The 288358-nt window shown below is 34.8% G+C and overlaps 3 protein-coding genes across 3 annotated transcripts; all 3 read right to left on the bottom strand.

Annotated features, from left to right (window-relative positions):
- Nucleotides 1-29772: 29772 nt before the first annotated feature.
- On the bottom strand, nt 29773-32518 carry MYF5 (myogenic factor 5). Its single transcript, XM_055238738.1, has 3 exons — nt 31866-32518; nt 30997-31072; nt 29773-30585 (listed from the first exon to the last, which is right to left on the bottom strand). The coding sequence occupies exons 1-3, from the start codon at nt 32364-32366 to the stop codon at nt 30395-30397; spliced, it is 768 nt and encodes a 255-aa protein (XP_055094713.1). The 5' UTR covers nt 32367-32518; the 3' UTR covers nt 29773-30394.
- Nucleotides 32519-40027: 7509 nt separating this feature from the next.
- MYF6 (myogenic factor 6) lies at nt 40028-41863 on the bottom strand. Its single transcript, XM_055238195.1, has 3 exons — nt 41259-41863; nt 40885-40975; nt 40028-40652 (listed from the first exon to the last, which is right to left on the bottom strand). The coding sequence occupies exons 1-3, from the start codon at nt 41775-41777 to the stop codon at nt 40534-40536; spliced, it is 729 nt and encodes a 242-aa protein (XP_055094170.1). The 5' UTR covers nt 41778-41863; the 3' UTR covers nt 40028-40533.
- Nucleotides 41864-69427: 27564 nt separating this feature from the next.
- Nucleotides 69428-282796, bottom strand: PTPRQ (protein tyrosine phosphatase receptor type Q). The gene is made up of 45 exons (XM_055236614.1): nt 282632-282796; nt 282178-282286; nt 281307-281533; nt 275421-275490; nt 273581-273780; nt 272162-272411; nt 270392-270520; nt 267279-267425; nt 260998-261170; nt 252136-252316; nt 250502-250663; nt 250224-250403; nt 249521-249628; nt 249096-249377; nt 239424-239606; nt 238960-239061; nt 235176-235296; nt 214659-214819; nt 213812-213957; nt 208916-209084; nt 207005-207295; nt 206487-206762; nt 205970-206121; nt 202175-202316; nt 199163-199432; nt 160135-160458; nt 143643-143764; nt 138212-138398; nt 134980-135224; nt 132567-132633; nt 129314-129472; nt 128487-128709; nt 126727-126800; nt 116610-116709; nt 113830-113958; nt 100300-100326; nt 99554-99635; nt 96377-96467; nt 91714-91790; nt 80628-80762; nt 80309-80434; nt 79283-79431; nt 76452-76587; nt 70970-71093; nt 69428-70714 (listed from the first exon to the last, which is right to left on the bottom strand). Exons 1-45 carry the CDS (start codon nt 282683-282685, stop codon nt 70677-70679), a joined length of 6900 nt encoding a protein of 2299 aa, XP_055092589.1. The 5' UTR covers nt 282686-282796; the 3' UTR covers nt 69428-70676.
- Nucleotides 282797-288358: the final 5562 nt, after the last annotated feature.

Genomic DNA, 288358 nt, shown 5'->3' with positions numbered 1-288358 from the left:
AAAAGAACCTAATTATTTCCTGGTGATAATTAGCCAGAGCTGACATTGCACACTCCTTGGATTTCCTTGTTTGCCCCAAAACCTCACTAATTTTAAAAATTGCACACAGCCTCTTTTACTTGTTTATATTACCTGTCTAGTTTCTATAGGAGTTTGAGTTTCATTCCTCCAATTTTATATTTATTTAGTTTTTGAGATGGAATCTGCTCTGTCACCCAGGCTGGAGTGCAGTGGCGTGCTCACCGAAATATCAGTCTCCTGGGTTCAAGTGATTCTCCTGCCTCAGCCTCCCAAGTAGCTGGGACTACAGGCAAGCACCACCATGCTCTGCTAATTTTTGTATTTTTAGTAGAGATGGGGTTTCACCATGTTGGCCAGGCTGGTCTCAAACTCCTGACCTCAGGTGATCCACCTACCACAGTCTCCCAAAGTGCTGGGATTACAGGTGTTAGCCACCATGTCTGGCCTGATTTTATTTGTTAATGCATGTATTACTTAATGTCTGTTCTTCTAATTATCTATACACAAGTCTTTCCCTTTATTCAAACTATTAGACTGATAAGAGTTCTCTGCTTTATTTTTGAATTTCCAAAGGGCCTGTAATAGATAGTCAATAAATATTTGACGAAAAGATAATGCAATAGATGAGACAATATCACAGAGTGGAAAAGAATTGGTACAGGAGAGTCAGAATATCTGGTTTTTCATTGAACATGCTTTTTGATCTTCATGGAAGACTATAACTCAATTTCGGGGGTCTCAGTTTCTGTGTTTCTATAAATAGGGAAGTTAATGTGGATGATCACAACTTCTTTTTACTCTGACATTTTATTATTCTAGAGTTCTTTGAACTGGATTTTTCTCAATTTCTGTAATTTGTCAGCTGGGCCACAAAATCCTCTCTTCCCCATTGAATATGAGTGGGAAGTTATTATAATTATGGTTTTGCAAAGGCCGGCAACAAAGTATGTCAAGGAAAATAATACTTGGCACATTGAGAATGAGATTTTAAACCAAATATTTTTAGGCTGTGTTCTTTCTTTGATGTGTCGTTATCTAAACCCTCCCTGCAGAGCGCCTATTTCAGATGTGATTTAGAGTTAATAATATGGTAAGAGTCAAGCAACTCTGTCTTCCGTTGTCTTCCCTACACAAAAGAGGAGAATACAGGCACCAGGAAACTTGTGATGAAGAATTTGCAGAGTCATATGCTCCTTTATATTCTGCAAAGCAGTGAGAATTCTACTGTCTCTTGAAAAATAACAATAATTGTAAGAAATTCTTCTTTATTCTCAACAGGGCTGTCAGAATTTGAATAGTACCTTTTCACAATATTGGCAACCAGGAGACACATGCTCCCTGATGCCTTTGAGACTCAGAATCATTTCCTATGATACATTCTCTTTCCCTTGACTTGGGTGAAAGTCTCAAGTAAAGAAAGCAATTTGCTTTTTAAATGTATCACTATAGAAATATTAATCCTTGTTAAAAAGTTAAAATATAAATACAAAAATAAATATTAGAATCAAAATATATAAAATGCTGCCACGTAAACAGTTACTCTTAACACTTCCAAGTACAGGCACAACACACATAGACATACATTTTGAAGAGGACATTGATCATTTTGTTTTCTAGCACCTCTCCCTTCCTGTTAGCACTCATATCCTTATGGAGTATTCTCTCCACCCTCTAGCGTGTAGTTTTGGTGAGATGGTAAATCTAGCTGTTAGGGAGAAATACTATTTCCCAACTCTTATACATTATTTCAATATGGTGCCATGTTTCTCAGCCTTGCCACTACTGACATATTGGGTCTTATCATTCTTTGCTGCAGTTGCTTCCTTATGTATTGCAGGATGTTTAGCCGCATTCCTGTCTCTTGCCCACTAGATCCAGTAACACCTCTCCAATTTTGACAACCAAAAATTACTCTAGACATTGCCAAATGTCTCCTGGAGAGTAAAATTGTCCCTGGTTGAGGACTAGTAGTATAGTGTGACTGTCCCAGACTAAAATTCCAGGCCTCTTATAAAGAAGGAGTGACTTACCTCCTCTTCCATAAGAAGGAGGCAAGAAATGAGCATGAGTGGCCTAGCACATACCAGCTTTACTTTGGGATTGGCTTGCCTTCAGAGAATATATGATGGTCTGCTCTTAGGCTTCTGGCAACATATTAACGTGTAATATATTGATGTTTTGGTAGCAGCTCATTAATTAAGTGGGTTTCTTTCTCAGAGATGGGGTCTCACTCCGTTGCCCAGGCTGGACGATCGTGGCTCATGGTAGCCTCAATTGCCTAGGCTCAAGCAATTCTCCCACTGCAGCCTCCAAAGTAGCTGAGACTACAGGCACATGCCACCACTCCTGGCTAACTTATTATTATTATTATTATTATTATTATTATTATTATTATTATTATTTTGGTAAAGATGGGATCTTCCTGTGTTGTCCAGGCTAGTCTTGAACTCGAGCTCAAGCAATCCTCCTGCTTGGCCTCCCAAAGTTCTGGGATTACATGGGCCACCACACCTGGCCCCAAGTGCTCAGTTTTTAAACCTAGGTGATAGTCAAAATTGAACTCCATAGCAGGCTTTTAAGGTTGTGTAGTTGACATTAAACTGGCATGATTTAAGAGAGCAGCTTTAGGATTTGGAGTTTTGTTGAGTGCAAAGCTATGAGGGATTTTGACACTGGCATGTCACCACAGCTTAGGGTAGCTTTATCTTCAGGCAATTGATTCTATCTCAGCAAAAATGGCCCATAATGTCATAATGGCCTTGGCAGATGTCGGCTGCTTGGGTTCTGCAATGCAAGCTGCTGTAGCTTGACTGTCAGCTGCATTCTGCCTTGGCATTGCAAGTGAGACAGAAAAATTGATTCGTTCTTTCTGAACGTGGGTAGGGAGAAAAATATTTGCTGCTTATGCTGTGTTTTTCAGCCAGGCTTTCAGATTGGGACTTTGAACTACACAGACTGTTGTGTTTCCAAATGGACTTCACCAGTGTATTTCAAACTTTAAGATATTAGTGCCAGGAACTGTTTACAGATGGTGCCAGATCAGCTGCCTGAAATTCCATGCTTCTTTTTTAGTATTGAGCTGCGTTCTTGATAAAGGAATAGCTAACATCTTTGACTCATGTGCTTTGTCCATATGTTCTTACGTGTACCCATTGCCTCCAGCCTGCTACCATTGCCACATGGTCTCAAAATGGCTATGGCTTTGTTTACTACACAAGTTTTGGCTTAAATTTTAGAAGCCTGAACTATGACTTTACTCATGTTAGAATGGTCAATTTTGGTAATTATGAAAAAATATTATATGGTCCCTTGCTACATAAAGTGTGTATCTTCTTATTGGTTGGAGGTAGAGAAACAACTCAATAAGACTTTTACTAAATGAAAGGTCACGGAAGTAATTAAAGACATCTGTCCTGACCTCTTTATGTTTCTTGGAATCACAGTTAACAAGAAACCAAGGAATGGTTCGAAAAAATGGGTTTCAGTTATACATTTAGAAAGGAGCAAGGAAAGAATAAAAATAAATAAAGGAGGGCAATTAATTAAACTTGAAGAAGAGAAAAAAATCCACAATTTAAAAATCATAGAAGACATTCTAGACAGATATATAAGGGACAATGATATTAGATCTTCAAGGTCATGATAAGTGGATATTTTTTAAAAAGCAAAAGAAATGCTTCCAGGTCTCCTTTCTTTTAAAGAGATTATATGAAATAGAAGAATTATTTGGGTTTTCACAAAGGGTACTTAGTGTCCAATAACCTCTAATAGAGGAAGAGAAGCAAGATCTTAAAGAGCAGGTCAAAATTACTGCTTCACAAAGAGCAGGATTCAGGAAATTACTGGCTTTGAACCATGCAGTTGGTGGTTCAAGGAAAGTTGCAGTCAAAGTGAGCACACAGGAAAAACCTTTGAAGAACAGGACAGCTATATCAATCTGTTTTAATATAGAAAATTTGGACCTATTTGAGAAAGAAAAGCCAGGAAGATAAATGCAGAAACTCAAAAATTACTTGGTGAACTTTCAAGGTGAAAGTTACCATTCACAGGCTTGTGGAGATTGCCTATGCCTTGAAAAAACATGTTCCAGGAAGTTTTGATATTATGAATGCATGGAAAGACATGGACGAGATATGACATACTAAGGGAAGCTGGGCAGAGCAATAATAGAGCCCTGCCTGATCTGAATGTTTGTCTGATGGAAGATTATCCAACTTGGGGAAATAAAGGTGAAGACTTTTATTTGAATAGTGGAATCTTTAAGCAGTTCCATAAAACTGATATTTCTGTCTATGATGGATGCAGACAAGATAAACTCTAAAAGAATATGCAATAAATACAAAGTCTGAGCCAGAAAGGAAAAGAAAAAACAAGACACTCAAATCCAGCAAATACTGTTAGTTCTACCTGTACGAAGTAGGAAAGGGAGCAACTTAAGAATCAGGTAAAATGTTCAAGTTGGACTGAAGTTTTCTCAAAGGAGTAGGAGCATATCGAAGGTAAATAAACACAGAATATAACAAATATGAAGCAAGAAAGATCTGGAACATTTAAGTCCTTCAGGAAGACAAAGTCTTTGGGACATGGGACATGGCAGAGAGGTTGGTCTTCACTGGGTCCTGGATCTCTAGCTTCAATTTAACAGTAGTGTCAATTCATGACTTTGCCGAAGGTGATTCTGCAGCTGAACAAATGTGAAGAACATTTAAAATCGTTCATTAGCATGCTGGTTTCACAACCCTGAAAAATAATACACAAGAAGCAGGAAGAGCAGCCATTATGCTTGTGCCCAGGAGAAAATGGAGTGCAGAACCACAGCATCAAGCAGATTCCAGAGGGAGATGAAAATAAAGGAGTTTTGAATGTGCTGAATAAGAAATAATCAAACCTCATGACTGGGATCCCACATTGCAAATTTTAAACTTTGTAGGGGAATAGCAAAATTGCAATGTGTCTAGGTAAGCAATTGTCAGGCAGTTAAGGAAGGAATATTGTTCCAGAGAGAGAATAGTGTCTTCAAGACAAGGAGGAGTGAGACAAATGTTACAATTGGAGGATTGCAATTAGGGATGGAATGTGGTAATACTAAGAGGTGAAGCCAGAGACCAAGATCTTATGTATAAAGAGCTTGACCCATAATAGATAATAACTATTTGTTAGAAAGGTGTATGAAACCAGACCAAAAGAAAAAACCCAGATCTACTGTTGGAAATACATAAAGCATCTTTGGAAAAGGAGCAGCTAGTAATATTAGTGACTATTGATAAAATTGGGCTGAGGAGAGAAGGAATGCTACTGAGAGAGATAAATAAATAGCTATATATGGTATCAATCATCTTTTGCTGCATAGTATTCTGCCCCCAAATGTAGTAGCTCAATACACCAAAATTTAGTAGCTTACAACAGTTTTATTGTTGTTCACAATTCTTTAGGTTGGTGGGCACCTCTTCTGTTGGTTTCACTTGAATTTCTTTCTGTGGCTGTTTTCTACTCGTTGCCAGCTGGAGCTTGTGCCCAGCTGGGGCAGCTGCGATGGTGGGCCCTTCTGTCTACATAGTCTTTTATCCTGAAGAAAACTTGGTTGAGCTTCTTTACAGCATGATAGTCTCAGGGGTACAAGGAGGAAAAGATGATAGCTGCAAGGTTTCTTGAGTACTAAGTTGTTCAGGAACGTGTACCATATCACTTATACCACATTTTATTTGTCAAAGCAAGTCATAACTCCTAATCCAGTGCTCTTTCCAATGTATCAGAGAGAAGAAGAACTAATCTCAAACACCTGAATTAAAATTCAAAGACAAAATCTTTGGCTAGAGTCACATGTTCTCACTTAGGAGCTAAACAATGAGGACACATGAACATAAAGTTGGAAATAATAGACACTGGGGACTCCAAAAGGTGGGGAGGCATGGCAAGGGATGAAAAATTACCTATGGGTGCAATGCTTGCTATCTGGGTAATGCGTGCATTAGAAGCCCAACTCCCAGCAGTACAAAATATACTCACATAACAAACATACCCATGTACCCCCTTACTCTAAAACAAAGTCAAATTTTAAAAAAGAAAAGCAAATAAAATCTAGCAACTAGCCTATAATGTCAGCCCCAACCCCAGATTGCTCCCAGTTTTTCAGTTCTGTAAGTCCTACTCAGAATGGTGATGTAAAATGTGATTTATTCTTCCTTTCCTGCACTTTTTATTTTCCATAGAATTAATTTTTGTTTTGTTTGTTGTGTGGATGTTGTGTTTGTTCATCATTCATTTTTCCCCTAACTCTCCCACATTTAGTTAATGTCTTCGCAATACATCTAAAAGCAGAAGGTATTCTTTAGTTTTATCTTCCTGAAGATGTTCTTTGTACAGAATTTTGTTTTGCTCCAATCAGATTATCCAGCTGAACAGCCATCCCCTTGAAGTCTCCCTTTCCTGTGTTCGATTTAGAAAGGCTTTCCCTGTGTTTAATTTCCTGTTTCATGGATCTTACAACTTGTTCTTTGTAAGCCCCTCCTACTAACACAGCACATCCTCCAGTAACTTTCTAAAAGACAGATTGCCCAGATACAATTTTTTGAAATTGTACATATCTATCTAAAATGTCCTTATTCCACCTTCACAGTTAATAGAAGGAAAGTCTTGATGGGAAATATAATTTTCACTCAGAATCTGAGAGTGTTACTTTGCTGTCTTCTGCTTTTTGCATTATTCTTGAGATGTCTGTTGTCTTTCTGATGTTGATTAGGTATATAAAATCTATGTTCTCTCTGGGACATTTTAGAATCTTCTCTTTGTCTTTAATTTTCTGAAATTGCATACTGATGTTATTGGGTTTGAGTCAATATTCACGGGCATTCAATAGATTGACTTGATCTGAAAAATTCTGTATTTTTATTACTGGGGAATTCTTAAGAATTATTTGGAACTTTTTGAATTATTCCTTTCCTCTGTTTTTGTTTTTCTTTTTTAGAACTACTATTAAGTTTGTGTTAAACTGCCTGGCCCAGTCCAATAAAATGTCTGATCTTTTCTCTGCTATTTTCTCCCTTCTGTTTTCTTTAAACTTTATTGTTCCATCCTTCTTTTGATTATTTCATTGTTATCATATTTTTAATTTCCATGAGCTCCTTTTTGCTTTCCAAATATCTCTTTATTCATAGGATTTTTTTCTTCTTTTATGATACAATAATTTCTAAGCATCATGAGGGCTGAACTTTTTTGTCTCTTCTACTTAATGGCGAATCCCTAGTGCCTAACACATAGCAGGTTATCAAATATTTGTTGATTGAATCTGAGAATATTTTTGTATGTGTTTGAAGTTTTTTCTCTCTGCATAGTTGCTATGTCCTACAAAATTTTCTTTTCTATTTATTTTGGCTTTGTCGTGGTGCATCTACTGATTCTTGCTTGTCTGCTCATATTTAGGAGCTTAGCTCTAAAAAACTGATGGAAAGCACTATATACACATGCAGAACTGGTTGAAAGTGAATTTCTGCCTGTGCATTTAAATTTAACTTTAAATATTTAAATTAAAAGTATTCAATCCCAGTTTTTAACACACAGTTAAATTTAACTACAGAGTGTTCTAAATCATGTGGGATATATTTAAATGTCTAATTTTAACGCTTTCCTCTATTTTTTTTGTATTCCTGAATCTCTTAATCGTTACTGTTGTGGTCTACATAGAGTACGGCCACGTCAAATTCTTTCTCTCTTAATTTTATCTCCTAAACATTTTCACATAAATATCCAAAGATCCACATACAAGAATACTCATTGCAGTGTTGGTTGTAAATAAACTATATGTTTGTCACTGTGGGACAAGTAAAATAAATGATGGTATAGTCATATGATGAAATGCTGTACTATTTTTTAAAAGCCTTAGAGGCCTATATATGCTTGTATGGAAAGATATCTACATTTTGTTTTAAACAAGGTGCAGAACATAAAGAAAATGTGTAGTGTCCCACTTCTATAAATGAATAGGCACAGAATTAATTTCTCACTCTCCTACACATAAATCCTGGGTTGTTTGGGAGAGAAACAGATTCTGCCTTCTTTGGCAACTACTTCTAGAGATTAACAGAAATTCAGGACGGCAAAATTATTTTTATGTCATTCTTAACTGAAACAAATTTTAAGTTATTTACTGATATATTACTACAATGCAGGCACTCTTTTACATACATGCACATCTCAGATACATTACATGTAGTAATTGTAATTCTTACAACTAAATATAAAGTAGATACTATTATGATCTCCATTTTTGTTAGGTTAGAATACTTAAAAAGAAAAAATTGGTAATTTGCTTAAGTTTAGTATCTAAGATCTGAATCTATAAAATCTATGCTTAACCACTATGTCGTATTTATTTAACCATTATAGGTTGAGTTTTGTTACTTTCAGCTAAAAGCATTTCTAGCTGATACATGATAGGAAAGACCAACTTTTATCATTAAACTTATAGTTGCTGATTCCAAAGAAAATGAGTTTTAGACCTTTTAATCAAAGTATTATTTAGTTTAATATACATTATTACTTTTATCCTCCTCTTTATTGTGTTTATTTGATTTTTGTAACTAATTTTTTTTAACTTTTAAGCTCTGTTGTACAAGTGCAGGTTTGTTATGTAGGTAAACCTGTGTCATGGGGGTTTGTTGTACAGATTGTTCCTCACCCACGTGTTAAGCCTAGTACCCTTTAGTTATTTTTCCTGATCCTCTCTCTCCTCCCACCCTCTGCCCTCCAAAATGCCCCGGTGTGTGTTGTTTCCCTCTATGTGCCAAAGTGTTCTATTATTAAGACTTTTCCTGGATGTCTCCCTCTTCCGTAGCTAGAGATAGAGTCAGCACGCTGCCAGAATCCTCATGTCATGGGCTCAGTCTTGATTCAAGAAATTTATCCTTCCCATATGCTCCCCTTACCCTCTGAATTATGCCTAACAGTACCTAATAGCTAATAAAGTACAATTTAATTAAATTATACTTATGTAATATCACTGGCATGCCAAAGTTATTCCATTCCTATACTGGGAAAGAAAATGAAGCAAACTAGAATAATAAAACCCTAAATAATTCAGCTCCAGTTCTAGCTTCATATTTTTTTAAAAATAATTTTATTGAGTGAAAGGGACTGATTTTATTTTTTAAATGTCCTAGGAGCCCCTGGAAATTTTCCTATCAAGCTCACTTTACCCTAACTGGCTCTTTCTATTGCAAAAACATCCTCTTCAGAGAAAACTATTTTAAAGGATAGTGGATGCTGTTGTGTTCTATGTAGGTCCCCTCAGACCCCTTTGATCCTTTCTTTTCTGTGTGCCCATCCGCAGAGTCTCTGTGCCTTGTTTCTACACAGAGAAAGCTGACCTTAGCTAGAGCCATTTTGTCTACAAGTGCAGAGAGCAAGAAATTTCTGGGAGGGCACATCTCCCCAAGGGATCCTTTAGCCAATGACTTTGGCTTGATGCTCAAGCATGAAAACCCAGTTCCTTTGCCCTTAGTAAGAACACATTCTGAAATATACACTTGACCTTTGAGCAGCATGTGGATTTTTTCAATAAAAGTCACACCAAGTGTGCCTGTCTCTCCTGCCTCCCCTTCCACCTCCTCCACCTTCTCCACCATCTCCACCTATGCCACCTCTGAGACAGCAGGACCAACCCCTTCCCTTTCTCCTCCCCTTCAGCCTACTTAATATGAAGATGATGAGAATGAAGACCTTTATGATGATCCCACCTCCACTGAATGAATAGTAAATATATTCTATCTTCTTTATAGTTTTCTTAAAAACATTTTCTTTCTCTAGCTTACTTTATTGTAAGAATATAGTATACAATACATATAATATCCAAAATATGTGTTAATCGACTGTTTATGTTATCGATATGGCTTCCAGCCAACAGTAGGCTTTAGTAGTTATGTTGTGGAGGAGTTGAAAGTTATACAAATTTTCAACTTCATGGGGTGGGAAGATTGGCACCCTATTCCCTACATTGTTTAAGAGTCAACTGTAATTTGCACTCCAGAGATCCCGTGGGATCAGCTTGACATTGCAGCTTTGTCTGAAATTGCACCCTTTCTCGGCTTCTTCCCCTTCCCTGTTTTGATTTGCTCACCTCCGTATTAGATTTGTTTGGGAACACTTTAATAAACCACTTGTATATGAATCCCCACTTTGGACTCTACCTCTAGGGGTGCCAAGCTCATAATGTAAGAAGTGAAGGGATAGATTTTTTCAGTTGTTTGTAGCCTGAGTCTCCCCAGTTTCAGCCCCAACGGGCCAGATCTATTTGCTTTAGCAGGTAGGCATTCTCTCCCCATCAAGCTAACTCATACTACTGTGGAATTTGCATGTGTTTGTTTCTTTTCTTGGAGTTCATTTTAAAAGTTCAGTGTTCTTCTGGCTATTGAATATGGTCTCTACTGCACAGCCTCCTAAAACTGTATACTTTGCTACTGATTACTTCTCAAGCATTAAGGTCTGGATTCCCTATTATGTATTTCAAGTTCTTAAATAATTTTATACATATATACATATATAATTAATATACATTAAAATGTATTTTTGGGAAACCAAAGTCTTAGATATTTTCTCCTTTACCCTTACTGCCCCCAAGTAATTGTTTCTCAAAATGTGGATTGCTGCATCAGAGTCACCTGGGTCAAGGTGATTTTTGCTGCTACTCAAATGAAAAAATATTTTTACATCATGTTTCAATATGCATACACAGACCCACCCATACTCACACACATAAACACACATGTATATAACTGAAATAACATTTTTAAGAAATAATACTCTTAGTACACATCATATGGCCTGATATTTGTATTTTGATTCCACTCAAAATACATTAACTTTAGAACATATCCTTTATCTCTCAAACTGTATTTCCATTTGTTTTACCCACATCATCTTATGTGATCAATTTTTATGATTCAACTTCTTTTATTGATCTCACTCTGATAACTACCTACAACAAAATTACATATAGACTGGGCGCAGTGGCTCACACCTGTAATCCCAGAGCTTTGGGAGACTGAATTGGGAGGATCACTTGAGCCCAGGAGTTTGAGACCAACCTGGACAACATAGGGAGGCCTCATCTCTACAAACTGAAAGTTTAAAAATCAGCCATTCATAGTGGTGCACACCTGTAGTCCTTTCTACTTGGAAGGCTGAGGTAAGAGGACCACTTGAGCCCAGAATTTCAAGGCTGCAGTGGGCCATGATTATGCCACTGTACTCCAGCCTGGGCAGCAGGGCAAGATTCTGTCTCTTAAAAAAAAGTACACATATAATTTAAATTTTAAAAAGAAAAATTCCTCTGACTATAAAATACTAAGTGTTAAAAATTTATTCAGAATTAAGTTATGGTTTTACAGTTAATAGTAGTACATAATTGATCAAAACAACTAATGTACATTTTGATAATTCTTAGAGAGTAAAATTTATATTTGAAATATCTCCTAATAAAATACACAGGGTTTTTTACAGGGAAAAGAGGAGGCCTCCTTAGACAATTCATGTATCCAAGGACGACTGTTACTTACAGCTAGAATAAGACAGGGTCTAGATCAATTCTACTTTTTTCCCACAAAAATAAGCACTAACAAATCTTATTCACATTCCTAAGTAAATATGAATGGAAGAAGATTTTTGGATTAATATCATTCAATTCATTGAACTGTTTCTGAGTTATATGTCAAAATCACTTAGTGATTAATGATAAAACATTTTAATGAACTATTAGCAAATACCTTGATTCAGTCCTCTGTTAAATTAAAGCAAATTATTAGAAACCTTCTGACATGGCAAAGCTGGATAGAAGTTATTCACTTTCCTAATATAAATACATATATATTAATAAAGTTATTCACTTTCCTTATGTATTTACCAATACTTTAAGTTGTTTCATTATTTGGCGCCCTAGAGATTTTTACATCTGGGGTTGATGTACTATATAGTAAATTTCAGGATGTGTCAGAAGACGCCTTTGACATAAAATAAGAGAAAGATTATTGTGAGAGGGGAAATGGAAATGAACACATGAAAAGCTTCTTCAGGGATGTTCTTGTGCACACCAAATTTAGGAAAGCATCTATGTGGAAACTGGAGATCTAAAAATGGTGGCTCAAGCCTGTAATCTCAGCACTTTGGGAGGCCGAGGCGGGCGGATCACGAGGTCAGGAGATCGAGACCATCCTAGCTAACACGGTGAAACCCCGTCTCCACTAAAAATACAAAAAATTAGCCGGGCGTGTTGGTGGGTGCCTGTAGTCCCAGCTACTCGGGAGGCTGAGGCAGGAGAATGACGTGAGCCAGGGAGGCGGAGGTTGCAGTGAGCCGAGATCACACCACTGCACTCCAGCCTGGGAGACAGAGCAAGACTCCGTCTCAAAAAAAAAAAAAAGCTGTCATTTCATACACTTGGAATGCTTTTGTGTACTTCGAGACATATAGGCAACTCAATCTAAAGACCTCTGCCCAAGGGTTTGTATAATTAGGAATAAAACTGGTTTGTCATAGGCTATGTGCATCATCAAAATTACTAGTTAAGGCCAAATTATTCTCTCAAATTGTGCTAATTCATACTCCCAATAGCGGTGTAGAAGAGTTTCCATTAGTCCACATCCTTACCAACATCTGAGGTTGTCAGTTGCTTTTTTGTATAAATTTATGGGATACAAATGCAATTTTGCTGCATGCATACATTGCATAATAGTCACAGACTAATTTTTGCCAGTCTAGTATGCATAAAATAATAACCAATTTTGATTTGTAATTTCTTAATTTCAAATGGGGTTGAGAAACTTTCTTCTTTTTTTTTTCTTTCATTATTATAAAATTTAGTAAATAGAGACAGGGTCTCGCTATGTTGCCCAGGCTGGTCTCAAACTCCTGGGCTCAAGCAATCTGCCCACCTCCACCTCCCCAACTGCTGGGATTACAGACTTGAGCCACCACACCTGGCTAAAATTGACTAACTTTCTACATGTTTATTGGCCATTCAAGTTTCTTCTTTTATGATTTTCTGTGTTATATATTTTACCTATTTTTTAATTTGTTTACTTTCTTATTTTTGATTTGAAAAGATTATATACATGTAATAAACATACATAAAATACAATCTTTTTTGGTTACGTATTGTAAATACCTTCTGGTTTCCTTCTTGTCACTTGTATTATCACTTTTAAAAATTACACCTCTTGATGAACATAACTTAAAAATTTATAATGTGGAAGAATTTATCTTTTTTTCTACTTTATGTCTTATGTAAGAATCTGTTACTACCTGAACATCACAAATATATTCTTCTATTTTTTCTTTTAAAAGTTTTGTTTTTCACATTTATATTCTACTTGGAGGTAGAACTTTTCTTGTCTTTTCCTTTCTTCCTCCCTTCCCTTCCCTTCCTTTCTATTCCTTTCCCTTCTCCTCCCTTCCCTTCTCCTCCAATAATAAAATATACAGGTGTAATTTATTGAAGACTTACAATTTTACCATTGAACTTCAAATGCCATCGTAATAAAGTGTCCACATAGAGGCAGGTCTATTTATTTCGAGGTGTTCTGTTGTTTTCTTTTGCCCTACTTGTCTATTTGTCACATAACCAATGTCAAACTGTCTAATTACTGTATCTCTTATAGTAACTCTTGCAGAACAAGGAACCCCATCTTTTGTCTCTGAATATGATGAACTAATTCTACTATTTCCTGTAAATATTAGAGTTGGTTCATCATATTCCCTAATGAAGTTGTATTGAATTTATAGAGTAAATGTGATTTAAAAACGAAAAAAGATAAAAACAGTAAGAACAGAGTCTTATTCTGTTGCTCAGGCTGGAGGGTAATGGCATGATCTTGGTTCACTGCAACCTCCACCTTCCGGATTCAAGCGATTCTCATGCCTCAGCCTCCCGAGTAGCTGGGATTACAGGTGCCCGCCACCATGTCCAGCTAATTTTTGTATTTTTATTAGAGACAAGGTTTTGCCATGTTGGTGAGGCTAGTCTCGAACTCCTGATCTCAAGTGATCCGCCAGCCTCAGCCTCCCAAAGTGCTGGGATTATAAGCATGAGCCACTGCGCCCAGCCTCACATTTTTCTATTTGTGGAGCTGGTATAGCTTTATTTTTATTTAGATATTCTGGAATTTCTTTCAATAAAGTTTTATAATTTTCTCCAAAAATGTCAGGAATAATTTTATTAGCTTTATTCTTAGGTGTTTTTTACTTTTTGTTCCTCTTGTAAATGGGCACATTACATTTTTATTGTATGCGTATAGAAATGCAATTAATTTTGAGATACAGATCTGACATTTAACAAGCTGTTTAAATTCTTATTAGCTCTAATAATTTGGTTAATATCTAAGTTTTCTACACAGCCAATTATATTTCTGCAAATAAAGGCCATTTTGTTTCTTGTTTTCTAATTCTTATACCATTTCTTTTGCTTACCTTGCTTCTATGGCTGCGCATCAAATACAGCTATGAATAAAAGCAGTGCTGGTAGACAAGCTTCTTTCTGTAATATAAAAGAGAATGCTTCTGAAAATCTACTATTAAATATGATGTCTGTTCTCGAGTTTTTGTAGATATCTTTATCGGGATAAAGAAGGTGTTTTTAATGCCTGCTTTGCTAATTTTCAAATCATTTCTATGCAAAATGCTCCTCTCCATCTATTGAAATGATCACTTCATTTCTTCTACTTTAATCTCTATGTATTAAATTATATTAATAAATTATTGTAAATGTAAAAAATATTGCTTACTTGAGATAAATCCAACTTGAATTTAGTTTGCTAATATTTGTTTAGGATTTTGTCTCTATGTTCATAAATAAGAATAGCTTGCTGTGGTCTTTTTTTCCTCTCGTACTGCTATTATCTCACGACTGCAAAATACAGGTTAAGAATGCCCAACCTTTTGCTATTAAATAACAGAATATATAGGCCGGGCACGGTGGCTCACTTCTGTAATCCCAGCACTTTGGGAGGCCGAGGCGGGTGGATCATCTGAGATCAGAAATTCAAGACCAGCACAGCCAACATGGCGAAACCCTATCTCTACTAAAAAATACAAAAATTAGCCGGGCAGGGTGGCAGGTGCCTGTAATCCCAGCTACTCAGGAGGCTGAGGTAGGAGAATCACTTGAACCTGGGAGGTGGAGCTTGCAGTGAGCCGAGGTCGCGCCGCTGCACTCCAGCCTTGGCGACTGAGCGAGACTCCGCCTCAAAAAATAAAAAATAAAAAGAATATATAATACTGAAGTTTTAGTAGAATTTGTCCTTAAAACTATCTGGATGTGGTACTTTCTTTGTTAGGGTATTTGTCACTATAGGTTTAATTTTGTTAAAGATACAAGACTATTACAGTTTTCTAGTTCTTTTTTATCTGTTTTTAAAAGTTATATTGTTTAAGGAAATTATCTATATTGTATATAATTTTATGTTTCATGTGATTTTTTGCATATTAATCTCATTTTTAAAATCACAATAACATTCAAAACTGTCAGCTTTCTCATTCCTAAAATGTTTGTGACCACTTCCATTTTATCTTGATTAATAAAGGCTTATCTATTCGATATTTTATATTTTATTATTTTTGTTCTATTGTAATTTTTAAATTTTTTGACAATTTTTTGTTATTTTATTATTTTATAATTTCTTAATTTGGATGAATAGTTAATTAAATTTTAGTACAGATTTCTAATATGATATTTAGAGTTTCACTCTTGTTACCCAGTCTGGAGTGCAATGGCACGATTTCAACTCACTGCAACCTCCGCCTCCCAGGTTCAAGCGGTTCTCCTGCCTCAGTCTCCCGAGTAGCTGAGATTACAAGCATGCGCCACCACGCCCGGCTAATTTTGTAATCTTAGTAGAGATGGGGTCTCTCCATGTTGGTCAGGCTGGTCTGGAACTCCCAACCTCAGTTGATCTGCCCGCCTCAGCCTCCCAAAATGTTAGGATTACAGGCATAAGCCACCTCACCTGGCCTGCAGTTTGTATCTTACAAATTTTGATATACTAAACATTCAGTTCTAAGATTTTCCAATATCTATTTAAATCTTTGCCTTACTCCCTAAATTACTTGTACAGGTAGTTTTAGTTTTAAAATGTAACATATGGATTTTTAAAGTTTTCATTTTTTATTCGAAATCAAAAATGATTGCAGTGTAGCCAAATGGCATGATCTGTTTGTTACTACTTATTTCAAATTTGTGGTGACACCCTAATTTATCTGAGCCTTGGTTTCCATAACCTGTAAAATGATGCAGGTCCAGAGATAATCGCAGTGACTATCTCAAGGCAGATGCTCAGTAAATACTTGTTATTAACACAAGGTAGTGCATTTAATGTACTTCTGGCTCTAGGAATATAAATACGTATCAGGAGTTGAGGGGCAACAGTTTTTCACCCCTGCCTTAAACTAATTGAGCACCAATTAGAATTATTTTAGGAGACATCTGCTTCCAATTGAATGGCTTTTCACATATCCCTACTGACTTTTTTAAGGAGCAGGACAGTTGTTTCCAATTTTTCCTGACTACAGAATCAGAAGATGGGTTATAGAAACAATAATTTTCTTCTGCTGAACCTATAGTTTTTCACCAGATTGATGCATGCTGAGCTTTAGGGCTATCTCATGCATACTCTGCTAAATTAATCTGGGAAGTCTGAAAATAAGGGAACGTCTAAAAACAGATGAACTACTTTAAAAATTCCTTTCTGTTACACATAGCAATTGTGGAATCAATATTCCAATTTTGTACTCTTCAAAAAAAAATGTTCAGAATGTATATTTTCATGTTGTTCTGATTTCCTCAAGAACATTTGTTCCCCAGAAAGCACCAAACTGTGAATAAACTTACTGCAAACTTTAGTTAACATCTCAAAATGTGTGAGGAGTGCCCTAAGTAATTCATACCTGACATTGGTTTCGCTTATTATTTCTTTCTTGATTCTTCAGAGTAGGATTTTTCTCACCCTACGGAACCCTAAGTTCCTCAAGGGCAGGCCTGTTTTGTTGATTCTTATCCTTCACGTAATTCCTAGTATGTTCTCTACACACCGATGAGTCAATAAAGACATAAATCGTTATATTTTAGGCCCATTGATTCTAAGCAGAGACACACGAAGTTGAATTCTGACTAAATTTAGAGTAGCCTTCTAAAGAAGGAACATTTGGGAAATATATTTGTTAAAAGGCACTCAAGAGTATCTCTTTCTGAAAGGGCACAGGAAAAACCCTGAAGCCAGTTGCGTATCAGAAATGGCATCCATTAATCTCTCTGCCAAGCAGCATAAAGTAAAAAGGCATTTGAAAGGAGTTGCCCTTAAGAATGGAGTCATGGTTTAATGCGTTTGGTTTGGAGCACCTTCCTTTCAGAAGCCAGCACCTGCAGCAAACTGACAGAGTCGCTGCTTCTGGGAGTGGACTAGGTAATGATACTGATGACATTTACGACCCAACATTTCAAGAATTAATTTACAATGGAAATGGTTCTTAGTGCAGTGAATACATCATTGCAGTGAAAGATTGACTCCCAGTTTATCAGCTATAAACTATGCAGCCTAGGTTAAATCCTTTACAAGGCAAGCATTACAGGCATTACTCACAGTTATTTGGGATTCAGAATTCTCTGGGAGGATATTTGAAATATGAAGGTATATGCCACTATAATAAAAACAAGAGCAAAAACCTAGAAAAGGATTTGGAGGGAGAGGGAAGAGATGGAGAAATGTATTCCAGGTAACCTCTCTGTCTCTTCTTCTCCTCTGGCCAGACTTTCTATGGAAGCCACAAAATCTCATTCCCAACAATTTCCTATATTCTAATTTTCTAACTTAGCAGGTCTCACCAAAACATTTTACTCATTGAGCTTCTTTTTTTGAGCCTCTTTCTCTTCCTCCACCACTACTTCTTCTCCTTCTCCTTCTCCTTCTCCTTCTCCTTCTCCTTCTCCTTCTCCTTCTCCTTCTCCTTCTTCTTCTTCTTCTTCTTCTTCTTCTTCTTTCTTCTTCTTCTTCCTCTTCCTCTTCTTCTTCTTTAGACAGGGTCTTACTTTGTCACCCAGCAGGCTGGAGTGCAGAGGCATGACCTTGGCTCACTCCAGCCTCAACAGTACAGGCTCAAGTGATCCTCCAGGCCTCCTGAGTAGCTGGGACTACAAGTATGTGCCACCATGCCTGGCTAATTTTTTGTATTTTTTAGCAGAGATGGGGTTTCACCATGTTGCCCAGGCTGGACTCAAGTGATCTGCCTGGTTCGGCCTCCCAAAGTGCTGAGATTACAGACATGAGTTTCCATGCCCAGCCTTATCATTTTCGTTGGAAAGAATTTTTCTGTAAATCTATTAGAAAAATTTACATGAAGTGTATATCATTTTTTTGTGGATATTATGAAACTTTACAAGTGACTCATTACTAGCCTTCAGAAAAGACTAGTCTTTTCCTAGAACTTCTGACATGTTCTTCAAATTAAGTATCTGTTTATTTTTTCAGGAGGAGATATCTCTGTTCACTGAAAATAAAAAAGACTAGATAATAAACCCACATTTGAATTTTGACTAGATTTTTGAACATATAAGTGAGACATTGTATAATTGCAAAAGTTAATACAAATTCTGGAAAGGGGGTTAAAATAAGTTATTATATTGCAGTAAACTAAAACTAATAGTTCCATTGGAAGGCTAGTGAAAAGCAGAGTTATTGGCACAATTATCAGTATCTATTCTTGACCTTAAAATAGACTTGGAATAAATTCTATGATTGAAATTAATATTTTTCTGTCTTTAAATTAGCATGGTCTTTGTCAGAGATTGCCTGAGTATAAATAGTACCTTTGGGGAAGAGCAAATCTATAGGGGGTGGTCTGAGTGATCACTGGGGCATTGGGGAAAGAGATACACTCCAATTAGCTTTCACAAAGCTTTTTGCCAGGGTTCTGTATGATCTCAGTGGGGTTTTAGTAAGCCTGGTAAGCATCCCAGTGTCCACCCTCTAAATATCTCTCTTCTACCCCAACTTATCCTTCTGTCTTTCAGTCAAATCTAATGAGATTCAACGTACCCATGCGCAAACAGCACATGAAACATTAGGGCTGCTTTCAAAAGTTGACTAACTGAAAAGGAAATTACAGATTGGAAAATGTTCATATAAGGAGAGTTTACATACGTTTCTGTGAAACTGTTTTGTTTCGGTTATTAAAATATCCGTTTAGAAAACTTGGAAAAAAATAAAAAACAGTGGGGCAATTATTAATTTATCTGTAATTCCCTCATCCAAATGTATACTGTCTTTCTTTGTATGTTGATAACTGGAAATAAATAGTACAAGTGGTACATGATAGTATTTGTAGAATCCTATAGAATGTCATTACCTTTCACTGAACATTTACTGGAAGCAAATACATAAAGTACTAAAGAAACCCCATAAAAATAGAAATCTTTCATATAACTTATCAGCAAGTGATGTGGCTCATTAAGCAAACCTAGAATGGACATACCGGAGATGCTCAACCCTTTGTCAATGTTTTCAAGTGCCACAGTAAATATAACACACGAAACTTAATAGCTGCAATTTTAAGAATTAACCTCCGGAGAGGACTAGACTAACAGAATCCTACGTATTATAACTTCAGTGAGTGAGAAGTCTTGACACAGCACTCTGTTTTGTTACGCGTTGGTTTTAAAAAGTATGGCTTTGCCTACCATACTCTGGCGAGAATTAAAAATCATCTTATCGATTATGCTGGAGTAGGCACTTGAACCTAGATGGATTGAGGAATACTATGATTGTAGAACACTTATACCAGTCACTAGTACATGATTTCAGAATATAACTTGGATATTTTTCTCTAAGAATCACTAGAAAATAGTTTTAGTCATACTTAGGTGTTATATGCTCCCATATTTACTGATATTCCAGAGTTAAGTTTTTATTGTGAAAACATTTTAAAATTATAGAATCCAATAATTCAAAAAATAAAGACAAAAGTTCAGAAGGTAGATGGGGTAAAGAAGATGTAATCTCTGGTGATAAAATAAGATTTTATTAAAACTTTAAATTAGCCAAAATAAAATGAATAATGATTTTAGCTAATTTATTTAAGTAACTTTTATAATAGAGCAATCTATAAATTTCCATACGAACATTAATATCTGCTTGGAAATCCTAGCGTTTGCTAAACAGTTCGCAACTTCATTTTTGAATTTTGATTAAGTATTTATTGCTAGGCAGGAATAAAAAAAGGGAAAATTAGTATGTTTATGTTTTCTCTAGTTCTGCCTGAACAACTTCTGGCTATGGTAGTTAGTCTATCACTATTGCTCAAGCATCTTAAATTAAACCAGACTATCAGTTGAGCCAACAATTTTTTAGATCCCTAGGTTAAGAAAAATTTAGTATATGGGGAAATATTTCTCACAACTCCTTCCCTTGGCATTTTATATGAATTCTGCTGATCATTAATAGATTAAAGACAATCAGATCCAAGTATGGTGTGTATTCTCTGTACTAGGAACTGATTTCAGAGCATGGTACATATTATATATAACTCATCCTAAAACTATCTTGAGAAGGTGGGTATTGAGAACTGTACATGCAGGAGGGAAAGTAGATTGGTCAATTTATAAAAAAGAACTTGTGACTTGACCAGGGTCACTCTTCAAAGCTTATTCTCTTAGCTATCATACGTATTGCTTTCTAGATTCTTCATGTTGCATCAAAAGACCATAAAAAGTCCCCAGTGTGATATTAAAAAACTCTTAAGTTGTCAAATCACATCTTGAATTTGATTGGCAATACTGACATGATTCCTGCAGTCATCAAGGATCGTAAGGACTTTATACCAATACAGAACATTTAACCTTTCTGTCCTGGCCAGAAATCTAATTTGAGCAGTTTTACTTTGATGCTCTATTTTTGATTAGTTAAGCCATTCATCCTGCTTGACATTGTTGTGTAGTGTTGCTATGCTTACTTTAAGCAGCTGTCACATTCCAGCCCAGAGGTGGGTGAAATGATTTTTGTTTATATGTAATTTAAAAAGGGCTTTTAGATGCCCTGAGTTGGCAATATGTCAATGTTAAAGACCATTTATCCCTCCAACTTAGCAAGGCTGACTTTCAAAATTCCTCATGTAACTTTATTAAAAAAATACTTCTGCCATTCAATTGTTGGCAAAATTTTTAATGCAACTATTTGTAACTCTATTATTAAGCCTGTGATTGTAATGATGCTGTCCTTGCAGAAGATATTCATTTTTTAATGTTGAATTGATTCTAAATTTGTATGGGACAACTCATATCGTATATCCTGTCTTTCTGAAAGAGATTATAACATTTAAAACAGGATGGCTTTTCTGATCTACATGTATATATGGAAAGAAATTTAAATTCCTCCTATAGAGATCTTACTCATGTGTATAAATTTATATGAGAATACAAAAATTTATTCAATTAACATTTATTTTATACCATTTTGTGTCTGAATCAAGACAAAGTATTAGGGATTGAGGGACCAGTTCTGCATTCAGGGAATGCATAAACTAATAGAAAAAGAAGCAAACATATAAAGCCATGTTCTTAATAGTCTTTAGCCACAAAATAATTCTCCCTCCAAAATGTGTTACTAACTAAAGTTAATGGAGTTTTGAGTTTAGTGACCCAAGAAATCATCTCAATTCTCCTTGTCACTTCCCTATGTAGATAGCTCATCTTCCCAGCTCTGGTTATCCCTATTCAGATAATAAAAAAACAAACAAATGATTCCAAAGGGTAACTTTAAAAATCGGCAATTTCTTCAAGAAAAAAAAATCCAACCCCAAACAGTCAATCTCTTTATCATCGTGCATACAAAACAACCAGTTAGTTGTTTTACTTGAACTGTCACTTAACAAGTCAGTTTAGCATCTGGACATAGAATTGGTTTGAATAAAAAGCGTTATCTTCAATGATAAATTAATAATCTTATTTTCAAATTATATATACTTTAATTTTGAGATTCAGTTTTCAAAAACAAAGATATTAGCCAGGCATGGTGACATGGACCTGTGGTCTCAGCTGCGCAGGAGACTGAGGTGGGAGGATCACTTGAGTGCAGGAGGTGGAGGCTGCAGTGAGCCATGATCATGCCACTGCACTCCAGTCTGGGCAACAGGGTGAGACCTCATCTCAATTTAAAAAAAAAAAAAAGATGTATTTATTTTACATTATCACCATTACTTGATTATAACACTATGGTTTTATCAAAATTGGGATTCTTAAAACACATTATTCATGCAATGTAGTTATTTAGGAGAATAATATTTACTTTTAGTGACCTGAATATGCGATTACAGTTCTTCACTTTTTATATCACATTTTAAATGAGCACACAAAGTGTTAACAGAAGGAAAGTGTTAACATTTAATTATCTGTGAAATATTTTCAGAGTTAGCTTTGATGTGAAAAAAAATAGTTACATAGAGAAGTGTAATGCTGTAATGTTGAAACACTCAACCCAATGACAATTTTTCATCTGTAAAGAAGAGAAGCCACAATAGTCTTTAAAATGCATCTCTGATAAGATGAAGCTTTCACTTTCTTCATTATTTACTTGTTCTTGCTTATTTTCATATTTACCTGTTTGTTATGCCACCATTCCTTTTTTAGTGACTCATCAGCATTGCCAACCTGATTAACCATTCCCTAGTTAAAAGAAAAAAAAAGAATAGTAATTGGTACATGCTCAAGCTGAGTTAACTCAATGCTATTTATCTGGATGAAAAGTAAAAAAGGCAGTCAATCAGTTAAAAGTTTCTAAATGTTTGATGGTGACATATCATGTAACCTTAACATCTGGATGACTGGATTTTAATCTTTATATCCAGATGTCTGGCATCAGACAGACAGAACCTCAGTGGTTCAATCAGTCATCAACTTTCATTGAGCACCCCCCTTGTGTTGTACAACTCAGCGAGGGATGTAGAACATCACCTTATGTATGGGCTACTACAAAATCCTCTTAATTAGTCCTTCTGACTCTATTCGCTCCTCATTCCAAAATACCAGAATACTAAAACACCCTTTTCAAAATCTTAGTTATTTACTCGAAATACTTGCCTTGCCTCTGGTTTCCACTGAACTTTGGTGGCTGCATAGAGCTGTAATAGGAGTGTTATAAGAATCCCACTTGTATTTGATCATGTTACACACACTCTTTATGTGTAACCCCTTACTCTGCAATAGCCTGGAGTTGGTAATACCCAATTCCTTGAGCTGTTTTTATGCTTGTTTATATATAATGCGTATCAGACCCACAAACACTTCCAGGTCATAGCAGTCACTCTATGAATGGAGGTAGTTTTCTAATCAACCAGTGATCAACATTAGTAATACATGTCAAACCCGGTTTCTAGTAAAAAAAGAAATATTTAATAACTGTCCTTTATAAATTTCTTTTCTTAATCTTAATACCACATTTCCTTGACTCTAAAATCCCATTGATCATAAGAGGTTCAACTTGAAACAACTTTTTGCCTAAAAAAGAAGTCCTATTTCACTAAATGTAGGCAAAAACCATAAAACCCAGGCTGACTTTATAGATGTTACAGTGTGAAAAATCATGCTTCCTGAAGAAATACAGTTTTGTTTCTATTGCTACTACTACTATTACCTTTACAATTCCCTTTTGCCTTATGTTCCCAGCAAACTAAATTAATTGCTTTGAGGAAAGGGAGGAATCTAAAATAATTCCAAAACTTTCATCAAATGATGCCATGCGATGAAATAAAATGTGTAGAATAAGAAGATGAATTCAGTTCTGTCCATATTGAGATTGACACCAAGGGGGAAATGTTTAGTCGGCCATTTAAAAATATGAATGGCCCTCTGTAGAGAAACCTGCAGATGAGCATTTGGAAGATGTTTTAATGGGATTCTTTTAGTTGCAGATCCACTCAAGCTATTTCATATATAGGAGACATGAGGAGTAATAAAAGGAACCACTTGAGCCCATAGCTACTAAAGCTGGAAGATATTTCGAGAATCAAGATAGTTCCAAAGAGTCCCACACGAGGAGTTTGTGAGTCTTTATTCTAAGCCTCAACCATTATATTTTCTTTTCTGAATTACCATTTGATAAATATTTGTTATGTATTAGTCCCTAGGCTAAGCATTTTATGTGTTTTATCTCATGCAATATTCACAATTCCTGTGATTTATATTCTATTATATTCTATTTTCCACATTTATAAATGAGAAACAGCTTTTGAGAATTTAAGCAACTTACCTAAGTTCCCTCAGCTAATTAGTGGTAAAGCTGGGATTTAACCTCAGCTTTTACCCAAGGCCTCAGTAGGACAATAGTAGGCACTTAGTGGGTACTATGCCCGGATTCTGTCTCTGAATATACCTTACGCTACTCTTCCTTGGCCTCTTCTGTTCCCCTGTAATTTCAGCCTGTATATGACCCATCCTAATCTCTCTAGGCCCATCCATATCATGACTTTTCAATTTAATTTTCATTGTAACTGATGATTTATTTTTCTGTTTGTGAAAAAAAAGAGTCTGTTTATCTCAAAGCACATATTTGAATTAAACTATGCAGTTCATAAATATTGCTTAGTCTATATATTGGTTGCCCTCAGGTTAGGTGCCTATTCTTCACTGATTAACTGTTATTTAAAAGACCAGTCAGGCCAAACAGAAGCTGTATGTGGGGTAGCTTCCTTAAGAACAGAGTATGAACGAGGCAACGGTAGAAACATCTCTACAATAAAAGACAGATAGGAGGTGAAGCTATGGGAACTGAAAGGACTACAGCAGACCAAAAAGAGAGGTGTCCACATAACAGAAACCTAAGAAACAAACATATAACAATTAACCAGAGTAAGAGAAGTCAGTGCAAGAAATTAACATAAAACAGAAAACTAAGAGAATCAGTAGAAAAATAGAAAATGATGTTAAGGAATCCTATGAAGATTTTTGAAAAAAGAGAGTACATTCCACAACAACAAATGCTTCAGAAATGTCAATTCATTTATTTTATATATATATACATACATACACACACAATCTATCCTACTATAGCAGGATAACATATACATATATATATTATATGTATGTATGCATAACTGTAAATATTTCCTACTATAATCCAGGGGACAACAGGGTTGGGAAAGAACAGGTCTTGTTGCTTTCATAGAGGAGGAAATAAATGTTAATTATCACAAAAATTTATACATAATTTCAATGATGAGACATAACACAGAGAAGAGATACATGGTATTTTCAGAGCATAGACTAAGAGTACCTGATACTGTATGAGAGTTCAGGGAAAACTTGCCTTAGATTGATGCCTGAGCTGCAGTTTAAAAGATGGGTGGGTATTGACCAGGTGAAGTAGAGGGGAGAAGAGGTTTCAGACAGAGATAATGGAATATATAAAACCTCTTTGGCAAAAGGGAATATGATGACTGATAAAAGTCACTTCTGTGGCTGAAGTGGAGAAAGTAGAGACTTGACAAGAAAGAGATACTGCTAGAGAGGTGGATAGGAGACTGACACACAAAACTTTGAGGGTCATGTTAATGAGTCTGCTGCTTTGTTACTCTGCATGCAATAAGCTGGGAGGGAAAATGGAATGGTTGACATAGTCAGATGAATATTCTGAGACAATTGCTCTAGCTGCATGCAATAGGCAGAAGAGATCAAAGAGTGGTATTATACAAGATTATTTCTGTTTTAGTTAACAAAATTCCCACTCATACTGGTTTAAGGAAAAAGACCATGTGTCGGCTCCTAAACTGTAAAGTGTAGCCAAGAGTAGATATTCAGGCATTTGGGGATCTGGATGCTCAATGATGTTTTCAGGAATATCTGCATCACAGCCCTGCTTTCTACTGCGTTGCTGTATTTTTAGGCAGGATCTACTTTTTTGGGGGTGAGATGACAGCTGGCAGCCTGATACATAAGATAAAAAAAGCTCATATATTATCACCCCAGCAGAAAGAGAAACTCTTTTTCCTTGTAGTTCCAACAAATATCCCAGGACTGACACTTACTAAACAACTTGGGTCACATGTGAATCCATGAAACAATAATTATGGTCAAGGTAGAGGATATACTCGTGGTAAGAGAAGAATGACTTGCTCACTTCTAGAGCCAGGTGGTACTGTGAATCCCACCTGAACAACATGAACTGAAAAGAGGAAAGGAACAATCTCCACAGAAAAATATGGATGCCATCACCAGAAATGGAAGATTTAAAGTAATTATGAAAGGACAGGTTAACAGCGTCTTATGATATCCCTGAAATGAGATAGCCATAGTTTGAATTAAGGGCAAAGAGTAAATTCATAGGATTTTGTAATGAATTAGACAAGAGAGCAAGAGAGACTGAGATACCAGGAATACGTCCTAAATTTCACGTTGAAATAACTGGTAAGGTCATTCACAGAGACAGCCAACAATGTAAGTGAGCCAGGTTGAGAAGTAGGGAGAGAGGGGAAAGATGATGAGTTTAATTTGGAATACGTTGAGTTGGAAGTGCCATTGAGACTTATGAGAGACTTTAAGAAGACAGTTGGATATATAGGACTGAAGATCAGGGAAGACATCACGCCTATAGGGATAAGCTTCACCCAGGACTGGAACAGTCCACTGGTTTGAAGGTTACCAGTGATCATGGACAGCCATAAAGGCAGAAGCCTGATTACAGTCAGTGGAATGGATGAAAGGTGAGGAAATAAAGACAGCAAGTATATACCAGCCATTGTGGTAGTATTAACTATGTATGCAAATTTACTGCTATTTCCTTCCCTGAAAAACAGAGTTTAATTTGTTTCTTTTGGATTCTGGGCTGGGCTTAGTAATTTGCTTGACCAGAAGAATGTAGTAGGAATAATGTTCTGGCATTTCCAATGCTACATCATAAGAAGACTTCTAACTCCTGCCTGAGCCTCCTGGAACACATGTCATAAAGAAGCCCAAATAGCCAGCTACGTCTTGGGCAAATTATTAAACTCCTTAAACCTCAGTTTTCTTATTTGCATAATGATAAGCACAGCACTCAATATTTGCCAGTTGCTGCTGTATCGCTATTTTCTGATTAATCTGTAATGAAGTGAATTTGTACCATAAATAGAGATAGGATTTGGCTATTTTCCCCTTTACAAAGGATTATTTGTATTAATATTTTGACCCTACAATAATTTTGGTGCTTGCTATTTATGATTTTATCATAAACCAACTCACTAGTCAACTAAAATATATACAATTAAAATTCTTTAAGGAAATAAATGTGATATCCTGTGCTTTTTGTGACAATGTAGGAACATTCAGTGGTGACATTTTCAGGAGCACTTTGCCATTCAAGCAGGGTTTTTCTGAAGTTACAAATAGCCATACTCTAATATCATTTCCAGAAATAACACTTCTGCAAGTCAGAGAATTAAATTACCAGTTTAATCCAGTAACTGTTATAACTCCAAAGAGAGAGTTTCAGGAAATACCACTGTCAGATTAAGTGTTCCTAAGAATGCCATCTTAAAGGGGAATTTAGGGGTATAATATGGCTACTAATTTTATGTAACTTTCATCTTTCAAAGGAGAAGAAAATAAGGACAATCAAGACACCACACCTGGATATATATAACAACTTGCACCCACATAACACATACAAATTTCCATAACTTCGCTGGACTCGGTTTTCATATATAACTCAGGGAACATGCGTTTTGCAGCCATGAGAGGAAAGGAGCCTCTTTTGACTCTCACTTCCTAAAAACCTCTTCCCCATTAACGCTTGCAGATGGGGAAGGGAATATTGTCCTAGTTGCTCTTAGAAATCTGACTGTTGGTTTGCTGCATGTTTTCCACCAGCTGAGGTGAAGTGGGCTAATACAAACTCAGAAACCCAAGTGTTCACTGCAGATTTATAGATGACAAAATCCCATCCTTACTTTGATCTTTTCGTGAGTTCCATTTCTTTTTTTTTCCCTACTTTTTAAAAGAAAAGAAGACTTTTCTGGATCTGATCCACTGGAAAACCAATTTCCAAAGGTCCCTTATCTAAAAAGAAGTATGTATGACTGCAAAAGCTGTGTTGTGCTGAGCAGACATCAGCCTTCAATGTTAGTACATTGAAAATGAGATTAATTGAGCAACATGGCATGGAGAATATTGTTTTAAATTGTACATTAACCACCCCTTGTATTATATCCAGACCACTGAAAAGCCTCTAACTACTTCGAATGATCATTATCATATTCATTGAGAATCTTAGGTATGCTTGCAAAGTTATAAAGCAATTGAGATTTGATATGAAAAAGTTTAATTTTCGTTCACTTGAACCAAAAATTTCATATTTTCTGCTTAATTATATTAAATGAAACAAAATATGGTAATGTGTTTAAAAATTGAAGTTTAAAAAACTAAACCAATTTTTAATTTTTTTCCTCTCTGATCCTATTAAAAACAACAAATCTCCAATATCTCCATAGAAGTATCAAAAGGAGAAAATGTACCTAGCACAGTTTCTAACAAAAGTGAAAAACCCAGACTTACGTTGGACATATACAGGAATCTCTATCATGCCCTCTTGAATTCTCTTCATGTAAAATCCTCACACTCTCAAATCATGAGTAAAGACTAATATCTGTGTGCTAAAAGTCAGCGTCCCCTGTCAGGCCATGATGCTAACAGAGTGACAGTAGCCATATTTTTTTTTAACTCAGCCCTTATCCCTCCCTTATGGAATGATTCCCATTCCTTTAAGCTTCATGACTGCATAAGCATGAGCAAATCACATCAGAGAGAAAGAGAAACCTTCCTGAGAACAGTAGCATTGCCAAGCTCTAGCAAAAGTCTGTATGCTTTTTTTAAATTAACATATGTAACCACAAATCCTTAGGAATTTTAAACTAATGTACATATAAGAGGATTAAACAATTATCAATATTTGTTCTCTGTGAACAGCTACTTTAGATACTTTAAGGATCTCTTTTTAAAATCTCTCTAAATGGTGAACTTGTGAGAATTATCCCAATCATTGTCTCAACCTAATTTTCCACTTAATTGTTCAACTTTTTTCATATCAGTTCTTTCTAGAGGAGATTTAGGGTGATGAATATGAGACATGTCTGTTTTACATACACACATGCACACACACGCATACATGATATGATTAATACAATAAAATTTAAGAGGCTGTAAAAAGAAGGAAGACAACTCAAGTCTGTCTCACTTCAGTATAATTTGTGTAAGTTTTCTTATGTTGGCACTCTAGCAATATAAAAAAAATCAGCCCAATACCTTTAAATATTTTATTGACAATATTAGCATATATTATCAAGATATTTTCAGGCAGGTAGTAAAAGTAAATATGACTTAACTCATGCCTTCTATTGTACTATAGGTGTTAAAATGATGTAATGTTGTATAGTCTTTTTTAAAATAGCATGTGTTATTCTTCTGAATAACCTCTATCTTCCCTTCACACACAAACGACTTGATAGTATATGGTATAATTCTGAGATAAAGGAAAAGTTTCATTTAGCAGGTTCACTTGAAATATATTTAAAATAAAAATATGACATTTTCATTTGTGACATCAACAGGACCTAAACTGGGTACATAAGAATGGTAAATATTCAGACTTATCTGAAAAGCCAACTGTTTAAGTATTTTCAGCCCACACGTAAAGATTTCACGTCAATGAATACTAATTCCATTAGGGGTGTTCTTTTAAAAGATCATGAGCCAAAATATTTCTTGTAGTAAAAAATTTTATTTATGGTGGAATTTCCAAAATTTCTTATACCTTGAAATTATCCACAAAGTACTATTTTGTGCTTACATTTAAAAGATACATTTCTTACAAGAAAAGATCAAAATATATACATTAGGCAGTATTGTTATATTTTTATTTAATACAATATAACTAAAGGATTAAAGAGAAAAGAAATAGTTAAATATATTTAAAATTCCATTTAACTGATTCTCAGCTGTTTTAATGTTTTAAAGAAAAAAATAAAGCTCTAAACACCAGAGACATTTTGATGAGCAAAATTTATAATATATATATGTATATATAAGTTAAGCATTGCAACAAGCTACCCTCAATGAATGGCCTCCTATCAGAAATAGTATTATTAGAACTATGTATTAATATCTAAAGCAAAGAATAATAAAGAAGAAGAAAGTATTATTTGCAATGATGACTTTTTAGTTAAATACACTTTCTTATAAAGTGGCAAGGTAATCTTTACAAATTTACAACTGAAAAGAAATCTTTATATACATGTTGTCTTGGTTTGGGACTTTTTGAAGCCCTCTTCTTCCTGTGTATTAGGCCCTCCTGGAAGAAGTCATATAGACCAGAAAATTAGTTCATAGCACATGATAGATAAGCCTGGAACTAGTAGCCCCTGGAGTTGCAGGCTGTGAATCGGTGCTGGCAACTGGAGAGAGTGAGGCCGGATCCTGGAGAGGCAACCCAGGTTGCTCCGAGGAGGTGATCCGGTCCACTATGTTGGATAAGCAATCCAAGCTGGATAAGGAGTTTTTATCTGTGGCATATACTAAGGATACAAAGAGAAAAGCATTAAAAAATAATTAGCCCAAGATAGACAGATTTGCTTATGTTGCTCCTTAAATTGTAGGTCAGCTCCTCTGACACCCAGAGGTCAGGTGGTCACAGAAAGCCTAACACAGAAATTTGCAGCAAATATCTGGCAGTTCCTGAGGGGTAGAGGTAGGGGTGGGGAAGCCCCCGATAATATTTCAAGCAACAGTGTGTGTGCATGTGTGCGTGCATGTCTACTAGGGGGATTTAGAGCAGAAGATGTGTTTATTTTGCTTTACCAAAGCCTCCCTATAAGAACCATCACTTCCATTCCCTTCCCCAATACTATCAGGAAGAACAGAATTTTATAGGCTGAATTGTTAGGTTGAGCTGGTTTTTAAACTCCTGTGACGTTATCAATTCTTACCATTTGATACATCAGGACAGTAGATGCTGTCAAAAGTGCTGCTCTTTCTGGACCAGACAGGACTGTTACATTCGGGCTATAATACAAGACACACAACAAAGTTTATTTTCAGGTCTTGGCAAAAGATGTTCTGACCAACGGTGAGACTGTGCTTGCCCACCAGCTCTGTAACCGAACACTGTCAATCACCTTCACTGCCTTGATTTAGGAAGGGCTAGCCCTCTCCAAATTCCCAGGGCACTGAGGTCAATCTCTGTGCTTGAAGAAGAGGAGAGCAGCAGCAAAGGGAAGAGGGGGTGGAATTCAGCAGCAATGTGCATTGGGTTAACCATGCAAAATGGATTGGAGTAGAAGAAAGCCACACTAATTCAGGGAAAGAACACTTTCCCAGGGCAAAAACACATTAAAACCTGGCAGCCTTTGAGCAAACGCCCTCTAAAAAGAATGCATCAACATCTTTCAGCCAGGCCTCATTGGAGCAGGAACTGGGGCCGTGTGGGTATTTCTTTCCATTTCCTCATTAAGTTAGAAACGGTGCCTTTAGATATTAGTGTAAGGCATGATCCACAGATGGCATATTTTGAAAATAAATTCAGGAATGGAGAAAACATCCGAGTGATCATTCACAGCCACCCATCTTCCATGTCAACCCTCGATTACAGTGTACACCTAGAACCTGCTAGAAAGTTAAACTAAAATCTTGTTCAGCAGCGGTTTGGGGAGTCTTTCTAAATGTGGACCCCTCTCTTCTTTTAAAGCAACTCAGCATCTGCCTTCACCCCACTCTCCCCACTACACCAGGTTAAATGAGGTGTAAGGACTTTAGAAAAGATTAGGGTAGCCTAGCAAGTACCAGATCTATTGCTTACCATGCCATCAGAGCAGTTGGAGGTGGGGCTGGTGGGCTCCGAGCAGCTCTGTCCCGGCAGGCTATAGTAGTTCTCCACCTGCTCTCTCAGCAACTCCTGCAGGCTCTCGATGTAGCGGATGGCATTCCTGAGGATCTCCACCTTGGGCAGCCTCTGGTTGGGGTTGGTCGTGGTACACCTCTTGAGGGTTTCGAAAGCCTGGTTGACCTTCTTCAGGCGCCTCCGCTCGCGCATAGTGGCTGCCTTCCGCCGATCCATGGTGGTGGACTTCCTCTTGCAGGCTTTGCAGGCCCACATGAGGCAGTGACCAGCCTGGTGGTGGCCGGTAGGCGCTCGCACGTGCTCGTCCTCGTCTGAGCCCTGCAGCTCTGCTTTGTGCGCTCCGAAGGCAGCCACTCGCGGCACAAACTCGTCCCCAAATTCACCATCGGGGGACGGGATGCAGGAGCCATCGTAAAAGTACTCGGAAGGTGAGAACTGGCAGCCATCCAACACGTCCATCCTGCAGAGAGGCAGGCAGTGCACCTGGACGGCAGCGAGAGGGATGGGGAGAAACGGAAGCCTGGAGCCTCCGCCGACGGGCAAATCCCAGGCGGAGCTCCCTAGTCTGTCGCTCTGGTAATTAACAAGGGCAGACGCCTGTTGGCCTGGGTCGACAAGCGGGGGTTGGGGTTCTTTATATATTCTTTCGGGAGGGAGGCCGGCCCCAGTGGCCAGGCACTATTAGCATATCCCACCGCAACCCCCGCGGGGGCTGTCTGGACAAACCTCCGCCTTTCCTCTAGAGACAATCTGCTGTGTACTGCCCCTTTTGACGCTAATGGTTTTACTGCATTTCTGCTGGGGCGGGAGTGGGTCCCCAACCTGCTCATTTGCACTCTCTAGATAAGCTAAAACAAGGGATCACTTAAGGAGTGTTTCACACAAAAGTAACGAAGGCAGTCCAACTTTTTGCAATTGCACACACATTTTAAAATAGTGGTAATAAATAGAAATCCCTTTCAGCTGGCACCAAGAGCTGACCTGCCCTCCCAATCCTGGGCATGAAGAATCACCTGATTTGGGGGTGTTTGTTTCTCTTTTTCATGAACTTTAATATCTCGAAAATTTTTTCCAGCAATTGGATTGAATAACGGTTACTAAAAACTTGAAGTGGCATTTTCAATCTTGGAGTGAATACGGGGTTTGCCTTTTAAAATCTATTTTGTATAGCTTCAGATGAGTAAAATTTTGCTCAGATTGTCATTTATTCTAGGCTCTACCTTATTGAGGGTAGGGAGGGAGGTTCCTTTTCCCATGACGGGGCTTACTTTGAGTTCTCCCTGTATGTCTGCTCATCTAAAAGGAGGTGGGGCACAGGAGGGCCGGGTGACCAGGAACATTCCTCCTGTTCTTGCTTCCTTCATTTTCCCCTTCTGTACGTATTTGTTGAGCACCTTCTACTTTGTGCCAGGCCTTCCCTAGATCCTGAGCAGGCCAAAGACCTGCCCTGAAAGTGTCTCTAAGATTTCCAATAGAAGAAGCCCAGTTTTCGACGGCAAACTCTCTTTCCAGGGGCGAGTCTCCTTTCTCCCTCTCTTTCTGCTGGGCCCTGTCATTTCTACAGACTAAACAGCCAAGCTGGGCTTTGGGGTTGCTAATTTTCTGCTTTCAGGCTAACTAACACCGTTACAGATGCGTCCCAGCTGCCGCCACTGCAATCCTTGACTCGTGTAAAATTTCCAACTCCTCAAACCAACAGTAACTTCACACACTTCAGTGACAAAAGCCTTCCAGAAAAGCAATCACAGCAGGGTCTTTAGAACTTCGATGGATAGAAGGCAAGAGGGGAGGGTTGTCATTTAAGTGAGAATGAATCTATTAATCAGCTTTTACCAATCCTCCTCCACCCTTAATCCACTTTCAGGTTATTTGGGTTGGGGAGGTGCTGTTTATATTTAGGAAAAGCAATTACTTAAGGTCTACACAATTAGTCTGGGGTTTTGGACTAGGTCTTGTGGCCCCGTTAAAAGAAGCAGGAGTGTTCTCAACTCAATCTAGGGTAACCCAGTTCAATAAATATAGTGGCTCCAAAGTTATTGGGAGGAGGAGGGAGTTTTCCTTCCTATTATTATTATTATTTCTTTCAGTGAATGGAACTTTGTACTTTTTTTGTGCAGAATTATTTTCTTAAAGCAACACTGGTTCATTGATCCAGCATCTTCAGGGGCCAGAGAAGTAGCAACCTTTTCAGGGTGAGATCTTCTCTCTAAAGTGAAGACCTTGAAAACCAGAAGTGGGAGAGTGACACTGTCAGTCACTAAGGTTTGCTAGCCACACCATTGCTGTCTCCTCTCTTCTGTCCTGTCATCTCTAAGACAAAGATCTCTCCTGAAAATCAGGCTCCCTCTCACACCAATGGGCTGCTTAATCATCTGACCAGTGGGAAATCCATCTGCACCTTTTTTAGGGCTATTAACAAGTCTGTGCCTTTGAAATGAATATGGTATCCAGGGCTACGCCAGATAAAAAGAGCCAAGTTCAAGAAGAACCCAGGTGGAATCTAAGATGCCATCGACGCTGGTGGAAACATTCAAATGCACAGCAAATGCAAAGCACATTGCTACCTCTGAAATACAATAGTGGGTAGATATCCTCCCCCAGGAATTCTCAGCCAAGTCCCACAGTTTCTATTAGCAGCCATATGACCACTTTTTTATTTTTTTTGGCTGTGGAGTCCACAAATTAGCTCGGACTTGTGCTTTGGACACAAATAAACTTGGTCTTTAAAGTTTGAGTGAAAGTTAAAGGTTACGCTTCTGCTCATCTTTCAGCTAATTTCTGAAAGCACTTAACCTAATTTGTACTCAAGCCCCTCAGCGTGAAATATTTTTAACTAACAATTATTGAGAATTTTCTATTTGCCGCGCACTGTTCTCAACCCTTTCCATAGATTAACTTAACAAATAATACTCCAAACCACCCTGTGGGAGCTATTATTGGACCCATTGTAGAAAGAAAGTAAACCCGAGCTCCAGGGACTAGGTTATCCGCCCTAAGGCCACACAGGATTGGAAACTAGGCATCCTGTCATTACAGTTCCCACTCCTAGAGGTGATTTTGTTTGTTTTCTTCCTCAATTAATTTAGGCTCCGTGCGCTTCCTTAGGGCTCCAGAGCAGAAACTCGCAAAAGCTGGCTACTCAACATCTTTCCCTGGCTCCTGTGCCTGGGAAGACGCTGTCACTCAGGAGCCTCTGTCAGTAAGGGTAGTTCTCAGAGGTTAGAGCTGTCTCTGGTAAGGTGATCTCAAAACAAAGTTACCAGAGTGCCGCGAGCGAGTGGAACTAAAGAAGCCGAGAAAACACAAGCGCCTGGCGGCTTAATGGGACTTGCTAGCAGGAGAACAGGGTCCGGAGTTGAGAGCCCTTGGGACGCAAGTGCTGAAAATAGGATCTCAGAGCACCAAAGTAAAAAGAAAGAAGACAAAACTTTTAAAACGCTGTCAGGGGCGAGAGAAGAAAGAGAGAGAGAGAGAGAGAGAGACAGAGAGAGAGAGAGAAAAGCAATATGCTAAGACGGTAGGCAGCCAGCACCACAAAGATCGCTACAGTGTCCCAATTCAGGAGCGGTCTCCCTGCTCTTTTCCCAGGGGAGACCTGGAAGTGAAAAATAAAGAACTGGGTGAGCAACATAGAAAAAAGCATTTTTTTTTTTTTTTTTTTTGAGTGGGTTGGCCAGGGAAGCATGGGAAAAGTTTTAAAAATGGCTCTGAAAAGATCTACTCAGGGCACCCTTTTGTACTCAAAGTCGGACTAGATTGGCTTTTGCTCCTCACACAAAGAATGAAAATAAGTTTTCCACTATTTCTGCAAAGAAGTGGATTTCTTGCTTGCGGAGAAAACACACATTTAATTCGTATGTAAACAGGTTGTTAGAAATGACACTCCAACACTCTCTGCTAGGAAAGTATAACAGTAGGTAGATGAGGGGAAGAAAACCCAGTCATCTCTGGTGCTATAAATGGATACCCACTAAGGCTCTGGTGAAGTATTTATTTATTTCATTTCTTTTCATTTTATATTGTGAAAAAATAAATACATTTGATTTTCTTACAATTTAGAATTAATTATAACCAGGTTCTAATTGCAATGACCTTTAAGTAACATCAACTTTTTTTTTTTAAAGTGAAATCTGTGTTCGTTTAAGCATTATGGCAACACACTAATATTGATGGACAGACCACACCAGCAAAATGATGCTCATACCTTCCTCTTCTAGTAAATTTTGCCCACCCTAGGCTTTCTGCATTATTGAAAATTCTCTATGCTTTTCTTGGAGGGAGAAACCAAATACATATAGAAGGATACATCCATTCCAATTCAATTCTGCCCCTACCTGCAGATCCTTATCAACTCCTGGACTAAGGGAGTTGTTCTTGATATTTTTTGTATTATAGATGACTTCACAATGTGCTAAACAATTGCAAACTGCTATTAGCTCTGGGAATCAGGCACACCTAAGTAAACACATTAGTACCTGCCAGAGCTGCTGGAAGAATTTGTGAAGACAGCTGAGGAAGACATTGGCCTCTGCTTGAATTAGAGGACTTCCAGGAGAGATCAAAGGCCTAAGTAAGGACATTTAGCAGCCTTGAGAGTACAGAAAGTAGCCAGTTCTTACAGCGTTATATTTGTTCCAGCACATGGCATAGCCATTCCATCTCAGACTGACTCTGAACTAGGCTTGCAAAAAAATTGCTTTTTTCAGAGTGAAACCTCTATGATGGAGGATCATCTTTTATAAGTGTAGTAGTTCAAGGGAGTGACTGGAGGGGCCTGTCAGAGAAATAGCTTGGTGGTTTGGCTCTTTGAGAAAATACTATGTTATTGATAATTTATCAATGCATTGGATTAGGCAATTAGATATTCAAAACTTAAACAAAAATGTTAAAAAAAAGTCCAGCTATGGTGTTGTGGGAGAGCGATTTTGAAATGACAAAATGGGATAAAATATTACTAGAAGAAAAACACAAGTGGGTAAATTCTAACTTTAGCAAAAAAAGAAAATGTCTTAATAAGGATAGAGGTCATTTTCAGCACCCCAAGATTTCTCTGCTAGTTTCAGAAGTAGTTGTGAACCCTAAATTCCAGCATTCCCTCCACTCCCAAAACAAATGCAAGAGTTTGGAGAAAAATAAATGAGACTGTTAGACCTAAGAGGATTTCCAGTGTTCAGGCTTGGAATTCAGTGATCCAGGTATTAAAATTAGTATGAAAGCTGGCATTTGATTTTCTGCAAATTATTTCTGTAGTAATATAATAAAGAAAATCACTCATTATTTTGTACTTGATAACTTTATACCTGCCTCTGGAAAGAGGCTTGAATTTAATCCCAAATTGCTTATCTTTACCAAGTTATTATGTCTTGATTATCTGCTTCCACAGCCCTGTTTATTTTGGCTTTGGCCTCAGTAAAGATTATCATCATTAATATCAAACAAAAACATTTTAATTGCAAACACACCAAGGATTTCATTGGAAAGCCTAACATGTCATCTGTAGCAGTGGAGGTCACATGAAGTCTTTGGGAAATATTTGCTCTATTTAATGAAGAGACTTCTATAGGCAAACTTATTCCAAACAATTTCTCAAGTTACTCAGCTAAGAGAGATAGAGAGGATTTGGCTTGCAAAGACTGAATAAAATCCATCAACAAGTAAAGTCCATGAATTAATAAAAGCATTCTGCTGTTGAGCCATTTATAACACAGATCTTACTATAAGTATATGCTAAATTATAAATTAAATGAGTTCACCTAATCAGTTACATTATTTTGTGTTGCATAATAAATTTGAATTTTAAAAATAGAAGTGTGTATATATACAATTTGGGGAAAATCCCTATTGATTCTCAGGGAGAAAATGATGGGTATCTAATAAGCATAATTAATGGGCATAGACACTACCCAGACATATTCACACATGTTTTGGTTGGATAATTTGAAATGCTTTACCACTTATTTTTTTAAGTTACTGCTCTAATTTGGAGTTCACTAGCTAGCCACTATTGAGAAAGACCTTTTGGAAAACAAATACCAAGGAGAGCCAAATTTTTCCCCAGACCATAAAATGTTCCTTATTAATTTCCCAAGGCAAGCTGGGCTCAGTGGAATGGGCCTGTAGTCCCAGCTACCTGAAAGGCTGAGGCTGGAGGATCACTTGAATCCAGGAGTTCAAGCCCAGGCAGCAGAGACACATCATCCCTTAAAAAGAAAAAAAAAAAAAAAGGAAAGAAAGAAATTGCCAATGTGCCAAGGCATCTGTTTCACAGAGCATGATGGTTAAGAACACAGGCTTGAATCCATTGATAATTGCCTGGCTCTGAATTCTGACTCTATGCAGTATTTAACCAAGTGCAGGAAACTCTGTTCCAAGCATCTTCTGTAAAGTAAGAGTAATAGCAGTACCTCTCTCATCTGTTGTAGGATTATGAGTTAATATTTAAATACTAAGAATGGCTCATTTATGTTGCTTTTCTTCTCATTGTTGTCAGTACTTTCCCCAGCCAGAGCAAGGAAAGGCTGAAGAAACTATGGCTTTTAATGGAAGAAAAGGGTCTTTGAATTGACTAATGAAGAAGAGAGCTGGCATCTAGTGTTTATTTTGTGCCATTTTGGCTAAGCACTTCACATGTGTTATCTCACTGAATCTTCACAACCTCAGGAGGAAACGGGACTAAGAATGAGCAGTGACTAGCCCTGGACCGACTGTGGCAGCCTGGATTCCATCTAGGTAGCCAACCCCACACAGGCTCAGCCGTTTACAGCCGCTAAATCTCCCACCTGCCTCTGCCAAACCTTTAAAAGAGATTGTACGTCAATGTCAGCTTCCACTAGGAATCTTTCTGCATTTTACATTTGTTTTAGAAGAAATCTGAATTTCCCATATACTCAGAAAACGCAGTGACTATTATCCCCAGGAAGAGGCCTTCCTTTCTGAAGGGAAAAAGGGGCAAGATTCAGCTCTGTACCTGCAGGGGGCGCTGTCTGTCGTGCTATCCGGAACTTAGGTGGGCAACAAGAAGGTCCAGCCTTTGGAGGGTTAGGAAGGAAAGGGTGGGCTGGGAAATACTGAATCCGATTTGATTTTCACATCTGCTAACTGAAGACTAGCTGTTGGGGAGGAGGAGGAAAGGTAGAAGTTCAGGGGTGGGGGAAGGGAGTGAAGGTGCCACTTACAGAATCTAAGAGAGAAGTCGCAATTCAAAAGAAATGGCTTCCTCCTCTCGTCTGCCTCACTTCCCACTGTGTTTCTTGGTGGTCGTTTCTTCCTGAGGTTACAGGATAAACAAACCTGGCACACGTTGTAAAATCTGCATGATGAGGAGCTCCTGGGGCTTCTAGCCTCTCTGGGGCTTTGCTGTTTGGCCCGGCTAAGAGGTTGCATGTGTGTTGTTGTTGTCTTTTGCCCTCAACCATTGAAGCCTTCCCTCACTTAAAGCAGCCCTCCCTTCAAAGCAGCCCACCCCACCTCCAGAGACAGATTGCCCATTTCTTTTATCTTTTGTATATGGAAAACAGACCCAAGCCAAAGGAGGCCTTGAGGATATTCCAGTCTGCTAGGGACCAGTCTAGTTCAAGAAAACTGGGGAGGGGGCCCGGGATCCGGCCCTGAGGATGACGGATGCAGCCCCGGGAACTCCAGATCCACACTTCAGGACAAGAGCGGCCTGGGAAGGCTAGGAGGGAAGGCAATTTGGGGGTAAATCCGCTGAAGATCTTTTCGGGAAATGAGCACAGTTTTGGTGTGGTAATTTCTTGCAACCATATTTTCCTAGATTGAAAATTCCATTGTTAACTTTGGGTAAGTAAATCTCACCCAGATCTCCAGGTATAGGAGTGTAAAACCAGATGGAAAAGGATGCTGATAAAGGAAAAATGACAGTTTTCTTCTGGGCACTATTCACTTCCAATGACAAGTGTGAGGTCTACGAGAGATAGAAAATTATCCAGTTGAATTCAGACTAAAGAAAGCCAAATTTCCTCCCTTTCAATTGGCATGTAAGGAAACACCCAAATAAATGGGCTTGTGTGGTGTCTAAATTAAAATATGGCTCCTCTTTATTTTTGTACACATGCCTCCAAACATATTTTTCCAGTTCCATCAAATTAGGACCAACTTTGTTCATATAGAGACTTCTTTTTAATATTACAATACCAGGATCCTCGCACATTTTATATACATCGTTCCACATTTAAAATATATTTTAGGTTTACATAAAAAAATGAAAGTGCTAAACTATTTACAAAAATACATTAAATACCTCTAACATTAAATGCAACGTTCCCACTTTAGACAGGAATGAACTTCTTTTGAACATGGCACAAAAGGATCACCGTAATAAAAGTTAATATATTATAAAACCAACCAAACAAAAACAAAATGAGGCTAGACCTAAGCCACTCGCGGTTCCAAAAAAATAAAAGCCCAAAGCCGGAAGGCTTTTTCATTTGAGCGTGCACAACAGTTTTCGCAACGTTTCTTTGTGAATGTGTCTCCTTCCCTTTCACCAACTTTTCGGTCTGGGTTCCTAAATGTTAATGTAATGTGACCTAATCTAAAGGATTAGGCCAGGAAGGGTCGGTGGGATCTTCCTGCTGCGTGGAGAAGGTCTCAAGCGCCGGCCCAGTTACTTCTCCACCACCTCCTCCACGCAGGGGAGTTTGCGTTCCTCCGAGGAAATACTGTCCACGATGGAAGAAAGGCATCGAAGGCTACTCGAGGCTGACGAATCAATACTTGCCCCTCCTGAGCGAAAAAACAAACACACAAACATAGCACCCAAACAAGGAAAACGAAGCAGCTCCGCGCCCCGCGCGAGGCCGCTTTGGCAGCGCAGAAAGGCCTGGTCCCCGCGCGCAAAGAGCGCCCTTTTCGCAGGGCGCGTCCCTGCTCTCGCTTCGAGCCCTCTCGGCCCAAGCATCTTATCCACCTCCCTGATTTTCTCCGGTACGGCCCAGAGCCCTTTCTTTTACTTTACCTTCCTTAGCCGTTATCACGAGCCCCCTGGAATGATCGGAAACACTTGGCCACTGGGAGCTGCAGGTGCGCAGGAAATCCGCACCCTCAAGCTGGAGGGAAAACCAAGGCAGCAGCAGATTAGGAAAGAAACATCGGTTCCGGGGGTGGGGTGGGGGGGGGCGGCTTTCCTGCTTCCTCGGGTCGGGTACGCATTTCCTGCCTATTGCAAGCACCCGGTCTTCTTGGGTCACTGGGGGTTCATTAGAGACGGAGCGGGAGGGGCGGGCGAGAAAGGGGGAAGGGAAAAAAGACCAAGCAGCTGGAGGTTAAGGCCCCGAGGAAGGCGTTTAATCAGCCTTTGCATTTCCCTGCCCCGGCAGCATCTAGGCTTACATTTTCTTGTTTGGGTCTGTAGCTGAAGGGGTCCACCCCCAGCTCCTGCATCTTCTCCTGCTGATCCAGCCGGTGCAGCAGGTCCTGCAGCCGCTCTATGTAGCTGATGGCGCTCCGCAGAATCTCCACCTTGGGCAGCCTCTGGTTGGGGTTGGCCACAGTTCGCCGCTTCAGTGCCTCGAAGGCCTCGTTGATTTTCTTTAGCCTCCTCCTTTCGCGCAGGGTGGCGGCTTTTCGCCGGTCAGTGGGGGCAGATTTTCTCTTGCAGGTCTTGCAAGCCCAGATCAGACACTGGCCGGGGCAGTGTGGAGGCTGCAGGCCCGGGGGCGCCAGGACATGTTCCTCTCCGCTACTGTCGCTCCCCGCTTCCGGGGGCATTTGGTCCTGGCAGGGGGACAGGGTACCATCACTCCCTGGATACAAAGGAGAGCCTTCTGCCACTTCCAATGGCTGCAGAGTAACATTTTCCCCATCCAAGTAGAAGAAATAGGAGCCAGTTTCAAAAAGGTCCATCATCATGTTCTCCTCCTTGGCCTCTGACTCGATCTGAACTGGATGATGGACTCAAAAACCCAGAGGAACCACCCAGATGGCATTTAATTAGTGCAGTGACATAAGTCGACCCAGCTTTATATATAGTAGCTCCTGAAACTCAATCCAACTTTTAGCTGTCATGGAGCATCAGTCTCCCAATGTGATTGCAGCTAGTGCTCTCTAGAACATCTAGTTTGAAAGAAAACTGAGAAGTGTCACCTCCCAGAGTGTTGTGACAATCTATGTGCAGACCAGGTTACACAGAGAGAATCACATAACTTAAACAAAGTATTGAACGCTTCCATTTTGGGCAGTTTAGATACTAACCTGCTTACAGGACAACTTCAAAACAACTGGGGATTAACATTGCCCTGTTCCCCTCCCCCTGCGCTCATCTGAATTCTAAGTATAGACCCATGATGAAAGATTTCAAAGGCAATAGCCATTGCTCCAAAATAGCTGGGTTAATATTTGCAGAGTGGTTCAGCTCCTTTCTCTCTCCTGCCTCTCAAAAAGATGCTATTCCTGTGATTAAAACCATTACAGTCCTTCAAAGGTTATACATGACTTTCAGGCTTCAACCTCAATAGAAGCAGGTAAATCTCTTTCCTCTCTTTTACTAGGGCTGCAAGATGATTTGGGAAATGGAGGGGGTGGCTGAAGGGTACTCACATCCCATGATACTGGATGAAATGATTCTCTGGGTCCTTCCATAGAGACTATCTTTTTTTTTTTTTTCCTTTGGGGAGAGGGGCGACCAGGATCTGAATTCTGTACCCTTCCATTTGTGGAGCAGTATTACATATGAGTTAGGGAGTGGGATAGAGGATGGCATTACAATACATGTAGTAACTCCTCCTTAAAAATAGTTTTAGTGAAAACAAGACTCACACCACAGCTACTTGATATTTCAGCATTTACTTGTGGCCCCCTCCAAGGTGCCTCTCTTATGATTCCAGTTCTGCACACTGTGTGCTCACCACTTTTTCTTTTGCATTCTCACTATCCATTGACTCCAAATAAGTTGTTTGATAGGTTTTAAGTGAGAAAGGTTAGCAACCAAGGCACGAGCAAGGAAACAGCATTTTTAAAATTGCAGTTTGCCCATGGTCCACAAGACACGTGTATTGTTCTTCAGGAGACAGTACAATATGAAGGTCAAGTGCAGGGGCCCTAGATTCCAAAGAACTATCAAGTCCTAGCAAGGTTAATTTCTATGTATATATCCATGGGTAAGTACTAGATCTTGATGTCTTCAAGATGATAGTGGTTTCCTTACAGTTTTAGTGAGGATTCAATCAAATGACACCATGCATGTGAAATACATAGCACATAGCTGCTTGATAAACAGTAGTTATCATTTATAGTATAAAGCCATGTTAGGGCAAAGACTCATTCCTATGAATGAAATAAAGCATAGCTGTTGGAGAGGTTTTTTTTTTTTCTTCCCTCCCTCTGTTTTGTTGTGCTTTCCTTTCCTTTCACCTTTCCTCCTAGAGCTTGGAACGACTTCCTAGCTATAACTGGCCTTTGGGATGGCAGTCAACCTTGGTTTTGGTCTTTATAGTCAGTGCCTGAAAAACTACGTGGAAACATAAAATCTTATTGCTGTACCCCAAGCAGCAACGATTATAAGCTGTGTTCTTTATGACTTTATTTTAGAAAATGAATAGAGTGCAGATAATGCAGGAAATCAACTGTCAGATAATTTAGAAATTAGCTAATCAAGTGGCCTACTCTAAAAGATGATTCTTCACAGTTTCTATTGAGCCACAGACTGGGATGTTAAGCTTTCATATTTTTGGCTGTTTTTATTCCTTATCAAGTTTAATACCTATTCTTAGATTTTTGGAATGGTAGGAAGCAGAGAGAAGAGTTACAAGAGGCCAATACTTCTGTGACTTTTTTTTTTTCTATTTTCACCAGTTTCTTGGTGGCTCAAGTCAGCAATTAAAACTGCAGACTGAAAGTTTCAGCAACTCAGGGTATAATCTAACATCTATTATAGAAAATTGGCTTGTGCTCTTAACCACACTTTATGTTGTCTCTTGTAAATGTGAAGACAATTTGAAAAGTTAACTAAGATTATTATGATACAAATCATTAAGATCATTAAGATAAAAATGACTAATTTTTTTTATTCAGCATTTCTTGGGTACCTACTAAGTGCCAGATACTGTCCTAGGTGCTAGGATAAAGCGTTAAAAAAAAATCTCTCTTCTCATGGAGTCTGAATCTAAAGAGGTGAGTTAAATTAACAGACCAAATGGGAGAAATAGCCTTGGAATTGGGATGGGGAAGGCCTAGATTATAGTCTTTTGGGGACTGTGAGGATTTAATGAACCCTACTATCTCAAATCCTCAGATGTTTCATCCATAACATTGGCATGATGACAAAAGATGTCCATATTCACAGGACATTATAAAAATTAAACTTTTAAAAACATGAAACCCACCTGAAAAATGTAGCACCCTCTCTAAAAGCACTTTTATTGTTGGAATTAGTATGTTCAGAGAAAAATGAGAGGAGAAAAATATCACTAGTAAGCAATTTCGAAGCCTGGGTAAAGAAATACATTTAAGTTGTTACCGTTCTTAGACTTGCCACTGATTTTAAGAGGTATCAGGCAGATGTTAGAGAGCCTTCACACCATGAACCTGCTAAAAAATATGAAAGTTCGCCTTTTCCTTTTTCTGTTTCTTTCATTCAAGTGTCACCACTGGAGAAAGAGCCAGTTTAGAAATGTAGAAAGAGAATTATTTTTTAAAAAAAGTACATAAAGCTTTGGGGTGCAGATCAGGAGCAGCTTCTTAGGCAAGGGTGGCTTTTATTGGTATGAAGTCAACTTTCACCTGTTGAATTGTTCCTTATTAAATTATAAATTTCCTTTTCCAACATGCTGTAGACCTCAGACCAGTAAAATTAGTGGAGTGTTTGCCTTGGTTTAAACAGATTTTTCCTCCTTTTTGTGGTTGTTTTGGGGGTTGAGGGCAGGAGGTGGGAGGAGAAAACAAGGAAATGCCAGCTTGGGAAATAACCACCCTTTATTAGATTAGGTCAATGGGAAAATACACACTGATGCCAAACTTCTAACTAGTGAACTCTTGGAACTCAAACTGTTTACAAAATATGAGATGCCTGTAATTGCAATTATATCACTTCTCAGTAGAACTTGGAGACACAGACCTTGACAAGTGGTCAAATCAGGTTTACATAAACTGCAATCCTCCAAGCTTTAAATAGTCCAAATTTTTTTTAATTATGGAAAAAGTAAATGATAATAGGGGAATAATAATATTATCATTAATAAAATCACTCCAAGGGGGCTAGACTTCATTCATCATAAAATCTGAAACTAGGTTAGTGATCGGATGGGAAGTTTTCATGTAGTTTACCACCCTGTTGTTCTTACTTCATGCTTATTCATTTGCAAATGATTTGTTTTTCCCCCAAAAAAGCCTGCGTTCCTCCCAATTCTTTTCTGTGGAAAGAAGTGGGAAAGAAAGTATTATGGCTAGCTCACATCAGTGGATTTTAGCTATGAGCCTTTGGAAAGGTTGCCTATATGGTACAAAGAGAAGACACCTTTGGGGAAAGACAGAATCTGTATTCTAGCCATTCTTAAGTATGTGTTTCTAGCCCCAGTTTTATTAGAGATCAAAAAGCATATACATTACACATATCATAGGCTTTCTTTTCACACTAAATTAAATAATATATTTTGAGCTCATGGTATGGAATATGCACTCAGCAAATATTAATTCTCCTACTCAATTTGTAAGGCCTATGATGGAAAGAATCATAGTGAATTCATTGAAAAACCTAGATTTGGTGAGAAAGATGTTTCTGAAAAATTTGGGGATTTGTGTTAATCAAGGTGAAAATATTGAAACTAGTAGCTCTAGTAACAGAGCTTAATGTATTTATACCCTCATTAAATTTCCAGTTTACTGGGCAACAAGATACTAATTAAAAGTCACACAAATGAATAACCGAGTTAGGAACTTTGAAAGAAAGGAATGTAGTTCTCTAAGAGTGTGTAACAATAAAGTCACTCCTGAACAGGAAGCTTGAGAAAAGGATGGTTTGGGAACAGAAGTTCCTGAGGTATTGTGGTGGTATTTCTAGGGAACAAAGTTCAAGCTTTGAAAAGCCTTTGGAAAATAACAGGATGACGGTGACAGTCAGAAGAAGCTCAAGGAAGAAATAGAGAGACACAGATGACTGTCAGAGACTAGGGAAGGGATTTGTGTGGGTGATAGCTGGGGGATTTGGCTACATAGTCAGATTCAAAGAAAGCAGTTTCAGCCACAGCTGATAAAGCAGAACTGAGGGCCAGATAGATGATGATTATACTCTTTCAACTATGAAAAATAGAAGAAAGAAAAGGGGATAGAAGAAAGGAGAGAAGAGAGAGAGGAGAGAAAGAGAGTGAACAGAACGCAGGCTAGCCCTCAGGGCGAAGGGTCACCCAGCAAGGGCAGAGAGTAGCCATAAAGAATAGAAGGTAAAGGAGGAGCCCGCCGACTGAAAGGCAAAACTCAGAAGAGGCAGATTAGTGCCTTCAATTTGTGGAAGCTAGATGAGTAACATGAGCTCCTGCACCTGTAATTTACCTAATCGGCAGACAGTTTGTGCCCAGAGATTCCCAAACGCTGTGGTAAAAATAGTTTTGCACTTAGACCGACAGAACATTTGAGTCACTTCAGAGGACCTGGGGGAGGGGCATAAGCCAAGCAGAGGAAAAGGAAAGATATTAAAGGCGAATCTTCTGCAATCTCCAGTAAGTGGCAGTGAGAAGTTATGCGTAGAAATGGGGCTGGACCTAGATTAGGAAGGGCTTCTGTTTCCAGGCCCACCATGGAGCACCCTTTTAAAAACAGCACCAAGGAAATGAGTCTAGAACAAGCGAAGGGGGAACCAGCGAGGCTACTCTTCAGATAATTCAAGAAGCACGTTTTTGCTCTTTGCTCTCACTCCTGATTCCAAAAACCTGTATTCAGTTATGTACTAGCTGCAAAACCACACTTAAGAAGGCTGCTATTCATTTCTTAATTCTCAGGCATAATTTCCAGGGAAGGTGACAATGAATGCTTTTCTCCCCGAGAAACACATATTCCTCAGTGCAAAAAATGAAGCCTTCTTCATAATTCTGCACCTCCCTCCCCCCGCTTTTATTCAGATTTCTGAATTTAAGATTAAAATTGGGAAACCATTAGAATTTTTCCAGGTTAAGTATTCCTTCCTGGTGAGGGGCCAACTGGCATAGGTTTGCTTAGGACTGAGCAGGTACCCAGGAGGCCAGATTTTCAGTGCTAAAACTGGGGAAATCCTGGTCAAGTCAGAATGAGTTTCTTACTCTATTTCCCAGAAAAAGCCCATAGAAACTGACATACATCTATTCATAAATAAGAACAATGTACAGAGTGCAGGATATATAAAGTATAGATTTTTTTATTTAAAAAATTACTGTGATTATAAATATGGGTTTTGAAATTAGACAAAGTTCTAGGCCCAGCTCTACTACTTGCTAATCATTTGACATTGGACATGTTTTATAATTTTTCTAAGCTTTAATTAACTAGTCTATAAAATGGAAATAACATTACTTTATAATATTGTTTTAAAGGTTAAATAATGTCAATAAAATCCAATATACAGTATCTAGCACATAAACAACATTCAATACAAATTATTTCAGCTATGATTGAAGGAAAAAAAAATCATCCATTCCTTGTCACTTCAATAAATCAAACCCTACTTTTTTGTTTTCTATATGAACAACATTTACATAATGTCATATCATATAATGTAAATTTTATGTTACTTTTTATTTAAATATAAGTGCAATATAATATTATGTATATATTGCCTTTTTCAAAGAAAATATTATATAAACATTTTATGATGCTAATACAACTAATATTTTAAATGTTCAAAATCCAAAATATATGGAATGATTTTCCTATGATGTTTAATTCTTTTAAAAATGCAATGAATCATGATATTCAGATGACCCCAATTATAGTGGTGCTTGGTGTTACTAGCTTGCTAAGATAAACAAATGTCTCTAGTATAGTATGGTTAGCCAAGTATTTTGTTACTGCCCTCCAACTGGCTGGTTATGACATATTGCCCAAAATGTTTGGTGCTTTAATGCCTGTGTCAGGGTCTACTGTGACAGATAGCCACCACTGTACAAACACATTTATTCCATAAAGTTTCCCTACCAGTTTGGAAGAAAAAAGTTGTTTAATCAGATATACACTTACGTCTCACGCTTTTTTTGAAAGTCCAGACAATTTTGTCTGTGGATAATGCATGTTAGTTTTTAGGTTAGTGAGTGATAGAAAGTTATAATGTGTTTAAATTGCATATAATCTGGAGCTTTTTAAAGTACAGGCATTACATGTTCAACATGTCACTGGTCATATAAAATTAATCATATTAAATTTTATCTTCCCGGATTTCATATGATTTGGGCTAAGTGTTGTCATATTAGAAAAGACTGTGAATTTTACAATATTAGTATGGCCTTTTTATTAAGCCATTTAAATAGAGTTTTTTCACTTTCTTGTATTTCAGTGTAAGCTATCGCGAGATTTATGCTGCTTCTTTTGTGGCAATATAATGTTCAAGAATTGGTGCTTTTAAAAAGAAAAGAATAAAAAGTACTAATGTATATACGTTTTTTATTTTGTAAAATTGTAGCCATTGTTCAACTCTGAAAAAAAAATAAGTTGCAGGCCCTTATATGTTGAAGTACTTTAAGTAAATGATCCCTTTACATCTTCACAATATTTTACCAAGTATATAATATAATCGATTTCATTTTAAAAATACAGAAAGCGAAGCAAAGATAAGTTAATCTAGTTGCCCAAGATTGCATGCTATATACTTAAACCTGGTTCAGATGGCACTGATTCATATAATTAAAGAGAAGCTTTTCTTCTGAATCTCCTGAGAGTGACCAAAAGAATAGTCTTCTAGGAGTTATCTACCTTAGAGGAGCTTTGAGTGTTTATTTGGGAAACTTCAGGCTAACTTCTGTTTTTTTGTTTCTTTTTTGTTTTGTTTTGTTTTCAGTCCCATGTCCAAAAGAGGCATGTTGGTAGCTGATGGCTGAGATTTGGACCTACGTATTGTCCCATTGGCAAATAATGACACAATGGTATTTTCCATGCACACTGTTACATACAGGCAGCCTGTCTCAGAGGTCACAAAATAGATGTTCAAGTAAAGATACTCAAAACACATGGTCTGATTCATTTTTTTAAAACACACAGTGAGAAGCAAAAGGAAAAAGATGGAATAATTTAGTGCACTATTATAGGGTAAATGTGGAGAAAACACATTTTCCAAATACTAAGTTACACAACGCTCTTATATCCTGTCTTTCTCTTTTCCCCAATTAGTCGGCTCCACTTACAGTAATTACAAGGACTAGGGTTGAGAGCGACCAAGGGTTCTTAGCAGGTAGAAGGTGTCTGCAACCAATACACAGATCCTGTGAACAACTAGCCATATGTAACTCTCATGGATAGGAGAGTCTTTTCCAATTGGACATCACATGTTTTGAGGATATTATGCTCACTTGAAATTACTGAGGTGTCTAAGTATTGAGAAGGCTAAATGTAAATGTGGTTGATAGACATAAAGAGAAAAATAAAAGCGAATACTGATCTTACCTATTTCTACAAAGGAACACATGGAAAAAGGCATTCTAGGATCTTTTGGAAGAGAAATTTTATTTTCTTAGTCTCCCATTAATTAGATATGCTGAAACAAATTACATTTTGATATAATTATTTTTGCTATATTTGGTTTATTAATATAAATTATACTGAAGTTTAGCAAATTATTTTATGTAAGCCATTTATAAAGAAAGCCTTTATTAAGAAATACCTTTCACATAAAGTATTCCTAAGATACAGCTGGAATACACTTGAAATTTTCAATTTGTGTTAATTATGCTTTTAGTGAGATTTAATAATCAAAAATTAAAAAAACTACTACTTATTTATTAGTTGACAGAATAGAGAGAATTTAGTTTTAAATGGGATTACTACTGAAAGAGGCTAAAACAAAACATCTTGGTTTGTTAACATATTTTAAACTCACTTAGAAATAAGTTAGCTTGGGCTTGAAAGAGTCTTTTCTTTCTCAAAATGATGGGCACAGTTTGGTCCAAGAATTACCATATAAGCTGAGGGTAGAATTCCTTTCTAAATTTGTTTCCGAGAAAATAGATGATCATATGCTGTTGGAGATCAACAAAATAAGGTGCTTCCATGACGCATAGTAAAGCATTCTTTTCTGTGAGACACTTTAATGTGAACTGTGACAAGCATGACTCCTATGATGGATATTTGGTGAGGTACGATGTTCTTGTCGTGCAAACAAGAGCTTATTAACATGGTTTCCTCAACTCCACTTCTCACTTCCAAATCCTCTAGGAATTGACACCAACTGTCCATTTTGACACTTGTTCATTAATTTTCTTTCAATAGAACTGTTCTCTTCGCTCAGCTGTTGTAGAAATTTAAGATTTTACATACTTTTCTGATATGGCTCTTTGTTGGACATTCCTTCTGTGTTCAGAGGACCAAATAACACCAGAGTTCTAATGTATGTCACAAAGTCCTTAGTTCAGTTCGCCACTTGTTCCATTACACAATCTCATAAAAGGGAACTTCAGCTCGACCTCTTAAAAAGTGAAAGGAGCAAAATCAATTAGTTATCTCTATCAAGACTTAATGGTCATGACAGCAATAAATCCATGCCGGTGCCTCCTTTCCTAACCTGAATCTTTTCACACACCTGCCAGTAGATTACTGGTTATAAGTTGCTTACAGAAAATCTTTTTTTTTCTATTAGTAGGCGTGTGTGCACACATGTGTGAGTACACTCATATCACAGCCATGACTGGGTGCACTAACAGATCACAGGCAACAGATAATGATTATTTATTCCTTTGTGAAATATGCTCGATTTTGCAAACTTTTATTTGTGATCAGAAAGCACTCTCGTTTTGAGGATTAAAGGGCATAAAAATGAATCATATAAGGAATGGCTGCAGATGTGTCTAACATTTGTTTTGTAATAAAATAAAGTTGGACCGTGCACTGGTATGATTTCTCCATGGCACAATACGCTCTTTTCTTGTGTCAGTTTTTGTTTGGGTTTAGTGAGAAACATCACATCACAAAGAAAGAATGCAAGAATCAAGAGTTGCTTTGCACTTTACCAATCTGTTGTGCTGTTCCTGGAAACGTTTATATTTGAGGCTTGCCAAAAGACAGCAATTGTTTTGTAGTTGCTATGATTAAAAATGATATAAGTGTAATAACTGATGCATGTTTCGATATTCTTTTACTATTTTGTTCAGATTCATTAATGTGCTTTAGTCTTTTAGATTTTGAATTATGTTACGATGCAGTAGCACTAAGAACATATGCTGCTTTTTAAAAAGAATGAACTCTTTTCCAGATATTAATTCTTTAATCTTAAGTATATGATTCTAAAATACCAAGACTTCTTATGTTTCCATACTTTATTTTTATTTCTTTGAGGATTTGGTATTCTAAATAGTTTCTAAATCTCTAATAGCAGAAATTTTTCTTTAATCTTATCCATGTCAATTTACCAAAAAGCTTATATTTTTCCGACTTTGAAGAAAATCCCAGACTTCTCAATGAATAAGTTATCTTTTGAAGATCAAAGTGATTATTAAAATCAGCTTTTGGATATATGATAATATTGTAATACTATTTTTGGCAGTGGTAAGTTACTTAAAGAGTTTTATAAGTACATCAACATAGCAATAACCTCAGACACAGGGATAAATGAAGTACCATCTTATAAAATCTTAATAGATTAGCATGAAATTGTTCTGAGGGTGCAGTAATTTAGATGTGCCTTCAGAAGTGCAGAGCAAGACCTTCATAAGGCTCTGGGACTCTGGAACTTTGAATAGTCTATTAAAGACAAATAATGGAGAAAGAAAGAAACAGAATGAGAGAAAGAGGAGGAGAGAAGAAAGAAGGAGGAAGAGGGAGAGTGTGTGGGAGAGAGGGAAAAGCTATAAGGGGGAAAGTGGGATTGTGGAGCCATTCTGAGTTCAGAATTGACCGCTAGACTTCTATCAAAATCAACTCTTTAAAAAAATCACAGGGTTTTCAAAATCAATGCATATTCTGGAATTATTTAAAATGCTTAAAATACTGGGTTGACACAGAAGGCTTTAGGGTAAAGTACATCTCCTTTTTAATGATTTGCGTCTTTGGGAATACAATTTGGTAGAAAAGTTAGCACATAAGTCACAGAAAGCTTGGAAGTTCCTGATGTTGTTTCCTACATTTTTCTACTTCAAAATTCAGTCTGTAAGGAAATATTCATAAGGAGGCTATTTGTGGAGTGTGGATCGTCAAACTATATTCACTTTTCATAGCTTGTATTGATTATAGTATCTGATTTTATGCTTACATATATCCTAGCACTTATCACATTGCCTTATAGTGCTTATTGTTCATATCACCCATTACATAGGGCAGGAAATATGCAATAATCAATATAGATTGCAGAAGACTATCTGTTCTAAAATAGATACTATGTAATTTTTGTAAGTGATTGAGTGAAAGTGATAACTGTCAAAACCTTCTATCATGTATGATAATGTCTTGGAATGGCATCTTTTATTCTTAGAATTTTAAATTTCTATTCCTATTTGGTATTTGCTTAAATTTTATTGGTGTTTTGCCCAAAAGATGCATATTTAAATCAATGCAAGACATAATGCTCATTTACTCTCTTTGAAAATAATTCCGCCAAAACTTTTGTTTTGGTAGAAGTTCCTGAAACCTCTATGGGACCAGAAATTCTCTACTCAACGTACATTTTGTAACAAGACATTTTTTTTCTGTAGCTAAAATTGCTAAGCTTTCGACACAAGTCTAGCTGTCACAACCAAATTTTAGTACACCAGTCAGACCTTCATGCTATGGTTACATAGATGAGTATGATATTTATTGACTGTGTATTTTTAAAGCAGTGGTGGGCTACTTGTTCCTAGTCACCTTGCTCCTGAGTACCTGGGCATCTTTGATGTCCTTGTTCTCTGTGTCAGTAAGTCATTATTTCATCTAGCTGGCCTCATAAGTGTGAGGGTCCCAAGACGTGGTTATTTACCTTTGCTCACTCTTCAAAACAGTCATCAGAAGCTAATCTGTGTTGCTACTTTGTCACCTCACAAACTTTTTCAGAGTTTGATGGGAACCTGAAGGTAGTCAGAACAGTATGGAACCCCACGTGGAAAACTAATCCTTACCTCTTCTTTTTGTATCCTTCACATTTTTTCTTTACAAGGCTGTTTATTTGTAGTAATAAAAATATTTTAGTTTGCCTTAAAATAATTTTGTAAAACACTTTTTAGTCCAGTACATCTTCATTTTTAAAAAATGGTATCTCAAGTGTTACATACTGGGTAGCTCACTTAAGAGAGGCCTGTGAAATAATCACATTAGCCTATATGGTGCGATTGACATAATCAGGACTCAAGCTTTATTAAGTAATAATCCTATGATCAATTGTATCAGAAACCCTGGGGGAACTTGTTAAAATTTGGATTCCCAAGATCCACTGCAGCCCAACCGAACCAGAGTATTTCTGTAAATGCTAATAGGGATTCTGATGAGATTAAATGTGTCCAGCCTAATGGTTCTTAAACCTGGCTGCACAATAGAATAACCTGGGAAATGGAAAATGATTAAAATGTGCAGCCACGGCTGAGAACTTTTGGCCTAGCACAATGCCCAACACCTATTTTATGTTCAATGATTGACAGACACAGTTAAGTTAGATAAAAGAAAAGCTAGCAAGTGATTAAAAACCCTTCTCTAATTCTAATATATGTCATGAAAGGAAGATTAATGAAATTTCCTATCTAAAATTATTTTTATTTCAAATGGGAATGAATCTTGGCTTTTAGTAAGCATAAATGTACCTTCAAATACACAGTTAAATGATTTTACATTAGTAGAAATAAGTATCATTTAAATTATATATCACTTTGGCCACTGTATGTAATACAACTTCTTTTCTTCCATGAAGTTCTACTTTAAAACATGGGTTCTAGAATACAATGTCAAGAAGAAATAAAACTGTATCAAGGATTCAATTACTGTAAAATCCAAATTCTCATACGATGATAAGAGATGATAAACACCAGTATGTACTGAGTACTGTGAGCCAGTTATTATTTAAAGTTCTTCAGATGTATTGACTTTTTGTTCACAATATCCCTAAGAGAGTTAATATCAGCCCCAGATCTTCATATTGTGCATTTAAAGTGAAAGCAAACATACAGAAAAGAAATGCTAGGATAAATCACTTGGCCTCACATATTGTTTTATACATAATTCTTTATTGGAATTAAATTTGCATAAACATCTCTCAAATTGTAATTTTATTTGCTTTAGAACATAAGGACCTTTTCTTGGTGTATAACCACCTACCTTGATATACTATGAGAACCTAAGTACAAAGTATTCTAAATCACTATAATGTCTACTGCTAGATTATGTGGCATAGTGTTTAAAAATCAAGTAATAAGTTCCTGTTTGGTAGAGTCAGATTGTAGTCAGTATGCATACAGTCCATTAAAGTAAGTATGTAACATATTTCTTTATAGTTTCACTGACAAATGAAGTATTATTTCAAAAAAAATTAAGGAAATTGAAAAAATAAGACTAATACAACATGTTTTTAAAAATAGTAATTCATTGTCTTAGAAAAGACTTCATAATCATGAAAAACTCTGCAAAACAAGCCTTTTCTTTCAAGTGAGTTAATTTAGCCAATTTTTGAATGGATTCACTTATTTAATAGTTTCTTATAAATTTCATTTAATTCAAGCCCAGGCCTTAAAAGCAAAATGGTCATACTTCTAAACAATGCCATAAATCCCCCAATTATCTCACTAGGTAGCTTCATGAAATCTTACATTTCTTTTAGTGACCATGACCAGAAAAAAAAAAAAGGATTGGAAACATCACTCCAAATTGTTAATAAGAGTTACCCTTAGGTACTAGAGTTTAACGTGATATAATTTCGTTTTACTTTTTAGATTTTTCTGTCATTTGTACAAATTGTATAATAATTTTATATTTTGTAATGAGAAAATAAAATAAATATTTGAGACAATAAAATAAAATCAGTAATTTAGGCACAAGTAGAAGAAGTGCATCTGGTGAATAAGACCGAATCTTAGTTTCTAGGACTGGGAAACAAGGCATGCACTACATTTACAGAAAGATTTTCTTGATGTTGATCTAAGAGTACTGAAGGAATATAATATTTTCCTGGATAAGGACTAAGTTCTTTCCAGAGTGAGGCTGAGCTTTCTGGTTAGATTGAGTTGCTTCTAAAATACAGAGATGAGGATGTTGGAGCAGGAAACCAGGTAGCTTGCTCCCAAAAATAAGCTTCAATTGCCTGGGAAATTCCATTTACAAATAAGGTCTGTTAAAAGATAAACTGAGATACTATACAAATTTTAGTTTATTTGGGCAAACTGTGATACATAAATTGGGGAAACACCAAATTGAAGGACGTCTTGAGCTCTGCTGAAGAAATCCAAGTGGAAGGCTTTTATAGCGTGAATGTAGAAGCAAGAAATTGAAAATATTTGAGTGGTTACACTTATATAGTTGCTCTATTTGGTCTGTTCCATTGCTGGCAGCTTTTGATTTGTTGAACTTATTTTTTTTTAATGATTCTGGCATTTACAATAAATGGCCCAACTTGTTTTGCTTATGTTTGCAGTCCAAAAAAGATTAAGGTTACTTTCAAGGCTAACTGGGTTTGTCTGCTTAGACATTTTTCAAACCTGGTCTTCATTTTATTTTATTTTATATTTTATTTTATTTTATTTTATTTTATTATTTATTTTATTTTAACAAGTCCTTCCTAATTATAACAGATTATATTATAGGCTACTTTTATTAAATTTGTTGTACCAGGAAGTAAGGCTACTCAAATTAGTCTATTGACCTAAACTTTAGGTTTAGTTTCTTGATACACATCTTTGAATTCTTATAAATTGTGGAGGAAATGTAAATATCTAACATTGGGGTTGGAGGATTCACTGGACATTAATTACCCTGAGAAGGGTGAAATTATTTATAGACTTTAAAGGGAAACAAGGCCTTGGGACATACTAAGATTTATTTTCTCCATAATCCATTTTGGTTACTGGTGATGAGGTTATATCTTACAGAACTCCATTATTTTCCTTACCTACCATCATTTAGTTCCCTACCATCATTTACTTAATAACTTTTGTTTCTTCCATTGGTGGGTGATATTTCCTTACTATTAAAATCTTGTAACACAGACTGTTAGAAAAACCTGTGTGTTTCATTGAGGTCTTGGTTGCTTCTTATCTCAATAATATACTTTTAACTTGTTTAGATAATAAACCATTTTAATACACGAAAGGGCAGTTCTCTTTTCATCATTTTTATTTTCTGAATTTTGAAACCCATTTCTCATTTATTCTTCCAGATGAACTTAACAAGTTTTCTTTTTCAAATTTGGAACAGTTAAATGCTATGAAGACTTTTAAATCGGCATACTAAACCTATGAAGTAATTGGAGAATAATGATGTTCTTTATAATAGGCCTCTCTTACTTAAAAAAAATCATATTTTGCATTTCCCTATGTTATAGTTTTCTTTAGAAATGCACCATAAGTTTAGCCTCTCAATATTTTATAATAGTTTGGACATTGTCAGTGAACTAATTTTTCATATTTTATCTTTCACTCATGTTAATTGACTGCTTATGATTTTTGTATATTTATGTTGCAGTCACCTGCATTAGAGAATTTCTTATTACTTATATATCTTTTTAAGTCTATTTATCTGTATTTTCTAGGTATGCAATATTTTTGTACCAAATAATGGGAATTTTGACTTCTGTTATTTTTGTTTACTTTATTACTGCTTTGGTTAGTTTAGTGGTAATACATTTTTGGTACCTGATTTTGATTATTCTCTGCCTCTAAAATGTCTTTAGTACCCTAAATTACTTAAAACATTGAAAAATTCATTCATGTACTCACTCACTGTGCTACCATTTATTTAGTACTCTTAGGCACTGTAAATGATATTTATATATATGTGTGTGTATCTATATCTGTATATATTCATATGCAGGATATGAGGGGCCATTGAAACCCATCTGGGTCTCTATTTTGCATATCACCCTGAGGAAGTGAGCCACCACTGAGTCTAGCTGGCGAGTAGAATCTTGCTCCCTGCTGACCTGCTTCCCTGCCACTTGGACCTGTCTAGTGCCAGTTCCTGGATTCTCTTTAGCCTTGCTTCACCTGCCTGTTATGATATGCTACCTCTTGCTAGTCTACTCTCATGTGTCCTAGCTGGGTTCACCACCTGTTGCTCATTACTGTACTCTCTGGACCTGGTGTCTGCCTCCATGCATGTGCACGTTGGCAACTGAATCCAGATCTGCCTCTGCATCTCTACCACCTGCTTCAGCCCTGTGGGATATCTTGTTCCAGCTTTCTTCTGAAACTGCCTTACCCTACCTTTTCAGTCTAATAAGATTTGATAAGATCTTTTAAAGAATATGTCAAACCCATTTCTGTCTCCTTAAACAGTAAACAGAAAGAGAAAAAAATGTTTTCTTAAAGATGCAGAGGCTGGCCGGGCGCGGTGGCTCACGCTTGTAATCCCAGCACTTTGGGAGGCCGAGGCGGGCGGATCACGAGGTCAGGAGATCGAGACCACGGTGAAACCCCGTCTCTACTAAAAAAATACAAAAAATTAGCCGGGCGTGGTGGCGGGTGCCTGTAGTCCCAGCTACTCGGAGAGGCTGAGGCAGGAGAATGGCGTGAACCCGGGAGGCGGAGCTTGCAGTGAGCCGAGATTGCGCCACTGCACTCCAGCCTGGGCGAAAGAGCAAGACTCCGTCTCAAAAAAAAAAAAAAAAAAAAAAAGATGCAGAGGCTGGTGTTGTAATATTTATTTTTGTTTTATCCAGTGGCTATTGAAATATGTTGGATTTCAATAAATGGTACCAAATTTTTAGGTTTTGAAGGTATATGTGTTGTTAATAAGGAAGTGTGTGTGTGTGTGTGTGTGCACAAAATAAGGATATAAGCCATCAATTTTGCTGTTTCTGGATTGCCATGACCTGGAAAACCAAGTTTGTTGAAGTATTTATAATGTAAGAAAAAAATACTGTTGATGAATTACTTTTTAATAAGTTGCCCAATTACACAGAATTCTTTTTTGTTGGCTTCAGTTGTTTAAAGGCTCTTTACACACTATCAAGTTCCTGGTTACATTCTGGATAACTGATAATCCTGAGCAAATGATACATTAATCACTGTATGCCAGTTTTCCCTGCTCTTTCACCTTCATTTATCTTTGATCTACAAGGGTTTGTTTGTTCCCTGACTGCAAAGATATTTTAGCATGCGTGAATTGGTAGGAAAATACACTGTCACACAGACATTATTTTACTTCTGCTAAGGCAAACTGTCAATTGAACATATTTGTTTGAGTTTCTGTCATGAGTAAGATGTTATCTAAGTGTTATGTGTATAAAATTATGAGAATAACTTAGTCTTTGTTCACAAGCACTTGACAATCTAGTAAATGGAGAATGCCAGTGGATAAGAACCTGCAAAAACGCCTTCAGAATTCGGTTCTGAGAAAAGTCTTAGTTACTGAGGGAAATGTAGGAGCCAAAGCATGGTATTTGGGAACATGTAGGATGTGTTTTAGTAAGCAGCAAATATTCTAATTTGGTTTAGTTCTAGAAAAAAAAGAATACTGTGGAAAGGTATTTTTAAAAAGTGTGTTTAATTCAATAGTCAATGAAGGGCTACTGAATAGATGAGTGAAATGATCAGAGCTGAGATTTACAATTAAATCTCAGAGTTTCAGAGCTTTAGATTTAAATCTGGCAAGTGTAGAGTTGGAGCAAACAAACCATACAATTTGGTTTGGACCAAATGTATATTGGATGAGATAGTGAATAAGAGAAAGAATATAGTACTAGATACCCAAATACAAAGGCTGGCACTATCACTGACTATATGACATGAATAACTTAATTTGCATAAAATAGCTATTACAGATACTATCCAGAAGCTTCCGTTCTTGAAAGAGGGCATAGAGTTTATGTGTATGTACTACGTCCAAGTAGATAAGATTAGAGATATTATCATATATCTAGTGGTCTCCATGTAACATAGCAGAATATGGTGGCAAACACTACAGGCTCTGAAGCTAGACTTCCTATGTTCAAGTCTAGGCTCTTTCATTTACTTAATGTATAATCTAGGGCAGTTTATTTAACCTCTTTTTGCTTTGTTTTCCCTATCTGTAAAAGGCAGATAATAGCACCTAGTGCTATTACCCAAGAATTGTCATGAGGTTAATGAATTAATATTTGTAAAGCCCTTAGAAGAGTGCCCAGCCCATGGTAATGATTCAATAAAGAAGGTTATTATTAATTACAGTAAATAAAATCATAACAATTTTATGTGTATCACAATTATTCATATCACAATTTTAAGTATAATCTTTAACACGTAAGTAGGTAAAACTTCTGATTTAATAGCCCAGGGAGTCAGTGCTAATCCTGTTACTATTTACCAACTTTCTGAATGTAGTACACTCAGATTGATGAAACCAAATCTGCGTTCCAGTGGTAGAGTCCAGCAAGTGAATTCATCATATTTTTCAAGGCAACTCATGGGGTTATAAATACTAGGGGAATAGGAGCATAATTAATTCTTTGGGAAGAACTTGGAGCATATCAAGTTTTAATGTTTAAAACGTTTAAAAGACTGATTGTTAGTGCTTTGGGAATGGAGTAAGCATATAACAGAAGTAAGTATTTTTCTCAGTGTTGTACTCATTCAACCAGGAGAGCTTGAATTATTATTATTGTGAAAATAATCCATAAACACTTTTTATCATTTATTTTAATAAATTATTAAAGTTTAAAATTACCTGTTTTTTATTACAAAATTTATCAAACAAAAAACTATAAAGCATAATACAGTAAATATTTTACTCATTACTTAATTTTAGCAAATCTGACAATGTTGACAGGCCTCAAATTTTAAAACAAAAATTTACAAATGCATTGGAAGCCCTTGTATATCCCAATCTGATTCCATCACAATCTGCCTCCATACCTGCATCCCTCCCTTGCCAGGGGAAATCATGATTCTGATGTGAATTTTTACATTCCCATTCATTCCCATGATTTTATGTCTGTATTAAGATGGATGCATCCACAAAAAAATGTACTACCTGTTGTATTTTTAAAACATTATATAAATGGCATACAAATGTCTCAAAACTACTTTTTCATTATTTTTCTGTTTAGTAAATTGTATCGGTTTATAGTATACATAAAATAAAACAGTCATTGTATGTATACAAGTTAAGGGATCTTACACATGAATATGCCTGTGTAAACAGCACTCAATTCAAGATAGAGAACACTTTCATCATTCCCAAAATGTTCCCTTTGGTCGATTAAAGTCAATTCCCCACTTATACCATACCCCAAGTAGTCATCATTTATTCAATTTCTATCACTGTGGATTAGTTTGAACTATTCCAGAACTTCATAGAATGGATTCTTACAGTAGGTACTCTTTTGTGTCTGTCTTCTTTCACTCAGCATATGTTTTTGAGAATTCTCCCTGCTCTTGTGTGTATTAGTAGTTTATTCCTATTTTATTGCCAATTTGTATTTCTTTGCTCAAATAGACCACAACTTGTTTATCCACTCCTGTTGATTGTCGTTTGGACCCTCTATTTTTGTCCCTTATGAATAAAGCTGCTAAGAACATTAATACAACTTCGTTTCTGAAAGTATATTTTAATTTCTCTTAGATACATGACTAGGGGTTGTAATGTTGGGTAGTATGGTAATAATGGTAGTATGTTTAACTTTATGAGAAACTGCCAAACTGTTTTCCAAATGGATTGTACCATTTTATACTTCCAGTTCCAGCTGCTCCAAATCCTTACCAAGATGACTTGATATTTTGGTAATTTTAATTTTAATCATCCTATTGGGTGTGTAATGGTATCTCATTATTTTAATTTGCATTTCCTTGATAACTAATGGTATTGAACATCTTTTGTATTGGTGCTAAATATCATTTGACATATTGGCTATCTGTGTGTGTGTGTGTGTGTGTGTTATACTTTGTAAATATACATATATTCCGGATATAAGTACCAGGACTTGTATCCTATTACATGTATGGTGAATATTTTCTCCTATTCTTCCAGCCTGGGGCTTGACTTTTCATCTTATTTATTTATTTACTTATTTATTTATTTAGGGACAGAGTCTCACTCAGTTGTTCAGGCTGGAGTGCAATGGCACGATCATAGTTCACTGCAGCCTTGACCTCCGGTTCAAGAAGCAATCCTCCCACCTCAACCTCCCCAGTAGCTGGGACCACAGGCATGTGCCATCACACCTAGCTGATTTCTAAAGTTTTTGTAGAGATGGGGTTTCCCTGTGTTGCCCATGCTGGTCTCGAATTCCTGGGCTCAATTGACCCTCTCACCTTGGCCTCCCAAAGTGCTGAGATTATAGGCATGAGAGACCATACCTGGCCTTATTTTCTTAACAGTGTCTTTTGAAGAGCAAGAAATTATACTTTGATGAAGGACAATTTATCAAGTTTTTCCTCGATGTTTTGTTTTGGTTTATATTCTAAGAAATCTTTGCTTATTGAAAGTTCATGAAAAATTTTTCTTACTTTTATCCCCATGAGCTAAATAGTTTTAGCCTTTACATTTATGTCTGAGATCCATTTCAATTTAATCTTTGTGGGTATTGGTATAAAGGTGATGATTCGTGATTTTTCATATAGACATCTGGTTGCTCCAATACTGTTTTTGGAAAGACTATATGTTCCCTATTGAATTATTTTATCATCTTTGTTGAAAACCAATTTACCATCTGTGTGCAAGTTTATTTTTGGACCTTTTTTTCTGTAAATGAATCTATAGATCTATAGTGTAAATCTTTCAATTTTGTTCTATTTTAAATTGTTTAGTCACTCTAGGTCTTTTGCACCATATAAACTATAAAACTAGTTCATCAATTTCTTTAAAAAGTCCTATGGAATTTTTATTGAGATTTCACCGAATCTATAAATCAATATGAAGAGAGAATTAACATCTTGAGTTTTGAGTTTATGAAAATGAATTTTAGAGAAATTTATTTTAATCTTAATTCCCATCATTTTTTAGTGGTTTTTAAGTATACAGATCTTGCACATATTTTGTTAAATGTATCCTAAGCTTTTCATGGTTGTGGATGCTTTTTTTAAAATTTAATTTAATTTAATTTTAAGTTCTGGGATACCTGTGAGTACTTGCAGGTTTGTTACGTAGGTAAGTGTGTGCTATGGTGGTTTTCTGCACCTACCAACCCATCACCTAGGTATTAAGCCCCTCATGCATTAGCTATTTATCCTGATGCTCTCCCTTCCCTCTGGATGCTATTGTTAATGGTATTTTCAACTGCAATATTCCAGTTGTTCATTACTAGTGTGTAGAAATACATTTTTGTATCTTGACTTTATATCTTGTGACTCTTTTTTTAAAGCTACTTGTTATATGCAGTAGCTTTTTTGGTAGATTTCTTAAGATTTTTCTCATACATGATATATTTTTCTCTACTCACATAAACAGTTTTATTTCTTCCTTTACACAATATATTCCATCCATTTCTTTTTCTTGCCTTATCATAATGGCTAGAAACACCAGTAGAATGTTGAATACAAGTTGTGAGAACAGGCATCCTTGCCTTTTTCTTGATGTTAGGGTGAAAACCTTCAATATTTCACCATTGAACATAATATTAGCTCCAGCTTTGTTTGTAATTGCTTTTGGTCAGTTTGAGGAAGTGCTTTCAGCACTTTGAATGTGTCATTCTATTTTCAGTTGGTTTGCACTGTTTCTGAATAGTAGCCAGAATACTTTCTTTTCTGTCATTCTCAGAACAGGTATCTCTCTCTTCTTGGTTGCCTTTAAAATTGTTATTTTTATCAGTGACTTGCCTTGATTATGCAAGTAATTGATCACGACATGCCTTGGTATAGGTGTGTGTGTGTGTGTGTCTGTGTGTGTGTGTGCTTATGCAGGAATTATTGTGAGTACAGAAGTGAGAGTAATGATAGTGTGTATGAATGCGTGTGCACTTATCTGCCTAGATTTCTTTGAGATTCTTGAATCTATAGATTCATATGTTTCAAACAGAAATATTTGGACATTATTTCTTCGAATATTTTTTCTGCCTTCCTCCACCCCTAGTTCTGTAATTTGATTACACTTATGATAAACAATGTGAATTGATCTCACAGGTCACTGAGAATCTTTATTGTTTTTTTCAGCCTGTTTTGTCTCTATGCTTCAGTTTAGATCATTTCTATTCCTGTTCTTTAAGTTTGCTGATTTTTTTCTTCTCCAGTGTCTAATTTGCTCTTAGTTGCATCCAGTAGCATTCTGACATCAGCTGTTATGGGTTTTAGCTTTAGAAGTTTATTTTAATTGTTTGTAGTTTCCAGTAATATTTATATTTGTTTCCCCTGTTAACATATTTTAATAGCTATATTAAAAGTTCTTGTCTGCTAATTATATCCATTTTTATTTTTATGTGTGTTTCTAATAATGGATCCTTCTCCTGCTTATGGGTTGCTTTTTTCTGCCTAGTAATTTTTAACTGAATATCGGGTATTGTGAACGTTACATTATTAAATGTATTTACTTGGTTTAATTTTATAAGGGCTGGGATTTTTTTTTCTGTAATATAGTTTAATTTGACGTTTCAAAACTTTTTTAAAATGTTTTGTTGGGAGAGTCTAGTTGACTGGAGCTTCTGTAGGGTTTCTGTTGAAATCCCAGGTGTTGTTCTCCACTCAAATTTCATTTAAGAATTTTCTGAAGTTTTGAATTTAGAAATTGATTCAATCAATTTAGAAATTGTTTTATAATATAGTTTTATAATATAGTCTTAAACCCTACTAATGTGGTCTATTTCTCCACTTAAAGGGGTGTTTTCTTTTGTCCATCAATTCCATATTTTCTCCAAAAATGTTTCATGCACATAAATATCCTCTCTGCCTGCCAGTGGATAACTCACACATAATTTGGTCACAAATGAGATCTCATTATGTCATTAGATTTTCTCTGTTGTACTTTTTGCAGCTTCTCAAGTAAATGATTACTATGTTTATATTTGAGGATATATATTTTAGGCCTCTAAGCTTACCTTTATGTAACTTTATCAAAATTTTATAAAAGGTGCTTTGATGTCATTCAATTCTGTTATATAATTTTCATTGAGATTCTTCATATTAATCTGTGTGATATTTAGATATGTATTAATTTAGTTTCAAATGTAGCTTAAAAATTATTTTTTGTAAATGTTTTACTTAACTGTCTTGTAGTCAGATAAATGGCTATGTATGATACTGAGTCTGAAATTATTTTCAACTTCCTTTGTGACACAGGAAGCAGTCATTCTTTGTGACTGATCCATGAGAACGTCAAAAGAATACGTGTTCTTTTTTTAGGGTATAAGAATTTCTCTCGCTAGAGAAATATTAATTCATATGTGTAGATTTTCTAATTCATTTATTTTATTTTCATATCATTAATTTATCTTCCTGATCTAAAACTTCTATTATTTTACAGGTATGTCTAATTTGTAATAAATACATTAAATTTATTTAGTATATTTCAGTATTTTGAGGTTATATTTATCATCTATTCAATCATTTATTTTTACTTAAAACTGTAATTATCTTTTTTTAACCAAGAAATATATGGGTTTGAAATGAAGATATAGAAAAATTTCAAAGTGCTGTACATCTTTTAAAATTTTATTTTTGCTTGGAAAAACTTTATTTGAATATTATAAAGATGAAAATTTAGAAAAATGCGGTTTATATAATAAGGAATTAGGTTGGAAATGCCTCAAAGTCAATAATCATATTTACTTTGTTTTCCTTTTTTAAAGTTAAAAGAAAAATATTGAATGTGAAATTCCACTAAAAACTAAGGAATAATTCCCTGTATTCCCATTAGGCTAATTTGAAGCTAATCATTATGATTATAATTCTGTAGTCTGTATATTTTTCAAGTGGCTGTGTGAATCAATAGGTCATATTTTTGGCATATTTGAATTCTTACAGAAAAAAACATAACTGCTACCAATATTGACACACGAGCTAGAAAGAAATTATTAAGCAAATAGGGAAGGTAAAAGAGTCCTTGGCAAGATTTCCCTTTTAACAAAAAGCAGCCCCCAAATTATTTCTTTTCTAACAAGGAGCAGCCTGAAAAATCGAGCTGCGGACATAGATAAGCAAGCTGGAAGCATTTGTTCCAATAGATAAAGGCTACCTGGGGGCCAGGTATGTTGAACATGGAGGGTCCATCTTCCCTTTTCTTTGTCACCACATGTACAGTAAAAGAAGCAGGCAACATGGCGCCAGCCAGGTAGAAAACTCATCTGCATAATAAAAGATTAGAGTACGGGTGGCCAGATTTTCATGTACTATGCAAATAGCACACCTGGTCCGACCAATCTTTTGTGCCCTATGTAAATCAAACACTGCCTCCTCAAGCTCATCTGTAAAACTTCCTGCACTTCACCGCAGAAGCGGCAACCTGTTTTCTCTGGGGCCCCTCTTTGTAGCAACAGAGCTTTTCTCTTTCCTTCGTCTATTTAACTTCTGCTCTTAACCTCACTCTGGTGTGTCGGCATCCTTAATTTCCTTGGTGTGAGACAAGGGACCTTGGGTATTACCTCAGACAAATGACGCCGCTTCATTATCATTATGTATATTACAATCTAGACCTCACTGAGTGTTTACTCTGAACTAAGACTGCTCTACAAACACGTGAGGTAGCCATTATAATTATCTCCATATTAGGAATGAGGAAATTGAGGTACAAAGTGGTTATTCCTTTTTGCCCAAAAATCACAAAATTAGTAAATAGATGGATACCCATCCAATCTGGCCACAGATTTTAAAAATACTTACTTATACAAATTTAATTATAGCAGATGAATTAATAAGAGAAAGAATGAAAAAGAATGAACAATAGACTAATCTGAAAGTTCACCCAAGTAGGCTGTTTTCACATGTCCAAATTCCCTACAGTCCATGTACATGTTAAAAAGTTTTGAAATGGAAGTGAGCACAAAATAGGATTTAAAAAATTGTCTTCTTGAGACCTGTTTATTCCCAGACTTCTGCGTGCTTCTTTTCAACATAAAATAAGGATGGTATATACCTGTGAAAGGAACTTGAACTCTAGCCAGATAGACTTGGATTTTAATTCCAGACTACCAATTACTCTCTGTGAGAATTTGGGCAATCTTCGTCATCCCTCCATGCTTCCATTTCCTACCCTTTTAATGGAGTTGATCTCATAGGTGTGGTTTAAATTAGATAACATGCCAACTCCTGTTATGATTCCAGCACAGTGCCAGGCACACCTTAAAGATTCAAATATTCAATTACAGAATCTTTCTTGTATTTTTCTTTCTTTTATATCTTCTAGTTCTCCTTTTTGTCCTCTTCTCTCCTTTTCTTACTCTTCCCCCTTCTTTTGATTATTAGTAGGGTAAAGGACTTGATAGTATTTGATTGTATATACATACACACACACACACACACATATATATATATAAATATATATAGAAATGCTATGGAGCTTTTTTGACTTTAACAACCTCTTCTCTTTTTTTAGCTTTGTTTTCATGATTCTATAAATTCCAGTGTTCTTTTTTCTTTCATTTTTAATATTTTAATATTTTTTACTTTCTAAACTTTAATATTACCGTATTCATCAAGAATTATTTTTACTCTCTTAAATTCATTCTAAGAGCTTATTTACCTCTAAAATTGTCTGTGGTTTGTGTTAGTTATTTTCACATGATTAGCAGAAAATCTCTAACTGGCTAATAGGGAATTGGGACATATGACGATTATGACCTCTCTTTATCACGAGCATTTTACACTATTCAAAGCATGTCATTTGACTTATGGAGAGACTGGCATAACATTATGGAAAGAGTACTTTTCGGGAGCCATAGAAACTCAGTTTTAACTTCAGCTTCAACTTTTACTGACGTGGTTTCAGGCACAGCAATTAAGCTTTCATTATCTTTCCTGTAATACAGGACCCTGCCGATCTTAAAGGATTTTGTAAGGATTAATAAGGTTGATGGATTTAAAAGTACTCTAAAAAGTTTATAATTTACTAAAATGACTTCCCAAGCCAATCATACTTTTAGTGAAATTAAAATGATTTAAGGTTGTGACTTTAGAAACATAATCTTGTTAACAGAAAATAATGCTTTTTTTTTTTTACCTTCTATTAAATGAGTTTTATTTTCAGAGGACAATATCACAGATACTGACTTAGAATGTCCAGGTAATCTTCTGAAATGAAAATTTTCTTGACTTGTTTTCCAAATTATATCTTATATTATTCGTGTACCTGTCTACACATTCATTTTAATCAAAAATTCATTGAACAAGCACTAAATATTTTACTTAGTAAAGTATCAATAGTCTTACTTACCAGAAGTCAATATATCTGCCATAATTTTCTCTTCAGTCTGTGCATTGGAAACAGACATACAAATATGACACTAATACCCACAAAGTACAATACAATCTTAAAATGGGATGCATTATCTTTTTGATAAACATTACACATTGACCAGTCTTGGTAAAAGATTATCCTAACTTTGTAAAGTTCACTGTAATTTTCAAAACATTTTCCTATATGTAATCTAATCTGTTCCTCAGAACATCTCCATGAGCTGGTGGGTGTATTATCCCAATTCTGCGTGGAAAGTCTATCCATATTTATAAAGTCATTTACGGTGAAATATTACTTGCCCTAAGAAGACAAGCTGTTTCACCAAGATTATGCTTTACAAGCTTTTTCATATTTTCACCTTTAAATATAATTCAGTTGAGAATTTCAAATCATTGTGTCCTAAGTTTCTTAAAATATTTCACTGAGTTTTCTAAAAGTTAGCTAATGAAAATGGACATGATCATCAGAATAATGGCTTCGATTTATAGAATACTTTGCTGAACTTAAATTTCATTTTAAAATCTAGTGTTTGGTACAATATGTGGAATGAATCACCATCTCCTTTATGAAGAGGTCAATGTTTAATTAGTTTTTCTGCAAAAGACTTATTATACATTTCACCTATAAACTGAAAGAAGAAAATGAGGCATTTTAAAGCAGAATGAAAGTAGAGGTGATACCCACAGCTGCTCTTGTCTCTGGCAAAGCATTCTGAGAGGCTCCAGTTTCATTCGGTTCATATGAAACACATGTTGCTCATTTATTGTACATGTGCTTCAATGTATTTTGACAAATCTGATCTAAAAATGTTACAGATGTTCTTCATTATTTTAATTAGCACTTAGTAGCCACCTATAGAACCTGGGTATAAATTGGCCCTTTCACAATATCATTAAAAGAAAATTTAGCTATCATTAATGTCTGGGTTTCAACTTAATTTTAGTTAGTGTCTTGATATAGCTAGCTATGCATATTTTATAAATGCTCTGTTACAATTTTTTTTATAATGAAGCCAAATCTTTTACAAACATGTTTTAAATAATTTTAGGTAGATCTAACATTGTTATGATCCTGACTAATGTCTTTTAGAGATTCGTACATTATTCAACATATATCCTGAAATTAGGCAGCAATATTATAACTCAAGTACTTGCTAGAAATTACTCTCAGGACTATTCTCTTTTTACTGAAGCAGAATCTGCGTTTTAACGCAATCACCAGGTACTTTGTATAAACATTAAAGTTTGATAAGCATGGTTCAAAGACACTTAATATTCAAATTGTGTTTTATGTATACACATATGCACATATACATGGGTCAAACTCTATCTTCTAAACATCTGATTTATACAGATATAATAGAAAGTGGACTGGCCTGTAGATTGAACTATGTTTTAAAATCATTTGATACACTAAAAAGTAACCTCACCAATACTTACCACAGGTTATGTTATCTGTCTTTAATGAATACAGAACCCCATACCGGCTTGCCATATATTTTCAATAACTGACATAAAGGAAACTAAAGAACGTATAACCCCAACTTGAATCTTTTAGAGTTATCATCATTTTTTATTGTTTTTGGTAACTTCCTATAAACTTATTAGCTGGAACAGTAGTGGATTGTATTTATTTGTACTTCCTTGCCATGAAAAAAAAGGAAGTAAATTTTACACTTTTCTAGAGACTGTGAGACTAAGGGCTTTAATTTCTTGGACAGTATATCCCACATTAAAATTACTTATGGATGTCTTAAGAAATAATTATATCTTAATTATTTATATTATATTACATAAATTATGTCATATACTTGTAAGTGTATCTTTATTTTATATATTTTATGTGAGGATTAGTATAATTATTATGTCTTAATAGGAGATACAAAATCAAATTTTTATTTATATAGGAACTTCTGAAATTATGCTGTAAGATAATTCATTAAAATTCAATTTTATTGGCCATAGCATTTCTTATATGTATATTCCAGTGGAAATAAGCACAAGATATACTTCTTATCATAGAAGAGAATAATTAATACTATTTATTACTCTTAATTGAAATCTATGACAAAATAAGTTCATATAATTCAAAACTTACCACATTGTCACTATTTAATTAGATGGAGGCTGAAAGATTTTCTTTAAAGAAACCTTGAATTTGCTATACATGGTTAATTTCTTTGTTTTCAGTTCCACCAAGTATACTGCTCAAAATCAACCTTGGGAAATGAAATGACGGCCATTTAACATAATCCATTTGGAAGTCTCTGTTGGCACCACAGCAGCACATCATTGGTTTACAAGCTTGAAACACATACAGTGTTTTTATTACTCTTTTGATACATTTTTGTTGAAGAAACTCTTCAGAATTGTTAATATTAGGTTGACTATATCTAATGGGCAAATACTCTGATACATTTACTGTATATTTGAATATACAATACAAGGGGTAAAACTTGTGTTTTAAAGTTTACAAAGGTAGGTTTGCTAGAATGGTACTCTGTAACTTCATGTGTGCAATTGCACTTTTAATTTTTCTTTTAAGGTTCTCAAACTGAAGATCACAATGCAAATTAAATAGCCCTAAGTGTCCCTGAAGAGCTACTGTGTGTTGTATAAAGGCTAAGTAATCCCTGCAGTGTCAGGGGGTTACTGTTCAGCTGTTCGGGATCATGAGATGATATCTCAGCACTCATAAAACAGAGGATTCAAAACACAGGGGTGTACATGGAAGTACAGATCATTATGACAGTCCTGGAAATTATCCACAAGAAACATCAATACCCTGTAAGCCAAAACAACACTACTGAATCGACATTTACAACTTTTGCTCAAAATTAAATCTAACACACAGGGAAAATTCACACTGAAACATTAATGCTAATATAATAATAATTTTCCATTTGGCTTATTCCAAAATATGGAGGACTTCAAAAACATATGGGATGTCTTTTCTTAAGCATTTAAAATGCATAATATTTATTCTGTACAAAACAAATAATTATTCTGTATTAGCTATTTTCTAGAACTAGTCTTAAAATGTTCAATCCATTTGGAAAGGCACAGTGAGGGAAGCATAGATATTTCTTTAAGGTTGCACATTTCAATTCGGAAGAATGAGGGGGTAACTTTGGCCCCTGGGATTTAAAAAATCTCTTCCAATTGTATCCTTTGGTCTGAATATTTACATAGTGGTTTCTTCCCATTCAAGCTCAACATCACCTATAACAGAAAGTAACATGTTACAAGAGAGTATTGAAGTTAACAGTCCAAAATTGAAATGTTTCATGATAAAAATATAATGTAGATGGAAAGGGTATTATTAGCCCAACTTGGATTAGAGAAAAGTTAAAGAAAAAAACTGATCTGTGCACTAATCCAGCTTCTTAAACATTTTTAACATATGGTTATTCTGAAATTTATGTTCCTACCGTAGGTGGTAAACTAGTAAGCTGGGTACATATTGTTTCTGTTTACCTTCCATGGCGTCCAAAGAGTCCATCTTCTGAAGTGCTGAATAGTTAACAAAACAGATGGGCTGATTAATTCCCTTATTTGATAAGAGATCCAGAATGCACTGGTGTAAAAAGATATACTGTGCCTAGACACCAAAGACAGAGTGGTTAAACAAATAGATTGATGAAGAGTTTTATAAAGGGAGTTACATTGTTAAAGCTAAAGGCGGTACTGAATTCATCAAATAAATAGCTAAGTTACAGACACAGAATTTATCATAGTATAGACATGATTTTCTACCATTTCAAATATGAGGCTTTCTAAATTCCTGTGGTCTCTTGAAGCTTCAAGTTTTTTTCTAACACTTGTCACTAAACACCAAGTGTTAATATATTCTTTCTTGCTGTTATTATAAGTAGAAAATTATATTACATAAATTTGTTTATGAATTTTTTTCCTGTTAGATCTCATTGAGTAAATTCTCTTACAGTTTTCTTGTTAGAATGACTGTTGGAATACAAATGTTAAATTTACTTTTGAAATCTGTGAGTCAGCATATCTATACATCATCAGCGCATTTAAAATATGTTTAACAAATCTGCTAGTCACCTGGATATGTGGCCTGCTTAAGATCAAGTATCTGGTCCTGATTTGTAAATACAAGGCAGTGGGTCATTGAAATACCTAAACATCCAGGTGCTGGACAAGGACTCCTAACATTGCATCTGAATGTTTGGGCTAAATTCAGGGCCATTTGGATCCTTTAAATGTTTTCAATATAATTCAATAACCTACTAGCATCTCTGAGTTTGGACCTTATCAAAAGTAGTTAAAGCTAAAAAAAAATGTATATTTCAAATCACCCTCATTTCTACGTAACAAACATATCTGACTTTAAAGGAATATCACCAAATGTTTAAGACATATATTCAAATTGACAATGATTTAAATAGAGCATTCTCAAAAGTGATCAGCCTCAGAGGTTATATTCGTATCTGTTGCTACTGTATCTCAAAACCTTTTGGAACTCCTCTATTGAAATTGTCTTCAGAAATTGTTTGTCATTAGGAATATCTATTTCTTTGTGGATTACAAAATGTTTCCAAGAACATCTCATTATTGGAACGTCAGTTTTATAAAGGTAGAACTCTGTCATATTCACTGCTATATTCTGATTACCTATAACAGTACCTGGCACATAGTAATTGCATAATAAGTGTTTGTTGACTTAGTCTCATTTAATTCTCACAGCTAGTTAACCTTTACCATTTAAGGGCAGATGTAATTTAAAGAAAATTCAAATGTAATTAGGTGTCAAGTTTTGTAAATGAGGTGGATGATCTAGTTTATAGAATTCAATTTTGGTAAGAATTGAAGTGTTGTTATAAAGCAATAAAATTTCTACTGAAATTGCTAGTAAGTTACTTCTCAAGGTAATTCCAAGAGTGTGTTTTCAAACATACATGACACAATGAATTACATTATTGGCAGAAATATGTTGACACAATATAATCTTTTTGAAAATCATTTAAATTTATGAGTTCTAGTACTTAAAAAAAATTTGAATTTGAAGTCACATTTGATATGTGAAACCTCTGACTGTCCTGATTTCATCTTCTCCACTGGAAAGAATGATAGGTGTAAACTTTGCCAGCAGATCAGGCTGAACTCTGTGAGACAGTCCTACAGGTTCCAAGGTCCCTCTGCCATTATGTGTTATTGCCAAGAAAGCAGCATACTGTTGTGAAAAAAGTTTAATTCCAGTTTCTGCCCTAGAGAGCCATATTACCTTAAGAATTAAACTCTTCTGATGCAGAATTTCCTCATCTGGGGGTGGGAGTGTGTGTCATAAATCCTGTATTGTAAGATTTAAAGGATTTAACATATGTAAAATGCCGGACAAAAAACTGGACATCCAAAATATGTTAACTGTTTTCTTTTTCTTCCCCTATATGAGTTCACACCAGTAAATTTCCACTTCTCTGAGGCACTAAAAGTATCTTAGGATATTAACTCACTACAGAGAGTTCTCTCACAAAGGCCTTTCAAATTTCCTTGGGCTGCAATGTGTTGTTGGTTTTGTTGTTGTTGCTGTTGTTGTTGTTTGTAACAGAGTCTCACTCTGTCGCCCAGGTTGTAGTGCAATAGCGCAGTCTTGGCTGACTGCAACCTCTGCCTCCCGGTTTCAAGCGATTCTCCTGTCTCAGCCTCTGGTGTAGCTGGGATTACAGGCACGTGCCACCACGCCTGGCTGATTTTGTATTTTTAGTAGAGACGGGGTTTCACCATGTTGGTCAGGCTGGTCTCAAACTCCTGACCCCTGGTGATCCGCCCACCTCGGCCTCCCAAAGTGCTGGGATTACAGGCATAAGCCACCGCGCCCAGTGCCCAGTGCATTGTTTTTTGAGTGAAAGAAATCAAAGCTTTCTCCTGGGTAAGGGCCATACCCCTCAGTGCCTTTTAGTGGCAGTATATTGCTGAAGTTGCTGTGTAGTATGTGCTAAGACAGGAACATTCCTCATAGAAACTGCAATCCTCTGGAGTGCAGGAGAAGAAAATAAGAAACTGCTCTTGTGCAAGGCAATGCTGGTTTGTAAGGACTGGAGGCAAGGTGTGGTCATTTTTCTGTCTGTCATCACAGGGATAAAACAGTAAAGAGCCTAACTTCTGGGAATTAAGACAGATCAAAGAGGGCTTCCGAGTACCTGATTTTCAGCAAGGAGAGAATCAGAAAAATCTCATTGGACATTTACTGCCTGCTGGGCACCATGCTGGTGATTTACAAACTTTCTCTTATTTAATACTGGTAACAAGTTTGTGAAAAGTGTAACAGGGCTATTTTACAAAAGAGAAATAGCTCAGAGAGGCTAATTAAACAAAGTCACAGAGCCAACAATTAGCAGAGCTGTATTCTGAATTTAGTTCTCTAACTTCAAAAACCTTCTTTCTAATCCCCGCCCCACTCCCAATTCCCCATCCCAAGCTGTGACAATTTGCTATGGCTGGTTAAACAGAATAATGTATGAAGTTTATAACATATTTTGACTACTAAATTGGGTAAAATTATTAATAGACATTCTTGAACACACTCTTTACAGAATTTAATTCTACAAAGTTGTAGAGCATGGAAGTTTTTTCAACTTTTACTGTTTGAAGATTGACTCTAGACTCTAGAAGGAAACCATCAGTTCCATCCTCTATCCTACCCAATAGAGCAAACCCTTAATTTCATTGAGAGCACTGATCCCCAGTGTCTATGTGTACACCTAGGGACATGGGAGGAAAATGTTAGCTTTCTATTTATCTTTATTTTTAACTAAAAATGAGAAGGAAATTGAATTTTAATAATGAGTAATAGTTGGATTGATATTAGAACCTTCATAAGACCCCTTGATAAAGATTAGCTACCTAATTTGTTAGCCAAACTTGGATTAGAGAGAATGCAAAATGTAAAGTTCCACTACAAAATGTAAAGTTCCTGTCTCAAAATGTAATTTTAAGATTTTCAAGACAGTGACAGCAAACATTAAACCAATTTCAGGGCCCTTTTAAGTGTGAGAACCTGTGAAACTACCCATGTTGCCTACCCATGAAGCTGGCCCTGGTCATGTATAATATACCATTTCTGAATCCTGGGGGAAGGGTGCCATTTAACTCATTTGTTAACTGAGTATATGAGGGAATGTATATGCATTATATTACCTAATTTACCTAACTAATTATCACAGAATTGAAGTAGCTAAGGAAGATTCCTACAAAGAGACTGTGGATTAAAGATAATATTTATCATGCAAGCCCAAATGAATGACAAAAAATTTGCAAGACTAACACATTCATCATACTCCTGGAATACTCTTGTAGCCATACTATGAGGTAAAAATAACAACAATGTAATCAGACCTGACAAAAAGCTAGATCAGTTTTTTAAAAAAGCATAAAAATGTAAAATATATACTTAAGTAACAAACCTGCACATTGTGCACATGTACCCTAAAACCCTAAAGTATAATAAAAAAAAAAAAACCACTATCAAAAGAGAAGTATTTTGTCCTAAGTATATAGTTTCTTTTTTGAAAATACCTAATAATAAGTAGCCTTAGCAATTAGCAAGGTTTTGAAAATATTCCTTATTCAATATTTATCTCATGCTTTTCAATTTCTTATTTTATTTATGTTTATAATTTACATAACTAAATAATCTACATTTAAAGATAAATATATCTGTATTAGAGTAGAAGCTCAAATATCTTTCCTAAAAGGGACATTTGTCCAAAAAGTTTGGATATCTCTGGTCTAGAACAGCATTTTCCAAGGAGGATTAATGTTCCATGACATGGTATTACAGGTTTGAATCAAAATGGGTTGAACAGTTCTACAATCATCGAAGTTTAGGAAAAGTTTTCCATAGGGCTCTGTCTTTGTAATTGTCAGTGAAATTAACATTAAGACCCTAAAAATTTATGTGTTTAAAAATCAGTTTAATTTCTTTCTCATACTTATTTTAGCAGATAACTCTTTTTCTGAAATGTTTAACTACTTTGATACCACTTCCGTTTTCTAGAGTGTAACCTGGAAAATACTGTTACAGCAGGCCTGTGTATTTACTGCAAGAAAATCTCTATTTGTGTAGCATACAAATTCCAATCCAATGCTACAGATAGGAATATTGTGTATATTGTAGTTATACAGACTAGGACTTGAATTTTGGCTCTGGCACCTATCAGTAATATTATCTTGGAATACCATTTAACTTCTTGGAACATGTGCTTCCCTGTTTGTAAAGCAGAGCGAGCCAGTAATATTTATGGTTTTATTGGCCCTGCCTTACAAATAAAGAATTTAATTTAATAAAGATTAAATAAGATAATACATGTGAAGGGTCTAGTATAGCTCCTGGAACCCAGTAGACACCCAATAGAGGGTGTTAAGCCTCATTACCATAGTACTGTGTGATTTTTTAAAACAAAAATTTTATATATTTTGTAAATATTTTTTGCCTATAAGCCAAAACAACAAACAAAAAACTCCCAGTTAATAGTTGATAACGTGCTACAATAATCATTATTAGTACTGGTATGCAATAGGGATAAATATGGAGAAGTAAAACCCATAGAACTTCATTACAGTCAATATTGCAAACCCATTTATAACTTTTCAAAAGATAATGATATTGAAAAGATAATTTGAGTTCATTTCCAGATATCCCAAAGTTGCTAAATGATAAAGATAAATCAATTTTATAAGTTATTTCCTACATGCCTATCAGTATAACAAGTTAAGATGAGCCATCAGTAACAATGCTGCAGGGTGACTATGGCACGTGGGCATTAGTTCTCCTATAATCTCTATCAGCTGCCCTCCCAAATCCTCCCAAAAGGCTTATAATGTAGGAAAAGAAGGTGTCCACAGCTTCAAGCTGATATCCATCCAGATTGCTGCCACTAAGATCTCCCATGTGGAAATTCAAGAACTTTAGAATGCAGTGCAGGTTTAGAGATCTTACCAGATTCTGCACCATGCACATTCTTTCACTTCTCAGTTCAGCTACTAGTCCATATATATCCACAAAATCATGGTCATTTACATGTTGTGTTAAATGGTCCAGAGCAATAAAAACTCCAGTTCTTCCAACTCCAGCACTACAGGAAGAGTAAATTACATGAAAATTATTCAGCAAAGGGTTGTTCATTTTGATGGGGATAAAGATAATGAGCTATGATGGCAATAAATTCTAACAGTTGCTTCTCTTATTTGGAGGCAGATTTTCTTTGGCGTTTCTTTGGATTTTTTTACGGTTACCAAGACTGTGTTTAAACAAAGCAAGATGATTATCATTAATATGCTATCAAATATTTGAGTTTCTCTTTCTTTAATCAGTGGAACTTAACCTCTTATTTCTTAATATTTTAGGGGGTGTTGTTGAAGTATAGAGATTTTTAAAAATCATTGAAAATTCTTAATACCAGAGACTCTGTATTGACCAAATATTCAGTTACCAGCAGAAATGCTAAATGTTACAAACGTAGAATATTTAGCTCATATAGCATTTTCTTTGCTTCATTTTGAAAAATAGCATTGGAATTGTCTTTTTCACTTTCTTTCTCTAGAATTTATTTTGCCTCCTATAGATAATAAAATTGAAAAACTATTTTCATCTAAAAATTACATTAATACTCAAAGACAGGTATATGCTCCATAGAAACTGTTAACTGATGAACCTCACAAGATTGATTCAGAAATCCCTATTGTCAGAAATTCCTATTATCAGAAAGACAAGATTCCTAGGAAATTAAATGGTTAATAGAGGATGTTAATCGAAAAAAATTTTTGAAAGGTCATCTAGTCTTATAAATATTACTTTGAACCACATGAAACTTCCATTTTTGTAGTTCTGTAGTAAGAAACATTCAAATATTGGCAATTTCCTATGATTTGACCTAAGAAATTGTGAGCCTACAACATAAAACTGAGTAGAGTAACATGTGTACCTATTTGCCACACAGCCATTGAATTGTTAAATATGTTTTGAGTGTCAAGCACTGTTCTGGGCACCTGGGTCACAGCAGTGAACAATGCAAAGTCCCTGCACTTACAGAGTTTATAGTCCAGAGGAAAACAACACATAAACAAACAGACAAAGAACGTGCCTGGTAGTAAGAAGTCTCATACTGAAAAAAAGATGAATCAGGTTAAGGAAATAGAGGGTGATAGGGTAGGAGAGGGTCAGCAGACAAAACTTCTCTGATAATATAATATTTGAAAAGAAGCTAGCATAAGGTTAGGGAGCACACCATGTGGGTATCTGGAAGAAGATCCTGGTAGCCAGAAGAAGCAAAAAGAACAGACCTGAGGTGGGAGCATTTTTGAATGTTCATAAATCAGGGGAGACCAGGGAGGTGACAGTACAATGAGGAGTGAGGGGTAGTCAGGGATGAAAGTATTTGCTGGTGGGTTAGATGTGGAATGTGAGAGGAAGCAGAATCAAGGATGACTCCAGGGCTTCTGGCTCAAACAGAAGGGACTTGCTTTTTACCAAGATAGGAACAACTGAGCAGGGGTGAATTTGGAGATTGAGTCAAATGTTCTGTTTTGTATACATCAAATTTCTAGAACTTTTCAGCCATTCAGGCTGTCAAGTTGAATTGGAAGCTATATGTAGAAGTCTACAGTCAAGGTGAGAAGTTGGAGTTGGAGATAAATATTTAGTAGATGGTTTTCAAATGATATTTAAAGATGGTCAATAATATGAACGTACTTTCTTCTTATCTCTTATCTATTTAAATCACAAAGGACGAGACTTTACTCTTTTTGAGGCTAAAAAGGAGAAAGTACTTTTCTTTTAGTGCCCATGGCAGTGTATTTGCATGATACAGAGAAACTGAAGGCAGCTACTGTCTATCAAAGGTTTTAATCATCAGTGATGCCAGCATAAAATCAATCACTGACTGTAAAAGCAAATTGTTATACTGTTTTTAGTATATGCTGTTATGTTAAGCTTTCTACCTATATGGAGGGATTTAAAATTGAGGAGGTAAAAATGAGGCTTTTACTTTTTGTTCTACATGTTTTATAAATATAAGCATTGTTCATATATTTTATGATGAGCAAGCACTTATGTATTAGTCTTATAATTTTAAAAATCCAGAAATTTATGGAAAATATATAATCATTTAAATTACATATTGAGTTTTTTTAATAAAAGTTTAAAAACTGAATGAATTTATCTTTTCTTACATACAGTATTTAACCACATTAATTATAGTACACTCCTGTTAAAAATATTAAAAGTTATTACTTTAAAAAAATCTTTTTATTGTAGTGAAAGATGAATAACAGAGAATCTACCATTTTCACCATTTTACATGTAAAATTCAGTGGCATTAATTATATTCTCAATGTTGTGCAAATATCAACACTATATATTTCCAGAACTTTACATTATCCCAAATAGAAGGTCTGTACCCATTAGATAATACTTTTTCATCTCCCTCCTCACTAATAACCACAATTCTACTTTCTGTTTCTATTTATTTACCTATTCTGAGTATCTCATTTAAGTAGAATTCATACTACATTTTCCTCTAATCTCCAAACTTCAATTGTGAAAGAGACTCGAGTCAAGACTGATTTAGATCTATCATGTCAGAAAACATAAATCATACCAATGTGTCTAGAAAGGCTAAATGTGAAATCTCTGAAGATGGCAAGCTGGAAGAAATTTACATGAACATTTTATAAAAAATAATCAATGGAATTATAATAATAAAAAGACCAATGGGTTCAAAGGCCATTTCTGGCATTTAATAGATGTTTCTAAAAATAGCGCTTTCTTACCTGCAGTGAACAATCATAGGTGTGGTGTCATGTGCCCTACTTGCTCGAACCAACTTCACAAAGTGAATTAGAGGGGCGCTGTTCTCAGGAACCCCATGCTCTGGCCAGGCAGTAAAGTTACACTGTCGAACAGTCATGCAATCCCCATGCTAGACAAAGGGACAGATTAATGAATAACAAAATTATTTAAGTTCCACAATGAAGGTTGAAGGCAATTGTCCCAGTTTTTGAAGGTGATCTTTTAAAAATGACTATTTACCAAACCAAACAAAATGTTTTCATTATTTCCTATAAGAGAGATTTTTATTGTTTCAATAAAGAGAATTGCCTTTCAGTATGAATGAAAACAATAAGAAAACTTGGAAATAAATGTTAATATAGGACATTAATATTCAAATTTAGTATGCCATTTTGTGGCACTCAGGATAATAGGTATTGAAACAATTTTGACCCAAAACTTAAATGAACATATTCACAAACTATTCCATACACAGGTATTGAGCGTCTGTTATGTGAAAAGTGTAAAGATCCTATATCATCTTCTGTGTGTATAGGCATTTATATAAACTGAGATCCCATAAAGTGATCCCATAAAGATCCCATAAAGTGAGATCCCATACTACCTTTTCTATCAGGCTGCAGATTAAATAGAAAATCAAATTATTAGGATTCAGGAGATGAGTGACTTGGGAAATTGCTGTCTCAAGTCAAATATTACAGTTTCTTCATTAGACAAAATAAAGCTAGTGATCTCATCATTTTCTCTCCTTTTTCTGCTCTTGTCAACCTAAGAATGTGATGCTAATTGGTTAATACAGACTTTAACTAGAGTGATCTGGAACAAATACAGTGACATTGATACTAAAGTTGGATATCGATTCAAAATTCTGTTCAGAAGACAATACAAAAGCATTGTTGAATATACAGGTATCCTTGAAAGGGATAGTTCTAGAAATTAATTTTATTCTAAACATTTAGATCATTCATATTTTATATCATGTTCCCTTGTCCCCGCCTTTTTTTTACCCTTTCAATTTTCAGATCCCTGATAGTCCAATCTATTTGAACATCCTCCATTAGCTTTGTAATCACTATATCTCCAAAGACGGTAACTGGCTTGTTGTCCTCTGGCCAATACTGATGGCATCTGATCTGCATTCAGAGAAAATCATCAGTCATAAGAGTCATTGTTACATTGATATGTATATCACAGTTATTACGACTAAGTTAAAATTACTTTATAGATGTCCAGGTTATTGATGACTCACAGTATTAGATGAAATATTCACACATATGTTAACACAATCGTTAAACAACATTTGTAAAACATTTTCAAATAACTTACCCGTCCTTTTTCAAAACACTGTGTTAGCATTACTAATGTTTTTGCTCTGGTTTCCCACACCATTCTCCAAAAATCTCCAACTGTTCCTGGTAGTGGACCTTGAGTAGCAATAAATTCATTTGGACATAAATAGCCCTAGAAGGATATAATTACAAACATTGCATCACTGTGTTCACAGATATAGTGTTTTAGTTTTCAATCAATGCATGAAACACACTCTGGTTGTAAAATTACCTAATATTTTAGAATACTGTAAATACTAGATAATCTTAAATACTCAAAATTTCCAACGTCTAAATTTGTCCTCACAATCTGATATACTACACAACAAATGTTCTCAGAATTTATGTCTAACTTTTGAATAAAACATTAAGGACTACATAATAATAGTTACAATAATAACAGAACTTAATAAAGGTCTTAAGCCTGAGTCTTTGTAGCAGACAGTTTGCTAAGTATCTTATATTCAATATTCTTATAAAATCATTGTGAATTAGTACTAATATTATGCTCATTTTATAGATGAAGATATTGAAGCTTAGAAAGGTGAAGTAACTTGCCAAGATCTCAACATTGGTAAGGCAGGTTGAGCCCAGAACCAGCTCTCTAAACCCACTCCATGATGTTTTTGCCATATATTTATTGGTTGTGCAGATATATGTACACTCTTCCTCTAAGAAATTACTTATCTACTTAAACTGTGGCATTAGTCATTAGTCTAGTGGCATTTACTATCTGGAGTTCTGACCCAAGAAAAACATGGTAGTATGAAGTTTCATTTTGCTAATACAGTAAACTCATAGGACATGAGATCTGTCTTAAATCTATTATGACATCCTGTGTATATTTATCAAATTTCTCTGAAACTTGGTCTATTTACCTGGGACATAAAAGCATGACACTTGAGTTTATATAATTGTGAACAGTATCTGTGGATTTCTTTTAAAGAAAGGTAATGTATAAGTTAAAAAGTAGTAATGGAATGACATCTATTTCAAACAGGAAGATGCTTTAAGGAATGTGGAATAAAAGGTAAAATTTACTTTTTTACGTTGAAATTGTCTCAGTAGTCAGAGAATAGTAAAATACACAAAATAACATATATTTAAATTTTCCAGGGACTCTAAAATGTAATCCAGCAAGTTTATTTTACTTTAAGGAATAATGAGGAGGCACTTTAGGTGGTTTTCCCAAATTACAGTGCAAGCCAGGAACATTTGCTTGTAGAAAATCTTGAGTCTCTTAAATACACAGTATACTACAGCTTTTCTGTCTTTCCAGTCTCAACTGAAAGACCTAAATATGTAGTTAAAGTGTGAGGGATCTTTTCTTTTTAAAAATAATATATGTTAAATGTAGAATATTTTGAAAATTTAGAAAAATATACAATAGAAAGTAGAATTCACCTGTAATCCCGCTATCCAGAGTGAAGGACCACTAACATTTTGGTTGATTTCTTTACACATTTTTTAAATATGCACATTCTCCACTCAATCAATATTTATGAGTGACTATTACATTCCAGGCACTATTTTAGGAGCTGGGGGTTCATCACTGACCAAAGACACTGAAATTCCTACCCTCATTTATTTTATCATTAGGACAAATAGACATTGTCTCTTAATGTATATTACATATGCAAATTACATAGAATTTATAAAAGTGATAAGGGCTATGAGAGAAAGTTTTCAGAAAATAGGCTTTTCAGAAAATAGGCTGTTCAGAAATAGGTAATTCAGAAAAAATAAATACTTCATGAGAACATGTGGTATTTATTTTTCTGTTCTTCGCTTATTTCACTTATCACAGTGTTCTCCAAGCCCATCTCCAAACTTCACATATCACTGGTGATATGTGAAGAAAGTTTTGAAGAAGGAAGGAAGTGAGGCCTGCAGGATTTGGGGGAAAAGAATTGTGGGTAGAAGGAAAATCAAGTCCAACGACCTTAAAGGAGAGGGGTGTCAGCAATGTTCTAGGAACAGCAGGTGCCTGGAGTAGAGTAAATGAGGGGGAAGAGTAACAGATAATGGCTAGAAAAAGCAGGGAGGATACGTGGTGCTTAAGGTCCTAAAAAGTAATTATAAGACTTTGGTTTTTACTCTGAATGATACAGAAACTCACTGAAAGGTTTCGAACATAGTGTATGGTTTGTTTCACGTGGGCTTCCATAGACCAACCTATGGGAGTTTAAAAGCTGAAAGGAGGGAGAATAGTTAGAGGGTTATTGTAACAATTCAGCCAAGAAATATTGGTAGCATGGGTGACATCAATGGAGATGGTGAGAATTGATTAGATATGGATACATTTTGAAGGCAAAACCAACAGAATTTGTTAATAGATTTGATATGAGGTATGAGAGAAACACAGAAATCAATAATGACTCCAAAGGAAGATGGAGAAGACTCCAGATGAGCAGTTTTTAATAAACTTTTCTTATTATTTTGACACATAATAATTGTACATTTTTATGGAATACAGTGTGACAATTTTGATACATGTATACAATGTGTAATACTCAAGTCAGGGTAACGAGCACATCCATCTCCTTAAACATTTATCATTTCTTTGTGTTGGGAACATCAAAATCTGCTCTTCTAGCTATTTGAAAATATACAATAAATTGTGGTTTATTATAGTCACACTACAGAACTATAGACACTAGAATTTATTTCTCCTATCTAGATGTAATTTTGCATTCATTAACCAATCTCTTACTCTCACCTCTTCCCCTTCCCAGCTTTTAACCACTATTCTACTCTCTACTTTCACGAGATCAACTTTTTCAGCCTCTGCATAAGTGAGAACATGTGGTATTTATTTTTCTGTTCCTGGATTATTTCAATTATCATAATGTTCTCCAAGCTCATCCATGTTGCCGCAAATGGCAGGATTTCATTCTTTTACATGGCTAAATAGTATTCCATTGTGTATATATAGCATATTTTCTTTACTCACTCATCTGTTGATGAATACTTAGGTTGATTCTTCATCTTGTCTATTGTGAATAGTGCTGCAGCACTTATTGCATAAGCATAGATATCTCTTTGACATACAGATTTTCTTTCCTTTGGATATATATCCAGTAGTGGTATTGCTGGGTCATAATGATGGTTGTATTTTAGTTTTCTGAGGAAAACTAAATAGTGTGTAATAGTGTATAATAATTCCACTTTCTCTGCATTCTTGCTGGCATTTGTTATTTTTTGTCTTTTTGATAATAACCATTCTAAATGGGGAGAGATGGTATTTCATTGTGGTTTTGATTTGTATTTCCTTGATGATTAGTGATGTTGAGCATTCTTTCATATGCCTGTTGACCATTTGTATGTCTTCTTTGGAGAGATGTTCATTCAGCTCATTTGCCCATTTTTAAATTGGATTTTTTTTTCTGCTATTGAGTTGAGTTCCTGGTATATTTTGGATATTAATCCCTTGTTGGATGAATAGTTTGCAAGTATTTTCTCCCATTTTGCAGATTGTCTCTTCATTCTGTTGATTTTTTCCTTTGTGTGCATATGATTTTTAGTTTGATATAATCCCACTTGTATATTTTTGCTTTTACTGCCTGTGCTTTTGAGGTTTTAGTATGAACAGATTTGCAGGGAAAATAAAAAACTCACATTGGACATATTATGTTTGAAATCACTATTAGATATTCAAGTAGGAATGCCATGAAGGCAATTAGATATATGACTTTAGAATTCAGGAAGAAGTCCAAACTAGAGACATAAATTTGAAAGTAATCAGCCCATATCTCTTACTTAAAGTCATGAAAATTGGATGACATCACTGTGATGGTTAATATTGAGTGTCAACTTAATTGGATTGAAGAACACAAAGTATTGTTTCTGGGTGTGTCTGTGAGGATATTGCCAAAGGAGATTAACATTTGACTCAGTGGACTGGGAAATGCTGGATGCTTCCTGCCTTAGAACATCGGACTCCATGTACTTCAGCTTTTGGACTCTGGGACTTGCACCAGTAATTTGCCATGGCCCTTTGGTCACAGACTGAAGGCTGCACTATCAGCTTCCCTACTTTTGAGATTTTGGGACTTAGACTGGCTTCCTTGCTCCTCAGCTTGCAGATGGCCTATTTTGGGGCTTCACTTTGTGATTGTGTGAGTCAACACTCCTTAATAAATGCCCCTTCATATATACATCCATCCTGTTAGTTCTGTCCCTCTAGAGAACCCTGACTCTTACAATCACCAAGAAAAAGAGTTTGGAAAGAGATAGTAAATTCAAGTACTGAACTCTAAATTGTTTTGTTTGCAGGTCTAGAAGATGAGATAGAAGCGGTGAGACTAAGATGAAAGAGTCAGAGCTGCTGAAAGGTCAAATAAATTGGAGACTGAGACTTAAGGCTAATTTTCTGAGTAGTTAATTGGTGACCTTGAAAATAGCTGATTCGGTGTTGTGCTTGCTTAGTATCCAAGTCTTATTTGAGGGTGCTGAAGAAATAAGAGAAGGGAATTGAAGATAGTAAGTGTTAACAATTCTTCAAGGGGCTATAATGTAAATAAAACTCAGAACAATAGAGAAGTAGAGAGAGACCTATAATATCAAGATATTTTTATGATGTAAGAAATTATAATAGATTTGTTTAGCTGCTAAAAGAGAAAAAGTGATGATGTAGAAGAGAGAATTCCTCAACCCATGTTCTTGAGAGACAAAGGGAGAGGTCATGTAGTGTCCAAGTGAAAGGGTTGGCTGTTATCAGGAACTAGGACAGTTCATATGCGGCCACAGGAGAAAGACTGAGTATATGGACACAGATGCAGACAGGCAGGGGACCTTGTGGATGTTCTCTTTTAATTGCTTTTGTTTTATCAGTGAAATATAAACAAGGCCATCAGATGTAGGTGAAAATGAGGAATATAGTGTTAGAGGCCAGAGGAGAAAGAAGAAGGAGAAAGAATCTCCCAGAAGAAAGGGAAATTGAATAGATTCGGAGGCTGTGTTTTTGAGGTTAGTGGCCATGAGTTTAAAGTGAGACATTTTGGTGTGATCATGAATTTTTCTCCAATACACTTCCAGTAACACAGAGAAGAATCCATGGAGGGTTTTATTTAACAAAGTTTGGGGATTTATCAAAAAGACGAGACTATAAGAGATAAATTTGAGAGTTGAGGATATATACAATAGAGGAAAGGAAACAAATAGGCATGCAGTTCAAGCTGAGCAAGAAAAAAAATGAAGTCTTGATTGGGTTAGGAAAAATGGAAAATTTGATGGAATCAAAGAGCTGTAGGTCAGAGCAGGGTTGAAGAATTATCAGAGTCCAGTGATCTGGAAAGAAGGATTTCAACAGATAGTGAGACATCTGCAATCAAGATTATGGAGAGGCTGCAATTCTTGGTGGTGAAAAGGTCTAGGTTGTAAACATGGCAGAAAGTGATGAGGTCACATGGAAGGCAAGTCACTGCGAGAGAAGAGGTCCAGAAAGTGATGAGCAGGGCTATGGCTCAATATTTTATATGAATTTTGACATCATCAATAATTATGACAGAAGAGTGATGAGAGAGGAGCAGTGATCCTGGAGTTAAATCTTTAAGAAACAAGAGAAAGTGACTTAGGGGATGGTAGTTAACTTCCAAAAAGAGCGATAGTGTGTCCTATGCTTGACAGCATGAATTCAAGCTGGCAATTTTAGGGCAGAGGGATAGAGAATGATGTGGAGGTGGCACTTGACCCTCCACACAAGGACGGAGGCAACTTGACCCTTCTCTATGCTGAGTACATATGGGAGGGTACGCAGACCCACTGGTGAGCAAGGCCAGAAAGCCAGTACCTGTAAGGGAGGAGTAGGTTCCACACAGAGTAATATAGACAATATATCACATATCATATACTAAATATTATTCTGTATAAATTTTATATATATACACATATATAAATAATTGAGATTATTCCTATACAATCTTGTTACCACTTATTTACAAAACTAACATTATATGATCTCAGTTTTCAGGATTTGAAATATTATTTTATATTTCTTTTTAATACATATATCTATGTATTATCTGTTATTTAAATATATCTTTATATGGTCACATTTCCCCCTTGATTCTCATGTAAAGAAGCTAAGACACATTTAAGTTTTCTTCCTGTAAAGGCAAATTTATTTCAGAAAATGGTAAAGCATCAGGTAAAATGTTTGCCCAAAAGTGTTTTGGAGATATTTCCATTGTGTCTCATGAAAATGAAGAAAGTATGTCAATTCTGTTTGCTATTTCTGCTTCTACCTTTGATACGTGTGTGCAAACTTTTGACTTTTTCTGAGAGGAAACTTCTTGCCTGGACTTTTGCCCTTTAATTGGAATATAGGGTTTACGGTTTTTAAAGCTCTGTGATACATGGAACAAAGTGTAAGTTTCACTCCACATGTCAACTTTCATTATGACCTTTACCCATGGATGCCACTTTTCATTGCAGTCCTTAAATTAGCTCAGAGATTTTCCCCTGGATTATCAGTCAGGAAAATGTAGAATCTACTACCATGAAACATCAACAGCAATAAAAATAACATGTATTTATTAAGTGCTTCCAATGTGTAATTCAGTGAATAACTGAAATATGATTTAGTAGCAATGAATAAAGTAGAGTTGATTATTATTCCTACTTTATCAGTGTAGAAACTTCACTCGGAAAGTTTCAGGTCATACAGCTACAAAAATGAAGAGAAGGAATTTGAACTCAGGTCCATTTGAACTCTGAAGCATATGTATTTACCCATCTAAATATAATCCTCCTTTTTATGAACTCAACAATTATTAAGTGCCTACTACATCTCAGGTATTGTAGAACTACATGCTAAAAAAGTAATTTAAATATTGCTTCCAAATCATATTTTTATGCTTTATTCTAATCTCATACAGCAGTTATCCAATTGTATCCAGTGAATTTGTATATGCAGATACAATTAGTTTTAGAATAGCATATGAGATGGAGAAGGTCAGACCAATCCTTTTTTTCTTCCTTTGAGATTTAACTATTGTGAATATTGGATGGTGCAAACCTAATTATCTGCATACTTTCTCAATAATTCTAGCATTAAGTTTAGTGAAGATAAGGTATTTCATTAAATTTGTATAGAAGAAGGCAGTAAGTATGAATAATGAAAACAATGTATAGGCCTAGAGACTAGAACACTCGTTTTGACTTTAGTCCTTTCTAATAGTGTACCCTGTAGAGCAGGCTACTTAAATAAGCTAATCTTCAGTTTCCTAATTATAAATTAGAGATAATCATTATTTTCTCGCACACCTCAGAGAGTCATTTTGAATACTATTTGTAAAATAAGGAATGTAAAATTGCTTTGAAAATTTTGAAGTGCTCTATAAATGTAAAGTTTTCCAAAAAATGCGGATTTTTTTAGGTTAAAGTTTATCCATATTATACAGGAAATAATGACATTTTAGTGCCTATCAATGTCCTTGAACAGGTTTTCTTTATTTACCCGTATAAGCTCTAGGGAAAAAAAATGTAAAATGTGCAGTTTATATTTACACCAGCAAACACTCTCAATTGCTTTATTATGCTAAAGAAAATGTGTCGGGCATTGATGGTGATATATTTGTATATGCCTATAAGTATATGTGTGTATGTGCACATATGTGTGTACATACACACATATATTTATATGTTTATATACAAATGTATACATATAGGCATATACAAATATATCACCATATTCTATATTGTTTGATAATTATTCCAAAATTACAATATATATTTGGGTCCTATTGCTAAAGGAGTGAATAGTGGGAGAATTTATATACACACATATACATATCTAGATACATACATACAAAATGTATATATGTTTATATAATATACACATATATAAAATATATACATATAAAATATAACTGTATATACACATATACAAATATATTTATGTATACACACATATATGTGTGTGTATATATATTTTTTTTCCTCTTGTATGATTACAATGCCATTAAAAGCAGAGATTCTTCATTTTAATATCCCCCAGACTGTCTAGCAAATCCTTGTAAATGATGCATATAAATATGCATGTGTGTTTGTGTTTTTATATGTATGTGTTTTAGGGGTCCTCAATGCATACTGAAGGATTGATAACAAGATCATGAAGACCGAATCTCGATCCTTACATGGTACTTAGATAAGAGGAAATACACATGCTTATCCTCATATAGTGCCCAGTACCTTATGCTCTTCCTCACACAGAGAAGGCAATTAATAAATGAGATCACTATGAGTTAGAATATGACGAAGGCTATGCTAAATATACAAAGTGTGGAGGGATCAAAGAAGAGAGGACAATTAATATTAATAGATTGATTTTGATTTATAAAATGTATCTCCTAGTCATTTTCATTTCACTTTTTCAGGGACACAATATCCTTTAGTATTATAATGCTCTATCAACATAGGAACAAATCTGATGTTTCTAATGTTACTGCAACCATTTGCATGATAGCCTTTAATCTCTAGTTGTGTTAAAAGCTGTCATCAAGCTAAAGTAATTGCAGGCATCTCAAATTGACAGGAGAGATAATTTTGATGAGCCTTCCTCAAAATTAATTATAAGCCTTCCTCTTATACCTAAAATCTTAGTATTTTCACTTTTGACCCTCTTGAAAACCTTTCTAAACTCCTTTGTACAGTTGGTGGCAGATTATGGGGCTGCAATATCACTTCTTCCTACCTCTTTCACAGTCTATCCTTCATCAAAATCTTCCAGCCTTTCCAAGTCCTGACTCTGGGAGCACCATTCTCAAGAATGGCCAACGGCAGAGGAAAACACACATTGGCATGTTAACCTAGTTATAAACCCTGGGCTGGAGTGTCCCAGTCTTAACATACAACCCTCAGACCATATGCTGGTCCTCCTCTGTCTCTTCCTCAGACTTCAGTTTTTCATATTTCTATCTGAACACTAGTTATTTTGCTTGCTTTCCTACCTCCCTCTATAGTTCTCTTCCCTTTGCCATAGCTTCCAAAGAAATTGAAACCCGGAATCCATTCATAGATGACCTCTGTCTTTTGCTCCTGGGACAAGTGTTCATAAACTTTCAATTGGAAGTGCTTTCGAATAAAACTTGGGAGGAGGGGGAAATTGAGATACCAGACATTCTTTCTAAGGTGAAGATTGTGCGAATATGTAGGTGGAAAGTGAGGGCCACTACAGTATCATTGCTACAAATCTGTTCTTGACATCCCAAGCAAAGGAGATTTTTCTGAGTGCTACAGTACACTGCCAGCCCCAATATGGAAATCCGCCTTCTTGTAAAGTGCCTTCCATCTGAGCCTGCTTACCATGCAGCTCAGCAATGAATATGCATATCATTACATTGGGTCATAGTGACGTTGTTGTAAGATTTACTATATTACAACATCACTTGATTACACCAGAATATATATCTTCAGGCTTCCTAGTTTATTGTCATACCACTTTATCATTTGCTCATAGCTGTATGCTGACAACCCATCATATTTAAAGGGGACACTGGGGGTTTGCAAAAATTACTTTGCTTACATAATCCGTGTGGTTCAGCTACACCTACTAAAATTGTCTGTTTTCCTTCTTAATTATATTCATATCCTGTACTGTCATCCCTTATGGAACATTAGACAATATGAGCTGTTGATTTGTGTATAGTTATTGGTGAATAAAAAATGATACAAATCAATAAGTCACTGGTACAACCAGTTGTCCTTGTCCTGCTTGATGGCATTTGATTACTAGAGTAGTGATGAAATTTAAATATCTAAATGCATATATGCATCATTTTGTAAATCCAAGTAAAACTTTAACATCCTGTAGAGTTTAGATTACAATGGAAATTGTAAGCATAAGATTTCACCAAAATGTTTACATTTTGAATTACATTTTAGAGGGAATCAATAATTTGATAAATGAATAAAATGTTACCATGATAGTAAATTCATGTAATTCTTTAAATACAGATTTAAAGTTCTAGCATTAAAATAGAATGAAATTTAAAGAATAGCTTAGCTTCTCCAAACTTTCCTTCACTTCTCTGGTTAAAAAGTCTTAAAGTCTTAAATTCTCCCATTATTCACTCCTTTGACAACAGGACCCAATATATGATTGTAATTTTAGATTAATTATCAACCAATATCAGATTTAGAACTAATTCATTTTTTTCCTCCATGACAAAGGCTTGGAGGGAATGAGACACAGCACAAGTATGTTTGATGTTGGAGAAAGGGTGGAACGTCATATAACAAGAGCCCTAATAGAACTGAAGGAAATAGCAGGCATGGGTGAGAAGACCTATGGATAAGAAAAAGCCTATAGAGAGTGTGGGCAGCAGAGGAAATCTTCATGTATTTGTAGATCCACCATAATGAAGATGGTTAAGCTTGCTATGCATTAGAATTTAAGTCAGTGGGTAAGTATATAAAGAGACATAACTTGGTTAAAAAAAAAAACCCAACAACTGTAAAACAGAGTTGTTCCGAGATAGAATCACCTGTCTTAGGAAGAAGTGGATGAATCAATGCCAGGATAGGCTGACAGAATTTTTTAGAGTTCCAAGGTGAATGGTCAAATTAAGGACACTTCATTCTTTAAGATTCCATGAATGTGCAAACCAAGTGGGGATCTTGAGTGCATATAAGGTTTCAATGTACCTATGATGGTGATGGCATTATCACCCACTTGAAGGACTGCAGATCTAGAAGGGAAGAGCTGCATAATAGATTTTCATGTTATATGGACATAACTGTCCATTTGATAATTTTTAATTCACAGAGATTGGCAAACTTCATTGCATATGGAGAATACATTAACAAAGCATATGAATTAGTGGAAAGATCAGGGATGTGTAGCCTGAAGCTGAACATCTGCCACGTACTGGTGAAACAATTTTTGATAAGTTAGTATCTCTGTTAGGTATATCCATATCCCCATCTATAAAATGAGGGTACACAATGTGGTTGTAAATAACTAGCATATTAAGATCCATAGGAATTGTGATAAATTTGTTGTTTTAAGTAATTGGAAAGATAACACAATTTCAGTAATTATGTTGTACACAATTATAAAATATATAAAAATAGTAACTTACAGAAATATAGCTGGCATTAATATAATCCGAACCTGGAACACTAGCGTCAACTATCAGCTTTACTCTGTTATTATTATCTAGAAGAAAATATAAGGAATCAATGCTAATTGGCTTTTTAAATTGTTACTACTTTTTTTTACTATAAAAGTAATACAAAGGAGTTCATAGTATAACATTCCAATTTCACGGATGGCGGTAAATTTAAAAAAGTTATTTCTTCTCCCATAGTTCTACCACCCAGAGACAATGACTATTAATATGTCCTTGTATATATTTCCAGAATTTTCTATACATATTCTTTATATTCTAATTTTCTTTAGCTACAAATGGAGTGACATACAATCTGTTCTGCAAATCGTTTTTTTCATTTACCTATGTCTTTCCATATCAGCATAAACAAAGATATGTAGTTCATTATTTGTAAAAGCTATACAGTATTTCACTGTTTGAATATATAATAACGTAGTTATTTAATCTTTTATTATTTAAATGACCGACTTTGTAATTATAAAATGCTTGCTATAATTGAAATTTTTGCATATATATAGGAGTATACTTGTAGAATATACTACCAGCAGTAAAAGTCTTAGATTTTATATATATGCATTCCAAATTTTGAAAAACATTTCTCAATGGTTCTCTAACAATTCATACTCTGAACCAAAGTGTTTGAAAAATTCTGTTTTCTTTCACTATCACAAGGTATTATTAAACACTTTATGTTCTTTGGACAAATACAAATTGATGTCTCATAATATTTATTTTGATTTCCTTAAATACAAGTGAAACCGAGCTTCTTTCCTTATGTTTATTGACCATTTTAATGCCTTTTCTTTTAACTGCCTTTCACATTTTCTCACTTTTATTTAAAAAAAAGTATGCTAAAAACAGAAGGCTACATATCACCTTTTGTCATATCAATTAAAATTTTCTTCTTAGTTTGTCATTTGTCCTTGACTTTGTCTATCAATTTTGCCATACAAACATTTATATTATTATGCAATCAAATTTCTCATTATTTTTCACCATGACTTCTGGATTTTGTACCATTTGTCAAAGTTGTCATTATAAATTATTATTATTTTACAAATTCTAGTTTCTTCTGAAAATTTCATGGATTTTTCTGGTTTTAAGTATTTCAATCTTTGGCCCATTGAGACTTCTTTTTTTTTTTTGAGGAATGAGGTGTCAATATATCTTATTGTTTATCTGTTGTTGTTGGAACAACAAATAGTATCAATTTTTTAACATTTCATCTTTTCTCCCTGATTTGGAACAGCACTTTGTTTTCTAGGTAATTAGGTCTATTTCTAGACCATTCATTCTTTTCCATTAATTTATCTGCCTATTCTTTCTTTCAAATTTCTAATTACTACTTTTTAGAATATTTTAAGAGCCAGTAAAATTAGATACCCTGTACTCATTACTTTTCTTCAAAGAAAAATGTCAGAAATTATTTTTCCTGAGAAATTTTACCAAGTTGATATTATAATTGAAACATCCCGTAATAATTTTAACTAAACATGAAATATCCACTACTTAATTGTTTTGACGGGTTGTTTGTTTTCAAGGAGGAAAAATGGGTAAACAGGATTGGGTCTGAATTCCAGATGATCTGCCTACCATACATATGGCCTTGGGTAAATTGCTTAGCTTCTCTTCTCCTCGGTTACCTCAGCTATAAGATGTCATTATAACACAGATTTTGTATAATCCTCTTGAAGAAAATTTACATGAAATCTTATAATAGGCACTCAATACGTGTTCTTGCGTTCTTAAAACTTAAGCACATAATATGTTAAAATGAATTAGTTGTATTGTTAGTAATTACAATTACTTGCTCAATGTGGTTATGTTTAGAAATGGGAATGATTGAACACATTTCTGCAAATGATTTATGTCCCAAATACAGAATTTTATATGATCTAGTTTAATGACATTGTAACTAGTCCTGTAACTGAGGAAGAGAATCATTATGTTTCTATTCACTAGATACACCTCCTTATAACTATCTGAGTCAACTACAAGCTTAACTTTCCTTTGTGGTGTTGGAATATTTCTGAAGGTCATAGGTCATCTGTCAAATGGAGATTTGGAAATCTCTTCTGCAAGTACTTGCTGCTAATTCTAGTAAAGTGTTTTAAGCTAATGTCTTCTAAAACATGCTGTGATATTTGGCATTCTACTTCTTACATTACTCAGGGGAGAGAAACAGTGGACTTCATTTAGCTGGCTCAAGCTAAAATTCAAATTCTATTAGCTAAAATTCAAATTCTATTAAAATGAATTCAGTCTCTGCAGGGAAAATAAATTTTCTTCAGCTTTATGGGTTCTCTGCAAGCACAATAGGATAATCTACTTAAACATCTTATTTGCTTGTTCCTAGTGTGCGTGTGTACGTGTGTGTGTGAGTGTGTGTGTGTGTGTGAGAGAGAGAGAGAGAGAGACAGAGAGAGCCGGAGGTATACTTGCCCATAGAATAGATGTGGCTGTGACTTTACAGCTTGGTTTCTAACCCAGGCTAGAGATTTGGGCTTGTTATCTCCAGATGGTAGCCTAAATGCCTATGAATTAATCTTATTCACCCAGAAAGTTAGCAGCTCTTAAAAGGAAATGACCTATTAACCAATAAGATATGAACCAATATTTTGAATGTTTCCTGTGTTCCAATACTGGGCAAAGCGATTTACATGATTATTTCATCTAACTTTTACAATACTCTTATGGGGTAGAGACCACTAAATAAAATGTCCAGAATCACTAATGTAGTTAGTGGGTAAACAGATTGGTAACCCAGGAAACCTGATTAATTTTTATCTCAGCTTCAGATATGGAAAATTGGGGTAGTCATACGGCCACCGCGCCTGGCTGTTAATTCTATACAATTGAAAAAATACTAATTATTCCACAGTAACTGTCCCTTAATCAGACTATAGTATTTATTTTCACAGAATACCACCAAATAAGCATGAAGCAAACAGTCTGGATGAAATTTAGGTGCAGATAAATATAAAGACATGGGAATGTCCATAACTTTTATACTTACCTTGCATCCAACCTAGGTTAACTCTCTAAAAGAAAGAATAAAAGGATGCATTGAAAAATGTCCTGGTCTTAGAAATTTAACCAGCCTGACAAACATGGTGAAAGCCCGTCTCCACTTAAAATACAAAATTAGCCAGGCATGGTGGCACATGCCTGTAATCCCAGCTACTTGGGAGGCTGAGGCAGGAGAATTGCTTGAACCCAGGAGGCAGAAGTTGCAGTGAGCCAAGACTGCACCACTGCACTCCAGCCTGGACAACAAGAGCAAAAGTCCAAAAAGAAAGAAAAGAAAAGAGAACAGAAAACAAAAGAAAAGAAAGGAAGAGAGAGAAGAAAGAGGAAAGAAAAGAAAGAAAGAAAAGAAAGAAAGGAAGAAAGAAAGAAAGAAAGAAAGAAAGAAAGAAAGAAAGAAAGAAAGAAAGAAAGAAAGAAGAAAGAAAGAAAGAAATTATGAATGTTTCTTTATTTCCTCTAACCAAGTCTTGTTATCTTGTTCTTAAAATCATTTACTTATGATTTGTTTTGTTGCAGAAAGGATTTAGGTGGTTAAAGCTATTTGTATTTTCATTCTATTCTAGTTCTTAGAAATTAACAGGTTCTAGTAGATTGCTACTTCCTATATCATGTTTCCTTACATTTGTTTCCTTCGTGAACTTCATAAGTTATTCTCTAGTTCTAGAATACCGGAATTTGGTCTGTTTCTTCCTATGCATGTCCTTTACAATTTGACATTCTGTGATCACATCCTTCTCTAGGTCTATGTCTTTCTAGAAAGAAGAGTTCAATTTTTAAGAAGTAAAGCAATTCCCCCAATATACATTTGAAAAGGCATAGACAAAAATATATATATACACACACAGATGTATATTATCTTTAAAATTGGGAATATTTGAAAACTCTAGACTTTGAAACGTTTCAGGACATCACAATGTCACTTTTTAATTTCATAGTGTAAAATGTATTGAATCAAAATATTGAAAATAGGGATATCTGTCCAAAAATATAATAGCAAACATATAGCTATTAGTAACAGAGAAATATCCTATTTTCCTTTCACATCACTGTTAATTCTTTAAGCAATAACACTGTTTATTTTCTTTTTGATTGAAAAATGAAGCTGTATTTACTATGGTGAAGCTCATTCTGCCTCATATGTAAAACGAATTCATATAAGTGCATATTTACTCTGATCTTCAATGAACATTTTACAATGCATTTTTTTTATGTTCCATAGGAAAACACTGCTATGCTGTTAAGGGAAACTAATGCACAAAGCTAAGTGAGAATATTCCCTTTGCATTTGATGCTAGGTCTGTAGGAAGATGTTAAACAAGTTCATTACTTGGGTTAAATTACAAAGCTAAGAAACTATTAGGTCTACAGTTTCTTGCACCTGCATAAGTGAACTTGTGTGAACAAACTGAAAACCACGTATATTAACTTTAGTTAAATATGAACAAAGCAAAAGAAATATAATTTGATAGTCACTGTCAATAAAATACATTATTATAATTCAAACAATATAAAATAAAATATATTAAGGAAACAGCAAAAAAGTTAAGATGGTAGGCATTTAAAAATACTTCCTAGCTAAACCAAAACCAACAAATGCACATACATGGTTTTATGTTTGGGAAGCGGTTTTTTGCTCTATTCCAAGGCAGATCAGCATCAGTTGAAGAAAGATCCTGAAGAAATTTTGGCAATTCCTGTAAAATAAAGTCATTGCAAAGTTTACATTCATCAGAGGTAAACAAGAAATTTCACTTGTTAAAAGACAGTTATTTGTTCTAAACTTTTTTTAATTTTTAAATTAAAAGCACCTGTCATAACTGTGGAAACAAGGTCAAGTTAACAGTAATGGGTTTACCTAGGCCTTCATCAAAAATATCCTGAATAAAGTTGGTCAGCTGGGCTATTGCTCTTTCTGAGATAATTTCTTCGCACTTTGGGAAGGCTTAAGATGTGGCAACCATGTTAGTGACCATTTTACATATGTTACTAATGGTTTCCTCGGGTACACACTATTGTTTAATATTTTAATGTCTACTTAGTAGGAAGACGGATTTCAATGATTTATTTTTTGTTTTTTCTCCTCAGGCAGTGTGATTTCATGCCTATTAATTGGTACAACATTGGTCAGTTTGAGAAGATGCCAGAGGTCAATTCCTGCTCTCAGTAAGCATTGTTAAATCAATAATGGAACGCAAAGGTGCGATTAAGAATTATCAGATGTAGATGAAGGGTCAAGAAGATCTACTATTGACATTTGACGAAAATTTATGATATTATCTATCTACCTTGCTCTTGGCAAAGCAAGCATCATTAAAAAGTCTGGCATAAGAAAATATGTTCATTATTTTGTTGAGCTGAAAATTTACATGTGTGAAATTTATAGTTTTCCATTTTAGAAATCTCAACTTACCAAATTCCATAAAAAGCACTAAAAATATGTGTTTTAACAATTTTTCAACATCAATATAAATTATTTATTTTAATTGGATAAGTTTCCCTTTCTTATTTTTTCTCAAAATTAAAATCTGGACAATTGTTTACATATGGGTATGTATTAAGGGACAGGAATGGTGGAATATCTGAATTCTGATGTGTTGGGACCAAAGGCTTACAAAACTTTTTTAACCCAATAAGGAGTCCTAGAAGAGCTTCCTTGTGTCAAAGTTTTGGAAATATATAAAGAAGGGAGAAAAAAAGTGAGTTTAAATGGACTGAAAGAGCACTTATATTTTATAATTATTTCACATAAAAGTTTCCATTTCTAGACTTAAGCAGCTCTGGCTTTGGTAAGCAATGCTCAAACACTAGGTTGATTGTTTAGATGGTAATGTTACACTGGGCAGTCTTATCCTTATCAGGGTGCACAAGGCCACAATTCTCCCTATTTAGCTCTTTCTCCTATTGTTTTCTCTCTTTTCCTTGGGACCACAGATGAGTTAGACTGTTTTTGCATTCCTATCCTTTTCCTCTCTCTGGAACACCTTTTTACCTTTACCTTCTCATTAGACTTCTGCTCACCCTGAAGTTCATCTTGAAAGTCACCTTTTTAATGAACTATTTTCTGGTTGATATACAAACAGATTTGATCCTCAATCTTTATGCATATCTCCATCATGATACAGTAAATTTGCAATTTTTACACATCTGCAGTTCTTACTGTAATATGAGCTTCCTTATGGTAGAATTTATCATCGTAATAGCTAATACTTGTGCCAGCTACTGTTCTTAGTATTGCTTATATTCAATCATTTTATATTCATAATTTAATAAAGTAGATATTATCATTTTACAAATGAAGATATTGAGGCACAAAGAGTTTAAGAAATTTGCCCAAAGTCACTTAGCTGGTAAGTGCTGATTTAATATGTATCAATATGCTAAATACGATGCCTATCACATAGTAGGAACTTATAAATATTTAAGATATCAGTGAATATGTCCTGAGTTAAAAGGTTTATCAAATATATGCACCAAAAATGTACTTATTAAAACATAATTTAATAATTTGCTTTAGAAATTCTTAACAAAGCATTAGACAAAATGAAATTTTTAAAAAGTTCTTCAAACTATGGTCTTCAAAAAAGTTAAACTAGAAACTTTCTCATATAATATATGTGAAAATATTATTGCTAATAAAGCTTTTTATCTACTCGGTCATGCATAATGTAATTATATTCGCTCTTATTCTAGTGAAATTACACTTTTGCTCCTGAAAAATTGAGAATTCTTGCTGTCTAAATGCTACAAAGAATTTTATGGCACTATTGATTTTGTTAAGTCCAGACCAATATGTCTTAAGAAGCATAACCAAAAGGCTGCAGGAAATACCATTAATCTTCTCTCATTTTTGTTATTATTCCCTAAGAGACTGAAATATTATAATTCTAAATTATTTAATCCAATTGTTTTATTCTTTGTTTCAGAAGTTCACACACTGGGAATTTCATGGAAAAAAATAAAATAGAAATAATGTTTCTGGTGACATTTAGAAATCTGTCTTTCTTAATAACAAAATAATCATCTAAGTTAGAAAAGATGCTTATAACTCTTGAAGTAGCTTGAAGATTTGATATCTACCTTACGTTTTTAAATAATTTCAATTTTATAGATATACAAAATGTTACAAAAAACTATTCCCAACTTTTAAGTAGATTTAAAGTGACAAATTCTTAATTTTATACATTTTCATTATATGATACAGCATTTATTACATAGTAACTTTTAAAAGGCCCCCTGTAAAATATGGACATTACTTATCTGTTTTTTTTTTATTTTTAGACAGTTCTAGAAATAATTTTCTTACAGTTTCTGGAAGCATCAAATTCTGGTCTCACATTCATCTACATCACTAATGTAAACCAAGTAGGTAAATGTAAAATGAAATAATTTAGTGCCTAAATGTAAAATAATTACTTAAATATAAAACTACACTTATAGTATGACCTAAACCTTGAATACAAAAAAAACTAATGAATACGGCATTCTACATTTGCACCTACATCTGGATGAAAGAGCAGAGAAGAGACAAGGTCATGCTGCCAATATGGGGGAGGTCTGCAGAAGAGCACCTTTTCCTGACACAGTAGGTGAATAATTCTGATCAGGTTGCACCAGAGGCGGCCCAGGGTAACATTACTATCAAAACAATCAACCTGGTAATTGGGTATTGATTATCAAGCCCAGAGTCCTTCATGGCCTTGCATGCTTAAAATGGACATGAAATGTGACACATGAAACGACTGGAGGTCTTGCAATGTTGTGACAACTGCTAGTAACATACCGAAAATTCTTCCTGAAACTTTAGGTTGTTGTTTGTGCAAAGCTCTTCAACATGTTGCAGGAAGGATTTCTTGCTTATTGGCCTCCAAGTAAAGAAAGGTATAAAATAGGGTCATGTTAGATTGTATTTGTTCGCGTTAGCATTGGCACTGGCTTCACCGTTAACAAGTTTAAGAACAATGGACATCCCCAAAACCACAAACAACACAGCTTTTTAAAGTCACTCTGTTATACTTATAAAATTAACTTTTCTTCTTTAAGCTCACTTTCTTTGTATTCATGGCACAAAATTCCTTCAATTTTTTAGTGACATTAAATAAAGGATTTAGCATTTTAATGAAGAAAATGTTTCAAGTAAATGTAAGAGCATAAAGTTATCATTGAATCCTAAAGCACATAATACCTCTTTGTCAGACGGAAAACATTTTATACATTACAAGGTTTTAGAAGATATAAAATATTGCAGTGACCTCATTCTCATAATGACATGGTTTTCAAACCCCAAGGAGTTTAAATATCCCCGTATTACTTCCCAAGCTAAAATACAGACATGCAGGCTTCACCCCAGAGAGAGAGAAAGCATTTCTCCAGTTACCATGCAATTAGTCATGCTTTTATGATTTATATCCAGCTTGGAGGTTTTTCCAACAAACATACAAAAAGTGAATCACATATTAAGGTTCTAGTGAGTCAGTGCATCTAACTTTGATATTCAAAAAGAAGAAAAAAAATATTTAACAAACTTACTTGATGGATTTTCTATAACTAAGTAACCTGCAACAGAGATCGTGTTAAATGCATTGTGAGTCGGAGTGGACAGCTAATTTTGAAAGAAGTGTAGATTAAAGTCAGAAAATTATAATAAATCAATAATGTAAAATGTGCTATGCCTTTAATATGTAATCATTATTTTAAATTTTATTTATTTTTTGAAATTATATTATTTGGACTCAAACATGGCAAATAATTTACCTTCTTTCTCGAGCTGAAAAGATGTTATTGTTATTATAAATGTCTTTATAAATGCCTGAAAATGTTAGGCATTTAGGATACTACATTAAAAATAGATAACTTTTTAATATATTGCATGGTATTTAGTGGTCTAAAAGAGTTAATGTGGATTTTAAAAATATTTCCTCTATATATAGAAAGTGTTGAACCAGACAGAATGAATCCATGAAACATGACATCACATTGGCTAAGTATTGTTTCATGAGTGAATTTGGATAAATACACAGCAACAACAAATTATAACTATTTCCGTTATTTTAGACATCTTTTGCGACAGATCATTGGCCAAATTATTTATACTCTGTAAAAACAGAAATAATTTTAACAGCTAAATAGGCTACACAACACACACAAACTTAGAGAGGGGCATATCATTAATAACACTTATGTCATGCACAACAAATTAGCACTGCACAAAACACAAAAGGCACAAAATATAATGAAATGAACTAAGGAACATATGACTTTTTCAAAGTTTTAAATTTAGAATAATATTAGGGATTTTACTATATTCTTTAATTGAAGAATATTTATAAGAAGGTATGTTTTTTGAAGCAAAGGATGAAAAAAAGAAAAAAATTGGTTTGAAAAACAGAGCATAATAAATATGAAAATGGACAAAAAGAGGTGTGTTCAATGAAGAAAACACGATTTAAAAGGAAGTATATTTCATTACAATACAGGAATTGTTGAAAAATATGGGGATGCTGGAGCAGTTGTTACAAAGTAGAATGTTAGAATTCTCAGTTAATGATGGGTGCCCCCAAGCAAAAAGAGATATTGTATCTTCCAGCTTCTCAGGGTAAACATAAAGTGATAGACTATTCCATTGCCAAACAGGGCATCTAAGTGACAAAGTAGCAGTCACTAACAAAGAGTCTTGGTGGATAAGCTTAAGAGTGCCCCGCAATACCCTAGAGTGATTTAAAGAAAGCAAGAAAGAATTCCTGACTCTAGATGGATATGGAGATGGCCGAAAGGGCTACCAAATGAGAAGAATCTTTGATTTGGGGAAGGGAAAGTAGAATGTCTGAATATTGGAGGCCCTGGAAATATCTCCGACATAGTAACAGTTGCAGTGGGGACTGAAACCACAATCAATCTTTGTTGAAAATAATTACCCCGCAGTGAAGACCAGCAAGAAAGAAAGATAAACTACAGGCTACATCCACACATACTACCTAGCTCCCTTAAGATAACTTGTTGCCCAGTGCTCCTATGCTACCTTGTTCTTCAGAAATAGGAAAGAATAGAGGGTTGTGTTGGGCAAATTCTGATCAACTGAACTTAAGATATAAAATGACTGAGATGCTTTGATTACCAAGGTCTATTTCCCTGCTACCACATGGACATAGAAACTCTTAAGCTTTGTGGAGATAACTTTTATAATAACAGCAAGTATTATTCCATTGCGATTGGCAAAATTTAAGCACAATATATATGATTTAGTGACAGGCTAGTGGTCCGCCTATATAAGGACAGTGAGACTGCCATCCATCGCAGAAAGATTCCTTTTTCCTAGAGGATCATTTGAGCCAGTACTGCAAAAATATTTTTACTGAGATAACTAGAATCTAAAGTAGATGTTAGTTTCTGGGAAAACATCAATAAACCATATGAAGCATCAGTATACATTTGTGAAATCCCTAAGAGACATTAAACGTGAATAATCATATTAAAGAAAAGTGAGCAAGAAATAGCTAAAGCAAAATATTATTCATATTATTGCTCTTCTTTAATCATCTCTATTCTTCATTTCAGAAGTTATGATTAATTGAATAAATATACATTTTTTGTTTTAAGTCCATGTCTTTTCAGTGAAAAACTCTACCAAAAGTTGCTGTTTCACTATTCTTAATTCATTTTGCATTTAAAATCTCTCCCTGAAGATTTTTTTTTTGCAGAAATACATCATCGTAAATTTATTAAGTGCTGTGAAACTCAGATTTTTAAAAGTTTGTACAGATGTCATTGGTGCCTAACCCACATCGCCTGGGCACTCAACATTTCCATGCAAGGAGATAGTTTCCTACTACAAGGACCTGCCACTCTCCCCCAGTGTCTCCTGCATCCAGGCTAGAAGCATCGGAGGGTAAATGTACCAAGAAACATCCATCAACCAATGACTAAACAGAGTTGGTGGATAAATAGCCCAGCTCCCTCACCCCTCAAGGGGGATAATAAAGATAGGCATTTCATGATGTCCGCCTAAAGATATTTTAAACCATAACTGGCTATATTGGGTTTGGGTGGATATTTGTGAATTCTTGCCTTATTATAAAATATGATGCCTTTATTGGTTTCAAATACCTGCTCGAAAAATTACTAGTTATGTTATCATGTGCAATACTTAATTTTTCTGTGCCTCAGTTTCCTAGTTTGGGAAATGTATGTAAATTAAGTTCATATATTTAAAGGTCTCTGCCTTTAGTAAGCAATACATAAGTATTGGTTACTATCATTAGTATGATAATTACTATTGCTAGTTTATTTTGTATGTCTCAAGCTGCTCCTATCCATACTGTCCTACAATTGATACTGATATAAGGAAGAGATTTTTTCCGTTATTTCCAAAAGAATATTCTCTTAATTTTACTTAAAGGTGGATAGACCATATTGTGCTAAAAAAAATAGTAGTCACGAATATCTAGCTTTCAAATCCAAGTCTGGATTTCTAGCTCTCAGTTCGAGATCCCAAACAAATCTCTAATACAATGACCATAATAATTCGGTTTTCATATAATCATGCCCACATTTCTGACATTACTCCTTGTAACTCCTCTTCATGCATCCTGTTTGCACTCCAGATATTCTCTATATATACCTCCCTCTCAATTTTATACCATTCCAGGCATTCTTCCTACAATGGAAATTTTACTTATTCTTTAATACCTGATTCAAATGTTAACTACCCTATCGATCTTACTCTGTTCTACTAAAAAGAAAATAATTTCCTTTGCCTGTAAAATCAAATTTCCAAGGACAAATCATCTTCTATGTTGTATTATGGCTATTTAAGTCCCTGCATTAAGGATACAAGCATTTGGGTTTATATATACTTCAGGGCTGGGGCAGGATTAACACTTGGCTTACTAGATGTCCCTCATAACATTATTCATAGTAAACATTAAATAAATCATATCAAATATAAAATTGTGGACGAACTCAGATTAAGATACACAGAAAGCAAAATATGAATATTCTGGTTTTATTGTGAGAGAATATCTCAACTGAATACATTTTCACACTAAATTATTAAGAAACTGAGAATTCTCAAGAGGTCTTAACTCAAAGCTTTAAATATGTATAACCCATAGATTTATCAACAAAAAGCATATGAGTCTAAGCAAAAGCCATAGTAGATAACCTAACATTATAAATTAACAGGTGCACTTTGTTAGGAAGTTAGATAAATGAACAATAAAATTGCTCTTGCCTACTCAAGTGATAAACAAACAGGCACACACTTTAAGAAAAAGAGAGGTGGAATCTGTTTTGGCTTTATTTTCTTTTGTATCACTCTTTTTTACCTAAATCCAATCACTTTTTAGAATCTGTTCTTCACATTTATGTTTATATAAGGTAAGAAATAAAGCTTCTAGTAGTCCAGTTTTTATATAATTTTCTAGTCTGTACTTATGTCACAATCATTTGTGAGTTGAAATCTTCAAATACCTATTAGGAATGCTCAAACTGAGAAGACATTTTGAGGTATATTACCTGACTATTTCAAATAAAAGTTAGATATTTCCTTCCTCTTTGTTGTCTGTAGTATACTTATCATTGCTTTTGTTCTTAGCCTCATGTTGTATAGGTGTATCTATCCCTTAGGTATTGGCTACATTCTAAATTGTATTTTTCTTTGAGATTTTAAACTTTAATGTTTATATACAAAAAATATTCATTTGAATGATTTATAGAGAGAATTAGAAAAGAAAGTGGGACACACTATAAGGAAAATGCACTAACTTATCATTGATGAGGTATAATTAAATTCCCAATAGGAAAAACTGTTTGCTTAAATAAGCACTAAAAAACTCACAGAAATTGATGTGCATGAAAATCAACAATGCTATTTCAGGAGTGCTAGTTCCGAATGAAGTGATCCAAGGAGATACTCAAACATACTCAAATAGAAAACATTTTATTAACATTTTAAAAACTTAAAAAAAATGTTAAATGGAAAGCATTTTTAGACTGGTAGGATATTCTCATTCACTTATGATAGTGAAGGTTACTGTCAGACTATAATCAGTTCATTACTGGATAAATCAATTTGAGAACTGTCCAGATTTCAATAAGATAACTGACTAATTTCCAATAGAAAGGGCTAAACACTTTTTATTACACGAATCTTAACTGTCTTAAATCCTATATCTTTTGGTTGAAAAGAGTCTTATTTCACGTCTGGACTCATTTCTTTAAAGCCTATCAAAAACTTAAATTCCACTCAGATTACTCTTGATGGATCTAGAAAGGAAGCATTTATTTATGTTGGCAGTGGTGATTGAAGACCATATTGTCACAGAGACTCAGCTTTCCCTCAAAGTCAATTAGTTGAAATCTATAGGGAATTAAAATATAGTCCTAATAGAGAGCCACAGATGATAACTTATAGCTGAGCAGCTTCAACCAGCATTACCAGTGGTATGGGACAAACTGAGAAACTTTTTTTCTACTTAACCAGTGATGTTAAGTTAAAAATAAAAGAATCTCAAATTTTTCAATAGATGTAAAAATATGTATTTGTATGCCATAGCATGTACTTGCTACTTAGATTAAATTTGTGAAGAATCTATTTCTCTGGCAAAATATTAGTATTTCCAAGTTTTGTATGATACTGAATGTGAGTTTTTAGTTTATATATTTCATCAAGTCACTAATGATACATAAATTACATCTACTTCTACAATATTCTATCACTTATCCAAAGCATATATTTTAATACTTTTAAAGGCCTTGATTTTTGTTATTTCCTATTATTTTTCTTTATTTTGTTCTTTCACATCCTTCTGCATTCTTTCACATCCTTCTTCATTCTTTTACCAAATCATTGATGTTTCTGTGGTGCTCAATATAAATTTAAAATATCCTAACCCATGGTTGGTCCTACACAGCTGATTCTAAAACTTTATAAGAGAAATATACTATAAGTGAGTAATAGAATACATTTTTTTTCTTTTTGAGATGGGATTTCACGCTTGTTGCCCAGGCTGGAGTGCAATGGTGCAACCTCGGCTCACTGCAACCTCTGCCTCCCGGGTTCAAGCGATTCTCCTGCCTCAGCCTCCTGAGTAGCTGGGATTACAAGCGCCTGCCACTATGCCCGGCTAATTTTTGTATTTTTAGTAGAGATGAGTTTTTGCCATGTTGGCCAGGCTGGTCTCTAACTCCTGACCTCAGGGGATTCACCCACCTCGACCTCCCAAAGTGCTGGGATTACAGGCATGAGCCACCACACCTGGCCATGTAATACTTTTTTAAATCAGGAAAACAATTAATAGTAAATGATATGTATTACTTTCTCAACATATCTCCTCATATGTGTAGGACAAATCAGTTTAAAAGAAGCATTAAGTTTGAAGGATAGCTCTTTGGAGGCAATGTTTCTTCCTCTCATCACATGATTTCCAGTGCCTAAAACAGTGCCTAGCACTTGAGAGATACTCAATTGTTATTTATTTTTATTTAATCAAGATGAAATGGCCTTTTAGATGAGAAGTGAATGCAATATTCTTGCTGATGTCAAAGAGCTCAGAGGTATGATCCCCAGTGTGGCAGAAGTTGAATTTTCCTTATTACTAAGCCTTTCCACATTAGCACATTTGAAAAAATATTCTTTCCAGAAGTCTTCTTTTGTCAACCATGTATTCTAAATGAAAACCATGGGCATTGTTTAGCTACATCCGGGGCAACAGGGTAGAATTTGTAGATAGAGAGGAGAAAGAGACCGATCAAAGTAATGTGAAGAGATGGATGGGGCCCTGAGCAAGGACTCAATGAATAGGAGACACCAGAAGACATTATACCAGCTAAAAATAAGGCCTTACTGCCTATTAGCCAAGATGGCAGGCAGGCAATAACATTTCTCTGTTAGATGTTAGAAGCAACCTCAGAAAACTGGATTTGGAACAAGACAGATCTACTTTAAATGGTATGATGTATGTAGAGGTGTTCTACAAAGGTTCTGACTAACACAAATGATTAAGTTTAGCTCTGTCAGGGTAAGGGCTCTGACTGAGCAGGGTACTATTCACTGATTCTAGGAAAGAAAATTTGGCGTTAGAGAGAGGAAAGCAAGAAAAAAAGAAAGAAAGAAGCAAGCAAGCAAGAAAGAAAGAAAGAAGAAAAAGAGAAGAGAAAGTAGAGAAAGAAAATAGAGAGGGAAGGAGGGGGAGAAAGAGAGCGAGAGAGAGAGAGCAAGAGAGAGAGAGTGAGAGAGAGAGAAAGAGAGAAGGAGAAAAGGAATAGGAAAAGGATTCTATTTTATGATGATGAAGAAAGACATTCAGCAGAGTTGCTCAACCAAACCGCCTCTGAGTCTGGAATGGCTCAGAGGTTAACTTTGAGCGCTGGTTGAAAATTGATATTTTATGTGTAATGTGATCAATTAAATCTTTAGTTTAACAGTGTCTTACTTTGACAAATGTTTGAATCCCATCAAGCAGGTCCTCTGAAGGAAATGTATTTTCATAAAAGTATTTTAATCCTGTCAATGGGAACTTGGTAACTAGTTAATCTGAAGTTAAAACAAGGTTACTTATGATTCATTCCCAAATGCTCAATGTGATTAGAGTAGAAACAGACCAGGCTTCCTTGATTTTAATAATGCAGAGTATTATTCATGGTTAACCAGACTATCAGGAGCTGTGGCCCCATTCAGCCTTATAACTCATGAAGACGGACTCTTCTTTAGTAAGGCGTGTGATTTTGAAATCAAATACCTTTTTATTCTCTGCCTCCATTCATATTCCTCCACTCATATTCCTTCATTTACATTCTTTGCATGAAGAAATTTATTATGTTTGGGACACTCAATCAGTTACTGGGGTCCCTGCTAGTGCTGATATTCTGCTATGCTACTCTCAGAATGTAACAAAAAATGTTTGTGCTAGGATACAAATGGCATTTCGGAGCTTCAGGGGAGTGCCTGGAAGCGTGCACAGTTGGCTACCCATTGGTAAGTGGAGAAATAACATTTCCATGAAATATGCCATTCTGTGTATGCACTAGAAAGTCAGGGAACAAGAAATGTCATTGTCTTGGTCCTTACGGGTTAACCACCTACACTTGCAGAAATCAGCTTGTATGAAATGTAAATATAGTTTCCACCCATCTGATGTAGAACTCAACTCTTGTGTCATGTTGATAACAGAATGAGAAGCCTGTACAGGAATCTAGGTGCAAACTTAATTTGCTATCAAATCTAACACAACATGGGAACACAGCAAATTCTCAGGACATGCACATTATGAGTCAATGTGCATTCTGATAAGATTAACTTGACCATTATCAATAGCATGCAATATTATAAAGGACATGTTGTAAGTAGAAATATAGCTTTTGGGGAGAGCTTTGGAAAAAATAGTGCATTAAACAACAAGATGTTCAATATTATGTATTTTAAAATATACAGCACACCACCTGACAAGATTAAAATAATCACAGCAGAGTTCTGCATTACCACAGTAACTTACTGGATGACAAAAATCTCCTTGCGTCTACAGAAAAATGAAGAGTATCTGGAAGTAAAGATTCATTATTTATTTAGTATACAAACACACTGAATTATTTTTGATGTGTTATTACAAGAACATGAGCATTAAGTATCTCCAATTTCATTCTAAGCATAGAACATTTCTTGTATTCCGAATTCACAAATTTTTGCCATTGTTTGCAAAGATAGCTTAAGTTTAGAACAGAAGTAAAATATATGACCAGAATTTGCCAAAGAATGATGACACTTAAAATGTGAACTATTAGGATTTCATATATCACTCAAAAATTATGAGTTATTATTGAAGCCAAAATAAAAATTGCACTACTAAAAGTTTTCCAGTTTCTGCAAGTTTGAGTCAACATTAAATGCCATCACTTCTTTGCTTCATATCATGAGACAACAAAGAAATCCAAAGAGGCACCTCTTTCTTTAGACTCATTGTCATCATAGAAAATGCTGCTGAGGAAGAATTCCATGGGTCTTTGTCTATTTAAGAAAGTTTACATTAATCTTCTCTAGTATGCTTCGAAGTTAAACACACACACACAGACACACACACAAACACGTGTATCTTCATACCTCAGAGAAAGACCTGGGCTAACTTGTAGCTCTCCTGCTTATTAGCTGTAGGACCTTAGACATTTACATAAACCTGTCCTATCATCATTTTTTAATCCATCTGTAAACTGCGGATAGGTGTACCTACCACTAAGGGTTCAAAGAGTTAAGTGAAATCACTACATGCAGAGTTTAACACAGGAGTTGCTCATAAACAGTAGCTATTATTTTATTAGTAAACTCTATATACGAAAGTAGACTGGGGTAGTATTCAATTTTACAAATATAAATCACAATAGTAACAATACCTATTCTGGTTTACAGTTTACAAAGTACATATGTAGAATTTTTTTAAGCAGTAATCTTCCTGAAGACATAACTGTATATTTAACAAAAATTCAACATGTACACTTCTAAAGTTACTGAAGAAAGAAAATTATTGAAGAAGACTTCTCTTAAAATAGAAATTTTTCCAACTCATTAGATTGTTTGCTTTATTTTGTTGTGAATTTTAATTCTATTCGTGATTATTGGATTGGGCTTTGAGGCTTAAAATAATGTGCCATTACATTCACTCAACTAAAACAGGAAGGGTAATTAATATGAAGTGGTGCATAAAATTTTTGAAAAAAAATTGAGGACTAAAAGAAACTGAGTTTTTGTCAAGTAAGAATATTAGTGACATTGATTAATGTTGTTTTACTATTCTTTTCTGATTTAGTCGGCATAAGAAAGAAAACTTCCATGACTTAAATGTAGAAAGAAGACAGTAAAAAATAAGCTTAGTTAGCAAATAGCATTTTTAGCTTGTGAAAATTCTGTTGGGTTATTTAATTATAAGTGATGTGACTCTCATGGGAAGGTAATTGTTTTACAGTTAAACTAGTTAAAGGCAATCCACAGGTGAGTCAGTCTTAGTGATACAGGCCTGTGTCTTACTGTGCATGTCTGTCTGCTGATTTTGCCAATAAGAGCTCTAAGAAACCTTTCTAACTTCAGTGGGCTAAGTGGTGGTATTTTGCAGGAGCCATCACAAAATGTTGTTCTGTATGTTTATTAAATAACAAAACCCAAGGATCATTTCCTAATTCGGTAAGTGTGAAACAGATGAGCCCAAAATGTTAAATATTCTTCCTAAGAATTATAGTTTGTGTTATCTAAACTTAAACATAAAATGTGAATAATTTTTGTGCATAATATAATTATCATTTCGATTGAGAATTTAAAATGTTATTTTAGTATATCCTTGAATGTTTTCACAGAATTAAAGAGTACTACATCTTTATTTGACTCCTGCTCTCATTTGGGAAGAAATAGTATAGAATGAGAGAAGGCATTTTCAAAAGTTTTGTGAAACAAAGTGGAACATAATTAAATAATGAGTTTACAAATAGCAAAAATTACAGAATGGGCTTTAAAGTGTAAATATACAGACAGAGAGTATAAAATAGTTAAATAATTTCTAAAATATGAAACCACAAATCATTGAAAGGACTTAGTACCAAGCACCATGTTTGTTTTTTGTTTTATTTTTGCCTAGTTGGTAACTTCCTAAAATTAATATTTTAATTATTGATTAGAGATTCTTCTTTATCATTTATCTTTTGGACATGGGAAAACATACAGGACTCAGAAAAATTATGAGCTCAATTTTGCATGAAAAATTTAGCAGGTTGGAACAAAAAGGACATGCCTAAGAATCAAGTAGAGAGAGCGTACGTTAGCTGGGTCGATTTTTTTTTTTTTTTTTTTTTTTTTTTTTTTACGGAGTTTCACTCTTGTCGCCCAGGCTGGAGTGCAATGGTGTGATCTTGGCTCACTGCCACTTCCAGCCTCCTGGATTTAAGTGATTCTCCTGCCTCAGCCTCCTGAGTAGCTGGGATTACAGGTATGCGCCACCATGCCTGGCTAATTTTTGTATTTTTAGTAGAGATAGGGTTTCACCATGTCGGGCCGGCTGGTCTCAAAATCCTGACCTCAGGTGATCCACCCACCTAGGCCTCCCAAAGTGCTGAGATTACAGGCGTGAGCCACTATGCCCAGCCTATTAGCTGGGTAGATTTAAGAGAAATTATGGAAGTTCTTTCCTGCAGATAACAAAGACATATGGTGGAAGTCTGCCAACAATTTAGGGAGCTAAATCAGACTTCTTGATTCTCACTCCTAGAATCTACCATCAGTCTCTGATTGACTTTGAATGGATTTAGATCTTCAAACACCTCAAAACAGATGAAGAGTTTTAGAGCTTCACCAAATGACAGGATCCACGCATATGTACATACAGCTAATTATATTTGTTGTTTTTTCCAGTCTTATTGTCTAATGTTTTAGTGACTTTATTAACATAAAAATATTGCATAAATAGTAAAGCTGGACACAGATCTCCGTACTGAAGAATTAATGCCCAAATCACTTAATTGTTATTTTAATGCATTTCTGTAGTAAGTCCAGCAAAGCATGTTATTATGTGCCATTGGAATTACAAACAATTGTGAATACCAGAATCGCAACAAACAAGTGAAAAAGTGAAAAGCATGGAAACTAATATTTCCAATTTTGCTATTATCATGGGTAATATATACTAATTCTCTGTGTGTAACAAAATAAAAATTATCTGAAATATTATTTCACTTTTAAACCCTTTTATAAATAATGCAATATGTAAATAAATAAACATAGAAGTGGAAAAATCAATAATGAAGGGTGAAGGTCAAATAAAGTAGACCCTGAATGACAAATAACCAATAGTAAACAACCTATACATTCCTTTCCCACCTTTCTCACGATCTGAAACTTTTCTGTAGCTGCCATGACACTAATTGTAAAAAAAAAAAAAAAAAAAAAAAAAAAAAATCTACTTTTTTTTTTTTTTTTTTTTTGACATGGAGTCTCGCTCTGTCACCCAGGCTGGAGTAGCTGGGACTACAGGCACATGCCACCATGCTGGGCTAATTTTATATTTTTAATAGAGATGAGGTTTCACCATGCTAGCCAGGCTGGTTTCAAACTCTTGACCTCAGTATCCACCCTCCTCAGCCTCCCAAAGTGCTGGGATTACAGGCATGAGTCACCACACCCAACCTTTTCTAATTTTTTTATCATGGATGTATTTAGTGTTCAGAAATAGAGAAAGGGGCAAGCTGTGAAAATATATAGTGCTTAGGGGATTGAATCTCACCACAGTCTGCCTTTAATGTAACCTCTTCGATAAATAATACTTTCTCCAATATTGACTGTTTAAAAGCATGACATAATAAACAAAAAGAGTGCTTTTTCACGTTATTACATTTCCTGAAGATATACTTATTAAGGATTTTTCACGTGCTACTAAGTATTCTTTTAACAAAATGAAAATGCCTACCAGTGTCAGGCAGGGAGACGGTCTTGGAAGTTTACATTTTGGTATGAACAGATTCAACTATATTGTTCAAATAGCTAAAATTAATTGCACTGAGAGATTTGAATTTTTTCCCTTGTACATTTTCAGTTGTAGAATAAAGGCATGGGCCACACAGGCCTGAGGAGGGGCAAAAGGAACTGACGATGGAGTGCAGGAAGGAGGCTAGAAGGATACCACTAAAATTCATTTGGCCCATAGGGGAAAAGGAGGAAAAACTTTCTTTGATGATGCAGAATGATTCCTTAAGGGCTGAGACACAGTCTAGTAGTAGCAGTGCTTGTGTTCCTATGATATGGTTTTACTTAGGTGAGTTACCCTGGGAATCTTTTATTGATTTTTACATATTTGATATTTTATACATAATATTTCTTATATAGAAAACTATGTCTTGGATAACTTACAATCATCTGACACTTAAATCTTTGGAGTACTACCCATTTGTGGATAGGACCACTGTATTAGAACATAAAGATCAACATCTGAATGTTTAAAAAGTCAGCTGTCATATCCAAGAAAACACATTTCCCTGCAATTTAGTGATAACATTGAATAACCTTTATTTTGTAGCATTTGGAAGGACTTTGCTTATCAGATGACACTTCCCTCTATAGCACGCATTAGATATTTTTAGATATGCTGGAAATATACTTGCAAAGTCCATCTATTAGATAAAGACCAACTTTAATAAGTGACAACTACAAATGAATAACTCTTTTTGAGTCCAAGACCTTTGATGCCATATTTTCAAAATTAATAATAATTTTTTAAATTTTAACAGAGCTGAACAAGTACTTGGTAACAATTACTTTGTGCTTATAAGCATTACATATTATTAAATCTTATAAAAATGCAAACTTGTTAAAATAGCCTGATGGTAGTTTTCATTAAGAATTTGATGAATTATCTTAATAGACAAGTTTTTATAATGTGCCAACATTTTGAATAATTGATAATGCTTTTAAAAGGATTTATAATTATTTTTTCTTTAAAATTATGTACTTTATTATTTCCAATAGGTACCAATGAAACATATTTAGTACACATGTTTTTACATTTCCTTCTGAAGGTAATTTTTTACTTTATATTTAATTTTTAAATACAAGGAAATTTAAAAATGATATCATATACAACTTAGACTTTTATGTACTTTTATACTGAAATAGTTATTAAAAGGCTTTTCTAAAAATGGATATAAATAATATCAAGTAGTTATAAATTTAATTAATTTAAACTTGTGATTGAAAATGTGGACACTTCCAGAAAAGTTTAATGTAAAAATCTATCATATGAAATGAATTATTAAACGTAATGTCAAAGGTTTAACGTGGAAAAATATTTGTCTCAGGAAAATAATCCTGATTGAACATTATAGTCCAAAGTTCATATTTAACTCAAAATATTAGGAAGATTAAGTGATTCTCCGAACACCAGTGAGAAGTGTGTAGAAGACGGAGGTCACTCTTTGAAAGAAGATCTCTGTGACCTGTGTAAATTAGAGCCCCACAAACACTTCCAACAAGCATAGGTCAGAATAGGGTCATGGCTCCAGGCCCTCTGGACCAGAGTTCGCCCAGAGGAGTGTGCTCACCGCGTTAATCTCTCGTCCTTCAGTTCCAGGTCTGCCACTGTGATGAGCTGATCCAGCTTGAATTTAGTGTCAATAATTTCTGCATCCCGAGGAGAGTATGTGCCACCTTCTTTCTGCTTCTGTCGAATTCTAAAACAAGTGGAGTAAAGTCCAAGAAGGGAGTTTCATAGAAAGTATATAAAATTAGGTTTAGTTTTCTTTTTAAGTAAAGACATTTAGTCAAATAATTTCTTTGTTAAAATCACCTCTCTGAATATGTTGCAAATTTATAGCTACTCGACTTCTTTTTCTTGTTTTAATTCCATAGAACCTATTCTACTTTCTTTTTTTTCTAATAAGTTATTGGGATGAATTTCTAAATTTAATAAGAATTAGTTGATGAAGGCCCGAGCCATTGGTACATTTAAATATAGAGCCAAGAAGACTTATGTTGTGATCTTGTTTCTCTTCTCTCTAGCTATCTCATTGATTTGTCACATAAAGGAACTATGCCAAAGTGAAAATAGTTCAATGGTATCAATGGTAGTGCTAACAGATAATGCCTCATTGTGTTCACATATATGAAATATTTTTACATGCATGAAAATACTTAAAAATTATTTTCAAATTATATTTTTGAATTTTTATAAAAATATTGTGAGTAGATATTATCTTTACAATCAGAAAACTTAGGTTCAAAAATAAAAGCCACATGAATCTGAGAATCTAATCAGATTCTTTTCATCTTAAGCCCTTTACATGCTTATTTCTCCATGACACAGTATGGTATATTACGAAGTAATGTTTAGCTATTCTATCTTTCACATTTCAAATATTTAGTATTTATTAAGAGTTGGGTATCAAGTATGATATAGAAAGTATAAAACATGTTCCCTACCCTCAAAGACATTACAATTTAGTTGAGACGCAAGATTTCAATGCAGAAAAAAACATGAAAAGAGAAAAAAAGATTCAAATTACAACTCATAAGACAGTGCCTGATTAGTTACATAAATAGTTATTATTATTTAGAGGAGGCAAAGAAGTAGAATTTGACTTGGATATCCCAGGATGAGAAGGAGAAGGAAGCACATTTCAGATTGACTGAACAAAAGCAGAATGTATAAAAGCCCAAGGAATGTTCAGGTGAGAATAGATCCCTTTAGCTAATGAGTAGGGAAGTTGTAGGAAATAAGGAGGACCATTTCCTGCTCACATAAGGAGTTCATCTTGTAGAGAAATGAGAAGTCAGAAAATATTTTAGAGCAGGGAAATTATATAAATATGGCCAGTCCATACTCCTTAGGGACAAGGCTCATATTTTACACAGTATAGCATTCAAAGTGCCTCGAATGATAACTCTCTCACTGTCTTCTGGATAAATCTGCAAACGGTGCGTGGTATAGAGAAAATATCTTTTTCAAGAGCCTTTCAAATTATCTATTAAAAGTATGCTTTAAGAGAGTCAGGATGAACCATAATGCATGGCATTTAGAATACAGAACTACATTCTTCAGTTGAAATAAAAATAGTCTATTGAACTATTTGGGAAATTGGTAGAAAGTTTATTTCACAAATGTAAGGTCCCTTTAACTCGGCAATCTGCCTTATGAAGCTAGACTTTGAGGTCAGAAGTAAGATTTCCAATGAGGCCCTGTAAATAATAAGGGAATTAGGATGCTGATGCTGAGAATGGAAAGATACACTTGGAAAATTCAGCACAGACATGTTCAGAAAGTAAGCATGAGAAGGGGGTCTACCATATAAGGAAGCTGGACATTTTACAAGTGTTCTAACTGTAAAAAAGATCTCTTTCTGTATAAAGTTTAATATTTAGACCTGATTGAGATATTTTAAATTAAACCTATCAGAGTTACAAATTACTTTAAAAGATGTAGATGGCCTGAAAGCTTCTGCTTTTGTGTTTTCACCTTGTTGTCTCTCATCTCCAAACCTCCTTTTTTTTGCTGTGCTCTTTGATATTGGAGCTGGAACCTGCATTTCTCCTTTGCCAGCCGGCTGAATGTGAGGCTTTGTCAATAGAGGGCACTAGAGTGACCCTGACAGGCAGTAGGAAGAGGAAAACACTGCCCTTGTGGGATCCAGTCCCGCATTATTCTTATTCATTGTGAGAGCCCAGCAGCTCACTTGGATGAGCTCTTGTTGCCTCTGAAGTGAATGTTCTGCCCATGCCATTGGTGAACAATTTCAAGTAGTACCAGCTCACCTACACCATTCAGCAAGAATGGGATGCTTCTATTAACAATTTCAGCCTGCCTACCATCTAATAATGATGGGTAGCTTCTACGGAACCGCTCCAACCCCTTCCCTCTGCCATATTTCTTTGCTCACTGATAGGTGATAGGTTGCATGTGCTCGAAGTAGCGATTCCATGTAAGTCTTGGGAGACAACTTCTTTCAGTTCTTAGTTGTTTACTGTCCTCTCTCCTTCAAGTTAAAGAGAGTAGCTGCTTTGTTGTGCTTGCTGCTTCTGGACTCTTAGATTTCTCTTTTACTCTCTTTAGTAGTTAGCCATTTCTGCTAGTTAACAATTCTTTATATTAAATGTTTTCTGTTCAAATGGCAGGATTTCTTTCCTTTTATGGCTAGATTTAGTCAATACACAATGCATATACATCTTAAAGTATCATATTGTACATGATAAATACATTTTTATCTGTCTATTAAAAATAAAAATGTTTCCCATTCAAGTAACTGTTGTGGCTTCTGTCTCCTGATTGGACTATGACTGATATAATGCCCATAAAGTGTCCTGGAATGTAAGCACAAATAAATCTTACCTTGCAAATGCAAAAATAGCTGTTCCAAGGAGAATTATTGAAAGGATACACAAAGTGACGGAAAGAATGATCTCTACGGTTCTCTCTGAAAGTCCTTCCCCTGGAGAAGAGGGATAACATGATCATTAAATATTATTATGGAATCTTATTTTGAATCCCAAACTACCAAAAAATATTATCTTGGCATAAGAAAATATTCTTTGCTGAATAATACTAGTAAAATGTAGCAGTTTGTTTGTTCCTCTTCTAGATTTTTTAACTTTGGGGCTCAGTCCTGGGTCTTCTTGCTTTTTCTATCTAAACTCACTCCCAGTGTGAGCCCATCTAGCCTCACAGTTTTAATTTCATCTATATGATCATGACTACTTAGTTTTTATCTACCAGACTTCAGACTTATATATCTAACTGCCTACCAGACATCTTTATTTTGAAGTATACTTAAAATGTTAAAATCGATAATGTCCAAAACTGAACAGTACACTTCCTTCCTTTCAACTGTATCCTCCCACCTCTCAGTTGATGGACACTCCATTACTGTAGTTGCTAAGGCCAAAACCCTGGAGTCATCTTTGACTCTCTTTCATAGAATACACCCAAAACATGTGAGGAAATCCCGTAGGCTCTATCTTCAACATATTTGTAATTTTCACCAAAGAAACTATGTAACCTTGGAAAGATGGTAATTGCAAAGTGGGAGTAAGGAACAAAACAAATTCAAGACATATAACGGTACTAGAGATCTAGGATGCTAACAAAAGGCTACTGGTATAAAAGGAACAAATGATCCTCCTGAAGGGGCTCCTACTGGCCAAAGAGGGAAGAATTCAAGCCTTATATTGAATAAAAATGGAAACTGATCGGAAACAAAAAACAAGATTATTTAATAAAAGAAATACAAATAACAAAAATACTGATTTTTTAAAAAAACTTTTATCTTCAGTTCGGAGGCCACATGTGAATGTTTGTTATATAAGATAAACTTGTGTCACAGGAGCTTGTTGCACAGATGATTTCATCACCCAGGTATCAAGCCTAGTACCTAATAGTTAAAAAAAATACCAATTTGTAAACTCTGGCTATAACTAGACCATCTCCTTGGCCTAAATATTCTTAATTAATTTAAAATTGAAATGTATACTTTCCTGGGTTTCTTATCTGAACTGTATTTTATGACTTTTTAAAAATAGCCCTAGTTAAGGAGATAAAGCTCATTATTAGAAGATAATTTTGTTGCATAACTGTTAAAGGAGTGACAAAATTAGAAATTAATAAACAGGGCTGGACACAGTGGCTCATGCTTATAATCCCAGCACTTTGGGAAGCTGAGGCAGGCAGATCACAAGGTTAGGAGTTCGAGACAACCTGGCCAACATGGTGAAACCCCATCTCTACTAAAAATACAAAAATTAGTCGGGCATGGTGGCAGGCGCCTGTAATCCCAGCTACTTGGGAGGCTGAGGCAGGAGAATAGCTTGAAATTGGAAGGTGGAGGTTGCAGTGAGCCGACATCTTGCCACTGCACTCCAGCCTGGGCAACAAGAGCAAAACACTATCTCAAAAAAACATCATAATAATCAGTATTTCTAATGAAATAGTCGATTCAGGTAACAAACATAAATGTATTCTAAAATGATTAGGAGGAAAGTTAATGAGGAATTGGACATTTACAGGATGACAAAATATCGCTGTATAGATTATATGCTGGTTATAAGTGGTCAAAACCAACTTTCCCATGAAGGATCATGCTGTTGCTGCCACCAAGCCTATTGATCAATTTTAGCATCATGTGTAACAATCAGATATTCTACACTTCCTGATGGAAGGTATTTTGATCTAGTCAGCAAGAACTACAAAGTACTTCTGACAAAAATGTTGACTGTGAATAGTCAAACCTTTAGATCTTACTTCTAATTTATAAGAAAGTGGTGGAAAGAAAAAAAATTAAAGGACATCAAGAGAAAACAATCAGACAGATCCAGAATATGGGACTTCCTAGGTGACAACCTAGCTGATTGCTTCAGTGAGTCTATGACATAGGGGGAAAAGAAAGGAGAAAAGAAGCCTCTTTAAAAAAAAAATAGGAGAAACGGAACAATCAAAGATAATGTATAAATTCCTATTTGGATCTTGATTCAAATAAATTAACTATAAAGAAAAAAATCAAAGACTGATTTGAAAACGTATATATAAGTAGCTTAAATAATATCAATAATTTCTTAAGTTTAACCACAGAAATATAATAAAAATGTACTTATTAGAGAAACATACTAAAGTATTTAGGAGTGGAATATGCATTCTGTGACTTACTTTACTTCAGAAATAAGTGAACAAATGTCTGAATAAAACAAATGTGGCCAAATGTTAATTATTATTAAATCTAGTTAGTAGGTATTTGGGGGTTCATGACACTATTTTTTCTACTTTTATGTATGTTCCATTCACTTTGCTCCACCTTTGCTGCCAATAACCTGATCTAGGCCACCATCCTGTCTTGCATGAATTAAAAACTTAGCAAGTCTGCCTGTTTCCACCTTTGTCCTTATTCCACCTATTTTCAACATACAAGCAAGGACAATCCTTTTAAAACATTATTTCTCTGCTTAAAATCCTTCTCATCTCCCACCGAGAAAAGCCCATATCTTTCCAGTGGCCTATGTGATCTGATCCCTCATTAACTGTCTGGTCCCATTTCCCCTCTGATTTCCCTTCCAGTCCTGGGAGCCAGATTAGCCTCTTTATTGATGAATAACACAAGGCCATTGTTGACACAGGGTTTTTGCAGCAGCTTCTTCCTCTGCCTGCAAAGGTGTGTATCCCTTGCATATCTTTCCGGGTAGCCACTTCATTTCCTTTAAAGGTTTCCTGAAATACCTTCTCAATGATCATCTGTTATGGGCTGAATACATGTGTTTCCCCCAAATTAATATGTTGAAGCCCTAATCCCCAGTGTGGCTGTATTTGGAGTAAGAAAGTAATTAAAATTAAATGAGGCCATAGGGTAAGGCCCTGACTTGATAGGATTAGTGACTTATAGGAAGAGACACAGAGAGCTTGTTCTCCATCTCTCTCTCTCTCTCTGGGTGTGTGTGTGTGTGTGTGTGTGTGTGTGTGTGTGTGTCACTCACTCCTTTCTCCTCCTCCTCCCCCCACCATATTCTCTCTATCTCCATTCATGCACCAAGGAAAGGCCATGTAAGGACACTGCAAGAAGGCAACCATCTGTAAGCCAGAAAGAGAGCCCTTACCTGATACCAAATGGGCAGGAACCTTGATCCTAGATTTCTAACCTTCGGAACTGTGAGGAAATAAACTTCTATTGCTTAACACACCCCATCTATGATATTTTGTGATGGCAGCCTGAGCAGACTAACACAGCACCCTATTTAAAATTGAAAGACGCAACTCCCTGCATTTTCTGCCTCCCCCTCCCACTCCTTCTTCCTTCTGTTCTACTTTTTTTCTCCATAACTTTATATCTTCTTTTAACAAATAAATCACTTATTTATTATTCTTACTGTTTATTCTCTGTCCTTTCTTCCAGAATGTAAGCCCTCTTTTTGTTTTATACAAAACTATTCCACATTCTGAGAGATGTACTGGGCACATAGTAAATGTTAAATAAATATTTGCTAAATTTACTAATGAACAAATATATGGATTTTGAAAAAGATTAAAAATATTCGTGTTTGAAGATCAGGCATTGAGCCAAATAAGAATATAAAAATTATTAAGCACAACTGCTAATTATAATTGTAATCAATTTTAAGTTACATGATTTAAAATTTTACTGCACAAAGTATTACAGTCAAGTGACAAAATAGGTTACCAATCTGTAAAATAGGCAAGTATTAATGCTTCATCTTTTTGTCCTGTATTGGTACTTATGAAATGTTACCAATATGAAAGGGTTCCCGTGGCTATCCTGCATGGTGGATTTGAATAAATACTGAATTTAAAACAGTTATCAGCACTTCATGGTCTGCTAGAATCTCCAGCTAAATTCAAAAAATGAGAAAGCAGCATGTATCACCCAAAGTATTTTAGATACACTTTTTTATACATTAAAATACGAATGGTTTGATTTATGAATTTTCACATGGTGACTCTAATTGGATATGCTTGGGAAAAGAGGCATGAAGATGAATGAAGAATCCTCTTTATTAGGTAATAATGAATCACTGGGCCTTAGAACTCAGTGGGAAAAAAATGTTCTCATAGACCACGCAAACATTTTTTTTAGATTAGATTACCATTTCAAAGCACTGGCCAAATGAGGAAATGACATATAATATATTAATAAACAATATGTAATCCTTTGGGCACATGAATTACAAAAGTGTCACTAAGAGAGGACAAAATGTTCCCTGATTATCAAGTACACTTTCTGATTCACTGTTATGCATGGACCCACAGAGCATTAACAGTAGAGAATGATGTCACTTCTCCAAATCCTTTAATAGAAAATGGAATTCTTTTACTTAAAAATATAAACATGATTCTTTTTGTAATAGGTGCAAGTCATTTCTGACTAGACTTAAAATCCTGTAACAAATCACATTAAATTGTTTACTTATTAAATTGTACTACTATAATTTGGCAAATCATAATTCTAAAGAGCACTAATTTTTCATAAGTATTATCTTCTGACTGAAGTTATCATTATTTAAATTCAGTATATGTATCCAACTTTTTAAGTCTGTTTTTAAGCCTATTCTCTAAGGAGAAACTTGAATTCAAGTAGATATAAAGCTCATAGTACAATGCCTGGCTCCTGATAAAGGTACATATAAAATGGAAAATCTTTTCCTCCTTCTGTCTCCTTCTCCTTCTCCTCCTCCTCCCCCTCCTCCTCCTCCTCCTCTTCCTCCTCTTCTTCTTCCTTCTTAATTATTATTATTATTATCATTATTATTATAAAAATTGAGTTCTTATAACAGGACTAAAGTATAGGGAGTTCATCTTCTCTTTTGGCCCAGTGCTAGTCACCTAGGATATTCAAACAGTGCACAAAGAACTTACTAAAAGTTACTCAATTCCATAATTCAAGAAATAGAGTTAGATAGGAGGAATAAATGATAAGTGCTTGAGGTGATGGATTTGTTAATTAACTTGATTCAATAATTGCACATGGTATACATATATCATGGCATCACTCTGTTCCCCATAAATATATACATGTGTAATTTGTCAATATTCAATAAAATTTTAAACATATAGATTAAAACACCCCATAGGGATGAATATCATTTTCATCCATACAGACACGAAAAAATTTAAAGGTAGCTAATAAAGTGTTTGCTAGGGTGTGAGAAAAGTCACATTATTCAGTGTTAAAAAAATAAAAAGAAATCATATCTCTAAACACAAAAACAACACATGCTTATCTGTGAACACTAACCTCAAAAGCCAAGACAAAGTGTGAGAGAAGAGAACTGCTAGAAATAATTAAAACTATCAAGAAGAGAAAATGGTACAGCAAAGATAGCATGTGGGAGCAGAAACATCATCCATAGTAATGAACTGGGGGCTACTTGGGGACTTAGTGATTTGCAGGTAGTGTGTGCAGTGGTTACAAGTACAGCACTGACTGAGGTCACGCTGCCTGGGTCTGAAAGCAGGTTCTGCCACCACCTTTGGGATGGTTAAAAACCTTGGTCAAGTTACTAAAAAACACAATGCGTCAAATTTCTTACCTAGAAATTGGCGCTATGTAAATAGGAGGTCTTGTTACAGAGTTGCAGTGAAGATGCATGAGTTTATATGTAAAACCCCTTAAAGACTTTGTACATAAACAATGACAGGTATCTTTATTAACAAACATTTCATATTTATTCATCCATTTTATTCATCTGGTTTAATCTCCTAGTTAGCTTCTAAAGTGGGTATTAGTATTCTCATTTTAGAAATCAGATTTCAGAACGTAAAAATAATTTTTTAAGTAACTAACCCACAATCTCATAAATTCAATATATACCAAGCCTGCCTGAAATATATCTGTCTTGACTACAGAGTATGTGAGGTTCACCACCACATTACCACTGTCTCGTTAACAAAATACAATCTTCCTCTGTTCCTCTGGTGACTAGGGGAGTAATCCTTTGGATGCAAAAGATACATAGCAACTCCCTATTTCTGAATCTAAGTGAGCACATTGGAACTTTTCATTGTTAGCATAGTAATTAAATGAGAAGTGTTATGACAAAAGAAAACAATCACAGAGTGCCTTTGCCATGGGGTTTAAGGTTTCATCATGTTCAGCTTTAATGAGAGCCCTGTAAGGTACAGAAATGGGTGTCTGGTTTTCAAATCACAGGATTCATCTATAATTAAACCTTGTAATCAAAACATTGCCTACAAGCACTTTCCATAAACCGATGTGCCTAGGGAAGGTTTTTTCAAAAAGTTTAAGAGGGTTTTTTGTGAATTTTGTTAATAAAAATGCCAATACTCAATCTTGAGTAAAAACGAAATCAAATAAGTTTCAAGTATTTATTTAGGATTAAAATAATGCATAAGTTATCTTCCCCATTTATCCCTACAGGCCAGAAAGGTTTACCTAAATGCAAACTGCTCTTCCACAGACTCATACTTATCCATCCAGTGAAGTTCTACCTGGCCATCTCTCACTTGTACTTTCATTAGCCCCTTTCACTAAACTTAAACATTTTTAAGACTATCAGTCTACGGTGATTCTTTTGCCCCAAATAATAACGTCTCTGAGAGGCATAATTACCACTACAATGGTCTGTGGAAACAGAGCCGTGCAAAAGCTCTTAAATCCTAAAGTTTCAACAGACAGGCAACTCGGCTTAGTGCTCACTGTCTGTAGTGTGCAAAATATCAGTGAATGAATGCTTATCCCCTGGTGGGTGGATGACCTTGATGGGACCTAGACTTCTCTCCCTGTAGTCTGGGATTACATGCACACATATGTCTTCAGCAGGCTTACCAGGAATGTTTGAGTCCCTAGCCTGCTGCAAATGATTCATATATCCCAACACATGACATATTTGAGGGAAAAAAGGACTCAATCACCCTTTGTCATCTTCTGATGACACCAGGGGTATTTTATGAATGCACTTTATTATTTGCCTGCCTTCATTCTCACAACCATGAAACCATTCTTGCCACTGACCATTGGAGAACTGATCAACCTTATTTTCTTTTTGAGTTCTTCTAGAGTTTCTTCCCTGGCAATGTTCTTTTACTAAGAACTCTTTTGAATCTGTGGCAAGCTTGTCCAACTCGCAGCTCATGGGCTGCATGTGGCCCAGGACAACTTTGGATGTGGGCCAACAGAAATTTGTAAGCTTTCTTAAAACATTAGGATATGGTTTTACAATTTTTTTTTGATTCATCCGCTATTGTTAGTGTTGACATATTTTATATGTAGTCCAAGACAATTCTTCTTCCAATGTGGCCTAGAAAAGCCAAAAGATTGGACACCCCTGATCTACAGCGTTCTATCAATGTCAAATGGACCAGGACCACTTCTAGGGGATGTTCTTTGTTGCTTGACCTATGAAAGTGACTCTAATCTCCATAGAACCACGACACTCAATAGTCTGGTAGAAAGCAAATACGACAACAGTAATTGATGGTGTTAAATCCATTAACCAGAGAAATGGCTGGGCTGCTTTGCTAGTCATTGAGGAATTCTGCTCCAGTGGTGCATTCTCATTTCACTACAACTAACGATTACAAACCAAGCAAGTTCCTCTGTTCCCACTTGTCACTGTCTTACTCGCTATAAATGACTATCTAAATAGCAGAACTCCATGTGGTCAATCCAGAATAAGCATTGTAGGGCAAAGGCCAATTAACAAAGCTGCTGTATCTCAGGAGAGAGTCCCTGGAAGATCACCCTAAAGAGCAACCTAAAAGACTGTCATTATGTCACTGGTCTATAAATAATATACTGAACTCTGAGTAATTTGATAATAGATACATAGGACCCTTCTTGTCACTATCCCTCAGCAGCCCAATGCCTTTCTATATATTATGTCCAGTCTACATGTCACCAGTCCCTCCTTCCCTAGTCCCGGCAGGATCCTGTGCTCTGTCCTTCATTACACATCTTTTACTCACTGTAAACTCCTCCTGTTACCAGAGCACACAAAGATTCATACCTAGATGACTGGGGTGGCAGTGGTTATACTTCCAAAGAAGGAATCAGAAACCTGACTGTGTATTTCTGCTACATTCCAGGATTAACGGTTGTATTCCACCACCCTGACTGTGAGTGGAAAGAAGAAAGAGAAGACCATTGCTGAGGAGCTCTTTGAGATTACCTATAGTGCTGTATGAGGCCATCGTTGGGCAGAGAGAAGCCATTTAGCAGAATCTAAGGAATCATGCTCCTGTGCACTGCGGTTCCTGATGCTTGGGGCTCCCCCCTTTTATACTGCTTTTCTTTCTCATTTCCATTACCCTGAATGTCTTAACTTTGCCTCTCAGATAACTGACGGAACATGTTGCCTTCCCATGAATAATCTGTATGAAACCAGTAAGCTGATGAAAGATAACATCATACAACACAGCAAGGCTAGCTCCTTTCAGCACTGCTCCTATAAAATATTATCTCCTAAGACACATGAGTTAGATAACTTGTCTAGATCTTTTACCTTCCATTGGCAAATGCACCAGGATCACTACTTAGCTGAAGTAATGGCTTATGAATGCTGTAACCTATAGGAAATTATGCTGATGGCAAGAAGACATTTATTTTACTGTGGTGGCATCAGAGTGTGATAGACTCACCTATCAAATGAACAAACACTTGATACAATTTCAAAACCACAAAACTAATCAGCTAGCTTTAAAATGATGAAATTATTGGGTAAAATTAATCAAACCAATGATTTTTATGAAATTAAACAAAGATTTTAGCCAAAGAAATGTATTTGTTATTTCTCTACAAACATCTATGTAGCAAACTATATGCCTCTTCTTTACTTCTTCAAAATGCAAAGTTTCCTTGACTATATGTAGAGGCTGTGGAGGCTGGCTCTTTATACAATTAATATTTCCATAACCTGATGAGAATTTCTGGCTAAAAATGGTGGGACAATCTGTCTTTCTCCAGTCATAACTCTCACTGAAGTCTATTAGCAGTTCAAGATACACTGAGCAACAGCTCGCCAGGATCTGAGCAACACACGAAGTCCCACATTCTCAAATGGTGCCCCAGAAATACCCTGTTCATGCAATTCTTTAAGACGAATGAACTGCGGCTTTTGAGGGCCTAGTGCAAACAATATAGAATGTTGCGATCCTCTCGGTGAAATTCTAGAGAAATAATTTCTCCTAAATAAAAATACTTCTAAAATATTTTATTATAACCTATCCAAAAAAGCTACTAAACTTTAAAAATTTATTAACTATAAAATATTAATATCCTTATATATGTTGTTTTATACAAAACTTCAACAACCCCTCAAGGATGATACTCTTATCAATATTTTCCCAACAAAGGAAACTCAGATTTATAGAAATTAAATTATTTTCTCAAGTGACAGAGCCAAGATTTGAACCCAGGTCTAAATCCCGTATTTGTAATGTAATGTTATGAAATCCTGTTCTGTAATGTTGGAATCCTGGCCTAGCCACTTAAATAATGAAAGAATCTGGGCGTTGGTTTCCTCATCTGTAAAATGGAGTCAACATTAGGGCTTAAGTCAGAGTTTCTCATCCTCAGGACCACTGACATCATGGGCTGTTTTGTGCATTGTGGAAATTTAGCAGCATTCCTAATCTTTGCCCACTAGATGCCAGTAGCAGGCACCACCACCACTACCATTCTGTTATGGCAACCAAAAATGGCTCCAGACCTTGCCAAATATCCCCTGGGGTATAAAATCCCTCTGAGAAGTACTGACATAACTTAAAGGATAGTTGAGATGAGATGACAGATGTTTATGCAACAAACCTTCACAGGTACTCCTAAACCTGAAATAAAAAATTTTAAAAACCCACAAATATTATTAGAGAGGCTAATTAACATTTAAATGAGTTTTTATTTAAAAACATCTAGAGATGGATTAATATATTTACTAATAAGTGTTCCAACCTTGATAAATATATTGAGATTATAAATTAACTACAAAAAAAGTCTTACCTAAAGTCTTAACAGGGTCAGAATAATCAGAGTCAGTAAATTGTCCCATAACATTTGTAGCTCTAAATTTAAATCTATAAAATAAAAAAAGAAAAACCATCACTTTGCATATCATGTGATTTTTCCTATGAATAACTCAAGAAGTAATTATAAAAACTATATCTTTAATTCAAAAGAAAATGAATTTACAAGATGAAAATTTGGAATGGAATCATCATCAGGAAAAATATATGCTATATTTATATGAGATAAATAATTATCTTGTACTTTGACTCATTGAATTTGATGAGGCAGGGGCTAAAAATTTGGTAAACTCGTGAGCAGTTAGCAGTTTGAACAACTGAAGCAGTTCACCTCCTTCGTGGATTTGTTTAGATGGAATGATTTGATATCTGTGAAGGGTGTTACACTAACATAATTTATAAATAAAAGGCATAATAACTGTTATACCTCAATCACTTTTGCAAATGCTAGTGAATCAGATTAGAATGATGATATACAACTTGTCTTGTTCACATATAAACACATTAAGAAAATGTTTGTTATTTCTGTGTGTACACAGTTACATTTGTATATTTTTGTGCTTCCATAGCATTTGAAGTAAAGGATACAGAAGAAGATCAAGCTTAAAAATTACAAAAAGAATCTAAGATCCTCAGAGACAATTGAAATTTACTTAATTTAAAAATAAAGGCACAAGGGCATTTAAAAACATAAAACCAATACGTTGCAATACATGATTGAACCTCTACCATTATAAAATTCTTATGATTTTGTTATATGAAGAGTCTGTTTCAGGAACAAATATGCGAAATAAATAAACTATAAATATGAATAAACATGATACTTGGTACTATATCATTTTTATAACTATCATATGTGTATAGATATTCAGGCAATAACCTAGAATTTGAACCAAAGTAATTGCATTTAACACAGATGATAAAGCATTATTTTTATTTGCCTAATTTCTCTAATTTTTCCAATGTTAACTTGGCTTAGGACAGTTGTAAAGAATTTGATAATGTTTTAACTAACAGGCAAAAATGAAAGCACCTGCATTTAAAAAATTACTAGTAAAAATTATATTTTGAAAATCACACAAGGTTAAGATGATTCTTTTAAAAATTGTAGTCTTACGATACAAAAATAATATAATCAACTCAAAAGGAAAATAATCAATTTAGCAAATAATGTAATACAGCCAAAATATCAAATTGAATTTAAAATGTTGGGTTTTTAGGGGCTACAAAAAGCTAAATATTAAAGGCAGTATTAAATATTTCTATCACTCATTCATGAGATAAAAAGCAGAGAGTTATTGTTATGAGTGACATAAAGGGAAGCCACTGTTAAATCAAAGGATAGGATAGTGTTTCAAAAATCCTGTACATCAGCATGGAAGGTAAAATAATAAGTGAAAAACACATTAGTCACATTGTCCTCTACAGAAAGAATTAAACTCTCCTATATACCTATGTTCTCCAATAGCACATTTTTCATATTGTTCTTATGTAACTTATCATATCAAATCATAATTACTCTTAGGGTTGCCTGCTTCCCCTATAATACTGTATGTTTATGGAATGTAAGAATAATTTTTGGTTTATCTTTTTATTCCTAATGCTGGAAAAATCAGGTCACTATACATGGCGGACATCCAGTGCTTATTGGAAAGATGAAAGGACAGGCAGATGGATGGATCAAAGATACTAACTAGCCTGCTAACAGAATGCATAGTAGATATGACCTATACTTACAAGTATTGCTTTTTTGGTTTCAGCGGTCCATTGCAAATTTTGTCTTCATTGCCGGGAATCATGCATGCATTATCAGCACCTATGATGTAGATTTCTTCATTGCCACTAAACTTTGTCTTTCCTTCTGTACATGGAGGGTTAGGAAAGCCTTCATTTGTAAAATATGGCCTTGCTTTATTAAAATATGCATCATACCACTTTGTTACATTTCCATCATGCTGAGCTATTTTCAGAAACAAATAGAAAAATAATTACAAGTAACATAAATATATTTTTACATGTATAAATAGTGTTTTTATAACTGCATAAGGGGAATCTGGATGCAACATCAGTCACCAGAGATGATTCAAGTGATCCACCTAGATAGGCAGGTAACCCTGTTCTTCTCTGTCACACATGAATCTACAGGAATTGTTATAAAGGATGATTTATCAGGTACAGAAAGAACATCCCTCAATCAAGAGTAACTCACTTGTTCACTCCTCCAAAGAAGCTATCAAGATTCCATCTTACCAAAATCAAAATATGTTTACTACTAGTATATGGAATTAATAAATCACATATTTTAACTGTACCTTTCTTTGCTAGGTAAATAAGAATAAATAAATAATTGGTATAAATAAATGACATTAATAAAAGTTTTATAAATAAAATAAATGATTATTTACAAAGAAATGATTGGTATCATTAATAATAATATTGACAATCTATTAATGTCAAGAGGTGTGTGATAACTGGGCGTCAATCTTAATTTGAACTAAATTATTTTTAGCACTCAGCAATTTACACTCCACAATTTAACAAGATAAGTTGACATTTGATGATACCTCCTGTTTCTGTCACAAGCACTTGTACATTTTTTATTGGTCCATGATCATCACTGTAGTAACATATTGGCATTCTGATTGTAATTGTTGTTGAAGTCACAAGCAGTTTTCCTGTGGCATCATAAATAGGGGTTGGTTTTGTTTTTGGTCGTGCTGGAGCTATAAACAAAGAAGAAATATCGCCACAATTGATGTTTTTGTTTCATCAACAAAAGAAAAAACCTTTCTCCTTTCATGCAGATAATTTAAAGATAAAGTGATGACACACATAAATAACAAATTATAGAGAATTGTGCTTGGAGAGAGCAGACATTTAGCAATTATTATCTCCTGAAAGCATAATTATATATTTGAGACTTTCCTGAGATAATAGAGCCCAGGTATGATTTTCAGGTACCTGACTCCTCTTTGCATATTAAAAATTCAATTTATGTATGCTCTCACTCATATATATTTTTTATAAATGCATAAACATATTTACTTTTTACTATAATTTTAGTGTAGCTTCTTTTGCTTCTTTTAGCTGGTTCACTAATTTCTGTTCTAGTCATACTAGCACCCCTCCCACAGTTAATTCATGCTAAACATCTAGATGATAGCCTCCCATATTTTCTTCCATGTTCACATAATCATATAAAAATACATAAATAATCATGCACAACACACTCTTCTCACTGTTTGCTTTTTCTAATGGGGCTCTAGTTTGTATTATAATTACCCCTCATATTACTTTTTTGCTTAAATATAACTTGGTTAAGTGTTTCCAAGTGACCAGGTACAGCACTAACTCATTCTTCTTAATGACTGTATTATATATCATGGTGCAGCTGCATCATATTTATTCAACCGTTCATCTGGTGATGGGAATTCACTTTTCCTCCAGTTTTTAAACATGTGCTACAATAATTGGCCTTGTTTTACAATGAGCTTTACTTACTGATCCTTTTGTCTCTATGAAATAGATTCCTAAGAGCAGAATTTCTAGAACAAAAGATATACGTACTTTTAACCTTAACAGATTAGCAGAATAACTTCTGTGTAAGAAGAAGAGCCACAATAATTCATAATTTATCATCAATGCATACAAATATCTCCAAAATATATGTATAGAAGCTCTGCTTGTTTCATTTGGTCTTATAGCTCACTGTGTGTGTGTGTGTGTGTGTGTGTGTGTGTGTGTGAATGTAGTGCTTGAGCATCAGTAAGTTACTTAACCAAATTTCAATTTCCATCTTTTTAAGAATCTTTTTTTTAAAAGCTTCTCGATAATCCCACAGGATCATCAATATTGTTTTCATTTTGTAGATAGGGAAAAGAGCTGATGTCACATAGTTATCAAAGATAACTATCAACATTTGAATCAATTTTTTTTTACTCAATTCTATAGTTCACTCTTTTTTGAGCATCAGATTCAAATGCAAATTTCCTACTCAACGTATCAGTTTGGGTACTAAGAGAAATAAAGGCTAAAATGAGACTGGATGTGTAAGAGGTTTTTGGGGGGAATTATCTGTGAAGAATTAAGGGACAGAGGGAAGGAATAAGTGCCACAGATCACAGGTATGACACCTGTAAAAGGGAAGATGAAAGGCAGGATTCAGTAGGAAGAGGCTCAGGTTTCAGGTAGCTCTGAGACTCTCAGCCAGGCCACTGGGGAGTCCCCAGGCAAAGATTTCCAGTTAGAAGAATCCAGTATTGGACATTACTATCCAACTTCATATTATCTGCCAAATGCAAATTTCATGAGCCCACTACCAATTCAATATTCCACATCATTAATAAAATAATGTGTATTAGTAGAGAAAAAATAATTTCTCTAGGATCCACCACTAAGACCATGTTCATATATCTTCCCTAGACTAGAAGTTGTAAGTCCGCCTGCCTTAGGTAAGGAGTAAAAGTCAAGATTAACCAACCTGCCATGGGGATGGGAAAAGCATCTGAAATGGGAAGTTTTACTAAAGCATAAAAGTGATGCATGTATTGCTATCTGCACACCTACACGTCTGCCACTGAATAACAAAGAGAAATTAAGAAGGTATGACTCATGCTATTATTTGTAAGTCATTTTGTGAAATAATTGATGTTTTTTAAGACCTTATGCATTTGTACATCCCAAGGTAAATAATTTATCAATTTAAATCAAACACTTATAAAGAGTATCACAGTTATATAAATAATCCATTGACAAAAAGATCAACGTTATCAGTTTCATCTAACAGTGAATATTTTTTATTCTTAATAGTACAAGTTTCCAGGCAGGGGTCTTACGGATTTTTTCAGATTCTCTTTTAATCCTCACAACGAACTTTGAGATAGGAACTAGTATTATCTCCATTTCGCAGGCCTATAGAGGTTAAGAAACTTTCCCAAAGTCAAACAGATATCAAGTGGCTAATCCATGATTCAATCTAGCAGTTTGACCCTAAACCCAGCCTAATGCTGTCAACTTTAATCACTGTGCTCTGCTGTATTTGCCAAAGACTGAAAAAAGTTACTTTTTGCTTTAGAAAGAGACATATCAGGTAGAATTCTACTAAAAGTCCATCCACTTCAGTTTTTAAAACCTCTCTGAAGGTTTTATTACACATTTTTAGAGAGATGGCATAATTATTACCTGCTGGTTTTCACTCTCAGGAAGAGAGGGCACTGTGATCATTTGAATGGCCCTAAATTCCTCTTAATCATCTTTTTTGGGTTTCATGGTTTTTTTTTATTTTTTTATTTTGAAAGGAGGACCCAAATTTTAGTTATATTTTCTATAAAAAATACTTGCCAGAATCATGAATTGATAGACTTACTTTACAGTCAGAATCATAAACCAACCTACATGGTAGTTCAAAAAACACTGTTTGATTAACTGAAAGAATCTCACTTCCAAAATAAAAATCAAACAATCTAATAATCTAATTAGACCTAGTCAAAGTCTAATGATAGGCAATTTAAAAACACTTTCTTTTCAATAACATTTAAAGAAACATAAAATAACAGACTATAAAATTTGTCTTTAAAAATTTAAACTTAGAAATATAAAATTAAAGAAATATAAAATAAGGACATTCTCTTTATTTAACATGGTAATTCACATCATTATTTAAACATTTTAAGATATAGCTTTAATAACCACACATTATTACTTAATATATGCATATTTATCACTTGAAGGCTTGTCTACATCCTTATTTCAAGTATGGAATTTAAATTATAATCACTGATTAATAGCATTTCATAGGAAGGTAGCTCATGTATGTACCTTTGATATCCATGGTTATTCTCATCGGAACCTTTGGACCTGCACCAGCACTATTGACTGCATACACCTAAAACAAAGAAACATTTGTTACTATTTTCAAGTTATTGCTTATGTATGTGTATATATATACGTATATATACATATATATACGTATATATATGTGTATATATATAACTGATTATGGTTACATGTAATTTTAAATGATTCTTTAAAAAACAACTGCATACAGTCTACTAATTTTTCTTGCACTTGAATATGTGTAGAAAGAACATTAATAATGAAGTATTTCTAAAAATTGATGTTCTGGTACTAAATGCTGAGAACAAAGGCTGAGTGATCTAAACAGCCCTATCACTGAGACCTGGACCGACCGTGATTTTCATGTGAACGTAGGAAGAACAGAACACTACAGCCACTATATCTACTCTCTCCCTTCATCTACTCTAACATCTGTTCCTTCTCTCTGTAGCTAGGTAACTCTGGCCTTCTTTAAATCCATATTCAAGATCCTCTTTTTTTCCCCCTCTGAGATGAAATCCTATTCCTTCAGCCTCCCAGTTTTCCTGTATTAAATCATTCCCCTGAAAGATGGCCTTTATGCCCTCCTTCACCCCTGCCCCAAAGTATCTGACGCTATAACCTGCATAACCCAGCATATACACATAAAACATTTCTGTTTGTATACACAGAGGGTGATTTACACAAACGTGAATCCTTTCAATTAACTTTGTGCTAAGGAAGCTGTGGACACAGAATCTTCTTTTCTTCACTTTATCTTGCTATATTAAACAAAGACTATATTCTTGGCTTATTTCATTGTACTCGATAAACCCAATTCAGTATATAAAATGTTTATTGGAATTACTTAATTTGTTTTATATATTAGTGGCCCACCCTCCCACACTCTAGATACTTTTAAAATGTTTTTATTGAATTAATATTACAATATACATGATGTGATAGATATGATAAATAAACCAAGACCATAACATGTGGCTTGAAAATGCCTAGAGAAAATATTTGAGTTTGTAAATTCCAAAAAAGTATTAAAAATAAAAAAACATACATTATAGTATGGTCCATTATTTTTATTTCTTTATGGTAGAATCTAACATTTAAGTGAAATAATAAGTGAAAAGTTTGGGCAGTGCCTCTGAAATTGCAGTGTGCAAAGAAGTCATTTGCAAACCTTGTTAAATGCAAATATGCAGATTTTGATTCAGTAGGTCAGTCAGTACAGGTGCTAAAGTTATACATCCTAACAAACTTCAAGGTGTTAAGGATACTGCAAATTGCACTCTGCAAACAGGATTTTTAAAAATTATTAATTAGTTGCACATTTTTGGTTCCTATTTTCTGTCTTACCATAGCCAAAATATATGTACCATTCACTACCTACCATAACTATGAATATTTAATCCTCACAAATATCCTATAAAGAAGTTATTATTCCTATTACCAATTTTTCACATAAGGAATCTGGGGCTCAGATTTGATAAAGCTGCCCTGGCACAGAAGCCAGTATTTGAACCCAGGTTACTTAATTCTCTTAGTCACCGTCTTCCCTCTAATTGATCTTTCACAATGGTGATTCATTTAATGCGACATGCAAAAAGAGTCCCAACAAGATTTATTTTATAAAGATATAAAGCCAAAGTGAGTGAGAGAAGTAGTAAATATATTCATTTTATACACATATACATATACAAATTATTATCAATGACCTGTTAATTACGTTGACATTAATAAAGAGTTGGTATGCAGATTACTAAACTACTTGAAGATTTAGAGTAAATTCTGTTTCTTAGAAGATGATTTTTCTGAACCATATAATTTTATTTGAAAATTTCAAGATGATCAAAAAGTAGGCAAAGAATAAAACAAACTGTGTGTGTATATTTCTCTGTGTATGTATATGAACTCATGCATACATTTATGTCCAAATATAGGTAATTTAGAATTAAGACATAAAATGCTATTAGCTTTTAGTAATACTTGGTTAAAATGCATGAGAATTTCAAATATGTAAACAATTATTTTTGTCTTTTGCCCTTAAAATTTGCTTTTCCATTTTAAATTTATAATCATATAGCTTTTTTTTTAGGCAGAGTTCTCTCTTTATATATCACTGTTCTTTTACTTTTAATGTGCATTTTTTTCTCTTTTATGTCTGAGTTTCTACTATTATTGTGCAAACTTCTTGGTTATTTACATATTTTAATTTAATAGTACTTGTATTATAACAGAAAATACGTAATTTCAGTTCTCAAAATTTATTTTTGTTGAGATGTCAAACAATCTCACAAAAAGATATGGGAAACGTAATGTGTACACAAACTGCAATATTTTTAAATGCCAAGTTCATAAACTGACGTTGTCATTTGGGTAATTAACTGAAGCTACGGATTCTTACACTGATATTGTATGTATGTCCACCTTTTAGTCCTTCTAACATTGCAATGACAAAAGTGTTGGTTTTCTGTATAATACTGAGGTTGTGAATCTGGACAGCAGTAGGATCATCTTCTCGGTAAACCAGAGCTTGATATACTTGGATATTTCCATTAGGTTGAGAAGGAGGAAGGAACGTTAATTGAAATTTTGTAACTTCATCTGGTATCTTCTGAAATGTCATGTTGTTAGGTGGGTCCTTTGGGGCTAAAATAAAATATTTAACAATTAATTTTTTTAAAAAATTGTATTCCTTTTTATCTCCACATAAATTTATTTGCTTTGAACTTCTGTTTTTAAAGAGTATTCCACAAATTAAACCATATAAACTACGAAAACTGGCAAAATGACTGATGCATCATAGAATCATTGACATCTGTAATTCACAGCAACCATAATGGTGATCCAGTTTGTTTGTTTTATATGCACTTATTTTTATGCAGAATGTGTTTCTGTAACATTTTAATCTTTTGTTTATTTGTTTTCGAGACAGGGTCTCCCTTTGTCACCCTGACTGGAGTGCAATGGCATGACAATTTAGAGTCAAAAGAAGTGGCAAAAACAGGACATACTGTCCCATTTAACTTTCTCCCAGTTTTCCCCATTGGTAACATCTTATGTAACTGGAGTTTAATATGAAACCAGGAAACTGATATTGGTACAATATTGTTAATGCTACAGACTTTATCCCAATTTCACCACTTTCCATGTTTTGTTATACTTTTATGCAATTTTGTCTTTTGTATAGATTCCTGTAATCACCACCATAAACAAGATACAAAACTATCACATCACCCTAAAGAAACTCCCTTTTAGTATCCTCTTTTATTTGCAGTATATGCTTCCTCACAACATTAATAACTCTTCCTCTGTATAATGTTGTCATTTTTAAAATGACAATAGCATAATGACCTTGAGGTCCATCAAGGTGGATACTACATGTATTAATAGTACATTCTTCTTTTTATTGCCGAGTAGTGTTCCATTTTGTGGATGTAGCAGAGTTTGTTTAATCATGGAAAAACATTTGGGATTTTTCCAGTTTTCATTATTACTAAAAAAACTGCAGTCAACCTTGATGACAGATGTTTGTGTGAGCATAATTTTTCAATTCTCTGTTATCAATGCCCAAGAGTGTGACTACTGAGTCACACAGTAATTTCATGTTTAGTTTAATAAGTGGCTGCAAAATTATTTTCCATTGTGGCTATTCCATTTCACATTCCTACTAGCAATGTATGAGAGGTCCAGTCTTTCTGCATCCCTTGCCAGCATTGGGTATCATCGCCATATTTTAAATTATTATCTTATCTGTTCTAGTACATAGACAATAATAACTTATTGTACTTTTAATTTGCATTTTCCAAATGGCTAATGGTATTGAAAACTTATGTTGTCATGTAGTTTTTTGTTGTTGTTGTTTGTTTGTTTATTTGTTACCAACGATGTCTCCATTGTGGTGAAATGTCTGTTCATGCCTTCTGCCAAGTTTCTAATTGGATTTTTTTAAATTGCTGGGTTTTAAGAGTTCTTTATATAGTATAAATATTTTAGTTGATTTTAGATAAATAACAGCTTAACATATGACAAGCTTAGCATCAATACATTATTAAAATATGCATGAGGATAAAAGTTATTTTATGAATATAGGAGCTACTTCTTGATGCATAACATAATTAGTGTTTTTATATAAGTGACTAATTGAATGACTATGTCTATTTTGATCAACTTGAAATAGTTCTATCCTTCCATACTACGTAAAGAATTTCCGTGAAGAAATGTAATATTTGGCTGTCAACAGTTCAGATATTGAAGCTTCATTATCTTGCAAAAAATATAAATAAATTAGCAGCAAAGAATAAAAGAGAAGCAGATAAATGTACTATTGTGCCAAATATTTCATTTTAAATGGAAAAATGCAAAGCTAAAATAAAGGTTAAATTGGTTCAAGAGAGATATTTTTGCATTTGTTACTACACGTTTTTATGCTGTATCATAAATATATTTTCTTATGAGATGTTTCTCTAAATTTAGGATGTGATTTTAAGTCAGATAAGCAAAGGAATTCTCTCAATGTTGTAAAAAACTTCCTAGCCCCCAGATATTTGGTTATACAGGTAAAATTCTACTCTTAGAGATTTAGTAAAAATGTATTAAATTGTGATATCCTTGAAACAGATAGCACATTAAGATTTGACAAACAATGCTTTATGGTATAAATGTGAGTACATTCATCATATCTTTCCTCACAGGTAGGAAGGATTGAGAAGTAAAAAGCATAATCAGAAATAGATACCTGTGATACTTGACAGACAAATAGAAACAAATGGAATTTTAGGATGCTGATGATAAAATTTACCTTTTAATTTAGAACCATAACTTTACAGACAAAATGCATAGAGAATATAATGTAACGAAAAAAACTAGCTGTAAAAAAAATTTTACCTCCTATACTTACCTTACAGATAGCAACAAATAAACTATAGCAACATATCCCTTCATCTGTTTTTTCCAATGATATATCTGGTGGCAAAGAACATCAGGAGTCTGAAGGAGGATGGGGCAAGCAAGTTCTGGGATGTTGACTTTCCAAATTTATTTCTTATTGGTTACAATCTTATTATTCATTCAGACCCTGTTCATAAGAACTTGAGGAAATCTGTATGAATTCTGACATTTATCAAAGAGTTATATAATAAGACATATATTACTTGACTAAGGGAAGGCAACAGCTGTGATAAATGTGAGCTGGATTCTACTTTCGAATTCCAGATTATTTAATACTCACAGAGTATTACAAGTTTAATATTCATTCAAATAATGGGACAGAAATAACTGAAATAGAATTTTAGTTGTGTTATTGGATATAGACAGTTGGAAATATTATCTCTTAGGCAAGCTTACTTAATTTCTGAAACAACTAGCAGATTAAATAAGTGCAAAGAAATACAGCTGGATACCTTTAATTGTTGCTGTATTTACAAGGATTGAATATTCTACATAACTCCTCTTTACCTCAAAAATATAAATAGAAATCTTCCTTTTTGTAAGTTGCAGAGAGTCACTAATTTTTTTGTTTATATGCTTTAAAAACTTCTCATAACACATATCCTTTTTTGGTGGAGTGTGACGAACTGTAAGAAAGCCAGCTAAATCTCAGTCAATTTTTAGCAAGGTTGAGAAATTCTCCTTACCTGATTCTAAAGTAGTAACAATCATTTCAGCACTTGACTTCCCTTCTACATATGCAGCACTAATGTTCCCAGTAAATGCAGTGATCACTACAGAATACCTTGTGAATATTTCTAAATCTTTAATTTCTATGGTTTTATTTTCTTCATTTGACTTGATGAAGGATATATTAAATTCATCATTATCTACCTATAGGAAAATATAAGTAAAAATTAAGGAAGCAGCACTTGAAATCTGAATTACTAAAACATAATAATACAAAGCTACATGAGATGTATTTATCTAGCCAAATTTGTATTTATTTATTTTACAATCAGATTGCCCTGGGAAATCTAAAGTGCTATTATAACAGTTTACTAATTATTAATTATCTTAATAGTTGAAAGTAAAAGAAAAAAGCCCAACCAGCCAACCATGATTAACCAACCCATTAAATAAATAAGCAAAAATCATCTTTGCAGTCAATGAAACTCTACTTTTGACTCCAATATTTTGTAAAAGAAAGCATAGAGGTTTTGGTACCTAATCACACAGGGCTCAAATCCCAAACTGGCCACTTATAGCTCCTGTAGTATTTGAGAAACCACCTATACAGTCTAGTCTTTCAATGCATGTAAAATTGTGCTAATAACAACTATTTACAGTGTTTCATTGAGATTTAGAAAGGACAAGTCTAAAGTAGCTGGCATATAGATTTCAGTATTTTTTTCCACCATTGCCCACAAAAGGAACACTCTTTGTAACATAATTAAGAAGATAAGACTGATAGATACAAAATATATATATCTTATGACTATAACACATTTTTCAGAAATACACCATCTTTCTGAAGTACACTTTGATCTTTTCTGCTCTATTTAATTTTATTCCACCTCATTTAAAAATTCTGATGATGACTGCAGTTTGAAAAACTCTGATTTAGCACTATGCATAGCACTGGATAGTAATTAATTGTGGATGTCATAATTATTAATGTGCATAAATGAGTGTCTTCAGGCATATGAAATGTAGCTATAGGATTTGTTCAAACATAGTCTGTCCTTTATGGAGGTCCTGGCCTATTCACTCCAGATATTAAACATAACTGAACTTGCTAGCACTAAGTAGAAGGGCTTTTCCCAAGATAACCGCGAGAAAATTCAAAATCCTCTCATACATACTACTCTCAGGTACCTTAATTGAAACACTTAAAACCAGGTTTTATACACAGTGAACACTATTAAGTCCATTTTCAACTTGACCCTCCCTTATAACTTTGAAATGTTTTTTGTTTGTTTGGTTGGTTCAATGTATTCTTTTAATGCTCTTTGCTAAGAACATATTTTATTGATAATATGGTGAAACACACTTATTGATTTGCATATGGTATAACTATATTGTAAATATTGTCCTGGAAACTCATTTATAGAGATGTTTTCTGAGGTAATGTAAATAAAATTAACTCAAATTTTTTTAAAAAAAAGATGTTGCTATAAAAAAAAGAAAAAAGAAACATAGTAAAAGGATGATATAAATAATGCTATCGATGTATACAGTCAAATGGATCATTCCCACCTTAAGACAGAGCAGTGGACAGAAATGCCCCACTTCTCGAAAATGGAAGAAAAACAAATCAGCATAGGAATCCTATTGATTAGGAATATACGCCACTGGCAGAAAATGTGTATTTAACTAGTTGTTAACATCTGAATATGACATAAAAATATGCTTTTTGTAATTTTCCTTAAGACTAGGCTTAATTTCATGCTGAAAAAATATTATCGAGAGGTGTGGAGATGGGTAACTGTTGGCCTCTGTAAAGGGGCCTGGGTCCCATTCACTGGAGCCCCACTCAGTTGGCTTCACTTCGACTACTGGTTCATGTCACTTGTCTATTATAGCTATTTGAATTCTGATTTTATAGAGGTGAGGTGACTTCCTCAGGGTTACTTAGTAGCAGAGGTAGGATTTGAGTCCAGGTCTTTCAAGAGTCCATAGCATTCTACACTTCCACAAGGTCACTAGGTTTGATCTTACAAATTTAACTATTTATAAATTATACTCTTCTAATGCCTTCCATTAAAACAACAGCTAACAAATATCAAGCCACAAAATATGACATGGCATACATATATTATATGTTTAAAAGTATTTAACAAAATTTGAAAGGAATTCTTGGTCCTCAAATTTGGCAGTACAAAAGATCATCATTACCTTTCTTTATTAAACCCACTACACCTTTGTTGTTGTTAACTATTACTTGTCCACTTACTCAAGACTGAAATCACATCTTTTTGACTCATTTTCCTTCAATCAATTTCAAGTTTGTTTGCTCATATTGTACTTGATAATCTATTATTATAAAATGTCTTTCATCATTTTTGAAATGTTACTTTATATTCATTATCAGCAATTAGACTCTGGTTCTCCTCTTCCTGCCCCACTTCCTATTTTTTCCTCTCTTCCTACCCCGCCTCCACCCTTTCCCATCTTGTGTACCCCTATTCATTCAAGTCCCAGAATACATTTAACCTGCTCTATGAAGTCTCCTTTATCTTCTATGCCCCCCATAACAGGAACTTTAATTACTTTGTTAGCTTATATTCCCCACAAAACTTCATACCTCAAACTCTATAATTAGCTGTTTCTACTCCAGTGTGTACCACTAGGGTGTGAGCTACTTGACAGCAGAGCTTTATGTTTTTCATCCTTGTCTTGATGCACAGAAGCTACTCATAACAATTTGTTCAGTAAAAGAGTAAAAGGAACAATGAAAATGACCATAAATGCATTAATTTCCAGCAGAATCATCTAGGATGATATTTACATTTTATTAAGATTGACAATTTTTGTTTACACTTTTAAAGTTAAGAGTTTTATTGGTGTGGCTAGTATTTTGTAGAAGACAGGCTGCACAATAAGTCCCAAGTGCAATGCTATGTATTCTTCCTTAGTCTGGGAACCAATGATTCTTGAATGTTGATAATTACATATTAATGAAATGAGCTGCAGACGTGCTTTATCAGAGTTGTTCACTTCTACATATCCAGCACCTAGCACAGTTCTAGTACATTGGAAGTATTTAAAAATGTGTGAGGAAGGAAGGAAGGGAGGGAGGGAGGGAAGGAAGGAAGGAAGGAAGGAAGGAAGGAAGGAAGGAAGGAAGGAAGGAAGGAAGAAAGGAAGGAAGGAAGGAAGAAAATACCTCTACTTAATTCCAAGAATCCTAAAGAAACTGTGAATTACTAGGTTCTGTCTGAATCTGTTCTTGCTATTGTTGATCTAAAGGAGTTTTGGTGAGGCTATATTTATGTTGGCAAATTTTATTTGCTATTTAATGACCTTCCCTTTCTCCTGTCAAACCACTGTTGATCTGTTAGTTTTAGCCAAGTGTTAGCTCTGTGAGAAGTTATTTACCGACTCTGTGCCTTAGACTTATTTTATGCAAAATGAAGGTAATAATGTTATATGAAAATATTGCTAGATAACATATAATAAGACAATGCATAGGAAGAGACGAACATGTAACTTGTATAAAATAAGCAATTAAAATATTTGTTATCTTCCCATTCTACTCTCTTTCCCTTGCTCACTTTGAAACTCAGCAAGAAGGCTACAAGAATGAGATTACAAAATCACTTCTTAATATGTTTTATTTTTTTCTTCCTTTAAGCAGAATTTCCAAGGGAGAATTATTTTCATTAATAAAGTGCCTTTCATTTGACAGAGTAAAGCTTTATCATTTTATAATTTGTTTTTAATGCATATTCCCAGGGCATTCATCATTCATGCTAATTATTTTTGGCTAATTACATACTAAAATCTTCACAAATATGCTCTACAAAAGGAACAGAAAATAGAGACTGAATTGGAGAACAAATACATCAATAATTCTTTCAATTTTATTTTAATGATGACAGGTCTTTTGAGATAGAAGTATGATATCTCCATTTAAGGAATACTACAAAGACATAATAAAATTATTAAGTTGGACAAGAGACAGAGAGAAAGGAGGAGAAATCACTGTTATCCAATTTAATGCATAAGATGCTATGAGAAAACTGGGTTCATCAGATCCAGCAAAACCCAAGCAGGGTGCAAAGGAAATACTTCCAGTCTTTATTCTGGCTAACAGTTCTGCATTATTGACATCATTGAGCATCCTATTTTATATGAAGGGTTTGACTTTCATGCCTGGATTTCCATCCAAATGGTTATCTACTCCCATTCAGTCTGTTCAGTGGCCTTTTATTTAAGTGTTGCTATTCCCCAGGGTGCTATCCTTAGGTTGTCATCTTACTTTGCACATTCCATAGTCAATCTCATTCACTCCTATAATTTTGACTATCTTCTAAATACTAACATTTCCCAAATCTGCAAATCCAGAATTTCTCTCCTGAGCTCCAGATCCATATTTAATACTGCCAATGGGTGTATTGACCTGGAGGACTGCCACATATTTCAAACTCAGTGTGTCTAATACTGAACTCATTCCTTTCCTCTACAGATCTGTTCCTCCTTATAATCTTCTGTCATATAACTTACAATCATCCTTAATTATCCTACTCACTCACCATCATGAGTTAGTTGATTTTTCACCAAATTCTATAGGTTTAGATTATTTTTCATTCTGTTCTCTTGCTACATTTCCTCTGTTCTCTTTCCTTGCCCTTTTATAGTTTCCTGTCTCCTTGCCTGATTTTACACCCCCACCCCCATACTGCTTCTCAATCTATCCTCTACACTGCAACCATACCTATCTTATACAGTAGAAATCTGTATCACCAACTGGCACCCCACTGCCCTTAACATAAAACCCTAACTCTGTAACTTGTTATACAGTCAGCCTCTGGATCTAGCCTCATCTCTTAGAACTTTTTTTTTTAATGCTATGGCCTGGGATTGCCAAAAGACTTGATTTTTCTTGAATGAGGCTTACTTTTTTATACCCCTATTCCCATTTACCTTTTATGTTCTGCTTCACTTATTTTTCAAGACTTAGCTCTGATGTTATTTTATCTGGAAGATATTTCTCCTAATGCCTTCTCTCTTCTCATTTTGTATTATGAACCACTTTCCACTGTATTGTAAACCAGATATTTGTGTTACTACCAATTTAACCACTTGTATGTGTGTATATATACATACATATATATACACATTCTATACACTGATAAAACACATAATAATAATGTTACTAATATTTTATATTTATTGAGCATTTACCATATGTCAGGTAATGTTCCAAGTTCTTTAGGCATGTTAACTGATTCAGTCCTCATACCCTGTTTACTATTATTAATCTTTACAGATGTAGACATTGAAACACAAATAAGTAAAGTAATTTTCCTAGTGTCTAACAGAGCCAAAATTCAAATTCAAATAGTCTGGTTCCAAATCTTGTATTATTAACCATTTTATACTGACTTTTACAGAAGGTAAGACATGCCTTACCGATTTGACATCAATCAGATAACATGTTGGTCCAGTAATGACAGCAGGTTCACTCCAGCTTATGCTGATGCTAAAAGGTGATGTTGCTACTACATGAACATTTTCAGGAGGACCATCTGGAGCTATGACAATAGAAAATTAATTATCTTGCTACATTAGAATTAGTACTTGCTACAGTACAATAATAGAAAAGACCATGAAAAATGGATAGTCATAATACATTAATTTTAATTTTACATTAATTTATACTTCACAGAGTGCTAAAGGCATTACCAAATATAAAGATCCAATTCTTTAAAATTAGTTACTCTAGATGAACAACTTCCACATAAAAACTTAATTAATTAAAATCATAAGTTCATTATTTTAAAACTTGAAATAATATTTTGAAAGGAAAGCATTATTATTGCTAAAGTGAACCTTTTTAAACAAATATTTTTCTTTTAAAACAGTTAACCTAGCAATGCTGTTTTAAGAAAACCCTTGCAGAAACGTAGTATTTGACTACAGAGAGATAGAGAAGCACAGCTGAAACTTAAAACTGGTATAATGAAAGTATACATATATTCTTTTACAAATGTAAATTGAGTTGATTTTATTGTTTTCACTGAGGGTGGAGAATATGAAATCGTTATTCAATTGTTCTGATCTATTATTAGAAATGCAATCTTCAAATATTTCTTGAATTCCTTATGACTCCAATTAAATTCTTTAATTTGTTCTACGTTCTTAATTTGTCCTACTTTGTTATTTTTTCAGTAATGCAAAACAAGAGACAATATCTTAAAAATGTTTCTGTTTAAAATCCTTATGTGTACAATTTCAATTTGTGAAGCCACTGGGAATTAGAAGAGATAATAGTATGCAGGGAAATATTTAGCCACAGTTAATTTCACGCAGACATTAACCTAAGAACACTGCTGCACACACCTCTGTGCTCCCGAGGCTCCTAGTCAATTCTAATGATATTAAATATTGAGAGAGAAGTATTTTCCAATCTTTTCAATTTTTAAATACATATGGGCAAACATTATTGGAAAAGTACTATCCCACTGATCTAGAGAAGATATAATCAGGAAGATAAAATATTCCTTTCCTCAAATAATTCATAACCTAGCAAGAATATAAGTTGTATGATCTTGGTCAAACACCAAAATGTTTGGACCTCAGTTTCCCCATCATATGAATATTTTATAGTGCTTTAAAAGGAATTATGAAAACAAAGTATGTAAAAGTGGCTAGTTCAGTATTTGCCACATTGTTGTCAATTATCAAGATACCATAAAAGATAAAGATAAGGGATAAATAGAAATAAATAACATATAATCTACAATGAGAGAGCAAAGTGATGATACAGATGGGGCAGGGTTGCAAGCAACGATGCACAGTGAAGGTGGGAATTGCACTAGTCTTTGATAGATGAGAAGGATAGAGCAGGGTTGGGTCACTTCTATGATAAGGGGAGGATCACAGAAAAGCCACAAAGACATAAACAACAGGACCCACAGACAGATAGAGTTGTATTGCTGTAGAATTGCTTATCTTGGTAATGTTATTATTTTACAAGTAAAAAAAAATAATACTCTACGAAGGAGTCAATAAGCTTCACCAGATTTCCAAAGGGATTCATGGTACAAAAAAAAGATTCAGAATCCCTAAATCTAAGACACAGAACTATCACAGAGAGACCAGTATTTATGGAGGAATAAAAATGAACAAGCCCAAGTAGTAATTTAGGAATTAAGCTAGAGAGTACTCGATTGTTATGTTAAAGAATTTGGAGTTTATTCTTTAAATAGTGGGATTCCACTGAGGTTTTTGAGAAAGGAATTATTTTTCCATTGATTTAGGAAGACAACTCAGGTAGCTATGAAAAAGTTAAGTTATTTGAAGCACATTGAGTGTAGATATGCTCTTTCCAAAAGGCCAAGTAAAACACGAGATCCTAAATAAGAATAGTGACAGAAGGGATAGATAGGAGGAGAGGAAACATAGAGTCACTATAGAAAGATTAATAAAAAGAATTCAGGGAATAATTTGATGTGGGTGCAAAGTGAGACAGAGAAAGTAGTAAAAGCTAACTCATGCATTAATATTGGTGAATTTTGGCAGTTCACAACAGCACATTCAGGAACATACACTGATTTTGGTGGGGTAAGACTATGGTAGGAGATGATAAATTTGGATTCGTATTCATTGAGTTTGAGAACCTCCAGAAGTCTGAGATGCCTACCTGGCAAATGGAAAGATGAGCTTGGAATGAGGAAAATAGGATCAGAATGGAGAAAGTTTTTGTCTTTGTTTTTAAATTGCAGATAATTTCTTGCAAGTTGGGATGGTATAAATATGGGTAGTATATCTGGTTCAAGTGAATCACATGCTCTGAAGAGAGTCAAAAGGTTTATTTCAATACCAGATACGTATAAGATGTTACTATCACTTGAACATGTCCCCTCCAAAATTTAGATGTTGAAATACAACGGCCAATGTGATGGTATGAAGAGGTGGGGCCTATAAGAGGTGATTATGTCATGAGAATGCCTCCCATGGTGAATGGGATTAAGGTCCTTATAAGAGAGGCTTCACTAAGCATTTGGATAGCTTGCCCTTCTGCTTTCCACTGTGTGAGGACACACATTCCTCCCCTCCACAGGGTGCAACCCTCACCAGATAAGCAAATCTGTCTGTGCCTTCATTTTGGACCTCCCAGCTTCCACAACTATGAGAAAAAAAAGTCTATTCTTACAAATTACCAAGTCTCTGATACTTTCTTATAGCAACACAAAACAGACTAAGAGATTAATAGTGGTGACAATCTTTAAACTATGAATAAGTAATTGATATTTAGAATATATTTCTTAGGCATATAACATTACATCTATGGAATTTAGGTGCACAACTCAATCCAAAAATATTTTAATAATAGCATTGACATATTTTAATAATAGTACTTGAATGTAACTATACAGGAATCTGGAAAATACATTTAAGGAAGTTTCAGTGAACAAATACCTTTGGAGTGACAAAGATACTCTTCCTATTTGTACTTCTGAAAACTGTACAATAATCTGAACACTGACACCCCATACTCAAAGATCCAGTTTTATATTGCCAAGAAAACATCCAGGGGAGAGGGTAAAGAAAGAATGCTCCAGGATTCGATTTGATGAGCTAAGAGATGCTAATGATGAAGACAGAATTGGGTACACAGTTTCTGCAACAACTAAGGTATCAAGGAATCACACACATACCCTTCATAAACAGACATTTTCATTCTTTTTACTACTAGCTTTATGGTCCTAGGAAAACCACCTCAAATTGTAGCCTAATTCATTTAGGTAATTATACATAACAGATGAGAGCTATAAGAGGTCTCCTGCCATCAGCATAATTGCTTGGAAAAATATAAATATAAGACGCTTTGTGGGTTTCAATGGCCTCTCTTCTGCCTCTGACTCTATAAAAGGGGATGGGATATGAGCTCTGTATAAATGTATTAAGGCTCCTTTATTATTAATGTTTTTTGCAAAATTTGACTTCCAGCTCTGTAAGAACCAGTGTGGAGAGAAACAATTTTCTGATCGGCCACACATTTCAAGTGGTATAAAACAGGAAAATATTTTAGAGTCCCCTTGTCTTTATTATAACCAAATGTTTAGTTGGCCTTGAGAATAAATTTATGCATTCATTGAGTGAATAAATATTTATTAAGCACTTACTATGTGCTAGGCACTAGGAGGACAAAAAGTTCATACAGGTGATCAAGGTAGCTTTGGATCCATCCATGAAGCGTCTACTGTTTTAACCTTTTTCATTTAGCAACAGTTTACTGAACACCTATGACATACCAGGCACTTTGGAAGGGCTGGAAATACAGAAGACAACCAAAGAGACAAAGACCATCGAACTTCCATTTTAATGGAGAGAGATAAATAATATATATTAGAAAAATATAAATAAATGAATATATAATACACAAGTAAATTATATACCATGTTAGGAAGTATTATGTACCATGGTGAAAAATGAGACAAGGTCATGGGAATGAAGATGCTTAAGGGTGTCACTATTTTAAATATAGTGGTCAACACATGCCTCACTAAGCAGATAACATTTAAACAAATATTTGAAAGAGGTAAGGGAATACTGTTTGGCTGTTTGGAGAAAGAGTGTCAGGAGAGGAATGGCCAGCGTGAAGACCCTGAGGCAGGATTTTGCCTGGTATGTCCTAAGAATAACAAGGACCACAGTGAAGCCGAAGCCCAGTTGAGTTGGAATGAGAGAATCCGAGAGGAAATGGGGGCCAGAAAATGTAAGGCCGTTAAGACCAGCGTGAATGTCTTCTTCTGTTAGGATGGCTATAGTGAACAAAAAGACAAATGCCATGAAGTAGAAGGGGCTGTGATAGATTGTGATCCTTGGTATCTAACTCATACCAGAAAGATGGGCTAAAATTAATTATATCAAAAAGGAAAGATCATCTCCAACATCTATTTGATTCATGTACCTCTGTAACATATACTACTCGATGCTGTTGGGACTATACTTTTCAACCTAACTCACTCTAGCAAGCAAGTAGAGTGGCACATTATTGTTGCCCAGACATCATGAAAAATGTATTGAGAATTTTCTGCAGCTAAGAAAGTTGTGAGATTTTTCTGCAGTAGCTTGTATCTGGAAAAATTTCTGTATCTCTGCTCTGTAATGGCTTCTTCGGGTCTCAACTGAGGACAAAGTGCAAAGTTTTCCCAAGGAAAACTTTGGCTAGTGAGTGTGTCTGTACGCCAGCTCAGAAAGAAATATAACGCTTTGCTTTCAGCTTCTCTTCTTTCACAATCAAATGTCAACCCTGCAATCATTCCTTTAATACTAGCAATCAAATCCCTCATCAGGGAGTGTGTGACCCCAAGCAGAGGTAAGAGAAAAATGACATTCAAAGATCATTCACGACAACACATATAATCACCTACACTACTAAATATTTTAAGTTCCTTGCACTGATCAATCATTATAAAAAAGCAAGGTATTTAGCCCCTTGCTGAGCTATGCTTTAATGCCATTTCTTGAACTTTTCCCAGAATTGTTTTCCCTTCTTTCTTCCCTTTTTAAAAGAAACAATCACTCTAAACAATGTTTGCATTTTCAATAAAGTTCTTGATAAAATTGCCTGTCTTGTTACACAAGTTTCCTGTGTTGAATCCTTTGTCAAAAATTTCCTTCAGAATGGATTTTGTCAACTTGTATTCTTGAAGGATTAGAGCTCCTAAATCCAAACTAAAAAATAAAAGTAAACTTATATAACTGAATATATATTAATATATAATATATAACAATATGTGTTTCACCTGTCTGGAGCAATGAACGATAACTGTTTGATTAATTCATAGGTAATTTAAGAGAAATATTTAGAACACCAAAATGCCCATCTATTATAAAATAGCATTTAATTATTTTAGTATTGTACAGTATTATAATATACTTATATACATATAAAATTATTTTAGGTATCTTTCTTATGAAATTTAACAAAATTCCCAAAACATATAATAAAATATATCCAGCATTTTCTCTTTTATCACAGCATATAGTAAACTATTACTAGTGTCACATAAAGGTGGTTACAAAATTACATTTATGAATATCAACTACAAAAATAAAGGGAGCTGATGGTGGCAAAGGTATGAGGAGTTGAAAATATGCCAGTTTAAAAGCTTAGTAACTTATAAGCATCTTTGGGAGACTTTGTTTGTCTCCCCATAAACTGTCACATTCTGATTTAGGATTGTTTGTGAAATGAATCTAGTCAGTAATGGGCCAAGATATCACTATACCCTTTCTCTTATAAATCACAGCAATTTACTCAGTAGGAATGATCTATCCTTGTTCTCTCATTCCCCATAATCCAATCACTTCCTCTCATAAGCACTTTCCCCCTGGTTTTCACCATAATGCATTTTCTGTAACTAACAACCATCATTTCCTGATTATCATGCTTCTATCCTTGCACAGGAATGTGGGTCTTATGTAGGTCAGGGTCATCTTTCTCATCCATCTGTGTCTTGATGCTAAGTGTGTTAGCTGAAAGGTGAGTCTGGATAGACCATCATTTTGCCTAGTCCATATAAAAGTTTGAATGCCCCCATCTATGCCATTTTGTTTAAGAATCAACAAGTTTTATTGTGTCTAATATTATACTTTTAAAATAAGCACATTCAAAGACTTATTTGTAACTTTGCCATCTGCAGATCCCTGTAAGTCCAACTTAATAGTGGAAAATATTCTAGAAAATACTCTATGGTTTTTAGTGTACCTCGTTATGATGACTTTCCTAAAAGAATAAACATAAATGAATAAATGGTTTGACAGCAACTCACAAAACAGAAAACTTCAGCTCTATATACCTGCAATTTAAATTGTCTGCACAACTATTTGAATTTAAGTTCAGTATAAAGTTTATTTAAAGGGCCTACCATTCAGGGTGTTTTAGTTTCAGAATTTGGTGCACTAGGCCACCAGATTTCTAGTAACTGTCATCACTAAGTGAAGGGCTCTATCGTTTCTCAGCTATACAAATATTCACAACTTCAAGGACTACAAGTCGACTTTGACTCAGCACACCCGGACAAATTAGCACTGAGTGTTAGATGTCTCTCAGGACTAGAAGAAGTCCAACTGGCTGGTGGATTCCTGTGTCTTAAGCAATTCAGGGCATCAAGGGCCCTGAAGAAGCTCTGCAATTGGATTCATCGTATTTCCACACAGCAAGAGTATCTCAGGACATATTCCTGTCCACTGGTTAAAACACTTTGATAACTGGCTATCCTTTTGTAGTTTGGATGTTTTCCTAGATCCCAGTGATTCTGCTGACCAAAACGCAACACGACTGTTGGTGTAGGAAATATTTCCTATCCTTTTATAAGATGTTAAGTGTGTTTTCTAATTAGATTTCCTAACAGCAAGGTGGTGCTGCAGGGGGTATAGTACAATGGTGTTACAAATACAGCAAGCCTAAGAATGATTCACGGATGTTCACAGTATTAGAACTCACTGGATGATCATCTTATTTGATGCTTAAATAAGTTATTTTCTGACTAATTTCAGACTGGCTTAAGCTGGAAAAATACAAAATACAAAGAAAGCCTCTCACTTTCAAGACTGGCCATGCCAGGTAAGAATGAAAATATTCTAATTACTACTATTACTTTAGAACCAGATAATACATATTTTCTGAGAATAGCATCATGTTTATAAAACAACTTTCTACAACAGTTGTCCTCAAAATGTGTCTCCAGGCCAGCAGCATCAACATCACTGGGGAAGCCATAGAAAAGCAGTTTCTGAGGCACTACCCCAGACTTACTGAATCAGAAACCGTGAGTGTCAGGCTCAGCAATTAACAATCCTCCAGGTGGTTGTAATGACTGTAGCTCAAGTTTAAGAACCACTGCTCTATAATGTCGACATGCCATTTGAAAAAATAGTAACACTGCTCTTCAGATTAGATGACCAATGATTACAACTCTTAGAAATAAAAGTGGATTGGAAAAGGGGACTGAATTACTCCATCTGTGAAGACTAGGGAAGTAGATGTAAAGGAAGTTTGGGAGCTGGTAATCAACATGGAAACATGTATCAAGCCATCAAATATTCCACAGACTGGTCTCCTACCTTTCATTCTATTTTAATTCTGGATAAACTATGAAGATGGTTCTCCCTACTCACTTCTTCCCATTCCCAAAGTTTTTAGAATAACAGGTCAGCATGTTCCATTAGAGCATAAAATATCACCACTTTCATGCTACCATGAAGCTCTGCATTGGAACAACCTGGAATAATTCAGGTAAGGCCATTGTCATACTGGAGTCTTAGGGCCAGGATAAATCTTGCTATTTTCTTCTGCTGTTCAGTTGTATGCAGGCATAATTGGGGTAAAAAATATCTAGGATATCATTAAAGAAAAATAAAAATCAAGGGTATCAGAAACCTCAAAAGTATAATTTTGAGGTGTGTGTCAAAATTCTCACTCAATTTGTTTTGGGAGATGATTGGACAGTTGGATAGCTTCTCTATGTTATATCAGTTAGTACCTCTCCATCTCTTGGTACTTTTCTACCACCCTGAGGCTTTGCTCAAGTCCTAGTCAAGATCTAAGAGTGCAGATTCTGTGCTAGAAATAAAGACTTATGAATGAATCAATGTTTTAAGTACTTAGAATAGTACCAGCACATAGCAAACACCCAGTAAGGTATGTCATTGCTAATATTCTTAACTGTGCAACCTATGGCTCTCAATTGATTTACTAGGCATGAACAAAAAGTGAACAAGACACCATACATAGTAATCCCAGGATTTTTCTATAATTTGGAATTTTCATAGTTAAATCAGAATTTTCTCTACTTTCTTGGTAAATACAGAAGAAATGGGAGCCGAAATTTTGCTGACCTAGAGCCTAATGCTGAGCTAGAACTTAGAACTGAGGTTAAAGACAAAAATTCACAATGTATTACACCTACTTTACACTTCTTGTTGAATGAACAGAAAGAAGGTTCTCAGAAGAGTAAAAGTTAATTCAATTCAACGTGAAATTTAGTTTGAGATCTCAGAGAAAATAGGAGAATTCATTTGAAGTTTAAAAAGTTAAAATACAGCTAAGCTATAAATGGGGAGAAAATTTCCTCTCCTTTTCCCTTTATGAAAATCAGACCTTCTAAAATATTGATGATTTTAAAAAAAGTGATAATCTTTACACTTTTCTTTGTTTGATTTTTAGTGATTTTGCTACAACTTTCTACTTGCTTAGGTAAATAGGATTTCAAAAACAAGTATTTTTATTTAAATTCTAGAAAATTTGCATCATAATCTAGCATAAGGTCTTTTGACATTAAATATATAGTTGAATACTTTATTAGATACTTTAATGTTATATGCTTTCTATCATTTCCTTTAAATTATGATTTCACCCATATATCTCCTCTTTGTAATCACACTTAGCACTCCAAATTTAGACATCGTTCTTCCCCTTTGTTCTTTCATGGACCATCAACCTATTATAATTCTGTCTCACTATACATATTTATTACCACCTAACTATCTCAGTTAATCATTTAGATATTTTTAATGCTTCTCCAATCTATTCTGAAAAGGGCATTTATTATTTTCCTTCACCGTTTGAAATATTTCTAAATGGAATAATTATTTCCTTCCTATATGCAATAATTCATATTTCTCACATGCAATTCAAATATTTCCTATATGCAATAATTTATATTTCTTATGTTAATTAATGAAAAGGAAAATCACAAGATGATCAACAATATAAAATATACTGGTTTTGTGAAATAAAAGAAGCTGAATATATCAAACATGAAAAGCAACTGGCCAAGAGAATTTTAATTTTGGCAATAACAATGCAAGCATTTGAAAGACAAGCATTAGACTAAAAAATTGAAAAAAATCAGCATGAACTATTTTAAAATATGGAGAATTTTGACACTGTAACACTTTAACATTAAAGTCAAATGCCTTTCTTCCATATTCATAACAAATCTTGGATTAAAATTAGGCACAGGGGACAGAAAGGTACATAAGACATGCTCGGCTGGCAATTTATGCTTTTAAGGAACTCAAAGCCCCACAAAACAAAGAGAAATAACTACGATGCAATACGCTCACTTGTTGAGAAACAAGTTTTGGGAGGTGGTACTGGAAATAAGGATTGCTGAAGGGTTTCTCAAAAGAGATACTTAAAAACATAGCGAAAACATAGCTGGTCATCAGAAGAGGAGGAAAGAAAGGACAATAAGAAAGAATAGCAAAGATTCTGAACCATAAAGGAGAAAGAACAGTGCATATGTGAGAAATATAAACCAAATCATACGTGACCTTGTAGAGCTTACTAATGGGCATAGTTTTAACATGCAGGCATGTAGAAAATGATCAAAGATTTTCAACAGAGGAAATTCATGGTCAGGCAGGTGTATTGAAATGCTGAGTTCAGGTGAATAGTAGAAAATGAGAGCAGAAAGACCATTTAGATCTCTTTTGTAATTAACTAAGAGATAAATATAAAAGTCTGGATTTAGAGACACTTGAAAAGAAAAATAAACAAATACAAGAGATATTTAGAAGGTAAATACAATAGGACTCAGGTTTTGCCTCGTGGGGGATGAGAGTAGGTAAAAAGAACTAAAAATGATTTCTAGATAACTAGTTTGAACAACTAGATGAATAGTGGTGCAGTAAACTGAGACACGGAACACACAGAAAGGAAAAGACTTGCAAGGGAAGGTGGCAATACGGAGTTTGAGATGTCTATGGGAACCTAAGTTGTTATACCAATAACTTCAATATTCAGGTCTATATTGTCTTGAATTACCCATTAGGGAGTCCTGTGCAACTAATTTAGAAGACTTTCAAAAGCATCTAACTAATTTTGCAGAAGTGCAACTATCATGTCTAGAATAAATGATATTTATTTTCTCTAGTGGCAGCAAGATGGAGCCCATCCTAATACCGCACTGCCACCAAATGAACTTCTAAGTGTCTTGAATTATAGATTCCTATTTATTTACGGCTAATTACCATTATATAATTGCTTCTTTATAAAAAGGATAATTTCTACCTCTGTTACTATAACATTTATCACATAAGTGCATTACACAGTTTAGAAGAAACTAAGGAAAACAACCGAATATATAGTAACACATTAACAATTTCTAATTTTAAATAATGTTAAAGTGTACTTTGCACTCTATTTGGTTTTTCTTCTTTTTAGATCATAAAGTTGCATTCCTTAGAAACTTCTTTGATGAGGCATGTTTTGTTGAATTTTTTTTTTAACCTAACAGATGTTTGGGTAGTTAAAATTCCTCATGAGTATAGTATCCTGTGGTTTTCACAACCTAAGTGTTGCCCCAGGAATTTTCCTTTCTTGCTGTCTTCCAGTCTTGGTGGTCTATAGGAGATGCACATTATGAGAGTTCCATTTCATTCCGTACTAATTTCACACCCACACTCCTTTAAAGTTGTACATTTCCTCAGCATTAAGTATCTATTGTGCACCACAGAGACATTTAACAGCTTTTGACTTTACATCACCACCACATATATACACACACCACTCCAACTGCTTTTGACTTTAAGGATAATCAGAAAAATAGATGAGTAAAATAATTTGCATGACTGTAATGTTTCAAGGTAAATATTTCTTCCGTTTTTTAAAATTTTCATGCTTATATTTGTATCTATACACTCTCAGCATGCAGTAGAATTATGGCTATTATACGGATTAGTTGAGGACATAAGCAATTTGGCTTCAATGATCTAGGTGACAGCATGTGAGAGAAAGAATGGTTAGCCTGAGTTGGTTGAATATTGTTTCCCTTATTTATTCTGTTTTACAGGTGTATATTCAGATTCACAGGATAATCCAATTTAAATCTCAGCTTGCATTCTGACTTTTCTCCCTGATCTTCAATTTTGATGCTCTTCGTTATGGGCTCAGACAGTTAATGATAACATGTTTTCTGATTATATAATCCATTGTAGAAACTTTTATAATATTTATTATTAAAACTAGGTGGTCTTTTGAGTTACTCAAATTTTAAACAATTTGATTTCAAACTACCCATTAATCAATAACTCTTTATCGAGAAGATCCAGGTTTTGACAAGATGTTATATTAGTAAGTGCTTGAGTACAACTTTATGTCATTAGGATAAAATGCAGTTCTCTGAGATAGTTATATTGTACTCTTTTATATTGTTGTTTAGTCTTTTCTCTAATTCAGAGAAAGAGTTATTATTTTATTTTATATCATGAAACAACATACCGCATTTTTATTTTATTTTTGAGATGGAGTCTGGCTTTGTTACCCAGGCTACAGTGCAGTGGCGCTATCTTGGCTCATTGCAAGCTCCACCTCCTGGGTCCAAGCAATTCTCCTGCCTCAGCCTCCCAAGTAGCTGGGATTGCAGGTGCACACTACCATGTTCAGCTAATTTTTTTGTATTTTTAGAAGAGACAGGGTTTCACCATGTTGGAAAGGCTGATTTCAAATTCCTGACCTCAAATGATCCGCCCACATCAGCCTCCCAAAGTGCTGGGATTACAGGCATGAGCCACCATGTGACCCTTGCCAAATTTTTGAGTGAATTATACGTAATACAAAACTTATTAATTTTCTTCATCCAAATTATTTTTTGAGTTTGCAAAATGGCCATTATATTTTCACCTTTGGTATGCAGAAGCAACATCTATGAATGCCTTATTTTTAATATTAAAAGGATTATTGCTCTTCATGACTTTTGTTACTTAACTGTTCTAATTTCTTTTATTCTTATGTTATTTCACCATATATATTATGTTGCAATAATATATGCAGTTCCCCATATAATCTCAAATTATCTCTTCCTGACTTAATATAATAAATAGAACTTTTATTTTGATGTATAATTATGAAATTTGGAAATTCAAATGTACAATATTTATCATTAGTTAATGGGTGCAGGAAATCAACATGGCACATGGATACATATGTAACAAACCTGCACATTGTGCACATGTACCCTAAAACCTAAAGTATAATAATAAAAAAAAAAAGAAAAATGTCTTCTGTTCCATTGGAAGCAAAAATTTCCTCCATTCTTGAACCTAAAAGAAGAGTAACCAACTCATTGTCAAAATTTAAAGAATTATCCACACCCACGTATGACTATGTAGTTGAAAAGCTATGAGTTTTGAGAATGCAATCATGTGTTTGTTATCACAAAGTTGAAAAATATAAATCTTTTCATCTTTCTCTCCTAATCACAGTGATAGAAAGTCCATTTTCCCTGTGTCCCCTGGAAATAAAATACGGCCATAGAACTTAAAAGGGGGTAAGAAGTGGAGGAAATAGGGTAGAAAGAATGATATTCAAGTGGAAAGACTTGAGAATGTAGGACTATTTAAAAATCCAACTTTTCAGTTTCATTTACCAGCTTCTGAACTGATCATGTTATATGTTGTTTTATGCTAATTAAACATCTTGTATAATAGTGTCAAGTGTGCTTGCAAGAGACTGTGCATTTAAAAAGTTCACTTCCTGGCTCAGTGTGGTAATTAGAAGCAGGTACTCCCCAAGTGAGATACTCAGAATGGGAACCCTTAGTGGCAGCAGGCACAAAGGCACAGGCATATTTTAACTAAAGGTTACAAATCAGCTGTCCACAAGCCAGATCTAGGCTACTGATGTATTTGGTTCTGATCTCTGGGTATTTACTTATTTCTGTTTTCTAGTTATAGTAGAATAGCTATTTCTTAACAAAATCAGCAGGTTCAAAATAACCATACCTACTGACTAACCCCAAAGTAAACTGAATTTTTTCTGTATTTTTGCTATCTTTGTTACAGTATCATCATCTTTATCACCTGCACTGGAAAACAATCTGTTTTATCCTACCCACTAGAACTTATTCAACCAAATTTCTCTCACTCAGGGAATATTTATAGATTCTACTGGTACTGGGAACTATTCCAGACAATAAGAAAATATGCGTGGGATGGTAGTTCATGCCTGTAATCTCAGCACTTTGGGAGGCCAGGGCAGGAGGATCACTGGAGCCCAAGAGTTTAAGACCAGCTTGGGCAACATAGTGAGACCTCATCTCTATCAAAATTTTTTTTTAAATTAGCTGGTCACAGTGGCATGTGCCTGTAGTCTCAGCTACTTGGGAGGCTGAGGTGGGAGGATTACTTGACCCAGGAGGTCGAGGTTGCAGTAAGCTGTGATCATGCCCCTGCATCCCAGCCTGGGTGAAAGAATGAGATTCTGTCGAAAAAAATAAAAAATAAAATAAAAAAATTTAAAAAAGCAATGATCAAGGCAGATCCTAAACACAAGCAAATAAAAATGATCATGTAATTATAAATGTTCATTAAAATAACATGGTATTATATAAGAGTACTGCAAGACTATTTTTAGATTGAGTGGTCAGGGAAATTCATTCTGATCAGGGATCATTTAAGTAGAGATCTATGTTATAAGAAGCTGCTCATGTGAAGAAGGAGGTGGAAGAACATTCTAGTCAAAAGAAACAGGGAATGCAAAGATGCAAGTTCTAAGAATTTATTTTGTGTAAGCAACAAATGTCTAGTATGAGTGGAAGACAATGGTATGGGGAAACATGGCTATAAATAATGTTAAAGTTTAAGGTAAAAGCCAGGTCATATAGGGCTTGTTAACCATGTTAAGAAATGTAAAATTTATTCTAAGAGCCATGGGAGTACATTGGATAGTCTTGCTGTGTTGCCCAGGCTGGAGTGCAGTGGTGCAATTTCGGCCCACTGCAAGCTCTGCCTCCCGGGTTCACACCATTCTCCTGCCTTAGCCTCCCAAGTAGCTGGGACTACAGGCGCCTGCCACCACGCCCGGCTAATTTTTTGTATTTTTTAGTAGAGACGGGGTTTCACCGTGTTAGCCAGGATGGTCTCAATCTCCTGACCTCGTGATCCACCCGCCTCAGCCTCTCAAAGTGCAGGGATTACAGGCGTGAGCCACCGTGCCCGGCCCATTGAATAGTTTTAAGCAAGAAAGTGACATCATCTGCTTTAGGCTGAAAAAGACCAGTCTGGCAGTGTAGGAGGCTAGTTAGGCTAGTGCTGTGGGAGCAATAATGAGTTGTACTAATGTAATAGTAATGCAAATGGAGGAATTTGTTTAGATGGTGTGGTTGAAATGAATCATGGGCAGGATTGAGGAGGAAAGGAACGGTGCCTGGATTTTCATTTTCTGCAAACAGATAAATAATGATATGAGAAGGTTTGGTATTTGATCATGTTAATTTAGAGAAGTATATTCAACACACAAGTCCAGTGATTAGTTGATCAGGCAGATATTCTGATTTGGAGTTCTAGGCAGCATTCAGGACTGGAAATAGTATTTGAGAATAGTCAAGATGTTAAGTAGACTTCAAAGCTATAGACCAGAATAAGAGCAATTAAGGTAAAACCTCCTTCGGGTTGTGTGCTGATAAAGAAGAGAAAAGGGCCAAGTATAGCTCTCTCATCTCTCCAATGCTTACAGTTAAAAAACAATTATTTGCTGAGAATAATTCAGCAAAGAGGACTGAGACAGAACTACCAGGAAGGTAGGAGAAAAAACAGAAGGGCAGATCTTACAGAAACCAAGTGTCAAAGTGCCAAAAAGAGAAAAGGTTGGACAATTGTGTCAAAGGCTGAGTTGTCAGTATCCTCAAATGTCAAATTATATTAACAAACATTTATTGAACATTTACTATTACAAACATTATGCCGGATACTCTGGGAAATTGTAACAAGAGACACAATTGGTGGCCTAGAAAGTTAAGCCCTCTAGATCAAAGGGTATTTCACTATCTATAAGTACTAACATGGTATTTGTCACTGAAAATCTATGTGTGTGTGTGTGTGTGTGTAGGTATATTACTATACTAATAAATATCAAAAATGTTTAAGAACATGTAATTTGGATTTGAAAGGAATCACCTTTTAAGAGTCTCAGTCAAGATAGGAATATGATAACATAAGGTCTATATCTGAAGGATTTATATGGGATGGGTGGCCTGGCAAACCTGAAATTTGCTCTGGAGGGCTGGGGCAGAAATGGCATTTCAGAGAATGCAGCCATTCCCAGAGCTCTGGCTTGCAGGACTTGATTTGCAACTTATTTATGTTGCATAGTAACCATCAAAATTCTATGTAAACAGAGTTCAGGATAAGGAATATAAATTTATTTACTTAATTATGGTTAATGATATGATATTCTCCAAGCAAGCAGGGCAACTAGTTAGCTATAAACATAAAACCTAAGTTGCAAGAGAAATCTTTACCTATACATTTTGTGGTTTGTATGGAAAAGCACTTAAAGTCCTGAAAGATATATAGATGGCAAAATAATTTCGAGTATTTGTGTTTCTTCTCTGTATTTTTTTCTTCTTCCCATCTCAAGCTGGCAGTTGAATGCTTGATATTTCTTTGCCTCAGAATTTTGTGCAGTTGAAAAACACAAGCTGAAAAATGACTTGCAGACACATCAATCAGGGTTATTGTGGTCACACGGGTGCGTGTGTAAGTTTGAAGTCACTGAAAAGGTTGCAAAGTTGGGCTTAGAAGCAACAGAACCTCTAAATATGAAGGAAAAATGTGGGCCTGAGTCAAGGGCATGAGATAATAATCAGTATGGTTTAATGGTAGAGCATCAGAGTAGCTTCCCACAATTCACTGTTGAAATATGAGACTCTAGGACCTTGGCACAACTTTGGGAGTTTGAGAAAAGCCCTAATAATGATTAACATTGAATTTCTCATTGGGTTTCAACTAAATTAAAAATAAACATGTTGTTATATATGGTAGTGTCCTCAGTTATTTCTATGTTCCGTGATTTTCACACAATTAGATTAAGTATAAAGCATAATATATAGACAGATATAGAATATAACAGCAATCAGTATGTACATGTCAGGACAATACTCACGGCCAGGCAGAGTTTGTGTAGAAATCCAATTTGAAGCATTGCCATAGCCAGCATTGGTGCTGGCAGCCACTTGGAATCTATACCATCTAAATTTCTTTAATCCATACACTGTCTCTTCAGTTAAGTTAGCTTCATAGAGGTATTGAATTTTTTGATATTCAACACATTCTTCGGATTCCCATTCTTTGCATTTTTGAGCACGAAGTTGAGTGGTAATTTTGTAATTTTGAAAGTAGCCAAGGATAGTGTCAGGTCTTATCCATGTCAATGTTGCACTGGTTGACTGAACATCAGAAAAAGCAATATTTGTGGGAACACTGGGAACTAAAAATTAAAGGGAAAAATTAAAAGCAGTTACAATTACCAAACACTTCATAAACAGAAGAAAGAATAGAATTCTATTATGGAGCAGCTAGTAGAGATCTGTCAAATTACTATAGCACTTAGATTAATTATCCCCACACTTAATGAGAAGAACCTTAGAGTGATGCTTCTGGGACCACCATTTTAAAAGGGTAGAGGACAAAATAATTGTAATTTATTAATTCTTGATTTTGCTTCCAAATTCAATCATAAGTGGCTTATATAAACAAACTTTGGCTTCAAATAGAACTATTTCACTGTTACAAAGAAAAACTGTATGCTCATATCATCCTAAGTGCTTCCCTAGGTATGGTTTTAGTTTGTAATATTCAGTTCCAAGGGAAGATATTTGTGTATTTAAATGTTTAAATAAACACAAACACATCTTATATCTAGTAAATGTTGATTATAAAACAATTTTAAATAAACAATATTACTGACAGTTTTAATGTATATAATTCATCTTTTTTTTATTTTATCCCGTGTATATTTAGAATTAACATGTAGTCCTGCTTGGAGTCATTTATTTGCTTCCATACTAACTACAGGTTTGCCAAATGCACACCATATGTCAGGCTCTGAGCCTGGTGTTAGGGATTCAGGATACAATAAAGCTCATGTCCTGTTTTCAAGAGACAGTTTATTGGGCAAGTAATATAAGCATGTTATGGTTAGAAATAAGAAAGAGTAATCAATTAAGTGATAGTGGAACTCTTCTCCACCATGCCTTTCTTTGTATATCTTCAACGGCCTTTGTTAAGAAGATGGAGATAAAGAGAATCAAAATGATGACATGTGAAAATTACATAATGCGAACTGTATGTTAATATTCACATTTTTAAATAAGAAAATTAATAAATATTTAGAAAGCTCATTGATATCTAAAGATATATTAATTCAACATTCAATAAATATCTAAGGGCATCTAATATGTACAGGTAGGATTGTAGGTGCTGAAAGTACAATGAACAAAACAGACAAAAATTCCTGCCCCTGCAAAATTTACATTCAGGGGAGCTATAAACAATAAAAGTATCAATAAGTATTGTACATAGTCACCTTTTGTATCCACAGGGTACTGGCTCCCAGACCTTCCATGGAGAACAAAATCAGAAGATGTTCAAGTTCCTTATATAAAATGGTGTAGTATCTGCATATAAACTACACACATCTTCTCATATAATCAAATAATCTCTAGGTTACTTATAATACCTAACACAATGTAAATGCTCTATAAATAGCTGTTGTACTGTTTAGAGATTAATGCCAAGAAGTAAAAGTCTGGGCATGTGGGGTACAGATACATTTTGGTTTTGTGTATTTTCCATCTGTAGTTGAATCCACGGATGCAGAACACATGGATTCGGAGGGCCAACTGTAGTGTTTTGGATGATGATCAGAGTTGTAGAGAAAAAGAAGAATGAGAAGAAGGAGAGTTTCAGGGATATTGAAAATTTAAATTAGGTAATCAGAGAAGGGATTAGAAGATACTAAGTTCCATATGTAGGTAGGGAACCTAGCCATGTCAATATTTCAGAAAGAGAAATTTGAAGCAGAAGAAACTGTATAGTTGGAGGCATGCCTGGTATATTTGGAGAATAACAAGAAGGCCTGAGTGACCGGTACAAGCTACCAGTACGTGACACTAGAGGACATTGTCATGGCTTTCATTTGAGCAGAGAAGTGGCAGGCTCTCTCTTTCACAGAATCACTCTAGCTACTGTGTTGAGAACAGACTAAAGGGTAACAAGGCTGGAAACAAGGAAAGTAATTAGCAGGCAACTGCAATGTCAACCCAAGAGATCACGGTGGCCTGGTCCAAGGTGGTAGTGGCAGAAGTGAAGAGAAACATTCAACTCCTGAATATAATGTGAAGGAGAGCTGGCAGGGTTTGCTGATGTGTGGTATGTGAAATATCAGAGAAACAGAGGAATAAAAAATGCCCTAAGGTTTTTGGAATGAGCAAATAAAAAGATGAAGTCACTATTAATCAAGATGTAGGTGACTGTAAGAGGGGTAAGCTTTGGGGAGGAAGATTAACAATTTCTTTCAAGTAGGGTGACTTTGAAATTCCTCTCAGACACCCAGAAGGAGATATCAAATACTAGATAGAAGCTTGAGTCTGGATTCTGTAGAGAGAGGTCTGGACTTCGGTTAAAATTTTGGATTTCATCTTAAATTTTTCTCGAATTATTTACAGATCTATTGCTTATTTACTATATATAGAGATATTTACCAAAACTGGCACACTATTTACAACACATTCTGTTTTACCTTTACCTATCATGAAGAAAAGCAGTTACAGAAAACACTATCTTTAGGAAAAAAATGTAAATTTATAGATGAAGAAGTTTTAGAATTGGCTAAAAAGTAGAATTTTCATAATTTTTTCAAATCCCTCAGTCACTAAATTTGAACTCAGATCATCTGAACCTAAGTTACATTTTCAAAATATTCTAACATAAATCAGATGCGTTTGATTGACATGGGTGTTCAGAAAATGTTTTTAGAGAAGAGATGACACATGAGATGGAATTTCACTGATTGTAAAAGTGGGGATCATAGAAGAGAGGGTGATGTGAGCTAAGACAAGTTTAATTGCAGCTTGTAATTCATGTCGGCAATAACAAACAGAACGACTGCACAATAGCTTGGGGACTTACTGTGTCAGAGGAAACTATAGATAGCTTGTCAGGCAATTGAAAGCTATAAAAAATGTCACAGTATGTCCAGAGGTACATTTTATCAAGTACAGTCTGGTAACTGCAAAACAAGAAAAGGGAGAAATTCAGAGACTACCTGATTTGTCCAGGAAAGAAGAAATTAGGTGATAGCAACAGGACAGAAGTCAGTTTTTAAGATATATTTTGGTGACTGAATCCATAAGAACAGGCAAATAAATGAGAAAATCACATCATCTCAGAATCTGAAATTGAGAGATCATCTTGGTCATCTTGTCTCTTTGTCTGACCTTTGTGTCTGCAGGTATCCCTCAAGATTCCCGGTCCCTGTACAAACAGATTCTTCCACTTACTCAACCAAACACTGATCTAGGTACAGATGGAAAGCTATGTTGCTGCTGTAACTAAGAATCTTAATCAGTTTACTTTAAAACAGAGAGCTATCCAGTGGACCTGACCTTACAACCTGAGCCCTCTAAAAGGAGAATAGTATTTTTGGCCGTTTTCAGAAAAGGAAGTCAAAGCTTTAAAGAGATGGATTCAATGTACAAAAATTTCTCTATTGCTGGCTTTCAAGAAGGAGGGAGCCGCATGACAAGGAACACAGAACATCTTTGGGAGCTGAGAGAAGCCCTTAGCTAAAAGCCAGCCAGGGAAGGGGCTCTCAGTCCTATGACTGCAAGGAACTAAATTCTACCACAACCACGTGAACTTGGAAGAGGACCCTGAGTTACACAAGAAAATGTTGACTGACGATTTGACTTCAGCTTGTGAGAATAGGTAGAGAACCTAGGCACAGCATGCCTGGACTTTTGACTATAGAATTATGAGCTAATAAATGGGTATTATTTTAAGCCACTAAGTTTGTGATAATTTGTTACACAGCAATAGAAGACCAATACAAACCTCCGCCTACAAAATGAGCAATCACTACTTACCCAGCCTCTGCTTACACACGTAGAGCAAGGGGAAACTCAACATCTCAAAGGGAGTTTATTTTAAAATTTATTTTCAGATAGCTCTATTAGTTTGTACAGCCTGCATTATTTTGAACCGATATTTACTTTCCTATAAATCTCAGCTCTGCACTGAAAACCCACTCCAAAGAGGCCTAATCTACTTTCACCTCCACATAACCCCAACATTCTATATAAAAGATTCAGAAAGATTTTGCTTCTGCATCCATCTCAATAAAAATATTGAAAAAAATCACTCAAAAATATAAACACACAAAATGTCAATGTACATATCAGATTTTCTCTCTCAGAGTCTAGACTACTGAATGAAACAAAATGGTGATTCAATAAATGTTTTTTGAATGTGTGAGCAAATGAATCGAGGGTATAACAGGGGACTTTCTTTGGCTTTCCTGATGAAGGATAATTTAATTAGAGACCTGAAGGATAAGAAGAAGCTTCACAGATAAAAAATATCAGGATGTGTGAAGGTGTTAAGACCCTGAAGAAGAAGAGTGTCACACATTGAAAACACTTAATGAAGGCTGCTGGTTCTACAAGGAGATGAATGGGAAGAGACGAAGTAGGCAATGTAGGTGGAATCACATTACACTGAGTACTTAAACCAAATATATGATTTTTAGCTTTATCTGAAGCACAGTGAGATACTTGAAAAGTTTGTTTGTTTGATTTTTGTTTTTTTGTTTTTTTGACAAGGTCTCACTCTGCTGCATAGGCTGGAGTGCAGCCTTCCCTTTCTTTTCATCTAACCTCATATCCCATTCTCTTCCTCCTCCCAGTCCCTTCTCTCCCTTCCAAAGAATATACCTAGAGTGACTGTCTTAGTTTGGGCTGCTGTAGCAAGTTACTATAGACTGAGTGATTTACAAACAACAGAAATTTATTTCTCATCGTTCTGGAACTGAAAGTCAGATGAGGGTGCCAGCATGGCGGGTCTCTGGTGAGAACCAGCCTCCTGGTTCCAGACTGCTGGCTTCTTATTGTGTCCTTGCATAGCAGAAAGAGGGCCAAAGAGCTCTCTGCAGTCTTTTTATAAGGGCACTAATCCCATTCATGAGGGTTCTAGCCTCATGACCTAATTACCTCTGAAAGGCCTCACCTTCTAATAGCATCACACAGGGAGTTAGGACCTCAACATATGATTCTAAGGGGGATATAAACATTCCCTCCGTCACAGCAAATTATTTGTTATACAGACAGGTCACTTTTGAGAGTAAAAGGCAATGTCTATTGGATAAAATGCCAGCACAGCAAGCATAAACCCAGACTGCCCTGGAAGCTGGGATTTAGGGTCACTATGTATATGCTTTGGATATGTTTTGCCTTTTTCTTCAGTGTTTGGAGTTGTATGGAGTAAGCACATTGAAATGGATATATCGAATTTGATTTTACCAGCCTCTATGAAATGATATTAAGCTGTGTCCAATATTTGCAGTAAACAAGCTGTAATGTATAAGCCTATGCTTTCATATTCCACACATATGTGTGAGAAAATCTGTAGGATAATCGTTGCTAGGTAAAACATATGCATATATGTAGCATTGGTAGACATTACTAAATCACACTCCAGAAAGGTTTTACCAGTGCCTACTCCTGTCAACATGCATGAGAATGCCTGTTCCCAAAACACTTGCCAACAGAGTATGCAATAAAAGTTTCAGAGGGGAAAAATTATATTTCAATGTGAAGCTTATTGTACTTCTCTCCCTTTAATTTCCTTTTTCATAAACTATCATTTGTATTTTTCCTGCTTTTTTTTCTATTGAGTGTATGGCTTTGCTATTTATTTATTTAAGCCTTTAATATAACCTTTTTGTGATACTTGATGAAGATATATTTTCCAAATCTGTTATTTGTCTTTTTATTTTGCTGATGCTAGTTTTTATTATGCAGAAATTTTTACTTTTTTTTTCTTGAGACAGAGTCTTACTCTGTTGCTGAGGCTGAAATGCAGTGGCACAATCATGGCTCATTGCAGCCTCAACCTCCCAGGCTCATATGATCCTCCCAACCCAGTCTCCTGGGTAGCTGGAATCACAGGCGTGTGCCATCACACCCAACTAATTTCGTACTTTTTGTAGCGATGGAGTTTCGCCATGTTACCCAGGCTGGTCTTGAACTCCTGGGCTCAATTGATCCGCCCACCTCAGCCTCCCAAAGTGCTGGGATCACAAGCATGCGCCATGGCACCTGGCCTTGAAACTTTTTATATTGACTTTTGTTTTCATTAAAATCTTACACTCTACTCTTTCCTCATAAGAATCAGTGTCCAAATGCTTTCCTTCTTTTATTTATTCTTTTTTAGATCTACTACCAGTTACCTTTTCCATGTTTCAATTTTCTCTCCCTAGAGTTTGCTAAACCACTGGAAATGAGAGGGAAATATTCACTAGCTAATGAACTAGAGAAGGCAGAAGAGGCTGCCCTTTCCTAACCCCATCTGGAGGGATGACTAGATGTCGCTGCCTCTATGATCAACTATTTTTTCCTCCAATGTTCAGATTTTAGGATAGCTGGTGTTTGTTACTAGCAAATTTTGCTACAAAGTAAAAATTTTCAGCAGATCAATATTCGTTCACAGACTCTAGTATTCTCCAGTTAAGCTTTCAGAGAAGAAAAGGTCTTAAAAAGAAAAATCACAAAATGCAGGCAAGAGTTATTTGTAACCTGGCTATAGGAAACATGATGACAATTTCAGCCTCCTATTATGTGACAGGCACAGTGATGGGACACTGGAACATACTGGCACTTAATAAGTGTCTGTTGACTGTGGAAATAAATGATGGTTCATTGAAACAGCCTTCTGTTTTCATGTGGTACAAAATCTAGTCCACATTTTCACTCAAATGTATTTAGAAAGACAAACCAGAAATGAATCTGATCTGAGGTAAAATATACGGTATAACTTGCAGACAATTTTTTAAACAAGGCTACCTCAGAAGTATTCATAAGTGACCAGCAGTAACCCTCATTTATATCCAGTATCTTCTCTTTGATGAACTGTGTGCTGAACTAGACTATTTCAAGGCAACTGCCCTATTGAATTACAGATACAAAAAGGATTACACTCATTTCAGCATGGAGAATCAGATTTCCATTCTTTAAGAATGACTAAAAACCTCAAACTTTTTCTATCCACAGATGGTACTAATTTGAACACATCATTCCATGCTTCCTGGAGTAATCACACAGCTTGCTTAGATTTTCTAAACATGACTGAACTGTGATGAAGCGATCAACATTAACTGCCAAGGTATTCAGTAAATTACATTTTTATTCATAAATTATTCTTATCACTAAAATACTTTCATCGTGGTTGAAATTAGGGTCTGTAGATCTAAGCAAGATTTGTTATAGATTTAAATGCATGAGAGTTTTTAGTGACTAGTAAATTCTACTTAGAAGATGAAAATGTGTATAAAATGTAATTATTCTGTAAACTTCTGAATATCAATTATTAGAAACTGCCAAACTCTCCTGATAGGATTGTGAGGGTAGTTTTGTGTTGACTTCTCATTGACCTACATAAGTACACTAACTTGGATGACCAAGTTTAAATTCTTTATTTATGACTATATATTTTTATTTTTCAGGAACAGATGTACTCTCTTTTAAGCAAAACAGATGTCTGAAAAGTTATATTTGTGAATTATATTTATAAAACATACAAAATTATCAACCCAATCTTCCCAAGTTTATTAAGAATATTTTTGTCTCTAGAAATTTTAAATAATCTACTATCCTTTTAGAAACACAACATACAGATAGATAATTTAAACATACACAAAGTAAAATTTGCTAACACTAACACAGTATGGATCAATACAAAAATGGAAATACCTTCAAAGTTAAGTTCAAAGCAAATTTCAGCATACCAGATATAAATTTTGCACTAGCTTGAATTTAATAGCATTTATTGAACACCCACATTGAATGATGTGGGCAGGTTACAAGTCAATGTATAAGCACCTTTTCATATATGGATGAAAAATATTTTAGTTAATAGAAATAACTAAAAAGAGGTAAAGGCAACAGGACAGAGAAGAAGATCTGGGAGCTCTAATTTGAAGGAACAACTGAGGATTAGTAAAGATGTGAAAGAAAAAGGATTCAGGGGGTTGAGTATGAGGAGAGATACATAAGTGGCAATAAAATGTTTGTCAAGGGCTGGGAAGAATCTTAGGCTGAAGGAAAATAGTCTAAGCAGTCATAAGAAAAAAGTGTGGGAGACTATCAGGTTTGGTGTTATTGAAAGGCAGTGAAAGTTTGAAAGAAGTTTAGGTGACTACAGTAGGTGATAGAGAAACAATGGACAGAGATTAATTAGTGACATATAAACTTAAAAGTCTGAGCCTTCATATCACTGTTATTAGAAACAGGCAAGTTTGATAAAAACGTGTTCGATATTTTACATATAAAGCACAACATAGATTACAATGATCTGGTAGGTTAAGAATAATTAGGAATAGAGCTAAAGAAAAATGTAAAGAAATATTGACAGGATGTGATGGTATATTGAGCACAGAGAAAATAGGGGTAAAGCAAATGGAATGAACCCAGGAATTAGATTAACTGACAAAATACACACGGTAGACTTCCTAGAAGTAAATTATAAATTTGGCTCTTTATAACAAATAAATAAAACAAAGGAAAAATCAAGATTGTAAATCTTTGTTATCACAAATAAAGATAAATTAAATGAACAAAAATACAATAATCTCTGATACTGAAACCAAAGATAACATTTCTTCTGAAAAAACCCATAAAGAGGGTACCATAATTTAATAAGCAATGTCCTCAACAACATCTATACACAGTAAATACTAAGTATGTTTAGTTTTGCCCATTCTTGGCCAGGTGCGGTGGCTCACGCCTGTAATCCCAGCACTTTGGGAGGCCAAGGCGGGCGGATCACAAGGTCACGAGATCAAGACCATCCTGGCTAACACAGTGAAACACCGTCTCTACTAAAAATACAACAAAAAATTAGCCGGGCGTAGTGGCAGGCGCCTGTAGTCCCAGCTACTCAGGAGGCTGAGGCAGGAGAACTGCATGAACCCGGGAGGCGGAGCTTGCAGTGAGCCAAGATCACGTCACTGCACTCCAGCCTGGGTGACAGAGTGAGACTCCATCTCATAAGAAAAAATAAATAAATAAAAATAAAAATTTTGTCCCATTCTGGTTTTTAGGATGGGAAAAATATTTTTATTTTTAAAAACCAAACACTGCATGTTCTCACTCATAGGTGGGAATTGAACAATGAGAACACATGGACACAGGAAGGGGAACATCACACACCGGGGACTGTTGTGGGGTGGGGGGAGGGGGGAGGGATAGCATTAGGAGATATACCTAATGCTAAATGACGAGTTAATGGGTGCAGTACACCAACATGGCACATGTATACATATGTAACAAACCTGCACATTGTGCACATGTACCCTAAAACTTAAAGTATAATAAAAAATAAGAATTAAAAAAATCAAAAAAAATTTCCCATTCTTACAATGTCACTCTGAGTACGTAGGTGGAATAATTCTCAAATATGTTTTATTAAAACTATGTCTTCAGAGCTTGTAAGTATACCATTCATGTGCAACTCTCTCTGGTAGCCTGGCTTAATCCAGAGAAATTTTGGAGTATTTATCAAGTTATGAAACACAAACAGGATTTTGAGTGCTACTACAAAGCTGAGAATATGGACTGACCCATTCATACTAATGTGCCAAATTAGTCTTATAAATGTATTCAATTTGCATGAAATAGGAGTAAGATATTTTAAAAGTGTTTTGTATCTGTTCCCATGCATGTATAGTTGGACAATTGGGGCCCCAAATATAAACCATAGCTGTAATTTTAGTCTTTAAACTACATACTGTGGAACACTTACCTTTAAAAAATTTCTCAATAAAACTTCTGAAGAAAAAGTCATTTTTTAGAGACCATTACAAGGAAAGCTAGTTACACATAGTTCTACATAGCTATAACACATAGTTATACATACTCTGTTTGGAGGCCAATATGGTTTGGCTGTGTCCCCACCCAAATCTCATCTTGAATTGTAGTTCCCATAATCCCCATGTGTCATGGGAGGGACAAGGTAGAGATAATTGAATCATGGGGGTGGTTTCCCCCATCCTGTTGTCATGATAGTGAGTTAGTTCTCACAAGATCTGACAGTTTTATAAGGGGCTTCCCCCTTCAATGGGCACTCCTACTTTTCCTTGCTGCTGCATGTGAAGAAGGAGGTGTTTGGTTCCCTTTTTGCCATGACTGTAAGTTTCCTGTGGCCTCCCTAGCCATGCTGAACTGTGAGTCAATTAAACTTCTTTCCATTATAAATTACCTAGTCTTAGCTATTTCTTCATAGCAGTGTGAGAACAGACCAATACAAAGGCAAAATGAGCTGGCTTGATTTATAAACTCATTAGCTTTGACAGCTGCATGCAGTAAGTCATCTCATGAGAATATTTATCAAAAATGACAACTTTGATTTTACATAGTTTATCTGAAACAGTTCTTAGAAGACTAATTAGAAAGCCGACTTAATTATCTATTAAGACCACTCCTATAACACCCAGAGACTAAATTGAACCATTGAGAGTGACGAAGAAATTAGAAAGACATACTGGCTTGTGGAGATTTACCCAAGAATGAGTAGGAGGAAATAAAATGTTAGCTTCATATCTTGTTAGCAGGATAAATAGAGTTATCACAGGAGAGGTTTGTGTTAGCATAATGGGTCAGGTAAAGGAATTTGGGAGAATATCTGTACCTATAAGTAATTGAAATCATGAGAGTAAATGAACATTTGAAAGGAGTACTCATATTATCAAAACACCAGAGATGAAGAATTGAGTCTATATCAATAGTTAATGTACAGTGAAGTAGAATAGGAAAAAAAAAGATCAGAAGAAACAGATAAGTATATAATGCCTGGCACACATTGATATTTAATAAGTACTTGCTTAGCAAAAATGTGAATCAGTGAACAAATCAACAGATGGATGGATGAATGGAGGGATGGACAGATTTCAAAAACACAAGTTCCACCAAATGTTGAATATAATTGAATGTTATTTAAAATATCTTTTTTTTTCTTCTAAAAACTGTGGCTGGCCAGGCATGGGGGCTCATGCCTATCTATAATCCCACCACTTTGGGAGGCAGGGTGGGCAGATCACCTGAGGTCAGGAATTTGAGACTAGCCTAGCCAACATGGTGAAACCCCATCTTTACTAAAAATATAAAAATTAGCTGGGTGTGGTGGCATGTGCCTGTAGTCCCAGCTACTCAGGAGGCTGAGGCAGGAGAATCTCTTGAACCCAGTAGGGGGAGGTTGCAGTGAGCCGAGATTGTGTCACTGCACTCCCCAGCCTGGGCAACAGAGCAAGACTCTGTCTCAAAAAGAAAAAAAAAAAAGCCTGTGGCTGTACAGAAAAACTTTATTGATTAAAATATACACAAGGAGTTCTGACTGTAAGCTTTGGGAAAATATCCATAAGAAAGAATAAAGAATTGGGATTGTTCAGGGGCCCCATATGAGAAAGCGAGAGAGAAGGAAGAGATGGAAGGAGAAACAATAAGAAAGGTTCAAAGGGTGGTGTGAGGTTGGGGACATGGGCTTCAGTGGTATAAAGCAACCAACAGAAAACTCTCTGATTGCCAAAAGATTTTCTTTTCTTTTCTTTTCTTTTCTTTTTTTTTTTTTTGAGATGGAGTTTCACTCTTGTTGCCCAGGCTGGAGTGCAATGGCATGATCTTGGCTCACTGCAATCTCTGCCTCGTGATTTCAACCAATTCTCCCGCCTCAGCCTCCTGAGCAGCTGGGATTACAGGCATGTGCCACCACACCCGGCTAATTGTATATTTTTAGTAGAGACGGGGTTTTACCATGTTGGCCAGGCTGGTCTCGAAATCCTGACCTGGTGATCTGCCCGCCCTGGCCTCCCAAAGTGCTAGGATTACAGGCGTGAGGGTGCCATTTTGTTGCCCAGGCTGGAGTGCAGTGGTACTTTCATAGCTCAGTGTAACCTTAAACATCTGGGCTTAAGCAATCCTCCACCTCAGCCTCCTGAGTAGCTGGAACTACAGGCACACACCACCACTCTAGGCTAATTTTTTTTTTTTTTTTGTACTAACGGGATCTCGCTACATTGCCAAGGCTGTTCTCAAACTCCTAGGCTCAAAATATCCTCCCACCTCAGCCTTCCAAAGCTCTGTGATTACAGGTGTGAGCCACCACACTTGCCTCAAAAGATTTTTAAGAACAAAAATGTCTAACAATCAATTTAAAGCCATATATATTATTGCAATGTAAACTCCTCTTCTATCTACCCATCACCAAATGACATTAAGGCTATTATATACTGAAGTGTTCAATGTGACTAGATATTTTAATAAAAATCTTGAAAGGAGCTCAGATTCACATTTTGGGCAAAAATTTTGCAAAAGCAGCTAAGAATTTAAAACAAAATATTCCAGCTTTAGGAACTCTGATCTGGTGATAACTTGTATCAAACTATTCTGCGATAACATGTATTAACTTGGAAAAGGAAAAAAAAACACAGCTATTGGCTTGAGGTGTCAGAGAATAAAGTATGAGGCTGCTAAAGTAGTTGGAAACAGACGAGTTAGACCCGAAGTTTCGGACTAAACTCCCCTTAAATCCTTGCCTAATATTTTAATTATATGTACATGATGGAGAATCCAAGGAGCTCAGTAGAAAGCAACAGCTGAAAAACCGAGTGTGCATGCACATAGACACACGTATATTAATATATATAGCTGACATGTATAACATCTTGACATCTATAACAGTACGTACAACAAATATCACAATAACAGCAGAAACTACAGGGAAGTACATGGGAATACTTTTGCAAAATTCATGTATTTTATTTCCAGTTACATAAATTAAGTAGATATAAGTCAAGTAATCATACTGCAATCCCTTGAGAAGCCACTAAAAATAATAATACAAAAAACAAAGCTAAAAGTCAAATAGAAGAATTAAAATATAATGCTAAAAATATATAGTTAACCCAGTAGAAGGCAAGAAAGAAAGCAAGAACAGAGGAACTAAAAATAAGAGATAGGACATATAGAAAAAAAAGAAAAAATAGTAGATCCAAAGTCAACTAAATTAATACTAAGTTTAAATCTAAATGAATTAAATACTCCATTTAAAAGTCAGAGGTTGTCAGACAAAATTAAAGACCTGATTAATTCAATTAGGAAAAGAGGAAGTCAAATTGTCCCTGTTTGCAGATGACATGATTGTATATCTAGAAAACCCCATTGTCTCAGCCCAAAATCTCCTTAAGCTGATTAGCAACTTCAGCAAAGTCTCAGGATACAAAATCAACGTACAAAAATCACAAGCATTCTTGTACACCAATCACAGACAAACAGAGAGCCAAATCATGAGTGAACTCCCATTCACAATTGCTTCAAAGAGAATCAAATACCTAGGAATCCAACTTACAAGGGATGTGAAGGACCTCTTCAAGGAGAACTACAAACCACTGCTCAATGAAATAAAAGAGGATACAAACAAATGGAAGAACATTCCATGCTCATGGGTTGGAAGAATCAATATCCTGAAAATGGCCATACTGCCCAAGGTAATTTATAGATTCAATGCCATCCCCATCAAGCTACCAATGACTTTCTTCACAGAATTGGAAAAAACTACTTTAAAGTTCATATGGAACCAAAAAAGAGCCCGCATCACCAAGTCAATCCTAAGCCAAAAGAACAAAGCTGGAGGCATCACGCTACCTGACTTCAAACTATACTACAAGGCTACAGTAACCAAAACAGCATGGTACTGGTACCACAACAGAGACATAGATCAATGGAACAGAACAGAGCCCTCAGAAATGATGCCACATATCTACAACTATCTGATCTTTGACAAACCTGACAAAAACAAGAAATGGGGAAAGGATTCTCTATTTAATAAATGGTGCTGGGAAAACTGGCTACCTATATGTAGAAAGCTGAAACTGGATCCCTTCCTTACACCTTATACCAAAATTAATTCACGATGGATCAAAGACTTAAATGTTAGACCTAAAACCATTAAAATCCTACAAGAAAACCTAGGCAATACCATTCAGGACATAGGCGTGGGCAAGGACTTCATGTCTAAAACACCAAAAGCAATGGCAACAAAAGCCAAAATTGACAAATGGGATCTAATTAAACTAAAGAGCTTCTGCACAGCAAAAGAAACTACCATCAGAGTGAACAGGCAACCTACAGAATGGGAGAAAATTTTTGCAACCTACTCATCTGACAAAGGGCTAATATCCAGAATCTACAATGAACTCAAACAAATTTACAAGAAAAAAACAAACAACCCCATCAAAAAGTGGGCAAAGGACATGAACAGACACTTCTCAAAAGAAGACATTCATGCAGCCAAAAAACACATGAAGAAATGCTCATCATCACTGGCCATCAGAGAAATGCAAATCAAAACCACAGTGAGATACCATCTCACACCAATTAGAATGGCCATCATTAAAAAATCAGGAAACAACAGGTGCTGGAGAGGATGTGGAGAAATAGGAACACTTTTACACTGTTGGTGGGACTGTAAACTAGTTCAACCATTGTGGAAGTCAGTGTGGCGATTCCTCAGGGATCTAGAACTAGAAATACCATTTGACCCAGCCATCCCATTACTGGGTATATACCCAAAGGACTATAAATCATGCTGCTATAAATACACATGCACACGTATGTTTATTGCGGCACTATTCACAATAGCAAAGAGTTGGAACCAACCCAAATGTCCAACAACGATAGACTGGATTAAGAAAATGTGGCACATATACACCATGGAATACTATGCAGCCATAAAAAATGATGAGTTCGTGTCCTTTGTAAGGACATGGATGGAACTGGAAAACATCATTGTCAGTAAACTATCGCAAGGACAAAAAACCAAACACCGCATGTTCTCACTCATAGGTGGGAACTGAACAATGAGAACTCATGGACACAGGAAGGGGAACATCACACTCCGGGGACTGTTGTGGGGTTGGGAGAGGGGGGAGGGACAGCATTAGGAGATATACCTAATGCTAAATGACGAGTTAATGGGTGCAGGAAATCAACATAGCACATGGATACACATGTAACAAACCTGCACATTGTGCACATGTACCCTAAAACCTAAAGTATAATAATAAAAATTAAAATTAAAAAAAATAAAAAATAAAAAATAAATAAAAATAAAGACCTGATTATATGTTGTTCACAAGAGATGTACTTTGTTGTCCACCAGCCACAGTTTAAATACAATACAAATAATTCACAAGTAAGAATAGAAAAAGATATATGATGTAAACCACAAATAAAAGAACATGTGTTATATTAATAACAGACAAAAAAGCCTTAATACAAGAAGTGTCCCCAAAGATAAAAGGGATAGTTTATAATGATCAAAGGATCAGTTAATTAGGAAAATATAACAATCACAAATATGCATGTTTTTCGTAAAAACTTTTTTTTTTAACTGAAACTACATGAAGCAAATCTGGACAGAACTGAAAGAAAAAAACCCACAATTGTAGTGGGTTTTATCATTTCCTTCTCAATAATTGTTAGAACGATTAGGCAGAAAAGTGATAATGATACAGATATTTTGCAAAACACTATTAACCACATGGAACTAATACATAGAACATTATGGCACAATATTTAGAAGCAAGAAAATCATAATGATCAGAAATTGACGTAATGGAAAGCATACAAACAATAGAGAACATTAATTAATATAAAAGTTGGTTCTTTGGAAAAATTTATAAATTTCATAAACACTTATTAAGATGTATAAAAAGAAAGTAAACATAATTCACATCATGAATAAAACCAGGAATATCACTGCAGATTACAAAAAACCTTTTCAACATTTTAAATAAAATGGTCAAGTTTCTTGGAAACATAACTTATATAAAATGATATAGAAATTATGATGAGTTAATAGGTACAGCAAACCACCATGGCACATGTATACCTATGTAACAAACCTCCACATTCTGTACATGTATCCAAGAACTTAAAGTAATTTTTTTTTTTTTTTAAGATGGAGTCTCACTCTGTGGCCCAGGCTGGAGTGCAGTGGCACGATCTCGGCTCACTGCAAGCTCCGCCTCCCAGGTTCACGCCATTCTCCTGCCTCAGCCTCCCGAGTAGCTGGGACTACAGGCGCCCGCCACCATGCCCGGCTAATTTTTTTATTTTTAGTAGAGACAGGGTTTCACTGTGTTAGCCAGGAAGGTCTCGATCTACTGACCTCGTGATCCGCCCTCCTCGGCCTCCCAAAGAGCTGGGATTACAGGCGTGAGCCACCGCGCCCGGCCGTAAAGTAAAAGTTTTTAAAAAGAAAGTATGAGTAGTTCTATATTTATTAAACAAGTCAAAGTAATAGAAAATCTGCCACAATAGAAAACTCCAGGTTCAGATGGTTTCACTAGTGAATTCTATCAAATAGTTTAGGATGAAATAATAACCGTGAAAATAAAGGAGGAAAGAACATTCCCCAACTACTGATATTAGGGTAGTATAACTTTGATGTAAATATCTGAGAAAAAATGTTATAATAAAAGAAAATTATAGACCAATACCTATGCTGAACAAAAATACAACAATCTTAAGCAAAATATTACTAAATCAAATCCAGCCATATATAGTAGAATAACACATCTGACCAAGTGTGTTTTTATCCCAGGAATGTAAATTTAACATTCAAAAATAAACCATGTAATTTATCACAGTAAGAGAATAAAAGAGAAAAAGCAAATTATTGCCTTAAATTCAGAATCAAGTGGCAAAATTTAACATCCATTCACAATAAATACTCATAGCAAACTATAAATGAAAGAATCTTCCTCAATTTAATAAGGCGTATCTACAGAAAGTCTACAGCCAATATCATATAAAATGATGAAAAACTAATCCTTCTGCCTGAAATTGGGAACAACACAAGGCTACTGGCTTTTATCACCTCTGTTTAACACTGTACTGGAGAGTCAAGCCAGTGCTGTAAGGCAAAACAAACAAACAAAAAAGTCATGGAGTGAAAGAAAGAAAGAAAGAAAGAAAGAAAGAAAGAAAGAAAGAAAGAAAGAGAGTGAAAAATACTTTTAATTTTAGAAGACGCAATAATTTTAATATAGAATATTATTTAAATTTTTTTTAACCTTCCAGAACTAAGAAGAAAATTTAGCAAGGTCATAGGATACAACGTCAATATAAAAATTGATTGTATTTCTGTATTTTGCATCAAACTAATGACTAAAATCAATTCTATTTAGAATAACATTAAAAAATTAAACACATGCAAATAATTTTAACAAAAAATATGCAAAATCCATTTACTTAAAACCACAAAACATTGCTGAAAGAAATAAATAATTTTAAAAATGGAGAAATAATAACATATTCATTAGTAACTCATTGCTGAGATGTCAATTCTCCCCATGTATAGATGTATACATGCATGTATATAGATCTGATGCAATCCCAATGAAAATGCCACTGGCATTTTTGTAAAAATATCCCTAAGATCATTATAATTTAAAAGTTTATATGGACATGCAAAGACCAAAAATAGCCAAAAGAATTTTGAAAAAAGAACACATTTGTAGAACTTACACAAACTGATTTCAAGACTTATAATAAAGCTACGGTTATCAACACAGTGTGGTTTTATTACAATAACAGATAAATAAATCAATGGAATAAAATATATTCCAGAAATAAATTCAAGCACATAGGGTCAAGTGATTCACAAAAACTTTCAAGGCAATTCAAATGGGGAAATAAAAGTATCTTTAAAATAGTTATTAAATGTTTTGATAAATGTATTTAAAAAACTGAATCACTTCTCATACTACAAACCCACAATTCAAGATGAATCAAAAATATAAATGTATAAGTTAAAACTATAACATTTCTAGAATAAAGCCCAGGATATTATTTTCACAATCTTTAATTAGGGCACAAAATGTACTGACATGAGATTAAAAGTTGCTAATTTTGATTTCATCAAAATTAAACTCGTCTGATTATGCACAGGTGCCATTAAGAAAACAGAAAGTCAAGCTATTGAGTGGAACATAATATTTGTTATACGTATCTCTAATAAAGAATTGTAGGCTGGGTGTGGTGGCTCACACCTGTAATCCAGGCACTTTGGGAGTCCAAGGCTGGCAGATCATGAGGTCAGGAGTTCAAGACCAGCCTGACCAACATGGTGAAACCCTGTCTGTACTAAAAATATAAAAATTAGCCAGGTGTGGTGGCACATGCCTATAATCCCAGCTACTCAGGAGACTGAGGCAGGAGAATCGCTTGAACCCAGGAGGCAGAGGTTGCAGTGAGCCAAGATCATGCCATTGCACCCCAGCCTGGGTGACAGAGCGAGACTCCATAATTTATAGATTCAGTGCTATCTCCCATCAAGCTACCACTGACTTTCTTCACAGAATTAGAAAAAAACTACTTTAAATTTCATATGGAACCAAAAAAGAGCCCGCATAGCAAAGACAATCCTTAGCAAAAAGAACAAAGCTGGAGGCATCATGGTACCTGGCTTCAAACTATACTACAAGGCTACAGTAACCAAAACAGCATGGTACTGGTACCAAAACAGATATATAGACCAATGGAACAGAACAGAGGCCTCAGAAATAAAGCCACACATCTAAAACCATCTGATATTTGACAAAAATGACAGAAACAAGCAATGGGGAAATGATTCCCTATTTAATAAATGGTGTTGGGAAAATTGGCTAGCCATATGCAGAAAACTGAAACTGGACTCCTTCCTCACACCTTACACAAAAATTAACTCAAGATGGACTAAAGACTTAAATGTAAAACCTAAAACCATAAAAACCCTAGAAGAAAACCTTACACAATACCATTCAAGACATAGGCATGGGCAAAGACTTCATGACTAAAACACCAAAAGCAATGGCAACAGAAGCCAAAATTGACAAATGGGATACAATTAAACTAAAGAGCTTCTGCGCAGCAAAAGAAAGTATCATCAGAGTGAACAGGCAACCTATAGAATGGGAAAAAATTTTTGCAATCTATCCACCTGACAAAAAGCTAGCACCCAGAATCTACGAGGAACTTAAACAAATTTACAAGAAAAAAAAAAACAACCCCATCAAAATGTGGGCAAAGGATATGAACAGACACTTATCAAAAGAAGACGTTTATGCAGCCAACAAACATATGGAAAAAAGCTCATCATCACTGGTCATTAGAGAAATGCAAATCAAACTACAATGAGATACCATCTCAAGCCAGTTAGAATGGCAATCATTAAAAAGTCAGGAAACAACAGATGCTGGAGAGGATGTGGAGAAATAGGAACACTTTTACACTGCTCATAGAAGTGTAAATTAGTTCAACCATTGTGGAAGATAGTGTGGTGATTCCTCAAGGATCTAGAACTAGAAATACCATTTGACCCAGCAACTGCAGCACTATTCACAATAGCAAAGACTTGGAACCAACCCAAATGCACATCAATGATAGACTGGATAAAGAAAATGGGGCACATATACACTATGGAATACTACACAGCCATAAAAAAGAATGAGTTCATGTCCTTTGCAGGGACATGGATGAAGCCGGAAACCATCATTCTCAGCAAACTAACACACGAACATAAAACCAAATATCATGTGTTCTTGTAAGTGGGAGCTGAACAATGAGAACACATGGACACAAGGAGGGGAATATCACACACTGGGGCCTGTCAGGGGGTAGGGGGCTAGGGGATGGATAGCATTAGGAGAAGTACCTAATATAGATGATGGTTTGATGGGGGCAGCAAACCACCATGGCATGCATATACCTATATAAGAAACCTGCATGTTCTGTGCATGTATCCTAGAACTTAAATTTAAAAAAAAAAAAAAATCAAATTTTTTAAAAGGTAAAAAAAAAAAAGAATTGTATCCAAAATATATAAAGAACTCCTATAACTCAGTACTAAAGAGACAAACAATTCAGGAGAAAAATGCAGTAAAGACTTGAACAGAAACTTCCCTAAAGGAGATAAGTCAGTCCTTTGCACATTCCAATATGCTTGAATTTTTGTTACTATGGTTTAGTTAAGTAACACCTGTCTTCTCAAAACAGAGTTTGAATTTGTTACTATCATATATTGGCTATGAGAAATTTTATAATATGAAAACTTTGCTTCTAGCTCTTGCATCCATAAAATCATTACATAAATAACAGATGCACATTATAATCAGTGACATCACTTTGTTCAAAATCTGTCATTGATTGGTCATTGTGCATTTGTTCTTCAGTTTATGCACAGGCAGAAAATTGTGTAGTTATGTTGCCTCCTTGTCCCACAGGAATGAACTCATGTGACACATATTGGCTAACAAAGATGGTAGCAGAGCAACAAAAGTGAGAGTGCTGGAAATGAACTTTGAATATAACATAAACGGAGTTTCAGAACAAACAGCTGACCATGGGAATGTTAACACTGCTGTTCAAGAAACTTTACATATGCAGCCAAGACAACTTACTGAAGACAAACATGGACAGAAATTAAAGCAAGTGGTTCTGATGAATTGAATGAAGGACGATGTCCTGAAGGAAGTAAAAAACAGCAAAAAAAAAATTTTCACATTAAGAGAAACCTTGCTGATATTTGCAAAGGATAAAATATTGAAAACTGATCTAAACTTTGAAAGTGTATAACAATTAACTGAAACATAGAAAAGAGGCCCTCTCTGTAACATAAGCTAAACAATGAGAAAAAAACATTCTTGATAAGTTTTTATACAAAAAATTCTCTGTTTCTAATGTTTTAAATTAGTATACTAAATAATTTTTTTATTTTCACATACATTTATAATTGACACTTGGAGTTTTGAATATTGTAACAAAATTTTTGAAGGTCACAGAATAATCATAATTTTCTACATTGATTATCAGGATTACTTTGCACAAATTCAATTTCTATAATCATTTTTTAGTCCTATACTACTATGTAAAGCAAAGACTGCCTGTATATCAATGGCCAATAATCATATGAAAGTATCCAACATAATGAATCATCAGAAAAATGCAAATTAAAGTTACAATAAAATATATACTTTTTTATGTCACCTCACAGGGCTAATATTATAACACCAAATTCTGCTGAGAATAAGATGTAATTAGAACTCTCATTCAGTGCTGTTGGGTCTGTATTTCATACAGTACAACTACTTTAGAAAACCATCAGTTTCTTGAACAATTAAACACATACCTACTCTATGACCCTGTAATTACAGAAAAAAGATTTGTACAAAAATATCTACAGCAGTTTCATTCCTAATAGTTAGAAACAATTCATATGTCCATCAAAAGAAAACAGACACACTAATAATAGTATATTCATGTGATGGAAAATGACTCAACACTAACAGAACAGATTAAAAAAAATTGTAGCAACAGTTATGTTGAAACAGGCCACCTAGCATAAGAGGAAACTAATCTATGTTGATTGAAATCAGGGCAGCAGTTGCCTTCAAGAATGGGTGTAAAAGGGAACTTTCTATGGGAGATGGAAATGCTCTATATGTTGATTGAATGGTGGTTCCATGGGTGTATGCCCTTATCAAAACTCATCGAATTGTACACAAGTTCTGTACATGTCACTGTATGTACATTTCCCATAAGTAGAAAATATTAAAAGCATGAAAAAAGCTTTCCCATAAAAATGTACAAATAATACTCAAGTCACAGGTTATGCATGTATATAGAAATTAAAAGTACTAGACACTCATACTTTCTAGATAATATTTTGTAAATGTAGAGTTTTAATAGAAAAACAATCATGGGCTTTACTATATTTCTCATATATCCATATTAGAAAGGAAGCCTTAGCAATGATTAGCCCAAGTATGTCACCAACTACTTTCAACTATTGTTTGGTACCTGTTTAATCTGCAGTCAAAGTTCCTAACAGTGCTTCTGAGAATAGCATCCTATTTAGCTTTTAAGGTGCACACACAACTTTTAAGGTGTTTTACACAGTTAACCATTTCTTTGATAACAACCTGAATACAAATTTTGCTTTAAATTTCAAGTCCAAAGTTTAAAAATGCTAGACCGCTCATGCACAACAAATATCACTAATGTAGTGTGTTTAAAAATTACAAAATGTGATCTTGATTTTTAAAAAATATTAAAGTAGGCCAGTCACAGTTTCTCATCCCTGTAATCCCAGCACTTTGTGAGGCCAAGGCAGGAGGATTGATTGAGTTCAGGGGTTCGAGATCAGCCAAGGCAACATAGTGAGATCTTGTCTCAATAAAAATTTTAAAAATTAGCCAGGCATGGTGGCATGTGCCTGTAGTCCCAGCTACTCAGGAGACTGAGGCAGGATGATCGCTTGAGCCCAAAAGGTTAAAGCTGCAGTGAGCTGTGATGGTGCCACTGCATATCCAGCCTGTGTGACAGAGTGAGATCCTGTCTCAAAAAAATAAAAATGAAAACACAAAAGTAGTGTTAATCAGTAATGAACCTATTTGGCTATTAATTTTTTTCTTTTTGAGATGGAGTCTCACTCCGTCCCCCAGGCTGGAGTGCAGTGGTGCAATCTTGGCTCACTGCAACCTCCGCCTCCTAGGTTCAAGCAATTCTCCTGCCTCAGCCTCTCAAGTAGCTGGGACTACAGGCACCTGCCACCATGCCCGGCTAACTTTTGTATTTTTAGTAGAGACGGGGTTTTGCCATGCTGGCCGGGCTGATCTCGAACTCCTGACTTCAAGTGATCCACCTGCCTCGGCCTCCCAAAGTGCTGGGATTACAGGCATGAGCCACCACGCCTGGCCTGGGCTATTAATTTTTAATGTATCTTTTAATAAGTATAGATTTCATTATTGCAATTCATATGGAATAATATTTATTATATTTCTAATATAAGTTGCTTTTAAAATAGTAATTCTTCATAAAAAGGTATCTAGGTGTAGAACCAATGGGTAATTTATTCAAGGTTGTAATGAGTGGGTAGTGAAAATTCAAATTGCAATAATAACTTATTAATATACTAAACCTTATTTGAATTTTGAATGTGTTTAATCTTATAGTGGCTGCAACTTATGCATGTCTTATATTTGTAAAATAGCTCCCTCCTCAAACTTGTGTTTTCATATGCCATGAAACTTGTAATATTTGAAATTCAGTAAGTTGAGGTTAGTAGTATTTTGTACAGTCTTCTATCTGTTCAAATCCTTTTATTTACATTGCATTGATTTTAAATTAAGTCTAAATTAATTTCTTAAATGCAACACTGAAGAAATTTTGCTATTATTAAAATTCATGTATTCTACATTTCTGAATGTTTACACCATTAGTAAAAGTTTTTCCACAACATTTATAATCTCAGACAAACAACAGGCACATTCCTGAAGCTTTCATGTAATATGGTTACCAGAAAGAAAGAAGAGGGCTTTTGCATGCACACACATGCTTAATTTACTTAAAAAGGGAAGTAAAAGAGAATAAGAAAAAAAGTAGGAGAGAAGGTTGATATGTAAAGGCTGTTATGAAAAGTATCAACTACAGCTGCATAGGACAGGAATGGAAAATAGGGTAATAAGATATGCACCAGTTCCTAAATAAGCTAATAAAAACACTGCTCAAAGAACAGCTGGCTTTAGCTGGAGCTTGGATAAAGCAAAGAGTGGCTGCCTGGAGTCCAGTTAATGAGAGATATTAAAGCATCAACGGGGTCAAGGAGAATTATGCAGAGTAACCCAAATTCATTTTTTATAAAAGGAATTATATTTAAAGAACTTTTAAATTTATAATTTGGAATTTGATATCTAAGACAATTTCAAAATAGCAAACATTACACTTTTGGAACTGATCCAAGATAAAAAATGTGATATGAATCTAGGAACTTTAAACATTTCCCATAATGGCTTCAGTATTTTACAGATCTTATTACGTTAACTCACAATATTTTTAGTTTTATAGACTAAGCATGGATTTGATTATAGAAATTTAGTTTTTTTAAAATTTTAAATCCATTTTTGGACAAAAGTATGTACATACTCACATTACAAATGTATCTATACATGTTAATGAAGAAAGTTTTATAATGAAAGTAAATTTCTCTACTTCATAGTGTCTCTATTTAAACACTGTGAAATAATGGAAGAAAACTCCTGTAACTCCAGTGAACACAATGATGTATTGAATTTCTAAGGTAGGGGAGACAATATAGCAGAAAGAATTCTGGACTAGTAATAGTTTTGCAAATAATTAATTGCAGAAAACTCAACAAACACTTAAGCTGTGTGCTTCATTTCCTATCTCTGCAAAATGAAATGACTAAATAATCTATGAGATTCAATGAAGGTCTAAAATTATATAATTCTAAACATTAATAGCACAAGAAATATACTCACTTCATTACAGTCATCCCAATACTTTCTACTACAGCACTTAATATGTGTTTAATAACTTGATCTTGAATAGATGGATAAAGAGTATCATGCTTGATATTCAAAATATACCCATGGATGAACTTCTGCTTCAAGGAAGATGAAGTAGATGTATTCTTCCCACTCCTCCCACTATGTACTTAAAAATCATTAAACTCACAATAAATGAAAGGAGGCTGAAAGGTGGAGTTAAGAAGGTAGACCAGCTAGAGAGTCCAGGACACAAGTAATAACATAGTGGTGAATTCCTTGGGTTTTCTTTTTGCCTCATATATCCTAGAAGCCGGCAATCTGGAAATACCAACCAACTGACCAAAAAAAGCCCCCATAAAAATCTGCTCTCTCTAGCTAAAAATTAAAAAAAGCACACACACACACACACACACACAAAACAGTGCAGTCTAGCAAGACAGAAATTTTTCAGACAATAACTGCTGGTCTACTCAAAAAAAAAAAAAAAAAAAAGCACTGAAAGAAACTATGATCTCATTCTTTCCCATACCGACAAATGTTGAATACAGAGCCTAGTCTTCTTCTCTCTCTAGATAGTAATGAGGCACCGAACCATCATACAGTGATGTCAGAGACAACAAAACAGGGAGCCAAGATTTTTACCCTCTCCAGTAGTAATAAGACCCTTCCTCCATAATGTCAATGGAAGACATGCGGACTGCAGTGATAAGGTATCACTACTCCTCCCAATCGGGGTGATCCCAGTGAAGACTTAGTGGGGAGCCAAAACTCCCGAGCTAACCCAGCAGCAAGGAGAAATCCTCTCCTTGGGTATAACAAAGACCAAGTGGGAAACTTGGATTTCTACCCCTACCTGTCAATAACAGATACGTACTCCTCCCTTTCTCTACTAGAGTGGTAAAAGAGGAAACTGCTTTGGTATGAATATTTGCATCATCCCAAAATTCATATGTTGAAAGCTAAACACCAGTGTGATGACATTAAGATATGAGGTCTTTGGGAGGTGATTAGCTCATGAGGGCTCTGCCCTCATGGGTGGGATTAGGGCCCTTATGTAAGAGGCTGCAGAGGACCGCCATATGAGGACACAACAAGAAGGAACCATTTATGAACCTGAAAATGGGCCCTCACCAAGCACTGAATCTGCTGGTGCCCTGATGTTGAACTTTCCAGCTTCCAGACTGTAAGAAATAAAGTTTTGTTGTTTATATGTCATCCAGTTTCTGGTATTATAGCAGCCCAAAGAAAGAAAGAAACCACTATACACTTAATGTCTTTAATACTTATAGTATTAATTTTATTCAACTATTCAAAATATTCAAATTACCTATTTCATATTGGGAGTATAGTATAATAGGTGTGTTTACTGAAGAATCAGTACATTTCATCTCATATATAAAATTTAACTGTGTAGAGCCGTTTGTAGTATTCTCTTATTTATTTTTTTATGTCTGCAGTGTCTGCACTTGTTTCATTCTTGAAATTTCTCTTTTTTTCTTTGTCAGGCTTGCTAGAGATTTGTCAATTTTCTTTATTTTTTCAAAGAACAAGCTTATCGTTTCATTGATTTTTCCTACTGTTTTTCTGTTTTCAATTTCATTGATTTCTGCTTTTTATTATTCCCTGCCTTCTGCAAGGTTTGGATTCTCTGCCTTTTCTTTCTCTAGGCTTTCTTTTGTGGAGGGAATTTAGATTATTGGTCTATTTTCTCTTTTTTAATATATTCACTTCTGTCTTTTCACTAAGTCTCACAATTTTGATATGTTGCATTTTCATTTCAATTCAATATATTTTAGCATATTCAGTTTGATGTATTTAAAAAATTGTCTTAAGATTTCCTTTGCAATCTATGAATTATCTAGAAGTGCTACTTTTTCTAACTTGTTTGATAATACATTTCAGCTCAAACTTTGCATCCTGAGAGCATAAAAATGTAATTTTAAAATTCTCCAAAAAGACATCTCTAAGTTCAGATAGTTTCACTGGGGAATTCTCCCAATTGTTTAAAGATTAATGAATACCATTTCTACACAATCTGTTTTAGAAATTAGAAAAGATTCATTTCACAAAGCTAGTATTACTCTTATACAGTAACTAGATAAAGGCAGTGCAAAAAAGCAAACTACTGACCAGTATTTTGCATAAATATAGATGCAAAAATCCTTAACAAAATATCATCAAATAGAAATCAGTTATATATACACATACATCAACGCCAAGTGGGGTAGGAACATGCACATCATGGCCAAGCAGTGTAAGAATCCCAAGGCTGGTTCAATATTAGAAAATCAATCAACGTAATCCACCTTATTAACAAGTAAAGATGAAAAATTGCAAGAACACTATCAATCAATGCAAAAAAAAGCATTTGACAAAATTTAACCCCCATTTAAGATAAAAATTCTCAGAAAAAAAAAGTAAAGGGTAATTTCCTCAACTTGATAAAGAGGAACTTACAGCTAACATCACAAGCAATGGTGAAAGAATTGAATGCTTTCTCTCAAGATCAGGAACAAGGCAACGGTGTCCCCTTTCACTGCTCTTATTCAACATAGAGCTAAATTTCTAGTCAGTGCAGTAAGACAGAAAAAACAAAAGGCATACAGATGAGACAGGAAGAAATAAAACTGATCCTTTTTACAAATGGCATGATTTTCTACGTAGAGAATCTCAAGCCATCTCCAAAAAGTTCCTTAAACTCAATGAGTATGGGAAAATGGCTTGGCTTTTGAATACCACCGAGAAGCCAGTGGCTGTGCAGGCAGTCATATCAGTGTCTGCTCCAGGTCTCTGCCCCTCAACAGCATGGCATGACCGGTGGGTGACCCTGGAGTGAACCATGGAGATGGAGGTGGCACTGCTAAGCCATGGTTTTCCAAAGCTACTGTGCCTTCTGCCTTGCCCTAGTCTTGGTAATCCTGCCACCTCTGCTTCAGATATAGACTCTACCTACTCTATTGAAGCCCATCCCACCTGGCAGTGAGCAGCACCTTCCAGCCAGAGCAGATTTTTCAGAACATAAAAGAAGGTAATCATTACCAGCAGTGGAGACCATTGTAAATTGTTCTTAATCAGAACAAAGTTAGTGCTTTGGAAAATCAGCCTCACTCTGCAGTACTCACACCACCTAATTTTTTAGGTCTCTCCTGGATAAAGAAGGACCAGCTCACATTTCCTCTCTGACAAGTTGGGATACTATGTGTCTCACAAGGGACCAAGAAGATAAAATTAGCGAGGTTTATGAGCAAATTCTCAACATCAAACTAGCAGAGAAATATGAATCTTTTGTGAAACTTACATGTGATCAGATCATACAGTCATGTGGCAGAGGCCCAACCAGCAATGTTTCTTGAGGCTTTTCTCCATTTCTGGGTACCAGATTTGCCCTCAAGAGATAGCTGTGGTACACTTTTTGCAATGGTTTGATAAAGTACTTCAGCTCCAATTTTGCATCCTGAGGACAATTAACCAGGTCCACAGGTCCATTTTTACATAACTTGAAAGCCCTTAAAACTTTTTGGTTATCACAACATATTTTTCTTTTATCTTATGCAATAAACAGGGCATCCTATAGTGATACATTTTCCAAAGAAAAAAATAGCTGGAGCAGCTATTTAGCAAAATATGACTTCTGTGGCTCTCAACCAATGAACAGTTTCACTAAACACATTTCCGTAAAAGGTTTTATGTGTAAGAGTATCTGTGTTGTATGTATGTGTATCTTAAACTATTATTTGTGTTGTCCAAATTTTTTTAATTTTGGGGATTCTGGGTGTGAATTTCTGTGCAACAACTATAGTTAAAATCTTTTCTTGGCCTTCAGAAGATCATTAATATTTTGTGGCCATATAACAGTGGATTGTTTTGCATCCAGGTATTATTGTTAAACACAGAGACTATTTCCAGGCACCAGAAAACGAATCATAAGTTAGTATGAGTAGTAGGTGTTATTATGATTAAATAATGAAGGTTTGCCATGTTAGGTCTACAAATGATGTGAAGAATTTAAACAAACTAGAAACAGATCATTTGATACATGGACTTTGCTCAGCGGTGTCAGAAAAATACCGTGACACCAAGCTTTAAAATACTCACAGGGAATCTCTGCTCATTTCTTTGACAAAATCAAAGAGCCCCCAAGACACTGAACCTCTAAAGGAAAAAGGTCTCTCCTGGAACAGTGCATCAGGGTTTTCTGGGAAGCATAGCATAGGTAAGCATGTGGCTGGGCCACATCCCAGTGGCACTCTTACTTGGGAAGAGTCACTTCACGTTTGTTATTGTCACTAAAAATCAAACCTGGCTTCTTTGGTCTCATTTCCCCAAACTCTTTTAAGAAGTGTCCTCATGTGGCTACCTGAATCTTGTTTTGGCAACGCCCTGCCCAGATTGCTTACTAACTGTTTTTCACATTGTTCCCAAGGTTGAGGAACAGAAAGCAGCCTGCGGTTGGAGGAAGTGGAAGTTAAATATACATTTATTTTTATATTGTGACTTATTCAGGACCACATTTTACAAAATGTGGAGAGGAGAGGGGAGGGGAGGGAAGAAAATAAAGTTGTATTAAATTATTTTAGTTTCAAGATAGAATATATTTCTCAAATTAGGGGTTATTTGGAAAAACTAAATTTAATTCAAATGTATATCAATACCTTCCAAAGTAAGGTAATATTCACTGATGGTTGTTTTGATTAGAAAGCTAAGAGATATTCTGGAATATTTATATCTGAAGAGTCCTTATTAATGAACATCATTAACTTAAATCCAACTTAAATTGGAACATTATTATTTGTACGTTTTCAGTATACAGTATTAACAAGCATAGTTTCAAGCAACATACTAAGCTTCAAAAGAAAAAGCAATTCAATGGAGGAGAGATAGCTCTTTCAACAAGTCATGCTAGAGCAATTAGACATCCATAGACACAATCCATAAAAGAAAAAATTGATAAATAGGACTTCATCAAAATTAAAAAGTTTTGCTCTGTAAAAGACCCTACTAACAGGATGAAAAGACAAGCTACAGGCCAGGCGCGATGGCTCACGCCTATAATCCCAGCACTTTGGGGGGCCGAGGTGGGCAGATCATGAGATCAGGAGATCGAGACTATCCTGGGTAACACTGTGAACCCCTGTCTCTGCTAAAAATACAAAAATTTAGCCGGGTGTGGTGGCATGCACCTGTAGTCCCAACTACTCGGGAGGCTGAGGCAGGAGAATTGCTTGAACCCGGGAGGCAGAGGTTGTGGTTAGGTGAGATTGCGCCACTGTACTCCAGCCTGGGCGACAGAGCAAGACTTCGTCTCAAAAGAAAAAAAAAAAAAAAACAGAAGCAAAGAAAAGACAAGCTACAGCCTGGGAGAAAACATTTGCAAACCATATATCTAACAAAAACAAGTAGCTAGAATATATTAAATATTTTCCCAAACTCAACAATAAAACGAAACAATCCAATGAGGATATGGGCAAAAGTAATGAATAGTCATTTCATGGAAGAGGATATACAGATGGTACATAAGCACATGAAAAATATATTCAATTAGCTATTGAACGCTAGCCATCAGGGAAACACAAGTTAAAACCAGAATGATATATCATTACACACCTATGTGTGAAACTGGATAGCTCATACATTGTTGGTGTGAATTTAAAGGGGTACGATTCCTTTGGAAAACAGTTTGTTAGTTTCTTAAAAAAACTTAACATCCAACTACCATATGACCCAGCAATGTGCTCCTCAGTATGTATCCTAGACATAGGAAAATTTATGTTCCTACAAAAATTGTGCACATGTGTTTATAGCAGCTTTATTTCTAATAGCCACAAAATAGACACAACCCACATTTCCTTCAACCAGTGAATGGTTAAGGGAACTGTGGTACATATCAATACTAAAAAAAAAAAAAAAAAGTCCAGGCACAGTGGCTCATGTCTGTAATCCCAGCACTTTGGGAGGCTGAGGTGGGCAGATTCCCTGAGCTCAGGAGTTTGAGACCAGCCTGGCCAACATGGTGAAACCTCATCCCTACTAAAAACACAAAAATTAGCCAGGTGCAGTGGCGTGTGCCTGTAGTCTCAGCTACTCGGGAGGCTGAGGCAGAAGAATCACTCGAACCTGGGAGGTGGAGATTGTAGTGAGTTGAGATCGCACCAATGCACTCCAGACTAGATGACAAAGCAAGATTCTTCCAAAAAAAAAAAAAAGAAAAAGAAAGAAAAAGATTGCTACATAAAAAAAACTTGGTTGAATATCTTTTTCTGGGTAAAAAAGGTTACATACTTTATAATTCCACTTATATAACATTGTTAAAATGACAAAATTATAGAAAATGCAGAATAGATTAGTGGTGTCCAAGGGGTCAGAATGAGGACAGATGCCAGGATGGCAGGCAGGAATTGGGTCTATGAAAAGGCAACATGAGGGATTATTCTGATGGAAATGTTCTCCATCTGATATACTGTTTGTGTACAGTTTTGCAAGATGTCACTACTTGAGAGATGTTACCACTGGAAGAAAATGGATAAAGGATATGCAGGATTTCTCTGTATTATTTCTCATAACTACATTTGAATCTACAACTATCTTTAAAATGTTTAATTAGAAAATATATTCATCAACACATGCCTTTCTCATATGTTTTAATACATAATTGTTTAAAAATCATTTTGTGACTGCAAGTTTCTACTTAAGACACCCAGCATATGCATACTTGGTGTTTGCTGTATGCCTATCACTCTTCTTGGCCTGTGCATTGATTCATTCATTCACGTATAATACACTTATTATCTCTGTATGCCAGATACTTTTCTGGACACTGGAAATAGGTTTGAACAAAGAAAAATATCTGTCCCCATGCAGCATATATTGTAGTGAAAACAGACCCACAGATAATGGTAGATATAACATATCCAAAAGAGAAAAGCAAAGCAGGAAATGAGTATGGAAAATTCTAGCTGGGAGGAAGGACGTTCAATCGCAAATTAGCCAGAAATCCTTTTTGAAGAGGTAGCATTTGAGGATAAATTTCAAGATAAGGGAAGTGACAGATAACTGGATTGAAAAGAAGGGCTTTATGGGCCATTGAAATGACTGGAGATTTTATTCTTTATTACTTAGGAAACTCAGTAAATACGTAATGAACAAATCTTCCATCTAAAGAGATTTCTGCAGTGTTCAGGAAAACGGCCAAAAACAATCACTGTTTTCAGAATTACTTACGTTGTTTCTTTCTCTAAATTTAGCACAAGTTCCTGATTTTCTATTATAACAGATTCAAACTTCTGGGACAGTCACACCAAACTAAAAGCAGAGTAAGTAGGGGTCCACTTCAATTATTCAACCTTCCTGCTTACACTCCTTCTAATAAAATACCCTCCTCTCTAGTCAAGCTTCGGTCTCAGCCTGACCCCTTGTACTGCATTCCTTTCTCCACTATGTGTTCTCTCTTGCTGTATCTTGAAATTCCTATTTATTCTCCTCTAACTACTATTCGCACTATTTTCATGAATAGTGAGGGTATCACAGGGCGGCTTTTGATGAGTGCTTTAGTCAACCCATAATCTTCTCTGATCTCCTTAACCTAACCATCCAAGATATTTCCAATAAAAGAGGAATATTCTTTGAAATGCACAATTTGCATTTTCTCACAGCATACTGATAAACCAAAAAGAACGTTTAGAAAACTTGACTTTCATTGATCTATATCAGATGATTTAAGTAAACATTAGTGTACTTGTCTACGAAATTCAAGGTTCAAGACAAATATGTGCCATATCGTCCTTTTCCAGTTAGATTACTGGTTCTTAACTTCTCATAGAAAGCAATTTTGAAACTATCAATAAGCAACATCCAATTCACATTTCACTCTTCAAAAAAGTTTTAGTAAAATATTTTTCTCCTGAACATTTATTTGATTAAATCTTCAAGGCCAGGCATGGTGGCTCATGCCTGTAATCCCAGCACTTTGGGAGGCTGAGGTGAGCAGATCACCTGAGATCAGGAGTTCGAAACCAGCCTAGCAAACATGGCAAAACCCCATGTCTACCAAAAATACAAAAAATTAGCTGGGTGTGGTGGCACTGGCCTGTAGTCCCAGCTACTCAGGAGGCTGAGGCATGAGAATCGCTTGAACCCGGGAGGCGGAGGTTGCAGTGAGCTGAGATTGTGCCACTGCACTCCAGCCTGGACAACAGAGCAAGACTCTGTCTCAAAAAAAAATCTTCAAGCCACAAAATTGACCAACATATTATGTAGGTTTGTGTTTAACTGTTTTATACATATTAAATATATTTTTATTATAATAATGGAGTTATTTGGATGTGCAAGGCAAAGATCCCCAATGCCACCTGGCACTCAAACTTGGGTCTTGAACCCCACACCTAGAACCTGAACATAGCAAGCAGTAAATAAGTATATATTGGTCAACTGTCCACTGCACTACAAGAAGTGTAAAAAGACATTCCTCATCTGATGTTCACACTTAAGAAAAATACTATATTTAATAATTAAGTCTATATAAAAGATATTGTATAAAACACCTGAATTTCAATTAGATATACTAACAGTTATTTCCCTCAGATTTGTGATAGGCAACTATAATGTCTTTTGTGCTTTTAGTGATTACCCACCGGTAAGTTGAATGTTTTAATTCACTTGCTTGAGAGTAATCAGAATCATGCAACTTTCCTGCATCCTTTATTTCAAATCTTAATTCAGGAGATGGGTGAGGAAAGCTATGTAAGTAGGATACAAAGGAAAAGTGAACTTTTGATTTAGTGCACTAATTTGTAGCCATAGAAGGGTAGCACTTTTACTGCCCACATTCAATCTATTAAATGGTATATAAGAATTTTATAAATTCTTATAAAATATATAAATATTTTATTTAACAAATAAGCTAGGTTGGGTGTGTGGCTCATGCCTGTAATCCCAACACTTTGGGAGGCTGAAGCAGAAGGATTGCTTGAACCAGGAGTTTGAGACCAGCCTGGGCAACATAGTGAGACTATCTCTACAAAAATAAATAAAAAATTAGCTGGGCAGGCTGGGAGTGGTGGCTCATGCCTGTAATCCCAGCACTTTGGGAGGCCGAGGCAGGCAGATCACATGAAGTCAGGAGTTCGATACCCAGACTGGCCCACATGGTGAAACCCAGTCTCTAATAAAAATACAAAAATTAGCCAAGTGTGGTGGCGTACACCTATGATCTCAGCTACTTGGGAGTCCTGAGGCACGAGAATCTCTTGAACCTTAGAGGTGGAGGCTGCAGTGAGTCAAGATAGCACCACTTCACTCCAGCCTGGGCAAGAGAATGAGACCCTGTCTCAAACAAACAAACAAACAAAATTAGCTGGTCATGGTGGTGCAAACCTGTAGTCCTAGCTACTCAGGAGGCTGAGGTAAGAGGAACACTTGAGCCCAGGAGGTTGAGGCTACAGTGAGCTGAGAAAAAGCCACTGCACTCCAGCCTTGGCGACACAGTGAGATATTGTCTCTAAAATGATGATGATGATGATGATGATGATAATTAAATTGAATACATTCCAAGTCAATCATACTGAAGCATTAATATATTTGCAAGCTCAGTGGATTTCCAGTGGATCACTGCATATGCCTGATATCTTCCACTGGACAAAAAGCTAATAAAGAAATCACTGCAGAAAAGAACACCCCTAAAAACCACAAATACACATTTTACTTTCCCTAAATTAAGTTTTTGCATCTGAGGGAAGTACCTTATTTTTCTATTTTGATTCTAAATTATGGAGCTTGGAAGAGCTCTGGATAAACCCAAATTATAAAATTATCTTCCACAAAAGACCAAGTTTTTAAAACCAAATATTAAATCCCAACATTTAATAGATTTGTTTTAACTGTTTTTAAATTTTATATCTTAAGTTTTTATGGGTACATAGTAGGTGTATGTATTTACAGGGTACACAAGATATTTTGATACAGGAATGCAATGTATAATAATCACATCAGGGTAAATGAGGTATCATCACCTCAAGCATTTATCATTTCCTGTGTTACAAAAATTCCAATTATACTATTTTAGCTGTTTTTTAATGTAAAAGAAATTATTGACTAGCCACCCTGTTGTGCTATCAAATACTAGACCTTATTCATTCTATCTATGTTGTTGTATCCTTAACCATCCCTGCTTTTCCTACCCCCCTGCCCCTCCTACCTTTTCCAGGCTCTGGAAACCATCATTCTACACTCTATCTCCATGAGTTCAATTGTTTTAGTTTTTGGCTGCCACAAATGAGTGAGAACATGTGAAGTCTGTCTTTCTGTGCCTGGCTTATTTTACTTAACATAATGTCCTCCAGTTCCATCCATGTTATGCTAAGTTTTGATAGTAAAATGAATAAGTGCATTTTGAATCAATTCAAGGTTCTAAAAGTTAAATGCTGCATGCACGTGGACTTGCTGTATTATTTGTATTGGTATATATGATATATTTGGGCATAAAATGCTGTTAAAATGTAGAACCAAGTTTGGGGGCCTTCATCTTTACTGCTCTGTTCCAACATATCTGACTGTGACAAGGGAACCAGCTTAGACACCAAACACTAATCTCCTCATAAATTCAATCGTCTTGATACATATTTAGCTGCATCCAGATTTGACCAAGTTTACATTAAAAAAATACCCAATAATCCCTGGGAGGAATGTTAAGGTCAGACACTAGGTAGTGAGAGAGTGAGCCAAATTTGATTTCGCTTTATGTCAAAAATAAGTACGGAGTCAGTGACTCAGAGCTGGCTATACACTGTGACTAATCTTAGACCACATAAATTAGAAGTATGCAACAGGCTGTAAAACTGTTTCCAATCTGAACAACAAATTCCCAGCTCTTACTAACCTCTTATCAACAAACAATTCATGTGAATCCATAAAAAATCAAATTAATTACCTAATAAATATTGTAATCATAAATATAATTACATACTAGATGCAAAACAATTTTAAAGATAAAAATCAAAATATTTTTGAAGCAGCAATTAATACTCATGCTTTATATAAATGATTTTCCTTAATTTAAATAATTTTTATATTTATATGGGAGAAAATATTTATAATTTTGCCTGATGGCAATGTGGAAATAATATATTGTAATGGAGTAAAAACCTCTATGAAAAATAATGAACTTTAGAATAAAAAAATTCATTTCTTTCTTCTACAAACATCTGGATGCCTACAATGCCCAAGGCTTTCTGCTAGAACTGTGAGTAAAAAAAGACAAATAAGACATGGTTCCTACAAGCAAAGAGTTTACAGTGGAAATGAGTGGTTCCCAAATTCAGCACTGTATTATTCACATATCTTGTTTCAATGAAGATCTGAGTCCTAATTCCCAAATTCTGATTCCATAAGTCTAGAACCGTGCCACAGTGCTGCACATTCTGATGCAGAATTCAAGCTTTGAGAAGCAATGATACTCAGTAGTAGGAAAGCACATAGTTCATCGTACAATATGTTTAATAACTGCTTAATTCTTTGATTTAGAATCCCCTCAATCTCTACATATGTTGCCTTTTAATCATGAGTTAAGACGGAATTCAAATTTCCAAATATATATATATATATTTTTTTTTTTTTTATTTTTTTTTTATTTTTTTTTAAAAAGACCTGGACCTTAAATTCCGGTGGCTGTACATCAGGTGCACATTGCGAATTGGATCATGAATCACAGTTCTACTAACTGAATTCCTGCTTCATTCCTGTGTCTAAGCTGTCACTCTGAGTACCAGTGTACTCAATATTACTTTTAATGGCAAAAACCGCAATTACTTTTGCACCAACCTAGTATCTCCTGCCTTGTTCCTGAATCTCTCATTTATTTCAGATGTTGTCCTGTATTTTATTTGCCAGTTCTCAAAGACTCAGCTCCTGCCCAATGATCAAGACCATTAAACCTGGTGCTAGACCACCCTGATGCAGACCACCTACCTGGATTTGGACATTTTTTGTTCCCACAGACTCCACATAGCAATGATGTGCTGGCCACTCACTGGGAAAATACCTGTCACCCCTTGATGGACCTTTCTGACACTGTTTGCCTGTCCTCAAAAGTTCCTGGTAATCTACTCCAGTACTCTCCAATACATACAGAATATCGGAATTACCTAGAGAGATTCTTAAGTGCATGGATGCTTAAGCTTCACTCATTGAGGCTATGAGTCAGCAAGTCTGGGATGAAGTCCAGAAATGCCATTAAAGGCTTTAACAAAGAAGGCACATTTAAGCTGGGCTTTTAAAAATGAATTAAATTTTATGTGTCATAGAAAGGGAAAATAATAATACAGCTAAAGGAAGCAAAGCAATGTGATGATGAAAAACGGTTGGGTATGTTTAAAGAAGAGAATCTAGTCAATTATTAGTTCCTACTAGATGTTTAATAAATGTTTTCTGAGTTAAAATACTGAAATAGTGAAATAGCATGCTAAATAAATGAATTTTGGCTGGAGACATCAGCTATATGAGAAGATACAATAAAAGGATATAAGAATAAAAAGCTAGAGAGAAGCCAAATTCTAATTAGCAATGGGTTCTGGGATATTTTCTAGACAATAAGAATGAGTAAAATATTTGGAGTATTCTAATCCATCTCCTACACCTGGTGCCTTTCATTATTACTTCTGTGCTTCAGGTACCCAACTTGACGCGTCTAACCTTTATTGTTCAGATATTACACTTCATCTGCCAACGTATAAATGGTCTAATTGTATGTTAGAACCAATTCAATTAGGTGAGTAGGTGCAAAGATGAGACTTATGGGTAGGCTAAAGTAGTGTGGGTGATAAGGCTAGTTAAGATGTTATTACAGGAAGCAACAAGGTCCCTGTAATATACAATGGTGGTGGTCAAGGTGGAGAAAGGGCAAATTGCAGAGCCGTGTTGGAAATTGAATTGATAAGACCTGATTGTATGTAGAAGAGATGGAGTAAGTAATTGTATAAAACTATGAGGCTTGGGGTCCAATGGATTGTCAAGAACAGGCATAGAAAACTAAGAAAAAGACAGTGATTTCATGTAACACAAATTCCATTTCAACAATATTTGGAGTTGATACTCCAACTAGGTCTTCAGTTGAAATTTTTCAACAATTTGGGTGAATGTGCAAGAAAAAGAGAAAGAGGATAAATGCAGGAGATATTCAAATAAATTGATGGAGTAATGTTCTAGAGAAGACATAAGATTAAAATGAAAATGAACAGCTAGATCCCTGAAAGAGGAAGGCAAGGACATCCTAAGAGAAGATATCTGGAGGGCATAAACAAAGACATGGATAAATTTTGATGCAAGGAGGGCCTATCAATATATTTGATATTATTAGTAAAAGAACAACAAATATGGATGATGAGGGAACAGACTAGGTTCAGAAAGAGAACAATTTTCATATGGAATAGAGAGTATTCCTACGAACATATTTCCTATGAAGTATAAACAAGGGATACATAGAAGATTGTGGAGCAGCTGGGACAATTAAGGACGATGAATTTATAGACGAACAAACTAGAATCATTTCTATTTTTTCCTAGAAATATTTACCAGCCAGCATCTTGGAAAAAACAAATAGTGGGGTCTTCTCAGAGTGAGGAATCTTCCTGGAGGATAAGTCACAATGACATGGTATGAGATCTAAGGAGCAAAGAGATGGTGTTGTTGAAATGTAACTATTCCATCCTGGAAAGGGAAACACTGTAGTCTGAAAAAATGTTGCACTGGAAGAATGAGAAGGAAAGAATGCTGAGTTAGATGCTGAAATCAGAGAGAAGGCGGACTATGTCTTGGTGTTCTAGGTTTACAGCCTCAAGACGGCTTGAAAGATTTTTCCAAGATAAAGGGTCTGGATGTGCCAGAAGTTAACAATTATTGCCAATATCTACAGTGCCCATTAGGACATGTATCCAGGGAAGTGGTGTTATCAGGGAAGAAACAGGTTTTAATTTATATAAGCAGGTGGAATATGGAAGAAAATAGGATGAAGGATATTATGATATAGGACAGAGCACTGCTAGGGAAGGTGAGAATTTCTTCTTGTGGACTAAACCTTAGTGACCTGGATATTTTATTCAAATAACATGAAAGATAAAGGCTGGTATAAAGGGGAGAAAATAGATGAAAATGAGTCTGATACTGCAACCATATAGTTCAGGAAAACATCTAGAATTCAATAAAAACAAGCAAGACTAGAAAAGATATACATGAAAGGTTTACATGTTTATTTCTTCTTTTAAATCACGATAAAGCATAATTCATTAAGTTGGGGTTTTATATTTGTGGAAATACAGTAAAGAGGATCATCTCTTTTTGCCCTCCCTTCAGTCTCCCAATGTTTTGGAGAAGAGTCAATGTAGTACACAGCTGGTACTCAAGCAACACGTGGGATAAAAAGCCTGTTGTATTTTTTAAAATGTGCTTTATAAATGTTTAGATAAGTATGCTATAAAGATTGCAGGTGGTATTGACACAATCCCCAAATAGTTAAAGGTTTCATGTTAGTTACCTGTTTCACGTTAGTTACCTGTTTCAGGTAGTGTGCTGACATGGCATGTGCTTTCATCACCTTCACCAGCTGAGGTTGAAGCTCTTACTTTAAAGACATATGAGGTATTGGCAAGAAGCTTTATGAAAGTGTACATGTGATCTTGGGGAGAGACTTTTGTAGAATTCCTTTCAACTGTTATCATATACTGCGTTATTATTCCATTTGCCTTTTTGGGTGGATCCCATTTCACTAAAACTGACTGCCAGCTTGTTGCCATGCACTGCATATTCTGCACGACATCTGGAACTTAAGAGATAAACATATGCCCAAAGTTAAAGTGTATACACATGTAAGTAGATAATTGATTGAATTACATGATCACTAGATACAACTGTGTTTAGAAGTAGAACTAGAAAAATATTTAATGTATCAAGTTTTCAATGTGTGCTTAAAAAGTCATTAACAGACTGAATCAAAAGGCTGTTGACTTGCTTTTTATGCTATTGTATTAATCATTACAGTATTGAACCAGTCACTATCTTCCAGCTCGAAGCACCAATCACATCCTCAAAAGCTCACAAGCAAATATGTAGCCTCAAGTCCAGGCCCAGGCAGCGTTTGAAAACTGCTCTCTTAATTGGAAAGGAATAATCTTAGCAATACTTTATTATGGAACATTTTTATGCAAAACATAGATGCAGGTGCCTCCCTGCTGTGACAAATCTGGGCTTCACAGTACTTGGAAACCCCTAACTAATTTAAAGGTACTGGTTTTTACTGGGATGGCTTCTTTGGAAGAATCTTGAGGATTTCATCTTTGAATACCTTTTGTAGACATCATTGGAAGGAAGATTTAAGGAGTCTCAGTCTTATTTTCTAGAGCTTCTCTGAATTTACTTGAAACTAACCCAATTTCTCAGAGGTCCTCTATATCTGGTAGGCCTGGTTAAAGAACAATATCCTAGCCCACCAAAGTGACTGCACATTAGAGAGACTGGTTACTTCCCACATAAATGTCCAATTAGCCAATGTCCCCTAATGGTGGCATTAGTAGAATAGTTTTTCCTGTCACAGTAAAAGATAATGGTAGAAGAAAAATTGGGACACAGTCAACTTGTGGATTACAAACAATGAAAATTGAAAGAAAATAACTTGCTGCCATTATGCAAAACATAGTGATTTAAAGAATACTCAGGTGATCCCTGACCTGCCTACACCTCTCTACCTGGGTCTAAACTGAGCTGTTATAAACTTTTCTTCCTCTGTAAGAGGGAATATGTGGCATTAAAAATTTTTTTTAAAGATAATTTCTGGGCTGATCAAGGGATCTGGCAATTAAATGCTATTAACTATTCACTTCCTTGTCTTCAGAATCATACAACAACATTTTTATAAAATAAGTTAACATAAGATAGTTGACAATCTGCTGAACTTTAGTTTCTAAATCCAGATTTTGTGAATATCTATTTTCCTGATTTTTTGAACCTCAAAAAAAAAAATAATTAACCAGTGATATTAAAACACTTAAAGGTGAAAATTTTATTTATTTAAATAATCAGAGTATAGAATGTTGGGGTACAATTGTATCTTACTGATAAAAAGTATTTATTGGTTTACAGAAGACTTTCTACAAGATTAGCCTTGATTCTTATTGTCCTCATGTACAAATATTATTAAAATATTTTTTTATTTATGGGTTGAATACTTTTATATTCTGTCACTCATTCACAACATGCATTTCCTACAGTCGTGTCCACTCTTCACTAGAAGTCAGAAGGCCAATGTTCTAGTCAGCTTCTTCACTAATTTTCTCAAGGTCCTTTTCATCTAATCTGGCTCAATCATGGCTTCTTCATCTGTAACATGGGAATGGTGGTAACAGTAATATTCAGGGGGCATTTACTGTGTGTCCAACACTCTATGAAGTGGGCATTTATGTGTGTCTAACACTCTATAAAGTGCTTTATGTGGATCTTTTCAAATATTTTTGACAACAACATTATGAGATGGCTACTGCTAATGTGTGCTTCTTTTCAGTGAAGGATACAGAGGCACACAGAGTCGTGAGCCTTTGCCAAGATTATACAACTAGTAGGTCATGGGGCTCAAATTCAAATCCAGAAAATGGCTTCACAGCATGTACTTTTATCCACTATAAATGCTATTTATTTTGCATCTCTTACAGGAATGCATGAAAAACAGTCTCAGGTAGTCATAAATTTATGCAAAAATGATTAATTTAGTAGTCAGTGGTCTACCATCTCGATTTAAAGATTCACTAACATACCAGGAAGTGCATCCAGAGCTGATAAGAAGAAATGACTAGAACGGGATCTTTTGCTCATTCAATAAACATTGACAGAAGTAAACAAAAAAAAAATTAAGAAGAGGTGCTTCTAAAGGTATGCTCCAGTTGAGAAAAGGAAAAGTACATTTCTAAGCCATCATTAAATAGGTCCTAAATAAAAACTATTCAGTGTGCACACAAACGCAAGATATGTCATGTATACTACATGTGTGACACAGCAGGTAAGCTGTTGATGAATTAGACCAATGATATTTCAGTGTCCCCCACATGGTAAAGATGGGATGATGGGAACATAGGGGGCTTATGCAATGACTCATGCTCTCCAAATGTCACAACTCATCTTCTTAAAAGAAAATTATAGATATTGTTTCATTAAAAATATAAATCGGCCTGTTAAAAGTGACTGCTAGTTCATTTCCCCCCTTTTCCCCAGCTGTCTCAAACAATTCTAAGAATTAGGTAATTTTCACAGATATCTAGAAGGCTATTTTGTTCCCAAACTACTTTTTAATTTCAACTTCCTCCGTTCAAAAGGAAAAACCCTGTGTAAAAATATATGTATAAACACACATACAGCATAAGATTTCACACAAGACCAAGACTAAACGTAAAGCACTGAAATGCAATTTCCCTTTGAGTAGACTCTTAAGTAATGATACTTTATCATATAAACTAAGAAAAGGAAAAGAAAGGTGTTAAATATAAAAAGAAACATTTTAGGCTCAAAAACTGTATCTAACCTGATTCTTGGGTTGTGAATTTTACTACATTACTAAATTGATTGCCATTTCCAACTTTGGTGAACGCAGATACACGGATAGAGTAGGTGCTGACTGGTTCCAGTCCAACAAGTTTGGCTTCAGTTTTAAAACCTGATATATTCTGAAAAGCAGAAAAAAAATTATTAGTCAATGCATTGTCAAAAAATTGTTCATCATTGGAATATTTTCATTGAAGTTATTCCTTTTATATTTAACCTATAGTTTAATAAGCATGGATATTTTAAATTATAATAAAACAAATATTAGCATTTATTTTGTGCCATAGAGTGTGCTCAGTTTATGATACAAGGATGAATTGGGCACCTTCTTTTCCCTGAAGAACCTCATAATTGCCTGTTTTAGACTTTTTTTTTTTTTTTCTTGACAGAGTCTCATTTTGTTGCCCAGGTTGGACTGCAGTGGTGTGATCTCTGCTTGCTGCAACCTCCACCTCCCAGGTTCAAGCCATTCTCCCTGCCTCAGCCTCCCAAGTAGCTGGGATTACAGGTGCGCACCATCACACCAGCTAATTTTGGTACTTTTTAGTAGAGACGGAGTTTAGCCATGTTGGCCAGGCTGGTCTTGAACTCCTGACCTGAGGTGATCTGCCCACCTCGGCCTCCCAAAGTGCTGGGATTACAGGCGTGAGCCACTGCACCTGGCGTATAATTGCCTTTTTAAAAAACTAGAGTGTTTTATTTTCATGATTTTTACTTGGAATTATATACTCATTTTTTTTAATTTGCTATAATTACAGTCTGCAATTTAAATCCAACTTGTGTGTAGTCAGAGATACTTGATTTTTCTGAACTCATCTAAATTCATTTTTAATACCCACAGCATTCCTGTGTAAATTTATTTATTCTTCAGCTACTGTATGTAGACACTGGCAAAACAGCAGTGAATAATAATTTTAAAATATCTGCTTCTATGAAGCTTAAATTGGGAGTTTTTCCAGCCAATTCCTAAATTTATAATTTAACACTGTTATTAGAGATATGAGGAAAGGAACAAAAGAGTATCATAGTTGCCCAAGGAGGAATATGCTTTCTCATAGAAAAAATTATCATTAAGTACAAAGTTTTCATTCAAAGATAATTGTCTTAACCAAGAAAGCAGTTACGATTAATCAATTATCCTCATGGACAGAGAAGATAATCTCCTATCTGTTATAAATGTAGGAATCTTACATTATATCTAACAAAATATAAACCATGTTGATCATTTATTAAACACCACAGCAACAGAAATTTTAACAAGAATATTAATTCTTGGGGAATTTACAATTAGAATCCTATTTTAGACTATTCTCTAGAAATTCACTGACTTATTTTAGGGGCTCACTGAATCTCTTTATTTCAGTCATTCCTTCCTGCTTACTATTTATAAAACATACCATTAGATAATCTGGAGATTACAGACACATATAAGGCATGGTCCATGCCATCAAGGAATTTTTATATTAACTAGAGAAATCTACAATTTCTGAATGAGAAAAAATTAAACACAAAACAAGCAAATTATGATTTTGGTTAGGAAGGGCTAAAAACCAGAGAAACAACTGAACCCAAGAGGGCATAATAATAAGAGAGTAGTTTATGGGATAGTGAACAGATTTACACAAGAATATGTTGTCAAAAAGGGAAACATGAGTGATGGATACTTATAAACATATTCTAATTGAACTTTGTACTAAATAAATAATTTCTTTCAGTATGTGTGAGTGACCTAAGTCACCTATTGATTTCATTATCTGTGGACCACAGTGGATTGACTGGGATAGCAGTAACACTTGAAGTGGTTCTAGCATTATTCTACCTCCACAAATGCACATATAATTTGAAAGAAGAAAAAGAATAGAAAAACAATAGAAAAACAGAGAAAATAATATAAATTGATACTGTCAGAATATCAGGGTAGATGAAAGAGAAAGGAAAATAGAACACACTAGGAGAGAAAGCGAAATAGAAAAAGGAAAGCAGATATAGTAACTAGATGCTTAGACAGGGAAAAAGATGGCATGAGAGTACATTTAAAGGAATTTGAAAGCAAATAAGATTATGAAAATTGATGAAAGAGAAAATAGATGTAAAAAGGAGTAACATGAGGTAGTAGATTTTAAAACACAAAACTACTGCCCATCTCAAATGTTGTATTGAATATTTAATGGTATAAAGATGGCACTTTTGCTACTTGTGAAATAGTAAAGATGTGCTTCTATTGAGAAAACCTGTTTACAAATCTTAGAATATAAGTTATTCTCATGTTCACATAATGGCATATTGTCATTTTATGCTTACTGCTATTACAATGTTGGACAGATTTTTTTTGTTCTTTTAAAAACTGTGTACAATTACAGCAACAATAGCTAACATGTTTATCACATGCTTGGAATTGTTCGAAATCCTCTACGGAGACTTTCCTTTATAATCCTCAATTTTGAATGTACATATTTTTGTAACTCTCATTTTGCATTAAGAGGTAAGCAATGTCCCTACTGAAGCACAGTAAGTCTCAAAGGCAGAATCTGAGCCAGGTAATTTGAAGTCAGAGCCCTTGCTTCACTACTATGCTAAGAAAGCCTATGTTACAGATCACCATTCTGAGGAGATAAGATCCATATATAGACAACCACACTCTAACGCACATACACAATTATCCTAGGAGTGCGATTACTCTAAGAAAATGATTCTTTTTTCCTTTTGATATCTATCTCCCAGTGACCCATACAGACAAAGCAAATAAAAAATGGAATAATGTTAAGAGTAAACCAGAGATAGATAGGGCAAGAGGCTTCATGTCATTTAATGTAATTTCACACCTCTGGGAAACAAATTTCACATTTATGGAGTAATATGACTCAAATTATTCTCAGACTATCAAGTTTTAAAGTAATATCTTGGTTTCCAGAAAGAAAGTCATTGTTCCTGATGACATAAAGTTAATGCCTGCTTTTGATTTTTACTATTCAATTTGTAAGCTACATATGCTATAACAATGATTTACCATAGTCATAAACTGTAATGCTCATAATATTGAGTAAAATGTTTACTGCAGATTTTTTGCTCTCTTCTTCCTGTAAACTAAATAAGAACATTCCAGGACTCCATTTGCCTTTGGGGAAAAAAATAAGAAAATTTTCTTAAATAAATGCTTGTTAATTACATTTTGGCAATTAAATGCTAGAAATCACAGACATATATTTGAGACTCTTTGTTACATCAGTTCTGTGGATATTTTTCACTAATTCTGAATCCCCAAAATGGAGGAGGGAAAATGTGGTTAGTGTTGCAAATGAATTATTCTTGAAAATAAACAAATAAGGATATATCATGAAAGACCAATTAGTGTAGGATCATATGCTATTGGGAAGGATGAACAGAAGTCCAGAATAAATATAAATACCTTTCTAAAAGGTTAAAAAGATTCCCTTGGTACTGCTGTTAACAATAGATAGAAATACATTTTATATTTGTAAGCCAGAAAAAATTACTATACACTTTCCAGCATTGACAAAATGATGCAACTGTTTCTTAAATTGTAGATATCTAGAAGTTACAAAACTAAGTACATTGCTCTACAAAGTATTCAGCTTATATATCTGGCAAATGCTTGCTTGTGTTTTCCATCAGCATCCTTAAATTGTAGGAAATAAAGAAGCTTAAAAAAATAGCATTGTTTAATTTAGTAGTTCATTTTCCTCCTATATGTCAAAAGATTTTAATTCAATTTCTGATTTTTAAAAATAAACATATACTGTTATAATCAACCTACCTTATAATATATAGTGTCAGTTTCATGTTCATGAATTTTAAAACTATATACTTTAACAATACCGCCTGGAAGAGGACTTGGGCTCCATTTCAGCCATACAAAGTCTGAAGTACAGTTGATTAAAGTCAAATTTTGTGGAGGTGCTAAAGGCACTGTAGGAAAACACATGATGAAACTTACATTCATAAAACCTTTAACATAAAAATAGCACTGTGACTTACTTTCTTGAAGACACTAGTTAGAAAAGATTTATAAAATGATCATATTTTAATTTCAGAAACAAATATCATAATTAATTATAATTTGTATTTGGACATAGTAGTTCCAAAGTAGTTTTAAACAGGACAGGAAATTCTGAAGCTCAAATTGCAAAAAAAATTCAACAAAGTAAATATAATGGTAAGGCTGTTACAAATAGACAATCAGATACCCTTTCATACTCCATGCTGTTCCTTAAAAAGAGAGAGCAGGCGCTGCAACAGTGAAATTGTTTGAAGAAATGTGGATTCCGGCTTACCTGACTCATCTGTGTAAAAGAAAAGAATACTGGAAGGACCAAGTCCTTTTATAGTTCTTGCAGCAGCAAAAAAGCTATATAATGTAAATGGTGAAAGCTCTTCCAATATTATGTAATTATCAGAAGTAATGAAAGAATAATTTTCATTTGGTCCTTGTAAAGTTAAATCATAACTTATTATTGCACCATTTGGCTTTACTGGGGGATCCCATGATAAGAGAACTGAGGTAGAGGAAAGGTTTTTAAAAGTGTTGATTATTGGTGAAGTTTCTGGGACTACAAAAGAAAAAGAGAATATTAAATGAAACAAAAGTGAATCAGCATTATAAAAGAGGATTCAATCATAATGGGATTTGATTTTCTTAGCAGATTATTTTAAGAAACATTGTGTTTATTGAAAGGCTAATTACTTGAGATCAAACAGAATCAATATAATTGAAGACTGTTTCCTATCAGAAAGCAATGTAAATGAAAAGAACAACAATCTGCTTAATAGGCAATAAAAGGGTCTAGCCTACCATCTTCTTCAGTTTTGATGTATAGATGGGCAGTATAGGTATCAGAGAATCCCTTTTCTGTTGATGGAGTAATTTTTAATATATAATCAGTGTATTTTTCCAGATTATCAAAATATATGCTTCTCTCATATGTAACTAGAGGTGGTCTCACGTGGCGAGGAGTCTGCTGTAAGATCAGTGAAACATAGTAGAAGACTAGACCGTTTGGTTGAGCCGGTGGGACCCAGCTTACATTTATTGCAGTTGACGAAATGGATTCGTAAGTCAGGTTTCCAACAAGCCCTTCAGGTACTACGATAGGTAATGGGCAAAATACAAAAATCATCAGTTACCCTAAACAGAATCTAAATTCACAAACTGAGTATAATTGTGGAAATGGCAACTATTACATCATCAGCTCTTAAATTATTGAAATGCAGATGTGGTAAACATTCACCTATTATAAAATATCTTCCAAATAATTATTTTAAAAATCATTCAAAATAAACTCTGTCATCTTTAATATGTATGGGAATTGTTTCTATAATATTCTTTTGGCTGTTCTTTCCTACTATGTGGAGATTGTGTGTGTGTGTGTGCATAATATGTGTATGTATACTGCTTTATTTAAATATTTTCATAATTTATATTATTTAAACCATCTCTTTAGCTTATTTCTTCTAAATATTACCCTTGTTGTACATATGAGGAAACTAAAGCTCAGAGCCATTAAGTGACTTCTCCAAGGTCATGTGGGTAGCCAGAAAAATCAATACTAAAAACTTTCCTAAGATCTAGTCTCAAAATCTCTCCAGTCACCAGATTACCAACTCACATTTGTATATTAAAAAGTTATTCTACTTACACACAAGTTCCAATTCTCAGATATAAGTTGTATTGTGACATTAAACTCTATTAATGTAAATTTGACATCCACCTGGAGTAGTGCATAGTGAGTGCTTATTATCCATGGTGTGGAAATTATAACTGATAAGATGTTATAGGTTGGCAAAAATCCTGGGAGAGATCTGCATTTAAAGAATGCCTGAAATGGTATTGATCATATATTACAATATAACATTTTTGCTAAAGCCTCCCCAAATACATATTTCCCCACATTTATCATTTATTTTTATATTGACCAACTTGTCAACAATTCAAAAGATTGTTCCAACAACAAATCAAGCATTCACTTCTCATGCTTAAGGAATCTATCAATTTATAGCTTTCAGATAATAAACATGGAGTTTTACTCCAGAAGTTTAGGTCACTGCCATTTCTCAAAAAGGGATTAATCTTTGAAAATAAACAAGCAAATGGATGACAGAAACAACTACAAGAAAAATAGGCAATGATCCACTTATCACCGTATTCTGAAAATTGAAACGTAAAAAACATCAAGATCTTCAATCATTAATGATACAGTTTTCTGAATACTCAAGATAAATAGGATTCTTCAGAAGATGCATACTAGAAACTTCTGGAGTTAAAAAAAAGATTCTGAATATATTAGTCACAAACACAGTGAGAACAGAAGTGCTGCAGAGCCCTATGTAGATTCAAAGTCTGAAAAGAAAACAAGTTGCTAGAGATTTTTTAAGTCATTAAAGAAAATGAATAAATAAATTAACTACTGGAAAATTCATCCATGTATGCAGTACTTTTTGTGTCCATAACTGGATGGCCATGACATCTTTTGAAGCAATAAAAAGAACAGAATTTTCATGAATGGATGTTAGCGGTTTTGTTGAACAGAAGAGGCTATTACTGCAATAGTTTTGTAAGTATATTAATTGCATTTTCAAACTCCTGTAATGAACGTGTCTAAATAAAAGACGTTATTACAAATTCAAACAAATAGAAAAAGTTCCTAAAATAATAAGTTTTAAATTAATCATATTAAAGATTAATAAGTGTTTTTTGTTTACATACTGTCTTGATCTGTGTATACTTCAACTATGTCACTGCTTTTATTCCCATTTCCAACTGAAGTACTTGCCGTTAACCAAAACGTATAGTAGCTGAATATTGCCAGTTTATCTATAATTGTGGATACAATCATATTGTCAAAGTCATTGGTTACTTCATGGAGTGTAAAATTCTGAAAAATAAACACATAGCTTTCATTGTTCAGAATGTATTTTTTCAGTGTGCATGAACACTTCAAAATAATTGTTATCAATGAATTGATTTTATTATTTATCATTATTTTAATATGTTGTTTTAGGAAAATCAACATAGAACATTTTTTATTGCAACAAATAAACTGGAAATATGTTTGTACTAAAAGAGAAATAGATGGTGGTTTTTATTGCAAAGCCAATATAAAAAATGAGCAAAGAGTAAAAACTCCAAGCCAACAATGAAGAAGGTCAAGTGGCCAAATGGAAATGCTACAACTGTGCTGATCAGTGTCACCTTCCTTATAAAAACATTCAAGTAATTTTCAAAGCATCAGCTAATTTTAAACAAGTTTGGGAGTATTAGAAAACTTTTAATTTTGTTCCTTTCTATTTGTGATAAAGGAATTTCGAATGTGTTTGCCTTTTTCTATGAACTCAAATAGCTATTATTATCCACATTTAGTGGGTTTTCAGACTTTCACATTTCTTTTCAGACTTTGCTTCTCACAGTTGTAGCAAAGGGATGGCAAACTGATCTACTCTCTGATGTGTAAAGTAAGAGAAAGTTCTAAATTTTCTTGCCTGACTCCTACTTACATTTTTCCCCAAGGCTTAAAAAAATTATTAGGGTATTTATGCAATCATTTTCTTTCCTATCAAATTTTAAAAATAAAACACATTGCCAAATAAAATTAATTCTAAAATAAAAGGAGACTTAAACGTATAGGTAATCAGTTATAGGTAATAATTTTATAATTTCCATCTGCACAGAGTAATCTGAATCATTCCAATCCACATGAAGACATTTAAGTCCTATAGACCTGCACTCAAATTCTGGCAGGGTATCCTGGATAAATCATCTAATCTCAAAGCTTTTCTTCCTTCAACTGTAAAATGGAAATAATCGTCTCCACTTCACAGACAACTTTTGAGGATTAATTGACATGAAGCACAAAAAGCCATTAATACCATGTCTAGCACACAATAAAAAAAACAGTAATTAGTTTCATTTAAATGAATAACATAGGATAGGCAAATTTACTAAATTTATAGTAAGAATGGTTCTGAAATTTATCAACAAATTAAATTTAGCAAAATTTTATGGTTCTTTTGCCAGTATTCAGGGAAAAATATAGTGCAATAAAAGATTTACTTCAATTTTGTGGTGATTTACATAGAAATAGACAAGTTAAAGTAATATAGCAATCTCATACAAAATATGATCCATGAACTTTAATACCTTCCAATACATCTACTTTACACATGGAACAACTAGCTTATATAAAGCACCACTTAAAAGTATTAACATAGCTTTTTGATGTGAATTTTAATTTTTGTTAAAAGAATTTATTCTGATTACCTATGACCTTGATGGCTAATATGTAACAAATTATCTTAATCACCCAGAAGTCATTCCTGCTGAGTGTGTGACTTAATGTGCATAGGCATGTAACAAATTTGTAACATTAGATCAATTATCCAGATGATTATTTTACTCAGCTGTTTATTTTTGCACAAAAATGTCTTTTGGCACAAATTATCTAATTAAGGCTTATTTTTTTGTTTATGTAAATATAGTCAGAAGGTATTTAGTAAAACCTTTTCAAATTTGACCAACGAACTAATATTCATGTAACACTTTTTTTTTTTCTTTGAACAGAGTCTCACTCTGTTGCCCAGGCTGGAGGGCAGTGGCACAATCTCGGGTTCACACCATTCTCCTGCCTCAGCCTCCCGAGTACCTGGGACTATAGGAGCCTGCCACCATGCCAGGCTAATTTTTTGTATTTTTAGTAGAGATGGGGTTTCACCGTGTTAGCCAGGATGGTCTCGATCTCCTGACCTCATGATCCGCCTGCCTCAGCCTCCCAAAGTGCTGGGATTACAGGCGTAAGCCACCACACCCAGCCCATTTAACACTTTTTAAAATAGAAGACATTATGCCAGGCACACTAAGGAAACGTAAGTAGGTAAAACTTAAAAAGTAGAAAAGTTAATATGCTGTACAAAATACAATGTGCAACAACTAAAGGAAGAACAATATGGATTGCCAAGTAGTAGCAAAGAGGTTAAATTCTCCAAGATAAGAAGAAGGAAAGATGGCTTTGCTACATACTCAAGGGCTCCAAAATTATGACTATATACTAAAAGTGATGTTGGTCTATTATAATATTTTTAAAGTCTTTCAATTAAAATATATATTGAGCATTAAACGTATGTCTAACATAGTTGCAGAAGACTTTCGGAGATGAAAAAATAAATATTACACAATTCTTTTTCTACAAGATGCTTGTCATGGCATAAGGGGACTAAGAGAAGCAACAGTTATCGGTAATAGGAGGCAGAATATGATATGCCATGCATGACATATTCTACAAAGTTCTGTAGGAAGGGGAAAGACGATAAGGAACAAATAAAAAGGTATACACCTATTCTGCTACATAATTTTCATTTAGAGGCTTTCTTCTACTAATTCAAATTAGAAAATTAGGTAGTGAAGGTATTGATGCTATTTTTAACATTAACTTTAAGAATAAGTTAAAGCATGGATAAACTTCAAGCAATATGAGACTATACTTCTGAAATATTTTAACATCATTAGCCTGTGCCCTCTTGCAGCTGTCACACTTAAAAGCATTCTTAAGATTATTTAATAAAAGATAACATGTTCTAAGGCAGATGAATTGCAAATTAGATCTTATTACACACCCAGGTGTGAATAAGTAGGTTTAGACGATCATGTTGGAACCATAGTTTGATACTTATGCTATATTATTTAGATATGGGCAAAGAGAACCAAAATATAAATCACATAGAAGCCATAAGTAAATTGTACAGAGACAAAATGATTGCTAAAATTTAGAACTACTGGAACAATTGTGTGATGTTTTTTAAATGCATAAAAAAGGAAAATCTCCAATTTGCATATCTTCTATGGGTATAATGACATATTGTTACAATTGTAAACAACATTTTGGTTAAAAAATAAATTGCCTCTCTAGGCCTCATTTCTCTTCCCTACAGAGAACAAAACAAAAAGCAAAAACTGCGTGTCATACAGAGTAGAAAACTAGACCTTCCTTTCTCCTTCTGCTCTTAAGGCATTTGTTCAAAAGTGTTGATTTATGATTACATCTGTAACTATATCTACATGTCTTTTATTACAGCTATAATTATATCTACGTCTTTTATAAAGTAGTTTTCTCTTTGCATCAAGTTGTAAATAGACAGACTTATACAATGCTACTCTTACAGAACGGAATATAAACACTAAACCACCTTCTGGACTTTGTCTTTCTCCCTGCTAGGTTAGTCCTGAGATAGCTTGCAAGTTCTGCTCTTGCCCTCTTCATTAGCCTACACTGCACTATAGCTGCTCTAAAGTCTTAATTCCAGAGGCTGTTACTCAGGAGAGCTAACTAGTAACTAAACTTGGGCTGTCAGTCACAAATGGGATTATGTAACTCAGAATTTGTAAGACTTATCTTTCTTCTTCTTTTACTTAAAAGGATGGAAAGAATTAAGAATCATCTAAGGCACAAACATGTGGTCAATAATTTCTACCACTAAGGGATGTATTCTATACATTGCAGCATTTCTTCTAAATTCGTGTTTTTCTTTTTTTTTTTTTTTTTTTGAGATGGAGTCTCGCTCTGTCGCCCAGCCTGGAGTGCAGCGGCGGGATCTCCGCTCACTGCAAGCTCCACCTCCTGGGTTGACGCCATTCTCCTGCCTCAGCCTCCCCAGTAGCTGGGAATACAGGTGCCCGCCACCACGCCTGGCTAATTTTTTGTATTTTTAGTAGAGACGGGGTTTCACCGTGTTAGCCAGGATGGTCTCGATCTCCTGACCTCATGATCCGTCCGCCTCAGCCTCCCAAAGTGCTGGGATTAGAGGCGTGAGCCACCACGCCCGGCCATGTTTTTCTGATTATATTCCAGCTCTCTGCATCTTTGATTCAATCATAATCACCCCAATTATCCTTTTTATATGTTAGAGTTCTGTGAAACATCTAATTTGGAGAAATAATATAATTCTGTTGAAAATTGAAAATATATTTTCAAAGCAAATGCATTTTAGCTATTTTCATAGCCATCATCATTCACATCCTAGAGAGTGCCCATCTACAAACTGTGCAAGCCTAGAACCTTATCTATGACGAATTAACTAAACACATTCCAAGTGGTCTTCATTTCATCTGACATTAAACATTAACTACTAATATACTATTATTATAATAACCCTTCCTGCTATCAAAAACTTTTTTAATTAAAGAAAAACAAACACATCCAAACACTACAACTATTTATATCATATACAAACAAATGAAGAAAATTTAGCTAATAAATAACTTTGAGGATAAATGATACCATCAGCACTTTAGAGAACACTTCTTGGAGGAAGTGTAATTGAGGGCCATCTTTATAAACAGAATTTTCAGTTGGTGGCAGATTCACTATTTTTAATACATATGACGCTTATGTAGAAGTGTGTGTGTGTGTGTGTGTGTGTGTGTGTGTAAAGAGAGATTAAATGTATCTGACATTTCTACACCACATTTTTCTATGTCAATGAGAGTTTTATAAAATACATCTGTGCCTAATTATCAATGTAAGGTAAACAATTTCTTTTACTGTGACAAGTCTGTATTATTAATAAAACTTCAAGATGTTAATAACGAACTAGAAGAAAATTCAGTTCTTACCTGCATAAAAGTACCTGAAGTATTTCTGTAATAAACAGAGTAATATTGTATAATCCCATTAGGTTTTGAAGGAGGTGTCCAGAAAAGAATTATTGATGAAGAACTGAGGTTTACATAATAAACATCTTTGGGAGGATCGCTTGGTGCTATAAAACAAATAATTGAACAAATTACTGTATTTGTGGTTACAAGTAATGTCTGAAATGGCCTGAATTTTACCTACAGTTTATAAATTAAAGTGATAAAAATTGTTTTTCAAAAAAGCTTGAATTAGAAATGTCAGAAATGAAATCCATAAAAAGCATTGGGTCACCTCTCTAATACTTTATTATAGGCATATTCAAGCTGAAGACAGATGGATTTCTCACTCATAAAATACTATCTCCGTTCTAAAACCTGTCCACTGCTCTGGATATGAGAACAATATTATAACAGGTTTCTAATACAAAATACATGATTTGAAATTCTAATATAACAGAATTTTTAAGTCATAGACAAATGATTCATGCATTTTATGTTGTTTCATTTAATAAACACATAAAATTCTATTTGTCAAATAACTTCTGTGCTAAGTGCTTCTAAAAAATATAAACTTATGTAATCTTCATAAGAACCCTGTGAAGTAGAATGATACTGTTTCCACATTACCAATGGGAAATTGAAGCACACAGAGATTAATTTTCCCAACATCACACAGCTAAAAAGTGATCAAAATGCAATTTTTCATCAAACTGATGATGAATATCAGGCTTCATCATACATTTTGATATTTGAATTTTTTTCTGGGCAGGATTTTTTTTTTAAAGAAAAAGAACATTCTTTTAATTGGCATACATCCTTAACTCACCTCCCTCTGGTGTTTGAAAGCTAATGATATTGCTTCTTGTTTTCCCATCACCAAATCTGGTGCTAGCTGTTACATAGGCACTGTATTCAACATTATAATCCAAATCTGATAACTCCAATGACGTTGCAGTGACATTAATAGTTTTTAATGATGATCTATTCCTGAGATAAAAAGAATATTATTTGTATAATTGAATTTTAAAAGTTAACATATACTTTTTGAGCATACTAACATTAAAAGTAAACAACATTAATATATGGAAATTTATTCTTCTAGATTAATAGAATAAAGATGCTGGTTATCCTGAAATACTGAAAATAGTAAATTTCAGAATTCTTTAGTAAATTAACTTATTTTGCTTTTAATTATATTCAGTAATTAGATCAAATGTTAATATGATGTTCATACTTAGAGTTTGCTTGGACCAATTTTAATGGATATTAAGGAATACTATGTACTAAAGTAATTACAGTATTCCCTTTCATACCGATGTTTTCATTGTCCAAACATTTGTTCATTTCAAATGCTGGCAAAATCTTATTTAAATTATTAATTTATAAAATAAACCTATCCTTCAAATGTTGTACAAAAGTAACATTTACTTCAGGCCAACATAAATAAATAACAAATATCTAAATAGTGATATGTAAAATAACAAGACTGTGGGCTCTCCTATAGTTATTTAATAGAAATGAGATTGAAAACAATGTTTATATATCATACAGGAAAGAAGAAAATATAGCTCACACCTCTCACTCAATCAAAATCTTTAAAGTATTTAAAATATCACTCCAGAAAAGAAAACAAATCAAATAAATATTGACTCAAAACTCTCCAAGTACATATCAAAATCTCAGGAGGGGAAAAAAGAGTCTAAAGAACAAAATATAACATTATTTTATTTCAGTCATCTTAGTTCAGTTTCCACAGTTTGAATTGGGTATAGATTAATATCTAAAACCAAAAAATGAACATGTGTATAGTGGTGCTGAAAAATGTGCATTATTTTTTATTTATATTTTAGGAATAATAAAGTTAGTTATTAAAGAATTTAGATAAGGGAATATGATCAGTAACACTGAAAAAGTATATGTCTCATGTAATCTCATATTTTTCTTCTTTAGACACACAAAGCACTGAAGAAGTAAATGAATATTCCCTCTGAATAGAAAATGCTCTTTCTTTACCATTGAAATATTTGAAGCCTTGAATCATTAGGAGGAATAATAGATTTTAAATGAATTAAGGGTTTCCACAGAGATACATTTCAGTCATGGTTTTACTACCACAGAAGCACCAAGTTATTCCAAATATAAGTTTTGTTATCTGAAAAATAGTTGGAAAGCTTACCACAGTGAGAAAAATATGGATTCGGAGTATGTGATTGGAGACAGGCAGGATTAGCCAGGCTATTCAGCAATTTGAAACAGTTTCATTTGACATCCTTTTTCAGGAGCAGTAGGGAGAGCTTTCTTTGACTCCATTGAGACCAGAGGAGACGGGCTTTTAAAACTCTCGATACTGTGGCTATTAGTCGCCAGAAACGATGCCTTCTCATAGAAACTACCCAATTCCATACTCTTATCATTGGTCGCAGGTCATCAGGACACTACAGAAGAGCTAATCCAAGATGGATCTCTGAAACTATGCAATTAGGACGAGTGTGGTGGCTCACACCTGTAATGCCGGCACTTTGGGAGACCAAGGCAGTTGGATCACTTGAGACCAGGAGTTTGAGGCCAGCCTGGACAACATGGCAAAACCCCGTCTCCACTAAAAATACAAAAATTAGCCCTGCTTGGTGGGCAGACCAGTGGTCCCAACTTTCAGGAGGCTGAGGCACGAGAATTGCTTGAACCAAGGAGGCAGAGGCTGAAGTGAGCCAATATCGGCAACCGCACTCCAGCCTGGGCAACAGAGCAAGACTGTGTCTCAAAAAAATAAATAAAATAAAATAAAATAAAGCTACACTATTAGCTCAAGTAATCTAATTGCATTATATCAATTTAAAAAATTATTTTCAATAATGTATTTCAATGTTATCTGCTACCTTGCATCACTACCTTCCTGCCCTGATTTTCACAGCAAAATCTTGCACATAAGTATCTACCAACTGTTAAAAAAAAAACTCAGATTATGTTCCATAGATAATGCAGAATCAAGGCAATTACCTGGAAATGGATATCAAAAATAAATTTTTATCTCAAATAGATATTTTAGTAAAAAGAAGCTAGTTGTTATAAATTATGTTAATAAAAACATAATAGTTCACTTCAGTTTGCATATATATAGTTTCAACATCTAGCCTAGTTTACTCCCAAGAGACAAAATTAAGCTAAAAAAATTTTTTTCAGATGTCTCGTCTGCTTGGGGTTTGTTTATTTTTCTTTTGGAGTTTAGGATTGTGGCTGATATTTTAATAAATAAGTTAGAAAAATATGGTAGCATGAATATTAATTAAAACAATTCAGAATATATCAAATATGTAAGAGATTATTTCCTATAAAACTGATAACTAAAAGAAAGAAAAAGGAGACAGAATTGAACTGTCACCAAGGCTTGAACTCCATTTTCCTAGTAGCTGTTACCGAATTGGAGATAACACATAAATCTCTGTGCTGAGGTGTGAGCTCTCTAATCTCAAAGGAGCAATCTTCTGAGCAATCCTGAAATTCAAAGGGTTTGGGTTCACTCCCTTTGAGCAAACCCTGTGTAGGAAATTCATGTATAGCAAATTCATCTTTGATGCTACTATAATAAGTTGTTACTCTTGCTTTTAGCTGGCTTGGTTTTAAAATCTGTTTTATTCTTATTAGCTTAAAAATATTATAATAGAATTATTATGTGTTCCACTATAATGTTTTATTTTCATTTATAAAAGCATATGTTCTATATCTTGATTTTTTTTCTCTTATCATGTTAACACCAATTATCTATAGCATAACGTTTTTGGAGTTGCATAATTTGGATATATCATAGCTATTTAGCCATTCTATGAATTAACTTTTAGGCTTTTTCTCTTTTTCATTTCTTTAGCTATTACTAACAATGATGCCACAGTTATCCTTAAAGAAGTATCTTTTCATAATAGTATTAAATTTTTTTGTTTTTTTTTTAGAGACAAGGTCTTGTTATGTTGCCCAGGCTGGACTTGAGTCCTGGGCTCACAGTATCCTACCACCTCAGCCTTCCTTCAGACTACGGGCATGAAACACTACACCGGGATACAAATTGTGTGTTTCATGAGTCAAATGGTTTGAACGCTTTTTAAAATTTTAAGATTACTACTCCAAAATGATTACTGTATCAAATTTTAAGTTATAATAATTATAATTATTTAGGATCATACCAGCAATGTGTGAGAGTACCCATTTTGGCAAACTCACATAAATCTCTGGATATTATTAATATAGTTAGATTTAAGCAGGTTTTTAGTTAGATTTTAGTTAGCTATTCCTGGCTCTGAGTGAGACAGAATGTTTTCTTACATGTTTGTTTGTCATTAGTGATCCATTAAAACAAATACTCACAAAAATAAACTTATTTATGGGTTTTTTATATTTTATTTTAGTCTTTTAAATGAAACACATTGTTAGTCTGAGCTCTTTAGACACCATTCGTTAGACAGTGTAAGCAAAGTTAACTTTCACACCTTCTGAATTTAGAGATGATATGTACAAAATCAATATTCAACAAAATCCAACAAAATGTAATTAGCATCTACTTTGTGTCGGGCACTACTTTAGGCATAAATATGAGTAAGATACAGCCCCTATCCTCAAAATAGAGAGATAAAGCAGTAAATAATTCTAAAACAATTTGCGAATAACAATGTGACTTCCTTAAGGACAAGGACAATAACCTTTTCCCTTAGTAGCTAAAAGTAAAGAACAAAGAAAGCAATGAGCAAAGAAATTAGTTGTGACCAAAGTATAAAAAAAGAGAATAAGGCATGGCCCCAAAGATCCAGGAAGTTATTCACTAGAAAGCTAGTTTGTAAAGTTTGAGAGTAGGATAGGGAGTTGAGGGAGGTGGGAGAAGAAGAGAGGAGGCCTACAGGACGAAGCAGGTCTAACTCTTACATATCCAAAGTCATAAACTGTGTACAAAGGGAGGGAATATAAATGTTACACAATACTTATTATCTAAAATATATTACTTTTCAACACTGGCCAAATCTCCCAACCAGTGACTGTTTTCAAACTGAGATGAAACTTGAAGGAAGTCCTCAGTAAAATGATTTTACTTATTTAACTCTAAACCTGTTTTTGAATAGCTTTCAAAGCTTTTTCGAATTTAGGAAATGAAAAAGAATTTAATTACTTTGAAATTATTCTGTAAAAACATAAGATGTAGTTGTTCTGTCTTTACTCATGGGTAACACCAAAAAAAAGTCTTCAATTGGGATAAATAGTCTCTAAGATGAAGTTATTTCCTAATTAATTTACAATTTTTTTTCAAAAGACATACCGCATTTGACATCTAGGGCATAAAAGAAATTCTAGATCAAAAGAGCAATTAATTTGCTTTACCAATTTCTTTGTTTACCTCTTACAACACCAAGTCCATGCTAGGCCTATGAAGGAATCCTGAATACCCAAACCATAGTAAATAAATTTCTCTGTTTCCATAAGTATGAATATGTATGGTTCTCTAGACAAGGTTTGAGACCCTTTGAAAAGTCATAGTTTTAATTTTAATCTTTATCATTTGATATTTTGTTCCATGTGCATAATCTACCCTGATGATACATCCATCCCTGTTCATTTTTGTGAATTTATTTTCAAAACTTTAATCAGTTATTATCTAAATGTTCTAGATTAATCCTTTTACTCACTAAATAGAACTCCCCAAAATGAAGAATGTGAACACTCACTTACTTGACTCTTTATTAGGTTATTTTTTTCCTCATATGAACCAGTGATGTTCATTAATTTTCCCATTATATAAGAAAACTACTCTTCTATGTTGTACTTTAGCATAATTACTCTACACAACTTGCTGGTATCAGTAGGCTAGTGATTATGTATTAAATAATCCCAAACTAGCAAGGCATAAACAGTTGCACGTTCCTAAAGCTGTTCTAGCATCTCAGAGACTGTCTGAGTCAAAGTAGGGTATTCATTTGTTGTTATTGTTCTTGTTGTCATCATTTGGTTGACTGGCTAATTTGGTTTGGTTTCGTTTGGTTTGGTTTGGCTTTGTTTTGCTTGTTTGCCTTTGGTAGGAAAGATATATTTAAAAGATTAAAGGAAAAAGCCACTGAAGAGAATGAGTTTGAAGCTGAGGAAGCATACACTAATAATCCATAGATAGCTTTAGAGCAGACACAAGGAATTAGGATCCAGAAGGCAGGAGGAACGATTGCACTTGAACTGAAAGAGAGAGATTTAGTATTTCATCCTCTGAGAATAGATGTAAATGAGTTGATGGATTCTGGAAGCAAGAATTTGAAGTAGTCAAATTTTTGCGATAGTCACCTCAATTTTAAGTTTAGAATGGAAGCTGGGTTTGTCTGCTTTGAATGAGGTGAGTGAGATTTAGCAAAAGGCTTGAAAATAGAGATGATTTGGGAAATTTCCAAGGACAACAGGAGAGAAAACTGATCAAAAACATGTAAAATGACTTCCCAGGGGTGCTCAAAGATTAGTGAGATTAGGAAAAAACAAGACTTTTAAATGTACAATACTTCTTTCTTTCATTACTTCAACAAGTATTTATTGAGGGCATAAAATATAAGTTATTATACTCCGTGATGGAAATATAAAGGTGACAAAGACATAACCTCTGGCTTCAATGGGTTTATAGCCACATAGTTATCATCCCATTAGGGCTCCAAAATTTGAGTAAAATACTTCAGAAAATGGGCTATTGGAGGAATACACATTAACTACCCATTTCTCCCCTTTAAAGCTTATAAACTATTCAGATATTTTTATTTTCTTTTACAAAGTGTATAAGTTATATCTTACTAGAAGCTTATGATTTCATCCATTTGAAATTTATTGTCATAAGGTTATTTTAAGTGTCCATTTATTTATTTATTTATTTATGAGACAGGGTCTCACTCTGTGACCCAGGCTGGAGTGCAGTGGTACGATCACAACTCACTGTAGCGTCAATGGCCCCAACCCCAGGCTCAGGTGATCCTCCCATCTCAGTCTCCTGAATAGCTGGGACTACAGGCATATGTTACCACACCTGGTTATTTTTTCTAGAGATGGGGTCTCACCATGGTGCCCAGGCTGGTCTCAAACTCCTGGGTTCAAGCCATCTGCCCACCTTGGCCTCCCAAAGTTCTGGGATTACAGATATTTCTTAATTTTTAGGTATCTGTAGTGATGGTGTCCACGCTGGTCTCAAACTCCTGGGATCAAGCCATCTGCCCACCTTGGCCTCCCAAAGTGCTGAGATTAAAGATATCTCTTAATTTTTAAGTTATCTGTAGTTATGTCTCCTTTTTCATTCCTAACATTAAATTAAATGTGCTTTTTCTCCTATTCCTGGATCATCTCCCCATTTCTTTTTTAACTCTATATTTTAAGTTACTTATTAGTTTTGCTTTTCTCTTTTGTAAATTTTTAATTTGGTGTCTATAAGTATGGAATTTATGGATTATACATGATTATTAATGACAATATGGGAATAATTATTCATGTTTCTTCCCTGTCTGCTTCAGAACTTATCAATTTTGTACAAAGGGAGAACAAAGCATAATATTTAATACTTTAAAGCATCATGAATTAAATCTTAGAACACAATTTTTATTTGGAAAAGAGTCAATTTTTGTGAACTGTAACAGTGTGGTATAATAATGAATTAAATAACTTTGGCGTAAATTAAATTGTGTTCAAATGAATACAAGGTTAACAATTACTTGACAGGGTTTACATTGTACAAATATTTTTCAAAACATCTTTCTACTGGAAATTTTAAAAAGTTATAGGTTCTATAAATATAATCATAAAATTAATTTTATAAATGAAAGTGTATTTTAACACATTTAATCAAGAAATAAGAAAGATGGCCTTTTCACTGAAAGTTTGCCACGTGTTGTAGAAACAAAAATGATTTTTAAAAAAGATAAGGTGATGCAAAGTGCTTAATGTATAGCAAGCTTTAAAATATAATCAGTGGTGGACTGTCTTTTAGTAGAGGCTTTTAATTTATAATCATAAAGCTCTAAAGGTTGGAAAAAATTACTTGAATAATTTTTTTTCAGTAAATCAGTGCCCTTCCACTTTATTAAAGATACTTCCTTTCATTTTTTCTTCAAGTTTCAAATATCTGATCACATTAATTTCTCATAATAAGGCTTTAAAAAAATAAAAGCTCATTAATTTTCATTTCTTACAGGAAGTCCTGGTTAGGACTCTTAAATGTAACCAAATAGTATTAACGTTAGCCCTTGCTTTAAAAAATTTTTAAACACATGGTACTTACCTTACTACAAATTTAGAATATTGTTACTCCTGGCGCTCCCCAAAGAACATAATTTCAAATTGCCTGTTCTTTAGTTCCTCTAAAAAGCTGTGGAAAGTGTTGCTTATGGAAGACTTGGAGGATGGGCAAACCTTTAAATTTACTATTCTGGCCTTTGATCAAGCAGAAGCTACAGAAAGCCATATACATTATACATTTGATCTTAATTGTCTGTGAAATCACCTTCACCTGACTATATATACTTTTTGGGGAAATTCTTATCACTTTCCAATTCTATAGCCACATAATTCTATTCACCATACAAAAACCACACTAATAGTCTTTAGACTGATATGTCCAATTGACTCTTCTGAAAGTTTCTGGAATTCCAGTGTACGGAACTAGTTGTCCAACTTAGTTTCCTTCAACCAAAGCTTTAGCTCCCAAATCTAGCCTCTCTGCAATCTTCCTTTCTGTAAACACCTGCTTCTCTGAGATGGCCAATTCTGGGTTCCAATTCATACCCTGTCTCCATAGATTTTGATTTTTATGTGAAGATCCATATAGCAGAGAAAGCACAGATAGGATGGGGCATGGAACTGTGGGAATCCAGAGCATTAGAGAGGTTAAATTAAAATTGACCCCAAACATGCTGAAATATGTCTATGTGGTTTCTCCTCTAGATTTTTGATGCTCTATTTTTTTTTTTTTTTTTTTTTTGAGACGGAGTCTCGCTCTGTCGCCCGGGCTGGAGTGCAGTGGCGCAATCTCGGCTCACTGCAAGTTCCGCCTCCCGGGTTCACGCCATCCTCCTGCCTCAGCCTCTCCGAGTAGCTGGGACTACAGGCGCCCGCCACCACGCCCGGCTAATTTTTTGTATTTTTAGTAGAGACGGGGTTTCACCGTGGTCTCGATCTCCTGACCTCGTGATCCGCCCGCCTCGGCCTCCCAAAGTGCTGGGATTACAAGCGTGAGCCACTGCGCCCGGCCTTTGATGCTCTATTTTAAAAATTGTTTAGAATACTTACTATATTCCAGGCACTGAGCTAGTGACTTGTGATAAAGTACAGTCACTACACTGGACCTTACCAACTCACAAGAAGACCCTTATTAAACAAGAAAATATAAATGTTATGGAGAATTATAGAAAGGGAACTGAGCTTTTCAGTAGGTCAAGTATGTATTATAATAATAACCAGTAGTATACTCCCATTGTTTTTTACAGTATCCACATTATTTATGAAGGGAGAACTAAGGCAATTCAGTAATAAAGTGACTTCTTATAAGTAGAACCACACACACACACACACACACACACACACAGTGAGAGATCTGAGACTGACAGACAGAGAGAGAGAGAGAATATGACTGTTAGTATTACACAGAATTTTAAAATTTTATTTAAATCATGTACCCAAAGACGTATGGTCACACTCCTGGAGAAAACATTCCACGGGCTTTCCATTGCACTCGCAATGAAATTCAAACTTCTTGTGAGCAAGGACAAAAAACCAAACACCACGTGTTCTCACTCATAGGTGGGAATTGAACAATGAGAACACATGGACACAGGAAGGGGAACATCACACACCGGGGCTGCTGTGGGGTGGGGGGAGGGGGAGGGATAGCATCAGGAGATATAACTAATGTTAAATGACAAGTTAATGGGTGCAGCACACCAACATGGCACATGTATATATATGTAACAAACCTGCACGTTGTGCACATGTACCCTAAAACTTAAAAGTATAATAAAAAAAAATTCAAACTTCTTATTCTGGCTTCAAGACTCAATGTATATGGCCTAACCACCTCTCCAGCTTTATTTACTCCCACTTTTATCCTGTGCCATTATACACAAGACACAAAGGCCATCTCATTGTTGACCACACCAAGCTTCTTGCTGTTAACCACGCCTGATAACATTATCAGGACATTTAAGCTATAGGTATGAATATATTCCCATTTTTGCTTAAGCCAATTTAGGATGAGTCCAGTACTTGAAACTAAAAGAATCTTGACTATTATTAATCTTGACCTGTTCCCTTCTTTCAACAGTTCCGCATATGCCTTGATTCTGAGGATTTCCACCATCTTCATCACTTCTCCCTGAACAAGCTCTACTCTGTCTATTCAAACTGTACTAACCAGTAATCCAACTGGTTTGACTCATGAAATAGTGTAATTATCATTCTGTCATAATACATATAGTCCATCAATGAACACAGACCAATATTAAGCCAATAATTTTTGGTAGAAATATCCCATATGAGTTGATGCAATAAGCTTACTTAAACTCCCTAAATATTTTTCACAATGCTGTTACCAAATTCAGACTCCTATAATCCTATAAATGTGCTGTTTTATTTTTAGAACAAAGGCGAATTATAACACATATTCCTATTGGTGTGGTAAAAGCATAATTTGAGAGTAACACAGATCTAGGTGTGAATTCTGATTCTGTCATCCTTAGCTCTGTAACCTTACCTTTGTCCTTAATCTCATCAAGAATATTTCCACAACTATAAAATGGGGATAATATTCTTTTCTTTGCGATATTTTTGAAAAAAGAAAAAATATGTAAGAAACATTTGTCTCAAAATGGTAACTAGTACACTGTAAACTAAAAATAAAATCCTAAGCCTGTCAGCCAACTGAATCTTAAAAAAAATGGAGTTTCTGGCCATGACAGGATGGGAGGTCAGGCGCACCTCAGTATATCCCCCACCATTTACTGTTAGACACAACAGCTGACCTAAATTAATGCTAAAATTGTGCAATAGTCCATTTTTATGCTGCTGATAAAGACATACCTGAGACTGGTAATTTATAAAGAAAAAGAAGTTTAATGGACTCACAGTTCCATGTGGCTGAGGAGGCCTCACAATCATGGCAGCAGGCAAAAGGCATGTCTTAATGGCGGCAGGCAAGAGAGGGTGAAAGCCAAGCAAAAGGGGAAACCCCTTATAAAACCATCAGGTCTGATTAGACTTATTCACTACCATGAGAACAGTATGGGAGACACCGCCACAGGATTCAATTATCTCCTACCGGTCCCTCCAACAACATGTGGAAATTATGGGAGCTACAATTCAACATGAGATTAGATTTGGGCAGGAACACAACCAAACCATACGAAATAGAGACCAAGAGACTGAGAGAACAGACTCTTCGTGACAACAAGATACCAAATTATAAACACAACATATGGCCATGTCAGGCAAGAGTTAAGTCATGTATCCCCCCCAATCCCCACCCAAAACACACACTTAACCCATGCTCTAACTGCCATAGGTTTTTGTTTTTCTCTAGCAGTTAAACAAGCACTGGCCTCAAGATAAGCAATATTAAAACAACTGTAGCTCGCCACCAGACCGAGACTAACTGACCCCCTTTTCCACAGCCATAATTACAGCTTTGATTGGACAAGATACTGATTTCAGTAACTTTCTCCTGGTAAGACTACTGACCATGGACTCGTTCTGGCTACTTTACAGAGGCTGTGCACTTGAATGACTTTGTGTACTGAAAAAATCCTTTGATGTACAGGACCTAATTGTAATACATTTAAATGTGATGTCTCCACCCCAAAGTGAACATGGATCATTTGTTACATACATGTTTGTTCAATACACATGCATCAGGACCACCTTCCTGAATATTCATAGCTCCTCTTGTAGCAGGTTGAATATGTATGTTTAGCTAACCCTTTTAGCATACAGCTCCTACCCCGATCCCTCCTCCTTCAAAGTGCCCATCTCCAGTCTTTGCTGGAGGCACACTTCCCAGTCTGAGAGATGGCCACACCTTGCAGACTGTGATCCTTTAAAAGAAATAAAGTCTCCTTTGTAAATTTTTAGATTGTGAGATTTTTAAGTTAATAGCACTATTCTTGATTCAGTTCCTTCAGCTTTCTGAGACACTTTGTTCCCCAAGTCTGACATGCAAAGAAATCACAATCTCTCTCAGCATTCTGCATTTCAAAAAACTTGATGAGAAGATTGCCTAAATCAATTGTTAATAACTCAAGATTCAGAGAGGTAAAATAAATGACTAAAAAATTTGGTTTAAAATAAAGTTTGGTGGCAAGAAATGAAAGTTCTCTATAATAAAAACTGTAAAACATTGATGAAAAAAAGTGAAGAGGACACCAAAAAATGGAAAGCTATTCAATGTCATGGGGTGGAAGAATCTATATTATTAAAATATCCATACTACCCAAAGTAATCCACAGATGCAATGCAATCTCTGTCAAAATATCAAAGACATTCTTCACAGAAATAGAAAAAAATATCCTAAAATTTATATGGAACCATGAAAGACCCAGAATAACAAAGCTATCCTAAGCAAAAAGAACAAAACTGGAGGAATCACATTATCTGACTTCAAATTATACTACAGAGTTATAGTAACCGAAATAGTATGGTACTGGCATAAAAACAGACACATAGACCAATGGAACAGAATGGAGAATCCAGAAACAAGTTCACATACCTACAATGAACTCATTCTCGATAAAGATGCCAAGAACATACATTGGAGGAAGGACAGTCTCTTCAATAAATGGTGTGGGAAAACTGGATATCCATATGCAGAAGAATGAAACTTGACCTCCATCTTTCACCATATACAAAAATTAAATCAAAATGGATTAAAGATTTAAATCTAAGACCTCAAACTATGAAAATATTGCAAGAAAACATTGGGTAAAATCTCCAGGATATTGGTCTGGGTGAAAATTTCTTGAGTAATACCCCACAAGCATAGGCAGCCAAAGCAAAAATGAACAAATGGGATCACAACAAGTTAACGAGCTTTGGTACAGCAAAGAAAACAATCAATAAAGAGAAGAGACAACCCACAGAATAGGAGAAAATATTTGCAAACTATCAATCTGACAAGGGATTAATAACCAGAATGCATAAGGAGCTCAAACAACTCTACAGGAAAAAAACTAATAATCCAATCAAAAATGGACAAAATATTTGAATCGGCATTTCTCAAAAGATGACATACAGATGTCAAGAGGGCATATGAAAAGGTGCTCAACATCATTGATCATCAGAGAAATGCAAATCAAAACTACAGTGAGATACCATCTCACCCCAGTTAAAATAGCTCTTATCCAAAAGACAGGCAATAACAAATGCTGGAGAGAATGTGAAGAAAAGGGAACCCTTGTACACTGTTGGTGGGAATACAAATTAGTACAATCACTATGGAAAACAATTTGGAGGTTCCTCAAAAAACTAAAAATAGAGCTAATGTAAAATCTAGCAATCCTACTGCTGGGTATATAGCCAAAAGAAAGGAAATCAGTATATGGAAGAGATATCTGCACTTACATGTTTGTTGCAGTACTCTTCACAATAACCAAGATTTGGAAGCAACCAAAATGTCCATCAATGGATGACTCGATAAAGAAAATGTGGTACATCTATACACAATGGAGTACTATGCAGCAATAAAAAAGAATAAGATGCCATCATGGTCATTGTGTTAAGTGAAATAAGTCAGGCACAGAAGACAAACTTCACATGTTCTCATTTATTTGTGGATGCTAAATAGCAAAACAATTGAACTTATAGAGATAGAGAGTAGAAGCATGGTTACCAGAAGCTGGGAAGGGTAGTGAGGATGGGGGGGGAAAGTGGGGATGGTTAATGGGTATAAAAAAATAGAAAGAATGAATATGACCTAGTATTTTATAGTGCAACAGGGTGACTATAATAAATAATAATTAATTGTACATTATAAAATAACTAAGAGTATAATTGGATTGTTTATAACACTAAGGACAAATGCTTGAGAGGATGGATACCCCATTTTCCATGATGTTATTATTACTTGTTACACGCTTGTATCAAAGTTTCTCATGTACCCCATAAATATATAAACCTACTATATACCTACAAAATTTTCTTTCAGTTTAAATGAAATAAGAGGGTGTGATGGGAACCACAGTAAACAACTAAGCAAATGCTTCAAATAAAAGACAGTCACCATTCAACCCTGCTGATTTTTTTGCCACAGGAAATATGGTAAAAGTGTTCTGATTTTTAAAAGAAACAAAGGAAATTGAAGTTTTACAAGAGATCTACTCATTTTTTTAACACTGACAATCAATTCTAAATTTATGACCCACTTGCAAAGCATGAGTGGCCATGGGCTTGACCTTGGCACTCAAGCTTCAGAGTGATTCAGAAAAATGACTATCAGGAAAGAGTTGAGAGAGAACATTGGTCAGAACATTGGTCATCCCACTAGAAACCTCATATTAAGGCCTAAAGAGCATTCATGTGCTCTACCACTCCATCTATCTATATTTCTTTATTTCATCTTCCCAACCTAGCCTCAGTAATCCATGTCTATAATGCTACTTGTCAAACTCTTGACAGTCATTCCTGCTGCCTTCATACACTGCCTCCACTGAGATGCTCTCCTAATTCACAAATCTATCTTTACCACTTTCACTCCAAAATGGATCTAACTTCAGAAAATCTGAAATGGCCCCCTTCCCATTCTGATGATTGATCTATATTATATGCAGTAACCATGAGGTCATTTTTAACACAGTGAAAATCTTTTAGAAAACTTGAAGAAACTAGAGTAGGTATACTTTTTTAGGATTCAGAAGTCCATACACAAAGGTAAGCTTTTATGTTACTGAGGGAATTATTTGACCAGTGATATTTAATAAAGAGCTGCATTAGAATTATTTTGACTTCCTAATATATTCTTTGGCAAGTGTTTTTCAATTATTTCACATGGGCATATCTTATCTGTAATAAGTCTTCAATCATTTTAAGGTGCTGTATGTTATATATCTCCCCACAGAGTTTAATAAACATTTGTCAGACTGTTTCAGAATTACCTCTCATAATTACTACTAAGAAAATTGAGAATTTCAGAGTCAAGATTTGTATATAAGTTAGAACTTTCAGCATCACTTTCAGTCCTCAGTCTTTTAGCTACAGAGGGTATATTCTCTTAGAAGTTTCCTAAAGAAAGAAGAAAACTACTGTTAAATTTTACTGACACATCTAGAAGTAAAAGTGCTAAACAATTACAAGTTGAATTCAAGAAAACAGTAAATAAATAAGTTCTACTAGAACATCATGCCTCAATTCAAAATGTATTAAAAGAATAAGCTTACAGTGCTCCAATAGAAATCCATTTATTTAATGGTGGTTGCCCTAGGAATTCAAGGACTGTCTATCATTTGAAAAATATGTGTTATTTATCAATAACTGCAGGGGGGAAATGCTAGTTTACCATCTTGATGGATGATAAAAGTTATTTTGCAAAGAAAACTTCAGAAGGAAAAATCATTTTAAAATGCAATGGATTAAAACAGATTTCTGAACATACCATCTACAAATCAAATGTGACTAATGGAATAATGGATGTAAAATGGTTACACATTAACCCTCATGAGTTATTTTGTCAAGAAATATTCATGATAAAGAAAAAAGTTACCCAATATAACAAATGTAATAGGCAGCCTGCATTTTGAAGACACACTCAAAAAAAAAAAAAAAAAAAAAAGAAATATTCAGCCAGGTGCAGTGGCTCATGCCTGTAATCCCAGCACTTTGGGAGGCTGAGACAGGAGGATCACCTGAGGTCAGGAGTTCAAGACCGGCCTGGCCAACATGGCAAAACCCCATCTCTAGTGAAAAATAAAAAGAAATAAAAATAAATTAGCTAGGTATGGTAATGGGCACCTGTAATCCCAGCTACTCGGGAGGCTGAGGCAGGAGAATCACTTGAACCCAAGAGGCAGAGGTTGCAGTGAGCCAAGATGGTGCCATTGCTCTCCAGCCTGGGCAACAGAGCGAGACCCCCTTTCAAAAAAAAAAGAAAAAGGAAATATTCAAATAAATGTTTTTTATAAGAATTTGGTAATTATTGGAGCAGCTGAAATAATGGCAACTGAGAATTATGAGAGAACTATGGACTCCTGAAACAGGAATCCTGCTAACAATGATAGCTATCATTTATTAAGTACTTTACAGGAACCAAAGATAATTGAGTGTCAGAGCCAAGATTCAAATCCATGTCTCACTGACTAAAAACCCATGTGTATTTCATTATGATACCTGCCTCCTCTCCCCAAAACTGATTATGGTAAGAGTCCCCAAAAAAGATTAGCGATCACTAATGAAGGAATCCAGAATTATGACGATTCCCTTCGCTACACTTACTATACCTTACAGGGCTATTTCCAACTAAGGATGTTAGTAAGATACTAAAGTATGTTAATAAGACCCTAAAGCATAAAGCTTCCAGCAAGCATCTTAGTAAGACAATGCTGAAAATTTAAATATATATCTGTGCATATTTAATTATATATATTACATATATATTATAGATAATATTCTCGAATATGTTAAGGTCTTTCTCCTTTTTTGTTCTATCTTTATGTAATCTTACTCTATTCCACTGAGTCATCCGTTATCTGAAAAAGCATCACTATTCTTATTGCAGAAATGCAATGAGAAAAAAATATATATAACAATTATATATAATATAATAATTATATGTAATAATTATATAATACATAATGTAATATAACAATCATATCTAATATGTATACATATGTTTATATTGTATATATATTATATAAAGTATATATATTTATATAATATATATTATATATATACAGTTTCTAATTTAAAACATACTCTTCATTCACTCATCCATTGAACAAATATTAAGTTTCAATTACGTGCCAGGTAATAGTCTCTTTTAAATACAGCAATGAACAAAGTAAACTTTAAAGCAGAGAGAGAGAGATAGTGTGTGTGTGTGTGTGTGTGTGTGTGTGTGTATGTGTGCATAAAATAAAGCCAAGTTTTACTGAGGGAAAAGTGTTTTCTACATTCCATTTACACATGAAGAGTCAATCCTGGATTATTTGAGACCACAGAGTTTTATAATTAAGTAGTTATAATTAAATTAAGACCCTTGAGGTGTAGAAAGGAAAGAGTATACGGAAGAAGGAAATTTCCATCAGTCAAAAGAAAGATAAAAGGAAAAATTTTGCACTACGAAAAAAGAGTGAGAGAAATAAAAGGGCAAAGCCATCACACCGGAGTGTCCCAAGATCTTATGGTAAGGGTTGAGTGGTGGCAATACCTGAATAGATTTGGGAGAGAAATCCCAGTGTAAAGAAGACTTTTTCTTTTTTCTTTTTTCTCAGGATGGAGATAAACATGACAAGCTGCTCAGAAAATCTCTGTGTTAAGCAAGATGTAAGGGCTCCTCTGGCAGATCATCCAGAGCTAGAGAAGGGTGTGGAAGTACCTTTCTCAAATCCTTCACACTGTAGATTGGTGCACAGAAATCAGCTGTGAGTATCTAGCTACCTGAGGTTCAACACAGACATGCTAGGGAACCAGGGGACTAGAATAAGCCTTGAGGTTGGACCAAAGATAAAACGGAAAATAGGAACCTTGAAACTAGAAGCCGGGACTGCAAGTTTGTGCCAGAATGATTCCATAAAAAGGTCATGGGGGGCGGGGCAGGGAAGTGCTGGGTAGAGAAGGGCGGGTCTCTGCCTAGGGCCCCACCCCCGGGCTTGTGTCCAGGGACCTGGATGAGGACAGGCATTTCTGTTTTCCCGCCTAAATGTTGCATTTCCCAACACCACCCTGGCCCACCACGCCCCCATCCTGTGCCTATAAAAAATCCCAAGACCCTAACGGGCACACACACAAGCGGCTGGACGTTGACAGGAACACGTTGGCGGAAGACACAATGGCTGGACATCGAGAGGAACGCAGCGGCCTAACAGCACACACTGACAGACGCCGCAGGCCAGCAGGAAGTCAACCAGCGGAACAACGCACAGTTTGGCAGGTGAGGACGGAGGAGAGTCCGCTGCTGAGTGGCCCGACTCCAGGGGAAAACCATCTTCCCACTCCATTTCACTCTGGTTCCCCCCTCTGCTGAGAGTTACCCCCACTCAATAAATCATGCTTTCCAAGCCCACGTGTGATCCAGTTCTGGTACTCCAAGGCAAGAAACCCCGGGATACAGAAAGCCCTCTGTCCTCGCGATAAGGCAGGGGGTCTAACTGAGCTAACACAAGCTGCCTACAGATGGCTAAACTAAAAGAGCATACCGGGCCGGGCGCGGTGGCTCACGCTTGTAATCCCAGCACTTTGGGAGGCCGAGGCGGGCGGATCACGATGTCAGGAAATCGAGACCATCCTGGCTAACACGGTGAAACCCCGTCTCTACTAAAAATACAAAAAATTAGCCGGGCGTGGTGGTGGGCGCCTGTAGTCCCAGCTACTCGGAGAGGCTGAGGCAGGAGAATGGCGTGAACCCAGGAGGCGGAGCTTGCAGTGAGCCGAGATTGCGCCACTGCACTCCAGCCTGGGCGACAGAGCGAGACTACGTCTCAAAAATAATAATAATAATAATAATAATAATAAAATAAAAATAAAAGAGCATACTGTAACACACGCCCACTGGGGTTTCAGCTGTAAACATTCACCCCTAGACCCTGCCATGGGGTCGGAGCCCCACAACCTGCCCGTCTGCATGCTCCCACTAGAGGTTTGAGCAGCGGGGCATCAGAGAATTGAGCCACACCCCCGTCGCACGCCCCGAGAGCAGGACAAGGGAACTTTTTCTGTTTTAATATCACAGATTTGAGATTCCCTCACCCCAATATCATTGGGCTTCCCCTGTACCCAGACTACCTCAGAAAATGAGATAAGGATACCTCTTGAAGGATGAGAGAAAAAGTACAATTGAAGAGTTAAACTTTGAATTGATCGAATATTTACCCAAAAGAGACCGAATTAAACCCAGAGGGAATGAGAAACGAATAGGTTATCTAAAATCAGCGCTTTCATCAACCCCAGCATCATTGCAAAAAGCAAAATAACCAGTTACAGAAAATAAAAGGTCATGTTCTATATGACATCAGAATTGTAGCATATAAAATTTGAGCCATGCTATATTCTTAAGAGGTGGTGTAATGTACATTGTCATTACTTATTCCTAACAAATCTTGGTACCTTTAGACATTTTGGAACTATAAATAGACAACTAAAGTTATAGCTAAGTTCCTCGAATAGGAGGCTCCCATTGACATGAAGTTCATACCCAGAGAGAGAAAAACTGGGTGAACAGCATCCCTTAAAAATGCTATCCAACCACATGTGTTTCTGTCTAGGTGTGCTATGCATTATGCTAGAAATACACGGAAGCTCTAGGAAGGGAAGCATGATCACTGTATAGAAGAACACAATTATTCTCATAATGCAGGGCTGAAAATCCCAGCCTGAAAAATCTTGATTCTCACTTAATCTGTTTCATTTAAATTTTTTTCTAACTTAGTAAATGCCATCAAATTCTAGTAGTAACCACACTTGATTCAAAAATCTAGAAGTCATCTTTGATTCTTCTCTTTTTCTTATCTCTGCACAGCCAATCCATCACCAATTCCTGTTAGTTTTTCTTCCCAAATGTAGCTCAAAGCTGCCTACTTCTCCCCTCTGTTGCCACTCCCATCTCTTTCCCAGACTACTAAAATAGCCTAGCATTCCTGCTAACAGTTTTGTCCCTGACAATTCATTCTCTATAAGGAATCTAAAGTGATTTAAATTATCTATGAACTCCCTTTATAGTTAAAATGAAAACAAAATCCTTACCATGGCTTGACTCCTGAACTTTATTTCCTGTCCCCACTGTTACCCTCCTCTGGTTCTCTAATCCCCAGCAACATGGACCTCCTTTCTGGTCTTCAAAGTGACAAGTTTTGTTTCCCCACACAGCTTGTACAGTTGGTATTCCCTCCTTCTTGAAAGTTCCACCCTGTAGATTTTTACATGGCAATAAGCTCTTTCTTGTCAACTGGATCACAGCTCAGTGCCACTTCTTCAAAGAGAACTTCCTGAAGCATCCCATCGAAAGTAGACCTCCTTCCCCCAACGTTCCCTTGTTGGCTTGTTTATGGGTATATAATCCAGTTATCTCTTGGGACTGTAAGAGATACAAGACCCTTGAGGGCAAGGGTCTTATGTGAGTCTTGTTCATGAGTATATAGGTATTCTATCAATATTGTTCAATGAATGAATGAGTGAATAAATAAATAGGGTAATGAAAAGGAATGGTTACCTTCTTCCCACTGCTTCCTTTTCACTAACTGGGAGTCACGACACTCCCAGTTTCATCATGACTAGGCAAACTCACTAGGAATCAGGCAACAAAGAAAACAAAAAAATATAGTCTTAAAGAGAAATATGCAAAGGGGTTAAAAGGGAATTAGGGAAAGAAAAATCTTAATTTAGGAAAGAGAAGAAGAGGAGACTTCTTTAAAACATCATAGCATCTCCTTCAATGCTGGCCCTTCCAATTCAGAAATATAAAAGGAAATGGCTATGTTTTACGAAGTATTGTGTAAATTGTATTTTCTGAGTTGAAATATATGAAATCCACTAGGTAAAGTGTTACCTAATTGGTGAATCTAAAGAGGATTTACATTGCATCAAAGTGAAGATTTCAATCTACCAAGTTCTCATGAAGTAGTATAAGCATGTTAACTAACATGAGATACAATGTCGGATTTCATCTTTTTCACAATTGAAGGATAAACAGGTAATCAGGGTAACGGTGATCAGAAACAAAATACATTGTTTACATTTCAATAAAAAATTTACCTTAAATAACAGATTTCTTTAAAAATAGCTATTTTAAATGTTTATTAAAATTACTCTGCTCCAGGGACACTTGAAAGACAGTGACATGACAGTACTTGTGTAAAACTTCAGAAGTGTAAGAGTATATGCTTACATTCATACAAATTGACCTGTCAATGACTTTTAAGAGTAGAAATTTAGTATAATTATGCATAACACATAATTTTTTGTTTTAATTGCAAAATTATTTCATTTGACCATGATTGAACCACTACATAATACGGGAAAAACTTGTTTCTTAATCAAAACATATTAACTAGCCTATTAATAATCAGGTTCCTAATGTAGCACCACATTCTGAAATCTAAAAACTACATTCCTATTATGTTACAGATTAATATCTGTTCTCAGAACTATTTCCAAAAAAAATTATTACCAGACATAAACTGTGTAATAAAGGATAATTCCATTTGGCTCCAGAGGTGGTTGCCATGACAACTTCACCGTGACACCAGACAACTGTTTTACAGAGAAGTCTTGAGGGGGAGAATCAGGAGCTGTAAAGTTAGGGTATAGAATAATGTATTTTATTAAACATATATAAGAAAAAGTTAACATGGAAATGCACACAATTTTTATTATAAACTTTCTGGTAAAGGAATTAGTTCAGTGCTTTTCTCCAGAAGCACAAGAGACTGTTTACTTTCAAAATGAGATGATAAAGGAAGATTTTGCATGGTGGTATTAGAACATCTGTTTCTATGATTCAATGGAAAAAAATATTTCATGAGAAAGTAGAACAAGGGGTATGTCACAGTGACTCACCTACTGTTCAAGTACATCTCGGTCAACTGTCATCCTCTAATAAAAATAAAAACTTTATTGAGGGTGAATAAATATACAGTAAAAGAGATCCCTAGACAATAAAAAAGAGGTGGGAAAAAATCACACATTCAAGAAGTTGGGAAAGTGATAAGCACAACATTGAGAAAGCAGTTAAAATGACTGACCTCACAAATGATGAAAACTACATTCCTCAATCTCTATTGTGTCATTAAAAAGTAAAATAATATCAAACTCTGTTCACTCAGTCTTCAAAATTGAATGGTTTACAAAGGAAATACCAATGTAGCACGTAAATAAGAAAATAGTTTAGAATCTACTTGTAACTCTGCTATAATAGTGTAAAATACAAACACATTTGCTATTCAGCATTGAATAAGCAATAAAAACATTACTGCAAAATAGTTAGCCAACTTTATATTTCCATTTAGGTAAAACATTTAGAATGACATTTCTCAGCTGCTGTGTAACACCACAGTAATGTCTTAGAATAATGGAATACAACTTTTTACATGTAAAAAAGGAAAACACTAAAATTTGGTTCATTGTTACAGTTATGCACGGAATGTGAATTCATAGGTAGCTAACAGAAATTCTGAGAATTTGCTTACATCTTTAAATAATGTCAATTGAAATACAGTTCATATATAGATCACTATTTCCAGTAATTTGGACAGAATGCTACCTGACTTACTTCAATATTTTTTCTTTTTTACTTCTCTGAATAATCTCAGCTATAGTTTTATGTGTTCCCATGTGTTCATGTTTTCATTATTTAACTAACAATAATTTTCCAAAAAAATTGTATTGAGCAGCAGAAAGTTTATGAGACATGTTATAAGGAATAATAGCGATAGCTGTATTTGGTATTTTCATTTTGTTATTTTCACTGGCACTATAATAATGTTGCTATCAAATATTGATTATCACAGGAATGTATACATCAGTTAGAGATGTCTGTTTCCCAAGATAAGAATTATCTCTGAAAATTCTCTTTCATTTGTCAAAGCAAATACCTATAAATATTTTTCCTAGCATCCTTGTAAAATCTGTTTACTGTTTACAAAAGGACTTCAATTAAAAATAGCAATAACTTAGAAACTAGTATGTTGCAACTAACCATTTCTACTCTGTAATATGCTTTAAGATGCTATGTGGAATATCAGATAAAGCTTGGTGTCTTTAAAAGCTAACCTTCAGTAGATCTCTGAATATTATGTTCTTAATGTTAAACATTTTATTGCTAAGTAAATGTAATTAACATGTCTATCTAAAAAAATCGCTGCACATCCACTGTAGCAGACTAAGTTTTAATCATTTTGGCATATGTATTCTAAAATATTTTGGCATATGTATTCTAAAATATAATCTAACAAAATTGAAACTAGAAAAATTACAACTTTTGCAGTGCATTCAATTTGTCATCTCAGAGCATCTCAAGGTAGCTGAGAAGGAACTTCACAATCTGTCACTCCTCTACCTGGCATGAGAACTTCACAAATCTCTCACTTCTCTACCTGGCATGATCTTTCCTATTTCTCACCCTCCCTCTTTATTCATTTTCATATCACAGCTTCTACATAACTTCCACAACTACACTTTACCTCACACCCCAGAGTAGCTTAGGTCCTTCTTTTGTCCTGGTGAATAATTTGGGGGAACATTTATACCAGTAATTAAATATCATAAAAATTATCTGTCCATGCATTTGTCAAATTTAGGTCTCTTGTTCTAACCGCAAGCTTCATGAGGGCAAGGAGTTCCTAATTCCCAAATAGGCAAATTTTCTCATATCTTTATCCATTCTTGATTTTCTGTAATTTTTCAACAAGGGAGTCTTGTTCTTTACCCTGTTCCTTAGAAATCATATGACTTGGCCAAGAATTTAGATGGAACTTTACCTTGAGGAAGCATATTTTTAACAGCCCAGGTAATTCAGATGCACAACATACTTTGGAATTATTGACTTGAGTGGTAAAACCACTGCCTGCTCAAAATATATGTTCACTACTGGTCTCATTCCATCATATAAGATCTCAAATTCTTATCATTAGGACCTTTTGATTAGATTAGTTATAAAGAAGTGGGTACTATTTTCAAAAAGGCATTTTTTGAAAGGTAAAATTTTTACTACGTATCATCTTAGGTATTATATAAGATAGAGAGGAGCACTAACTTTCTTCCCTAGTTTTTAACCATTGGCTCATTTGGAAGATTTTTTTTCATTAAGATAATTTTAACTATGAGAGCAAGGAGAATCTATTTATGAAAAAAATTGGAATTTGGGCGGGTAAGTTTTGATGGAAAAGCAAGCATTAGTAAGTAGATGCAATGACCAGGGAAAACTGACCCACAGAGGCATCCCACTTAGAAACTGGGGCAACCCAGAGAGCCCTAGCCAAGCTGCTTTGGTGAAATTCTTTGGTAGAGGTTAAAACATGGAGAGACCTGCAAAAAGAGAAGAGGGATTTGAAGACTTTATTATTTTGAAAAGAAAGAGAGCAATGCAGGGAAAAGTCTCCCTTCCTAGCAGTGTCTAAGCACATTCTGCCCTTAACATTCACAGGCTATGGCCTAGCTTGAAGATGGGGAAACTTGAAAGAAAGAAAGATGAAAAAAAAAAGATACTCCACAAACCCGTACGACACTTCCAGGCCTACCCTTCGTGGAAATAGGAATTCCTTTTACAGAAAAAAAAAATTTTCTTTAAATATGCAATGTATAAAACATAAAATGCAAATCCTAATCCCAAATATATCTTTCAGAAGTTATATTCTTAGCATAATATATGTCTAACTTGGTAAGGTATCAATGTAAAGTGGCCTTAGTAGTAAAGTTGATTTTATTTGGGTTAGGGAAAGGTATGTTTAAATATTCAATATGAAAGCTACTAACATTGGGGAACAGCATCTTGTCCAATTATGTAGGAACCTGTACAATAGCCTGATCTCATTAAAAGTTAATCCTTAATATTGTAAAAAAGTGCTGAACATTTACATAAACACAATCTGCTTCAAAGCTCATGTTAATGTCTATTCTTAAAAATGTAAAAGTTGAAAAACACAGTCATGACATATATCAGTTAACGTTCAAACCAAATTTTAAGCCTTAAAAATTCCCATGGAAAAACATGACTGTTTTTTACAGAGTACTGATGACTTCAGAAAATAAAAAGCATTTTATGCCTGATTTCACTGAATGTAAATCTGATGTTGCTAGCTTCTTTTATACCATGACAATGAAATCTCTGTATAATGCTGGTATGGTACACAACTGATACCCACGACTAGAGGAGTTTTTACATTGTTTCATCCTATATGTGTGTTTCTTGAAATGTTATAGAATCAAAGTATATCAATATCCACTATTATATTTACCATCTTCCTCAGTCAGTATACTTATGGGAGCACTCCGAACTCCTTCACCTTTGAGTGTACTGGCAGACACCTCAATGATATATTGGGTATATTTCTTCAGTCCTAAAGAGAAATAAAATAGGTAAGTTGAAACTTACAAAATATCATTTAATAATATGCAAGAGGCAAACTATGAAATGGCTCTCAACACAATCTTCCAAAAATAAAAACTAAGTGAAAATGTCATTCTTTGGCAATAGTAGCTCTTATTTATGAAGACAAAATGATATAGGATAATGTGGAAAAGGATGCATCTACAGTATTATTTCATGTGACTTGCAATAAACTCCTAGCTTATTTAACCAAAAAGACAAAACTGTAATACCCTGCATGAAAATAATCTCAAACTATCAACATTAAGCTAGTATTTGTGGCTACTCTGACATTATAAATGCAAATATCCAATATTAGATTTGTTCTTTTACCTTTAATGTTTTGGGTTAAAGAGGTTGTATTTATAGTTCTATCCTCATTTCCATTACTTCTCTTGAGATAAATTGTATATTTTTGTATGATTCCATTGGGACTACTTGGGGGAAGGAATGATAGCTCAATCTCTCCAGAAGAAATATTTTTGTAAGTGATATTTTCTGGTGCACTATCAGGCACTGAAAGAAACAAAAATATAGATACATAAAACAATTCCATTCTAAAAATCTATTCTGCTGAAATTGTCACTGAAGTGCACTAGGTTATTTACATGTGAATCTTCACTAGAATGTAATTGTAATAAACATCCTGAATGAAGTAAGGTATAAATAAATTATAGTACTTACAACTGTATAAGAAAAATTTTCATTCAAAAGAAAATGCTACTATGATTCCACAGAAAAACAGTTATAAGATGATACGTTTACTAAAATACTTGGAACTATAGGAACCTATCTTGCACTGAAGAACACACAGATGCAAGAAAGAGAATTTTAAAACACTTAAAACTTGACTCTACTCCTCATTAATAATAATATGAAAAAAGATCAGTAGGTTAGTTTTGGTCGACAGCAAGGTCTATGACAAGTCAAGGAGCCCCTCCTAGATGTGAGGTTGCATATTATGACCTGGCAGCAAAACCACCTCCCAAGAATATGGGATATCATTAAGTAAAACACTAGTTTTCTGTATCTAACAACATTTTTATATTGAACACATTATGCATAAAATGGTTTTCTATGTATATTTGAGTACAAAACTATATACAAGATTCCAATTCTGGTAAAATGTTGGAACAGTTACCCTAAACTGAGTGAATATCTTACTTAAAATAACAAAAACTCTGTATAACATTAAAATAAATTTTCTTTAAGAAGTTGTGGTGCTGAAAAGAAAGTTAGAATCCAGTGGTGACTGGCCAAAAAAAGTCACAGGAAAACAAACAAGCAAACAAAATGCAAAGACAGAAATCCTGAGAAGGAAGCTGGTACTAAAGCCAGTTTTGCCTTGCCATAGACTGGGTAATCCTGGTGCCTTTGCGTTTGTATAATAACATATGTGTAGTGTGTCAGAGAAAGACTATAAAGCCCTGGGGCCAGCTGAAAGATGAGCGATATCCCTGCAGAAAGACCTGAAACCCCCAAAGAATGCAACTTTAACCAGGGTTATTATATTGAACAATTTTAGGCGATACTTTAGATTCTTCTGCATGTGCCATGGAAGTCTACGTGAATGGTAACTCCTGGTCTTGTGCAATGTGATGCATTCATTCTCAGGGAATGGGAAGTGAGAAATAAATCTACCATGTAGAGAGGACAGAAAGGAAACCTTTTTTCGTTGTTGCCACTCCTCTGGGTGGATAGACAGAAAAGAAATAAATAATATGCTGTTTTGGAATTAAAAGCCTATCCCTATGTTCATATGTTGACTAAATCCATGATATCTATATGTACCCTGAAGAAACCTCCACTTCAGAATTTAAATTAAAATAAAACTGTAGTCCTTAGCTGCTATTACTCCTAAGCAACTAGAAGTAAATAAAAATACTTGCTAGAGGAACTCAACTTCAACACAAACCACATAAATTTCTCGCAGCTAAAGTTTCAAAGAATATGAGCTCACTGATAAAATCGTTAAACACACAAGCAAATCAGATATCAATAGTGAAAGTCAGCAAAGAAAAAAACACACGCACACACACATACACAGTAGTTAGATTTTGAGATTCCAGATATTGAAATAAAATAGAAATGTTTAATATGTTTCAAGAAATCAAACATATTTTAAAATATGAGCAAAGAATTATTTAAATAATGGTAAATAACATTAAATAAACAACCAAGTTTGAAAGAGAACAAGATAGACCTTCTGGAACAGAACAAAATAACTAAAACTAAAAATCTCTTGAGGTATTAAAGAGCAGATTAGATAAAGAAGAAGAAAACTTTAGTGAAAAGGATGATAGTATTGAAGAAATTATCAAGAATGTAGATCAAAGAAGACAGTTATGGAAAATATAAAATGGCAGTTGAGATATAGATGATATCCAGAGGGGGTCTAAAATAATAGAGAAAATGAAGAAGAAATATTTAAAGGGATAATGGCTGAGGCTCATCAAAATTATTCAAAGATATCAAACATCAGATCAAATAATTTCAGTAAATCCCAAGCAGAAATTTTTAAACCATATTTAGACATATCATTGTGAAAATACAGAACACCAAAAAAGAAACCATCTTAACAGTACCAGAAAGAAAACAAATCACCTACATAGGAATGACAATTAGACTGACAATCAACATCAACTGAAAAACAACTGGAATTCCACACCCAGAAAAATAAAGAGTAGCAAACTAAAAACATATTCAGACAATAAAAAAAATTGAGGGATAATGCCATCAACACATCCTCAGTAAATGAAATTGTAGACAATGTACTTTAGGTAGAAAACTATTTACCACAGATGAAAAATCAGAGTGGTCAAGATAATGGTTTAAAAATTGAGTACACAGAACAATAACATAAATAATTAACTTGGAAAGTTAAACAATATAAACTAAATAGGTAAATATTATTGCCATTCAAGAGTCCTGTTACAAGACTCTTTTCTTTCAAATGAAAGAAATTAAACTTTTTTATTAGTATTCTAAATTGAATGGATATAAAAATTACTAATAATAAATTTAGTAGATAAATAATATTCAGAAGCCTTAAAAATGTAGATACAGTGTCCCTCCCCTTGATTGTTACCAGTTATTGGGTTATGGTGTCAAGGCACACTTAATAGGAAACACTAATTTAAGAATATTGATACTTTTAAAACTTTGAGAGGATTGCAATGCAATGCATAGTTTGATGTAGCAATATAATTCCACTATCCTTTCTATCCGAAACATGCTAAATCTTCTCTAGTGTTTCCCCAGGCCAACCTGTTACATTGAGAAAAATCCTCAGCAACTACCCTCAATGCTTTCTTAACTTTCTAGCTGTAAGTGAAATCTTGGACCTGCTGAGAAATACTACTACAGTTTAGCCCTCTGGGGTATCATGTTTGTTTTTCTCCCATAGTCCCACTAACCATAGGGCGTAGGAGTTAGGCAGTTGCATTTATTACTCCTTTTTTCTTCCTGAAGAACCACAGATCCTTTGAAGCCCCATTCCATTAGATACCATCACGTGCTACCCCTCTTTAAGACAGACAACTGGTAATACCTCTGTTACTTCTCTGAACATCTTAAAGATGCTATCACTTTGATAACTGACTTCTTCCCTACTACTCAGAGAGGTCAACATCCATGCAAATGATCTATCCAGTTCCCTGGACTGTGTATTTCTTTATCTCTATAATTCCAATAATCTTTTCCCCCACCTTACTTTACCCCATGGCAACACCTAAGACTTTGTCATTACCAATAACTGCCAATATTCCTCTCTTTGACAACTGACTGCTATCTTTCCAGCTTACTGACTCTTGTACTTTGAATCCAACAATTCTCTGACCCTCATCAAATCTTCACTGTGTATCATCTCTCTTATGCCTTCATTTCCCTACATGCTCAGGCTAGAGTCCACAGTCACTGTAATCACTTCCTAGCAATATCCATCAGTTTCTTCTGTTTCTATTTTACTTTCCTGGGAAAATTACAATTGGAATTAAACAAAACTCTGCTAGCTTCACATGCCCAATGTAATAGCTGAAAATGGCTGAATAAAACACAATTCTATGCTGACTAGTTCCACTTAAATTTATAACATCAAATCTCAAATGGATCCTTTTCCTTTCCTGATAGCTAATGTTTTGTTTTAGTTAATTCAGTCTCCTACTCTTTAAAGTATGTTTTCACCACGTTCTCTCTTCACAAACCTCTGATATGCGCTCCCCCTCTTTATTTGAAGCTAATAAACTTGCTTTTCATTCCATGGCAAAAATAAAAACACTGAGAAGAGAGCTAAATTATCATCTGACTTCAAATTTTCCCTTAACTGCCTTCCCTCTTTCCTCCTTTCCAAGCTCTATCCCTCCACGTCTGCACTGGATTTCACTCCTTCTGCCTATTCAGAGACTTTACACTTGAAGTTAGTCAGAGATACATGTGAACACACATACACTGTAATATACATTCTGGTGTTTAAAAAGTCTTATTTTGATTGCACTTGCTCCTTCAGCTGTTACTCAAGTCTACTCTCCACTTCTTATCAAAATTCCTCAAAATTTGCCATTCCTCATTTTCTACATTTTTTTTTTGCCTATCATACGCTGTTAATCTCACTTCATTTTTCTCCATTTTTTTTTTTCTGTAAAATCTACTCCTGTGAAGTCACCAGTGACCTCCATTCTTGCCAAACACTGGTCAATTGTATGCCCCATCTTACTCTACTTGTCAGCAGCATTTAACATAGGGAATAAACTCCTTCTACTTGAAAATCTTTATTCACTTGGCTTTGAAGGCACTATCTTCTTCTGGTTTTCCTTCTATTTCCAGTGACTTCTGCTTTGTCCTTGATTAGCTCTTCTTCTTCTCGAAGTCTATGTGTCGTATTGCCTACGACATAGCTGTAAGCTTCTTAACGTCTCCCCCTGTTGTCCAGTGATATGACTATCCTCATCCCTTGATTGAATACCAAAGATATGGTGAGGCTCCAAATTATATATTCAGCTCTGGATCTTTTCCCTGAGCTTTAAACTTATTTATCTAACTGCCTTCATAATGGCACTTGGATATTTCAAACATGTTGCAAACAGAACTCCTGGATGTTCTCCATATTGACCTCTTCCCTGGACTTCCCCATCTAAGTAAATGGCACTACCACTCATCCAGATACTCAGACAAACAATCTAATAGTTTATCTTGATTTTTCTCTTTACTTCAACATCCAACATATTCAGCAGCAATCTTTGAAAACTATAAATTATATAATGTTCCTATTTCATAATTCTCCAAAAGCTCCTCATTAAAATTAAACTCCAAAGTTCCTAGAATGGCACCCAAGAATCTCATGATCCACCTCTGCCTCTCACCTCATCTGTGAATTCTCTACCCCAGCTCACACTGTTCAAGTGACAGAAATGCCCTGCTCTTCCCCAACTTCACGGTTTTTTTCCTCTACAAGAAGTTGGCAATTGCTATTCTTCCTCTGGAACACTTTTCATCCTTATCCTCATCTTATTTAATCCTATACCTCATTAATATCACTGGGCAAATATAGCCTCTCAGTGAGGCCTTTCCTCAGTCCTCCATCTCAAATAGCCCACTCACTACTCTTCCTTCCTCTCTTCTATCCTTGATATTTTTCACTTAGTAAAACTTACCATTACCAAAAATCACAAATTTGTTTACTGATTTATTTTCTAATTTCTAATTTTCTGATTGTCTCATGTCAAGTTTCAGGAAGGTAGAAATTGATTGTGTCTTGTTTACTGCTACAGCTATACTAGCTAGTATGGTGGTAGAACATAATATGGAATCCATAAAAGCTGTTCAGTGAATGAATCAATATATTTAATATGATACAGAATATATTAAAAAGGAGAGAAACTCACAGGTAAGGAACAGATAGATATAAGATTGGGTTGAAAAACTCTTTAATTACAAAAAGGGAATTTGTGATGCTATGCTTGAATTTTATAGCTCAGTGTAACTTCTGATTTTGAAAATTTCCCATTAGATTTACGTTTTCTCTCTGCAGTTGTCTGCCTACCACCAGTAGTCAGTGTGTAAATATGCGTTACTGACCCAAGGCTGATATCCTTTGAATTTTTATTCATTTACCCTTAGGGAATAACTAGTGCTGGATCATCAGGTAGATAAAGCAAGACAGACTCAATGACTTACTGATTTTGAAGAGTAATGATGCACTTAGAATTTTCTGAAATAGCATACAGTGTCCCCCAATTGTAGAAATATTTTATAAAGTAGATAACTGATGAATAAAAAGAATGATTATAATCAGCTGGAATAAGCTAAACCTATTAAAATTCCAAAACAAAAAAAATACATAGTCCATGATGATAGTAAAAAAGGGAAGTTACCTTGAATCTGCCAAAAGACTATTGTTTGGCATATATAGCTTTAATGCATGCAGACAAATTTTAAAATGTTATTCATTAATACAAATAAATTTATGGGGGTCTACACAAAATTTTGGTCAACATCTAAGTTATTATCCACTCATAGTTGTTGCCCCGAATCAGACAAGGTGTTTTGTTAAAGGTTTACTGTAAAGATGGTTATGTCTTAAAAAGGAAAGGGAATATGTATAGATCATCAAAAGAGTAATTTGTAATGGGAACTTCTCAAAGTAGTATTTATGATTATTACACCCTAAGTATGAGAAAATAAAAACTAATCTTGAGCTTATTGGAAAGCTGCACAGTCTATGATTAAAACACACACACACACACACACGGAGATACACACACACACACACACACACACACACATACACACAGAATCAATCTTGTATTGATCTTTCCTGCTTGAACACAAGGGTGTTTTACTTCCAAGCATTAGTAAACTCTATTTCTCTTAAAAAGATAAGGCATTTAACCAAATAATTTACTCCTATTTTTAATTAGTAATATTAACACATCACTGAATTAACACATCACTCTATTTCTCATGAAACAATATTGAAGAGTGGACCCATAATTTTTTACATGAGTAGAAGGTATAATTACTGTATTTAATAAGATTATTTTGAGCCTAAACACAGAAAAATAGTTTTCTCTTGAGCTCATCTTGCTTCAAATGACACTTGAGACCCTACTTAACATTCTAGCTTCCTCTTTTGCCAAAGGAGCTAAAGTGGGTAGTTTAATAGTAACAAACATAATCTAGGAAAAGTCACTAATGTAGATTCCATTGTCTTCCATTTTCATCCAGGTGGAAAATGCACAGACTTGAGACTACCCTAACTTAGGACAGAGAACCAGATATTAGGAAGATGGGCAATAAACCCTATACTCTTATTGTTAGGCCTGGCTAGGGAGCCATGGGATATGTTGGTTTCTCCTTCTCTTTGTTTTTTTAGCCATCTCAAGAGCCTATTAAATGAGGCCTGTAATGGGGGTCAGGAGGCCTATAGTCAAGCCCCAACTTTACTTCTCATGTACTGTAACTTATGAGTCCTTTTACCCAAATGGTCCTAGGTCTCCTCACTTAAAAAATAAAGGGTTCTGCATGTTTTCTAAGATACTTTCCAAAATTAAAATTCTCATTTTAAACTAAATCTCAAAATTTATATTCACTTCAAGTTTATTGTCCCTGCCTTTGAATTAAACTCATACAAACAGACAATAAAACAGAAAATAAAATTACAGTTTCAATACTAAGTAAAAGATTATGTGCATGTAATAATCAGAAAACAAACAAATTGCTTTATAATTCATCATTCAAATAAGGTGTTCTTGATGCTGTGGCCACTTAAATGAAATACTTGATAAGCATTCATAAAAATGGTTATTATTTCATATCACAATAGAATCTTTCAAAGTTATTACTTTCCTCTCCATGCTGAGCAGAAGCCTAATGACAAAATATCAGTGTAACAATGAACAGAGAGATCTTAGATATAGTTTATAATTTACCAGCTTTGTTGATGACTTCCAAAACAGCATGTGCTGTGAAGGGGAAATTGGTTTTACAGTCAGATGGGTTTGGATTCCAATTCCAGCTCATCACTTTCTAGCTGGTGCCATTAGGCAATTAAACACCCATCAACTAATAAAACTTAAGGAGGGAAGGAAATCCTTTTCTTCTACACTGCTTTAGCCCCAGTAGGGCCTGGTATATTATAAATATTTTTTGAATGAATGAACCTCTCAAACCCTCCATTTTTCATTAGACTCAGTTTTCTGTGAAGATAACAATAATGTATTGCTTTAGTTTAGAATTTTTAAAAGACAATTTCTGTGAAACCTATTAGCAGGGCCTGTGACCCTTAATAGGTGCTAAAAATATGCTTGTTTCATTGCCTTGATCCACTGCAAAATAAAACCGAGTCATTAAAGAGCAGACATTTTTCTCAAAAATACTTATCTTAGGTACAATATCTACAAAAGCAATGAAACATGCCAATATATGGATTAATATCAATTAAATGTCACTTCAAGGCTCTTGATAATGTAAAATGCTCCTTTCATTACTTTCTTATTCCTGCGCTTTCAACTACTGCCATTATCTATGGGCTCTTTTGTATCATCTCATTGTATTCATTTCTGTGAATAGTCTCAACAGGATACTTTTCTACAAAAGCTACTTTACTAGATTTCTAGATCCTCAAGGTCAAGACAGAAATTCGTATATAGTATCTGGCTGAACTATATGAAATTGCTGATATTTGGCCATTTGTGACCTATAAAAATTGTCATTTCATGTGGTTCCACCAGTAGCTAGTCAGTAAATATTTATTGTTTTAAATGTACAATTAAAATAGTAACTTTATATTTAGTTATTAATTCTCAAAATACATTGTAGAATTGGCCTAATAGTTATGCCACCAATATATAATTGTAACACAATATAAATAACAAAATAAGATTAACAGACAAATTGTCTTACTCTAGTTTCACCAAAACTAAAACACAAGTAATTCCTTGCTTGTATTACTTCCTTTAGATGGGATATCCTCTCCCAACCCATCCAGCAACCTCTATAACAGGGGTCCCCAATCCCAGCGCCACGGACTAGTACCAGCCGGTGGCCTGTTAGGAACTGGGCCACACAGCAGGTGAGCATCATAAAGCTTCTGTATTTATAGCTACTTCCTATCGCCTGAATTACTGCCTGAGCTCTTCCTCCTGTCAGATCAGTGTTGACATTAGAGTTTCATAGGAGCGCAAACCCTATTGTGAATTGCCCATGCAAGGGATCTATGTTGTGTGCTTCTTATGAGAATTTAATGCCTGATGATCTGTCATTGTCTGCCATTACCCCCCAGATAGGACCATCTAGTTGCAGGAAAACAAGCTCAGGGCTCCCACTGATTCTACATTATGGTGAGTTGTATAACGATTTGATTATATGTTACAATGTAATAATAATAGAAATAAAGTGCACAACAAATGTAATGTGCTTGAATCATCCAGAAACCAATCCCACTCCCCTCCCTAGTCCAGGGAAAAATTGTCTTCCATGAAACTGGTCCCCAGTGCCAAAAAGGTTGGGGACCCCTGCTCTATAACATCCTTCTGCCCATTCCAACCTCCTCATTAAGATCCAGGCCAAATGCTGTCTCCTCCGTAAGTCTTCTCTAGGCATGCCATTTTTGTGCTCCCACTCTGCACCACTATCTATATACATACCTCATTAGAATCTCAGAATCTATTCCTATGAGTGTGTCTCGCTTTTACCTAATTCGAAAGCAAGTAGCCATTCAACCTAAAATTTATAAGTACATTGAAAGAATCCCTGGTCTCTCAAGGTCTTTTCATTTGAAAATTCACAGATTTTTATTAGAAGTTCCCTTATATAAATCAGACTTAAAAATTTGTACAATAAACCTTTTCCTGCACTTATGTCTGAAAAAGAAAATTAATTTCTGGATTATACAAAACAAAATAATGAGGGATTTTAGGTTATGTAAAATGTAAACAACATGGCGATTATCAGCTATGCTTACTATATCACTGTGTATTATTAAAAAAACAAAGCAAAACAAAAGCTCACCAGTCTCCGAAGTCCTTACAGAGAGTAAAGAAGATACCTGATTGCCATGACCAAATCTGGTATAAGACCTTACAGAAATGTTATAGAGGGTGTGAGGTCTTAAGTTCCTTAATATTATGTCTGTTGTTGATGTGTTCTTCATATATAAAGTGTCTATATTTTTATATAGCACTTCATAAGCAGTAATGATCCCATTGGGTTTTTCGGGTGGTGACCACTTCAACCTTATTTCATCTGCGGTAACATCAATTACTTCAACATCTTGAGGTGATGATTCCGGTTCTAGGGGAAGAAAAGAAAATTTTTAGTACCTATATTTTTATTGATGTTTGTTGCTTTAGACCCTAGAGGTAGCATGAAGTGAAGGCAGTGAGCATGTACAACCACTTTTTTAAAAAAATTAAAACTGTAATTGATATTCTTACCATCTTCTGAAGTTCTCACAAAGATGTCATTTTCTTCAGACAAAGAACTTTCTCCAACGTGGGTTGAGGCTGCCACTCTCATTTTGTATTTTGTGTATTTCTTTAACCCTAAAAGGACAAGAGACAAACTGTTTAATGTCCTTAAAATAATATTCTTGGGATTGGTGCCATTTAATATAAGGCCAGTAAGAAGAATTTATATGGGGGACTAGATATCTATATTGCTTCCAAATAATTGCAGTCTCCTCAAATTCTTGGGCTTATAGGCCTTTCCATGTTGGTGACTTCAAGTTCTTTCCTAAAATATTAAGGCAATAATTTAAAGTTGCAAAAGTAACTTTTTGGCACACTGCAGGGGGTATAGTTGACTTGGCACAAATACCATGTCAGCTGATTTTTGCATATGAGTTATTTTGATAAACCAGATACAGTATTCCTTAAGTAAATTTCTATGAAGCTTGTGATCTGATGCTTTTTACTTCATTGTGGGTAAATCTAGTTAAAGAAAAACACATTTAATCAAGTTACGTATGCAGGTATTTTAAAAAGATATTCATGGTGACACAAAACAACAAAACATGAAGTGACATAGCATGTGTTCTATAGTATATAAGGCACAGGGAGATGGGCATATTTTCCACCAGAATAGAAATGTAAAACGGACAACAACAACAACAACAAAAAAAAAAACATTGTTTTCTACCTGTTATGAGAAAGCTGTTATCTATAGTAGTTATCTGGAATGCTCTGTTTGTATCCAGTTCCATTGCATAAATCGTATAGTGAGTTATTTTTCCATTGGGATATTCTGGAGGATCCCAATATAACAAAATAGATGAAGAACTAATATTTTTATAGTTTATAATTTTAATAGAGCTTGGCACTTAAAAAGAAGAATGAACATATGAATGAAAAAAAAATTATCACAATGTACAACAGCAATATTTGCAGTTAATTGTTTCAAAGGAAATACATCCTTACCTTGCTCACGTGTCCTAACACTGAGAACTGTTGGTGGTCCTTCTCCCATGATGGTGAAAGCAGATACACTAATCATGTGCTCAGTGAAAGGTACAAGTCTCCTGATAACATAAGACAGCTGTTCAGCTGCAATGTCAGTAATATACTGATTCCTTGTAATTACTGTTTGAATTCAGTAATAAGAGAAAAAAGGAAAGGTGTTTGGCTTCACAATCAAAATTATTTTTTTCTTAGACTATAAAATCTTAAACCTGACTTCTCCTTATTCATTAATCTCTCCATGCATACCTCTATTAAAGGTAGATGTGTAATAATAGTAAACATAAAAGTATTAATTTTAGAGATCGTATTGAATATTACTATTAATTTCTGAGTACCTCCCAATAATAACCACAAACATTTTGTGTTCATAATATAATTTTGCTAGTTTTTACACATTACTCTGAAACATGACATTAGTGTTTTTAAGAAAACATAACTTTCTTAAAGAGACTGGTTAGGAATGTTTTCTGAAAAGAAAGAGTAGGCAATAATATATAATTGAAATATTATAAATCAATACCAGGATTTAGTAGAAGAGTTAAAGAAATATATAATTGAGATATTATAAATCAATACCAGGTTTTAGTAGAAGAGCTAAATAAATAAAGAGTTTTATTTGGACTGAAATTTCACCATACATTCAGTAAACCAAATAATTCTTTAAAGCAAGCATGCTTGGATAACCAACAAATAAATATTCCAGAAGGATTTTAAATGTTAGATCTTCACTTTATTTAGAATTTGTGCTTCTAAAACTCTTAAGTAGCAATTAGGCCAAACTTGAGATATTTAAGGGAACGTCTGCATCAGAAATCACGGGACTCTTAATTTTCAGTGTTGCCCTCCTGTCTTCTTTGCACAAGAAAAATGGATCACTAAGTGAAATATAAACATCTATTGAATGGAATGTGATTTTTTTTTACTAATTCTACCACAAATAGAATAACACTTTTAATCTTGAATGGGACAAATACCAAATTAAAGAAAAGGTAACAAAATATTCTTCTCATTTAACATTTTAGAAAAACTAGAGAGATAATATGTGTCAGGTGAGTATTTTTAATTTGCCATATATGACATTCTCCTTTTAGAAACTGTAAGAGCCACTGACACTGAAGAGCAAGTGTATACACTAATGACATCACCACATCGTTGGGGTCACCTACACCTGTTTATCACACCATGCACTAGAGTTGTAACTTTCTGACCTATTTACCTTTAGTGACATTTGAAAACCTATTAGTCAAAAGCTGTAGAGAATGTGAGGCCTGTAAATGATGTGAAGATATGTTAATCCCTTCCCATCACACCTGCTTTGGCAACTGTAATAACTGATTGTCTATGCAGCTTGGCCAGAGACTCTAGGGTGCTACTTTCTCCAGGAAGAAGGTCAAATGGGTTAGGAGGGGCCAGCTTCTGCCTGTGTGGCATTTCCATTTGTTGCATGAGGTTTTCCGACTGCTAAAAAAAAAATCTGACTCCAGCCCAAGGACCATTAATAATATGGCTGAACTCTAAGCTAAGGTTCATTTCTGTGCTAGCTAGCACTGGTGGTTTAAATGCACTTTATAGAAAATCAAAATTCTACCTACCAACTGGCGAAGTCTGGTCTTCAGCTCTATTCCTTGCAGGAAAGTTATTATCTGGATGACTGTTATATATAAATGTAGCAAGTGAGTGAAGGTCAGATGACATCTCTGCTGAACCCTCATATAATCCTACCATTGGCTCTACTATGTTCACAATTTCTGGAGCCATGGGGTCATTTATATACTGTAATTAAAAGTATATATTTTAAAAGACTGTGACAGTTACACTTCATGACTTTAATCAAGTATTAGTTTTAAAAAACATAACTTTGGAATCATGCTGTTATAAAAGATAACATATTTCCACGACCACTGTCTTCTTTATTCTTTCATTCTCCGGCTACTAATACCCTGAATCATTGTAACACATTGTGATCATTGTATTTCCTAAGAGAACAATACTGTATTTTGGGAAGAAACAGATTTTGCTCTGACCTGAGTTAGTTTCTTTATGATAAGATAAGACGTCCTCATGCAAAGGTTTCATGACTGAGATATTGTAACTGCTCACCCCCAAATGGTAAGTGTTCTAGGCATACTGATGTATTATAATGTGTTTTGCTTCTCTAATTACCTGTCCTCATTTGTATACCATATGTGAGAGGTCTACATGCCTGCTTGATATACATCAATGATAATAGTTTATAATAGAGTGAAGTTACATACCAGAATAAAACTACATGGTAATATTAATAGTTTTCACACAGGATTCATGGCATACCTGTCAAGACTCTGGACCTAAGGAATATTTAAAGTAACTGCAATTGTTCCTAGATCCTATAATGTAATTCACACATGTTAAGTTCACCAAAATGGCAAATACTGAGGTGAAAACATCAGGAACAAATTATGGATGAATACAGTAGAGGTTTTCATTGAGCTAACAAGATGATTCTCATTTCTTCATCCCCACTAGCATAATTGATTGAAACAAAATGGCAAAAAGGTGTTTTGGCCAAATAATATTGGATATTTGTGTAGAATGTTGACTTTGGAAATAAGACTACGCATAAATCAAAGAAAATGTTGCTTTGTTGGAGTCTAATCAGAACATACCTAATCAACATAGGATGTGAAGATAATCAAGGAAATCTGAATGTGTTCTAGGTATTAAATGATACCAGGATGGTATTAGTAATTTTGTTCATTGTGGTTATGGCATTATTTTATGGGTGGAAATGTCCATGGTTTTTAGAAATTCGTGCTTAGGCACATAGGAACAAAATGATGTTAAGTCTGGAATTTATTTAAAAACCGGAGGCAAGAATGGCAGCCTATTGATGATTACTGAATCCAGGTGGCAGGTATATGGAGGCTTATTAGACTCTTTTCTGTACTTTTAAACCTGTTTGAAATTTTCCAAAATAAAATAGTTTTGAAAAAAAGAATATGCTGAAAAATCTACTCTCTTTTACTAAATTTTTTCAAGTTCTGCTTCAAAACTTACCTCCAAAACCCCTTTTTTTAAAAAAAATTCTATTCCTCATCAATTCCAGGCTCTTTTATCCTCAGAGTTTATATTAATTCATAATATAGGTTTCAGTTGTTTATAAGTTTTGGTATATCTGTCTTTTAATTATCTTACATGTTTTGGAGTTGTCTTCATTCAGAGAGCCAAAAACAGGTTTTCTAGGCTTTAGGAATATCAAAGCACTTAATATTTTCCAAAAAAGAAAGTAGGTGCTCAGGAAAAAGTTCAGTAAAGCAAGAAATTTTATGGCATTTCAGTTAACTATCTACAATGGCAAGTTACTTAAATATTAACTCTTCTGAAAGATAAAAGAATGGAGAAATGAGTCAAAAAATCTTCAGTCCTCCAAATATTTACAAAATGCAATTGTGTAAATCTTGTTACAACTCTACCCAGAAAAGTGCTGTCATGAAAAGCAACAGGTTTCCCATAAAAGCTACTTTTTAAAAGTTGTGATAAAGAACTATGGATAGGGAACTCTATATGGGTTTGATCCTATGTCCTCGTATGGGACAAAATAAAGGTCTTCTATCTTAACAATAGCTCACTTCAGCACTGCCTCCACAGGGAAATTAGGGAGGGCAGGAATCACAAACACATAACTCAGAGAAGCTCTGGTGTTGCAGTCAATACTTTATGCCCAAACCACACAGCTGTTTCCACTATCAATCAGTCACCCTTTGAAAATCTACGGTGTACAAAGCACTATAGAATGAACTATAGTGAGGTAGCACAAAGAATTTCCCCCTCAACTATGGTTTTCCATTAAATCTCTCAATATTTTCTATCCCATGTAAGACAAATTATTGAGAGTTAAAGCATAGCATCCCATCAATCACATATGTTAAGCATCTCTGCTGACAAACTACCATTTCAAAGTGAGAGTTGACCTGAATGCTTTTGACTATGTGAATGACTCCCAAATTCTGATATTCTGACATTAGAAATACCCTCCATAACTTGGACAATGATTTGAACATTGGCTTTGTAACAACCCAGAATGTTATTACTAAGTGTGTCATGTTGCGAATATTTCTCACAGTTAACCTCTTAAGAAAAGACATTAGGTTAGATGTTAAGTTTTCATAATGAGAAAAAAAGTAATAATATTAAAAGCAAAAATGTTAGGAAAGAATTTGGACTGAAGAGAGTAGTGGGAAGGGGCAGAGAGAAGCAGCAGTAGAAATCAGAGAAATAGGAGGGAAAAGAGTCCATTGCAACACCTGAAAATTCGCATCTCACTGATTTAATACAGGGTTCTCAACCTCAGCACTACTGACATTCTGAATTAGATATTTTTCTGTTGCGGGGGCTGTCCTGTACATTGTAGGATGTTTAGCAGCTTCCCTGGCCCCCACCTACCTCAGTTGTGACAATGAACATATCTTCAAAGATTAACACGTGTCTCTTGGAGAGCAAAACTGCCCCTGGTTGAGCACCATTGAGTTAGGGAATGTCACAATTTGTCAACATGAAAGGCCTTGCATATGCTGCCCAGGAATTCTTGGAATTTATGTGAAAGAATTAGGAGTCTTCAGAGATAAATTCCTATTCCACCTGAATAAACCAACTTGATTTTACATGTAATAATCTTCATTATAGTGAATGTGATTGTATTTTCTAAAAAACCCTATCATATCTATCAGTTTGGGGTCACTGGAGGTCTGCTGAATTGAATTAATGAAGTGTCTGACTTATTCTTAAGAAATGCTTCTATATTTTAATGTAGACTAAAACATGATTTGTACTGTTATCAAGAAGTGGTAAAAAGAAAAATTTTTTTAATTAGCATATGCTTGGAAATCTTCTAAAGGATACCGTATCATTCAACACATTATTCAGGTGAACAAATCTTTAAGTCCTGACTCCGTTTATGTTCCTAATGCTGAATAAAATAAACCTATCTTGAGACATTCCTAAACTACTCTTGGGTTCTGTCCTCAGCCTCATTCCTAGCAACCAGCCAAGCACTTAGCACAAGACTTTCTTCTTACATTCACCAATGACAAACGTTGATATTCTCAAGGAATATGTTGGATGAAAAGATGCATCTATATCAATCTCAGAAGTCTGTAATACTAGGCAGCAATATGTCCATTGAAGAAAAATGTCTCAGGTTTCTAATAGAACAAGTACCGGATGGGATCTGACTGTGAAGTTCAAGCAAAGAGCAGTCCACGGAAATGACTTCAGGGTTTTTTAGACTTCAGTCTCAGTGGAATGAGGCTCCCAATGAAATGATTTTTTTTTTTTTATTTCACTGTTTTGAAAGAAGGAAGAAATTTACATTGAAGGAGAAAATAATCATGCTCAATTTGGCTCCATTCGAACTCCATACAGAATATTGTGTTCAGCTGAGTAAGAGGATCCTTGACAAACTGGAAAATATGCACAGGAATATAATCCATGATATGAAGGACGCAGAAGCCATGACTAATAAAAACTAAGGATATTAAGTCTTCGGAAAACTCTGACCATTATCTTCAATGAGAAAGAGTTAAATCATTGTTTATTATTGTTGTTACTGCAAAAGCTAACATTTTAAGCTACTGTGTGTTACAGAGTGTTAAACACTTTTACTCATATGATCTTGCTTTATTGTCCCCCAAAGAGATAGATGATTTCTATCTCCATTTTACAGTCATCTGTTCAAGTTCACAAAACTAGTGACAGCAGAGGTAGGATTGGAACATTTTTCCTGGCTCCAAAGCTCATGTTCATAACCACTAGAATCTACTGTGTTGGTCTAGAGAGGAGACTTAGGACGAACTGATGAAAATTAAAAGACAAATATTTCAATTCAAAGTAAAGAACACTGTAGTTTCTTATTCATCTATGGGTTTCTGTGCCTAACAAGAGTGCCTAAAACCTCATGATTACTTAAGAAATAGATGCTTATGGGACCATAACAAAGAATACTTCAAAGCTTATAGTATAGGAGCTACTTTTGCAGTGGTAGATATCCTATAATAGCTGATCAAATATTTTAGCGGAGGTTGGATTCACATCATTTATTAGGAATGTCATAGATCAGATTCATATAGAAGTGTGGAAGTTGAAATAAAAGATCTCAACCCTGAGACTCATTTTGCTAATGTAATTTTCAAATATTTGTTTAAATATTAAAAGTAAAATCTTATACATATTTCAGCTTGTTTAAATAATCCATATTTATTCAGAAACAAACAGATCATGGGATTCACTGGAAAAAAATTCAATAAGGGTAATGAGATCAAATCATGCCTAGCATAGGAGGGTTATATTATATTTTTAAGTTTAATCATCATGTTATATGTACATGGCTACAAAAAAAAGATGATGAAGGATTTATAATGAAAATAACAACACCCTGTTTATACCCTCCCTACCTCTTACTTCCCAGAAGCAACACTTTAAACCACTCCTGTTTTCAGTTCTTATGGTGTTTACTTCTAAAACACTAAATAATATGTGTATACTGCTCTGTTAATACTCATTTATTTTAGAATCTATTGATTTTCTGCAATGATAGTGAAGAGTTAGGTTAATTAAATACATAGATACCTTCATCATCTGTTCTCAATTCTTATTCGGTTACTTTCATAATGTAAACAATATATTTAAATCTGGAAGGATTATTCTAATAAGTGTTTGAAATATAAAATAGTAGGCTGGTGGAGTGTAGTGCATGGCCTCTCAGGTAGATATCCACTATACCCACCTCCTGTTGTTCCTGCTTTGTAAAATCTCCTCTTCTTTAGTTAGTCGGGACCTATGATTTGTATCTAACCAATAGAATAAGGCAAAAGGAATAAAATGTCTCTCCCATGATCACATTATATAGACCCTTCTTACTGGCTTGATGAAGTAAACGGCCATGTTGAAAAAGGCCGCATGGGACAAAAAAAAACTGTAAGGCACTAAGGGGAGTCTCCAGCCAAGAGCCAGCAAGAATCCAGGGCCCTCAGTTCTAAAGCCAAAAGGAAATAAAATCTGCCAAAACCTGAATGAGGCTGCAAGTAGATTCTTCCCTAGTCAAGCCTCCAGATGAGAACACAGCTCAGCTAGTTTCTTACCTGCAGCCTTATGAAACTCTAAGAGGAGAACCAATCTAAGCTGTACCTAGATATCTGACCTAAAGAAACTGTGCAATTTTAAGTATGAATTGTTTTAAGCTGCTAAGTTTGTGGAAAATTGTTATGGAACAATGGAAAACTAATATAGTGAGATAACAGTAGCCCAGGCAAGGGACTATGTAACCCTGAGCTGAAGTGGGGGATACAGGAATAAAATAAAGACATACGCAAGTCACATTCTGGACATAGAAATAACTGATCTTAACATTAAGTGGCTACTGAATGCTAAGTAGGATCTAAGTCAGAAGTGACTCCAAGGTTTCAAGCCTTCATGACAGAGAGGATAATGGTTCCATTATCCAAAAAGACAAACATCAGACATATATCAATGCCATAAATGCTCACTCTTAAAGCCTTCTGGACCATGGTTTCTTAGACAATGACCTTCAGGTCAGATATTTGTGTTATGTCCAGTCAGAGGGATTAGAAAATTCTAAACCCAGGTACCGAGGCTTCAAGTCAGCCTCTCTTTAGGCCTTATTCTTGACACACTGAAACTAGTAATTGCCTGGACAGACCTTATGGGTGTCCTGTGGGAACCTGCAGAGGTCACTATCACTGTCCCAAGATCTCTGTCCTCATTCCAATGTCACATTTTCCTTCCCATCGTGAACCAGGCCTTATTATCTCAAAGAAGATTTCTGTTTTGTTTTATGGGAAGAAATTAATTTAGATGTAATGAGCCCTGGCGGAACCTTCCCACAAATGGCTGCAATTAGGAATCCAGAGTGTCAGAGAGAAGGATCAGAGTAGAAAGCAAGCCTAAAGAGTCAGACAACTAGGAAGCAGTGATTGAAACTGTTAGGTCATCAAAAGAAAATGTTATGAGAGATGGCTGAAACCAAAGCTCCGTGCAACATCTTTACTAAAAAGTTAGAAAATAGAGAGTTAGCTTTTTCAACTTTCTTCATTTTTAATTGTGCAAGGCCAAAGGATTGCAATGTCACAGTACATAAAAGTGCAGAAAGTATTAACGAACAAATAATGTCAAAAGCTGAAAAGTGGGGGGACAGAGGGATGGATTTTGAAGGAGATAAGAACACAAGGGTGGTTAAAAATATTTAATCCTTGTATTGGACACTGGGCAGGTCACTGGTGACTTCTAATAAGATTTCAAGGATTTCAAGAGTTCTTGAGTTGGGGAATGAGGCTACTCTTTCAGAAGATCAATAAAAATGGGAAGAGAGAGTCCTTATCCTGAGAGAGATACCAAGGTCAAAGAAAGGAATAACAAATGAAGAACACACTAAGCCACAAGTTGTATTTCTTATGTCATTTACTCCCAACCCTGTAAGGTGGCTATATAAGCCCCATTATATAAATGAAGGCACCAAGTCTCCAAAAGTTGATTTGTCCAAGGTCATAGACCTAGAACATGGCAGAGCCAGGCCAAGAACCCAGGGCCATTTGGATTTAAAGCTTCTGTCATATCTGTCTCCCCCACATCAATCTCCTGAAAGGTAAACCCAAACACCAGTTATACGGGGAAGCAGAAATATCAGAAATGAGTCTGATCTAATAAAGAAAGATATAATCAGAGAAGTAAAGAGAAGCATAATGTCTCCTTTCATTGAGAGTATAAGGGAAGTAATATTGGGTAGCAACTAAGGTGGATGATCCTATGCCAAAATTAATGATCACAATAGGTCACAATTATTTAGCACAGCACTTACTATATGCCAGGTAAAGTTCTAAGCTCTTTACACACATGAACCCATTAAATCCTCATTATTAACCCTTTGTTATAGGGACTTATAACACTATCTTAAAGAAGAAGAAACTGATGTTCAGAGAGCTCAGGCCAACTTCCCCAGGGTTAAACAGTTAGTAATGGCAGAACTAGAGTTTAAAGCTGGTTACACTCTTAACCACTTGCTATATAGCCCAGTGAGAGACAAAATCATAATGTAAATCCAAATTTGTATGTCTCCAAAGCTCACGTGCTCTCTACTATGAGACGAGAATTGCACACCAGATAGAGACAGAATCCCAAAACAAAAAGCCTTTCTAGAATCTCTTAGCCTCACAGAAAAACAGGTGTGACTGCCCATTCAACAGAGGTCATTAGCAGAAGTGGGAAACCCGTCATCTAGTACTAAGAAAGCTCAGTATCTAATTTAAGACCTTCTCAGCAGGAGCAAAGGGTTAAGCTTTTGCCCTTTGCCTGAGTTGTCAACTACAGTATCACAGAAAGCATAATTCAACATCTTTTGCACAGAGGAAAGGAATCAACATAGGATTAAAATTTAACCCTGGGTTGAAGATGCTGAGCAACTTAGAGTGATAAGTCCTGGGTGGCCAGAATGCTTTGAGCACATGGTGAGGTCAACTGTCACGTACAGGTAAGTGCCAGAAGTAGAGAAAGGCTGGGACTAGAAATAGAATGAAAGCATGTGTGGGGGAAAATCACAGCACAGGTAGAAGCAGCAGCAATTCTGAAACAAAACAGCAGACACCAGGTGCTGAATAACTATCATGTTTGTCTTTAAGGCCCAGTGATTGCTGCACTGGTCCTAAGGATGTTTACTCTTTGAGTGCCCCAGGGAGCAGCCAGTATCTGGACATGACTAGCCTGGAGGCTGAAAGGGTCTCACAGGTGAACAGTTGATGAGGTGAAGTGAACAAAGACAGTGAAAAGAAAAATCAGTGTTGCCTGTACTTCCTAACAGAAACAAAAGAAAAATAATAAGACTTCCAGCGTGAATAGAAGCAAACACATTGCCTAAAGATCCTGGTCCTCTTATTTAAAATCTATGAAATGACTTAAATTTCTTTTATTTAGTAATGTGATTCTTAATCAAATGTACTTTGAAAAAAAAAAAAAAGAGGCAGCTCTGAGAAATTTAGCTTCCCAAGACCAAATAGAACAGAATCATTTGTTAACAACAGCTACTAAAATTACTGTGCCTTTCACTGGCAACTGTTCCAAATTACAAGCACAGCCTTTGAAGGAGTACTTAAATCATAACAGGAGTTTCTAAACAATTCATTAACTAATTTAGAATAATAATATTAACTTATGAAAATATGTTTAGTCCTGTTTAATTGCACAATTAACATTTTTCATATGATGAAAAGGAATAATAGCACTTAACTACTAATAAATGACCTAAAATGAAATATGATCTAGCTAGATTATCAACATGCCCCAAATTTACTTTACTTTGTACTAGTAAGTTGTCAAATATTATATGTGTGGGTGCTAGCAAATCTTCCAAGCTATCAGAGCCAGAACCAAGCAGAAAGGGCTCACCAATAAGTGAAATAAAAATGCAATACCTCATTATTTCCAGTGAGCAAAGTATTTTCCAAAATTATTCCTGTCTCTGGAACTAGCACTTTCACTCGGTATTGGTTAATAATTCCATTTGGTTGTCGTGGTTTCCTCCAAGTAATTCTTACTTGCGTGGCTTCTACCTCTGCAAGTTGTAAATCAAACACTGCCCCTGGAACTAAGAGAGAAAGAAAGAAAAGAAAAAAGGGGGAATTTAAAAATATATTTTCAAGTAAAAAAAGTGCCTAAATTCTTAGCTCACAATTTAAGATACATAAATAATTCTATTAGAAAACAGATGAGGCTGGGCGCGCTGGCTCATGCCTGTAATCCCAGCACTTTGGGAGGCCAAAGGAGGCCAATCACTTGAGGTCAGGAGTTCGAGACCAGCCTGACCAACATGGTGAAACCCTATCTCTACTAAAAAATACAAAAATTTGCCGGGCATGGTGGTGCGTGCCTGTAATCCCAGCTACTCGGGAGGCTGAGGCAGGAGAATTGCTTGAACCCAAGAGGTGGAGGTTGCATTGGGTGGAGACCACACCACTGCACTCCAGCCTGGGAGAAAGAGTGACACTCCATACAAAAAAAAAAAAAGAAAGAAAGAAAGAAAGAAAATAGACAAAAACAATTTATTTTGTTAAAAATTAAATATGTCTTAAAAAAAAGGATGAGTTCATGTCCTTTGCAGGGACATGGATGAAGCTGGAAACCATCATTCTCAGCAAACTAACACAAAAGCAAAAAACCAAACACCGCATGTTCACACTCATAAGAGGGAGCTGAACGATGAGAACACATGGACACACGGAGTGGAACATCACACACCGGGACCTGTCGGTGGGTGGGGTGCTAGGAGAGGGATAGCATTAGGAGAAGTACCAAATGTAGATGACAGGTTGATGGGTGCAGCAAACCACCATGGCTCATGTATACGTATGTAACAAACCTACACATTCTGCACATGTACCCCAGAACTTAAAGTATAACTTTTTTTAAATTGAATGTCTTTAAATACATGGATATTTAAAACTAAATTTCTAAACATTGTTCTCAAAATGTAAGAAGCAGAATAACAGAATAATTTTCCAAAATAAAAGTCATAACATTTGTTTGAAACAAATTAATTAATAAAAATACTTTTCTTAGAATCTGCCTATTTGGAGACGATTAATGCCCAGTTGAAATCTGGATGGTTTCATGAAAATTATAACAACAGATTGAAAAATAATATCCAGAAGACTCTGAATGCAATGAAATATAGTTGGTAAGTTAAATTAGACTGTGTTTTAATTTATTACATGAAATTGTTTGAAGAGTTTATTGATTTTTTCTGATATTTTAAAAATAATCATGTTATTTTCAAATTTCAGGTGCCCTCACTCATTGCAATAGTAAAGAAAAATAGGAACAAACTAACAATTGGTTTAAAATAAAGTATCAAGAACTTAAAGCAACTTCTAGTTGTAAAGTCACCAAGAGTGACATCTAGGGAACTTCCCAGTTTCACAGGAGTAACGGGCAAAAAATAATTATCCCCTGGGCTTTTGACCATTTTTATTTACAGTTCAACTTGTGATTATGAATAGCTCATTCATCCCTCCAACCTCTACTTTCCTTATCTATAAAATGGGTGTCATTATAGCTTTCCTATTACTATACAGATTACTATAAGGAACAAAGAGTTCAAGAAAATTTCTCAAATTTCTAAAACTTTTAAGAAAGAGAAAATGACATAAAATTATGATCCCTTATGATCAGATTGTTGTTACACTTTAAATTAATTTCCCTAAGCTATCTGGCAGTGGTACAGATTTAGCAAATTCCAGTTAGAAGACAGGCATATAGTCTTAAAACGGAACAAAGGAAAAATGACCCCCTTTGTTTTTAAGACAACAGAAAGGAATTGAAAAATAATTTTACAACTCCCATATATGTTATTTATAATGAGCAAATGTAATTATGCTTAAGTTGGCTTTACAGTAACTATGACTATACAAAGTTTTCATCCAATAGATTGAGTTTTTTCCTTTGTCTTCATGAAGTAACCAGTAAAGACTCCCTAGATATTGTGACAATCGTTGGGCCATTCATTCATCATTCAACACACTGAGCATTGATCATATGATCACTGTTCTAGGCACTTGAGGACAGAGGAAGGAATAAGACAGTTAAAGCCCTTTGGACAGGTCACTTCTAGTATGAGTTTTATTTCACTAAAATATATTGTACCTAGAGCTCATATTTGTATCATCATATTTACCAATATGCAATTTACCAATATGCATTTTTCAAGGATGGAGAAACTTTCCAATTAATTGTGTGGTGTAAAATAACATGGCTATTTAAATAGCAAAGCTCTCATTCCATCTTTCTTTAAAATTTTATTTTGCAGTTTTAATGCAGACAAAACAATAGCCAGTATTGCATAACTTAAGTCACAGGAGATCTGGCACTTTTTCCATTTATTTTGAACTGATGTAGAATCTCAACCGAAAAAAAAAAAAAACAGTTAATGACAACATTGATCATATTAATCAGGCAACTAAACCCTGCCTATTGAAAAATAAGTGAAATGATCAGTTCAAGTCAATGCAACATACTAATGTGTTAGATATCAAATATTATGCAGGACAGCAGAAAAATATATGTATTTTACTGTCTCTTATTTTACTGGTGAAACCCAGGAGTAGTAGCAGACACTATTTTTTATCTTTTAATTAGAATATATTTTTCCATATATTCTATATATTCAATACTTACTTTCTTAGTAAGTATTGCCCCATGATACTTAATGCCAAAAAGTACAATCCAAGTAAAGATTAAGTGGTTCTATATTACCTTAAAATGTACCTCAAACTTGCATAAAAATAATGACAATAAACTTATCTTTTTTTTTCCTATTTAATCTTAGGGGATAAAGGAAATGGAGTAGACAGCATTGTATCTTGTCTTTAAAAAGATACTTGATCTGTTAGACCACAAATTCTTATGAGGAAACTAGAGAAGACTTTAATATTGATACAAAATTAACTAAAGAAAGTCAAACACACAAGGCAATTATTCAGGGTTCAGCAACAGTTTTGAAGGTGATGTCCACAGGAAATACCTAAGAGTCATTCTCAAGTCAATACATTTACAAATTTTACAAATAAATGAGAAATAAGTTAGATATTTGGCCAAAAAAATCCCATATTTTCTTTACCCCAATGCCATTTGTCTCCAACTTCGAAATTAATGCTGCTTAATGATGAATTTTCTAGATAATGGCAAAATAATTTTAATTTTGAAGGTGTTATATACATGGACTACCTAAGAATTATTCTCGAGTTAATATATTTATAAATTTTACTAATACATTAGAAACACAATATCATATGATTTATTAAAATATATTCCAAATGATTTGAGGTGTTTAAATGAAAAACTATGAGAAGAAACGAAATAGAGACAAACAGCATTGAGGTAAAAGAAAATACATTAAGATCATTTTTGCCATTATCTAGAAAATTAAACTTTCCTTAGAAGTATATTTTGAAAAACAAGTAGTAAAAATTAAAGCCATTGCACATCCTGAAAACACAAAGTTGGCAGGCTCTCAGTTAATTTCCTATAAAAATTTTACTACTATTTGCAGAAAGTAACAAGTTTAAATCACTGAGGACAAATGTCTTCACTGCCATAGTCTGTTTAAGAGGGAGTAAACAAGAATCTCAGAAATTTGTCTGCTTTTAAGAAATGGTCATGCTAAACTACCCTGACAGAAAAGTTATTAGACATTATTGAAGCTTCACAGTCTGCTTATGCTTTTTAACCCTCACACAAATTAGAAGAATGTTGTTGCCTATGTTACATTCATCAGCATTACCTGATTTTGGAATAGGCAACTCTATGACATTTTATAGCTTTGGAGATTATTATCTTTTTTTCCAAAATCATTTATTTTCATGCCTATGTAGAAATTCTACTCGTCAAAATATTAAGAGACATATAGAGGGCTTAGGAAATATATAAGAGAACTGCTAAAATAATAGGATGCTGATTTTCTTTCAAAGTAGACTGTGGACCGTAACATCGCCAGGGGTAATGAAATCAACTCCACTATAATGTAATAGCACATAACATTCTCTATAAGAGGTCAATGCAACATTTTTCTATGAGTATCTGGAGATTTATAAGAGCACCAATTGTTTTAAAAGGTAATTTAAAAGAAGAAAGCTAGTCCTAATTATTTTTTAAATAGATGATAGACTGGTTTTAAATATGGAGAAGAAAATAAGTAACTTTAATTAGAATACTAAAAACCCTGTTGTATTAATGAAAAGGATAATATAAAATTAAGAAATCATTTTTAAATTGAACAATAGTTCTAATGAGTTATCACATTGTTCTCATATAGTTTAAAGATCCATTTATTTCAAAGTTTTAAATACTGGAACCAGGATTAATTAGTGGTGTCAGAAGTAGAAAGCTACATTTACTGCATTTGCCAGAGTATTCCATTGAGGCAGCTCCTGAGGCTGAACTATCCCAAGAGAACTCCATGGATGAAGGCTGACATGAGGATATAAGAACCATGTCAACCCTGCCTTTGGTGGAGCCCACCAGTTGCCAGGAGGCCCCTCTAAGAACCACCACGGTGTAGTCTATAGGAGGAGTGACTCAGGAAAATAATAGAATGAAACACAGGACAAATGCTTTTTATACAGGGCAAATGGAGTCATCTACTTAAAATGATTTGGTGTGAAAAATAGGCCTTGTAAAATATACTGAACTATGACCTGAAGATTCTACTTCTTTTGTGGATATAAAATGTAGAAATTAAGGCAAGTAAATTTTAAAATAATCCAAGACAAATAACATGACATTGTACACAGCATATGCATTATCTATTTCCCTATTTTTGTCAAATGCTGTAGTCCAAGAATGATGACAATAAAAATATGTTTATTGAATTGTGGATTCTATTTGGAAGCACCCAAATCAGCTGGTCTTGAAAGAAGACAGTAGTTTAGGATTTATTTAATTGTATAACAAGAATAGAAATCAATGGGTACATTGAGTTGGTTGAGAAAACTCTATTAAGACCAAAATCAAGGGCTCTGCTTTATTTGATAGTGTCCATAAATCTGTCTAGTTTCCTAGAACATGTTTAAGAGAAGTTTTTAGGTGGAGATGGAGGAAAACTTAAGATTTAAGGGAGAAGCTACACAATGCTAAGATTCTTCTGATAGAAACACAATGGTAAAATTTTAATACAAAAAAAGAACATTTTCCTTATGAGTATGTATAACTTTCTTATATGTATTCTAAAACTATATATATGTCAGGATTTTCATCTGAAATAGATAAAACATAACTTTTATGTTCTTTCAAAAAAAATCAATGGTTGTTTCTTTAAAGGGGAGAAGTACAAAATTTCCTAATAGTTACTGCCCTCTAATGGTCAAATGCTTGAATGATTAATGTATGACCCTTGTGTGTGTGTGTGTGTGTGTGTGTGTGTGTGTGTGTGTACATGTGTACATTTCATTTATAAGTTACTGTATGTTAGCTTCCACACAAACAAATTCTGGAAACTTTTCCAAATGTTAATGTGTTGTAAGAATTTACTGTTATTTTTGTCCATAATTACAATCCCTAAATAGAAATGAAGACATTTAGCAAGTTCAGTGTGGGCCAGAAAGATATGTTGTGAAACGGTATGGAAACATTTTTTTTAAAGTATAGTTCACCTAAAACAATGATATTTAATGAATACTTATAGGGAAGTTTCTTAAGGAAAAATAATCTTTTCATAATTTCAGTAAATGCTGGTAAATCTATATCATGCATCCACTCAGAATCTTCACTTGCTTAGAATCCCGTTTTGACTATAAACATATTTTGTTGAAAGAATTGGGAATATAGGAATTCCTCTAAATACTAGTTCTGTGAGAAAAAAATAGGTTCCACATTTAAAAACGTAGTTAAACCATACTAAATGTGTTTGTTTACCTTATGGCTTCTTGAGGTTTTGCTAAATTTTACTGTGAATCTCTAACAGGCCAATACTACATGTGGTATTTCCTAACCTTACCTGATCTTGGGTCCCTTTTATTATGAAGCATGCTATGAGTTTAACATTCTGGAGAACACATGTTCAGAATGAATTAGGTAGTAATTTAATAAGGAAATAACATGATTTAAGTAAATATAAAACAAATTGCTTCTAATATCATGTTTTACCAATTCATGAAGTTCATAAGCATACCAAAAATATCTCACTCATTCCCTATGTTCTTACCATCTGGTGGAGTGAATACTGAAAGATTTGACTTGGGCCCAGTCCCTGCACTGGTTTCAGCCGCAATGTAGACATCATACATTGTAAATGGTGTTAGATTAGCGAATGCAAACTTAAGGTCTTTTGTGCTGTTATCCAAAATGCGACCTGCAAAAAGTGGAAGATAGCTATGGATTATTTTTTATCAAGCGTGCAATCATGTTCACATTTAAGTACAGAGCCAAGGACAACAATTCAAGTGTTAACCTACGCACTAAAATTTGTTATTGTAATATCAAAACTGCATATATTTTAAACACGTGGCTCAGTAGTGCACTGATATCGATTTAATGAAAATAAATGAAAGAACATGAAAATGTTCCAGTGCTTAAAATTACTTTTATTAAATCATAAAGCCCTTTTGAATTACCAGGTTAGTTTTGATATATTGAAAAGGGAAGCATCAAATTTTATCAGTTCAAAAAGTGACCGGATTTTATACTCAAATTTATTCAATTAAAATGCTAAATAATTTCATTATCTTCTATAAGAGGATATATTTAGGAAATATTTCTAGTTTAGCTTCTGAACAAAATTCCTTAGTCTGTCAGCACAATACTTTAAATCTTCGACTTTGCTTTAAATGTTTCCTTTACCTTCTTGTTCTAACTACAAACTGGCTCTTTCCTAAGAACACTGTTTTTGTTCGCCCGCAGCCACCGCAAATGGTGGCAGTCTGTTTTTGCCCCACAGCTCTCAAGTAACCAGGCCTTTAGGTGTGGTAGGTGTTGTCCTTGCTCCTCATTGCTCCACTTTATTCACTATTCTCTCTCCCTCCTTATAAAAGTCCACAGCTTTAAATACTATATCACCAGTGAAATCCACTAGCCCTCACAGTTGTCGTAATCTACTAACCTGAGGGTCATTTACTCTCTTTTACTTTCATGGTCTAGCTTTGGTTCAAGGCTACCATCTTAATTTGTGCTGATTTTAATATCCTGAGAATTAATCCTTAAATTACTTAGATATTTTCTTAAATAATCTGGTTTTCCAGAATTTCAGCCACTCCCTCAAGATCATAACCTGGACATTACTATCACCAATTGCTCCGTATCATTAAGAATCTCAATTTCATGCAACTTTTTTCTAACCACTTTTGCTTACGTCCTTTACATTTCCTCTGTAATTCTGAACTGATAATTCTTTAAATCCACTGAAATCAACAATCCATTGATTTAATCACCTGTTTTATTTTTGTTTTATTTTATTTGGCCCCTCACCACTTGATTTCCACTCTTCACCCATCTTCAGTGTCAATTTCAATTATAATCACTGCCTTACACAGGCCTCCAATTCCCTTGCCCTTCTGTTGTTGAAGGCAGCTCGTTTACAGCACAAAGCCATTAACTGATATCACTTTATTCGTAGCCAAACCTTGAATGAGCCCTACATGGTACCTGGAATCTTACTCAACTTACATAGTCAATGGTCCAACCACTCTACTCTTCTAGATGATTATTTTACACTTACTCTTCTCTGCTTAGACCTCTAATACCTTCTGTCCTATCTTCACTCCCAACTAATAGTCTTGCTTCGCACTACACTGAAAAAAGTAAACCAATTAGAAAATATTTGCCACAGGCTCCCACCAACACAACTATATATTTACCAGCATCTACACCCATATACTCTGCCTTACAACCTATAAGAACAACTTATGGACAAATTATCTGTTAGTATGGACAAATTATCTGTAGTCTTATCTCAAACCAATGGCTACATTTGAGCAAAAGATCTCACCTTCTGACCACATAATTCCAGTAATTCTCGTTTTTCTTATATCATTAACATTTTCCTTATTTTCCTCATTTCCATCAGCAAACAAACATGCTTTATATGTTCTTACTGAAAAGAGACCTGTTGACTTCACTTATCCCTACCCTTACTCCCTATTCACTGCTTTGCTTTGCAGCTAAACTCAAAAGAATTTCTACACCCATTGTTCCAATGATCTTCTCCCATTCACTCTTAAACTAATTCAATCATGTATTTACCCCACGTTCCACCATACTGAAAGCATGTGATCACTCCCATGTTGCTAAATTAAATTAGTGCTACATGCCTTTCATTTGATTTATCAGCCAGCCTTAAAATGAAAGAGTACTTCAGCCAAGTATTGAACAATAATATCAGACAGAAAAGATGTAGCTGTGTATCCATGTCTGTTTCTGTGTATCGGATGGGTGAGTGGAGGGAATTATCTTTTCTTAGGAAGTAAAAGTATTTCAGAATTCTGGGAGCATAAGTTACTAAGGGATGAAAGATAAAGGTTACTCATGATGGTGATGAGTGATTCATACCACAGAAATTGCAAAATAAAAAGAGTTGGAACTCTGTATCTTTTTTGATGCCCCCAAATAAATGATAATATGTGGCTTTATTATTTATTTCATCATTGTTAGAATTAAACTTCTTTCATAGAACCATAGGATCTCAATCAGGAGAGAATTTTAGACTTTACATAATTCACTTCTAATGATATAATACTTGATCCTCTCAAAATATCTCTGGCAAGTGGATGCCCAGGTCCTGCTTGCTTACAAAGATAGAGAACTTGCCACTTTATAAAGCTGCCCCAAAATTTTAATAGGTTTTCTTTTTTAAAGTAGTTTTAGGTCCACAGCAAAATAGAGCAGAAGATACAGAGATTTTCCATGTTATTTTTAGAGAGCTGTTTCTAATGATTAAAAACTAGGCTCCTAGCAGTGAATATAAATCTAATTTAATATAGTCAAAGTCCATTGTTCTTCATGAATGTAAGCCAAGGACTTCTTGTTCAAATATTTGAAGATGTATATCTCCACTAACACTTTTTTCTTGAGGAGTTATCTCTAGTTTTCCACGTGCATCACATGAAATGTGGAACATGAATAGTGTTTTGTCATTCTTAAACTCATTTATGGTTTTGAATTAAAAAATCAAAGGACCTCACCTTCCTTATGACTTTCCTATTGTTTGCTTCAATCTTAGGGTCTTTTAAAAAGAGTCTGATACTTCTAAAAAGAGTTTGATATTGGTAACATATTTTATTATTCTCACTCCAAAAGGCAAACACAAAACCAATTAAGGCTTACCTGATGGTCCATATAATTCAACTCTATAACTAAATTTCCCTGTTACTATAGTTGGTGAGTCCCATAAAATTGAAAAGGACTTCCCTGTGATGTTGCCTGTTATGCAGTTTTGTGGTGGTCCTTCAGGCACTAAAATAATTATAGAAAATAAATACATAACATATATTTAAAATGAAAGCGCACCCTATTAAATACACATAATAAAACACAAAGGCAAAGAGGGAAAATAAAATATCGTGCTTAAAAGCAAAGAGTTTTTTTTAACTTACAAAAGAAAAAATGGAATATAATTGAAAATTGTGAATAACATGCTCGATCATCAGATAAACTTATTTTTAACAATTACTAATTTTATTTAATACTGTTTACTATTGCACTGTGCAAGTTTCATTCTAATATTCATTGTAATATATTTATTGCCAATGTTACATTGTCTTGAAACATTTATACCTGCATATATATATATTGCATTCAACAAAGTCTGGATATCTGGCTTAATAAACATTTTCTCTCTTATTAGCACAGGTAGAAGTTTCAAGAAAATAACCCTCAAAAATTATTAGCAATAATTTTTACTTTTTGTATCAATATTTGTATTTGTTCTAAGAATAAATTTATAACCTACAGTTGGAGGATTCAAATGTAACATTGGTAACATATGAAAATAATAATGACATTTTAAATTATTCTGTTTTTCATAGATGTTTATTCTTTCTTTTAATTGAAATAAAACAATTCCAAATATTTTTCAAAACAAAATTATTGTCTACCAAATTGCACCTTGTATGACCCTTATGAAATCTTTTTTTATTGTATAAAAAGTAAGGAGTATGGAAGAAGAAAATGGTATAGTTCAAAGATGGTTATTTAAATCAACAAAAAAACTTCTAACTTATATAAAATGAAAAATAATAGAAGCCAACAGCTATGTTATTATAAAAAACATGCTTTAGTGAAATTACCCTACCAATAATTTTCAATAACCTCAGAAATTAGCAATTACAACCTAATACCTGATACTATATTATGATATATCTAATATGTCAGCTATATATTATGCATATAATACCTCATGTAATATCGGACTATATCAATATCCATGAAATGTTATAGATATATGAAATATACAAATACATATATTTACACAAATACTGATATAGCACCATAATTAAATATATGAATACCTTACTGAAAATATGTTCTCATAAAATTTAGTAGTAATAATTATATCTAATTGTTCTCATTTAATTTTAACACTGGCACCCTAAGGAAGATACTATTACTGTCTCCATTTTTCAGATGAGGAAACTGCAGTGCAAATGGGATATAAGTAGGTATATATTTTAGCTACCACTTGTATCTGATAACGAAATGTTAATCACATGCTCATTCTGCTAGTGCAGGTATTTCTGCTTTTGATAACGGCAATAACAATGAGAGAAGGGTGTAGATGATTATAAATCATTTAGAACGGCAAAGATGATTACAAAAAATTGCTGACATTATAAAATGATAAAAGCTTATATGAGGATCACGGTCAGTGGCTCAAGAATTGTTTCTTGCAAATCTTTCTCCTTTTAAATACTTATTTTGTGCTATAATATAAAAGCGTATAGAAATTCAAAGAAACCCTTGATGGGATGCCTATGGTATATTATTGGGGGAAAAAGTTGCTGAAAGGTAAAGAAGATTAAAAATAAATATCTATATAAATAAAACATTATTCTCTAAATCATTTAAATCTTTTTATCTACAAAAAGTGAACCATACCTGATTCTGGTGTTCTGACAATCGTACTATCAATATAACCTGCTTCAGTTGTAACAGCTGAAACTTCAAAAAGATATGTTGTATAAGGTCTCAAGTTTGTCACTACAAAACTGATAGGCTCTTTCCACACAGAGCTGATCTCATTCTGTGTCAATGTGCTTGATGAATATGTGGTACGCGATGGAGGTGTAACTCTACCAAGGGTTGGAGAAGGGCTGGCTGTACTCCATAAAAAAGATTCACTATTCTCCTAGTAAATAAAATAATATCAATATAGAAATAATGTTGTATGTCTTGGTGAACATGAGAATAAGAACATGTAATTCATTTCTTTTTCTTTTATGCTATATATACACATAACATGCAAGTTATAGACAAATTTGCTAGATTTTAATTGCACCCATTTATGTCTGCAGTTTTAGAAGAGAACATATTTATTGTATTCCTTATACCTTAACCTTTATGAATAGAATTTCAAGTGGCTTAAAATAAAGGTAAAACTACAGCAAAATCATTTTTAAGAATTTTTAAGCTTCATGTTAACAGTGCCAGAGCCAAAGAGCTGAAATAATTTTACTCTTGTGTATGTTCAAATGCTGCTTTCTTACTGTTAATGATCTTCTTTTTCTCATAAGTACTAAAAAGTACTAGTATGCCACTAGCTCACATGTTAGGTGTGTGCATGTATTGGAAATATCGTAATTTGAAAAAGAAGATTTTTAGACTTTTATAAAGTATTTACAGCAAAAATAACTGTTTGACTGTGTTTCCATTAATAGTAACACAAAGATTACCAAAATGATTTTAGGAAAAGCATTATTATGCTTATCATATAATTAAAAATGACGATGCTTATTCTATAATAAAGCATTACTATTATGAGGTTTATCATCAATGACCAGAGTAACAACAAATTCTTTACCAAAGATACGCACAACAATGACAGTCTACCTCTGCAAATTTAACCTCAACTATTACCCTGCATGTACTCTTCCCTCCTGTCACATGGAAGTAAAATATTTTCTCCAATTATATCTTACACTTTTCCACCTCAGGGCTTTATAAAGTATCCTCCACCGGGAATGCCACCATCACACAATCTCTATCTGTCCTTGCTCCATGGTGTATCACAAATGCTACTCCTTTCATGAAGTCTTTTCAGAATTCCCTAAATGATTTTAATCTCTCACTCTTGAATTCTCAAACCATTCCTGTATTCTACCTGAATAAGGCCAATTGTGTAACATGATACTCTAAGTAATCAAATAACTAATAAAACTTTGTGTATAACATGATACCATAAGTAATCAAATAACTAATAAAAGTTTGGTAAAAATATAGTATCTAGATGCTAGAAACATGAAAATATAAGTTTATCTAAGATTTTTCAAGATGTAGAAAGTGTTCTGTGATACTTGCATTGCATTCTGGCAATTTCCCAGTCAAAATGTCCTCTATTCTGATTGAGACATCTTTCACTACTATCCCACTTCTGGCATGCTTGACACTAATCTTGAAGCTGGTAATTTTGCCATTTGGTTGCCGAGGTAAATACCATATCAGCTTAACTGCTGAAGAGTTGTAGGCCTCAACTGTGAGATTCACCACTTTTCCTGGAGCTGGGGAAGAGAAAGATTGGGAAGGAAAGAACTTTGTTATAAAACTTAGAATTGCATTTATATAATTTCATGGTACATGAAATTAAATATATAACACACTGCATAAAATCTACTTGTGTAAGATTTTTATAAATATATTTAACTGAACTTTGCCTAAAATAAAAAACTGGAGTTGGGGCAAATCAACTTTACTTTAGGATAACTGGGCTAATACATGCATTGATGAAACGTTTCAAATAAGTACGAAAAAAATTCAATCAATAGTTGTGAATATACAAACAAGTTGGGATAAATTTCTTATTTCCTTAACTATTCTGGAATATGTAGTTTCATTAGATACGAAAAACGTAGCAAACTGAATCAATTATCCAACCATTTTCACCAAAAAGCAGATTCTTGGAATGTTTATAAATGTCTAGTGCCTAATGTCAAGTGGATACCCTCCAATTGGTTGTAATTATTGTATTTTAAATTTTCGAAATCAACTTTCTTCAGAATTTCATTATGCTTTTCTATCAATTATTAATTATACAGAGTAATAATAATAATAATCTGTGTTCTATTTGAGTTGGCATGAAACCAATATGAAGCTAGAATTAGGAGAAATTATTCCCAGTAACCTCGTGGTAAAGTGTGTAAAACTGATAGAGTAAAACACCAAGATCTTTCAGAATATAAAACAAACATGACAAGTCACTTTTGAAAGAAATCAAAATGAAACAAAACGTCTGAGATAAAAAAAAAATAAGTGATAGTTAAGATGCCTAGTATTAAGATGCCAAATAACTAGAGTTTAGGTTTACATTGTACAAAAGGATGCTAAAATATAATTTATAAATAATAGCCATATAAATTACATAAGAAAGTTAGATCTTTGGAAGGAGGTCTATATGAATGATATAAGGTAGGAATTAAGGGACTTCAGGACAGCTGCATTCTAATAAAAATAAAATATAATGCAACAATTCTTAGGAATAATGTTGGACAGGATGTCAGCAATGAGTGTAAGATTCAGAGTACACTTTGACGATTGTGCTGGTAAGATTTACTGATAGATTAGATGTGTACTGTGAGAGAAAAGAGCCACAAGTGAAATCAAGATTTTTCCTCTATGCCCCTGGAAGAATGGAGGTATCTTAAATTGGTTTGGTAATGACTGCATGTTACAGAATAATATAATAACCATTAAAATCCACGTTTCCAAAAGTCTTATATTATACCATGCTTATGACTTAATGTTAAAAAGAAAAGGCAGGATATAAACTTGCATATGTAGCACAAGCTTATTTTCATTAATGTATAGTCATATAGATATATATTAATGGGGGAAATAGACAAGCCAGAAATGCACCAAAATTATAAAAGCATTTTTAATATGATAAGTCTATGGATAATTTTCATTTTTTTATTCTTGTTTGTTCAAAGTTTTGTAAGATAACATTGACTATCCTTATAATCAGAAAGAATAATATATATTTTAAGGAATAAATTAGCTATCCGAAAGAACTCTAAAACTAATTGAGTGGCCATGCTACTGAGAATTGTATGTATTTTAGTGTCAGTTTTTATTTATAATCTTTATTATTTTAAATGACAAACTCATGACTAAGTCAATTTAATATAAATGACAGGAAAATTACCACTTTCCGCAGTTTGGAAGAGAAATGGATCACTAAACACTCCAATGCCAGCACTGTTTTCAGCAGCAACCTACAACAGACCAAAAGGATTGTGTTCAAACATTTTACTCCCTGAAAAAAGAGAATCTAAAATTTAAAACAAAACTTTGACTTATCCATAAGATAAATGCCAAAGATACTTTTTTAATACTCTCAAGGAAGAAGGCAAATATGAAGATATCTATATAATCAGCAAATAAAGTATTATTGTCAAAATTTTATAGATGAGAAAACTGACTGAGAGAGGTCAAATACCTTGCCCAAGGTCACACAGGAATAAATGGCAGAGCAAGAATCCAGTTGCAGTTGGGTTTATTTTGAAAGCTCAGTCTTTCTCTGATATATCCACTACATAAAAGACACTACAATTATTTCTGTAACAAATGCAAGAGACCATGTATATGGTACCTTAATTTAGAGTTCACAATCTAATCAGGTAAATAAATACTCAAAAAACTGTTTTAAAAAATAAATAAAATAAATACGTTTAATTAATAATTTAAACTAAGAATCCTAGAATTTTAAAGATAAAAAAATTTGATTTGAATAATCTCTTCCAATAGACTAGAATAGAAAGAGAAAATGTCATTAATGAGAATAAGACTCAAGCTTTTGCAAATACCATGACTGGAATCATAACCTTGGCTTAACTGTAGTTCTACCAATTCCCAGATAGTAGCTTTGAGCAATTTACTTAACTGTTGTAAGTAACATTTTTCTTGTCTTTAAAATGGGAATAATAATGTATCTATGTTATACAGTTGTGCTGAGGACTAAATGAAATAGCACATGTAAAATACTTAACAGGATTTTTGCTATAACATTACTTATACTGAAGACATCAAATGTACCATGCCAAATACCCTTTGGAATTCTGCAATGGCTAACATTTATTTGAACAGAGTAAAGGTCACAAGAATGATTTATAAAGTGTGAGATGAAATGGAGAGAAAGGGCTTCCCAATAGACCTTAAATGAGAGAATTCAAAGGAATAAAAATTCAAGCTCCATAAAAATAGATCTAAGCAGAACTAGGTTGACTAAATCACCTTCCTATCAGCAATAGTTTCTTATAGCACGTTAAAAATTTTTAATTATCCCCAATAGCATATATTGACATGTTAATTAATCTGAATGTGTGCATATTGACAGAAAATACCTATATTATATAATACTCAGATGTCAGTTAGAAAAAGGTTGCCTACTCTTTAAGCTATGTTTTCTTCATAAAATAGTCATCACAAATCTTTTATTTTGACTTCTATATAGGTAAGAATTTTTTTTTCTTTTCTCATTGTAGGAATCATACTATTAGTATTTGCTTTCCAGTTCTGATCGTGTTCTTTAATTCTGCAAATAGGCATCCTTCCAGTAAGAAAAAACTTCCTAGCAAAAATCTCTCCCAGTATTTCTTATCCTCTAGGAAGAACATCTCATTTATATAAAGTCACATATTTACACAGGTTTTATATATTTTCTTCTCTCTATTTAATTATTTTCAAGGCTCAAAGAAGATATTGATGTTATATTGTGGGAGGATCCAGAAGATATCCTTACTGTTTATTATCCCTTGGAAATGTCATACATATCCCTTAACTGGAAGCATTTTCCTGTGGCCTAATTTAGCACTGCTTTTCATAAGCTCATCTTTGTGTAGTATTCAAATGAGATGATGTTAAATTTTGCATATTAACTATGTAAAGGACGGCTGGGCGTGGTGGCTCACGCCTGTAATCCCAGCACTTTGGGAGGCCGAGGCGGGTGAATCACGAGGTCAGGAGTTCAAGACCAGTCTGACCAACATAGTGAAACCCATCTCTGCTAAAAAAAAAAAAAAAAAAAAGAAAAAAAAATTAGCCGGGCATGGTGGCGGGCGCCTCTAGTCCCAGCTATTTGGGAGGCTGAGGCAGGAGAATGGCATGAACCCGGGAGGCAGAGCTTGCAGTGAGCTGAGATCAGGCCACTGCACTCCAGCCTGGGCGACAGAGCGAGACTCCATCTCAAAAAAAAAAAAAAAAAAAAAACAACTATGTAAAGGACAAAACATTTTTTATAAATGCAAGAGATAGTAAATGTTCAAGAAATATTTGTTGAAAGTAACTACATTGAGTTCATGATTCTTAGCAAAATGGCGCTTTAGAAATGTTCAAACCAATATCCAAATGTCAACAACAGACATGTAAATACAATAAGATTGGAAGAAAAATGAAAAGCTAACTATAAGTTTTATTTAAAAATGAAAGAGGTTCAGTTATAAAGGCTAAATTATTTAATTTAAACTTGATTTATTTTTGAAAAATGTCACTAAGCTAAAGTTTTTTTTAAATAATTAACCAAAGTTATCTGTTTCATAAAGTATAAAAGATACTCTGTAAAGACACTTTATAAAGCACAATGTGCAAAGAGCAAAAGCTATCTTTTGTTTGTTCGTTTGTTTGTTTGGTTGGTTTGGTTTGGTTTGGTTGCATCTTGTTCTTGTTGTCCAGGCTGGAGTGCAATGGCATGATCTCAGCTCACTGCAACCTCTGCCTCCCAGGTTCAAGTGACTCTCCTGCCTCAACCTCCTGAGTAGCTGGGATTACAGGCACTCGCCACCATGCCTGGCTAATTTTTTGTATTTTGAGTAGAGATGGGATTTCGCCATATTGGCCAGGCTGGTCTTGAACTCCTCAGGTGATCCACCCGCCTCGGCCTCCCAAAGTGCTGGGATTACAGGCACTGCACTCGGCCAAAGCTATCTGTTTTTAAAAGCTTTAGCTTAGTGACTTTTTTGGAAAATAAATTAAGTTTAAATTAAATAATTTAGCCTTTATAAGTTTTTTAAGTAAAAATACTCTACTTTTTTATTAAACTTAAAGTTTTTTTTTCAATATTTTTCTCCCAGCCCTGTTAGCCATATGATTATCTCAACCGATGCAGGAAAAGCATTTGATAAAATCCAATATCCCTTCATGATAAAAACCCTCAACAAAGTAGGCATCAAAGGAACATATGTCAAAATAATAAGAGCTATATATGACAAACCCACAGCCAACATGATCCTAAATGGAGAAAAGTTTAAAGCGTTCCCCCTAAGAAACGGAACAAAAGTAGGATGTTTACTCTCACCACTCCTATTGAACACAGTACTGGAAGCCATAGCCAGAGAGATCAAGCAAGAGAAAGAAATAAAAGGCATCCAAATTGGAAAACAGGAAGCCATACTATCTTTGTTCACTGATGACACAATCGTATATCTAGAAAACTCTAACAACAACTCAAAAATAATAATCCTAGACTTGATAAACGACTTCAATAAAGTTTTGGGATACAAATTCAGTGTACAAAAATAAGTAGAATTTCTATACACCAATAACATTCAGGCTGAGAATGAAATCAAGAGTTCAATCCCTTCTACGATAGTCACAAAAAAAATAAAATATCTAGGAATACATTTTACAAAGGAGATGAAAATCTTTACAAGGAGAACTACAAAACACTCATGAAATAAGTTAGAGATGACACAAACAAATGGAAAAACATTCCATGCTCTTGGATTGAAAGAATCAACATACCATACCGCCCAAAGAAATCTACAGATTCAACACAATTCTTATGAAATTAGCAATGTCATTTTTCACAGAATTAGAACAGCAATCCCAAAGTTCATATGAAACCAAAAAAGAGCCTAAATAGTGAAAGCAATCCTAAGCAAAAAGAACAAATCTGGGGGCATCACATTACCTGACTCCAGATTATACTACAAAGCTATAGTAACTAAAATAGCACAGTACTGATACAAAAATACAGATATACGTTAATGGAAGAGAACAGAAAACCCCGAAATAAAGTCACATACCTACAACCAACTGATTTTTGACAAAGTTGACAAAAATAAACAATGGGGAAAGGATATTCTGTTCAATAAATGGTGCTGGGGAAACTGGCTGGCCATATCCCAAAGAATGAAACTGGATCCTTAGCTCTCAGCATATACAAAAATTAACACATTCTGGATTAAGGACTTAAATATAAAACCTGAAACTATAAAAATCCTAGTAAGAAAAACTAGGTAAAACTCTTCTGGATATTGAGCTAGGCAAATAATTTATGACTGAGACGTCAAAAGCAAATGCAACAAAAACTAAAATAGACTTAAATGGGACTTAGTTAAACTAAAAAGCTTCTGCATAGCAAAGGAAATAATTAACAGAGTAAACAGACAACCTACAGAACTGGAGAAAATATTCGCAAATTATGCCTCCAACAAAGGATGGATATCCAGAATCTACAAGGAGTGCAAACAATACAACAAAGAGAAAAACCCCATTAAAAAGTGGACAAAAAACATAAACAGACATTTCTCAAAAGAAGACACACAAGTGGCCAGTAAATATATAAAAAATGCTCAACATTAGGAATTATCAAAGAAATGGAAATTAAAATCACAATGAGACATCATCTTATACCAGTCAGAATGGCTATATTTAAAGGGCAAAAAAACAGATGGCAATGTGGATGCAGAGAAAAGGGAACACTAAAACACTGTTGCTAGAAATGTAACCTCTACAAGAAACAGTATGGAGATTTCTCAAAGACCTACAAAATAGATCTACCGCATTCAACCCAGCAATCTCACTACTATGTATCTATCCAGGAAAAGAAATCATTGTATCACAAAAACATCATCACTCATGTTTATCACAGCATTATTCACAATAGCAAGGTCATGGAATCAACCTAAGTATCTATCAATTGGGTGAAGAAAATGTGGTATATATACACCATGGAATACTATGCAGGCATAAAAAAATAAAATAATGTTCTTTGCAGCAACATGGATGGAGCTGGAGAACATATCCTAAGTGAAATAATTCAAAAATAGAAAATCAAATACCACACATTCTCACTTACAAGTGGGAGCTATGAGTACACATGGGCATAACAATGGAAATAATAAACACGGGATTTCAAAAATGGGGAGGGTGGGAGAGGGTGAGGATTGAAAAATTACCCATTGGGTACAATGTTTACTATTTGGGTGACGGGTATACTAGAAGCCCAAACCCCACCATTACACAATATACTCACATAACAAACCTGCACACATGTCCCCTGAATCAAAAATAAAAAAAAAGACATTTCATTGGAGTATAAATTTTATATACAGATCAAGGCCATGTTCTTACACCACAATATCTCAAAACCTGGCAAAATTATTTTTACTAAGTTTGCTTTTATTATTTTACCCTTAGCTGTTATGGAAAGAAGTTTACAAAATCCAGTCCTGCAGCTATTAATCCTTCAATGAAGACTTTCTTTCCAATCTAAAGCACCAAAAAAAAAAAAAAAAAAAAAAAACTTGAGCTCCCATATGCAATTATTATACAATTTTCATACATAAACTGTATAACAGATTTATTGCCCTTTTTACTGTGGTTTTTAGGAAACTGGAGAATAAAATTTGCAAGTCAATTTTTAATAACTGTGTAACATCCTGTGGTTTACATACCTGCATTCAAACTACCCTGGCCTCTTGTTTGCATTTAACTTTTCCGTCTTTAACTTTACATAATTTTTATTTGCTAGAGTATTGTATTATATTCATACATGTATATATGCAAAAATATTCACAGAAAAAATGAAATAGGTAATATATAAATATGCATAAAATTGAAATGAAAAGAGACAATAACATTTTACCAAGTTTTAAAATCTCAGGTGGGTGTGAGGCCATGACTGTGAACGTCGTTTGTCAGTCACTGACTGTATTCAGCTGTAAAGGCTTGACAAGGTGGGAAAAACCTCCCACACTTTTAAAATGAATGAAATGTTTGAACACTAAGTAGTCATATACAAAATAATTACCTTAATTTCATATGTTGTTCCAGGATTAAGATTAGTAAGAAGAACTTCCAGACTGTCTGGCTTTGCTCTGACTTGTGTGTATACTGTTTGCATCCACGGACAAACTTCCTTATATTTGACAATGTAAGATACAATCCTTCCATTTGGATTAGGTGGTGTATTCCAAGACAGAAGAATTCCAGCAGATCCGACTCTTTCCCCAGCTAGGAAGACTGGAGGCCCTGGTTCTATTTTTAAAAAATCCATTTTGTTAAAAGGTCAAATAATTATTGCATTTTCACAAAAATACATAATAACAGTATTTATAAATGTAAAATTTGAAATTTCCAAAGAGCAATATAAGTTTACACTCCCTAGAGCTCCGTTACTATTAAAAAAATACTATGTGGAATACCAAAAACATTCTTTTATAAGAATGTGAAAAATGGAATGCTACTAAATAAATACTACATGCCAAATATACTTTTGATGCCAAATCATTTTTAAAAGAAATTCACTTAACGCAAGGCTTACACAGAAAAACTAAGAAAACAAGAAATAATCTTACAGATGGAATAATCCTTCCTGAGCAAATGTAGCCAGTTCGTTTTCATGGTTCTGTATTATTTAAATGTTAGCATTAACGGTCTCTGATCTATTTCACAAACAAGTATAGAGTAATTATCTTTGCACTTTGAAAGTAAAGGAAGCTGAAGAAACAGCGGAATGCAGGTTCTAAGCAGATCACTTTCTTGTTTCCATTTTGCCTTAATTATTCTACACTGTTTTCATGAATTTAATGTACATGTTGCCAATATAAGTATTTCCATCCAGTAGAATTATACTGTCTCTAAATACTTTACTTACAAAGTAATTTACAACATATACTCACTTGTTACATTTGTTGTCACTATTCTAGTAACAGGTGAGCTGTACGTTGTAGAAATTGAAGAGATGGTTGTATCGTACCTAATACCAGGAACGACATTAGAAACATCAGCCTAGAACACCACAAACAAATAGTTGCATTAAAATTCTTTCTGGAAAGCAAGCAAGCTAAAATAAATCTATCACTATAACAAAAATTAACTCTTCACTATATAACTCTGCACTGTTTATAACATCACAATAAGTTCCATATTATTGTAAGATAAGATTTGTTATATCATATAACTTTTTACCAAATAACTTTAAAATAAAAACTTATAAAACATACTGCATTATCACAGCCTAACTCAGCATTTCTATCTATCCTAGTTCACTGTCACAAGGAACGACTATTCAAGTCTCGAGAAATCTACAGCCCGTGACTTAGCCCTTGTTTTTAACTAGTGTATACAAAATACCTGTGTCTCTGAAGTCCCAATAAAAAGTAAAAGAAAAATGATAAGAAAATCCATCTTTATTACATTTTTCAGCCAGTAGAATCACATTGATGGCTCTAGAGAGAAATGTTGCCTGCATTAATGATTTAAAGACAGATCCTTCTGGCAAGTACACAATTAATGAGCCTGTATTACTCAATAGCTCTGCCGTTTCTTTGTTAAACTATTCATGAACCCTTGGATGACTGGCTGTAGGTTCAGGGTGAACTTAAAAAAAAAAAAAAAAAGCAGCACAGATGTTGCTAAGGTAACAGTTCACCGATGCTGAAACTTAAACTCATCAGTTTGACATCAACGTTTTTGTCTTCAACCTATGCTTTCAAAAACCCAATAAGGAGTAAGTTTTTGTGGTAGACAGGTTTCATAAAATAAAGAACTTTCCTGTTAGAAGCAAAATATAAATACAAGTAGGCTCGGCAAGTACAATAATGAAAACTATACCTGATATTCTCCACCTCCAAGATGTCTGATAGTAACAAAGCCACTGTCAGGAACAAGATCCACTTGATACCTGTCCACATGACCAGAGGGTAGACTCCAGTGCAGAGAAAAGGAATGTGTAGAAATATTGAAGGCTGTAAGTTTCTCAGGTTGTTCTGGTTCTGATATTGAAAAATAGAGGTTTAAGATAAAGTTATTCTCCTAAAGTTTCAAAAAAATGAAAACCAATCGTATAGGTTCAAGTTCCAAAATAATCATGTTGTTAGAAATCATTGAGTACAATAAATGACCTCTAACTATACTTCGGTGTTAGACATGTAAATATTTAACAACAACTAGGTTTTAGGTATAACTATCATAAATAACAATTAATTTTCTGTTTCTGAAATATGTCTTATTTGCTAAAAGTCTGCTGGTTGATGAGATTGTTTTTGAAAGCTTATACTCTAATTGAAAATTTGAATCATTTTAAAACAAAGTAAATATAAACTATCCAATTACTTGGAAATTTACCAAACAGAAGATAATTGGAAAAATATATAATCAAAATCTTCCAGATTTTTTAAAGGGTGAGCATTTCTGATAAATATTAGTTATTTTATCTTTTTTTAAATTTTAATGTCTTTTTCCCTTTCCTATGGTGTTGATCTGATAAATATTTTGTTAGGTGTTTCTTTAAAAGAAAAGATAAGGTTTCATATCAGAAATGAAATATAGTTTTAAAACCAGTACCAATTGTTTTAGCCATTTCAACCATATTTTTCTACCTTTGCTTCCACTTTTTCAAAAATTTTGTTTATGCTGCCTGTACCTCCTTGAAGGGAGTTTTCCACATAAAGTTCTTCTGATTGGTTGCCAATGATCAGGTTTGCACTCTGCCTTATCTTTAGTGCAGATTCCAGGCAAACAATACAGGGGGAGGAAGACAGATTATGAAGCCAAGCATGTAAAAACACGCCTGATGCAGATTCAATCTCACACTGTTTCTAAAAGAAAGGAGGCTGGAATTCATTTTGAACCTCATTTATCATTTTAAAACCCCACTACCAGAATCGGTTTGAAAATGGATATAATAAAATGTACATTTTCTAACAAAACTAACAGGGCACATTGCATATAACAAAAATATTAATATACTAGGTCACTTTCTTGGTGGAGAAAGTTTCTTAGGGAGAATGTTTCTGAAATAGTTCATCTCCTTTGAAAGTTCTTCTAATGATTATAACATAACGTTGTCCGCCATACCCAAAGCTTATATCAACTGATTAATGTCCACCCCAACATTCTCAAAGTTCCAAACATTCTCTTGGCATCAACCACTAATTGTCCACTACAGTTTTCTGGTAACTCTAGGAATACTGTAAACCCAAAAAATCAGAGAAATACCCAGCCTGTGATGGGTAGAATTTCATTGTTAGCTGCTGGCATTTTTTCCGAGGTAAGTCAAACCGATGCCCTCTGTATTCTCAAGCTTGAGAGAAAAAAAAGCTTGAATCTCCTATCTGCTACATTAAAATAGACAAAAATCTACCATGACTGATCCATCTAACCAACTACTACTCGCATTTACTGATTTGTGTGAGGGTTAATACTATTGCTTCTGGGACCCCAGAGAGTAACTAGTATCTATGAAGTTTTAGAAAAGAAACTAATGAAGACATGGAATAAGACTTTGGAAGAAAAAGGAAGATGTGAGAAGTGAAGCACTAGTTACTGGGATGGCAGGGAAACGGGATGTGGTTTCCTGGACTGAATAACCCTTGCCTAAGAATGAACTGTGTCTCACCAAGAGAAGGAAGAATATATTGGTCTGGACAACTGCCAATCTGATCAAGAGGGAAGGCCTGGAATCTTCACAAGAGTTTGGTAAAGGCCTTTCCAAATAGCAAAGTGTATGGAAGTCCTGGAAATGAAAAAGGATTGGAGTAACCGAGGAAAGCCAGACTGAGATTCTGGGATCAAAAAAGAAAGGGGAACAGACTGATGATCATGTAGGTCATACTAGAGATTTTAGGGTTTTTTACCTAAATTCAATGGGAAGCCACTGAAGAATTTTAAGCAGGAAAGCAACAGGGCTTGTTTTTTGTTTAAAAATATAATTTTGAAATATGGGATATAAATTAGAGCAAGGTAAAAATGGCAGCAAGAAGCTAATTAGTAGGAAATGATGGTAGTCTAGGCCGAGAGGAGGGAAGCTTGCCCTCAGAAAAAGGTAGAGGATCTACAGCAATGCTTAAATCATTATGAAAGAGTGCAGCTTTCTGGTTAAGAGCTAGAAGATTCAACTAACTGAAAATAAACTCCATAATAAATATATAATTTATTCTCCATGGAATTTAATCTCTCAAAAAATAGGAAACCAAAAAACAAAAATACTATTCTCAACCTAATTCTTACTAACCAACAAAAATAACATTGTGAAGTGGAAATGTTTGGAGTTTTAAGAGGAAAAAAAATTTCATATTCAACTTAATTAGGGCTAGCAAAAGGAATTCTAGGTTTAATTACATGTTTCTTCCAGACTTTAATTTCCTAAAAATTAATCCTCAGAATCCTATATCATTAGAGCTTAAGAGATGTTCTGTAATCAGACCACTTTGTCAAATAAGTTCTTTTTAAGTTAAGCAGCTTTCTTTATTGCAGGATATTTTAAAGCCTCAGATATGCTAATATATCTTGTGATTCTCTAAACCATCACTGTCCAATAAAACTATAACATGAGCCACACATGCAATTTTGAATTTTCTAGTAGCCATATTTAAAAAGTAAACAGAAACATGTAAGATAATTTTAATAATGTATTTTATTTAACCCAATATATCAAAAGCATTATTTCACATATAATTACTATAAAATTATTGAAGTGGTTACATTAATTTTTTTCATACTAACTCTTTGAAATTTCACATACATTTTAAACTTATAGTACCTCTGAATTTGGACTGGCCATATTCCAAGGTTAAATAGCCATATGCTGCCAAACACTACATATTGGACAGTACAGCTCTAACTACAGCATCTCTTAACTTTTCCCTTGGCATTTCAGTGAATTTACCTAAATTTGATGTTGAGAAGCTGAGAAATAAGATCCTATGGTCTTTGCCTATAAAGGAAACAGCTCAATAGAGCTGGGAAGACATCCAATATATACAAAATCTTACGTATCTCAGAACATTAAAAAAGAGTCAGACCTATCAAAATGGTATCAAGAAAGCAAAAGCCTACAATGGGCAGATATTTTAAAATAAAATACTAAGACTTTAAAAGTTTCATTATCATTATTAACTTTATATTTTCTCTGCACTAACACTGTATCTGGTAAGTTTTAAATCTCACATTTTAATTTTTCTGTGATTAAATTATAGGTTGGACATAATGTATGCTATGACAGATAATGAGATGTACAAGCAGCAGACTTACAAAATAAAAAGAACTAACTCCTACTAAGTTTATGACACACTATGCACTGTGTTAAGCACTTTCATATATTGTTTTATGTAACACTTGCAATAACACCATGAATACTATTATTGACATTTAAAAGTGAGGAACAAAGAATTTAAGTAATTCCACCAGGTCTCATAGCTAATGGGTAAATGGTAGAGCCAGGATTTAGACCCAGAGGCAAAGTCTTCAGGTTTTCAATCACTATGATAACTGTGTGCTTCTCTAACTTTCACATAGTGGCTTACAAATAACAGCAGGTTTAAAAATCCTAAATGGCCGGGCGCGGTGGCTCACGCTTGTAATCCCAGCAGTTTGGGAGGCCAAGGCGGGCGGATCACGAGGTCAGGAGATCGAGACCACGGTGAAACCCCGTCTCTACTAAAAATACAAAAAATTAGCCTGGCGTGGTGGCGGGCGCCTGTAGTCCCAGCTACTCGGAGAGGCTGAGGCAGGAGAATGGCGTGAACCCGTGAGGCGGAGCTTGCAGTGAGCCGAGATTGAGCCACTGCACTCCAGCCTGGGCAACAGAGTGAGACTCCGTCTCAAAAAAAAAAAAAAAAAAAAAAAACCTAAATGAATTAATTAATATTTTAGAATAGATTCAACCACAAAATTAGATGATGTATAATTTTTCTTTCAAGCCTAAGATTATTATTTGAAGTGACCTCTAATTTTGGCTTAAGGGATTCAATCTAAATATGTCCCATGCCAGGGCAATGTATACTTATCAAGTGCCTGTAGCTTCCTCATATTTTAGAAATAGGCTATGAATAAATTATAAATAAAATAAACATCCTCTTAAAAAGTCAGCATTATATCGGATGTCACCAGGGTGTAAAAATCAATTTTTAATACAGACACTGGGCACAGGCCCTAGAGTTGGATTGCTGGGTTCAAATCCTGACTCTGCCACATAAACAAGACTTTAAGCAAAATACTTAACATCTCCATACCTCACCGGCCTCATCTCTATGGGTATAATAACACCTCACACATTGTTGTGAAAATAAAATAAGTTAATACATGTGAAGTGCTTAGAAGACTGCCTTGAACATAATAAGAACTAAGTACTAAATGTAAGCTATGATTAATAGTCTATTGCTATTTCTACTATTTTTCTCTAAAAGCCCTGGTCATCTCTTAGTCAAACCATCATGTTACCTGTTCTTCATTCCTCAGCTTAGCCCCCTCCTCATATCCACTCAGTTCTTTGCTCAAAATGGATCCCCAAGCATTGCTCCATCATCACTACTCTTCTGTTTATAAAAACTAGGACAGCAAGATGTCTTTCTGCTCCACCAGGGAACCCAGATTACCATCTTTTCCCATTTCCTCTTCTTATACTCATCTCTTAAGTCACTGTGCTGTTTTAACAGGGACTTCAATTACTTACCTGCAATCTCTCAAAACCATCACCTAAACCACACTAGGCAACCAGAACATCAAGTTCCTACTATTTTATAAAGTTCTCTTTTCTTTAAGTAAAATGAAAACAAACGTTCTGTATCTTTTATGAAACTTTCCTGATATTGATACCACCTTGGTCACTTTTTCCTCTGACAAAATTTTCTCTAAGTGAGCAAATCCTGCCACTCACACTAACTGTACTCTTTCCTTTACCTGTGTATAAACAAAATAATTTTTCATATTTTTTCTTCAGTCTTTGCTTAATGATCTATTTGATCTTTGTATCTAACCAAATATATCTGTGTTTACCACTAGTTGTGATTTGCCACATAGGGGACTTGTAGCAATTTTCTAACAAAAATTTTGATTGGCTCAATTGGGAGGATCCTACTA

Source organism: Symphalangus syndactylus, chromosome 13 (assembly GCF_028878055.3).
Source record: "Symphalangus syndactylus isolate Jambi chromosome 13, NHGRI_mSymSyn1-v2.1_pri, whole genome shotgun sequence".
NCBI classification, from domain to species: domain Eukaryota; kingdom Metazoa; phylum Chordata; class Mammalia; order Primates; family Hylobatidae; genus Symphalangus; species Symphalangus syndactylus.
This window is presented reverse-complemented; position numbering and strand designations above follow the sequence as displayed.

What these genes read in the sequence shown, in the direction of transcription:
- PTPRQ (XM_055236614.1), bottom strand. Translation starts at nt 282,685, where the DNA reads ATGGATTTTCTTATCATTTTTCTTTTACTTTTTATTGGGACTTCAGAG. An exon ending in ATCTGATTGATGTCAAATCG is followed by an intron (nt 138,399 to 143,642) that starts GTAAGGCATGTC and finishes ATTTTCCTATAG; the next exon opens with GTAGATAATGATGAATTTAA. An exon ending in AATAACCATGGATATCAAAG is followed by an intron (nt 129,473 to 132,566) that starts GTACATACATGA and finishes CTTTGTTTATAG; the next exon opens with CTCCAGCACGACCAAAAACA.
- MYF6 (XM_055238195.1), bottom strand. Translation starts at nt 41,777, where the DNA reads ATGATGATGGACCTTTTTGAAACTGGCTCCTATTTCTTCTACTTGGAT. An exon ending in ACAGACCCAAACAAGAAAAT is followed by an intron (nt 40,976 to 41,258) that starts GTAAGCCTAGAT and finishes TTTTCCCTCCAG; the next exon opens with CTTGAGGGTGCGGATTTCCT. An exon ending in CGTGATAACGGCTAAGGAAG is followed by an intron (nt 40,653 to 40,884) that starts GTAAAGTAAAAG and finishes TTTTTCGCTCAG; the next exon opens with GAGGGGCAAGTATTGATTCG.
- MYF5 (XM_055238738.1), bottom strand. Translation starts at nt 32,366, where the DNA reads ATGGACGTGTTGGATGGCTGCCAGTTCTCACCTTCCGAGTACTTTTAC. An exon ending in CCAACTGCTCTGATGGCATG is followed by an intron (nt 31,073 to 31,865) that starts GTAAGCAATAGA and finishes CTTGTATTATAG; the next exon opens with CCCGAATGTAACAGTCCTGT. An exon ending in CTGTCCTGATGTATCAAATG is followed by an intron (nt 30,586 to 30,996) that starts GTAAGAATTGAT and finishes TTGTATCCTTAG; the next exon opens with TATATGCCACAGATAAAAAC.